The sequence below is a fragment of the Triturus cristatus genome, chromosome 3_2 (assembly GCF_964204655.1).
Source record: "Triturus cristatus chromosome 3_2, aTriCri1.1, whole genome shotgun sequence".
Classification (NCBI taxonomy): domain Eukaryota; kingdom Metazoa; phylum Chordata; class Amphibia; order Caudata; family Salamandridae; genus Triturus; species Triturus cristatus.
The window spans coordinates 405906724-406195081 of record NC_140584.1 but is presented as its reverse complement, the minus strand read 5'-3'; the positions used below and the strand labels follow the sequence as shown (position 1 = coordinate 406195081).

Below are 288358 nucleotides of genomic sequence, written 5' to 3'. Positions count from 1 at the left end.
AGGAGCAGAGGGCTATTTGGTGGAAGCAACAAGACAACTTTAGACTGTGGGAACTTTTAAGGTATCTCCAGTTCTGAATATGTATGTACGTATATTCTGGGCCAGCGCTAGGCATGGGCAGTATGGGCAGCTGTCAAGGGCCTCGCACTCAGCCCACCAGCATTGGGCCCGCACCAGTGCAACAGACCACCAAACCTCTTCTGCCCCTGCCGATCCCATTGAAGAAAGGTGTCAGTTTACAATTGGGCTTACAGGAGGAGGCCTCTCAGGGATGGTGTGGGGAGGCCTAGGGGAGGGGGGACACTTCATCTTGTGCCAGTTGCAAAGACACGCATTTTTTCCTGCATTTAGGCTTCCTGCCTGGCTGCCCATTGAGAGACAGTGCGGGAAGCCCTTTGTCAGCACTTTACCAACTACACAGTTTTAGCTCTCAGCCCCCAAGTTATTCTCACTCCTTCAGCCCCATATGATCTGCAAAAGAGGTGCTTGTAGGTGGCAGAGAGGGGAGCTGCGGCCCAGGAGAAGTCTGAACAAAGCAGCTTCCGGAGCCATGAAGGTGCAACTTATGTAAATTAGAGGGGCCTCGCACATTCCCCTTAGCCCGGGGCCCCAAAAACCCTAGAACCGGCCCTGCATTTGAGTTGGATGGTCTTAAAGGATATCGGGCCGCAACCAGGTCGCGGATGCATGCAGTGCCCGCTGCAGACCATGTGCTCCAAAAGAACGGTGACCCGCTACCCAACCTAACTTTGGTATTCCTCCACAGGGGAGCCGTCATCATGCAAATATGGAAAGTCGCAATAATTAGTTTTGAGTCTCAATTTTGAATCAACATTAGATTGGATGAAATATATCACCTCGATGCAATGTTAATTTCGTTTTTACCTGTAGATGGCAGTGGTGTGCCACCTCTAAGTATTGTTCCTTCAATCTACGTATATATTATGTGTTTTATGGGGGGTGGCAATGATTAATTTCCAAAAGAATAATTGCCAGGACCAAAGTTTTGTTCAGGAGCTCGCGACCGGCGCTATGGAAGGTTGGGGCATTGACTGCCTCCTTAATCCAACACCAAGAACTTCATCCCTGCTTTCTCCCACCTTTGTTGCTGTTTTTCCACCGTTGTTTTTCTCCTTCTTTTGCCAGTTTGTATTTTTCTCAACCTTAATCAAAGTCTACAGAGGAAAAAAAAAGTGCAGGTCCCAAAAAATGAGTGCCAGTGGACGCCACCTGCTCAATTAAGCAATCACAGGGAGACACCCGTAAATGGAACTTGTTTTATTTTTTGTATTTTACTGAGGGGACATCCCAGGCGACCCTCCCTTAACTTCTTTTAAATAAGCGTATTATTTATTTCCCCTCCCTTTTGTATTGACCCCTGCTATTTCGATTTAATCACTTCAAGATGTTTGTGTCCCAAGATAATTAACACATCACCATGGTGCTAAAGCAAGGTGTTTTCTTTCCCTGGCCAAGCAGGGACATGGACCTCGGGTTGGAACACCTTAGCAGACGACTCAAGTCCATGAGCCACGTAGTAAGTGTACATGTGTGGCAGGGGGCGACTGATCTATATGGCAAACAGGCAGTGCCAGAAGGGCTAGCTTACAGGTCTGTATGTTGGTTGCATTTGGCTATTTGAGGGCCTGTTTTATGGTCTCGTGGGGCACATTCATTACCCCCCAGGTCCCTCCTGTCCTCGTCCCCTTCATTTTAACAAGTGAGATAATCCTATGTCACCGACAGAAAAAAGAACGAAGGAATGCTGGCCCTACCCCTCCCCCTGGGAGTACATAAACGTACCAATCCCAGCATTTCCCCTGTTCTTTTTTCTGTCTACCGACAGTTTCGGACGTGGCAGGACTCTGGTAGGCTCCTGCATTCCTACCGTTTCTGCTGCTGGGTGGCGAGAGGGTAGCTGACTTCTTGACTTCCTCCCTGCCGGGCTTGGGGGGAGTCATGCTGGTTCCTCGTGGCTGGGGTCATCGTCTTCGGGCACAGTTACCGGTTGTGGGGTATGCGTCACGCCTCCTGGGTTGCCGGGCATGTCGGGGGCGTGGCAGTTTAAATTTCCATGTTTCGTGCCCTGATGGCCCTCTGTTGGTGGTGCGCTTCCGGGGCGGTGTTGCCTGACTTCCGCGGGATGTGACAGGAAGTCAGGCATATTGATGTCGGTCGGCTGAGCAGCAGGGAGCGGTTGCTGCTTGAGGCTTGAAATACCGACCCAATACGTGAGTACCACATAGCGGTGTTGTTCTTTCTCAGCTCAGCCTCGTGTATATATCGGGCTGTTTTCTGTGTTGCTTGGGCTCAATGTGCGGCCTGTTTGGATGCTGGTTGCGGCACCCTACTGTTGCTGATTTCGGCCATAATACTTCTTGGAGGGAGTGTACTGGTTCCCTGCTGTAGGGCAGTGGCGTCACTAGGGTTGGTGTCACCCGGTGCGGGTAACTCATGGTGTCACCCCCTCATGACTTACTGCATGGACCTCCTCCACTCCGAGTCCGGCTTCCCCCTCATTTCAGGGCGTGCCTGGCGGTTAAACCAGATTTAACAGGTGGATGCGTTTTCTGCCAGGCAGCTGTCTACCATGGTGGAGTCGTGTGACAATGACACCGTAGTTGAGCCTCCCACCCAGGCATGGACATCGGGGGGGAGGTGCTCCTACAAGCTATTCCAAATAAAGGTCTCAGTTCAATAGCACATAAATTTCCAATAAAGGGCAGCCAAATATAGCCCCCGCCCCCCTTCCTGTACTCTTATGGGAGTGACAGAAGTAAATGGTCGGTCTGAAAAATGATAGCGCCACAGATTCACCCCTTGTGTCGTCTTCACATTTCAAATTACAGATGGCTGCCAGGACACCAGGTCACATGATAGTGAATTTTACAGCACATTTTTCATTACATATTCAAATTGTGTCAACTTTCAAAGCACAGTAAATAGTAGATGATGACCTTATAGAACATCAGGTTACCCACCCAGTCATATGTACCCATAGACATTCTTTCAGAGAGCACCAAAAATAGACACAAGTAGTGAATCAGAGGGAACAAAGTAAAAGTGAGACCAGCCCCCACATGGTGTGTAGCGAGCAAGCGCAGTGAGCAACCACTACCAGGGGGAGTTTGGGGGGTTGGACTTCTCCACCCCAAGAAAATTCGAGAGACAGAAAGGGCAAAACAATACATTTTTCAACACATTGATCATTACATATTAGATTGTATTAACTTTTAAAGCATAGTAAATGATTACCTTATAGAGCACCAGGATATCCAGTCATAAATCACAGACATTCCTACAGAGAACACTAAAAAATGAAATGTCGAGCATGAAACATGAATTTAAATATAACCACTTTATTCTTCTACCACCCAAATCTGTGTAGACAGTGAGCGCCCAGCCGTGCCTCAGCAGACAGAGACCCCTATGCCTGTTAACAACAGTGTGATAATGACTCATTAATCAGGTTGTACAGTGGGCTACCTGTTAATCAACAGTTTATTGGAATTTATCATATCATAGGTATGGTACTTTATACTGGTGTGGTGTTCCGGCAACATGATATATCAGTGGTCGAAGTGGGGGGAAAAAAGTAGGGGAACTGTGGGTGGAGAATCAGAGGGCGGGAATAACCCAAGGATTGGATCAGTGGGCGGAGCCAGAGGTGTGGCCAGAATGCGCAAACCTCCCTATTTTGTGTATTTGGTTTGACTGCCCAGTTTAATCAACCAATGGATACACATGATTATTTAAGGTTCTAATGAGTTATTGACAGTAAAATGTATTCACAAAGTGGGATATACTTCTAATCACAGAATGTCCCCAAATACAATAAAAAGCACAAGCCATTTGTCTCCGAGCCATGGAGTTTCTGTCATCAGCACTTCTCCCTTTTCCACAACAGCAGTTCAAACATGAATGGCTAAAAATCCTAGTTTGCAAATGTTTTCTAAATAATAATGGCTCTGCCATATTTGCCTCATAATGCAAGATCTGCAGCATGATCTGACCATTTAAACGAATACATTGTTTGTAGCTCAAACGTATCAAAAGTTAATAAAAAATGTGACTTGTGTTGCTGCAGAGTAGATGACAGTTAATAGCTCACTGTTCTATGTTAGGATTTTAACTTATAAACTGCAAGTAACAAAAGGATCTCTCTGACAAAAGCAGTAGCCCACTGGCCTATTTACATTATGTGCACCTTGTGATCTGCATGGTACATGTTCTTTGCAGCAGATACATTAACCCTCTGAGCTACCTTTCCATGAGTCAAATTTTCCATTAGACAAAATTCCGATCTCTCTCTACGTAGAACATTAATCACCAGAGTCATCATGACATTTTTATTGTTACCGAAAATTACTGGAGGCCAGGAAGGAGGCAGCAAGCACTTTTAAAACCATAATATACTTGCAAAAATGATGCCTCCACCTAAAGTCAGCACCTGCTGCGGTCACAGTGGTTGCGCCACCCTAGAGCTGGCCCTTATCAAGGGTCCTGTGATCTCAGTGACAGGGTCACTATTGTTCTAGGGTGTGCTGCTTCATAGGCCTGCCCTCAAGACTGGAGGTGAACTTCAGTATGAATAGTGGTGGACAAGCCTTGAAAGTTAACCTACACTTGTCATGCTACGGTCTCCCTGCTGGTGCTACGACACCGGAGCTTCTAATATAAGGTCTAGCATGAGATAGTGCTCTCTCAGTAGAGTGGTCTGATGGACTGGTCATGAAGGCTGAACCTGGTTCCCCAGTTCCAAATTCAGCAGCTCTGGCCATAGTTCCACATCCTCTTCCCCACACTGAACATCATTCTGCCCCACTGAGAAAAACTCACACTGCCTTCAACTGCAACCCAATTGTTGCCAGCTATAAACACCTGGATGCGGCTCAATTGAAATTACACACTGGGCAAGAGCAATATGTGGCCTACATTTACAACAAAAAAAGTGACAGCATCCTGGAAAAAGCAAACAATCATAGGGGATGCAAAATTTCACAAACCATGTGAAATGTAAGCAGGAACAACATGGTTACCTTAACGCTTTTACACTCACTGTTCAGAAATCAGTGAGTGCTTTTGTCTGAAAAGTTAAGGACATGACTACAGGGCCCTGAATGGACCTATTTCAATGGCCATTGCTTATATCGTTACAAAACGTAAGCAGTATGGTAAAAAAAGACAACATCCCTAGATGCAGAGCAGCAGTACAAATTTTGTTTTTCAATCCTCACATTGCATGTACCTCCAGGATTGGTGCACTAGTTCTAAGCCCAGGGAAAACAAAGCCAAGACAACAAAAATAGCGCTTCACTGGCAAACTCTGTAAAAGTGGCACTAATGTGTTTGGGTGTGAATACAATAAATCTGGCCAGTTTGCTACCACTCTGTCTTACATTATTTAGTTATTCATTTTTCATATTTTTAAACTTTTATTCACGATGCTGCCCTTTGGAATTAAATGTCAGAAAAATACGACATTGATTTCCATTCCAGCAAAAGTGATTTTCTTTTTTGGAACCATTTCACAGGGAAGCAAATAAAAGAAAGGAGAGGAAAGAGAGTGAGTGAGAACCCCGTCTTGCAGGCAGCCACTATTTTCAGTAAGAGTCAGACTAGAGAAGAACTGCCGCGCTAGCAGGCGTGACTGAGGCCTGAAGTTATTTACAAGAAGAGATACACACAGTATAACACCCTTCGAGGTACAGACACGAGCGGAGATCCGCATAACCGCGGCTTGACCACCATGATCTGCCAGCTGGCCCGGGGGATGGGGTCAGGAAGCAGTTTAGGGGTCAGTCACTATTTCTGCAATCAAGCCAAGTGGGTGCGCACAGATCGGGAAATTACTTGTGGAAATCTCAAAGGTCTATCCAATTCCAACCCGGAAATGTCATCAATATTTCCCTCTTGTGTCTTCAGAGCTCAAAATCCGCCCACTCCCACTCGTGTTTATCTTAGTTTAAGAAGATATGAGGCATGTGTACCTCGCATCATGCGCACCCTGCCAGCAACAGCACAAATATTCCTATAGTGGAGCATTAAAGCCATCACAACAGCATGCAGAAGGATATACACCCTACACCACACCGGTTATCTTGTTAATGGCATTGTGGACTCAAATAAGACCTCATACTCTCAGTTACCCCATGTACATACTCTGAGAGGGGTAATGCACATGCCAGCATTCCCAAACGCCAAATACCTGAAATGCAAAGACCTCACATAACACCAAACATAAACACAACAGCCATATGTTAAGCGCATTCACACTGGTAATGTTTCAGGTCAACCAACCAGAAATCAGATACAAGTCCTCGACAGGGTCCGCCAAACCAGGCTGTAATGTACAGGTACGCTAATGTCTCAGTGGAGCCAGACTTCTGGCAAAAAAGGCTCTACAAGTATCTGGGACATAACATGCAATTGTCCAATAGCAACTTAATTTACCATGCTGACGATGCCCTCAGCGGCTCCATGTGGGGAGGGGGGGGGAACTACGACGGTCGGTGGCAAACCTGCTGAGACCTCCTCCTCGACCCTCGTGATGCCGAGTCGCGTCCGCTTAGGGCCCAATGCGCATGCGGGATTCCCGGCCCGGGCCGGATTCAAATTTAGGATCACTGCACCCCTCTAGTGACGATGCCGAGGCGCGCAGACGCGGTGGAGGAGGAGACAGTGCGCACTGTGACTGGGCACAGGCACCTCCTCCTACTGAAAGCAAGTTAGGTTGCGTTGCGCGCGGGTTGCGTTCCTCTGCACACACACCGGCCCTTTGGTGTCACCCCATGTGAGGGTGTTACCCGGTGCGGTCTGCACCCCCCGCACCCCCCTAGTGACGCCACTGCTGTAGGTTGCTCCTGGCACGGATTTCCTGGTTGGGCCCCAGTGACTCTGTGCCTTGATCTACTTCTGGGATCTTTCCGGAAAGGGCGGGGACGCCTGGTCTTCCGGTTGCTCTCTGGTCTTGGAGCTCCTGGATTCTTCAATGTTGTGACTTCCTGGGTCTGTGGACATGGGTAAACATTCCAGGAAGAGTAGGCATGTGAAGCACTCCTCCTCTTCTGAGCCTTCTTCCTCGCCCTGACTGCCGCGCTCCAAATGGCACAGGAAGGCGGATGATGCCAGGATTAAGCGTTTGATCAAGGAAACCTTGCAGGAAATGGGGGGTGGTGCCAATTCCAAAAGCTCTGTGCTCGCTCTGCTTTTTCATTCTTCTGACTCTGAGGAGGATTGGATGAGGGGGAGCATAAGGGCAAGTACATTGACAAAGAAATGTTGCCGGACTTGCTGAAGCATGTAAAGTCCAACATGGGGTTTCCTTGTGATGATGACCCCAGTACTTCTGGGGGTTCCTTACTGCGTCAGTTTCAGAGTTCCGGTCCATCCCTGCATCCATGAGGTTCTTAAGAGGGAGAGGAAGGACCCTGATTGAATCATGCTTCCCAGGTTCATGGCAAAACTATACCCTCTTCAGGATATGTCTAAAGTATTGCCAGACTCTATTCCTATTGATTCTTTTGTGGCAAGTCTGGTGGGTCGTACTTCTTTGGCTGAGGATGCGGTGGTCAAGGATCCCGTGGACAAGAAGGTGAATGCTTCTCTTCGGAAAGTTTATTCTGGTTCCCATCTGGCTCGGAGGGCGGGCATCTATGGGACTTATGTCGCTCAGTCACTTATTTCCAATATCAAGGCTCTCTATAGGTCAATGGATGATATTTCGGACTGTTCGGGGCTTCTGGAACATATTGAGATGCAGGTAGAGTTCCTCTCTGATGTTTCCTTCGACGTGGTGGGGGTGACAGCCCTTTCTGGGGGGGGCTTGTGTGGCGGCCCGCCACAATTTGGTTCTGAAGGACTGGAAGACGGATTCTGCCCAGAAGTCTTCGGCCCTTCGCTTGCCCTTTCAGGGTACCATGATGTTTGTTGAGGAGTTGGAGGCAAGCTGCAAAGGCTTTTTAAGGAAAAGAATCATTCATCCTCCTTTAAGCATTCCTCCACTGCTGCCGTTTCTTCTAAGCCTAAGTCCTTTTTCCATCCACCCTCTAGAAGGCAGTTTTCTCGTGGTCATGGGAGGTTTTCTTCTGATAGGGGTCGGGACAAAAAAGCTAAGTCCCCTCCTGTGAAGCCTTGTTACTGACTATCTGGTAGCCGATCCCAGATTCTTGGTCGGAGGTTGGCTTCAGTACTTTCTCCCGGCTTGGGTGCAATCCTGTTCAGATGCGTGGGTGCTGGATATTGTGAGACTAGGTTATTTCATAGAATTTTCCGGAGCCTCCTCCAGACTCAGGGGTCCGTCCAACTCCTTAGCCATCTTGCCTGACCAAGAGGTCCAAGCTGTCTCGAGGGATCCAGGTTCTGTTGGAGAAGGGGGCTGTTCAGGTGGTTCCTCCTCTGGAGATGGTGAAGGGGTTTTACTCCCTGATTTACCTGGTGCCAGGGTGACAGGGTGGTTCCATCTTGTCCTGGATTTGAAGGCTCTGAACAAGTTTGTGTTACATCTGCCTTTCAAAATGGAAACTCTCCAACGGGTGATTCCCCTGGTTCTCCCGGGTCATTTCATGTGCACCCTGGATCTACAGGACGCCTACTATCATGTCCCTGTTCACCCCAGTTCTTACAGGTTCCTGAGGTTTTGCCTTCGGGGCTGGCATGATCAATTTCAGGTTCTGTCTTTCGGCCTGAGGTTTGCCCTCGAGTATTCACCAAGGTTGTGGCGCGGTTGGTGGCTTCTTTCCATCTTCGAGGTGTCCTGATCTACCCATATTTGGATGATTGGCTGATCCATGCTCCTTCTCGGGATCAGTTGTTGGGGGATCAGGAGTTTGTGTGTTCAGCGTTGAGGGATCATGGGTTTCTGCTGAACCTCTCCAAGTGTCAGCTGGAGCCCTCACAGGACTTGAAGTTCATAGGGGCTCGCTTATGCACCGATCTGAATTGGGTGTTCCTACATGTCTCTCGGTCGGTGAACCTGGGTTCCCTTGCTCGTCGTTTTCTGGAGGGGTGTTCCTTCCCGGTCCGTCTTCAGTTGCAGCTTCTAGACCTTGTGGCAGCGGCGGTGTTCATGTTGTCTTGGGCACGGTTTCATCTGCGACCTCTTTGGTTACATCTGTTTGCCTGTTGGGATCCCTTGTGTCGCAATATGGCCCTATTGGTTCCGGGGTCTCTGTCTGTCCTCCCTGTCCTGCGTTGGTGGATGGTGTCAGACAATCTCGCCAACGGTCTGCCTCTGCAGCCCTCTCCTCCAGTTGTCCTGACGACAAATGCCAGTGCTTTGGGGTGGGGGCAACATTGGCGTCGGCTTCCCTTCAGGGCCCTTGGTCCCTTCTGGAGACGGGGACATCTTCGAATTGGCGCAAGTTGACAGCTGTGTTCCGGGCTATCATTGTGTTCTGCCATTGGTTGTTGAATCACACTGTGGTGGTTCATTCAGACAACATGGTGACGGTGGCTTACCTGAATCCAGGGTGGCATACGGTCCAAGTCCCTAAATGCAGTGGTGTTCCCGTTGTTTTGTTTGGCAGACGGGCACCTGTTATCTCTATCGGCTGTTCATATCCTGGGGGTGGACAATGGGGTGGCGGATGCCCTCAGTCGTTATTTCTCCGCCTCCCAGGAGTTGTCTCTGACTCCGGTGGCCTTCCATCTGGTGTGCGAGAGGTTTGGTCTTCCCTTTCTTGACCTCTTTGCTTCCCGGCACAATGCTCAGCTTCCTCGCTTCTGCTCCCGGGTCCATCGGGGAGGGCCTGGGGGATAGATGCCCTGACCATCCCTTGGCCATCTCGCCTGTTGTATGCCTTCCCGCCCCTTGCTCTGATCCCCTGGTTTCTGTCTGACTCTTAGGTTGTTGGCGGTTCAGGGTTCTTGGTGGTTCTTTCCGTCTCCCCTGCGGTCCTCCCTGATGTTGTCCCTCCATCGGCTTCAGCTGTCAGTCTGGAGGTTGAGAGGCAGGGGTGGAGGTGTCAGGGTCTCCCAAGCATTTAGCTTTGGCTATTCAGCAGTCCAGGAATCCTTCTACTCTCTGGTCCTATGGTCGGCATTGGGGTAATTTCCAGTGTTGGTATCAGACTCTGGCGTTGTCCCCTCTGGTTTGCCGCCTGCTTGATGTCCTTCAAATTCTCTGGGGTTGTCTGTCTCCACTTTGCGTGCTCAGTGGGCAGCTGTCAGGGCTTTTTATTCCCCTTGGGGAAATTTGTCTGATGTGGACAACTTGGTTTAATGTTTTCTGCAGAGTTTTTCCTTGTCACATCCAGCGGTGAGGCCTTCTTTTCCTCTTTGGGACCTCCCTTTGGTTTTGCAGGCTTTGGTAGCCTATCCTTTTGAGCCTTTGTCGGAGGTTGATATGAAATTTGTTACTTTGAAAGTGGTCTTTTTGGTGGCCATTACTTCAGCCAGGTGCCTTGGTGAACTGGGTGCCTTGATGGCTTGTGAGCCTTTTTTGTCTTTTTCTGCCCATGGGGTGGTCCTTCGGTTGGATTCTTCCTTTGTTCCCAAAGTTCTGACTCTGTTCAATTGCTGCCAGGAGTTGGTGCTGCCTGCTTTGTGTTCCAAGCAGGTGGCAGGTGATGATCTTCCCTGTGCTTTGCTGGATGTTTGCCGGGCCTTGCGGATCTATTTGGATCGCACCCATCCTTTTCAGAAGTCTGACTCCCAGTTTGTGTCTTTCGGAGTTTCCTCTTGTCGGGGGCGGGCTTCTTCTTCTATTGGTCATTGGCTGAAGCACGTCATCATGTTGGCCTGCAGTCTTTCTGGTTCCCCTCCTTTGGCTGGTGTGCAGGAGCATTCTACTCATGGGATGGTGGCCTCCTGGGCTGAGGTTCATGGGATGTCCCTGGCTGAGATTTGTAGGGCGGCCACCTGGGCATCTTCTAATACCTTTGTGTGGCATTATCGCATTCAGAATGTTCTGGGGGATGATGCTAATTTTGGTTTGGGGGTTATTCAGACTGTGTGTTCCTGATTTGCCTTCTTCTGTTTCAATGAATCTCTGGGTTTGCTGTTTGCTCTGTGTCCTGGTGGTTTGTTTCTGGATGATGGTCAGTTGCTGCTTGGATATTCTCACTTGTTAGAATGAAGGCAACATGGACAGGAGGGGTCTGGGGGTAATGTCCTATTACTTACCGGTAATCTTCATTACTCCTGCTCTCCTTGTCCCCGTCCCCTTCATTGCATCCCTCCCTCCCGGGCCTGCCGGCTTTCATCTGGGGCTTGGTACTTCAGGAGGAATTCTGGGATTGGTATGTTTATGTACTCCCAGGGGGAGGGGGTGGAGTAGGACCAGCATTCCCTCGTTCTTTTTTCTGTTGGTGAGATTGGATTATCTCACTTGTTAGAATGAACGGGACAGGACAACGGGACCAGAAGTAATGACTGGTAAGTAATAGGACATTCCCCCCAGAGCAATACACCCAAAAGATGACCATTGTTGGATGTCACCCTCCGTAGGAGGAGGACTGATGAGACTTCCCATGTATTGAGAATCTCCAGGACCATCAAATGGATATTCCCCCATCGAGTACCTCTCCGTATATATGATGAGTGGACAAGCAAAGTGATATATCGTTGATGTAGAAAAACAGCTTCTGGACAGTGATTGCCATGCCCTCTCAATCTTTTACATAACCACAGCCATTGGCTCCAATGTCAAAAAAAGTAGCGATAGGGATAGAACACCCCTGTCTAGTGCCCTGTTTAATACAAAACTCGTTCATCAAAAACCCTCTATAATTAGTCATGGCTATTCGGTTCCCGTACAACCACCCGCTCGCATAAACAACATGCTTATTCCTGCCAGAGCCAATGTTCTAATCCATCAGTTCTTAACCCTTTGACTTCTGCAGACCCCCAGTGAATCAATACTGGAATTCAAGGACCCCTATTGAGCATTTATGGGAAACCAGTGACTCCTGGCCTAAGCAATTTCTTTGATTTGAACCTTGAACCTCAAAACAGTACAAAAACAAGTGCATAACAAATACATGTTCAAATGTTAAAATATTTTGAGTAAAAATCAAATATAGACAAAGTTCTCAAATTTGCTTCTTCATTTAGACATAATTTAATAATTTTAATTTTATAAAATTTTGTAAAACTATTGTGGACCCCTTGAGTAGGTTTTGTTCTAAACAATTTCCCCCAGAGGACGCAGTCAAATGCCTTTTCTGTGGCTAATGAGAAAGCAGTGTTGGGACGCTCCTCATTCTGGACTTGCCTCTAAATGAGGGAAAGGGTCCCCAGATTGTCACTCGAGGAGCATCTTTGAGCAAAGCCTGTGAGGAGTGTGTAAGATGTGGGATAATTCTTTTCAGATTATTAGACAGTCCCATATTGAGGACTTTAGCACCTGTGTTCAACAGGGAGATTGGACGATAGCTTGAGCAGTAGACCGGGACCTTCCCGGGTTTAGGAAGCAGTGCGATGACTGCCCTATTACATTCGAGGTGCAGGGAACATATAGTGCTGTGTCTTTAACCAGTGCAAGAAATACCACTTACATACGGATCCTATTGATTTTTATGAAAGTCTACATGAAAAATGTTTTCCCCTCCTATTCCCCATTGGCGAGGCCCATAATGGCCTACTGGTTTTTCTCCAGTGTCCAAATCCACCCATATGTCATTACGCAGCTTGGGTAACCTAACATTAGCAAGGAAATGGCTCTCTTGTACCCACGTATCAATATGTTGTTATGCATATGAGGTCTTAAAGTTTGAGAAAAAATCCTCAAAAATGTCAGAGGGGCATGTGATATGGGTACCATCGCCTTTCCTGAGGGCAAGAATGTCTGACAAGGGCTCTCTTTGTTGGAGCTGGATTGGCTGTAGATGACTGGCCTTTTTGTCGTGCTCATAGTCCCTCCGCCATATGTGTGACAGCGCATTTTCGTCCTGAATCATGAAGAATGCTCTAAGGTGGGATTTGCCCATTAAATGTTCTCTCACCAAAGGCAAGGTTGGTGCAGTTATACCTCGGTGCAAGGGATTTCATCCTGATCTCCCCCAGTGTTTGCTTTTACAGACCCTGGTTTCGATATTGTATTGCTGACTTACACATACGGTCCCTGCTTGCAAGGGGTCTGTATTACTTGTATTACTTGTGTAAATCACTTTTCTCACCTAATTCCTTCTCAGCACATCAGATTTGGATGAATTTCCAGTATGAGGACTACATATGGGTTCGTTGAAGACCTTCAATGACAGTGCCTTTTTTGAGTTTGATGTAACGAGTGGGCATGTTCACATTAAAGGGAGGACCACCAGATCTCTTGTAGGCTGCTTGATTCTATCCGAACCGCTGACGTAACAAGACACCCCAAACGTGGGGGATCACTCTATTGTGTATCTATTACGTGGGCTAAATCACACAATGGAATGGGAGGTACCAGGACATGATTGGCATGAAATCCACAAGACTAATAAATAACACCTTCCTAAAGGGGGAAAATTGAAGTCAAGCAAGAACATCCTCTCCACTCCCAAACACCTTTTTCCAACAACACAATAAACAGGGAAGCTATAGCCTCAACTCCATACCCCCGCCAAATGGACACCAGCAGTCCTCAAAATCATGGGCTTGGGAGGCGCATACAAACCAGACATTTAAAATGTTAAATATATCTTATAACATGTTAAATCAAACTGTCAAAATAAGTCTTTCTTGGAAAAAACACAAAGTTATCTTAAGGCACTGCTGGATACTGACCATCTCAGCATGGGCAAAATTACTCATATTAGCAAAACTAGGGGGCACACACAGCTCCCCTTGCACTGACCTCGTGCAGCTGAGTGAGCAGGCATGCCTCTGCTGGATCGGAGGCCCCAGGAGCCTGATGGTGCACGCACTCGTTCACTGTGGACGCCGCAGATCCCATCGCTGGTCTGTCCTGCCAGGCCGTCTCCATGGAAGGGAGGAACGGCAAGGTGCAGCTGGGAAAGGTGACGTTGATTGCTCGACGAGGCTCTCTCAAGACGCTGGGGCGACCACACGTGCGGAGGAAGCCCTCCAGGACTGCCGGGCTGGTCTGCCTGCTGGTGAAGCATGAGGTGCGGGTAGGCACCATCTCATTGCCAATGTGGTGTGTGGGGTGCAGGGGGAGCCTGCGGCCCTTGACCCAAATCCCCATAATAAAGCTTGTCTGCACACAGAGTTCAGGTATGGGCCAAGACCTCGAGTGGTCATGCTCACCTTTATTTATTCCCTTCATGCGAGCCAGGTCTCCGGGGTGTTACAGGATGCAACTTTGTATAGTGTGGACCAGGTGGCTCCCACACTACACAGACCTTGATTTCTGCTGTCCATTTTGTCTAAAGCCCTAGCAAGAAAGCAGGTAGATCAAGCCCCTTGCATCACTTTTGCGCCACCGTTGCTTCACTTTTTAATGACGTAGCGGTGGCGTAAAAAATGCGATCCATCTACAACATGATGCAACTAGCGAGATGCGTTACGTTGTAAAGCCCTGTGTCACATTATACCTGCATCAGGTATAATGTATGCAGGGTGGGCGTTCCCACGCTAAAGAGCCTCCTAGAAGTGAGGCAGTGAACTCTACAAAATTTCACTGTGCCACTTCTATGTCGCCACTGCGTCAAAACCTTACGCCTGCTTGGAGCATGCGTAACTAGTGACGCAGCACACTGAGCATAGGCCTCCCCATGCATTGCTGGAGTTGCGTCATGCTTGCGACACGACTCTAGCAATGCATGACTTTTGCGCCAACAGATGTGTCAGAATTTCTGATGCATCTGTCAATCTTTGCGCCATGGTGCGCCGTATTGTAAATACAGCGCATCCATGGTGGCACAAGGGTTTTTCAGGGTGGCGCAGGGAAAGTGACTCATCTCTTCAGATGCGTCACTTTCTTGTAAATCTGCCCCTAGAGGTCTTAGGGGATCAATATAAGTGAAGTACCGACCTCTGTTGCAGACAAACTTTCAAGCAGGGCTGAGGTTCTTTGCATTTTTTACTATCTTCTCGGATGGGGCTGAGGCAGCAGTTCAAACGGTTTACTGTAAAGACCCTGCAGAGTGCTGTGAAAGAGCTCAGAGAGGAACTGTTTGAAAAATCATGAGCATAACTTCCCTCTCTGAGCACTTCCACAGAACTTCCACAGATGTTCACTACCAGTTCAACCCCAGGCGCACTGCTGCGCAGAACCCCTGCTGCAGACAGTTCTTAATTTGAGCCAGTGATTTCCAGTACTTAATTGTCAGCACCGGCTCTAGTGACAGCCCACCACATGGTGGCGCTGTCTGTCTAATTCTCAGATGCACAAAACAGCAGTGTTTAATAATTCAAAATACGTTAAAAAATTTATAATACCTGACGCTCACGATATTGTTATAGCTTTGGGTGGCCTCCTAGAAAAGTCTGAATTGTCACACTTGTAAGAGTACCGTGGTTAGTAGTTGTGTTGGTACCGTCATTGGCAGCACTGGCAGGGGCAATGGGTGGTGCAGGCTACAGTGGCCTACTGAGAAGGGCTCTGGCACTTTGGGACAAACTAAGCACTGCAGGAGGGGAGGGGAGGTGAAGCTTGAAGCATGTGGACAAAGCTTGAACAGCAGGCAGAACCCACATGAAGGCTCGATGGTCCAAGATAACCTCCAGCTGAGCCAGAGCCAGGCATCTGGCTCGAGCCTTCAGCGGCTTGCCTACCCTTACGTGCACTGGGGTGTAATGTGTGGGTGCTGTGTGAGGTGTTAAAAGCAGCCTTTGTGGGGGTGGTTCACCCCTCATGAAAAAGTACGGAAGGAACTTGCAGTGTTTATTCCCATATCTGGAAATAAACATGTTCAAGCTGCATCACTGCCTTTAAATCCAATGGATGCGGCCCCCTTCCTCCTTTCACCCGCCTATCGAGGAATGAGATTTCCGGGCACCCACCTTCGGATGTAACACGTGCTGATGCTGAGGGTCAGTGGGACAGGACTGCATGTGTGTGTTTACCACTTGTCTGGAGCACACCTGGGCGCAAACAGGGACTCTAATCAATTCTGAGAGGTTTCAGTCTGGGAGCGTGCGAGGATGAAAGTCCATCTGGGTGAGTCGGACGGGTGACAGGTCAGGTGAGTGTCTGCCTCGATCTGTCTGTACTCAGGTGGGCAGCCCAGATCCAGGGCCTTAGCCACGAGTGGGGTTTGGGGAGGTGCCCATAATAATCTTTGTCTCCCAAACAAACGACCAAGGCAATTGGCACACTATAGGGGTTTAGGGGCATTTGAGCCCATAGTAATCTTTTGCCCTCCCCAAAAGACCAAGGCAGCTGGCAGACTATAGAAGAGTTTGGGACATTTGAGGGCAGGGGCAGCCCATAATAATCTTTGGCCCCCAGCCCCCAAACGACCTAGGCAGCTGGCACACTATAGAGGGCAGGAGTTCCGAAGGTGAATGAGCAATTAAAATCCCTTTTATGTTGTATTTATCTTGTTGCATTTGCTGACTGTTATTAGACATTTTAAATGTCAGCCTATGCCCCTTGACAAACTGCTTCTTATTCTTTTAACATGAAAATGTTAATTACTTTTCTTCCTTTGTAAAGTGAGAGGATTTTGTAAAGTGAACTATGTGACAATCTCTATGTGGTACAGACAGGACCTACGGAATTAGGCAGCAGCGGAGGCCTAAATTATGTGGCAGTGTTGAATAATTTATGTGACAAAAAAACACACACAATTATGCGCCTTATTGTGCCACATTTTTTAATAGTATCACTTCATTATATTGTCATTTTTACTTGTTAGCTCTGTCTGGGCAAAGGTTTCACTTCATTAGTACCAGTTCTATATCCAAATACAGCTATAAGTAACTGAAAGGTGGCTATTCAACCTTTGCGAAGGGCCTTCCACTGCAAGGCAGCATGTGTTGCACCATTTTTAGTAAACAAAATTAGTTTTTTGTTAAAATCTGCAGAATATGCAGCAGATGGTGGAATATGTGGCAAATGTGAAACACAGATAATTATGCTGAAAACGCATCAGCAGCAGAATTGCATAGTTCCCTGACCTTGTGTACAGGGAGTCTGAAATAAAATGCTGTAGGGTTCAATTTGTTTCTAATTCACAAAACAATTAAATACCTGTAAATGAACTGTACACATATTTCAACATACACCAGCAGTCATGAAAGCACCAATGAAGTACATTTTGTTTTATAATTCTGAAGTGTGATGGAAACAAAGAGTTTAGTAGGATTAAAACAAATCTTGGTGATGCAAGCTATAAATATTGTATTGTATTACCCATTTCTATAGTGCTTACTACCCCTTTTTGTGGCACTGAAGCGCTTACCTACATGGGCAGCAAGCTACACCATATAGGCTGGTGTGTGATTAGGAGGGTGTTGTCTTTGTTTTGTGAACCAAAGTGTGAAGTATTTCCATGTCGTGCGTGATGGCCAGCGATGTGCGGATATCGTGTTATGGGACGCAGTGTGTAGCAGTGTGGTGGAAGATGATGTGTTAGAGACACAGAAACACAGTTTATGGTTTTTCAGTACGCTGGTAGCTTTGAACAGCTCCGCATGTCCCATTATGATATTTCTTATGATTATAGTCTGTTTAGCAGGTTACTGCACTGGGTTATCAAATCAGAATTTTGGGGCAGATTGACTTACATTTCAAGCAACTCAGCAAGCTAACTTTCTGCACTGCATTGCATGAAAGGCAGAGAGCAGAAATGTGCCATATTAACAAAGATATGGCACATTTCTACTCTCTCCTAGTGCTTGTGCACTGTGTGCTGCCTAGCGCCAATGCAGTCACCCTTGCACCATGATGCAAAAGTGCCTGTGTTACAGTCTGAATTGTTTATGTGCAAGAAGAGACAACTTCGTGCACAATCCTTAGAGGCATATTTCTCTTTTTATGTGTGCTGCTGAACGCATCACACATAGAATGGGGGAAGTAACAAGAAGAAATAAAGATATTTCTCCTCATTCTGTCTCACTGCGATAGCATAGCATTTTTGCGTATTCCCAGGTTTACTAGCTTTAGTAAATCTGAGAGTGCACCAAAATCCCCTGGCGAAGCATAGGTCAACTCTCCTTAACTTACCTTTTTATCGAAAGTACTTTGCTGGTTGGGTTGTTTCCAATCTTTGGAATGTAAGCTAAAGACTGAGTTTGAGGGTGCAACTGTCTTTCCAGGTTCTGTTGTCAGGATGTGTGGTGGTGTAGTTGTTTTGGAAATAGCAATGTTTTTAACTGTCTTCTGAATTGAATTGAAATTAAATTTATAAAGCGCAGCATATACCCGAAGGCGTCTTGGCGCTATACATGAAATTTGAGAACATGCAGAACATAAGGAAGGCCGCGCTCAGATTTAAAAGTTTTAGGCGATTTGTGTAAATAGCCATGTTTTCAGGTCTTTCCTGAAATGGATTAAGGAGGGAGCTGATTTTAAGGTGATGGTTAACATATTCCACAACCTAGCTGCTGATCTAAAAATGCTCTTTCCTCCCCAGGTAGCCTTTTTAAAAGGGGTGATTATCACGTTCCTAGCTGTTCCGGACCGCAGGGTTCTGTTAGGAACATACCACTTCAGTTTAATTCTAAACTGTGTAGGTCCAAAACCGTGCAGTGATTTAAAAACCAGGCATAAGACTTTAAACTGACATCTCTGTCTGACTGGGAGCCAATGTAATTTTCTTTGGCAGAGACATTCTTTGGAATGTTCAAGATGAGGCGTGCTGCCGCATTCTGTACAATCTGAAGCCTGTTAAGCAGGCCTAAGTTGGTGGTAAGGTAGAGGCCATTGCAATAGTCCAGACGGGAAAGGACCAGGGCCAGGGTTACAGTTTTTAAGAGATCCTGTGGTATAAACTGCTTTATTTTGTTGATTAGTCTAATGGCCCGAAAGAAATGGCTGTGATTTTGTTAATTTGGGCCTTGAATTTAAGTTCTTTGTCTATGATAATACCCAGGTCTTTAGTTTTAGCTACGGGTGCAGGAAGCACTCCGAGTAATGGTGGCCACCAATTGGGTGTCCAGAGAGAGGGTTTATTACCAAAGATGATGACCTCTGTCTTAGTTGCATTCAATTTTAGACAGTTGACATCCATCCAATCGCTCACATTCTTCATGCAGTTCTTAAAGGCTTCACCCTGGTGTTTTTCTTCATTTGTTAAAGACACCACAATCTGTGTATCGTCAGCATAGGAAGCTAAGACAAAACCAGCTTCTTTTATTATTGAGGCAAATTACGCAACATATACATTAAAAAGTGTGGGGCTCCGGGCAGAGCCCTGTGGAACTCCACAAGGTAAAGAGAATTGTTTAGAGGTTGCTGATCCCATTGCTACGTTAAGTTGCCGATTGGTTAAAAAGGATTTTAGGAGTTCTAGTGCCATGCCTTTTATTCCTGCTTCTTGCATACGGGCATCCAAGATCTCATGGCTGACCGTGTCGAAGGCCGCCGAGAGGTCAAGCAACACCAAGGCGGCCGTGCCTCCTTCGTCTAGAACTGACTGAATATCCTCAGTAGCGGTGATTAAGGCTGATTCGGTGCTGTGAAATTTCCTGAAACCATGTTGTGTTTCATCCAGTAAGCCAGAGAAATCAATGCATTGAGTAATTTGTTTATTCATTAACTTCTCAATACATTTGGCAGCGAAGGGTAATCTTGCGATAGGGCGATAGTTACCGACTTCTGAACTATCAAGATCAACTTTCTTCAAGAGAATGAGAATTGAGGTCCATTTCCATTCAGTGGGAAAAATCACACTGGTGAATACTGTGTTAATGATAGAGCCCAGATACACTGTCATTTGTGTAGGGATCAAATGCATTATACTGGGTGGGCAAGGATCATATGGAGAGCCTGATTTAATTGATAGAATAATGTCTGCTATTTGTTCAACTGAGGGCATTATAAAGTCGGATAAGTCAGTTAGGTCATTCTTGGGGTGTATAAGCTAATGGATGCTTCAAATGTTGGCTGGTATTGTGTACCAGAGCTTGGGGCCATATGTATGAAAGCAAAAATTATTCGCAAACGCTGCGAATCGCAAAAAGCAGCGTTTGCGACTGATTTTTCGCTAAACCACATGTATGACACACATTTTAAGAGAAAATTAAGAAATCGCTAAATTAGCGATTTCTTAGTCTGCGAAACAAGAAATCTGCGATTATCCTTGCGATTACTTAAATTGCGATATCCTAATATTGCGAAATTCGCAAGAAGGATATCGCAAAATAAGAAATCGCTGACACATGTAAGAAAAATCGCAAATTACGAATTCACGAAATTCGCAAATTAAGAAATCGCTATTAACACCAATTGCATGCAGGTGGTAAACTGGTGCAAGGTACTTAAACCACCCCACAATGCAACAGACCGACCCACCCACAATGGCAGGAATGTTCGTGATAGCCAGGAGCCTGCGTATTCGGGCTCTTGCACAAAGGAGAAGGAGACAGGAGCGTATATTCAGGCTGCGCATCACTCTGTTCCAGCACACTGAAGAGGACATCTATGACAAGTACAGACTGCACCCACATACCATAATGGACCTGATTGAGGAGCTGAAACCGTACTTGGAACACCCTACACGCAGGACACAAACAATTCCCACACATGTGCAGGTCCTGTGCTCCCTGCACCTCCTTGCGTCAGGGAGTTTTCAACGGGTAATAGCGGAGGTTGGTGGGGTGTCACAGAGTGCACTTTCGTGCTTCTTCCATGCCTTCCTAGATGCAATGCTACAGAGGCTCTCACATCACATTTAATTCCCCACCACCCAACAGGCATTACAGCAAACAAAACTGGACTTCTACCACATTGCACGTTTCCCCCACGTCATTGGCTGCATCGATGGGACCCATATGGCCATCACACCCCCATCAGCAACTGAATAGGTCTACAGAAATCGGAAATGCTACCATTCCCTCAACATACAGTTTGTGTGCAACGCAAAATATATCATCACTGACATCGTACCCAAATACCCCGGCAGTACACATGACTCCTTCATCTTTAGACACAGCGGAATACACAGACGTCTGAGTGCTGGAGAGTTTGGGGAGGGGTACCTGCTAGGTAAATACATGGCACACATCAATACATGCACTACATCACTTGAGGGGGGGGACATTGACTTACCTATTGTGTTTGTCCATGCAGGTGACAGTGCCTATGCAGTGCGCAACTTCATCCTGACCCCATATCTGGATCCTGCAAATGCAAGTGAGAGGAGCTACAACAGGGCACACAGATCTACATGCTGCGTCATTGAGCGTACCTTTGGAATCCTGAAGAGCCGCTTCAGGTGCCTGCATAAAAGCGGAGACGCACTGCAATACTGCCCTGAGACCTGCTGTAAAATCGTGGCAAGCTGTGCAATGCTACATAACATGGCAATGAGGAAAGGCACCACAATTGATGTGACCGATACAGACACATCGGATGACGAGCGCCCTGCTTCCCCTGCCAGACCTGCAGCAGGAGTTAGGGCAGCTGCTGGACGCCAGAGACGGACTGAGATCACACAAAACTACTTCTAGGTGAGTAATGATGAAAAGAGACCAAAAAGCTTGATAATGTGTTAAGTGTTTATTCACACTTCACATTGAAGAAATTCTAGCTGTCCCCAGCACATGTTGTGCACACAGTGCAGGTAAGGCACAAGTAATTGTGCAAACAGCATTTTCGGGTTCATGCACCCATGTTGCAGTGAGTGTCCCCGCACATGTTCACCTCCTTCGGTGACGTCCAGGCTGAGTGCCCCCCATGGTGTTCCCTTGGCTTGCACCCTGTCTGGCACTGCGGCGTCTTTCTCCTGGCAAGGTTGGAGTGAGGCTGCTCCGACTTGAGGTGTCCTCACTCTCGGCAGAGGCCATGAGTGCGCTGCCACCAGCATTGGCTGTCTGCAGCTGCTCCACAGCAGTGGTCACCTGCGCAAGTCCTCGGGCAATATCCTGGCAGCGGTGTGCCATCTCGACCTGCATTGTTACGCCTCTGCGTGTGAGGGTGCTGGTGGTGGTGCAGAGGCGGTTCACGACCTTTGTGTAATTGTGTAGGCGTGCATTGGCACGTCGGCCAGCCCTGTCATTGGCGGATTGGGTGTGCCTCAAAGTGTCACAGAGCTCATGGATCGCCCCTGCCATGGCCACGAAGCCCTCCCCCATGTTCTTCTGGTCCTTGTGTATGCGGCATAGCTGCCGATTAATTGACCGCAGTGCTTTGCTTTGCAGGCGCTGTTCCTGCAGCATGCTCTGTTCCAGGCCTGAGAACAAGGACCCTTCTGCTTCAGTCGCAGTGCTGTTCCTGGGCCTTGATCTGCATGTGTCCTGTGGTCTTCTCCTTGGCGTTTGTGTGTCATGAATGGGCATGTGTGACACACCCTGACTCCCCTCTCTCCTGTCGGTGTCATCCCCTGTGGCAGGTAACTCGTCCTCAAATGGAGGCAGTGGGGGCACATGTGCGCGCTTCCTGCGCTGGATTGGCTGCTGCTCAGTGTCATCGCTGGAGTCCGCAGGGTGTGCAAGCTCCTCTCCCTCTGCGCTGTCTTCTTGTGCCATGCCATGTGCTGTGGATGTAAAGGGGACTACATGAGTTTGTGTTATTGTCTGCATGTGGCAATCAATAAAGTTCCTACAGTTTTTTTTGGCTAACCTCTGACACTGTATCATTCACTTATCCCCAACCCACATGTTGCATTTAATTTCCTTAGTCTCATGGACACACAGTCAGACACAGTACTACGAGTCCCATGATGCATTGCTGGGTGTGCTGTAAGACCTGGCCTGGATTGACATTTTGGGAGATTACTATGCGCATTTGGGGAAGTGTGCATGGGATGGGGAGGAGTGCAGATTGATTTTGCATGCATCTTACCTTGACTGCTGGATGCAGGGTCGGAGCTGTCTGTCAGCCACACCACCAACGCTTTCAGGCAGGAGAGTAGACTCCACGAGCTCCTCATGGGGGGTTGGCTGCTCTGCAGTGGATGGTCCTCCTCCAGTCTGATTTGCGTCCTTCAGTCTGGCTGCCACCCTCTCCTTGGACCTCTGGCGCATGTTGTTCCACCGCTTGCGCAGCTCTTCGATGGTACGTGTGGTGACTCCCACTGAATTCACCTTATTCTGTATTTCCAGCCAGATTTTCCTCTTCCTCGCCTCTGGGACACGCAGTGCCTTCTTGCCGAAGAGGAGCTCATGGCTGCAGACAATCTCCTCAATGAGGACCTCCTGCTCCTTTTCAGAGAACTTATGTTTTCTCTTCCTTTTCTCTGCATCCTTGCCCTGCTGTTGTTTGGTGGAATCCATTGCTGGTTGCACTCTCCTGGGATGCCTCCTCACACTCCCCAAGCAGCCTCTGGGTGTGGTTCAGGTGGGCAGGTGCAGGAAATCACTCCAGTTTCCTGTTTGTGATGTCATCAGGCTGCACCTGGATAGCAGATTCCCGTTTTTCGCGATTTCTTAATTAGCGAATTTCGCTATTAAGAAATCACAAAATGGGTGTCTGAGAATTATTTGCGATTTTTAAGAAATCTCAATCGATTTGCGATTAATTTTTTACATCCAGTTTAGCGAATCTCAATTTGCGAATCGCAAGATATCGCAAATTAGGATTCACTAAACGGGAGTTTGATACATATGCCCCTTGGTGACTTGTACTGAGAAAGCAGGGCCTCCATGGCTTTCTGAAGGTAAGGTGGTATAAGTAGTGCAAGCCTGGAGCACAGTGTCCTGATTTGTTTGTATTGCTTGAATTCAGCTTATAGTTATAGTACCCTTTGTGATTTGAACATTGTCCTTTTTGCTAAAGGGATTTAGTGAAATGATTGCCGGACAGGAGCCATGCTTCTGTGTTCTCTAGGGTGAAGGTAGAGAAGAAATCTTGCAGCAACATTTTGGATGAGTTGTGTTTTGCATTTTATGAATGAGGGTGTGCCAAGGCACAGGCTGTTGTCATAATCAAGCTTGGAGATTACAAGTGAGACAATGGCGTGCAGTTGGTATCCAAGGTATGAGAGGAAGCAATATAGTGTGTTCGTTGTGTAGAAGGCCCTCTGTTTTACGTTGTTAACGTGGTATCAAATATAGGTCTGAATCGATGGTTACTCCTAGGTTTCTGATTTCTCTTGCTATTGGTGGAGGGGCTTCATGCTCTTTAGGCCATATGGCAGTAGGCTGGTATTTTGTCATTTGCTGCAGGTCATAAGCTCTGTCTTATCGATATTTAGCTTTAGATGGCTATTCATCATCCATGTGTTTATGGCCCGAAGTCAGTCATCAAGTTTTAAATTGTAGAGGTCGTCCAGACCATCCATTAAAAAAATTATTTGGGTGTCATCTACATAGTTGTAACAGGTGAGCTTGAATGATTAAATCAGGTTTGTTAAGGAAGTTAGGTAGATGTTGAACAGTAGAGGGGATATGATGGACCCCTGTGGGACGCCACAGTATTGTGCTGATATGAAAGGTGGTATCAACACTAGTCTGCTGTCACAGCTGAGAGGCCAAGAATTTGATGGGCATGAGCTGAACTCCCTTTTCACCTTTCACATATGGTATGTCAAACAAGAATGTGCTGTGTGAAGGGATTACACAACTGTACAGGACATTGAGCCATGTTGTTCTTGAGCCAGTAACTTTCATGACATTAGCTTTTCCTGATACATAAGTGGTTGCTTCTGAATGGCTGTTTAGGTAGTGCCAATCGTCAATCAGGAAACTCCAGATTCCAATATGGGAAGATGATTTGATTAGCCTGTTGTGCTGGGGCAGAGTTATCACAAGTCAAGTACGATTTATATTTCACTGACATTGCTCCAGCCTATTGTGAAGTATGACCTGGTGAGATAATGTATCTGCTCTACAGACTGGTATTTTGTTTGTAGGAGTCAGATTTTTATGTTAATGTGGCTGCTACAGAGGGGTGCAAATACCGTAACTAGCAGTATTGTAAAGCTGAAATGACCCTATATAGCCTGGCATGTCACAAAGGGTTTCTATAACAGACATCTTCCAAAAATGGTTTGATATCTAGATTACTCTGCAAGGGTCAACACACTGCGGATTCATCTCCTTGAACCAAATGTTGTGGAAACCGTAATCGGGGTACCTGAAGCAGAAAGCGCTTATATTATAATTAGGGCTCCCTGTTTTCCGTCATTACTGATTTTTACAGATAAATACAGACAGAAAACATTCTGTTTACTGTCTGTATTTATTTTTAAAAGTGGAAAAATACATATAATTTGGCTTTTTTTGAGTGCCTCTCCATGCTGAGATTAATGATTTCCGTCAAATAGCTGTACATATTGGCAGCATGGGAGTTACAAAGCTCGATGACATTTGCTTAAAATACTGCATATCTCAATATGTATTGGTGATGTATGCACATTTTATAATGTGGGTTTATTCTTTTATTATTTTTGGCTGTGTAAGGTGCTAAAACCCGACAGGCATCAATATGAGTGCACTTTTATCTGCTAAATAAATGTGGAAATATATGAGTTATCACATCATCTGCTCACAAAACATAAAATAAATATGGATTAATACCAATAAGATGGCCCAAAAATAAATATGGATAAATACAGACGAAAATGTTCAAAAAATAAATACCATAAAACTGGGAGCCCTAATTATAATTGACCAGAGCCAGGGCTATACATTTCCTTCATAAGGCAGTGGTGGTGAATGTACTTTGTGAAAAATACATGCACACTGCTAGGCAGGTGTACTTTCCCCATATTGTCTGTGCTGCTCTCACTCTCAACCATTCATTAATGCATGCACTCCTGGATGGTACACTGGTGCCTGGATTTCAAGCGTTCCTTTAAAATAAAAAAAATCAGACAGGCTTTCCAAGAGCCGTCTTTATTTCTGCAGTTAACACTCATTCCCCCTCCCTCAGAGCAAGTTCGAGAGCCTCTTGAAGGAATAAGGATCAGAAGAGGCTGGAATCTTCATGTCCGTTACCTGTCATGAGGCCTTCAGCAGCTCCCTATTGGCTACTGAAGGGGCGGGTGTTTGTGTTCCATTTGTATGTCATCAAAAGCAGACCAATGAAATTTTTACACATTTATACAAATGACACGTGCTGCACATCTACAGCCTCCTGAACGTGCCAGTTTTAAATGGAAACCAGATTAACAGCGAGTCGGCATTGAAACAATGCATGCATCTACAGGTAAGTACTGTTGGGGCTACTGTGGGAGGCAAACCTATATTACTTAAGGGTTGTCACCAAAGCGGGGCAACTGGGTTTAAATGCTTGGGCCGTGCAATAGGCAAAGAGCATGAAAAATTAAAAACACTCATTAATAAAAAGGGAGCCTTCTGAGGAGTCCAAATAAGCCTGGCGTCCCCAGGTAGATTAGTCAGTCGTCACGTGGCTTGTGAATTTGCACGAATATTGTGGCACGGTGTGCTTGGACCTGTAGAATCAAAGGCGAGGAGAATTCTTTCAGCATTCTCCAGATTTTCAGCACACCACAACGTGCAAGGGCCAGATATTTTGCTCAACACTGGAAGGGCATCCTGACGTGATTTCTTTATTGCACGTGCACCACAACTGAATATTCCACAGTTTGCCTGCACAGTGTCTGTGGAACAACATTGTGTATGCTGCTGGACTGATACGTTACCTTTCAGTCCTACCCAAGCGCATTTCAAAAGACCCTGCAAGCAGAGTAATCATTTGTGTTTGCTTATTATGCAGCTATGTGAGCACGGTAAAGCTTTCATCTTCCAGCTGCGCAGATTCGCCACAGCAACATGGGGAAAAGGCTTACATGCTTTTTTGCAAACCGAGAATTACTGAACATATGAGTCTGAAGCACTTTGCTGCTGTTTTTTTTTTACCTATGGGCTGATAGCAGGAGCTTGAGGGATGGTGGGCCATATTATCAAGAACAACGTTAAAATTATCACCGCGTTAGCGGCAGGAAAGCGGCGATAATGGGCTTGATAATATGCCCTTGTGAATTCTGATAGAAGCCCATGTTCTGGTGTAAACCTGGGCTTCCATGGGAATTCACAAGGGCATATTATCAAGCCCATTATCGTCGCTTTAGCGGCAGTTTCCTGCCGCTAAAGCGGCGATCATTTTAACGTCGTTCTTGATAATATGGCCCAAAGTATTTTATACTGCAGGTGGACAGCAAGATAGTCCTGTTCAAAAGCCTTGGTGTTGTTAAGGTCCCTGTTTTGTGTGACGAGAGAAGCTTTCATTGTCACTGCCGTCGCTATGCTCTGCTTGGGACTCTGAAAGGTGTAAAATGATACGGCCTATTTTGTTACTAATGTGTGCCTGAGGGACTCCTCCGATTGTATTTGGGCTTAGGCATGTGGCCGGCATTTGTAGCTGTTACAGGGCTCAGCATGACTGCCACGTGGTTGGTTGCCCTTGGATCTGTGACTGACGCACTACTGACATTTCATGGCAGCAACCTACTTAGTACATGCTTGGTGATTGAAATAAGCATAATTAGTTTAGCAATTTGTTTTCTTATGCTAATCACATTAAACTTATTGTTTAAGTTTGCACTTATTTTAGTTTTTGTATTTTCTTCAGTGGTGATGCTTTCTGGATGTCATCAGAGTAAAAGAATATATGACATAAATTCATGTAATGCATCGGGCTTTATGTTTTGTAATGCAATCTCTTGTAATATCATTGTGGGTGGGTCAAAGGGCACGTGATGTCACTTCCGCTATCCCCTAATATTTTGGGAAATTGATGTCCATGTATTATAGACGCTCAATCAGAAACATATGCGTTAGGGTTGTTATTCTGAGCTCTGCAGGGCTGAGGCCTACAACATAACTCGGCATTGTGTAAAAACGCCAGAAAAGTCAGCGTGGCTGTACAAGGTCTGTACCTTAATTCACCGTCTCCAAATGCCTGCAGTGCTCACTCTGTTCCTAACCCTGCACCCTACCTCTTTCCAGACTTCAGCAACAGGACTTTAAGTTCCTAAATCCTCCTGCAGCTGCTCGAGCTTCCAATAGATGCCTGCAGAGCTCCTCCCTCTCTCTAGGTTCCTGTGTAAGATGACCAGGTTCCATGTTACCGGGACACCACTTTTCCATTCATACACTTTGCTTTTTATGTCATTGTTATCAGATGTGTGTGTCCAATTGGCTCAATTAACATCAACAAAGACTACGAATCCCAGAATGCACTGATACATGAAAGCAAAGCCCATGACTGGAAAAGTAGCCTGCCGGTGACAAGAAGCCATCAGGTCACTCTAATTCTTTTAGTACGCCAGTCTACAGGCACCTGTAGCACTACACGTTCTTTTATTAAGTAAAATCACTTCCATCCCATCTGAGACATAGAGAGCTCACTAATCAACTCTTCTGTTGCAAGCACATTCACATCTCTCATTGTTATTTTACTTCAATACAGGGAACTTACTTCAGCAATGTCTCTCTCTCTCTTCGAATTCCTGCACCACTCTTTTGGCGGCTTGCAGCACTCTCTCCTTTCAGATTCCTGTGTGATCCCTCCCTCTGCACATGCAGCAGCATTCACTTCTACCATGTTCCTCCTGTAATCTCTCCACCATTTCACTCTCTTGTAACACATTCTCTCTTCTTTCAGGTCCTTGAAATACTGTGCCCATTTCTGTGGAACCCTGTAGCTCCCTCCTTACTAGCTTGTGCAGTTCTCCGCTGCATCTATGGTTCCTGCAGAATACACTTCCTTCTGTCTTCTGATGCATTCCTTACCTCAGTTCAATGTAAGAGTTATCTTACTAGCATGATGTTATAAAGGTGGCTTTCAGCCAGTAATAATTTATCACTGATCTCTAATTGTACTGTGTCTTGTAGGCCCATAAGCAAAAAGGCAAACGTGGCCCTACAATTCCCAGGATGCTTTGTCCTGGCAGATAAAAATGAGACATGCTTAGTTACCCTAATAGTATACGGATAGTGCACAGCTGTGCTTGTGTTCCGTCCTCCATTCTTTCTCCTTTCTATTTATTAGAAATCTGCATCTCCTCCCTTCAAGACATGGTACACTACAGATTAGTAACTGTCTGGGCTGCAACAGCAACCATAATGGAATCTGGGGTGGTCTGCTCGTGTAACTTCGGCGGACTTCACTTAAAAGAGTGGAACAAGTGGATGAAATTTGCTTCACTGAGGCAACTGAGCATGATAGAATAAACTAGGATTAAGGCTCCCTGTTTTCCGTTTTTCTGATTTTTACAGACAAATACAGACAGAAAACAATGTGTTTTCTGTCTGCATTTCTTTTTAAAAGTGGATAAATAAAAAAATTGTGCTTCTTTTAAGTGACTCTCCGTGCTGTCTTTCATGAATTATAGGCCAGCAGCTGAGCAGCTGGACAGCATGAGAAATTAAAAAACAGGAATACATTTCTTTAAATAAAGGCATATGTCAGCATGCATTTATGGTATGATTCTAGTATTTACCAGTGGTTGTATTGTTATGTAATATCTGGCAGCTTAAATAGCTAAAACACGACAGACATCAAAGTATGAGCGCGTCTATCAGTTACATAGATATGGAAATGTACAGTTTTACAACTTCGTTCATATGCAAAACACAAAATAAATATGGGTAAATACAGATAAAATGGCCAAAAATTAAATATGGATAAATATGTATGGAAATAGCCAAAATATAAATACCATAAAACCAGGAGTCCTAATTATAATTTATCTTTATCTTATTTATGATCATAGCAAATACATTGCTGTTATGAGGTCCTATGTAATTAATGTACTAAATACATATTATTTGTTGAACATTTGGGGTAGTGGTTTTATCGGGAGAAGTGTGACAACACTGGATGGTAGGAATTGTATGGATCCTCACAGATTCCAGAATGTTTCTTTGCAGAAATATGAGGATAATCTGCAATTTCGGCAAAGTTTGATGTTGAAGGGCATTCTGGTTAAGAGAAAAATTATTGCGATCAATGCAAACTAAACCACCGCAGACTTCACTACATACCTTGTTTTCAGATGTTTCTGGGCTTGGCAGTTCGGGCTGGACTGTTCCCATGAGGCACAGGGTCAGACTGATTTGCATATGGCCATGTCTGAACTGGGGTGGCAGAGTGGGCTAAAGAACGGTGATGGATTAAACCCAGATCAGTTGACTGGGGGTGAGTGCTTGCAATGTTCAGCACTCCGTCCATCATTTCCTTTGGTTTTTGCTTTGTTCGCCATAAGTTGGCAGGTTATGCTCAGACGCGAGTCCCTTGCTCACTTTGCCACTGGATTCAAGCAAGCCTGGCTGAAGATGGCTGAAATGCCAGAAACCAGTCCTAGGAAGCTTGTTTCCGGTCCAGGGAAGACATGGCTTGGCAGTTCGGTCTGGACTGTTCCCATGAGGCACAGGGTCAGACTGATTTGCACATGGCCAGGTCTGAACTGGGGTGGCAGAGTGGGCTAAAGAACGGTGATGGATCAAACCCAGATCAGTTGACTGGGGGTGAGTGCTTGCAATGTTCAGCACTACGTCCATCATTTCCTTTAGTTTTTGCTTTGTTCGCCATAAGTTGGCAGGGTATGATCAGACGTGAGTCCCTTGCTCACTTTGCCACTGGATTCAAGCAAGCCTGGCTGAAGATGGCTGAAATGCCAGAAACCAGTCCTAGGAAGCTTGTTTCCGGTCCAGGGAAGACATGGCTTGGCAGTTCGGGCTGGACTGTTCCCATGAGGCACAGGGTCAGACTGATTTGCATATGGCCATGTCTGAACTGGGGTGGCAGAGTGGGCTAAAGAACGGTGATGGATTATCCATCATTTCCTTTGGTTTTTGCCAGGTTTCCCTCGGTGCCAACGGAGCCCTGGCCTAAATACCACAGCTACCCACATTGCCAGAATTGGTCAATTTGCAAGGCAAAATCTTGATATTTCCTTCGTCTTAGGGAGCTTTTCCTTTCATGGGAAATAGGTCAGTCACATAAGCGATGTACTACTGTTGTTGGGAGAAGTGTAGGAATGCTGTGTGGTAAGACATTTGTAGATCCCCACCAAATTCATTAGCATGATCTGCTGTCACATTTGTTTCGCTGAGTAATGTCAGTTGGCACAGCATACTGCACAATACAGCAAAATAAACAAGCATTGGCATAGCCAATAGGTCTTGCCTTTGGGACCTTATAAGTGTTTAGCTATGCAACAGTTGCATAACTAAATACTTATAAGGTCCCAAAAGCGAGACCTATTGGCTATACAAAGCGGCCATGCGGCCGCAAAAGTGATCGCGATCACGATCACACATCAAAGCGGCCGTGTGGCCGCTAAAGTGAAAGTAATCTCGGTAAAAGTGGCGCGCGCGCCCGCGCACATGCACTGTAGCTCTAGGCTGGCCTGGTAGCACTTTTTGGAGCCCTCTCAATAAGTCTCGCCAGACCAGCGCATGCGCTGGGTCAGGCGAGACCTGAAAATCTGACTTGGGACTCCTCGGAAGCATTTACCTTGAAAGCCGACTTTGATTTTGAAAAAGAAAACGTTTCTTGTGTTGTCACCAGAAACATTTTCTTTTCCAGTACTGTGGATGACCCATTGACGTTCACCACACTGTGAAAGTAGTGTGGTGGATGTCAACAGGTTGAAAATCCATGCAGCCTAATGTCTTGTCCAACAAGAATTGACAACAAGCTGCAGGGATATGAAGGCCACATTGCACTAACTTCTTTGTTCTATGATCGTAAAGGACTTCTCCAGTTCCAGGAGAACCCCAGGATCATAGGCTTCAGGGACTGGGACACAGCAAAAAGCATTGTGGTCAAAGAACTGTGGCAGGTGCTGCTAATGGCCATGCACAGCCAAGAGAAAGTTTCAGTTGTCATACGTGGTCTTTGTAGAAAACTGCTAGAAAGAGAATAAAACATATTGAGAAGTACAAAGAAGATAGAGAGAAGAGGTTCTAGAAAAGGAGAGAAGATTGAGAGAAAGGAGAGTAAATAGAGAAAATAGGAGAGAGCAAGAGAGACAGGAATGGGAAGATAGATTCAGCAACAAACAGAAATGAATAGTGGGGAAAGGGTTGAGAGAGGAAGCGGGGGCAAAGATTGGGAGTGAATAGAGAAAGTAAGAGAGAGCCTAAAGGAGCAAAAATAGAGCTAGGTACATGCAGAGTAATGGTGAGTGGAGATTTTAAGCAGAATTTATAGCTTATTTTGGGCAATATCATTGGCCTAATGTAATTTGAAAGCACCATTTTGTACTTTATTTTCTAAAAGAGATCTTAGGGTAAGACCCAAAAATTACCTTTCATAGTGGTCTTTAAAATCCTAATAAGGTCTAACCACTGTTACTTGAGCCACGTTGCTTTTTGCGAATTGCTTAACAATAGATCCCCCTTGTTATTTGTTACTATATGCTCTTGGAGAGAAGTGCTGACGCTTTCTCTTTTAATACATATTAGCCATTTGTACATTTGCTGCCATAGTCGCTGGAAAGTACAACCTACTTGCTGAGAAGGTAACGTTCTATTAAGGAAGTGATTTGAGTTTCTAATGTACATTTAAATATGGCAGTCTCTTAACTGCTTCATAGCTTGACGGGTCCGCATATCACAAGTGTATCATGTGCAAAAGGCACGAGACAAGAATGCCCCCTCTCACCCATGTTATTAGCAATCGAGCCCCCTCGCACATCATCTGCAAGCCGACCCAATAGATTGGGGGCATCCCTATTAACCACACGATTCATGCATCATCATTATATGCAGATGACAAGTTAATCTATTCGAAAGGCTTACGGGAGAACTTGCACGCAGTAGCTTGCACATTTGCTCAGTTTGGATCATTCACAGGACAGGCCATTAAATTTGGGAAACATTTATTCCCCTTTAGGAGCGATCTCCATATGCAAACCATCCCCCAGGAAGAACATGAGATAACTGTTGCCCCTTTCTACTTTCTGATACCTAGGGAAACAAATTTACAGAAACCCACGCAACCTACTCGAAGGGGATATACAGAAGGCAATAAGCTCACTGCATGCTCAAGTCACCTTCTGGACATCCCTTCCCCTTTCGTTTGCGGGCTGCCTGGCCATCTCTAAAATGGTGATGCTCATGCAAATCCTTTACTTTTTCACAAACCTGCCAGTGGTGATTCCTAGATCAATCTTTGGGGCATTAAACACACTTCTAGTTGATTTAATATGAGGCACAGGCTGTTAACGCATCAGTTTAGCAAAATTACAACTTCCATCGGATGCCGGAGGGATGGGGGCACCTGACTTTCGTGCATACTGCCTGGCAGGGCAATACAATGGCTCTCATACTGGGCGGCGGGCCAAAACCTGCACGAAATAGCTTACATGCCCCGGATGCTCGACCAGGGTACACTACAAAAATTATTATGTGTGGGTGTCACAATCACACCATCAACCCCAATGTTGCTCAAAACTGCACTCACTTACTGGAAACAGGCAATAAAATACACCACACACACTTCTGAGTATGCTCCCAATATACCAGTTCTTGGCCTTCCCACCCCCACGGGCACACTAACAGGATGTGGGCTCACTCCATGGACACAGGCTGGAGTGTTGGAAGTAGGAGCGCTGTTCAGGGATGGAATGTTACTTTCACATGCAGACAAGCAGGGAATCACGGGGGCGCTTTTCATAGTACATGCCAGCCTGGTGCAATATATTAAACTACATTGGGCACCAAGCAGGACTGAACCTGACACAAATGAACTAATACACTTACTATATTTAATGGGGACGGGCAGACATCTGATTCGCTGGTTTTACTGAGGCATCCGTGCTCACCAACCCTCACCCCTATTGCTGGTGCGTCACAATTGGGAAAAGATTTCAACAGAACGCTCTCAGACAAAGAGTGGATGACTGTATTGGAATACCCTAAGCGGGAATCCCACAAAACACAATTTAAATTTATACAATAAATGATAACACATCATGCTTACCTAACTCCACACAAGGTACACTCCATATTCCCCAGTACTGCAGCAGCAAGTCCCAGATATCCTGAGCAAGATGCAGATTTAATTCACATGATCCAGACCTGCACTGGCTTACACAAATGTTGGGACCAAGTCACAACAACTCTTAGGGATGTGGTGGGAGGCACTGGTTGGCAATCAGCAGAAACTTGCATATTGGGCCTCCACCCACGAAGAAGGAGTCAGGAAGTTCAGGCTAAATCTGTGGATTTGGCTCGAATTGTAGCTAAGCGTAGCATCATTAGAAGATGGAAATCTGCTGCCCCTCCCAGGATATTGACATGGAAAGAGCAGATCGAACACTGGGGACTAGCTGAAGGTGGTGCTCTTCACAGGGAAGAACACAGGGGCCTCCTGTAGATGCCTATAGCAATCAGTTGGGACCTGCTACTGGAATCTTTCAAAGCTTCAGACACATTTAAGATCTAAAGATAGACCGATTCGGTACCTTCACAGCCCTACCCACAATAAACATGCCCTCTCCACTTTTGCTGTCCTGGGCATCTAGCCCCTTTCACCCTCTTGACAGACAGTTATGAAAGCACACACGAGTAGGGTTCATACCACACTCTCCTGAGGCCCAACACCCCATGAACTCAATCACATGGGATCCCATGCCATCACACATTAGTGGAAACACTTCGCTCGAACAGGTCTTTCCTTGAATGTATGTTTATCTTTGCACCCATCAGCAGGGGGAGAGGGCACTTATACAATAAATCTTCTAGTTAATGTTTTTTCCATTTAAAATAGATTTACAGTAGTGGCCATCGCTAATGAATAAACATGATACCTGCCAATGTACTCTGAATGATACACTGGACACTAATTTTACAAACTGTGCAACTTATTGTTAAAAAATGGCTGTTGATGCTCAAAACCACTGTGCACATATGTATCAATTTGGAATGCTGTAATTTGAACTAGCCAATAAAACATGTTAAAAAAAATAATAATAACCTGATACTTGACTTTTATCTACACCTGTAGTACTGCTGATCAATCCCTCTGCAAGAAAATATTTTCCATTTCTAGTACACATGACATCTCTACATTTACCACTCAGAAATGCCCATGCTCATCCAAGCAAAGTCAGCCACATAGAGGGCGCAATCTTGAGGATTCTGTATAATAAGTCTACTGCACTTGAAAGAGTGGAAATGTCCATAATTCCGGAAGTGAGCGATACCATGCAAGCAGCATCAAACAGAGATATTATCCGCTACTAGTGTCCTTAGTCAGGCCACAGACTTCAGATGGATCCATCCCAGGCTCACACAATCATCTAAACTTTACCAAGCCTACCTGTCTTGCTGGTCAATTACTAACAAAGGTCTCCTTTTGTACAACACTTTTCGCACAACCTGCCTGTAACTATGAGGGGTGTATACCAATGTCGGAGCCTGCTTCAGGTCAATGTCGTTTTGATTGGTGCTTTTGATGAAATGTAATTGAACTAGCCATCTTTTGTATCAACCTAACAGAGAAATTCATTGTGGAACCTTCCAAACTTCCACTGGAAAATGACATTTAAATTCCATTTATATTTCACCTTTGTCGCATACCTAAAATGATTCAAACACACTATTCACCACTAATTTCTCCGCTCTCTGTAAGGTTATTTTAAATTAGTGGCGAGTCAAACTAAAACTTCACTTATAAAGTTGTTCGAAATTAGGCCACTCCACACTTTGTAAAGCAGATGAAGTTTCTTAAATTTATGTGAGGAAAGGTTCATCTTTTGGGCCTTCCAGGTGTGATGATTTCCTGATGCAGGTAGGACATGCTGCGAGAGTTTAAAAGAACAAGGGTACCCCTTATGCGAACCTGGGGTGATACAATGTGGAAGAGAACAATGGTTCGGGATGGCCTGAGAAGGTCCAGTGAAATGAAAAGCCCTAAGGAGGGCGAGATGATTTAGTATAGGTTCAAGAACTCATATTGGAGAGTGATACTTAATATAGAGAAACAAGGGACAGGGGAGGTCAATGTATGACAATTATTTATTGAACAAAGATTGAATTCAAGTGCTCACATATTTAGTGACAAGAAAGCGTGACATGCAGGTGAGGGTGGAGTCTTTAAAAGAGAACATCGCATTGGCAACAATAGAGAACCATTTTTAAATAAAATTAGTACAGAATAGGTTCGAGTTGCATAGGGTCGACGGCGTTTCGAACTCAGTTATTTGAGTTCATCATCAGGACAAAATGTGAGCATATGAACTTGAGCATATGAGCGGTAGAGTGACGGGGTAGTCGTCAGTAAAACCGTGTTCGTCGCGGTAGTGAACGTCTTGGTTTGAATCAAGAGCTGAACTAATAAGCTGGGTCCGGACTTCTCATTAATTTGAAGCGCGGTGTCTGTGCCGAAATTTATTCCAAGCAGGTATCAGGAGGAAATTGCTTAAGGTAGGAGTGTAATCATGCCTGCTCAGCGAGTAGAGGCGCGTTTTCGGTGCCGAGGAACTCAACTTAATCCATGCGGCACTCGGTGCATTCAATGGGGGTCATGGGGTGGAGCGAATCCTGTGTGCGTGTAGTTACGCGCGCGTAACTACACGCACACAGGATTCGCTCCACCCCGTGACCCCCATTGAATGCACCGAGTGCCGCATGGATTAAGTTGAGTTCCTCGGCACCGAAAACGCGCCTCTACTCGCTGAGCAGGCATGATTACACTCCTACCTTAAGCAATTTCCTCCTGATACCTGCTTGGAATAAATTTCGGCACAGACACCGCGCTTCAAATTAATGAGAAGTCCGGACCCAGCTTATTAGTTCAGCTCTTGATTCAAACCAAGACGTTCACTACCGCGACGAACACGGTTTTACTGACGACTACCCCGTCACTCTACCGCTCATATGCTCAAGTTCATATGCTCACATTTTGTCCTGATGATGAACTCAAATAACTGAGTTCGAAACGCCGTCGACCCTATGCAACTCGAACCTATTCTGTACTAATTTTATTTAAAAATGGTTCTCTATTGTTGCCAATGCGATGTTCTCTTTTAAAGACTCCACCCTCACCTGCATGTCACGCTTTCTTGTCACTAAATATGTGAGCACTTGAATTCAATCTTTGTTCAATAAATAATTGTCATACATTGACCTCCCCTGTCCCTTGTTTCTCTATATTAAGTATCACTCTCCAATATGAGTTCTTGAACCTATACTAAATCATCTCGCCCTCCTTAGGGCTTTTCATTTCACTGGACCTTCTCAGGCCATCCCGAACCATTGTTCTCTTCCACATGGTAGGACATGCTGCAGCAAAATAATTTTGAGTGTGGAGGCTGAACGTTCACCACCTGAGGTAAGAGGTGTGGGAAGGAGGGTTCTGAACTGAGGCCAGATCATTTCTGTAAAACAAAAGAACAAAAAAAGACCTTGACAAGCTTTGTATTGCACAAAGCTTGCACAGTTTAGAAAATCCACAGAGTTGTGAGTCAGCCTACTTTACATTATTCTACTTTAAATCTCATCAAATTGATAAGATTTTAATTTGAATTGTGAAAAGTTCATTGATTGCGATTTAATATGTATCTTAGAAAGATCATATATTCCTTCACATCGAACCACACGGTGTGCACCTTAACCTCTTGCGTGCCCCGCCCTTTCCCCGCCCTGTGCCGGGCTTTCTATTAGCGGGCGGGGTTCATGACGAGATGGTCTCGTCAGGGGCACAGCGCAACCGCGGCCCATGACGAGACCATCTCGTCATGGGCACTGAAGGGGTTAATATTGAATCCAGAATATTGATGCCACCGATTATTGAATCCAAAACATTGACAGGTAAGGAAGTATAGCATTTCTATACCTCAATCCATACATATGTACCTACGTAATATATATATCTTTACGGTATGAAGATGTATTGTAATTGTATTGTATTGTAATTGTGGAATTAGGAATAGTAAATCTATACTTCCCTATAGGCACTTACCTTTAAATATTCTGTCCTCGATGTTCTGGTATCCTGAAATTCTGGGGGTTGGTATTTAGTAGTGCAACCCGTATTTGGGAAATTAATGCACCTAATGAGAACAGCTTTAATGTCGGTCGTAGCTGGGGGCCATGCTCCCCTAAAAATATACTTCTGGCTGCGGGCCTACCCAGATCCCGAGTAGGTTCTGTGTTTGCCATCCAACCTCTTCCAGTGCAGCCGCATCGTTGCATCATCAGCGTGTGCAGTGTGGCAGCATCGTCTAGACATGGGCGACCCACTGAAGGCTCAAACCAGATGCCTGGCTCTGGCTCGGCTCACGATCCTTTTGGATTCTCGAGCTGAGAAAAAGCCAAGCCTTAGCATAACTTCTGCCCAGCACTTTTATCTGAAAGGAGGGGGAGGAGGGTTTAGACAGACTGATTGTATAGAGTGCTGTGAACGTGCTCAGAAAGGGATATTATGCAACTGATTTTTCAAACAGCATCATGTTCACAGCACTCAATAGCGTCTTCATAATCAAACCCTCTATACTGAAACGACTACCCCTCGCCACCAAGCTCTCACTCCTCCCTACCCTAACCGAAAAAAGAACAAGCATTGGCATAGCCAATAGGTCTAACCATTGGGACCTTATAAGTGTTTGGTTATCCAGCACAATATCCTTGGTGCAACAACATCAACTGTTGCATGGCTGAACACTTATAAGGTCCCAAAGGCGAGACCTATTGGCTATGCCAATGCTTGCTGTGCTCTTGCAAGAGGACCCTTCAGGGGCGAGCTGCCTTTAAGGAGCCGTAGCCAAAAAAGGGACTGTTTAGGAGTGTCCTTACAGACCAGAGTCAAGAATACTTGGCCCCTAGCTCCTTGATGGCCCCAGCACCTTTTCACCTAAACTCAAATAAATAAATTTAAAGAATCATAAAATAAAATTCAATTGCGCTGGTTAGTGGCATCATGCACATGGTAGTGATAGACTTCAAATTAACAGGACATGTATAGCTAATCTGTAGATGCCTCACACAGTGTTGTGTTTCAGCCATTAACATTTGATCAGGCAGAAGTGATAAGTGAGCCTCTGCTGGGATAAATTGACCTCTTCTTCATAGCTCAATAAAAAATTTTTTTTGTTCTAGCCACCAGATGGCACTGCTGATAAAACAATAAGAATAGCAAGGAGACGAGTGGCTTTTAGTGGAACGTTCACAAGGACGCGTGTCTTTCACACGAGGAAAACACATTTCAAATCCAATGGTTTACTTTAAACATGTAATTCCGATGAACTTGTATTGCCACAAATCAGGCTTTCACCCAAGGACGTCATGTATTTCTGATTAAAAAAACTTAAGTATCATGTAACACTTCAGCTCGAGTAAATTCAAACAACTATCAACCACGATGTTAACTATAAGAGGAGATAGTAGTTCTACTGTCTTATCATTAATGATCCCGAATTGGCAAATACAAAGAAACAAAACCATAACAATGTTTTGGGAATTTTGTGGTAAAATTAAACCTGTTTATGTAGGGTAGTGACTCCTTTTAGTTATACAGATGATGATAAGAAAGAAGTGCATTAATAAATCACCCATGTCAGGACAGCATACTGCACACAATCACAGGGCCACTAGTATTATGCGATTCTGTGGCAGCTACTTTTTGCGCATAATTAAGGATTTGTCACATCTTTCAGTTGCTTATGTATTTGGCTGTTAAACGGGTACTAATTAGGTAAAATCTTTGCCCAGGCAGTATTACTATGTGTAACAAGCATTGGTCGCGGGGAATGCAAAGATGGGGGCTGCAGCAGGAGAGAGAGGCGGAGGGAGTTGTGCGCACGCGCCCCAGCAAACACGCGAGTGGTGCGCGCGCAGCAGCGCCCAAAGTGAAAGTAATCAGAAAGCTGGCAGCTGTGCACGTTCACGCTCGCGTGAACGCAAGCATTAGGCCAGCGAAAGCCAGTGGGAAGCACTTTTAAAACCCCACTTACAAAAAGTCGAGCAACAGCGCATGCGCTGCTGTAGGCTCGACCTAAACAAATCAAAGTGTGCTCTCTTTCTTGAATTTTGACTACTTCACTTTTACCTCAGTGAAGACTTCTACATAAATATATCTCAGGCGCCATTGTTTTTCTCATTCGTGTAATAATTAGTTTCGATCCTCCCTGAAAGTAGAATCTTTGTTAAGTTCCAGGAGGGGCAGGTATTGGGGGAGCCCGGGTGTCAGCACAAAAATAAAGGGCCCTGCCTTCCTTTCCCTCTGTACTTTTATCTAGAGAGACTTCTAGTGTCAGCTTGATTTGAGGTGCAAAAAGTGCACTGCGAGAGGACATTTTCATCCAGTGGCTGAATTGCACACAGTCAATCCCAGCTTCCGGGTTGACCGAATCGTGTGACCTTAGACAATTAATTCTTCTTCACTCTTCCTCCTTTTCCCTTGCAATTGAGGAAAACTCCTCCAAAGAATTCAGTTAAAAATGCACAATGTACACAATATTTTCTGCATATATTTTAACATACTGTAACGTTGATACATCTGTAAAAACAATATAGGCTATATCTCGAGAGCACATGACAGTTGAGCAACTGACCTGTCTCTTGGTTCACTCACAGCATCTTTGTTAGTGTCCATATTTAGAAACGATCACTTCCAATCAAGGGCACTCAAAGCAATGATGTAAACTAAAGTTGAACTTTACCACGTGCTAAACGAATTCGCTTTTTTGTATTTTGAGGGGTATTTGTCTCATTTTTACAGGGGATTTATAGCAGATTTACACGGCAAATTTCTTGATGGCTCGGGTCATGCTCGGGTCCTTAGAGCCCAACCTACCCCCATCTCAGTTCTCCCTGTTATTGTGCTGACTTGCCCTCCTCTAGTGCTGTCAACCTGAACTGATGCAGCAGTCAACATTGACACACAAAAGAAGGACATTCAGAACTTCCATCAGAATAAACAATGAGCCCTCCTACCCTATTTTAGGTTGTAAAATACCGCCACTGTTGGGATGCAGAATGCCCATCAGATCCCTGGGCCTCGGTGGCACTGCACCGGCTGCACCATCAATAGCTGCGCCACTGAAGTGCAGAAAGTCCAGATGATTGAGGAGCTGAGAGCAAAACTTGGCGCAAATTTGTGCTCCACTGGCCTCCAATGAACCCTAAAAAAGAAAGTCCTATGCGACATTTGCTAAAAACATTCAGCACAGACTGCGTGGGTGATACAGCAGCAGATTAAAAGCACCACCCGCTGGAGGCACCAGGTATGCCTAGCAGTAGGATCAGCCTCATTTAGTGAGTGTCACTTTCCTTGGATTCATCTTCACCCTCCAGACAAGCAGAATGTGCCCCTCAGACTTCAGTCAGATCAACTGGCTGGAAAACTCCCTCACCCCAAAAATGTGTCATCTCCATTGATTTCAATTGATTCATCCTCCTCAGCTGTTCAATCTCACCATGCCTGTAGAGTCAATAATGTGTGTGGTATAAACAACAGCAAAATGTTTGAAAGATTGCTGTATTCCTCTGAGGAATGTTCGAGAGACAAAAAAAAGCATTTAGCCGGAAGAGCTGAAAATCCTTGCACCAATCCTGGGCCTCATAGACATAGGTCTAGTACATCCAGGCTGATACCTACAGCCAAGTGCTAGCCCAACCAGCAAATCCAGAGTTAGTAAGAAGCAACATGGAGGAGAATCCATCAGAGTGCAGGTTACCCCAACCTGGAAACCCAGCGCCTCATTTATGAAAAGTGACGCATCACTGGGCAAAAAACTGCGATGCAGCACTTTTCATAGGGCCATCATTACTACACCATGGTTGTGCCATATTTACAATACAGCGCTCCATGGCGCAAGGATTTACAGATGCACCAGAATACTGACGTATCTGGTGGTGCAAAAATGACGCATTGCTGGAGTGTGTCACAAGACTAAAGCAACTCCAGAAATGTGTCAAAACCTATGAGTAAGGAGGCGTGGCTTGGCAGTCCAACATGGCGGATGCGCCTTAGCGAGGCTCCCGTAGCCTGAAATTAATCCTTCATTATTCCTGTATCCTTCATATCCTTTTCCTCATCCTGAGACTTGGTGGTGCCCAGGGGTACGCTTCTCTTGCTACCGGCAAGATCCGGTGGCTGTATAACCAGTATTTGGCAGCAGTGGCCCAGCTGTGTGGCGGGCGGCCTTCGACTGGATGTGCTGCTGGCCTTCCCGGGCGCCTGCCCGTCAGCGAGCTGCAGGAGTGGCTGTGCTCCGTTAGGTGAGGCCTTCGGGGGCAGCAACTGAAGGTGTGTGGCCGGGGGCATTAGACCTGTGCTGTCGGAACTTCGGTGGCCTCGGTGTAGGGGCCGGCATACACCGTACAGAGTTCTGGGCCTAGACACGCGGGCTCGGTTCCCATAGTGCGAATGGGTGGTGGCAGACCTCGGCTGTGGGTGTGAGGCCAGAGCGTTCACATTGACGCTGCTGGAGCTTCAGCAGTCAGACCGGGCTGTGGTGCAGAAGCTGGCATGGGTGCCATAGATTCCTGGGCCTGGCCATGCCAGATCTGCTCCCCTGAGACTCCCATGGATCAGATCGGCAGATTGTGGAGGTGGGAGCTGCCGCGGTGGCAGAGCCAGGGCCGCTGCATTGTGTTGCGCCCGATGGGGCAAAGTGGCTATTGTGGTGTGGGGACGCAGATGTGAGGGGCCTGCATTGAGCCCTGCATACGTTTTTCGGCGGTCAAGTCGGGCCGAGACGGCAATGAAGTTGTGCCGGTTTGGGGCCTAGAGTGGGGAACGTGTAATACGGGACCCGCCCCCTGCTGCCATGCAGGGATAAAATTACTGGACAAATCTGTGACTCTATAATATAAAGCCCCTTGAGACCTCGGCGGTCAGATCGGCCCACGGCGCGGCGTAGCTCGGATGTGTCCCCTTCCCTCTGGTCCTAGATGTGTGGCAAAGTGAGAGACTAGATGGGCCTAAAGCAAAGTGCCTGATATCGGCTAATAGTGGTCCCCGCGCTGGGGCTCACTCCGGACAGCCTGCCCAGTGGATACACCCGGGCCTGAGGATGTCGATTGGCGCCCGCTAGGGGAGAAGGGGATGCCCAGCTCATGGAAGCGGTCAAACGAGGTTTGACGCGGCTTGTGAGTGCAGTGCCACCCTGGCTACGCCCCCCATTGGAGCTCATTGCAGAAAGTAACCAGAGATAGCGACTTACCTCAGCGTGAAATAACAGGATATTTGCGGCTCCACATCCAGACCGCCCCCTACCCCACCACGATCTACAATGGCAAAAGATAAGCTGCCTGGCACATCATCCAAGCAAAGCAGGATGGACAAGTACGCTGGAGCGGCAGCCCCGGCACCCACGCGGGGCACCCAGGAGGCAGCTATGCTGGACTATGCGGTGTTGTTGGCGGTGATTACGCAGTCCAGGGAAATGCTGGAAGCCAAGATCAGCTCTGTTGCCTCCGATGTAATGTTGCTCCGACAAGATCTCAAGAACGCAGTGCAACGCATTACGGAAACAGAATCCCGGATCTCGACAGTGGAAGACATGGTGGGTATGCTCCAGAAAAAAGTAACTACCCTAGAGACACTCAGGAGGGGCCTGACAGCATGGGTAGAGGATGCAGAAGGGCGTGCCAGCAGAAATCTCTGCTTCGTTGGCTTTCCTGAGGGTTGCGAAAGAGGCAGTGTGGAGGACTTTCTCGTCAGGTGGCTCACGGAATGGCTCCCACCAGGTGTGATCTCTCCGTGCTTCATAATCCAGCCCGCACATCGGACGCTCGTCTTCGACCAATAATGGAGCAGCCACTGGCGTAGCTAGGGGGGGGCGGTCCGCCCCAGGCGGCACTATTTTGGGGGCGGCGGCCTTTATAATTTATTTGGGGACACTCACAGTAGTGTCAGTGTCCCCAAATAAATTATAAAGGTCGCCGCCACTGGGGCCCTCGCGCGGAAGAGCAAGCACACCTGATTGTAAATTGTGCTGCCTGCAGTGCAGCATGCGTGCGTGACATACCTTGTATGTGGTGGGTCCCATCCCAGGGCCGTCAATCTTGTAGCGCGCGAAAGCGCTACCAATGACGGCCCTGGGCATAATGTTTAGTCAACCCTTGCGTTGCGTTAAAAAAAAGTAGCGCGGCAGTGACGTCACACGCTCCACCACCACGCGCTCGCCTCTTTTCCGGCACAGGCAGCACAGGGATATTGGTGCAGCCATCAGGATGATTTTTGATTCAGAATACTTCAGGTGAGTCGTGACTCTACCGGAAGCTGAAATGTGCCTGTTGTGGTAGACAATGAAACAGTGTGCCATTGAAAAGGAATTAGTTTCGGGTGATTAAAAAAAAAAAAATTCTTTATTTAGTTGAATAATTGTTATTGGTTTTCCAATGAATACACGTTTGTCACTTAAGCATAGTCATTACAAGATGTAGTACCCATTAATTGGTGCAACGAGGGGTACTTCCGGAAAGAGAAGTGTCATAGGTGGCCTTTTCGCTACCAATCTGTATTTTTAGTAAATCAAACGTAGTTTCTGTTTTGTATTGCCCTACAAACATTTCCAGTCAGCGTGTGCTATGTTATATGAAGAATCAGGTGCTTGCGTGTGTCCGACTATATTAATTCTTTGAGATTCTCTGTATGTTTAAATATGACTATTGTATGTGGACCTAGAGCAGGTGGGGTCTGAAAAAGAGGGCTCTGACATCCCTCAATGTATCACAGACCGCAGCTAATCGCGGACAGCGTTTTTGGTGGGCGTTTTCACACTAAGCTGGCATGGAACTTTCCATTCCCAGACAAAGCATAATGAGAAATAGCTCATAACACTATCTACTATTGATTCCTCTAGAACTTTCTAACTTGCGAGTGGAATGTTTATTTGAAAAAAAAAAACAGGTTCTCTCTATCCCTGGTGCTTGAATATATAGTTCATTTTACACATCATGCCCGTTGCTGAGGCAGTGCAGTACCCTTCACATATTGAAGGATATAAAAATCGAAATATTGAATATAATAAACCGTCAGAGGGTGGGGGGAGAGGAAAGAGGGCACAGAGATGCTTTTTTTGGCAAGATTCTTAGTGATTCAGCACCTTAGAGCAGGGAATGCAAGCACATTTCAGGGGATAGTTTTAGGAAGGGTATGTAGGTACTGTATTGTACTGCATTGATGAATGAATATAGCGCTTTATATCGCCGATGAGGCTGTGAAGATCTTTAGTTCACATCGACTTCCTGGGGCCCTTTCAGACAGCATGGTTGAAGGGTGTAGGTTGCCGTTCGGCCTCCATGGGAGATGTTGGGTATATTGTCAGTGGTGTAGCTAGGGGGGGGGGGGGCGGTCCGCCCCAGGCGGCACTATTTTGGGGGCAGACGCGCGGCATAGGTGGCCTGTTGCGGCAGCCTTTATAATTTATTTGGGGACACTCACTGACACTACTATCAGTCATTGTAGCGTCAGTGTCCCCAAATAAATTTTAAAGGCAGCCGCAACGGACCACCAGTGCCGCGCGCACGGCCCAGGCAGTTAAAGTTTGAAAGTGCAAGCAGCGCGCACCTGTCCTGACCTGCTTGCTTTTGTTGTAACTGCTGCGCCAGTCAGTCAGTGCGCCTGCAGTGTTGCCAAAATTGCCGCCGCGACGTCCCGCGTTGTTTGTGCGAAAACTTGCTTGACTGTTGGTCCGTCCCAGGGCCGTCATTGGTAGCGCGCGAGCGCTACCAATGAGGGCCCTGGGCTACATTTTGGCCAGCCCTTGCGATGAGAATGTAGCAGTGACACGTCACACGCTTTACCACTACGCGCTCTCGTGAGGAGTCAATTATGGCCATAGTGTGAGACCCTGAAGTGAGTGAGGTAAGAAAGAGGAGAGCAGCAGGAGCTAGCTGAACGTTTTCAGAGGGGTGGAATCATCACCTAGGCTCCGCCACAAATCCACTTTCATAGATATTACGATGAAAACAGTTGCTCATATTAAGCACTGCATTAACTTACCACCGGGCACACGAATAATGCCAGATAATAATGTTTACTGATCCAGCCCTAGAGCTCCCTTCAAGTGACGAGGCCCCAGGGGTTGCATCACAGAACATTTTTGACTGGCTGTATGTCCTTGGGGGAACTTAAAGCAATTCTTGATGCAAAGACGTTTTCCACTGTATCACGAAAGCATGATTCTGGAGGTGTTAATGTGTGGCAAGAATATTTCTGTGCATGTTTGTTGTGTGACATTTTGCTTCGGTGCTGATGTCTACTGTCGTTCTGGATGGTGTAGCATTGTGCTGTCTCCTCCCTTCAAATGATTGCAGCAGGAAACACGAAATCATCATTCTAAGATGTCTTACTCATGTATAACATTAGTTCAGTGCAATGTTATTAGAAACCCTGCACAATAGGGCTACTAACCTCGGTGTGTGTTTGTGTGTATGTTTGTGTGTATGTGTGTCTGTTTTGTGCGTGTCTGTGTGTGGTGTGTGTCTATGTGTGTGTGTCTGTGTGTGTGTGCTGTCTGTGTGGTGTGTGTGTGTCTCTGTGTGTATGTGTGGTGTGCGTGTGTGTATATGTGTGTTTTTTTCCAGAGCCCAAGGACAGCGCATCCATGTTATCCAGTCATATCTATGAACAGTTCAAGTGACTAGTAATAGTTTATTAGTTAATTAAAAGCATAAACATGTAAAAAGCGCGCATCTAACATATTTACAAAATTTAAAAAGCTGTGCAAGAAGGACATTGCATTTCAGGCTAAAAAAGTATCCCAGTTAGAAAAGCCAATGGCGTATTTCAAGATTAAAAAAAGTTACAAATCCCAGCCAGAGAACTTGCCCATGCAGTTGTATTCCGTTTGAAGAGAGCTTGGGTGGGGGGGGGGGGGGGGGGGGGGGGGGTTCACAATCACATCATGAATTCGCAATGATCTTAATTAAGTCTGTGGGAAGTGGTGCAGTGGAGCAGAAACAGTGCTTCCGTCTCGGGATCTTTTTATGTGATCAGGTGCCTGCTATCAGTGGAAGAATCTGTAAGATGGCACCCTATCTTGCTAATCCTATGAAAGTAGTAAGCGTGTTAACCGCCCATTGTCATAAGTGACACCTTCATCCATTCTTGGCTTTTTAGCCAAGACCATTTTGCTTCTGTGGATCCTAGAACAGCAGAAAGCAAAGTTCTGTTTGTCACAAAAGCAGGACTTGATGAAGGTGTCACTGATGTCAAAGGGTCACTTGAAGATGTGAAGTACTGCGTCCCTCCTTCCCCATAATGCTTTGTTGCTCTTAAACTGTACCACTAGTAAGTAGTATGATCCATCACCGGTTTTGAAGCCTGCATCTCTGCAGTGATTTCAAGAACAATTCAAGGAAAAAAAGGTTTAGCCTAGGTCTGGGCATAGGGGCATTGGTCTCTACTCAGTTTTAACCGAATTGGGCCCCCACCCAGTCTTACTGAGAAGCCCAACCCCCACGAGAAGCCAAAACTCTACTCCTGCCATGGCTTCTTACCTTAGTCTAGCCCGCCTCAGCCTGAGATACGTCACACTACAACACAGAAGGACATTGCCAACTTGGCACTGGGGAGCTCTGTGAGGTCCATATTGTTCTGTGAATAATAATGGGGTTTAAGTCATTTTCCCGTGTGTTTCTAACTGCTTCCCATGCACACATGAGGATTTTTGCTTTTATTTGCTAGTATCCTTTCAATTTTTTCGGGCTCCTCCTGTGAACCCCTTGGCTTCTGTTTTCTTGCATAATCAGCATTTGCTCTCTGTGGTTTGGAACAAAGCTGCAACATATCTAAGAGGAGGCCGAGGTGCTGCACCTCATATATCTAACAACTTTAACCTAAAGTCTAGCTTAACCCAGAATTTGGGCCAGATGTGGTTGATTTCATGTAGCTTCAATATTGCCTTTGACACACTGATATGGACCAACGTTCTTTGTGGAGGTCGGGAGTTTGGAAGAATGGGTTTAAATTTGGTTGCATAGTTTCCCTTTGCCTGGTTGCTTGAGGGTGTTGATGGCACTTTTGCAATTATTTTTTGTATTGTATTGTAATTGCATTTATATAGCACTCACTACCCATAAGGAGGCATCGAAGCGCTTTTTCAGCGAGTGGCACGCTACTCTGGAACCCATAAATGATTAGTGGTGAATTAGTATAGTGAAAAATTTAAAGTAATTTGAGTGGTGGATATGTTAGTCAGATTATGTGGATTGTGAAGGATAGTGGAGATATGGAGAAGGGAAAAAAGGTTTGGATTTATCTAGAACTTGCTACCTCTGATGGGGGGGTTGAAGCATTTTTCGGCGAGTAGCACACTACTCTGGAACCCGTACAGTGTTAGTGGTGAAGTAGTATAGTGAAATATGCACGTAATTTTTAATAATTTGAGTGGTAGGTATGTTAGTCAATTATTTGGATTAAGAAGGATACCGAAGGGGTAGAAGAGGTAAAAAGGTTTGCATTTATATAGCGCTTGCTACCCCTGTTGAGGTGTTAATGTGCTTTTTCGGCGAGTAGCACGCTACTCCGAAACCCATAAAGGATTAGTGGCGAATTAGTATAGTGAAATAGGACATTTATTTGAGTAGTGGACATGTTAGTCTGTTATTTGGATTGAAAAAGTGTAGTGGAGGGATAGAAGGGAAGGATTTTGAATTTTTTGTTGTTTTGTTGTTGCTATACCCTTCATTACGAGTGGTTATTCCCCCAGTAATAAGGACTAACATTCAGATCTTGCTGCTTACTGCACCTAAATGCCATCTTCTGCTTTTCCCCTGATAGATATCAGTAGATTTGGCCTGAAAGCATTTATCAAGGGAACATGATTCTCATTCCAAAACTCATAAGTCCAATAAGTGCGGTTCCAGGAGTTACCGCACATAGCAGAATTTAATGAAAACTCGTAAGGAAGATAAAGACAAACTTACCTTGGAAAATTTTTCAGACAGCATAAAATTGAAATTTCTCAAAACTTTAGCAGCATAAAACAGGATTTCAAAAATTCTAACTTCATGTAGAGGTGATATGGGGTATGCAGTCCTTTCGTGTTGTAATTGTTCACGCAGCTCTCTGATGGATGTCGCATGTAGTTTTTCTGAGTCCCCAGATAAATCAAGCAGTGTGTGTGTTCTCCTTTGTACTGCCGGTCACTGGTGTATTCAACTGTGTAGCTTTGGACCGTGTCATGTATGTGCATGTAACTTGCATGATCGAGGTAACTATTAGCAGCGATTACTACGCGTCTCTCGGACCTCTTTCAAGTGCTTGCCGTCCTTTTTCCCCAGCACCCCTCCCCCCAGGGGCGGCAATCTGAGTGATAGCCCCGGGCGTCACAAGCTCTTGCTACGCCTCTGGGAGCAGCTTCTCAATTACAAGGATAGAGATGTTATCTTGCAGCAAGCCAGAGTGAAAGCTACCCTTATATACGACTCCCAGCGCATCATGATTTTTCCGGACTATTCTAGACTGGTACAACAGCGCCGACAGTCATTTGTTGAGGCTAAGGCTCATCTTCGTGGTCTTAAGCTCCAATACTCCTTGCTGTTTCTGGCCTGCCTAAGGGTAGCCTACCAGTCATGCACACATTTCTTCGAGACCCCTGAGGAGGTATTTCGCTGGATGGATGAAACTGTGAAGATCAAACCTCATACTCCACCCAGACTTGACTCTGACTCCTCATCCGGGGGACCTAAATGTGGATTGCCTGAAGCAGATGGTAAGCAGCATCGCCGATCACACTTCAAAAAGCAATCTAAAACTCGTAGCAAATCCCGTAGGTGGGTGTCAGACGACCAGCTGGAACCTGCGGCCTCCTAACTCATGCACCACCGAGATCTACAACTACATTACTCCCGTACATTTTGGATAACATGTTCAATCAGGCTATAACTATTCAAAGGTTCTCCGGTCATTAGCCCATACTATATGCAGGGGACTCAAATTGGGGATCCATTGCCTGCATGTTGTCTCTGCCCCCCGTTGGGGTCACATCATGCCGCGATAGATACTTCGGTGTTTATGAGGTATTGGGGTGGGAGGGTTGGTTGGGGTGTTTTTGAGAAATGTTTGTGTTTTATTAGTGCTACAGTCCGTTTCTGCACACACAATCTCCGGGTTGTTTTAGCCATTCAGGTATCTACTTTGTCCCTATGTCTCAATGCCAGCCTTGACGCCGGGCTAGAGGTCGGGAACTTCGGATCCTTAGTTGGAACACCTGTGGCCTCATAGACCAGATTAAGCGGGTAGCCGTACTACGACAGGCCAACCAGTATAAAGCTGAAATCCTACTTCTCCAAGAGACCCACTCAATGGGCACCAAGACACCTTGCTTGACAAGATTTGGATATGCACAAACTTTTCATGCTGGGTTCACTAGAGGATCCTGCGGTGTAGGAATCCTCATACACCGCGGCGCCCCATTAGTTTACTGTAAGACATGGTCAGATCCCCAGGGTGGATTCATTGTGGTTTATAGAACATTATATGGGGAACCCCTCGTGCTGGGAAGTATTTATGCTCCCCCCTTGCGTGGAACCTAGTAGAGTGCTTGACAATGCTCTGGACTGAGATGCCATCTGGCCTGACAATAGTGGGGGGGGGGACTGGAACAATGTACTATGCCCAGCAATGGACAGATGGCGTGGCACAGAGTGGGGGACAGTTTTCCAAGACTCTGGACTGTTGCCCTTGGTTCAGGGGATGGGGTGGGTTGATCCCGGAGTGCACTACACCCCAAGGACCATGAATACACATATTTCTCAGGGGTTCATGAGTCCTTCTCTCGCATTGATGACATATTTATCTCCTCAGTCCATGCCCACAGGTAAACGTCTGAGGAGATCCTGCCCTGGGGCTTGTCAGACCATTTGCCGGTATCCTTGCAATTGTCCTTAGACCCTAGACGCTCCCAGTTCCATGGTGACTTTCGCCATGGCTGCTGCAGGACGAGCATTATAGGTCGCACAGTCATACGTTCCTGACGGATTATTTTTCACATAACACAGGCATGGTAGACTCCCCTATAACCTTATGGGAAGCAATGAAGCCCACACTTAGGTTCCCATGCAAAAACGTCCGCTAACCCCACTTCGCGATATTTACAAGGGAATTCTTGAAGATAGGAGGACCAAAAAAACTGCCTCTAACTGCAGTTAGAGGCAGTTTTTTCAGACCAGAAAATAGCTGGTCTTAAAAATTGAGTTAACACTTGGGGCTTCATTTCAGCAGATTTTGGTGCTGGTCAGCGCTGCAAGCAAAGTTGCTGCGTTGCCCTGCCACAAAACTACAGGGCAGGAATGTGCACCATCCTTAAGATAGTGCGCATTCCTGGGCCTCAGTCATGAAAAGTGTTGCAGCGCTGCGACAAGACAGCGTTGCAACACTTTTCACTGCGCCCTTCTTGCGACACCATGGATGCGCTGTATTCCCCTGATCTGGGGTAGCGGAGTGAGCTAAAGAATGATGATGGATTAAACCCAGATCAGTTGACTGGGGGTGAGTGCTTGCCATGTTCAATACTCCGTCCATCATCCCCTTTGGTCTTGCTTTGTTTGCTCTAAGTTGGCAAGGTATGCCCAGACGTGGGTCCCTTGCTCACTTTGCCACTGGATTCAAGTTAGCCTAGCTGATGACGACTGATTAGCTAGAGACCGGTCCCAGGATGCTTGTTTCTGGTCCAGGGAAGACATGGCTTGGCAGTTCGGGCTGGACTGTTCCCATGAGGCACAGGGTCAGACTGATTTGCAAATGGCCATGTTTGAACTGGGGTGGCGGAGTGAGCTAAAGAATGATGGTGGATTAAACCCAGATCAGTTGACTGGGGGTGAGTGCTTGCAATGTTCAACACACTGTCCATCATCCCCTTTGGTTTTGCTGTATTCACTGGACAGTGCTCCATGACGCAAGTAATGACAGATATGTCTGGAATCCTGACGTGTCTGTCTGCGCTAAAGTCACGCATTGTTGCAGTTGTGTCACAAGCATGACTCAACTCCAGCAATGCATGGCGCCAACCTATCCACGTGGCACTGCGTCACCTTTACGCCTGCCATCAGGCAGGCAGAAGGTAATGACGCAGTGCCGTCCTACAAATGTTGCAGTGAAATCTGATGGATTTCACTGTGCCACTCCTATGAGGCCTTGTCGCGTGGGAACGCACACCCTGCATACATCATACCTGATGCAGGTATGATGTGGCACGGGGCTTCACAAGGTCACGCATATGCCTACATGCGTCACTTTGCAAATACGGCGGAATATGCTGCTAGATTTTGCCTGGTCTTTTCTTGAGGGGTGCCAGGGTGTTAGCGGAGTTGGAGATCCATCGGTGGCGGTTGCACACTGATATTATCGCCTGTAAGTGTTGGCGGAATGGTGATGCTGAGGGACTTGAGAAGAAGTTCTTCGGTGGCCTTGATACAGCTGCAAGGGGGGTCGATGATGACGGTGGTGTACAGTGGGCATGGTGAAGATGCGATGTATACAATGATGGTCGGTCCAGGAGAGTCCAGTGGTGTGGCTGTAGTTGAAGTTACCGCTGGCTGAGGAGACGTGCTCGACCTTGTGTCCTGCTATGTGGCTTGCTGCGGTGACTAGCTGCTTGAGTTTGATGTTGGGAACTTCCCCAGGAAGGGGTAGTGTTCTGGTCACTGGGGTTGTCCAGGTAGAAGTAGAGTTCACCGATTAGGATGTCGTCCGTGGATGGGAGAGCTTGGGGTGCAATAAGATCTACAATGGTATCGGAGAATGGGGGTCCATGGCCCGGGGGGCCTGCAGATGAGGGTGCCACAGAGGATGGGGTAGGGGTTGGTCCGGATCTGGAAGTTGAGGTGTTCCATGGTCACCCGTGGGTCATTAGAGTGCATGGTCAGTCGTAGTGTGCTTCTGTAGGTGATGGCAATGCTACTCCAGCGTGGAGTACAAAATCCCTCCCTCCGTCACAGACCAAAGATCTCACAAACATACGCTATCCATACATTCGCTGGTGGGGCCCATAACACCAACATTCACTCACCATCAATCTGTGTTTCTTGGGAGGCGATTATCTTCCAAACGCTGACATGAAAGGAATTACCTTTTTACCCTAATGAGCAACAAATCTACGCAACCTTCTGATACTCATTAGGCCCTGAACTTCACCTTTAGTATTCCTCTCATCAATCGGGATGGATCAGTTAGTTGCAGGTTTAGGTTGATTTCCAATTCTCTAATTTACCTTTTCATTAATACATTTTCAATGAATAAACAATCCAACTCATTCTGTAGTTATTCAATTCAATCTTTATCTAAATAATGCAAATTAAATCATTCATTTAATCAAGTCGCCAATCATATTTTACCTATTCTGGCTAATCGTCGTCCTCTATGTCAAATCTGGTAGTCTCGCAAATCTATGCCCATCAAATTAATTTCAGTTCATCAGGAGTTTGGGCATTAATTCAGTCCATCAAAGATTCAGGGAAACAGCTGTCCTGCAGCGTCACCGTCCTCTCCGTCAGCATAACGTCAGGAAATCGAGAAAACCCAAAAACGAACCCGCACCAACCTCTCTATTCTACCATAATTTATAGTGTGTTTATTAGACAGGACAACTGTACTTTCCTGATAACTTGCATTGGTTTAAAATGCATTTGGGAAAAAAAGAAACTATTAACACGTCTAACTAATAAAAAATCAGGCATCTTCTGCTTTCTTTGGGAGTGTTGGAATTTGGGGATCCAGTAAAATATGGAGGTCATCTCACTATACATGCCATCAATTAAGCTTTGTTTACAACTAAGGGGCCCATTAGGATGGCAGGCGGAAGTCACCGCTGGCCCGGCGGGGGCGATCTTCCCGCCATCCACACCTCAAAGACCCCCCGCCATATTAGGATGGCTGGGGGGTCCGCAGCGGACGGAAAGCCCGTCCGCCGCTTTTACGCCGGTCGACTCGTCGACCGGACGGAAAACATGGTTAATATGGTGGCGGTGTCTGCAAGACACCGCCATCCATATTATGATTACGGCGGAGATCAACCTGGACAGGCATACAGTGTTTGCCTGTAGCGGGTTGGGGTGTGGGGGATGCACATGGGGGGTACCTATGGTACCCCCCTGCAGTGGCATGGACAAGGTGGCAGGCACCGCGCGGTGCCTGTCACCTTGTGCATGCCAATGCACAACATGCATTCCGGGCATTGTGGCGGGCGGAGCTGTGAGCACCGCCCGCCATAATGCTGGGAATAGGGGATGCCACCGCCACAGTGGCATCCTAATTGCAGGTGCGGGACTGCCGCACACCTGGCGGGCGGTCCCGCATTCCGTTACGGTTGTCCGCCCGCCATTGTAATAGACCCCTAAATTTACAGCTTTAGGCATGTCACTTACAAATCATCAACATCATGCTTTTAAGTCTAATTAGTTTAGCTGAAGCCAACAGACCCTTCAACATTAAATGCATTAAGTGCTTGGTGCGCGGCTCCCCTGGCTAGGTTTGACGGCTCCCCAGGGAGCCACGGCGCACAGTTTGGGAACCACTGCCATAGGTGTATGTATTTATCTAGCAATAAGCAACACTCAAGCGTTTATACTCCCAAAATAAAGCACAAATCACGAATACATCACAAAAGCAACATATGTCATGCAATATTCTAATTGTCTATCATTAGTATGCGTACATAATTTAGTTTACCATTTAATAAAATCATGCAAAGCAATCCCACGTGTATTTCTGTCATTAATAAGGTTGATTAGTAACTTCCACTTCAATCCATTAGTTCGATTATAATGAATTAATTAATCTAATTAGTATAAACATGCAAAATGGGGAGGGTATATAAAATTTTTGCATTACCCGCTCCAGCACTGCCTCCTCCTGGAAGGTCGGGATGGACCTTGCAGGTGATTTAGTATCCGTCAGTGATGGCGATGGAGATGTCCGGTCCGGAGCAGAGGTTGGTCCTGGCAGGCGATATGGAGTCCAGGGTTGCCTATGGCTTGCCTTTGGCACAGGATACGTCCATTACAACACAGGCATTACATCGTAATGCCTTTACAACGCAACTCCAATCACGCAGGTGCCTTTACATCGCATTCCATTCCAATGCATTGTGAGGTTAGCAATGGTGGTATTTAAGTTTTAGGGTGGGTGTGGGTTTCGGGGGTCAGAGATGAAATTTGTGGTGTATTATGGGGTAATATATGAAATTTGGGGGTGTTTTGGGATCAAATATGAATTTTAGGGTGTGTTTTGGGGTCAAATATAAATATTAGGGTGTGTTTTTGGGGGTCAAAGATGAATTTTAGGGTCCAGGGTGTGTTTTGGGGGTCAAATAAGAATGTTAGGGTTCAGGGTGTATTTTGGGGGGTCAAATAAGAATGTAAGGGTTCAGGGTGTGTTTTGGGGTGCAGGGGTTAGTTTTAGGGTTGCCCTCACTGAAGTGGGAATAGTAATGTTTTCATCTCCGCTATCCACCCTTTCCCAACTGTTGCAATATGTGTAGTGTTAGAATGCATTGTAATGGAATGCGATGTAATGGTATGCATTGTAACGTCATATATACCTTTGGCACACCAGTGGTACACCCGCTGCGCATGGGCGCACAGCACCCACCATAGAGAAGGTGGGAAACGCCGGAAAGGACACGGGATGGGGTGGGGACTTAGGGGTGTTTATGTGAGCGGGTGTTGTAAATATTTAAAGGAAAGACATCTTACCTCGAGGCCGGGTAACGTGTCTTCGTTGCTCCTGCTCTCCTGAGTCTGCTAAAAAGCAGTGGGGTGATGCTCCTCCATCATTGCGGATGAGTCTCCACTGGGGGTGCGTCACATGAGAGGCTGGGTCTGGGCGACTCGACCCCCGGTACTCCTCTGCTACGCGTCCCACCTTCTCCCTACCTGGACATTGACACTGTGGTGCAATCAGCTGCACTCCCTCCAAATCGGTGACTCAGCCAGCAGGAGCCTCAGCAAGGTGGTATTTCACAAGCCTGAGTACAGCAGTCGCCGCCAAGTCCGCTGGGGAACCTCCTAATGCATGTGATGCAGCAAGGCCCCCTTAGGCGTGAAGTTGCAGCGCTCCCGCCACACAATTTCGGCACAGCTCATGGGCCTCTCCCTATACAGCGTCCGGCCAGCGCAAAGTCATCCGGCATGTGATGCAGAGAGGTGCCACCGAACGTTGCTAATCCACTCCGTGCACCCCGGTGTGGTGGTGGATCAAAGTATGCCATGCAGACCTCCCTATGTTGGTGCGCAGGAGCGCCTCTACCATTCACAGCTCCAAGGGGCTCAAAGCAGTCTTCTCACACCGGTCAGCAACGTGTCTCTAAGCCTCTGCCAGACTTCACCACCGGGTAAGGGCGATCGCCACGCCTCAATGTCTACCGCCACAGTTTATTGACTCCACAGCACCTCTGCATCCCACTCCAGTCTCCAGTCTCCAGACACAGGACCAGCGAGGCATCCAGGCATCCAGGCTCCAGACGCAGGACCAGCGAGGCATCCAGGCTCCAGACACAGGAACAGCGAGACATCCAGGCTCCAGATGCAGGACCAGCGAGGCATCCAGGCTCCAGACGCAGGACCAGAGAGGCATCCAGTCTCCAGAAGCAGGACCAGTGAGGCATCCAGGCTCCAGAAGCAGGACCAGCGAGGCCTCCGGGTGCCATGGTGTTGCGAAGAGTGCGCAATGAGAAGTGATGCATCACTGGAGTTGCACCGCAATGCGCCTCTTTTCATGGATGTAGCCCTGCATTTTCTCTCCCCTAGGACTCTGGCTGGTCATCCTGGATGTTGGGGGGCTTGAGGGGGTTGTTGATCTGTGCTGCACTTGGCCCTGGCTGCTCCATTCTGCATTCCATTGTTTTTTTTACTATTTTTCATTGGAGGTCGAATGATAGGCTATTTTTGGCTATAGAGGCAAAAAATCTCATGTTGGGCTGAATAACGGGCCTTTTGTTTGTTTTCGCCCACTAACACTGGAATTCCTATCGCCATCATGCTAATGTTAACGGCAGTTTTCACTGTTGATCCCTGAAGCTTTCGCCATGTAGCGACGTATTGTAAATAAGTCGCTAACAAGGCGATACTTTTCAGCGGTAGATGGCAGTAAGAAAACTGCCGCTAACTCGCTTTAGCAGTAGTTATCACCAGTCCTTGTACATATCCCCCTCAGTGCTTAATTTGAGCCGGTGGTTTCCGGTGCTCACCACCGTCATTCAATTATCAACACCCCCGGTTTTCAAGAGCACCAGTTACGGGCACATTCATTTACAGCAGCCATTTTGGCTTTACCTGTTCTGACACGGCAGACAGACATGTCTAATCGGTAAACAAAAAAACAAGCATTGGCAAAGCTTATAGGTCTAACTTTGTTATGGTGCATGCAACCTCAGCAAAATAAATACAGCAATCCACAAGCAAATGTGTTGAAACTATGTGCTGATGTGAACCCCTTTACCCACTCCTCTACTTGAAAGCCCAGCCTTGTCCAGTGAACATGGAGTGTCCAATATGGCGTTGATCTGAGCAGCACTTGCTAATAGTGCTCACTGGATTGATGGGCACCGCTGCATCTGCATGCTTAAGTGTGGTTGTGTCTCTACTTGTTTGCTATGCATATCAATGCGTGTACGCTTGAGTGTACTTTTAAATTTATTTCTCAATGTGTGTTTGCTTTTAAATCTAGGTGTGTGCATGTCATTATAGGACTGTGCTCGCACCAGCGGTGCTGCTTGGCTGTCTCAGCATCCACCAGCTCCAATGGACCTTCACAGACCAACTTAAGGCCTCCATGAATGCAATGCGCTGCATTTTGCTGGTAGTGAAACAGTATACAGTAACTGTAGTCAGGGCTGGGCTGGCCGTAGCGGGCACCAGGTTTCCCCCCGGTGGGCTGCTAGGGAGGGGGGCGGTTTTGGACCCAATGGGAGGCTGTTATTGATACGGGGGTGGTTTTGCAGCATAGCTGCAATATCGGCCCACTGTAACAAAAGCTACTGAAATGAGACGGAAGGGGTGCTTCCAACGAGCACCCTCCAGACACCCCCCCTCCCTGCCACAGGGACCGGCTTCGGTTCCCAGTCCGGCCGTGACTGTAGTGAAAGATCCTGTACTATATATCAGACATTTTGACTCCAACAAAATTATCCAACTTTTTTTTTGTAGTGTTACTAAACAGCATATCTGCAGAATCCAGTGCGGTGCATGAAAATAAAATTTATTTCTCAGTGTGCTGTTTTAAAATGCTTTTAGTACAAGCATCTGGGATCGTATCCATAAGTAGCTAAATCAAACTCCCTGATGGTATTAAGATTGTAATGCGCGCTGCTTACATAATGGCTAGTTTTTATTTATTAATGCTATGTTACTCAAGCAGCAAAACATAACATGATTGATGGTTTGTTTGGTTATTGTTGTTAAGGTCTCCAAATACCCTTCTACAGAAAGTGTGTGCTTGTGGACTTGTTGTTGCGCATATGATGAATGCCTGTGTATAAGTGTAGTGAAGGGAAATGTATGAACATGGACTGACCCTCAACCCCTAAACTTGTCTATGGTAACTGAACTCTTCTATGCACATTCGTGTAGCGGGATTCATTAATGGGCACATACCATCTGATTATGCCTGGCTGTATTAATACCGTGCTAGTTTTCATTCAATACATTCTATGTTCAATACTAATCCTTGCCTATATCCTGTCTTCTGACCACATCCATGACACGGATCTACCGGCCGAGTGCCATTTAAACCCCAACCCTGCAGAGGAAGTCCTTTCTGTGTACCTGAGGGTATATCTGCGCCTGGTACGGGACGACCAAGACGACGAGTCCCGGCTGCCAAGATGGCCGCCCGATCCCGATAGCGGGGAACAACATCATCGAGGGCGTAGAGACACAACAGCTGCCGTTCATCCCGTGTGGAATCAATCGGGGGACGAGTGAAGGTACAGGGAGGATGCGCCGACCCCATTTAGCCCGAGCGACCGCCCCTACCTGCCTGAGACAACATCCAGGTATCGGTAGCGGATTGAGGCTCCCTTTCTCTCTCTCCGTCGCTCTGCTGCGGGGAGAGGGCCTGTTTTGAAATCCTGTGAGGGAGGGTGGCCCATGGAGGCCAGTGGAGCTCTGGAGACCAACCCCTGCGGTGCAGAGAGGGAGCGAGATCGCCCCTGCGGGTCTTTGTGGGAGCGGATCCTGCGCTGCCGCCCCTTCAGCGCCAGGCCGGTTGCGGTCGCAGAGGGCTGAGCACAGGGAGAAAGCCCATGTCTTGGCATGCACTGCTGCCTGAAACGCGTAATTTGGAGAGAGAGAGGTGGGCGGAATCTGCACAGACGCCTGGCGGGACTGCCAGGAGAGATCGCGCTGCAGCAGCTGAAGCCCGGGACATGGGGCAAGACCCGGCGGACCACAGGAGCCACACAGAACCTGCTAGAGGGCCCCATACATGGACACCACCATTAAATGCATTGCTGGTGGGACCGGAGCGGGGGGTGGTAGCCTCTGGAGATGTGATCAATCCTAGAGTGAGGCACTTATTGACCCCAGGATCAGTGGCAGTCCCGCTTAGCCTTCCAGAGACCTGCTGGGCTAGCCCCATTGGTTTACCTACCTTGGTCAAGTGGGACAGAGCCAGACGTAGCCACACCTGCTAAGACTGCTGTAGGGCCCCACCGTGCGCCGTGGCCATGACGGCAGGCACATAGTTGACCCCCGGAGGATGTGGGGCCTTCAGCACTAATCGGTCTGACACAGTAATGCAGAATCGGGACACCGGTAGGGGGCTATGGGAAGAGCTCTGTGGCCGCCATACTGCAGATTAAGACATTGACGTGCATGTCATTGACGCAAAAGTGAGTGCGGTCTATGGGGCAGCAGACACATAGCATTTAGCGAGTACTAGGAAGTCCCCCCTGAATGTACTAGCCCGCTGGAGAGACCCTACCATAGCGTGATCCGGGGAGAGGACGCCGGCCAGGGGACCTTGCCTATATTGCTAACATGTCGCTCACTGCCTCCACGACATGAGCTGGAGACCTCTCCCCCTCATACCCTGGCTGCATAGTCGGCAGAGGCAACACCTCCCAATCTGGATGATGGCTAAAGACAAGAAACCCAAGACGCACTGACAAGGGAAGATGGATAAGTAATTTAGGGTGCTTCCTGCACCCACAGATCCTGAAGGGACAATGCGAGTGTGCCGGATAATGCAGCCATCCTTCAGGTGATCCATGCCTCGAAGGAAGCCATCGAAGGCAAAATGGCGGAGATCAGGACAGAAGTGTCCCTTCTTCGACAGGATGTCCGAAGCATTGCAGATCGCCTCACTCAAGCGGAGGCCCGCATATCCGAGGTGGAAGATGTGACGCATACCTCCAAAGGTGACATCAAGGACCTCCAGGCTACCATAAGAGAGCTCACATGCAGGGTGGATGATGCAGAGAACAGGGCTCGAAGAAACAACCTCCGCTTCATCGGGATTCCTGAAGGACAGGATAACGCTGATCCTGTTGCATTTCTGGCGAAGTGGCTGAGGAAAGTCCTTCCGGGAGCTACCTTTTCCACTTGCTTCCTTATTGAACGAGCGCACAGGATGCTGGCTGTGAGACCCCCACCCGGAGAACCACCACGTCCCCTGATCGCCCAGTTCCTAAATTATCAAGATCAAGAGGTAATCCTGAGGGAAGCGCAGAAACTGGGGGAACTCAAATTGGCCAATACCAGAGTCATGATCTTCCCGACTACTCTAGGGAGGTACAGAAGATGCGGAAATCCTTTGACTCCGTGAAAGTCAAACTCTGGGCTCTCCACATCCAATACATGCTTCTCTTCCCAGCCAAGCTTAAGGTGATCTTTCAGGATTCGACTCAGTTCTTTCAAACACCTGAAGACGCCTGGGCCTGGATTGGGGAACGCCCGAGACTTAGACCAGAGACTAGTAACACCACATCACAACCAGGAGCTCTACAACCAAGAAGGGAGCCTAGACCACAGAGACTGAAACCTAGCTGATGCCTCACTGCAAGGAACCCGAAGCGCCCAGGGACAATGCAGCCTGGGACCCCTTATAGACAGAGAGGGGGACCACCAGAGGAAGAACCAGGGGGGGCCCAGGCCGAAACTGGAAACTCGACTCATGGGGACAGTACTCATGCTGATCAATCCGACCAGGACTCCCTTGAAGAGATTGATGGAGACCACCCTCTGCTTCGGGCTATTCACAATGCAGAGGGATCTGGGACGACAGGCCCTGAAGTGACGGCAGATCGCCAACGACAACAAAACAAAAGTGGCAAAGAAATGTGAATCACAGGCATAACGGAAGAATCCACCAGTGGCACAGCAACGGTGAGGAGGCCACACCTCCTAGACTTATTTGTATCAAGGAAGAATCTGGGAGAACTCTCTTCCTGAATTAGAGACATATCCTTTGTAATTTTGGTTGTTGTGGGGGGGGGGTAAGGGGGAAAGGGTGGGTACGACAGACACCTCAGTGGACACCTATGCTTGTTGGTTTGTTGACAGTTGAAGGGTCGAGCGTAGGGCTCGTGAGGATGTGGGGTGGGGGGCACAGGGTGGGGAAGGGAAGGGAGTTTGGGGGTTCTCAAATTCAGGTTTTTTCGTTTCCATTAGTAACAGCAGGCTGTCTTACACCACAGAGCCGGAAGTTATTAGGCAGGGGCTGGCAAGCGAGGGGCCATTTCCTATACCACCCACATGAGCCACAAACGTAATGCATGACCCACCGTTCACTGTGTTGATGTTTAACGTTAACAATTTGGGCAGTAAGATTAAGAGGGGCTTGGTGAAGAGGTTTATCAAATGGATTAAGCCGGATATAGTACTCCTACAAGAAACCCACCTCCGAGGTACCCGATGTGCAATTATAGGGAGAGGGGCATACACCACACTGGTACACGCCGGGTTTTCCCCTGGAGCCCGAGGAGTGGCTGTTCTTATTAAGAAAACCCAACCCTTCCAAGAAGCCCAGACCTGGGTAGACCCAGGGGGCACCTATGCAGCGGTCAGGGGGTTATGGGGCCGGAGAGAGCGTACCCTGGCGAGCGTGTATGCCGCGCTGTGACTGCAATCCCCGACACTACAGGCAGTGGCTAAGATACTCCTAGATTCAAACTCCTCAATTCACATAGTACGGGGTGACTTTAGCGATGTGATGGACCCACATTTAGATAGATCTTGCACTGCCGCTAGCACTCAGACACCTACCCTACTCTCAGACTTCGCACAGTCCCTAGGGCTGACCGATCTTTGGTGCCGACACCACCCACTCGACTGTAGCTACTCCTACTTCTCAGGGGCCCAGAAGAGCTTCTCCCGGATTTACTATCTCTTCGTCCCGGCAGGAGAGATTCCTGTCATTGAGGACACGGACTATATGGCAAGGCGTATCTCAGATCACTCACCTCTACAGTTAAAGGTAGGGGGGAGCACAGACCCAAGTCAGACTGAAGACTGAACCCCTGGGAACTGCGTGACAAAACGGTAACTGACACTGTTGACATTGAGGCAAAATTATTTTTCCGAGAAAACAAAGGCTCCGTGTCATCGGAGGCCACCCTTTGGGAGGCATACAAAACAGTCCTTAGGGGGAGGCTGTAGGACATAATCTCTCAAAAGCATAGGGAGGAAGCGTTGCATATCCGGGATCTTGAAGGTAAACTGCTAGAACTGGAACAGAATATATCCCCGGACAATGAAGCTAGGACGCTTCGGCAGTTAGAAATTACGCAGAGATCTCCATGCTTTAGTAGAGGGGGAGGCTCGGGCCCAAATCTAACCACTCACCATAGACTATACGAGACAGGAGACAGGAGACAGGGCGGGGAAGCTGCTAGCCTGGCTGAGCCACAAAGAAAGAGAAGCAAATTGGGTAAACCAGATAGAAGAGGTGGGGACATGGCATAGAATGGCACCCACAATTGCGGCAGCATTTACTAGCTACTATACTGCTTTATACGCAGCCGTCCGGCGATACCAGAAGATGGCATAGATGACTATCTTGCAGCCATAGATATGCCCGTCTTACACATTGATGACACGGCGGCCTTGGACAAGGAGATTACTCTAGAAGAAGTGCAGGATGCAATTGCCAAACAGAAGGCGGGAAAAACCCCGGGGCCGAATGGACTTCCCAGGGAGTTCTATAAACAAAACACTACTGCCCTAGCCCCACGCTTATTAAATTTGTTCTTGGCGGCAAGAGATGAGGGAACGCTTCCCCCGGATCTCCGTCAGGCCACATTGTGGTCATTCCAAAGCCGGACAAACCCCCAGAAAAGTGCGGCTCATATTGCCCTATATCGCTCCTTAATGTGGATACTAAGATATTGGCCTCTATATTGGCCACACGGCTATTGAAGGTCATTACGTCACTAGTACATAAAGACCAGTCGGGCTTCATGCCTAAGCGTGCCACACGCCTCAATCTCCGTAGGCTAGCAAACTGGCTGGACACGCTTAAAGGGAGGGAGGCTCCACATATGCTTCTATCGCTTGATGCCGAAAAGGAATTTGACATCGTACACTGGCCTTTCCTGAAGCGGGTCCTGGTAAAATTGGGTTTTGGGCATAATTTCTGAACATGGATCAATCTTCTATACACAAATCCTAGAGCACGAGAGTGAGTTAATGGAGTCAAATTAGCTGAGTTCCCTATTCAGCGGGGTACTAGACAAGGTTGCCCGCTATCCCCCTTACTCTTCGCACTTGTCATGGAAACATTGGTGTGCCTGGTTAGAGCCCACCCAGATCTGACAGGGATCCAGGACATCGAGTATCGGTTGTTGGATGAGCGGATCTCGCTTTATGCGGACAATATCCTTTTATACATTACCGATTACACTCCCTACTGTTTTTCGCATAGTTGAAGACTACGGAGCACAGGCTGGATATAAAATGAACTGGGGGAAGTCGACCATATACCCATTTGGGGCCCGCCTGGACATGCAGTCCGTCCCGATGTATCTCCCCATTGCCAAAGAAGGTTTTAAATATCTCTGACTCTACATTTCAGGCAATGTGGCAACCTGTCTGACCCGCAACATCCAGCGCGTCCTTGCGGACTTCCAGGAAGATGTGATCAGATAAAGGCATCTTCCCCTGACATTATTAGGGAAGGCGGCTATGTTTAAAATGATAACAATACCTAAGCTACTATACATTTTTCAAAATACATACTTTAAAATACCGGAGGTTATCTTCAGGGCGAAAAACGCTGAACTGCAAACTTTGTTATGGGGCGGAGGCCACCTTAGAGTGGCGTTACAAATGCTGCAACAAAGCCACTATAATGGGGGAATCTCGCTGCCAGATGTCAAAGCGCATTATAGAGCAGCACACCTTGTGGTCATCAACGAATGGGGACATGCCCCACAGGACCACCCCACATACACCCTAGAGAGACTCCAATTTATCCCACGCTAGAACCTTCACTACATATACGGGGGCCACGGAATGAGAAGCGTGTTGACAGCGACTCCAAGGGCAATTGAGGCTTGGAGAGAAGCTGAAAAGGTAATGAAATGGGAACAAAGACTAACCAAGGCCACACCCCTATGGGAAGGATACCTGAATTTGCAAAGCTAAAAGGTTTCAAGGGTTGGGATACAATTGGGATCACTACTTTAGGTAACATAACGAGACAGGGCGCCCTGATGACCTTCGCAGATTTACAAAGGGACTATCACATGATGGACGCGCAGCATTATAAATACCTCCAACTCCGACATGCCTGGCAGGCCCACAGATACGACTTCACTACCCGCCCGGAAAATGCCCCGCTGGAGGGGCGGCTGCTCCAGGAAGAGATACTAGAGAAAGCTGTTTCCTGGACGTATAAACCCTGATAAACAATGAACCCGATAATCTACTAACACTTCGGGGTAAATGGGAGGACCTTGTCGGCACATCGGAGGACATTGATTGGGAGACGGCCCTAATGTACCCTAGGGAGGGGGCGATCAAGCTTAGACTACGACTGGTCCGGTTCAAAATTCTTCATAGACTATACTATGATAGGGCAAAATTACATGCGATGGGCAGGGCGGAGACGCCAGAGTGTCTGCGCTGCAGAACAGAGAGTGGCTCCTTCATACACACGCTGTGGGAATGCCTGCCAATCCGTGGCTATTGGGGACGGATCATACAAGAACAAAATAATGTACTTCATGTGTATACTCCGATAGACCCCAAGTTCGTCCTGCTAGGCATCCGTACAGAGGTTGATATTACAAGGCATGAACTCCTGCTTTGCAACTTAGGCCTCATTGTAGCTAAACGCGGCATAGCGAGATATTGGGGGAGACCTGATCATTACTACAGGGGGTGGATGACACTCAGATGGGTCAGGAGAATGAACATACCACTCTCTGCTTTGTACCATTGCTTCTTGTAACTTTTGTTGGCCATAATCGATGGACTCGGACTGAAATGCACCTGCTGTGTTGTTTGTTGTTTTGTTAAAAAAATAATAAAAATAATACAAAAAATAAAAAAATAGAAAAAACAAAAGGCCACACTATTTAATGTATATTATATGTATTCAACAGTCAATAAATAATAAAGTGCAGGCGCGGCAGTGCTCAATTTGAAGTGACTCACAATTGATGGACGTCACGCATGTGTCACCCCGAGTGGGATGGGTATGCCAGACGTGGGTCCCGTGCTCTCCATGCCACTGGAATCAAGCTATCCTGTCTAAGAGGGGTGAGACCCCGAAACCGGTCCTAGGATGCTTGTTTCCAGTCCAGGGAGAAACTGGCTTGGCAGTTTGGGCTGGACTGTTCCCATGAGGCACAGGGTCAAGACTGATTTGCATATGGCTGGGTTCAAACTGGAATGGCATGGTGAGCAAAAAAACGATGGATTTAGGCCCAGATCTCTGTACCGGTGTGAATGTATGACATTGTTCTGTATTCTGTCCATCAACTGTTGTTTTTGCAATTTGAAGTGACTAGCACTACATTTGCCATAAAAACACATAAGACTCATCTAGGGGCCGATTCTGATCCTGTAAAACTGCTGTACGAATAGTCGTACGGAGCGTAATCTCCGTACGACTCGTACCAGGTAAACTCATCTCACAACCTAGGAAGTACGATTCGTACAGAAAGCATACCACACGTACCCCAACGGCACCATGCCAACTCAGGTACGGACCGTACCCACGCATGAATGCGTGGGTATGGTGCGTACCACACGTACCCCTACGGCACCATTACAACAGTGGTACGGACCGTACCCACGCATGAATGCGTGGGTACGGTGCGTACCACACATACCCCTACGGCACCATGACAACTCAGGTACGGACCGTACCATTGGTATGGTGCATACCACACGTACCCCAACGGCACCATGCCAACTCAGGTACGGACCGTACCCACGCATGAATGCGTGGATACGGTGCGTACCACACGTACCCCTACGGCACCATCACTACAGTGGTACGGACCGTACCCGCGCATGAATATATGGGTACGGTGCGTACCACACGTACCCCAACGGCACCATGCCAACTCAGGTACGGACCATACCCACGCATGAATGCGTGGGTACGGTGTGTACCACACGTACCCCTACGGCACCATTACAACAGTGGTACAGTGCATACCACACGTACCCCTACGGCACCATTACAACTCAGGTACGGACCGTACCCACGCATGAATGCGTGGGTACGGTGTGTACCACACGTAACCCTACGGCACCATTACAACAGTGGTACGGACCGTACCCACGCATGAATGCGTGGGTAGGGTGCGTACCACACGTACTCCTGCGGCACCATTACAACAGTGGTACGGACCGTACCCACTCATGAATGCGTGGGTACGGTGCATACCACATGTACCCCTACGGCACCATTACAACAGTGGTACGGACCATACCCACGCATTAATGCGTGGGTACGGTGCGTACCACACGTACCCCGTTACGGCAGCAGTAAATTTGGGATACGATGCGTACACACGCCAGGAATGTGGGCCTAGAGGACTGGCCCAGCATGTTACCTTCATATTGGTGTGTTGTAATACTCGGTTCTTCTGACAAGTTCATGTGAAGGAAGAGTATGAAAGAGGTGTGGAGAGATAGTAGAAGAAGGCAAAGAGGAAGAAGGGGAGGTATTTCTTGGCTGCAACACATAAATTATCCAACCAATAATCGCCAAAGCAATACATAATGATATAAAAACACATAAAGTTATACTAAAACGACTGTACATTATTTTACAGGGTGCTTTCTTCACTCCATCTCTTCTTTCTTTATTATTTAGTGTAGTTTCCATCTTACTAGTGGATGCTCACGGCAATCTTCCTCAATCACTGAAGTCACGATGCTCTACCGTCCTATGACACTGAAGATCCTGCAGACCTATTGTCACTACTCAGGTCGTGACCTAGACTCCTACCGTGACCCTGCAACCGAAACAGAACACTACACAAGGGAGAAGAAAGTCTCAAATGTTCTTTTGTCTGGGCCTGAGATTATAGTGTTCCTTCCCTGGAACACTCTGATTTTGAAACAATGTTCTTGGTTCAGTCGTATCCAAGCGGCAATGCGATGGAATTGCTTCCTGTAAAATGTCGTCGTCCTCTTTCTCAGACAGTGTCCCATTCAGGTGTGCATCGCTAAAGGGTACAAATCGTGGAACTGTTTCGCCTTCACAGTCACCAACCCCTCTACGAACCCACTGATCAAAAGGCAAAGGCCAAGGTACTTTCTTGCAATGCACACTGTGAATCCAATTTTTCTTTCCTTCAACTTTGACTGCTGTTCTTGTGGTTAACAACACCACTCGAGGCTCCCGCCACCTGGGCTGCAGATTATTAGACTTTTGAAAATTCTTCACACAGACCCAGTCACCTGGTCGGATGGAATGACCTGGGTCTGTGGAGGCCTCCGGGAGGGCACTCTGAACCTGTTGATGAAGAACACGCAATTTAGTTGTAAGGTCATGCAGATAGTCAATCAACATTGGATAGGGCAAGTCTGAGAATTTCTTAGGGCGAGGTATTCCCCATACGTTGGCCGGCCGGCCAAATACCACTTCGTAAGGGCTAAGTCCCAAACGAGAGTGTACTGCAGTTCTGGTGGATAGCAGAGCTAACGGTAAAGCATCAGGCCAATTAAGTCCCGTACTTGCTTGAACCTTTGCTAATTTCAACTTCAAAGTTCCATTGTAACATTCTACTAAACCCGCTGATTGTGGATGATTTGCCGCGTGGAACTTTTGCTTGATTCCAAGACCTGCACAAACTTTCTGCATGAGTTGGCCAACAAATTCGCTCCCATTGTCACTCCAGACAATGCGCGGCAAACCAAACCTGGGGAAGAACTCTTTTAGTAGGATTTTAGCTGTAGATAAAGCTGTATTATCTTTCAAAGGGTATGCTTCTATCCACCTCGAAAAGGCACATATTACCACCAGAACGTATTTGAGGTGGTTGCATCGATCCATGTGAATGTAATCGATTTGCAACACTTCAAATGGGTATGTCGGAGGAGCAAAGTGACCTGCTGGAGTTGGGGTTCCCTTTCCTGGATTGTACATTAGACAAACAATACAATGCTTTACTACATTGTCTGCACATTTTGGGATATTTTCATTTTGCCACACTGGAGCCAAAAGTTTACAAATGCCTTTTGCACTTTGGTGAGCTGGACCATGAGCCATAGTAACCACTGGGAGTACATAAGCATCTGGTAATAACCAACGTTGATGTTCGGATAATTCTACCCAACAACCCATCTCATCTAACATTCCCGTACTTTCTTTCCACTTGCTCAACTCCCTTTCTGAAGCCTCTTTCTGAATCGCTTTCACGCTTTCTACTGTATTTTCACACATTCCTCTCTCTCTGACCCAATTCGCAGGACCTGCCACATACATTCGACTCGTTGAATCTCTCGCTGTTTTCTTTGCTATTTCATCAGCAAATGCATTTCCTCGTCCAACATCATCCGTAATCTTCTTGTGTGCACTACACTTCACTATTGCTATTTGGATGGGTAAAGCAAGTGACTCAAGGAGAACAGTCACTAACTGACCATGCTGTATTTTGGTGCCATGTGAAGTTAGGAATCCCCTTTCCTTCCAGAGACGCCCAAAACTGAACGCTACACCAAAAGCATATTGGCTGTCAGTGTACACGTTCACTCTTTTCCCTTTCGATAATACACAAGCTCTCGTCAGTGATATCAACTCTGCTGCTTGCGCTGAATTGTGTCTAATGCGTGCAGTTTCCACAATCGTATGTAAGGTAGTTACAGCATAGGCTGAAACCGTATCTCCATTAGGCATTTTGAAACAAGAACCATCTACCCATAGAATCCCATCCGGATTCTCTAGTGGTGTGTCTCTCAGGTCAATTCTTCCTTTTGTCTCTTCCTCAGTACGGAAGAAACAATCATGGTGATCCTCAACACTCTCCTCATTTAGAAGGTGCAACAAAGTAGCTGGATTACATCGTTTGATGTGTACGTGACTAGCCAAAAGCGTCAGCTCGTAACCAGTTAAACGTGCACTCGTAAGATGCTGTGTTTTTGTTCTGTTTAGCAAAGTATCCACTGCATGTGGCACCATGACAATGAGAGTGTTATCCAACACCATTCCAGCAGACTGTCGGATAGAAATTGCTGCTGCTGCTGTTGCTTTGAGACAACTGGGCAATGCTTTAGCTACGGGATCTAATGTAGCTGAAAAATAGGCACATGGCCGCTGTCTGTCTCCAAATTACTGTGTCAAGACTGACAATGCACAACCTTCTCTCTCGTGAACATACAGCGTAAAAGGCTTAGTGTAATCTGGGGCGCCTAGTACAGGAGCAGAACAGAGAGCAGTGCGTAAATCAGTGAAACTCTTTTGGCACTCATCAGTCCAAGGAAGGGGCTGAGGCGTATCTTTTAAAGTGAGTGCCAACATAGGTTTGGCGATCAAAGAGAAGTTAGGGATCCACTGTCTACAATAAGAAGTAATACCCAGAAAGGCACGTACTCCCCTTTGTGTGGATGGTACAGCCATTCGTGCAATTGCCTGAATTCGTTCTGGTGTCAACCGTCGTCCCTCCTTTGATAGGAGATGACCCAAGTAGGTAACCTCTTGACAAACATATTGTAGTTTGGAAGGTGAAACCTTGTGCTTCAGTCTAAACAAGTGGCGTAACAGTGCAGCAGTGACATCTTTGCAGATATCTTTTGTATCGGCGGCGACTAACAAGTCGTCCATGTATTGAATAAGAGCAGCACCAATCGGCAAGTAAAAAGTATCAAGATGACATTTTAAAGCTTGGCTATAAATGGAGGGACTTTCACAATAGCCTTGGGGTGCGCGCTTAAATCGGAAGCTTCGGCCTCCAAGAGAGAAACCAAAAATGTCCCTACTCTCTTCTGCAATAGGAATACTGAAGAAGGCATTCTTTAGATCGATAACAGAAAACCAAGTCGCTGTGGAAGGTATCATTGTCAACAAAGCAGTGATATCTGAAACAACAGGAAATTGTGGAATCACAATTTTGTTTACTTCTCGCAGATCAATTACAAACGGGTACACAGGAGGCTGAGAAGGATCAGTACGTTTAAGAACAGGAAGAATAGGACTATTGCATGTGTTACCTCTTGTTTCTTCAACCACATCCTTCCGAATTAAGTCATGAATGATTTCCAAAAGCGCTTTTTCACCTTCAGCAGAAATTCTATATTGTGGGATACGTGGTAATTCAACATTGGGCTTGAGGGTAACAACATAAGGCGGAATCTCAAGACAACCCACATCGTTCGGACCCGTGGCCCAAAGTGCTGTTGGAAGAGAAAGCAACTCAGGAGGAAACTGATCTTTGGACAAATACATTGGGGAGATCAACTTCTGACCTAGAGTGAGATGTACGCCAGAAGGAGAACAGTATATTGTAGCATGCATTCTTTTCAATAGGTCTAGACCCAACAGATTCTCACCGCAACCATTCATCAACAGAAGTGGAGCTTCCAAATCATAAGGACCAACTGAAATAGGCAAAGGGCAAGAAACCGGATTGCGAACAGGGGCGCCAGAGAATCCTACAGAAGCATTCGTTAAGCCAGACAAAGGTGCCCCAGGGAGTTTAGAATGAATGATAGAACTTCTCATTGCTACAGTATCTAGAAGAAATGGCTCTGATACACCCATTGTAGTGACGTTAACATAAGGACAATTTTGATCTACTGGGATTGGCACAACTCCCCTACTTTGTCCATGGCTGTCCTAGTTGGCATGAAGACCCTCATTCTCGCCTTCAACATAATGGTCTTCATTGTAATATTGTGTAGATCTCACAGTTTGCTGATCAAAGTAGTTCATGGAATTGGGAGAAGGAAGGGCACGTTGTTCTTGAGTTAACACGCCTCGACCTCTACCTTTGTTTGCTAACTGGAGGCCAGCACGTCCTCGTGGAGCAGATAACGCTCCATTGCGCTGCAATAAAACCGGACAACTACTCTTAAAATGACCTTCCTCTTTACAATAGGCACATTGATTAGGACCTAACAAAGGTCGCGGAATGTATGGCTCAGGTTTTTGATACAACCTCTGAAACTGCGGTGGCTGCTGAGTCTGAGGCTGAACATAACGTGGCGGATAAGCTTGCTGCAAGAGAACCTTCGTTTTTAAATCTTTTGTCTTTTTCTCTTGCTTTCCTTTTTCTTCTTTATCCCTATTCTCATAATATTGTGCAGTAGCCAATATCTGAGCAGAAGAAGAAACAGCCCAAGAACTTTCTGAATCTTTTAATTTGTGTGACAGCTCGGGAAGCAAATTGAATACAAATTTATCCACGAATAATCGCTGTCCACCCTCGGTAGCCATGTCCTGACCACTGTGGTCGATAAATGTCTCCTCAAAACGAGTAAAGAAGTCAGAGACACTTTCATATTTCTTTTGTTTGCATGCTGCTAGCTTATCCCAATTAACTCTCAGTGCAGGCATCATAGTTTTCATTAACGTGATGATTCTACCAGGAAGTTCCGAGATCAAAGCCTCAGGCTTTGCGCCACCCACTTGGTCTCTATCTGTATTAGCTATAACACTCCAGGTAGCACCTAGTGCTTGTGCGTGGTCCTCTCTACGAATCTTAGCCCATATTGTCTGTGGGACTACATTACCCATCAGCATATCAATATCTGCCAGATTCATAATACAAGCATCGATTGTCTGCGATAATTCTTTGTAATAACCTGCAGGGTTCTTACGAGGATCTGGTAGAGTCTGTTTAAGAGCCAAAACTTCAGACCTCTTCCAAGGGACATCTACCCATATACGTTGACAATGAGCAGGAATAGCTGCATTAGCGCCTACAGCCGCAACTGCCTCCTTCCAAACTGGAGGAACCTCCCTCATAGGGTACATTTTCGATGTCAGTTTAACCGACGGATCGGAATCAAGAAAAATCTGAGAAAACAATAAGGATCTATAAGAGATAAGTGTCCTTACAGCTTCCTCAACTTTGGATCCTACAATAAGTCCTTTTTCAAAATCAGTTTGAACATCTAACAGATCTTGTGAGATCGGACTCGAACTCACATCTTCCCATTCTTTAATGAGAATGTCGCACATTACATTAAAAACATATCTCTGTGTAGGTGCATTCCATTGCAAAAAGGTAGGCATAATATCAAGCACACTATATTGTGGACCCTTCTTGATCCATCTTCGTGCAAGAGAGTCTAGCTTCTCTCGTTCCTCAAAATCTGGGAACTGACTACGAGATTGTCTTCGAGCAAAAGCCGGAGACACATTAAAAGCTCCAAAGAAAGGAGATAGAATACTAGTGACAGAATCTGTGAGACGCTTACGCACAGACGGTGAATTAGACATTAGGACTGGAGACAGAGTATTAGGAGAACTGACAGGAGAAGAACTGGAAATTGCAGGAGGAGCAGAAGGCAAAGGAGAGCTAAGATCAGGAGATGAAGGCAAAGAAGTTGAGACTAATGGTAAAACCGGCAAGGGCGGTAATACTGGAGGAGGCAAATGCTGAAGAGCCGGAACCGGCGGAGGTACCACTAGCAGCTGAGCAGGCTGTAACGGCTGAGGGACATTGGCATTTTGCGCATAGGGTGGAGGCAACCTTAATAAATGAGACATTAGGGGATCCTCTTCTATATCTTTCTTATTATCAGAAGGAGAAACAGGCAACACCGGATAGCATTTATCTATCGCCATACGATGTTGTCTTTCTGAAATTTCAGTCGCATTGTCAATTTCATCATTTTTGAACTGTTGGGCAGCCTGTATAATTGTCATACCCTGTGCTTTCCTATCTCGTTTTGCTTGTTTAATTTCTTTCTGTTTGGCTTCCTTACGCCAAAGGCGGAAAGAGTCAAACATTGCCGGCCGGGCTTTTCTTTTGAACAAAACTGCTTCCAAATTGTCTAGCACATCAGGGTCAAAACTACAGTTTTCTGGCCATTTGAGAACACCATCTTTCTTTGTGTATCGGGTCCATGTCTCGTTAAAGGCAATGGGGCTGATACCATGTTTCGAATAGAGCTCATATGTGGGAGTTCCAACCGAAGGAATCGGACAAGAGTCCTCAAGTCGGGAGTCCCTATTACAACCAAGACAACAAATTCTTCAAAACTTAGTCAGACCAGGCATCTCAAGATGTCTACGGACTGTTCACAAACTTCAAGGGAGTAAAACTCAGTTTACGCAGCACAAATGCACTTACCCTTGGCTTTAGCCTTTGCAAACGCTAAATCTAAGAAACCTAAGGAAATCAAACAAAGAACCAAATTGTGGGCGCAACCCACGAAAATACTTAACTAAAGACGTCTTCTTCCACCAACAGAGGCCCGTCTATCGTCTCGCCTTACCATACATCATCAAAGGAATGGGCCAAAGCAGGGCGGCAGTCAGGGCAGCGGTCATCAGTAGCCGTCAGGAAGGAGTAACCGTGCTGCAAAAGACCTTCGGACCACTTTCGACATACAGGGGTCGCTTAGTGTGGCTCGCGAACCCTCCGGAATTTTCTTGCGGGGTTCATCACGACCTTCAAGCAGAACCGGTACCACTGAAGCCGCCCAACGTTGGGCGCCAATTGAAGAACCAGAACCTTTTGGACCTGGCGGCGCAGGGTACGCCCTCTGTCTCCGGAGTTCACCTGCTTCGCTACACAGAGACACGGGACACTCTGCGGCGTTAGAAGATTGGATTTATTTAGCTGCAGCTAGTACAGTTATCCTAGAAGTACACAAAGTAGGTTCTCAGGAGACTGCCACTTCACTCTGTGGTGCATCAGATTAAATACTATACAATACATAATTATTAACGAGATACACTCCCAAAGCATATAAGGAAAGAGCCAATAGGGAAGGTTGGAAAACAAAGCGGAACCAATAAGAAAGGTTAGAAAACAGAAATATCAGATGACTCGAAGAGACCTCTCCTCCAACTGTGTTTGTCACCCCACCCTCGAACTAATTCATTAACAGATTATAACTAACTTGCAGGTGGTGAGATACGTTTGTGTGTATTGGAGGACAGTCATGACACGAGAGAATGCTAGCAGGAGACAGTGAAGGCCAGTCGATAAGATATGATCAGGAAAGAATAGTGTGAGCCAACAGATAGTTGAAACAGGGATTAGGAAAGCCAGACAGGGATTAGTGCACTCGGCTAGTTCTAACACCAGCTTCGCAAATAAAGGCCGAGGACGTATTTTGACACCGGGCTACAGAAAAAGCAGAATAGACTTCGTTCGCCGTGCTGCCTGAGTGATGGCAACACAAAATGGCGGCGGGTCACAAAATGGCGGGTCGATTCGATCGTGATCAAAAATCGAAGTTCCTCACCAGCAGCGTCCAGACATATGAGGGGTGGGTGCAGAGGACTCCCAGCAGTGGACAGACATCTGAGGGGTGGGTGCAGAGGACTCCCAGCAGCGTCCAGACATATGAGGGGTGGGTGCATATCACTACCAGCAGTGTCCAGACATATGAGGGGTGGGTGCATATCACTACCAGCAGCGTCCAGACATATGAGGGGTGGGTGCAGAGGACTCCCAGCAGTGGACAGACATATGAGGGGTGGGTGCAGAGGACTCCCAGCAGTGGACAGACATCTGAGGGGTGGGTGCATATCACTACCAGCAGTGGACAGACATCTGAGGGGTGGGTGCATATCACTACCAGCAGCGTCCAGACATATGAGGGGTGGGTGCAGAGGACTCCCACCAGCGTCCAGACATATGAGGGGTGGGTGCATATCACTACCAGCAGTGTCCAGACATATGAGGGGTGGGTGCAGAGGACTCCCAGCAGTGGACAGACATCTGAGGGGTGGGTGCAGAGGACTCCCAGCAGCGTCCAGACATATGAGGGGTGGGTGCATATCACTACCAGCAGTGTCCAGACATATGAGGGGTGGGTGCATATCACTACCAGCAGCGTCCAGACATATGAGGGGTGGGTGCAGAGGACTCCCAGCAGTGGACATACATATGAGGGGTGGGTGCAGAGGACTCCCAGCAGTGGACAGACATCTGAGGGGGTGGGTGCAGAGGACTCCCAGCAGCATCCAGACATATGAGGGGTGGGTGCATATCACTACCAGCAGTGGACAGACATATGAGGGGTGGGTGCAGAGGACTCTCAGCAGTGGACAGACATATGAGGGATGGGTGCATATCACTACCAGCAGTGGACAGACATATGAGGGGTGGGTGCATATCACTACCAGCAGCGTCCAGACATATGAGGGGTGGGTGCAGAGGACTCCCAGCAGTGGACAGACATATGAGGGGTGGGTGCAGAGGACTCCCAGCAGTGGACAGACATCTGAGGGGTGGGTGCATATCACTACCAGCAGTGGACAGACATCTGAGGGGTGGGTGCATATCACTACCAGCAGCGTCCAGACATATGAGGGGTGGGTGCAGAGGACTCCCACCAGCGTCCAGACATATGAGGGGTGGGTGCATATCACTACCAGCAGTGTCCAGACATATGAGGGGTGGGTGCAGAGGACTCCCAGCAGTGGACAGACATATGAGGGGTGGGTGCATATCACTACCAGCAGCGTCCAGACATATGAGGGGTGGGTGCAGAGGACTCCCAGCAGTGGACAGACATATGAGGGGTGGGTGCAGAGGACTCCCAGCAGTGGACAGACATCTGAGGGGTGGGTGCATGTCACTTCCAGCAGTGGACAGACATCTGAGGGGTGGGTGCATATCACTACTAGCAGCGTCCAGACATATGAGGGGTGGGTGCAGAGGACTCCCACCAGCGTCCAGACATATGAGGGGTGGGTGCATATCACTACCAGCAGTGTCCAGACATATGAGGGGTGGGTGCAGAGGACTCCCAGCAGTGGACAGACATATGGGGGTGGGTGCAGAGGACTCCCAGCAGTGGACAGACATCTGAGGGGTGGGTGCAGAGGACTCCCAGCAGCATCCAGACATATGAGGGGTGGGTGCATATCACTACCAGCAGTGGACAGACATCTGAGGGGTGGGTGCAGAGGACTCCCAGCAGCGTCCAGACATATGAGGGGTGGGTGCATATCACTACCAGCAGCGTCCAGACATATGAGGGGTGGGTGCATATCACTACCAGCAGCGTCCAGACATATGAGGGGTGGGTGCAGAGGACTCCCAGCAGTGGACAGACATCTGAGGGGTGGGTGCATATCACTACCAGCAGTGTCCAGACATATGAGGGGTGGGTGCATATCACTACCAGCAGCGTCCAGACATATGAGGGGTGGGTGCAGAGGATGCCCAGCAGTGGACAGACATATGAGGGGTGGGTGCAGAGGACTCCCAGCAGTGGACAGACATCTGAGGGGTGGGTGCAGAGGACTCCCACCAGCGTCCAGACATATGAGGGGTGGGTGCATATCACTACCAGCAGTGGACAGACATATGAGGGGTGGGTGCAGAGGACTCCCAGCAGTGGACAGACATATGAGGGGTGGGTGCATAACACTACCAGCAGTGGACAGACATATGAGGGGTGGGTGTATATCACTACCAGCAGCGTCCAGACATATGAGGGGTGGGTGCAGAGGACTCCCAGCAGTGGACAGACATATGAGGGGTGGGTGCAGAGGACTCCCAGCAGTGGACAGACATCTGAGGGGTGGGTGCATATCACTACCAGCAGTGGACAGACATCTGAGGGGTGGGTGCATATCACTACCAGCAGCGTCCAGACATATGAGGAGTGGGTGCAGAGGACTCCCACCAGCGTCCAGACATATGAGGGGTGGGTGCATATCACTACCAGCAGTGTCCAGACATATGAGGGGTGGGTGCAGAGGACTCCCAGCAGTGGACAGACATATGGGGGGGTGGGTGCAGAGGACTCCCAGCAGTGGACAGACATCTGAGGGGTGGGTGCAGAGGACTCCCAGCAGCGTCCAGACATATGAGGGGTGGGTGCATATCACTACCAGCAGTGGACAGACATCTGAGGGGTGGGTGCAGAGGACTCCCAGCAGCGTCCAGACATATGAGGGGTGGGTGCATATCACTACCAGCAGCGTCCAGACATATGAGGGGTGGGTGCAGAGGACTCCCAGCAGTGGACAGACATCTGAGGGGTGGGTGCAGAGGACTCCCAGCAGTGGACAGACATCTGAGGGGTGGGTGCAGAGGACTCCCAGCAGCGTACAGACATATGAGGGGTGGGTGCATATCACTACCAGCAGCGTCCAGACATCTGAGGGGTGGGCGCAGAGGACTCCCAGCAGCATCCAGACATATGAGGGGTGGGTGCATATCACTACCAGCAGCGTCCAGACATATTAGGGGTGGGTGCAGAGAACTCCCAGCAGTGTCCCAATCCCAGGAGGATGGATGTCTTTCACACACTGCATGACACACCACATGTGGGTGTGAGGAAATATAACACATGCATACCCACCCATGGCGGATGCAGCACAATACACACCCTGATTTCATGCCAACAGACTGTATAGTCATGTAACTGCATACAAAACTAAGATAGCCAAAGGGAACACACACTGTCACGCACATCCCAGGACTGATAGGAATGTCCAGGTGCTGGTCCAGCCACCCAGATGTTGTCTCTCATGGAAGGAATAGGGTTCAATGGCAATAGATACAATGCCCACAATTGTGAGTCAGGTGCCCAAATACCCTGCATGACACATACCATTTGTGTGGTAGGTCGTGATTACACACATGCATAGTGCTGAAAAGGGGCAATTGGTCCCTGATGCCATTCCTACATACCCAAAACTCAAGTACAGTGACTGGCAAGGATGGCACAGACGATTCAGCAGGAGACATCGGTGAGCAGGCATGGCCATTGTTGAAGGGATCTGTCACCAACAAACTAAATGTTGACACAGGTCAGCACAACAATTGTGCAACTGTTTGCAGGGAACATGTCAGGTGCCACAGAGGAAGGAACACTCCTTGGGACAATGTCTCCCACCAAAATGAACACACACTACCAATGATTCTTTGCACAGACATTGTGATGGCACACAGATACCATGGTCCACCTCATGACCATCATACCAAATCATTTCTCAGAACCCTAACACATTACCAGAACACCAACTCCAGGAGCATCATCACCAACATCAAGTACCTGAAATGCAATAGTGTTGAAAGTAAAAGAAAAGGCTTTATTCAGCATAAAAAATAATAAATTAAGAAGACACTATGTACAAAGGCCAATGGCCAGTCCATTTTTATAGTCCAAGGGTGGACGTAAGGGCCCGTGTCCACCCCTACCTTGCCTGCACAAAGTAACCTCAAGGTTTGTCGACCGGGGGGGTTCATCATCTGTGGCAGGACCAGGCACCGCAGGGACAGGAGGGGGTTGGGTAGGTGTGGTGGGTGCAGGGCTGGACGTCTCCACCACAGGGGGTGGGGCAGCGCCAAAGGTGGAGGTGAGCTCGGCGCTGCACACTGCTGCCAGGGCGTCCAGAGTAACCCCTGCACCTGAAGATACCCCAGGGCCAACGGAGGGGGGGGTGGCCGAGGGATGGGGTGCAGCGCTCTTGGTGGAGGGGGTGGACATGGGGGTGGACTCAACGCCCCTCCCCGGGGACTTCCTCGCCCACTTGCGGGGTGGTGTCACAGTAGGGGTGAGGGCAAGCTCACCCATGTAGAGCTCCTTGGGTGACAGTTTGGCTGGGGCGCTAAGGGGAATGGTTTTGGAGGAACTGGGTTGTGAGGACTGCGGACACTGACTGTGGCTGCGTGTCTGTCGTTTGCCCCCAGACCCTGTGGGTGTGCCTACATGCCCATGAGTGTGCGTGCCAGGAGGTGTGCGCTGTGCCTTACTTGGGGGTGTGCTGGATGTGTCTGTTGGGGTGCGTGCCCGTGACTGTCTGTGTGTGCGTTGGGCAGGCTTGGGAGAGGGCAGTGTGGATGGGTCCGGGGTAGGGGGGGAACAGAGCGCTGCAGGAGAGAAACTGTTTCCAACAGTGAAGAGTCCATGGACCGCAGAATCCTGCGTTGCTCAGACATCATTGATGACATGCCCTCCACGAACGACACCAACTGTGTGAGCAGTTTAGAGTGTCCATGGAGGACATGCAGCACTGATGCCTGACCAACCTGCAACTGCCTCAGTGTGTCCACAGACTCTTCACTGAGGGCAGCCGGGGTGACAGGGGCAGGGGGTGCGGTGCCTGGTCTGAAGGAGACACGGTGGGACCCTGCACGGACAGAAGGGACGGGAGCAACTGGGAGGGCGGAGATGTCAATGGAGGAAGCGGGTACAGATGGTGGGATGCTGCCAGTTGTTGTTGCAGCCTCCGCCTCCTCAAGGAGGTCAGCCTCGGACCTGTCGGCGTCGTAGATGCTCTCGCCTCCAGACAGGTCCTCCGACTGACTCTCCTCGCCCTCCGTGCCTCTGGCTCCTTCTGCCTCCACAGCACTGGTGGCACTGTCGCTGGGTCCCTCCTCAAGGTCCATGCAGGTGTCTCCCTCGCTTGCGGATGATGATGCTGTGGGCAAGGAGAAGAAACCAAAATGCATTAGTCACCTGTATACATCTCACACATGAGCACAAGAACAATTGGTCACAGTGCATATCAGGCAATGCATCATGAGTAACAGCTAGATTACTCCGCACATATGTAAGCCCTGTACTGCCTAGTTGGTAGACCCACCATGCCACTGACACCAGGAAAAAAAATACACAAAAGGCCACAACTTGAATGAGAAATACACTGAGAAGCTAGTGTCTGTGAACCGGTGAGCACAGCAATACAATGAAGTCATGACACCTCTTGTTTAGCCTGAAAGACACAGTAGTGATGCACTCAAGGTAAACTAACACACCTCAATACTCAAGGTGTCACCACACTCAGAGACCTGTAAGTCCTTTGGAACACAAAACGAACAAATGTTGGTACCTTGGGACTCACAATACTTTACCCAATCTACATGTTTTGAATGTGCCAATTGGCCATTTCGTGAAAAGAACACTCATGTGCCTGCATGCAATATGTCGCACAAGGCAGTGCACACAAAAGTACATGTACACCTGTAAGCTGGCACTTTTTCTGAGAAGCCACTGTTAGAAATAAATGGTGTTCCAGAAAGTACATATACATGGGCCCACGGAGGTCTTGATGTCTTGAGACTCGTTAGTTTGTATCACCAACAACAAAGGAGTCTCACAAAATCAAGACCACTGTGGTAACATGTATATGGAGAATCTGCAACACCATTTAATTAGAACAGTGGCTTCTTTGAAAAGGTGCCAGTGTGTTCCATGAAAGTTGAAATGTCGTTTGGTGTGCGCTTCCTTGGTAGACTTTTTTCATGCAGGCACATCAGTGTTCTTAACACAAATCATCAAATTTCCACATTTAAAACATGAACTACTGTTGACAAGTGCTGTGAGTGCCAAGGTACAATTTGTTAAGAGTAACAACTTTAATTATGTCAGTTGTCACCAGGCCATCTGTCACCTGATTACACAGTTGGCTACACATATGACCTACTGCCTGTCATCTGGAGTGGCACACATGTCCACACCCAGGACAATGCATAAGCTAATGGGCCTGCAATTGGGTGGTAAAAAAGCCCAGCTGTACTGTGGGGACACCCTCATGGCAAGCCAGAATGTACACACAGATGTCAGCACACAAAGTCCAAACTGGTGCAAAAAATGTATGAGCAGGATTCATGTTGGTAAAAAAATGACACAGGCTGCAAAGCACGAACATTAAGCACTGGCCAGCATCACAGGGGCACTGCACAGTGTATTTTTGTACAGGCAATTCTCACACACAAGTCAGACCTGGCAAAGAAAAATCAGGGTTGCACATGTATGCCTCTCCCGCACCCCCCCCCCCCCCCCCCCCAATACCTGAGTCAATGTGATTGATACAGATCAAGAACTGACACCTCTTATTCTGGGTTACAACAACTGTGCTTGAAAACTTGCTTCATTTACACAACATCACCTCGTGGGGCTACAAACACATATTTGTGACAAACAACCATCAACAGATTGTTGTGAATAGCCACACAGGCACTGCCCAGTGTGAGTATGCACAAGCAAAATGGTGTATCCCTGTCCAGTGGACACAGGTAGCACACATTAGCAAAATACAAACTATGCCAGGGAACAATGCCACAGAGGCAGACCTATGTAGAACACACAAAGAGTGTGCACAGTGTTGGATGACACACATGATTAGGAGGCCAGGGTGTCTCAAGGGACTGTAGTGGGCACACTGCTCCGTGATCCTGGAATGAGCTGACTGTACCATGTTCAACCGTCATGGCACTATGCATATCTCCCACTCATGCACATCATGTCTGAGGCCACAACATTGGTCATGCATGCTGCAAGGGTGTCCAGTTGAAAGCTCACACTCCTATGTGGAGAATCAGCATCAGTGACAACAACTATGGACCCCCAACATAGTGGACAGGTCAAGTCACAGGCAAGGTACCAACACAAGTCACAGACCACCCTCCCACATGATGCAGAAAGCAATGTGCACTTAGATTTACTGGCACCCTAGATGGCGTGGGCAAATGTGATTACACACAGACCAGGGGACACATGTCAAGGAGGGGAAGGGATGAAAAAGAGCAACAGGTGACATTGGGGAACAGAAAATGCACTGCACTTATCAACTCTGGGAGTGTATCCAGGCTACAGAGCACTTACAAAAGCTTGCGACACATAACATGACAAACAGCCATGTACCTACCCCCTCCTTGCTGCAGTCTCTCCTGTAACTGCCTATCGAGGTCTGGGAAGACCACCGCCAGGACACGTTTCATTTGGGGGGTCAGCCGTCGGCGTCCGCCGTTGGGGCGAGGACTGTCGAGCCTCAGCTGGACCCGGGCGATCCGCCGGGTCCAGCACCGGATGTCCGGCCACCTCTTGCGGACCTGTGGCAGCTGGCGACTACGCTCCCCCTCAGATCTCACGGCCCTGACGATGTGGTTCCAGATCACCCCCTTCTTGTAGGCAGTTACCTGTCTGGATGACAAAGTAATACAACATCAATACACCTGCTCCATGTCCCCGAGACACACATTTGAACCTCTTAGGAATGTTGAACAGGGCATAGGATGCAGAAAGGAATTACATCATACACAATAAGAAATTGGCCTGTGTGCATGCCCCAATGCACTACATGGCATTGAAAGTCAACCGGTTGGCATGAGGGTTGCGACACACTCACTGATCATGCCACACACTGTGCAGCACATGCAACAGCAGGCTGATGGCCAGCACGTGCCAAGCAGTCACATGTCACACTCCACTGACGCACCCTCAGCATACTAGACAGACACACCCAAGCACAGATCACTCGCCTGTCATTGACAACAGCAGATACAACCCTCACTCTGCACATGTGCCACTTGCCAGTGGGGTGTCACAGGTGTCATGCTAGCTATGCAAGTCAGACACACAGCATGGCTTAATTGTCACATCAGATGGGTAGATATGTTGCCACCTCCATGCAGGTGTGGCGCAACACTTCACATAGACACTCACCCACATGTAAAGGAATATTCACACACATCAATGTCCATGAGGTCGTACACATCATTTGGACACTCTCACCACAGGTCCACTCAACTCATACACATATGTGGGTACAGTCACCTGTCACACCGGGGGGACCACTGAATCACCTCAGGACAATAGGAAAAAAAGCCACCAAGGATTTCACAGGCTTAATGTGTCATGCATTATGCAGTGAAAGTCACAGTAAGCACAATGCAAGTGAGGAGTGCACACAGGAACTACATCAGGCTCTGCATGACAGACATCAGCATGCCCCCCCCCCGGGACCCACTCTAAACAACATAGCATGTCTGTCCCACCTGGACACAATATTGACAGTCACACAACAGGTGCATAGGCAAAGCTAGTGGACTCAGCAATCACCTGCTCCCCTGGTCTCCCATACAGGCTGGGGTACTGTGGGAGAAGGGCGTCCAGCAAGGCCTGATTCTCCTCATGTGTGAATGGCTGGGCCCTCTCCACAGTCCGTGACATGGTCCAGAGGAAGCAGAGACAGCAGCAATGTTGTCGATTGGAAAGTTGTGCAGGCAAGTGCCCTCTCATGGGTTCTGGCTGCCTTATAGCTGTCTTGCTGAGGGGCATTCATTTAGAGGAGCACATAGTGATTGGTCAGACTCATTAGCATCTTACGTTTACTCCAATCCCTTTAAACATACACCAATGACACCATTCGCATCGTTCAAATTTTGAGCATCATGTCAAGTCAACAACCACTTTGCAACATTGTATTTTGTGGCCAACTGACTGTTCCAGGACACCTGATCGACACTTTTCAACTGAAAACTCTGTCTCCATGACAACCAGCATGCATTTAGGGCCTAATACTTGTCCCTTATGTGTCCCCTATGTAATTTTTAAATCCACACACAGGTACGGTGCGTTTCACACGTACCCCTACGGCACCAGTACAATGGTGAAACGAAGCGTACACACACAATGATTGCGGGTGTACGGTGTGTTTCACACGTACCCCTACGGCACCAGTTCTACAGTGCGTTTGACAGGTACGTGTACTACTAGTGCATACCCGTATGTGTACTACCTTAGTACACGTACGGGTACGCACTAGTAGTACACGTACTGTGCATGCACTAGTAGTACAGTGCATACCCGTACATGTACTAACTTAGTACACGTACAGGTACGTGTACTACTAGTGCGTACCCGTACGTGTACTACCTTAGTACACGTAGGGGTACGTGTACTACTAGTGCGTACCCGTACGTGTACTAAGGTAGTACACTTACGTGTACGCACTGTGCTACTAGTCCATGCACAGTACGTGTACTACTAGTGCGTACCCGTACGTGTACTACCTTAGTACACGTACAGGTACGCACTAGTAGTACACGTACTGTGCATGCACTAGTAGTACAGTGCGTACACGTACGTGTACTACCTTAGTACACGTACGTGCACAGTGCGTACCCGTACGTGTACTACCCTAGTACACGTACGGGTATGCACTAGTAGTACACGTACGGGTACGTTTACTACTAGTGCGTACACGTACGTGTACTAAGGTAGTACACGTACGGGTACGCACTAATTCTACACGTACAGTGCATGCACTAGTAGTACAGTGCGTACACATATGTGTACTAATTTCACACGCTTACAATGGTAATACAGGCGTACACATGACAGGAATGGAGGGCTACGAGTCGCACATGGATGTCCATCAAGTACTTGTCATTGCATACATTCATGTGCAGGCCCTAGGTGTGTTAGCCAGTGATATTGCACAGGTCATCTCATCTAGTTGCACAATTGATGTGTGATGACCTGTGGACACATGTCACGTGTGATGGGGCACTATGTGGCACACATCACCTTGCCACTTGCCACATGTGTGTCTGTAGTCCAACTGTGTCATGCACAGCAGCAGTGGGATGGCACCGTCAACAACACCCGCACCTGTCTCCTGATGCCAGGGACAGGGACACTCTATCAACTGACAGGTCTCAATCACCGTGCCCCTTTGGGACTATGTCAGGTGTGTGTCATGTGTTCCCATGAGCTTGATGTCAGTGTCCCGTCAACTGCATCTGCTGTTGTTGCATCCAACAGGGGTCTGTGTGGAGATGGGCATGGAACACATCTACGCACACCATGCCATATGTGGATTCCCACGGCTGCAGGGTCTGTGTGCATCGTGCATCATATTTTCCCAGTCATACATGTGTGCGTTGTCTCAATGGCTGTGTTTTTTTGTTGTCACGTGTACCCCTTCATCGCAATGTGTTTGATATGTACATTTGACATTCCATGTGACCTGTGCGTGTGCCTTGCAGTCAGCTGTCTGGATGAGATGACATCCTTCCAATGCAGCTATGTGGATGTGTGTAACTCCGGTGATATCTCTGGCTGTTCACTCAGACTGGCCTCCAGCTCATTTCAGGGCATGTCATGTAGACTTGACAATCAACAGGTGTATCTGGCTCTTTGTAGGAGTGCCAGCAAGCTGGCATATGTGTCCTGTAGGTATTGCACACACCCGACTTCATAGTTAACTGATGTGTATTAGCAGTGTAGCATGTGCTATGTTCATTGACATTGATGTTGGCCGACTCTCAATCTTCATTCATCCAAACAATGTCTTGCAGGGCACCACCTGTCCCAAGACTAATGCCAGACTTGGGTGCCATGAGGGAACGTGCCTGCATCCGACGTTACAGATTCACTCAACAGTTGATTGAGGACTTGACCGACAGGCTGGCACGACAACTCCAACCGCGACACAGGTATCCTACTGCACTGACCCCAAAGATGAAGGTGATGGCAGCCCTACATTTTTTTGCCACAGGTACGTTTCAATTCACCATAGCTGATGTTGGTGGCATGTCACAGACAATGTTCAGCCGTGCCCTGCGTGATGTTTTAGCAGCCACGTTGGAGCCCCTTGATGAATTCATCACATTTCCTACTCCTGAGGAGTTGACAGATGTCAAGGGTGATTTCTATGCCCTGGGAGGGATGCCCCATGTAATTTGGTCCATAGATGGTACACATGTGGCTTTGGTAACACCACAGGCACAGGAACAAGCCTATCACAATAGAAAACATTACCACTCGACAAATGCCCCTGTGGTGTGTCTTGCTAACATGCTGAATTCCCATGTCTGTGCAAGTTTTCCAGGATCAGCACACGATGCCTACATCATGAGGCGTAGCAGGGTGCCACAAATGATGCTGCGGCTGCACAACGAACGAGCATGTCTTGTTGGTGGGTATACTCTGTTTGTCCTGTGTGTTGCGGTATCTTTGGCTCTTACGGCATCTCCTGACCCACTTTTTTACATGATGTTTCCATGTAGGGGACTCTGGATATCCCAACATGCCATGGCTAATGACACCTCTCCGCAACCCAAGAACAGCTGCAGATCACAGGTACAACGATGCACACGGGCAGACCAGGCGAGTGATTGAGAGGACGTTTGGCCTCCTGAAGAGCCGATTCCGGTGCCTGGACAAGACAGGCGGGTCCCTCCCTTATGCCCCGGAGAAGGTCTGCCGAATCTTCCTCGTGTGCTGCATGCTGCACAACATGGCCGTTGAGAAGGCAGTGCCACTCATCCTGGATCCGGATGAGCAGGAACATCCACCCGTGGAGGATCAAGGGCTTGCTCACGAGGCTAGTGAGGAGGAGGAGGAGGAGGATGATATCTGGAGTCAGCTCATAAGCAACTTCTTCTCATAATGGCGGATCACTGGGTATGAGTGTGCAAGCTTGTAGCATTGAGTGGCATGTGTTGCAATGTGTGTGTCCAGCTGACTGAATGCAAAGTGACTTTGATGTGTGTTCTGATGTGTCACTAGAGTGATGATCGTTACAACAAACAAATGATGGACGGAATGCTGACAATGCAGACATTCTCCCCCAGTCAAGAGATCTGGGTTAAATCCATCGTTCTTTTGCCCACTACGCCACCCCAGTTTAGACATGGCCATATGCAAATCAGTCTTGACCCTGTGCCTCATGGGAACAGTCCAGCCCAAACTGCCAAGCCATGTCTTCCCTGGACCGGAATCAAGCATCCTAGGACCGGTTTCTGGCTATCAGCCGTCATCAGCCAGGATAGCTTGACTCCAGTGGTGTAGTGAGCACGGGTCCCACGTCTGGGAATACCCATCCCACTTAGGGCGAAAAGCGTTACAACAAACAAATGATGGACGGAATGCTGACAATGCAGACATTCTCCCCCAGTCAAGAGATCTGGGTTAAATCCATCGTTCTTTTGCCTACTACGCCACCCCAGTTTAGACATGGCCATATGCAAATCAGTCTTCACCCTGTGCCTCATGGGAACAGTCCAGCCCGAACTGCCAAGCCATGTCTTCCCTGGACCGGAATCAAGCATCCTAGGACCGGTTTCTGGCTATCAGCCGTCATCAGCCAGGATAGCTTGACTCCAGTGGTGTAGTGAGCACGGGTCCCACGTCTGGGAATACCCATCCCACTTAGGGCGAAAAGCGTTACAACAAACAAATGATGGACGGAATGCTGACAATGCAGACATTCTCCCCCAGTCAAGAGATCTGGGTTAAATCCATCGTTCTTTTGCCTACTACGCCACCCCAGTTTAGACATGGCCATATGCAAATCAGTCTTCACCCTGTGCCTCATGGGAACAGTCCAGCCCGAACTGCCAAGCCATGTCTTCCCTGGACCGGAATCAAGCATCCTAGGACCGGTTTCTGGCTATCAGCCGTCATCAGCCAGGATAGCTTGACTCCAGTGGCGTAGTGAGCACGGGTCCCACGTCTGGGAATACCCATCCCACTTAGGGCGAAAAGCGTTACAACAAACAAATGATGGACGGAATGCTGACAATGCAGACATTCTCCCCCAGTCAAGAGATCTGGGTTAAATCCATCGTTCTTTTGCCCACTACGCCACCCCAGTTTAGACATGGCCATATGCAAATCAGTCTGACCCTGTGCCTCATGGGAACAGTCCAGCCCGAACTGCCAAGCCATGTCTTCCCTGGACAGGAAACAAGCTTCCTAGGACCGGTTTCTGGCATTTCAGCCGTCTTCAGCCAGGCTTGCTTGAATCCAGTGGCAAGGTGAGCAAGGGACTCACGTCTGAGCATACCCTGCCAACTTACGGCGAACAAAGCAAAAACCAAAGGAAATGATGGACGGAGTGTTGAACATTGCAAGCACTCACCCCCAGTCACTAGAGTGATGATGTCATGCCACACAGTTTTGCGGAGAGACTTTCATTGCAATTTACATGTGTCAAACATTGTTCTTGGTTGGTAAATGTCCATGTGTGCGGTGAGAATTCTTTTAGGTGGCTTCTTGTGTGTCTGTCATTCCCAGGTATTTAGCGCCTGTTGTCTGCTCGTGTCATCGTTGTCCTCCTGCTATTCCTCATGAGGATTGCAACGTGTGCTGAATCAGCTTTCCATGCACAGACATGTGGAAAGGTCAGTCTTGGTAAGGTTTGCAGCAAGGATTTTTTGTGGTGGTACGGGTTTGGAGTGTGTGGGGACTGCTTCTGTGCATGTTGTGGTACCATGCATACGTCTTCTCACCATGGAGCATATAACATGTAGCATCACTCCCATGACATGATAGTCACCCTTCTTGACAGTCATCTGTAGTGGAGTGTGGCGTCTGATGAAGGCATCAATGTGTGTAAACCTTGCCTCTGAAACATTGCAGATGCTACGGGTGGACATAGTCGGGGACATCACTTCAACAGGCTTCATGGGGAATTGCAGCCTCTCCCTGTGCAGCAGGATATGTTTGGCTCATCCCCTTAACTTGTGTGCCAGTTCATTGGGATTTACATCATCCGTGTTGTGAAGGGGGTGTCCAGCGTATGTCCCACATGTTCTGTCAACTGACCTGTGAGTCTGTTAATATGGATGCATATCCCTTTGTGTGTGTATGTGGAATAAAGGTCTTCAGCACAATCCAAAGTGCCTCATCTCTGTCACTGCAGCTCTCTTGACAGTTTGCATGCGTCATCTATGGCATAATTGTCAAAGATTGAGCATCTGTGTGTATGTGTACTTTGGCAACATGCATGCAGTGCTTTATGGCTAATGATCTCTATTGTGCATGAAGTACCTTGTTGGGTATGTATTTGTGCAGCTTGCTCCCACCAACAGGACGTGAACGCCTGCTGATGGTGTGTCTCCTTTGCGCATCTCCGCATTTTGTTGCCTGATCCAGTGGCTGTAATTTATGGTGATTGTTCATACATTTTCTCGTAGTGACCCATGAGTAACCTGACACTCCTTCCTTTACATACACCTGTTGCACTGTGCCTTTGTCTTTGTGTGCTACTTTTTGCCTAATTTCTAACCCCTTCCGCCTGCTGCTGCCTCACCTGCGGCTCCGCCCCACCGAGTGACCTGATTCTGCAACCCCCATGCCTCCAAAATGCTCTGCCCTTCCCCCTCCACCCATTCGAAATGCAGGCAGCAGCTTTTCTGTGCCACTGTAGCCCCAGCGCCGTGCCAAAGGCAGGTACGTCTGCGCCTGCAACATGCACAGTGCACGACCCTCTAGTCTTTGCATGACCCACGTCACACAACAGGCTCATGCTGCAGCCACTCTCCAAGCAATGTCATCGTGACAATCATCCTCCTGCGATCAGGCAATCCCTAAGCACACACACGACACCTTTGCATGCTGAGTGTGCTACTCCAAGTGCCTACACAGCGCTGCCCAGCCTACAAGACCCTCTCAGAACAACCAGGTAATGTGCCTCCTACTCCACACTCGCTCCGTCCACCAGCACGCCATTGGACTCTGTTACCTCCTCAACACAACAGCCCCACACATCACCTTCATGACAGTAACCTGGACAAAAGCATCCTCAGGACATGACGTCTTCATTGCCATCTCAGACGGATACAAGACCACCCGCAGGGACGGCAACACCAATCCCGGGGAATGAATTGCTATTTATTCACAAGTACACCCTCAGAGTCACAAATCCGGGTTTGCAGCAACTCCATGGCAACCCTCAGTGTAACACTCCTCTACAGATCTGCAGACCTACATCCACTATTCCGCTAAGCCATCAACACGTACATCTGCACGCATGCCCTCACCTCCACGGGCTACATGTGGCTGTGTGCCAGTAACTTCTTGCTGGAGGGGAACAACACCACCATCTATCATTGGTCCATCAACATTTGACTCCACGTCTCCGACAAGCAACACACTGCCTCACACCCCGCTACCGATCCCCCAAAGATGCTTGATGTAAGCCACCACAGACAAGCTGTGTGGGACACTCAAAACAACACCCCGCCACACCCTGCAACCTCACGCACTGAATCAGCAACTGATCCAACAATCTTGCCACATTGACGGGCTTTCCTGTGAAGCACAACAACAGTTAAGGCACCTGGGACAAGGCAGACCTACTGGACTCCTACAGACTTAGCTGGACTCTTGTGCAAACCTTGCAACACAAAGAGCCATCATTTGCCTTACAGCCCTGGAAAACACCACACACAGCCATCACCATATCATCAGCAAAGACAAGTGGAGATCCTTCAGATAGTGCCGAGACACCCAAACACACGACATCAAGGAGCTCATCAGCATTGTGAGTGAACTGACAGCAGATCTCCATCCAAGACACCCCACCCTTGCAAGGCAGATCACATCCCTTGCAACTTTGGACCACTGCAAGCTCATGGGCATACACGACAGCCTTGACACACAGACGCAGACAGCACTATTATCCGCAGGACAAATCCCCATCAGGTTATGGACTCCCATCAGCAGCAAGGACACAACCTGGCTCATTGCAACATTCACTCTGGCTCTCCATCAGGCCCCTTCCCACACAACATCTAAACCACATCATTCCACATCCTTGAAGCCCACGTCCAGCGCGTCCTGAATGTCTCCTTTGAGTTTGCCACATTCCATGGGTGTAGGAGGCAGGCAGAGACTCAGGCCCTTCTTAAACAACGGACGGCAGTACCGCAGGATCTCCTGGTACATCACCCTGCTTCCCTACCCAGCAAATGTCATCAGGAAGACACTCAACAAGCAAATGACAATTTTCCGCCATGCAACCTTCTCCAGGCAACCGGCACCAGACCATCTTTCACAGTAATCACACCACTGCAACCATCAGCATTGCCACCACCAACGACAACTTTGCCATGCTCAACAATGGTGAGGCCACCACCCTTGACCTCTCAATGGCATTCAACACCATGTGCTACCACACTGTCAGCTCACACATCTCCAACACTGGTATCCAGAGGAGGGCCCAGGGTTAAATCAGGAAGTCGCTCACCAGCAAGGCCCAGGGAGTCTGCCTCACCCCCTGCAACATGTAGTACACTGGGGTAATCTGGCCCATGCCACAGGGCTCTTTTCTCAGTGTGACGATCTTCAATGTCTCCATGACCCCACTCTCCACCATCACATGCGCACACGACCTCATCATCATCTCGTATGCCATTGACACCCAGATGCTTCTCAAACTCACCAAAGACCCAGCCATTGCCAGATCAAAACTTCAAGAAGGCATGAGATCCGTTGAGGAATGGCTGAACATCAGCCACCTGAGGCTGGACTTGGACAGGACAGAGGTCATCATCTGAGGATTGTCCCCTTACAGCTGGCTCAACTCCTTGTGTCCCACTGGTCTGTGCACCGCACCAGCACCCAGTGGCCACGCACGCAAGCTGGTGTTCATCATGGACCCATCGCTGACAATTACCATGCAACTGACCACCATCTGTACCTCATGCTGCAACACCCTCCACATGCTGCAAATGACCCACAGATGGATCCACTCCAAGGCAAGACAGACCATCCCCCTGGTCCACGACACCAGCCGGCTCAACTACAGCACCGGCCTCTACGGAGAACAACAGCAAAACTGCAGTAGAAGTTGTCCACATCCTGGGTGCATCCGCACACCTCATCTGCAACATCCCCCTGCCCTTGCCACATCACCGTCCACCTGAGATAGGTACAATGGCTCACTGTGTGCTGCAGGATCACCTTCAGACTCCTCAACCACACTCAGGAGGCAGTCCACAACCCCAGACCCAACACCGACCTTGGATGTCTGTCATCCAACACCCCGTTAGCCCAACTCCATGCAGTCCACCTTGCCCTGGCCACCATTCATCACATCCACATAAAAACTGCATGCAGGAGATGGTTCTCCCACCTCGCCAAACAGACCTGGGACTCCCTCCCCGGGCACATCAACATGACCCATGACCTCTACACCTTCATGATACTCTTCCAAATTGGTCTGTCTGAGCAGTATTGCAAGCACCCCCTCAGCAGCTTGAGGCCATCACGTGTGAGTATTGGGCTCCATGTCTGTATTTTGTGATACATTGTGACCTATGTGTGTCCTCGACCGGACTCAGATCCAAGTGTATGGATGGCTGGAGTTTGTTCCACACTCCGGCATACTTCGACATATCCCCACACGTATGTTGTGGACTCATGCTAAATGACTGCAACATAAAATTTCATGTATTGATTTTTTATTTATGGCTCTGGGGCGTGATTTGTGCACAGAAAAAGGTGCTATGCAGGGACCATAGAATCCAAAGTTCACAGGGGGAGATGGGATCCTTGGCATTTGAAGTCATCAGAGTCCAGACCACAGTGTTTGGCATCATTGGTCAGACTGTGACCAGCAAGTCCATGTGGCAGATGAGATCAGTCAATGAGGTGATGCTGTCACACTTGAAGGCCAGGTGCCAGGCCAGGTGACCTGGGAGATGTGGATGGGCCGCTGACTCTCATGGTCTTTTCCGTGGACGACCCACCTTCCTCGCGGGACCCTCAGATGCAGGCCTTGACGTTGCTTGGGACGCTCCGTCGGACGAATTCTCCTCCTCCTCCCTCCCTGTGGCTGGTGGTGGTCTTCGCCTGGTGGCACAGGGAGGGTTGCCGATGTTGTCGGCGATCCGACGGAGTGAATGGCTCATGTCCCTTTGCACCGCCAGGAGCTCAGCCAGTCTTGCCTCCATCCGTCCTTGGTGTTCTTGTTGACTGGCGTGTTGCTCGGCCTGCTGGTTCTTGATCTCTGTGAGGGTCACCACTACCTGGCTGAACTCCCTGGTGTCACGACGGTATGCCTCCATGATGTTTTGGATGTGTGACATACCGGTCCCTTCAGCTGGATGGTCAGGTTCTCGCCTCTGCCGTCCTCCACTCCCACCACCCCTGCCCACACGAGCCTGGCCTGCCGTTGTGGGCACATCGGGTCTATGGGACCCCTGAGGGATGGCAGTGGCGGTGTTGTCTGCCTCCTCCTGGGTGCCCGCCGCACCTTGTCCCTCCTGGTCAGACTGGCTCAGTTGTTCACTGTGGGCAGGGCTCCTTGGTGTCTCCTGGGATGTGGCAGGAATGGGGGTGGTGGTTGGCACAGATGTTCCTGAACCAGGTTCTGCAGGGGCTTGGATACCAGAGGGTCCAGGTCGGTCGGGGTCATCCGCGGAGTGTTGAGAGGCGTCGCTGCCGGTGGGATCAGGTTCCTCCCGAGCCTGTGACTGTGATTCTTCCCCCCCATTGTTGGGGGATATTCATCACGTTGCCCTGTGTGTGAGAGACAGACAATGTTAATGCTGTTTCATGCAACATGCATGTTTCATACACATTCAAGTTGGCATTGTTCCTCCAGGTAGTTCAGGTAGTTCTATGTGCCTAGCATTCTCCTCAATGTTCACTTGTGGATGGATATGTTGTGGGGGACAGATTGATATGTTCTCCTGAGTCTTTGACATGTCGATCTGTGGCTTGGATGCTTCTTCGGCTATGTATTGGTCTTGTTGTATTGCATGTCCATTGTGACAGTGGGTAAATCCATTGCCTGTACTGGTGGTGTCTGCTTGTGTAAGGGGTGTGTGTGACAGGGCCTGCTGGTGGGTGTAGTGTGATTTGTCCCTGTGTCTCCCAGGTGATGTAGCTGTTCCCCATGGAGCATGCTGCCATGACAGTGAGTGTGAGTTCCTGTCCTAGATATCTGACCTTGTTGTCTTGGTGTTTGTGTTTGCACTGGTCACAGGAGGGCCTTGTGCTGCCTACACCAGGGCCAAGTGTGAGCTATCTTGTCAGTACTTTCCCAATCCCTGTGCATTGCGCATGGTGCATGGGTATGTAGCTGGGCCATATGGGATGAGGGCAATTGTGTCTGATTTATGATTCAAACATGCGTTTTGTGCCACCCACCCTCCCAGCATACCGGACATCCATTCTTGGGTTGGTGCTTCATGTAGCATGAGACGTAGCATGGCCTTGCTTTCTCAATGGGGCATACACATGTTATTGGCATTAGCGTAGTTTTTGACTGTGGTTCTGGCCGGTGATGGCTTGGGGGTAGTTGCGTGCATTTGGTGTAGTTGGGGTGTGGATGCCATTACCCCCATGTTACGTACGTTGTTTGTGTACTCACCAGGCTCTGCAACTCCTTGGAGTCCATGTACTCCCACCGGCGGAAGAATGGCCATCACCTTCTCCTCCCAGGGATGGTAATGTACGGGTCTGCGGGGCGCACCACCTCCAGTGACGTTGCTCTGGGCGTAGTCCTCATTTATTTTGTGCTTGACCGCCCTCCGCAGATCGTACCACCTGGCTTGGCATTCATTCCTGGTCCTTCTGATGGGTGCAACAACATTCACCCTATCGACAAATCCTCTGCCACAGGCGTGATTTTTCAGCTATGCTGGTCTGTCTGACCAATGTTCCAAACAGCTGTGGCTCGACTCTGATGACTTCATTGACAAGGATGTCCAGCTCCTCCCTTGTGAACTTTGGATTCTTGTCTGTGGGCAAGGTGTAGGGTGAGGGCGTGGATGGTTGTGGGTGTGTGGGTCTGAATGTGATGGTGTGGGTGTGAATGTGTAGAGGGGGTATGTGTGAAGGAGGTTGTGTGAAGGTGTATATGGTAAGGTGGATGGGTGCAGTTGTTGGTGTGTGCTCTGTAGCTGCAGTGAGTCTGTTGCAAAGGCTCATGGTTTGTATGTGTGGGCCCTTTTTATTGGTCTATTTGTGGGTGTGGCTCAGTTAGAATTTTTGGTGGGTGTGTCATAAGGGGTGGTTGTGAGTTTGCCCCTCTGTTTGCCTGTTTGGATGTGTCCAGGTCAGTCCTTTCCATTTTTTGTGCAGTGTTGAGGTGTTTTGTGGTGTTGTGCGAGTCGAATAGACCCTCGTTGTGCTATTTTCCAGTGTCCGTGGTTCAGTACGGTACAGGGGTACGAGTCGTACAGACACACAGCCCCATGCGTTGTGTATGTACGGTGCGTACACCGCCATTGCTATGTACACTCCGTACACCGCCATCGCTTATGTACGGTGCGTACACCGCCATTGCTATGTACGGTGCGTACATCGCCATCGCTATGTACGGTGCGTACACCCTCATCGCTATGTACGGTGCATACACCCCCATCGCTATGTATGGTGCGTACACCGCCATCGCTTATGTACGGTGCGAACACCCCCATCGCTATGTACGGTGCGTACACCCCCCATTGCTATGTACGGTGCGTACACCGCCATCGCTTAGGTACGGTGCGTACAACCCCATCGCTATGTACGGTTTGTACACCGCCATCGCTTATGTACGGTGCGTACACCGCCATTGCTATGTACGGTGCGTACACCGCCATCGCTTAGGTATGGTGCGTACACCGATATTGCTACTGTACGGTGCGTACACAGACATTGCATTTGTACAAGTCATTCCCCGTGTACGGGACGGACGTTTTCCGTACAAATCGTAAATCGGTAAGCCGGTCCGGATCGTACTAGTATGCTCGGACTGCATTTTTACGATGCGTACGGAAAAGTGTCCGGGTACATCTCGTACAACTTTTCCCGATCTGATTCGTACGGATAGGGCTGATCCGTATGTACTTTTTCCCATACGAATCGTACTTCACGGGTCGGATGTGACTTGTACGATTCGTACGGAAAAAAATACGGATACGAGTCGTATGGGAAAAAAAAATACAGGATCGGAATCGGCCCCCTAATGTATTATCAATCAGGATGTGAGACCACTGTATTTTATTTATAGCGATCCGAATCTAGGTTTAATTGTGTTAGAAAAAGGATATGTGTTGACATTTTGACCCAAAGTTTGCTAAATGTGTGTGATCAGAAGAAAGCCATCTGACTCATGTATTCAGTAATACAAGAATATATGAGGGAATCTACTTTGTGGGAAACTACTTGATAAACCAATCAACCATATCGACTATGAGGGGGCGGAGCTAGTGCGCGACCAAGATGGCCGCCTGAACTGAGCACTCCGTTAGCCCGCCACATTATCCGCCTAATATCCTGCAGCTGTGTTCCACCTGCACCAGGAAACGGTGACCTAGGGTCTCCTGGGGTGTCGCGGTGCCGGTGGCGGGAAGAGCGACTCGCCTACCTGCCTCCTGAGCGACGATTCAGCGCTCTGCTGATACCGGGCTGACTGGGCCCTGGCCGCTCGCGCTGTCCGGAGGCTAACGTGCGGAGCTCTTCCTTCCCCTCCACGACCAGGGAGGTGACGTGCAGGCCTCGCTGAGGTCCCGCTGCGGAGGCCCTGCGGCGGTGAGACCAGCCTGGTGTCTCCGAAGACCCTGTTTCCCGTGTCTGCGTTCGCCGGTCTGCTGCGTCCCTGCCGGCCGAGGGGGGCGGGGCCGGCCGCCTAGAGGGATCGGCGAGGCGGCCCGACATCTACCTGAGAACCGGTGCTTTGTGGGGAGCTGAGGCCGCGCTGCCTTCCGGACACCTGATACGATGCCGGTGAGTGCCCCCTGCTGACGGCGAGGCCTGCTGGGGAGCCCTGCTGCTTTCCTATGCAGCGAATCGACTCACGAGGCGCCCCCCCTCCCCTGAATGGCTGGCTACTTTGGTCTACCTGCCGCGAACTGTTGCCTGAGCTGGATTCCTCACCCTCCTAGCGCCTCCGTGACCTGCTTGGCGCGTACCAGTAGGAGGGGGGGGGGTACGGCCATGCATTGACCTGTTGGCCCACACTGACGCTGCGGCTGCCTTCCGGACACCTTATACGCTGCCGGTGAGTGCCCCCTGCTGACGGCGAGGCCTGCTGGGGAGCCCTGCTGCTTTCCTACGCAGCGAATCGACTCACGAGGCGCACCCCCTCCCCTGCATTGCTGGCTACTTTGGACCCCCTGTCGCGAACTGCTGCCTGAGCTGGATCCCTCGCCCTCCTGGCACCTCCATGACCTGCTTGGCGCGTGCCGGTATGAGGGGGAGGGGTGGTTAGGCCATGCATTGATCTGTTGGCCCACACTGATACCGGGGGCCCGCAACGAATGGCCCACACGGGGACTGGCTAATTCCGCCATAGATTACGTCTGCATTACTGTCTGGTGGGGGAGCGATAGACACACTGCGGCCCCTCAGACACTCTCCATAACAACGAAGGCAGGACAGGGGGTGCTAACCACTATTTGCGGCCCTGGACCACCCACCGGCCAGCTACTACTAGCGGATTGCTTTGGGGCGACCCCCCCATACGGATAGGAGGGGGGTGGAATCCTTTTGGAGGAGGTCGAGGCGCTCCTTAGGGCGCCGGGCCTTACACGACGATACGATGGGACGCACGGATAAGTCACAACCCAAATTGTTGTTTGACCCCAAGCGACCCAAGCCTGGCGGAGCCGCAACAGAGAGAGATGTCGTGGACCAAGACTTGAACCCGGACGAACAACGCCAGGATATCCGCGGCCTCTTGCTCTCCATGGAAAAAACCCTCCAGGGTGGGATAACCTCTTTGGGGGCCAAAATGGACGCGCTGACCTACAGAATGGACTGCATGGCGGACAGATTGGACAAACATGCAGAGCGACTGGACAGCTCTGAGCGCAGGCTGACGGAGACGGAGGAGGCGCAGACCGCTCTGGATGCGGAACACAAACAGCTGGGCAGGGTGGTGCAGCTCCTCCAGGACAGGACGGAAGACTTGGAGGCCCGCTCTCGGCGCTGTAATCTCCGCATCATGGGCCTGCCGGAGACGGCACACACAGGGAGCATGGAACTCTTCATAGAAAAGCTTTTGAAAACACTGTTGGGTGACTCCTCCTTTTCAAATATGTTTGTGGTTGAGAGGGTGCACCGCTCTCTTGGCCCCAGGCCGGCGCCGGGCGCCTCTCCCAGGCCAGTCATAGCTAAACTCCTGAACTATAGGGACCGCAATTCGCTCTTAGACTTGCCCGCGAAAAACAACCGCTTCGATCCGAGGGGTCGACAATTTCACTCTTTCCAGACTTCACTGCTAGAGTTCAGGAGGCGAGGCGCTTGTTCGAACCCATGAAGAGACAGCTTCGGGAGATGGGTGCGGATTATGCCATGCTCTATCCAGCTAAGTTAAGAGTGAATCGGCAGGGCCGCTCACATATATTTACTGATCCAAAGATCCTGCAAAAAGCTTTGAAGGATTGGGCAAGGGAGGGGCGGCCACTGCCGGATCGCCGGCTCTCGGACGAAACGACCGGGGGTCCCTTGGATGAGCAGGGCTGACCGGCTTTGGAAGACAGGAACTGTTGTCATTTATTGTTGAGTGTTTTTCATCCACTAATGTGTTTCAGAACGCCGAAGTTTTCTTATTGGGGGTCATGACTGTTCTCCTTCATATTTGTTGCTCTGTGCTCACTGCTTGACTTGTATTAGATATGCGATTTGCTTATTTCGCCCTCCCTATAGCCCCGGGGGACATACGCTTGGCTGCATCTATTCACAGCTGCACGTTTGCATTAAGGCAGGGTGCGGAGCAGTGATCTAATTGATCACACTTTCTTTTCTTTTTCTGTTGAGCGGGCTACATCCCCCCCGCGTGTAGTACACCTGGGATGTTTCTGGCTGTCTTGATATGGGTGGGGTTTTTTCTTCTTGGGGGGGTGGGTTGGTTCCGCAGCCTAGTTGGGGTTGGGCAGGCGTGGGAGGGGGGGCGGTAAGGGTCTGACTCTTGCTTTGTTGTGTGGCTTGTTATTGTGGGATGTTGACATGGGTTTTTCTGGCCCTGGCAGGCTGATGCCCACTTCTGGATGCTGTCTGTGTGATTGGGCACGATTGGGGGGGCAGGTTTGTGCTGGGAAGGATAATGGTTTTATTTTCGTTGCATTTTCCTTTGGTTTGCTGTTAAGGAACGACACGGTCTGGATTGCACTCTCCTCGTCCTTTTATTATCATCTTACCGCATATGAGTGACACGCCCTAGCTTCATTGCGATAGCGCCCTAGACTCGCTGGTTTTGCTGACCTGGAACGTCCGCGGCCTTAATGATTTCCGTAAGGTTCGCAAGATATTGAGCTACTTGAATAGGCACAATGTGGATGTGGCACTCCTGCAAGAGACCCACCTTAACCCGGATAGCCCCATATTGCGTACCAAAGGGTTGATGGGTAATATACATACTGCGGGTTTCACATCACACGCCAGGGGGTCATGACGTGTGTGAATCCGAGGGCTGCGCTCTCATTGTCGCCCCTGGATACGGACAGGGAGGGTGGATTTGTTTTGTCTAAGTGCTGTGGTAGGGGGCTCGAGCTTTTCATTTTCAATGTTTATGGCCCTAACTATGACCACCCTGACTTTTACGCTAACTTGGTGGCGATGTCCCATCCTTACGCTTTGGACAATATTCTGTGGGGCGGGGATTTTAATTTTGTCATACACCCTGCTCTGGATAGGTCCGATGGCCCGGATAGACGCCCGACGGCCTCTGCTAGACTGGTTGAGTCGTCCCTGGAGAAGTTGGACATGCATGACGTATGGCGCCGCAGACACACTCAGCAGGGTGGATACACGCACTATTCTGCCCCTCACAACATACATCCGAGAATTGACTACTGGTTTGCTTCACAACAATTGACTCACCAGATCCGGGCATGCACGATTCTCCCTCGCACCTTTTCTGATCATTCTCCATTGCTTCTTACGCTGACCTCCCCAAAGAAACGCATCCCTCCATTTGCATGGCGCTTTCCCCCATTCTCCCTTCTTGAGTCTGTTTTCAAGGAAGACATTGCAACGTCCATTGAGGCCTTTTTCGAGACGAACATAGGTTCAGTTGACTCCTTTCTGACAGTTTGGGAAGCCTCTAAGGCGTATATCAGGGGGGTGACCATATCCAAACATGCGGCGGTGCTAAAGTCGATACGCGCCAGACTGACTGCTTTAGAACGGAAACTGAAGGACCTAGAATCCACTCGTAGACAGGTACACAGTGAGGAACTTGACCGGGACCTGGCGCAAACCCTGCGAGACTACCATACGGAAGCTGATGCAGAGATAAAACACCTCGGGAAATATGCCACTGCCCGTAGCTATGGTGAAGGGGAAAGGCCTGGTAGGGTTCTGGCACAGATTCTGCAGCAGTGGAGGGCCAAAACCACGATTCCAGATATTAGACTACAGCAAGGTGACCCCCGCTTACGGAGGATCAGGTAGCCGAGCAATTTCGGAAATGCTATGCTGATCTCTACGCTTCCCGAGGTCACTGCTCTGATGAGTTTATGGAGGATTACCTGTCGCATATTAAACTTCCTTGGTTGTCTGACTGGTACCGCGAGTTCCGGATGAGGCCAATCGAACGTGAGGAGGTGCTGCTTGCCCTCTCGGAGATGAGGGCCGGTAGTGCTCCGGGAAGCGACGGTCTCACAGTGGCCTTTTATAAGGCATTCCAGGATCTCCTACTCCCCCACTTGCTCACACTGTTTGGGGATATATGTTCCTCAGGCAGTATGCCTCCAACCATGCGGGAAGCGATACTGCTGGCCATACTCAAACCTGGGAAACGGCCAGAGGAGTGTGCCTCGTACCGTCCGTTGTCCCTCATGAACGTGGACGGGAAGATTTTTGCGAAAATACTGGCTAATCGCCTTAGCCCACTGGTCACCACCCTGGTGGCGCACCAGCAGGCTGGCTTTGTTCCCAGCCGTAACTTAACCTATAACCTGCGAACTGTCTTTGCAGCTTTACAACATACCCGCTCGGAGGTCCCGGCGGTTGCGGTATTCTTAGATATGGAGAAGGCCTTCGACTCTGTTGAGTGGCCTTTCATGCAACACGTCCTGAGCCGTATGGGAGTGGGGCCGGTTTTCCTGCAATTACTTGCGACACTCTACTCCTTCCCCACGGCGCGCATTTGTATTGGGTCCTTAGTCACTGATCCCATATCTATTTTTAGAGGCATGAGGCAAGGATGCCCTCTTTCCCCAATATTGTATGCCCTGACGGCGGAACCCCTGGCTTGTGCACTCCGTGAGTATCACAGCTATAGGGGCATTCGATTCCCAAACTATCGCCTAATCATATCAACGTATGCGGATGATACGCTAATCTATGTTAGGGAGCCCGAGACCCATTTGTCCCCAGTATTGAGGGAGGTGGTCCTCTTCGGTTCTCTTTCGGGTACAGGGGTCAATTGGAATAAGTCCATCATGTTTCCGCTTACTCCAGCCACGGCTCGCTTTGAGCCGGAATACCCCCTTGTATGGTCCACTGAGGCGGTACGATACCTGGGTATCCGCCTACATACTGACTCGGAGGTTGTTCTGCGAGAAAATGATGGTGTTGCCATCTCCAAACTGGAGGACGATGTGGATAGATGGATTGCTCTTCCGCTCTCTCTGATGGGCAGAGTGGCCCTCATGAAAATGATAGTCCTACCCCGGTTTCTCTTTCTATTTATGAACATACCCATGGTTCTGTCCAGGGCATTCTTCAGTCGCCTTCACTCTCTATTGGTGCGCCTGGCATGGAGGGGCAAGCAGCCTCGCGTTGCCTGGAGGATATTGACACTACCATATGAGATGGGGGGCCTTGGTGCCCCTGACTTGGAGTTGTACTATCGAGCTGCCCAATCCTCACACGCACATTATTGGATACATGGACCCTTGGATATACCCCACTTTTTGATTGAGACTATCGTCGCCGATCCCAGGCCTTTGCCCGCCTTGTTGTTTTCGCCTTGTGACAGGCGTACGGGCATAATGGACTCTCTTAATTCGGTCGTACATGCTTGGCACTATATACTGGCTGCTCACGCTGGTAATCTCCTGTATGCCCCTTTAGCCCGTTTGGACTGGTGCAGCTGGCTGGCGCCATGTAGGGACAGAGGTGTTATCCAGGCACTGCAGTCACTCAATTTACATACCATGGGGGACTTTTTTGAGGGCGGTACCGCCCGTTCCCTGAGGGACGTCACTGAGGGGGATGCCGTCTGTACTCCACTTGCACTGTTTCAATTTCATAGGGTTAGACACGCCCTTAAGGAAATATTGGGGGAGGACATGGCGGAACCTCCAGAGATCCCGATATTGACCGCCATTATTAAAGCTCAGTTATCGGCTAAGTTGGTCTCTAGAATCTACCACTCCACGTTAACTGCTAGAGACAGTGCATACGCGAAGCCACGGCTAGCATGGCAACGAGATCTGCAGATAGATTTGACCGATGACAATTGGCGATACTGTTGCCTTAGCACCAAACGAATCTCACTTAATGGGTGCCATAGATTGGTCCACTTTAAATTTCTCAACCGGGTTTATCATACCCCAGAGCGATTACACCACTTTGGTCTACGTGACAGCCCCCAGTGTGATCGATGCATAGAGCCTTCAGCTGACTTCCTGCATGTGGCCTGGACCTGCCCAGGGATTGCCCACTTCTGGGGTGATATATTCTTAGAAATTAATCGCGTTACGGACATGTCGCTGTCCCCTGATTTATTCCTTGCTCTACTAGGCTACTCACAGCCACTCCCCAAGAACCACAGACGCCTGGTTGATATGGCGCTGCTACTCGCGAAGAGATGCATGGCTGTCTGTTGGCTTCGCGGTCCAACGCCGACTCTGACTCAGTGGACTAGAGATATGCTTTACTGTTGTACACAAACTGAAAATTACAGTGAATTATTGCCACCCCGTAACAGACCTAAAAACTTTTGGGCCCTGTATTTGGACCGGAGACCGTCTCCAGCTGCTGCTGAGCAGGGAGAGGCTACATCCCGCCGGGGGCTACTTCCACTTCTTAGGGTTCGATGGGACTGTACAACCTATGATATGAACTGCTCGCCCTTGCCCCCCCTCTCTCTTTCCCCCCTTCACAGTGATGCACAGGATAGGGCGCTACGGCTTGTTTAGATGGTGGGACCACTCTTTTGTTTCCATTTTAAATCCTCTTTATCTATTATTGCTTGATTCAATCAATGACATATGATTTGTATGTATGTATAGGACATGCTACAGGAGGCTGTTTATGTTTGGACTGTGTCTATCCTTTGTTATTACTGTTTGTAATGTTTGCATTGCTCCTCTTTTTATTTTTAAATTTTTTATTTGACCTTTTCAATCAAAAAGCTCAATAAAAATATTAACAAACAAAAAAAAAAACATATTGACTATGTGCGTAACTCTATATTTGCAATAAGTCTCCCTCTCTCGAGGAGAGGACAAGCTGCCAATCAAGACACATGAAGAAAACAGCACTAGGTGACATAGTGCATGTATGATGACTTGTTGAATGCCTAAACTCATCAATCACACAAAAGGGATTCAGATGAATAACCCAGACCTACGGGCATTGCCAATCCTTGTATTTTTCCCCCAGGCAGAGCAAAATGGGTCATTTGAAGGTTTACATGTGAATACTTCACACGCCATTTCTGAAATATATCGTTCCATTTACGTTTCGCTTGTAAACGCAGGCAAACCCCGGTGCCTTCTTGCTTATGCTACCTACGTGATGATTGTCTTTATTCGATTCAAATGATCTGAACCATAAAAGACAGTTAAAAATATATACAAATTGTTAAAAATGCAAAATACTTACTTTAAAATTTCTAAATAAACGAGTTGAATTACAGTTCGACCTATGCATAAATCAAGTACAAGCACCATAAACAGGCTACCTGGTTTTAGGTTTACACCTATAATAACTGATAAAACCCCACCAAAAGGAAAATAGCCATCACCAGTGTAAACATATAAACACTGAAAAAACACCTTTGCAACCACAAACTAAGTGCCATTCAAAGAAAGGAAAAGACGAGTGAGTCATTTGTATTTCTTCCTGAAGGGGCCAATACAATGTAACTTTGTTATACAAGGTAACATCAAGAAAGACTGGGCTAACATTATTTTGCTTGCGTTCTGTTGTTTAGAAATGTCACTAAAACATTTTCTCTTCTTCCTTCTGCTTTTTTCAGTTTTGTGGACTTTGGTCCAAAGATCCAGTGTTTAGATGCATGATTTAGGTTTTATTTAGTTATTTTATAAACTGTAGAGAATCAGGAAATATCAAAATCATATTTGATATTTTGGCTATATTTGATTTCATTGATAGGTAAAATGGCTGGTTTCATAAGAATCTTTCCTAATATGTACAATCACATTTACCCACAGACAGAGAATGGATAAAATCTTTTGCTACATCAGTCCCCTTTTCTAGCGAGTCAGTATTGATTGCAAGTGAATTGCCAAACACCCTAGGCTTTAAACATTCATTGCAGGATGTAGTAACAGGTATATGTGAAAACAATGTTGTCACCGAGCATCTGAGATAGTGGTGAAAACATGACACCAGACGTTTGGTAAACATGGAACGCACTATAACTTGGAATGCTGCTGAAAAAAGTTTCTACCAAGTTCAATAAAGTTTGGAGTGATATTGTTTGTATTTGCAGTAATTCAGCTATGCATATGAAAAAGTTGTATGCTGGCCTGTCAAAATCAATACCTGAACTGAAGTGCTTCCCTTAAAGAGATCCGTGTCACTTGCTAGATGGTATGCTGGAAGCATCCTTACATTCTTCAGAGATAATGAAGAATGCTATTGGCTTTGTAGTCAATTCTGGTGCAGTAAAAATGCATTTGGACCTCATATACCCTGTGCACATGCTATCTATACAGAAGCACTATCAGTGCAGAATGCAAGCAATAATTAAAATTAAATTAAAATTCCATAAACACCGGAAAAACACTGTTTCTGTTGTTTTTAATGGCGTGAAAATGTGTAACCACTAATAACCACTGTTTTTAAGGTATTGAAAAAACTGAAAAACCCCACCAAAATTTACCAAAAATAGAAAATGAGAACAGGAAAGCCTAACCATAAAGTTTGGGGTAAGGAGGATCTTCTCAGTGCTGTGACCTATTTGTGTACATCAGAAAAGCACGGATCCCTCCCGACACAGCTTTGGGCTAGATTTCCACACTTCTAAATGTCTGTTCATTTGTATGATGCAGCATCAAAAGTGCATAAACAGCAAATTTCACAATTAATAAAACTGGTGGTAGACAAGGGTAAGGCATCGCTAGCAAAGGCAGCCACTATCGCAGTCGATGCAGGCTGCATAATGCCTTACACACAGCTAGCAAGCTATGTAGAAAGCCTCCGTAGGAGTGATAGTAAACTCTTGAGAGATCTCAAATAAGTCATCATGAAGGTAGTGGAATAAGAAGACATACACACAGGGATTAAAGTGATTTTTCACATCTCTTTTAAAAAATAAATTTAAAACAAGAGCATATCTTAACCCCGTCCCCCTCCCGTTCATTCCCAGATCCTGAGGGGTTAAACATGGCTGCACAGTGCTCAGCACAAGAGCGTGCTTCGGTCAGCTCCTCTTCTGCTCTGGCTACTCACGTTCCGGAAACATATGGGCTCGTGGGGATGGCAGATGACCTTCCCTAGAAGCACGTACCATTACTTGTGCCATTCGCACCCCTCCTGCAGGAGATGGCAGTGGATAGCACAGTGCAGGTTAAAGTTTCCCTTAAGTCTCTTACACATTTTGGGGCAGATTTACAAGCCCCTTGCGCCACTTTTGCGTCACTTTTCCCATGTTAAAAATGACGCAAAAGTGGAGAAAGGGGCTTGTAAATCTGCCCATTTGTATCCAGAGAGAGAAAATGAAGCACAAAGGCAGTTTCTAATGATTCTGCCAATCTTTCAGATGGAGGAGTGTTTGTCACGGTGATGATGGAAATGGCTATTAGAAGAAGGAGTTTGAACATAATATTTTATCACATCGGTATCATTGGAAACATGAAGGATACATCAAATTGAATTGTTTTTTCAAATTCACACAAACATGACATCTGGTAAGGTATGTGCAGTATATATCACCTACAGCGGTCGAAGTGAATATAAAGGAGAAGCACAATATATTTTTAGGCTGAAAAACATCAAACCGCTCTGACTCTGTGAACAGAGACTCAAAACAGATCCCGGGGGCCGACCAGTTGGAAACACTAATGACAACAAATCACAGAACATCAAAGGGCAATGCAGGTTTAAAGCAGTGACGGGGGAGGTAGTGATTTTTGGGCGAAGTGATGGAGCAGGGTTTTCGCGAAATCAAACCTGCTTGAATTGAACCCTCAGTAACAATTATTAACCGTGTGCTATGAAACATTTATGCGGAAAGGGGCCTAACATGAGGGAAAATACTACTGCGCAAGCACGAACTAAAAAGCACTGGAGTAGGCCACAAATGCTATTGACTAATGTAAAATTAAAGGACTATTGCTGCTTTAATGCATTTATTAATGTTTGCTATGAAAATAATATTAACTCGGGTTGCGCATGGGTAGATACAACACAGGGTGGGTGTGTTATGGTATGGCATTATAAGTGTTTAATAATGCCTGTGTTTGTTTTCCATAGAAGTATGGTTTTCTGCTCTGCAGAAAAGGCCTGCAATGTTAGAAATAAAGTGCGGTTTAATTCCGAGTGAGAAGGGGAAGGTGGAAGACAATTGTCCTTCATGAGTTCTATGTGCCTGCCAAAGTTTGCATGGAAAAACAAGATAATCTTCGGAAGAACACTTCCTTAGAGAAGCGGCACAAATGAATATCGAGGCACGAAAGCTGTTACATGAAAGGGATGGAGGAAATTTGTACTATGACAGCGGCTCAAATTTGAATTTCTTGGGCTGAAAGTTGATAAGATGAATAAACGAACAACGAGGTCCCGGAACAAAATGACATGGCGAGAGTGGTGTGACAGTGCACCCCCTTCCTTAACCAATCGAATGAGAAGAAAGTGTCTGTTCTGACACAATTGTGGGTTGGTCTTTAGGGTTTTAGAGTATAATTGAGGCTCCCGTTGGGAGGGTTTAGGAAGAGTTGCGTGTTTCCTACCTGCGTGAGAAGAGGCCCATGCTGCTGTCTCCTATTCTTGAAGTGGCTGTTCCTAAGGGGAAACATGCTGCCATTCAAATGACACAAAAGCACGAGTAACAAAAAAAGAAAAACTAATCTTGCATAAACACGAGCAGGAAAGTAAGAAAAAGGTTGTGCCCGAAAACGAACAGATAAGTACCGAAGTGGAAAGATACCAGTAGTTAGGCACTGCTCCATGGGAGAAAACAAATGACGACAAGGAGGGGCACAGAGTAAAGATTAACCATCAGCAAGCAAGCCTTTAAAGGACAATTGAAATAACTAATAAAAAGGGTATGGGCAGGCTGTAAGCCCACAGAGTGTGTACAACATGTCTCAAGGAGACAGCATAAGCGCTGCCTAGGTTCGACCTAAAGAGGAGAGTCTAGCTGTACTGCGGGTTTGCGAACATCATAACATGTTCCTGTACAGAAAACTGTTCAACATTGTGATATATCATCAGGCACTCTTGACAATCTATGAAAATCCAAGAGTCAGCAGGATCCTGCTGAGAAGAGAAAAGCAGGGAGTATGTTTTCAAAATATTTCACCAGCAAGCAAAGGACTATAATCCTGCACACTTCAGGATATTCCATCCTTGTCGCAAGTTGTGGGGTCTTTATTCCTAGGATTATGGACCACGCAAAGCCAGTGGGGATTCTGGCAAGTATTTATTGCTTTATTCCTGACTAGTAAACTGAGTGGCTACTTATGGGTGAGCTAGTTTCTACATTTGCGCTTCCCTCATTGTTTCTTATCTGTGTGTTTTCTTATCCTCCTCCCGTCCCATTAAGTCCTATCCTGTCCAGTGTCCAGTAGAAGTGACCTGAGGAAGCATGCCTACAAGTTCCTAGCACCCTGCTGACAACACAACACTGCTCAGTACACTAATCAAAAAGGCAGACAGTGAATCACATCACTGTTTTTTTAAATACATGTTTCCTGTTCATGACATGGTTACTTAGAGCATGTCAGCAATTCCCAAAAGGCTGCCAATTGGAAGTCTCAGGGTACAAATGATGAAACCTTATGTGTTTCTTTAGCGATCCTGCCAACCTCTTGGGCCACTGCCACCTCCAGTATGACCTCCATGCTCCTCTACAACTCACAGAACTTCAACCACTTAATTGTTCCTATGTTTTAATTCAACCATTTGCATTACCGTAGGTATCTGCCCTGCCCTTAACTGCTTCAGCATCAACCATATATACAAATTCACACCCACACAATTTGTACACACACTCCGAGTCCTGCCTGCCTCCCATTTCAGCAACAAAACGAATGTCCATGCTATACCAAAGCTGTATAACAAAGGCTGGTGGCTAGGAATACATAGCCCCTGAAAGAAAGTGGCGCACACGCCTTTTATCTCATTGGGCATCGGGCATGTACTTAAGCTTTGAGGACATAAAAACGAATAATTTTATAATATTTCTGCAATTGCATATATTTATTTCCTAGGATAGTGTTGTGTACCATTTTGCTATTTACAAAGAATACATTAAGGATATGAAAGTGAATCCATACTTTACAAATGTGATGGGTTCCCAATTAGCTCTGGGTAAGAGCAGCTCTGTGCTGCTAAGTCACGACTCAGAGGAACCTGTTCTTAGACACACCTGTGCTGCCACGGATTATCAGACATGGCAGAGACGTCAAAACCACTCTTCGGTGTATATCAGAATATGAGGACTTAAATCTGTCTAATCTGAAGGACAGGACACAAGGACAGATGGAATGTGTTAAGTTACACTCTATGGGGATACCAAGCACATTGTGGAGCCAGGGCCTACAAATAACGTACACCACACAGTGTCATACTCGGTGTGAGCCGGAAGCCTCGAGCGACCTCCCACTCCTTTATTTATGCTCTCTGGCCACGCCTGGCCAGAGAGTGCTACATTGTGTGGGGTCTCTTCCGGTCTCGCTAACCACTAGACCGCTACAGAATGGACGTGTTAATCCCTAGGAGTATAAATGCAGCCGAGGAAGCGGGCATTTTTCTGCGGAGACAAGCTTCCACAGAAAGGGTACATAATATTTATCGTGGAGGCTCCGGAGTATAATAAGGAAGTTCTCAGTCACAAGTTTGTACGAGCAAGCAACTTGTTTACAACAATGGTAGTGGTGGTAAAATCAGGTACTGATTTAAAAAAGGCCTGAAAACAGACATTATTTGTTGTCAAGGATGAGACATTTTTAAATTCCTTATGTGGGGGGCATGGAGCAGACTTGAGTCCTCTGAGCTCTGCTTCATGTCCATCAGTACCCTGTGCCTGCCGAGATGGCACTGAAAGGTGTCTGAACATCTACTAATACCCCACACTCTTCCCATGGGACAGAGGAGTGTCTTCTTGGAGTTGGCCTCCTCTCATGGTACACACAGATTTAGTGGCAGTGGAGACAGCCCTGAGGGACAGAGGTGGTAGTGAGAGAGCGAGGCCAGCACTTTGGATATAGTAGTAACGTGGACAATATTTCATTTATTTTTGCATTTAACAGAGTGCCCCGTACTTCAGGGACCTGTCGTTTCAAATTGGAGCCAGTCTTTCTATATATTTTTAAAACGGTGATCGGATTTAATAGCATTTTAGGATATTGACACATCGTAGAAATTGGATACTACGCAGTACTTACTGGTAAGACTTATTATTGGTAGTGCGCTATTGTAGGTTTTGTAAATGCAATGGAATGGTTACAAGAAGATTTTGTGTTCCTTTACAGAGTCGCGTTTTGATTTATTTTCTAAGAGGACCAATACATGAAATCACAAGTCTCAAAATAAAGGGAACTTTATTTCGGAATAATTGTTGAATAGTGAGGTAAGCTTTGCCTTATCCTGAAGTATTGCAGCTTGTGATTCTAGAAAAACGTAATGAATAACCAGTGCTTCATGTCTCTTGCGCCCATATTTGATAAAGGTTTCATGTTTATCTAATCTTTACAGAAATGGATCAAAATTAATTCATCAAGGTACTACATGCTCCCAAGGTATCAGTGTCGTAGGGGAGCGTGGAACTCACAAGGGTTCAATAATATAAACTTCACATGGGTTGTTTTTATTGAATGTGCAGACTCACATTCACAAAGGTGATAGCTGATAGATGTTTGTGTAGATACTGAATTTAAGTTTTAATTTTGATATTCAACAATCAATGTTGAATGAAATTTATATATACGTCTTGTATACTTTTGTTATAGCATAATTAGTGTCTCACAAGGATCATGAGCACAATTGTTTGTTTTGATTAGTCCCTTGATGCACAGAGGTTGTGTTTTGGGCTTACACTATGTAAAGCAAATGTTTGTTTAATTGACCGTATATTACAGCTTCAATATTTGTATTACTTCCAGCCCTGAGGAAGTCGTATGGTTTATACCCATAGACGACGAAACGCGTTGGCATAAGGGAGTGGAAGACCGTGTTAAATAAAAAAACGGACAAAGCCCAACATACTACTTTCTTGTTCCTTTACAATTTTGTATTTACCTGATGTTATAATCAACCCCGGAGGTGTCTGAATGAAATTCTTCAATATCAGTCCATGACTGAAGTCTTTAACATGACAGCCAACAGGAGCAAAAGAGAACAATTCATCAAGGACATTCTGTCTTCAGCCTGAGACGAAACTGGAACAATCAATCATCAGGCTCAGTTTGGTCCTTGCCCAAGAAGCCATCAGAGGCAGTTCCCACAAGATTGCAGGATTATTACTTGAAACTTTTCCTACCAGAGATTAAAGAGGAAGTGGTCACCATTAGACTTATAATCCTGTCTTTGCAAATTTCAGAAGGGCATTGGGGAGATAGGTTCCCGAGTTCTTGACCTGGAAAACTGTCGACGAGTGCTCTGAAAAGTAACATCAGATAGGAAACTAATTTTTGAGATTGGGGGAACAATACAATGGAATGATAGGGCATGAAGGTCTGTAGAAAGGTCCTGATGTAGTAAAATCAGGATCCAGGCTCTGACAGGAACACAGAAGGACAAGATAAACCGGACACAGAGAGTAGGACCACCTTGTGAAGAGGAATAACACGGAATACCCTGACACGTCCAATTCTATTAAGAAAAAGAGGATTCCATGGCACTGGTGCACTCCAGGAGAGACTGTCACCTTCTAAAACCATACTCTGCAACTGTTTCATGATGTGTTCATGGCAGGATACATAGTTTACAACGCACATGTTACAACGCGTGTCATTACAAAGAATGTTTTCAATGCAAAATCCATTACAACGCATGTCATTACATCACTTAATTCATTACAACACATTCCCAAAAGTAACGCCCCGGCTGAGTTAGAATAGTAATTGCATTGTAATGGATTATGCATTGTAACAACATGTGTTGTAACGACATGCATTGTAATGGATTTTGCGATGTAAAACATTTGTTGTAATGACACGCGTTGTAACACGTGCGCTGAAAAGTGTCATATTCGGTGGTGGCCAGTCTGAAAAGTGCCTGAAACTGGGCAACTACTGTGAAATGGATTCAACAGGCAGTTGATTTGATGTTTGCCACTAACATTCCATGGGATCCTGTTGTGGTGTTATTGGGTCTCCCTATCCTTACAATGATAGCAGCCATCTTACACTTGTGGAGATACGCATTGGCACCTTCTCTGAGGAGGTCTGGCTGCATCAGATTTGGAAATTGAGAAATAAACCATGCCCCTTGATCAAGGCAAGAAGTCGCTTGATGCAGACTGTTCTCCCTTCCTCATGTAGTTATTGAGGCAGTTCAGGAAACTGTCGCAACCTCAAACTCGTACACCGAATCCCTGTAGAGATGATGCAACTCTATCGCGATGGTCAGCCTTCGGAGATGGCTCCTGCCACTGCCGTAGTGAGCTAGCTGCAAAGATGAAGGCACAAAGAATTTCAAAAGCAACATGGATGTCACCATGACTCACCTGGATGGGGAGGGAGTAGAGAAACTGGCTTCTGAGGCTGTTGATTGCACTTCGCCGACCTCGTGGTTGTAAGGGACAGTATGTGTACATTTTGACAAAGAAAAAAAAAACAGTTCATCTTAAAATCCTTTACACCTCACTCTGATATAGAAGCTACATTTGCTGCCTGCACCCCCTTCTGATGGCACCAGAGGTAGCAACCTAGCCGTGATCTAGAACACAAGCAATAAGCATGAGGGCGAATACAGCACTGAAGGGTCCTGAGAGTGCACAGTGTAAGTTATCCCCGGTAGTGAAAAAGACAAAGAAAATACATACCTGATTATAGAATGCCACACATATAACCCGCTACAATCCGCTATGTATTTATTTTCTGACATAGGTTAGTGCCAAGTGTTTCGAAATAGAAACCAATCGAAATACTCTTTCCAACCACTAGTGTAGACTAGGTATCCTACTTTCTGGTCCTGAAGAATGGCCACGAGGACCCAAGTGGCTAACATAGGCAAGAAACATGTCGACCCACTAACTGCCTGAGGACTATTTACGCCTCCCAGGGCAGAGTATACATTACTTTAATAAAGGCTGAGAGACTCACAGAATAAAATACTCCAGAGGACTTTCAGACCTATTTTTATTTCACTACATCACTTATTACACATGCACTGTCATTTCACACCAGTCTACAACTTATGAACCCCACACCCAAGCTTCATACTTTTAACTTTACGACATACCGAGAAGATATCTGGTAAAGAGCTCCCTTGAGGGTGCCCGTCGGGCATCGCAGCGCTGGCCCGACGAGGAGCAGCTCAATGATGAAGCATGACACCCAGCCGGGTGTGTGAGGGCACACTTCTAAAGAGCCATGCTCCCCATGACCCTTTGGGAAGTGATCTATCTGTAATCATCTAACATTCATATAACTTACGAACTGCATACATCATTTTAAGTCTAAGTATCCAGTCACACAGTACCTAACCTCCATTAATGTCTGTACAGTGTCTGCCCTAACCTCCATTCATGCCTCAGTATCCCGTCTCAAGTGGAGGCGAGAGCAGCTCTTGTGGAAGCTTCAGCTGGGGCCAGTGTAGGATTTAATCGCCAGATAATGCGGGGTGTGACTGACAGCACAATTGATCTACTGGACTGATTGATTGTCCAGTCGCGGGCGGGTGTGTGCAAACAGACAGTAATGCATTCGCTCACAGTGCCTTCTGAGCTCCCCGGGCCTCGGATAATTAAAGGCTTAAAGCACTGTCCTCGGAAACTGACATTCTCCCGCAGCACGTTTCATGTTGATGTTCTTTATTGGAATGCTGGGCTTCTGAATGCTGATAAGCAATCCCATTATTGGCATAGAGACTGACATTTGTCCAAGATCACACAAGCAAAAGTAGAGAAGTCAGTATTAGAAACAGCGTATTCTGAGCACCCATCCAGAAATCCAGACCCTGGTTTCTAGATGGCGGATGCCCTCCTGAAGGAGAGTCCTTCCGTGGCAAAGGTCATCCGACCTTCAAGGAAGCATCCATGACTCAGGAGTATTAGGGGAGGGCCAGAAGGGCACTGTAGGCTCTACTGCCTTCCAGCAGGGCATTTCCTTGCATTATGAAGAGGCAGATGTTACCTGTATAGGGCCTTTTTCTAAGGGTCGAAGGGTGTGCTCCAGCAGCTGTGGCCGCGTAGGCCTCTACTGTAATTAGCCTTAGCACGCAATGAATACATCTCTACAGCTCACAATACACAAATAATTATCTCCGAGCAACAATCACAATTATTAACTATACCAGTCGAATGCTCTACATGTTTTGTCGACATCTGATAAGACCATGGGGGGTTCGAACCTGCAAACTTAAGATTACACACAGATTTTGGCAGGAGCTGCAATAACCTGCTGAGAATCTTGTGAGCTGGTGTCTTCACCCTATGTTACTCATGACAAGGGCAAACGGCCAAACAACTTGATTCCCACATGATACGTGAACTTTGTAATCCTGTTTGTCTTACACAGGGAGTGTAAAATGAATGAAGGGAAATTGTGTCATATGATCCTATATTGCCTTTAAGGGGATCTGGTGACATAATAAACTATATAACTGAAGGCTGTGTGGTTTGTAAATGCCACCTGAGCCCCGGGCAGACAGCATAGGATGGTATTGACCAAGTTTCCAGTTAAATGTTTAGAAATTGAACATTTATCGTTGGGCAATTAGCTTCAAAGTTTTTTTCTATTAAAATAGAGAAATGTATATTAAAATAGTAAGTGAAACACTGGCTGATACTATTTGGCTTCCTGTAGAATGAAGATGTGTAACTGAATGATGTAGTTAAGAATGTAGAATTTTAGTAAACACATTGTCCGCTCTGTTAACAAGCATTTGCAATGCAATAGATCTCACATTTGTGAGAGTTTAAGCTATTGGCATTGTAAACAACAATGCCTTTTATTTATCTATTTTGATAATCAACACATAAATAAAAGGTATTGTCATTTACAGTGCCGATAGCTCAAACTCTTGTAAATGCAAGACCTATTTCACTTCAAAGAAGCGGCCGCCATTGTCCCAGGCTGCTTGGAAAGTGAAAGCGTGCATGGCGCGCTGAATGTTACTGGAAAGCATGTCGTGTCTGCAGTAGGAGAAACTCATTAAAGAACACAGTGCTAACAGACTAAATAAGACGTACCGTGCAAAAACAGAAGTAAAAGGGCCAGTCCTCATGGGATGTTACAAATGAAGACAAAGTGGTACTAAGGAGGGACTAATAAGCTTATTAACGAATCAGAAGCCAGCATTTACAAAGGACAATGAGACAAGGCAATGAAAAATATGGGGAGAGAGTAGGTGGAGCTTCAAGTCCATACTTCTATAAAGCATGCCTCCCAGAGCAGCGCATGCGCTGCCCAGGCTCGACCCAAACAGGAGCATTAGAATGCCATATAATTCCGCGCAAACACATGCAATTTATTTATGGGTACTCATTATGGCTACTCATATAGAGCACCGCCTGCAATTGTCATGGTCTGATTGTGCTGGCTGGGGTTCCTTTCCACACTATCAAGGTTTCCCTCTTGGATAGGAGCCTGCCTCGGACTCCGATGCTATGTTTGTGTACTGTATTCAGACTGCTCTCTAGAACTCGTGACACTGTTTTAGTCACTGAACTGTGAGGGTATGGATTGGTGTCAGGGAGTTTTATGAATTTCTTGTCCATCACCTATGATAGAAACATGTAGTTTTAGGAGGTATAGATCAAGTGTGGTTGTGAATATGACATGACTGGGCTGTTTTTTGTGATCCGTGTTTAATTTTCGTCTACTCTAATATTTGAATTTACGACCGAGAGGTCTCCCTGATGATGTGGGTAGTTGGGGTGTCGGAGCTGTGTACGGAATGATGTGTGTATTTACAGGTAGGGAGGGATAGTGGTGGTGTGAGTGTGTTGAGGTGGGGGAGATGAAAGTGCAGGAGAGAGAGAGAACACCAATAAAGCCAGATGACGTGAGATATGATGTAAAGGGGAGAGCAGGAGTGACTGAGGCACACAGAAAGACACCTCCCCCACATAAGTTTTCAGAATCTCACAATAGTAATGGCTCTGTCAATAGATTAGGGAACAGCCTTGATTGCATAGGCCATGCCTCATGTAAAGGATCCCTAGTAACGCTTCTTTGGTCATGTCCCTTTTAGAGAGCCCCCCCATCTTTTTCATCCTATTTATGGCACTGGTTATGCAACCACCTCCTTCGTACCTTCATTTACATAAGTATAAATGGAGAAAAGCAATGGTAGAATCAATAAAGGTTACTTGATAGACTCTGTATCACGCTTATGCAGGCACTGCAAAACTGTATTCAAAATGATCAGTATGCATTGGAATTGCATTTTTCAGCATTTCATAGCACTGAAGAGGGGACAAGGTACTCTGGTGGAGAGGTAGCACATTACGCTGTGGGGGAGCTGGTTGCAAGTGTGGGGCGTTTCTTCATAGTTTCATGTGCAATAAGTCAATAAAATAGTGCTGGCTCATGACTACAACCAATGAAAAATGAGTGGTTGAGCTCAATGTACAATGATTGATGAATTAATCACTTAGGAATCACTGTATTCAGTGAGGACAATGGTGTGGTTCCAACACACAACAACTGTCTCCTGCTACAGCACCTGGCATTTCCCTTCAATCCCACTCTCAATGTAGGCACCCCTACCTATCTCTTCCCCTTCCTTTCCCCAGACAAAAACTTCACAATCATTTATGGCCACTCCAGAAACACTACTTGAGCTCTTTGCTACCACCGCCTGTCAAGCAGATGCCACCCGTCCCTCCGCAAGAGGTAAAACTTGGTCTCTGTTGCAAAACACACACCATACACAGGGTATCTAGGCTCCTGTGTCACGTCTTCTTTTCTATCCACACCCTGGAAATACTTGCATTTCTAAACGACAAGCAGGTGCAAGAAGAAGTCGAGTGAATGGAAGAGAGGGATAGAGGGAGAGAGGAAATCAGAAAAAGAGAGCCCTAAGGGAGAGCGATTAGCGCAGAAGCAGTTATTGCATTTTTCATCAGCTAGTGACATTTTATAAGTTGCTCTTGACTGAGAATATGACAAAAAAGTAGTGCTTTGAATTCATGCAGGACCTGTTTTTGCATTCATTTCTCAGATAGTAACAACTTCTTAAAGCTGGAATTAACTGAAGAAACATGCAATATGCATCTGCATGAATCACAGTAGAGGGCGGTAGCATGTTCCCCAACTGATGTGTGTACAAATCAAAGAAATGTGTCAGTTTGTGAAAAATGGTTGTGTGCAAAACAATTTTTTTACAAGGTCACAGTATATGATACGTCCCAGGTGTATACACACACACTGCAGACAATACACATACTAATACCAATACTCCATGCAACACAAGTGCATCAACCACCTCTCACAACCTCATGGTGCTTCATTCGTACAGCATGCAACAAGACACCATTCACTGAGTTCAGACACACACAGCCATGCACAATCCTGGCAGTCCACAGCATCAAGTGGCCATACGAACAGCGAAGCTGAACTATACAATTACCAACCACATAAGAGAACGCACATTAACACATCACGGCATATCACATTCTAGAGCACAAAATGCACATCATACCAAAAAGTGTGAATGGGAAACTAGTGTGAGAGAGAATGCGACCTGACCTGAAAAGCACATGCTATATGGAAACTGACTTTCAGAATCATGTGCTGCAAATTACAATGAACTGTGCATGCATGCCCACACACACAGTCACACACACACACACTGATCTCTTTACCTCCCTTGCTTATCTTCACCTCCACTGCACAAGACGTATCAATACAATTATGCCTTAAGTGAAATCACACGAGAGTGCAGTAGTTTAGGAAGTAACAAGTTTTCCAGATGTTCAATGTAGCGGTGGAATTCTTTTTAAATAATCCTCAAATGGTCGGCTGTGCCATCCTTCATTTATGAATAAAATCAGCATGGTGCAAGACAAACAGGCCATGATTAGAAAGAGAGGGGTTACCTGTATGTTTGGATTTTGGCCATTAATATCCGCCTTTGAGAGATCGGGAAAGTTTGGGAGATCCAAGAGGAAGGATCCCGGGCCATCTCTCTGCAAGGGAGAGCGGCCATTCTGCTGCCTGTGTTGCTGCTTTGGTAATCGTCTGTGTGCTGATTGCTGGTCGTTTCATCCTCTGGGTCCAACGCAAACCTCGTCTCAGAAGCCGACAGGGGGAGGGAGGGAAGGAGGGAAAGTGAAAGCGCGCCATGCGCGCGCTGTGTTAAAACGCCAGCCCTATGCAGGGACAGGAGATGTGCACGTGTACGGAGTGCACATCTCCTGTCCGTACGCGTGCACATGTCCTGTCCCCCTTCGCCAAAGAAACTGACGACAATAGATCTCACCAAGGCGAGCAGTGCATGCGCTGCGTCGCTAGGCGAGACCTAAAAAACCACACGCTGTCTGTAGAAGGGTGAGAGTGCTGAAGCAGTTCTCTGCAAGATGTAGCTAACAATGGCCACTAATTGGAATTTTAATGATCAGGGTATGTTTACCTGTTGTAAAACACAGTGTTGAGTAAACAATGGTAAAGCTGGAAAGAATGGTATGGAGCTGTGACTATGATTTTGAAATCTAAACTTCATAGGGGCCTGTGAAATATTTTCCATATGAGATGTGGGCTTTGAAAGGACTGCCTGTTGTGCAATGAAAGCACCTATACAAGTGATATATATGGTGTTGTGGTTATGCTGTTATGTAAGCTTGTTATATTCTTGCCAGAGGGTAATCAAAAGCAAACAGGGTGTAGAGGACACAAGTGAACAAGCACTGTCAGCTTAAAGGGTCTTTTTTAAACATTTTTAAAAGTCAACAAAACTGGTTGTGTGCTAAAGGAAATGAATTCCAGAGCCTTGTGCAAAACAAAAACCCCCAATACTCTCCCTTTGCTGCAACAGTGGAGTATCTGAGGCAAGGGAGAAGTTGGGGACTGGTCACTTCCTTGTTTGCTTTTTGTTGGCTGAGTGATTATTAAATAGATATTTGATATAGAAGAGGCCCAGAGCCAAGGATATGTGAAATGCTTTACAAATAATATTTTTATAACAAGAATAATTCCTAAAACATGAAGTGTCATTCGTGGAACAGTACAGAAATTAGCATGTGACAGGAAGATACATTGAGGTGGCAACATATGACTGGAATGTACTTCCTAAGTTACTGTACTTTGAATTTGAGATGTTTACCTTACCTAGATTTACAGCTCACTGCTCACTGTGCAGGCAGGTACATCAATCAATCAATCAATCAATCAATCAATCAATCAATCAGTATTTGTTAAGCATGCCTAATCACCCACTAGGGACTCAAGGCACTGCGGTAACGTGATTGTGATTTGCCTAGTATGTGCCTTGATCAAAATGCTGAAACTAACTAAAGTCTTCCAGGTTCTGAAGTCAGCAACTTAGGCTGCAAGATGGACATTGCAAGTGCTCTAGACATCTCAGGCCTCATCTGCAAGAAAATGACGCAGCACGGCACCACAAGCCATTTTGCTGTGCCGATGTACGTTATTTTAAAGGCACAGGTATGCGTCGTATTGACTACAATATGATACATCCCCATGCTTTCCCCTGTGCTGGCGCACAATTGGCTGCCATGCGCCAGTGCAGTCACCTTTGCGTCAATTTGCAAGGGTGCTTGTATTACGGGAATTATTGTTTTTGTGTAGAAAGGGACACCTCTCTGCACAAAAACAATCATTAATGCCATTTTCCTCTTTCTAGAAAGAGGAAAAAACAAGGAGAAATAAAAGTATTTCTCCTCGTGTAACCATTCCTACGCCTCTCCTGGGGAGGCGTAGGATTCTGACATATTTTCAGTTTTACAAAATGTTGTAAATCTGGGAATGCGTCAAATTTCATGGATGTTGCGAGGGAACACTCACAGCAACACGCAGGGAATGCCCCTTTCACACAGAGTAATGCATGAAGGGGCCCACATTTACAAGCTATGAAAAGTCATGCAGGCTGACCTTACGTGGCCTTGGAAATATGGGCAGGCACATTGTGCCATCGGTGTGTCAAAAAAAGTGACGCACTGGCTACGCAATGGGCTTGTAAATAAGCCCCTTCGAGTTTACATGTTTGCATTGACTGACGCCTGCTAATGGAGCCCAGTCTCACAGCCCCTTTTTAAAGGATAGCTTTTTTATTTCCAAATTGCCATAAGTGTCAGATGTGGGGCGAAGGAGTGTAGATATACATTTCTTTGACCTGCTTCCACAACACAACATAACATAACATAAAATGATTTTACACTGCATGCTTTCCTTGCTGCTTCTGCTACAGTACTTATCTCCTGTTACTTAAAATGTAGTATGGCTCTTCGTTTTATCATTTCATTGGTAAGTGCTATTATAAACACATTTGTAGGTAAACTCACATTGTAAGGACCGGTGATGATCATAAATTGAAATTAAAAAATACCCTTACTGCCGTTTTGAAATATTCAATATATTTTGATTGAGCTCAGCTGAAGGAATTTCCTATAGCATATCTATTTTTATCTGGGATTGCACTCAATTCACACCGTTCGTGATCGTGCTCAATCGATGCCCTTCCACACTTCAAGTTAGGGGCACTACAAATCCAGGCTGAGCTAATAACCGCCTCATGCAATTAAACATTCACACTCTAATCCCTTCAGGCAGTACCATTTTTGGGGAGTCATTTTAATCACCAACTCTTAACTCTCCAAACTTGTCAAAACAATCTTATTTACCAAAAAAGATGAAAACAATATATACTATCACTGTACACTTCAATTTAATTGATTTTCACAGAAGCTACAATAAGAATTATCCTTATAATCAGCTAAAAACTGACCTTGGCGTAGCGTAGACCGCTGACACTTGTTACGCGGGGCGGCGCCTTCAGGGCTGTTTAACGACAGCACAAGACAAATATCCATTCGACAGTCAGAAAGGGTATATGCAAAGTTTACATATTACGGAGTAACTCATCATCAACAACAAAGACATTTAATGTAACAAGATTTTAACCCTACAAAAATGTATTCATGTTCATTCATTCATAACCATAAAGAATTGACATTTCTGCCTTGTGCCTCATATATTTTGTTCATGTTGAATCAAAAACTATGATAATTTCATGGTTGGAGAAAAAACAATTCACAAATAACATACATTTGATACAATCACATTGCATTACAAACACAAGAATATAATTAAAGTACCATCAATAGAAGTACAACTAGAAATCTCAGAAAAAATTCAACACATAGTACAATGCAATATATTCAGATTAGTCACAGTATGTTGTCAATTCAATGTAAAACACAATGCCATATTAGCAGCATTCTGTGATGTGATTGTTTCGGGCTTCTCTAATGTCAATGTAATGTATGTTTGTCTTTTGATTTTGTTTTACAGCCCTAAAGAAGGGGTGAACGAAACATCGCAAAACACATCGGATGCCTGGGCTACTCCAAGATCAGTTTTTGACTCGTCTACTCTGAAAGGAATATAGGGATAACTTGTGTTGTAGCTTCTGTAAAAATCAATTATATTGGACTGTATAATGATATATGACTGCTTTTTGCATCCAGAAAGATGAAAAGTTACAAGAAGACTTACAAGAATGGCATGAAATGACTGACTGACTCTTGGAGGGTGAGGTGTGTCTTCTCTTGTCACCAGCATCTCATGCTTCATATACTTAGGGGTAGATTTATCATAGTGAGTGTATCAAATGTTACTCATTTGATATAATTTGATAGGCATTCTCATGGTGGCCATTACTAAAACCTGTGCAACTCTATGGTATTTTCAAAAATTCTAAAGGTGACCTGTGATTGGACTAAAGATCAGTGCTATAGAGGACTTTCAAGGGCTGTACTAAGCCAGAGATGTAAAGAGCAAGGCTCAAATTCCCTGCCAGGTAACCGGGGTATATGAAGATCGAAGTTGACAATTGTCTTCCAGTGTTGCTAAACCCTATTTCCAACTATTTTAGACATTAGGAATTGCTAATTTATTAACTTTTTTTTAAAAGCTAATTTTACTCTATAATACAGTGCTAAAGTTGTTCATTATTTTTAAATTGTGCTTTATTGTTTCTTTAGGGAAATTAGAAATATACTTCCAAAACATGCATGTGGACAGTGAATATATGTACCTGACCAGCTAGCTGGACCACATCCACTTGAAAACGATAGTCTGAACTATTAGTGGGCTTACTCCAAGGCCCGGTCAAGAATGTCTGGTAAAGAAAGTGTAGAAAGTAAAGAAAGGATTGGATATCAGGTTCAGAATGAGTCAAATCGTTCTTATTCCTCAAAAACCGTACTCTTGGCCAGTGGCGGCTGGCATCTAAGGGGTGTGGGGAGATTCAGGCGCCTGGGGGGGCGGGAGCAGGCAAATAAAATTTAAAAAATAAACACTTACCTTACACATCCTACACGCAAGACCTCTTCGTTCTCGAGTGTGGGGCTGCGGGCACAAGCAAACTTCCTTGCCCAATCCTGGTGCTGCTTTCATGCAACATGTGAGCAGCGCCCTCATTAGAAGGAGTGGCCTCGCTCGGCGCTCCACAGCACACTAGAGGCCTGCACTTACTTGAGAGGTTTAAATTGCGCATGTCTAGGTGGCCGGCAAAAGAGACATGCACACTATAAACAGTGCAAAGGCAGCCCTCTGCCCACCACTCCTCCCTGCTGTGACTCAGCAGCCCAGCCCCGTCCTGACGCTCAGTTCAGGACAGTACGATGAAAAATAAAATAGTAATAAATTAGCATTTTATTTTTCATCTTGGGGTGCTTTGGGTGGCATTTAAGTGGAACGACACTCCTCCGCTCCATCAGGAGAGCATCCCCTGATCTTGGCAAATGTACATATCATTACCATGAAATTACTTCGGTCTTCAAGAAGGTAATATTGAACATTTCTCACATTGAATTTTTTGCAAGACTTGTGAGATTCCACTAAGTATATTTTACTTGTTCTATACAACATGTATAACGCCTATAACTCTGCAATAGATAAGCACCCATTGAAATGCATTGGGAAATTAATGAAAGGAGGTAAAAACATAATTATAGAGAAAAGGAAGAAGAAAAGGGATAAGTAATCAAATATTACTAGTCTATTGTCAGCCTGAAATATATCTGATGCAATGTTTGCAGTAAAGAAAATAAGAGACTATTTTAACCACTTTCACTCTCAGAATTTTAAAGGCACGAACACCAGCTAATTTTAACCTATTCACTGCAATGTTATTCAAGGCACCATAATGCCAGATGCCTTTCCAAATGTTTGCAATGACATTGTGCAAGCATGTCTTGGACACAAACCATATTTCCCCAATCAATGGTTGGCACGTGCAATTATGTCTCACTTTGCTTCGATCCATTCCATGCATAGTAAGAGCAGCTACACTATCGCATCAACACCCAGTGGCGGCTCCTCCACTAAGGCGGAGGAGCGTCGCCTCACTGCTTTTCAGCAGCGTGCGGAAGACCCCTCCATCTGGCAACAGAAGTTGACACAAATAAATGAGTGCATTTTTGGACACACATATCAGAATTCACATAAAGGACATCTTCTTCACTGGAAGCCAAGCCGGTCCGTGATCAGGGACATAAAGTTAAAGAAAATATAAACTGCAGATCAACACCTTGTTCCAGCATATTTATAACTCAGTATACTTTTAGCTTTGACTATCAGTCAAGAAGTGCCTTACAGCCATCAACATCGCAAAGGATCGCTGAAATCGCCAAATAAATAGTTATAAGAAACCAATCTTGATCTACTGCAGCCCATTTTCCTGACGAAGGCACAGCTCAGTGCCAAAACGCCTGTCGAACGCAAGAGATTATTACTTGTGTGCCACACTGCCTTTTCGTCACAAACATTGAAATTGTTATCATTGCATTTATCTGAAATGTAGAAAAGTTGCAATTTTTTATGTACACTAGTTTCTTTGAAGTATAAATGAAGATGAATGATTGAGTTTGTATGGGACCTTGTCTTTTTTAATGAAATTAATTTTCTTATATTATCAGCAATAAAAATTATGTCTATTTTGTAAAATATATCCAGATACAGTTGGTTCTCCTTTCATCCATGTTGGTTTTAAATTAACTGTTGAAATCATAGTCATGTTTATAAATGTGTTGCCTTAAGTCTGCACACTAGGTAAATATCTCTTTTACACACATTTTATTGTATTTCAGACACAAAGAAAAGACATCAAAGCACAAATAAGAGATTCTTCAATCATCGCGTTCTCAAAGCCGCTGTACATTACTCATACAAGTGTGTACAGTGTTACAATCTGCAGGGAGTCGACACATTCTAGTCACTTATTTGCCACACCTGTTTCACACACCCGGAACTCCTATTCATGGCGTCCACTTCCTTCCTATATTCACTTCTGCTCGCGATGTTGTAACCAGATCCCTCTTTCGGTGACGTGATACCAATATCTTCCAGGTTCCTGGTGCACTATCAACACTCCTATGGCCAGCCAGACGCGTCAATTGAATATTGTGGCACCTCTTGCCTTAGGTCTAGACCAGCTAGCAATCCTTCATATAGACATGGACGTCATTTAGGGGTTGCCAGGGGCACAGCAGCGGCACCTGGCTTGCCCCTTGCGATCCCTGGCACTGTCTTTGCGACCCCTAGCCCCAGAGGTGGCAAAATCGGTGCCAAGAAATCCTGCATTCTTTATTTTCTGTACACTTTTAATTATTCTAATAGTGAATAATCTTATGTTATTCACTATTAGTGTGATAAAAAATGGAGCACACCTGGGACCTTTTGGGGCAGCGCTGGCAATTAAAAATGGTTTTAAATATATGTTGTGTACGTGCTTGTGAGTGAGAGTATGTTAAGTGAGAGAGCATGCGTATGTGTGAGTGAGTGCATCTTTAGTGAGAGTCAGTGACATGTAGTGCAGTGAGATTGTGAGAGACTGTGTGAAATGGAGGCCCACATTTGTTTTTCTTTGACGAAAGGCAACTCTGCACCAAAGTTGCTGTGCTGCCTTGCATCAAAGGAAGAGGGGAAAAAGTGTGACATATCTATCAAAATATGGCACATTTGTTGTCTCCCCAAACGCTGGTGCACTTTTGGCAGCCATGCTCCAAAGTACACACCCTTGTGCCATAGTGCTAGTGTGAGTGTGTTCTCTGAAACATTCCTGTACAAAAACTATGCTTTAAGGCTTTTCCCACTTTGTATGTATGCTGTACAATGCATCACACATGCAAACTTGGAAAAACTAAGTAAAATAAAAAACATTTCTCCTCATTACGCCTGCCTCAAGGAGGCGTAAGATTTTTGTGCAAATTTCTACCAATGTTTGTACATAGAGATTTGTGTCAAAACCCCTGGAACACCCCCGCAAAATATAGCAAAGCAGTGCACATCATGACATTGTATTACTTTGGGATATTACCCAACCTAAATCTTGATTTGTGTTGGATAGAAATCCCTTCCCTGACACTTTGTGCTATGTTTGCATCACAAAAGTGATGCAATCCTGGTGCAAAACTTTAGTAATTCTGGCCCTGAGTCTCAGTAAGTATGAATGAGTGAGAACGTGTGAGTTTACGAGTGACTGCAAGTGAGTGAGAATGCATAAGAATGAGTGTAAGTGGATGTAAGTGTGAGAATGAATGAGTGTGAGTGAGCGAGTTAGTGAAACAATGAGAGTGTGAGTGAATGCGAGTGAGAGCGCAAATGTGATGTGATGTTTGCAAGTTAGGTGTTGACCCTGGCATACTAAAGGTAATTATTGTCTTATAGAGACACCCTGGGCAAAATACAGATCCTGGCATATTTGGCATATTTGCAACACTTCTTACCATGGCAGACACCTGTGACAAAATACAACCACTTGCACACTCTGGGTAATTCTTGCCATAAGGGGGATGAGTGGTAAAGTACTAGTACTGAGATACTAGAGTTAATTCATGGCATATTGAAAAATAGTGTCATACTTGAGGAAATTCTTGGCATTGGGACACCAGTGGCAGAATGCTGGTATTTGTACAACAGAGGCAATTCTTGATATAAAGGTGGACAACCTGGCTTATGGGAGTGTGGCAACCATGACAAAATTCTGGCCCAGACAAACGGAGGAAATTTTCAACATAAGGTTCGTCTATGGTATATGGATGGCATTAATTGCAAAATTCTGACATTAGCATGTTTTGTAATTTTTCATAACATAATTCTGGTCCAGGTACAATGAAGGTCATTTTTGAGATATGGGGGAACCCATACCACATTTTGAAAACAATTGGGTTAGCTCCTGGGAAACATCAGGCTTCATTGGCTTTGCACACTATGAAAGGATTTGAATATTTAATGAGGGACCTTCTAGCACCGATGGCAATTTTAACAAATTTATGTGAAAATTGTGCTTTAAAAAGAATGATTTTGCCTATTCTTATCAAATTTTTCTCAGGTGTGGAACCTCCGAGAAAAGGTCTGGATTACTCGCTTTGCTTGCTCACTATAATTTAGGGCAAGTATTATTGTAATTGTATTTTGCCCCAAAACTTTCAAAGGTCAAGTCAGCACCATAAGATAGGTGGTATCCAAAATGGATATTTGTCTATGTTATTCTCTCATACTAATCATGCAGTTATTACGGTACTTCAGCGAAATCATGTGTTGTGATGTTAGAATCATGTAACATGCCTTCCTGGAACAAATCAGGGTCAAGAGTCATATGATATCACTTCCTGTGATGTCATTAAGACCAAAGGGTATGTGATGTCACTTCTGCTACCCCTGGCCTTTTGGTGAATAGACGCCCATGCATATAGGGCTATCATCTGCAGAGTTGGACTAGGTAAAAAAATTGGCCTGGGCACCAAAATAAAAGTGGCCTCCATTATTGAACCAGACAGCTATAAGTGTGTCCCACATGTGCAAATCAGTCCATGTTTGAACTTGGTAAGACAGGCTGTATGGTTTTTTTCAAGGTATGGCAGACTGCATGCATTTGTGCTTGTTGAAGGCAATGGTTGTGGTAATGTAAGGGAAATCAACAATAAAAACCGGCCACCTGGCCACAAAACAGGCCCATAAACTGCTAAAAAAGTCCACACACTGATCTTTCAGGCCAGCCCATTGGGTACTGTGTGATTGCCCTATAGGCTAGTCTGACACTGATCACCTATGCGTCTATTGAGTTTAATCACTATAGCTCACTACTTTAGTTCAGTGTCACTGCTCTCCATTTGGAGTACCCCGCACCCATTTGGAGGCCAACAGCTTTCAAATCTGTATCCTCTTCCTCGATAACTCATTTCCAATCCACCACCATGGACTACCACTTGGGAGCAGGCTCAGACTTCCAGGCCATGGCAATCCTGTGTGTTATTTTCACTGCGAAAACAATGTCCACAAATCTACACCCCTATTGTAGCCACTTGGAGCATTCAGAAAGGCCAAATCAGCATGCCTCAGTTGAAGTTAAAGTGTCCTGCCCAAAAGAGAAGAAACTTCTTCTGCCCCAAGAAGGGTTGGATCGTAGGGCCCCCACACATAGGGCCATATTATCAAGAACGGCGATAACATTATCGCTGGTTTAGCGGCAGGAAACTGCCACTAAAGCGGCGATAAGAGGCTTGATAATACGCCCTGAAGAATTCTAATAGAAGCCAAGGTTCTGGTGTCAGGGACCTCAAAACTGGGCTTCTATTGGAATTCACAAGGGCATATTATCAAGCACCTTATCGCCGCTTTAGCGGCAGTTTCCTGCCGCTAAACCGGCGATAATGTTATCACCGTTTTTGATAATATGGCTCCATATGTGAAACATTTGCGCCCTCAGATCTACATGTAAAATAACATCCTGAACGGGACGTATGAATTCTGTGAGTCAATGGGAGGGACATGCAATGGATCCGGTGAATCTACCGGGGTTTAAAGCTGGTATTGCAAGACATCACTGCAGAATTGTGCACCATTTTGCCCCACTCTTCATCTGACAGCTGCAGACACGCTTCCCAAACTCTACTTGGTGGAACCTTATGCACCCCTGGCATTTCCCTATACGGTAATGTGACTGCTTCCTACCATTATGCAAAGTCACTAAGGTCTGCAATACTTGACAGTATCCACCATTCCACAGTCCTTCTACCCTTGTCAGGAGCCCATAAATCCTAGAAATTGTCTGGTAGGGACATCTTGCAATAATCTAAAGCCATCAAACCTGTGCATGGTACCTTAGATACATAGGTCCCCATCAGAGGAGATCCGAGCATGGGACATACTGACTTGTTGATGTTCAAAGCTACCTCTACAAATAAAGAGAGCAAGTAAATCGGAGAATATGTAGGAAGCATTTCTTTCCTCTTCCGACTCTGCGTCCCACGGTGGTGCACCACTATAGCAGTATGGAAAATTTTAGGACTAGACAGGACCTTCCAAACAGGTTTTCCATTGGGGACATTGGTAATAGATCCTGCTCCAGTAATCCTGTCTCATAAGTGTTCTTATCTGCCAGCCATCTCACCACGGGGCATATTAACAAGCGGCAGCGATAAATTATCGCTGGCCGCGCCTAGCGCAAGTTTACCTCTCGCCGGCTATCGCTGGAATTCATCGCCAAGCTAGCGCTGTATTTAAAATGCTTAGCGCATTGGCGATGAAAATTCCAGCGATAGCAGGGAAATGTCCCAACATCGCTGGAAAACCAGCGATGTTCCCTGCTAAACAGCGATGACCTTGCTGATACGACCCTGTGGTCGTAACCCCACATTCCACCTCCCATGCAAAGTATGCGTAACACTGGATTTTAGCAGACATTAAAATGCAGCGTTAATGGCCGGTTAGCGCAATTTTGTTTATTGCTACGCCGGCCGGGGCATTGTTGTAAATATCGCGAAGCTGCCTTCGTGATATTTCCCCATGTAGTCTTTTGAGGCACGCCTACTTTGCATCTCATTAACGATGCGATGCAAAGCAGGTGCTAAATCACAGAAATACGCGCTAGCGTGTCCTTGTTAATATTGCGATAAAATTATCGCCGCTTTTTGACTGAAAACGGACGCTAAAGCGGCGATAATTTTATTGTGGCCCCTTGATAATATGCCCCCACATATTTAGGTGCACAACTAAGTTATATATCAAAAAGTCAGGCACCGAGCCCTCCCTCAGGCACTGGGAGTCGGAGCTTATCCAGTGTGACTCCGTTTGTACTGTCCTTGAAGCTCAAGACTAGATCACAAAAAATGTGTGGGTAAGAACCACAAGATCCTTAAAAAAAACATTATGCCTCAGGTGCTATAGAATCAGCATTTTGGTCCAGGACACCACAGAGAATGGAATTCCTGCCCTAAGGCGACTGCCGTATTCCGGGGAGCTACTCATCCTTAGTATGTTCCCAGCTATTATTCCCTCATTTTTCTGACACACCCAAACTCTTAGAAATATAAACGCAGCTGAGGCTACTACAGAAGGTCAGGAAATATCCCATCAGCATGGGAAGCCAATATTGCACTCACTGGGAGCAAACATGACTTACTCGAATTAACTTGAAGGGCAAAGAGGAGGTCAAAAGGACCCTCCCTCTTCATGTCTAGGGAGATGAATATTGCTATGTTATTATTATGAATCAGCATGTCATCCACAGATAGCAGGATGCATGCTGTACTTCCACGCGATTCAACCCTCTGCTGAACCCCATGGTATGGAAATAATAGACCATGAGCCTCATGGCCAAATAAACAGCAAGTGCGTGCCACAGGGAGCATGCTCAACCTGCCGTTAGGATGATATCACCCACCCCTTGAGGACATTTGTGACTGGGTCCCCGCGCGTAACAACTATCCAGCTCCACATCTCTAGCCCAAATTCATAGTGCTGAAAACCAGCCCTGGGTATCTCCATCCAAGCATGTCAATGGCATTCTCAATATTTAGGGATGCTATGAAAGGGAAAAGCCTATGTGATGGAATGCTCATTATAAAGTGGAACAAAAGTGTCTAAGGTTTGGGGAGATACCATGATCCAGGAAAAACCTGTTGTGGTCCAGGTGTACTAGTGCCACAAGAATTGGGATCATCCTGCTGGCCAAATGTTTGCAGAGAGGTTTATTGTCTATATGCAGCATGGGTACGAGGTCCTTCTCATGATGTCCTTGTCAAGTTTAGGGGCTATCACTACTATCATCTCACACACTGTGGGAAGATTCACCCCTAGCGATTGCTGAATTATACAGCTCAAGAAGTTGTGGCATAAGCTGTTACATACACACAACCATATACCTCTGCCGTAGGCCTGCATGAACCAGGAGTCTTCTAATCTCCTTCTGCTCAGGAGGCAATTCTGAAAGGTGCGCATCCATCAAAAAATCAATCTGTTGGTCTGCGTATGGAATTGGTGGTTTCCACAGAGGAAGACAATAGTACTAAACAAAGATTAGGGTAAGCTCGGCCTGATTACAGATCAGGGTCCTTTCCTTCCCTATTAAAGCAGTCAACTCTAGCCTGGCTGAGTCTGCTCATTAATGCCATGCCAGCATTTTCCCACCCCTACATCCTGCAACATGCTACCTGGCCAGATGGAGGATAAGTCAAGGCACCTCAATCTTTCCATAAGCAGTTCATGTTTGGCCCTGGTCTACACCAGGTCAGAGTCTCCTGACATGGCATGTATGTTACTGATGAGTACTGTCAGGTATATCAATAGTACCCCTTTCTTACATGTTACCTCACTCATACATGCTCCTCTAATTGCTGCCTAATTCCTCTCGCTGCACACCCATATCATCAGTTCAGCCTTCATTGTGCTCAACATAATCTTTGATAGTGTTCCTGGTCGTTAACCCGGAAGGCCAGATCATGCAACACAGACACCTGTAAGCTCAAATAAAGAATACACATGGCAGTTTGCCTCACTGCATGGATAGCAATAGAGGGGTATATATGGTCAGAAAGTGTCATCCCTCAAAAAATCAGTATTTATGACCAGGCTAACCATTCTTGATTTAATCAAAAACATGCCCAGTCTTGCGTAGACTTTGTGGACTGGTGAGTAGACTAAGTCTTCATGGTCAAGGGGGTGAGTCTCACACCTCACATCACAGAGCCCCTAGTGTGTTTTCCAGTCTTTCAGTTCTGACTTTCACCAACCGCTGAAGTCAGAGGTACAAATAACTACGAAGCGAAAAATGTGCAACACAGTCAAAGTCGTTGCCCCACGGTGTGGTTGGATCAGAGTCTCTCACTAGTCACCCGCATGTCCTATGTAGGACGTCCACTCCATCGGACATATACTATCATGATGTACCATCAAAGCGTTCATCCACCACTCCATACTCCTTATGAGCTTAAATGTTTTTTAATGGTACTTCTGGTTTTAGAACAACAGAGAGACAGAAGTCAATCAAGAAAAAAATATGAAAACCTGTGTAATACAAAAATCACTATCTGGACAAGAAAGTCCTCATAAAGAGGACATAATCCCATCACCCACCGTGGTGGCATGCTTCATCATATGGGATCTTCTCTTAACCACACCTGGTGTGATTAAGGAGCTACTACTCCCAGCGTATGTCAAAGGGAGGAGCTTGCGGATCTTTTAAACTATACAGGAAGAACTAGATCTCCTAAAGATCAATGAAGCCAGCCTAGGTAAGGTGAAAAAATGGAGTGCAGTGTATGAAAAAAGTGATATAATTGACTACAGGGAGACAAATGATTTAATAAGGATCTCCCGGTGCCAACAGTAAAAGAACAGTAGTGGCGCGGTCTAAACGATATTGCGAGCGCGCATAAAATAAACCAAACAAAGGTCTACATGTTTTAGCCAATACAGATCAAAGGTACACAGTTGGTTGTATCGTTCTGGTTTAATATACTTTTTTGACAACTACACGTGTCAGTGATTTAGGCACTAAGATTTAACTGCAGTAGTTTATGTATGGTCCTGAAGAAAGCCATGATCATAATCCTTTGATCTGTATTGGCTGAAACATGTAGACCTTTGTTTGGTTTCTTGTATGCGCGCTCGCAATTTCGTTTAGACCGCGCCACTACTGTTCTTTTACTGTTGGCACCGGGAGATCCTTATTAAATCATTTTTCTCCCTGTAGTCAATTTTATATAACTTTTTTCTTACACTGCACTCCATTTTTTCAACTTACCTAGGCTAGCTTCATTGATCTTTAGGAGATCTAGTTCTTCCTGTATAGTTTAAAACATCCGTGAGCTCCTCCCTTAGACATACGCTGGGAGTAGTAGCTCCTTAATCACACCAGGTGTGGTTAAGAGGAGATCCCATATGATGAAGCATGCCACCACGGTGGGTGATGGGATTATGTCCTCTTTATGAGGACTTTCTTGTCCAGATAGTGATTTTTGTATTACACAGGTTTTCATATTTTTTTCTTGATTGACTTCTGTCTCTCTGTTTTTCTGACCCCTGGACCTCTTTGTTTATACATAATTAGTGGGGGACTTGTCTAGGTTGGTCGGGTGTTTCCCTCGGACCCTATTTCTCACCTGTTACATATAACTTCTGGTTTTACCCATATCAGCAGTCCTTGGGCATAAGAGGAACAGAGAAAGCTACCGTCGCCAAAAAACTCACTAATATTTCATTTATTTTTTGGGAGTTTTATATAGCGTGAACTAGACCCGAAGGTATCAAAAGTGTTTTACATGAGCACCAGTTGTATTACAGACAGACACAATATGACCCCGTGACGCAATCCGGGGTCCTTTCTGTTAAAAGATATAGTGAGTTCCCCTGTGCTCGTAATGCTAGCACTCTATTCCTTTTTGGCAGTTATGCCATGCCCCAGACATTCCTTTTAAGGAAATTAGATTCTTCAACCTGCCCCTTTTTGCAATTTATACATTTACACCATGGGGGTTACAGAACCCAATATCCTACATCTCCACACCAACCCCTTCATTTCCTGTACGGTAATCATGACATTGTTGAAAGATCAGAGCTCCAGCATGATCAGAGCACAATTCAGGTTTCAATCTGGGAGGAACTTCACCGATCACTATCAGAGGACCTATTACCCTAGCGGTTCCAGGTCATAGCTGGCACTCACATCGGGGTGGGAACATCTTCACGAGAGGGTAGGGAGGAGTGTCAGAGGCTAGACATCAGAATATAATCCACAACCAGAGCAACAATCCCTCCACTCAACCAACCCATCCATGAACAAACCAAAACATAAAGTAACTGTGAAGTAGTGAGAACCAAGGAGGTTGAGCTCCAAGGGCTTCCAAATTCTCCTTACGTGCAAGTCACCATATTCACATGATAGCCACTGACGGGCGCTATCTTCTGTGGGTGCCTTAGGAAGAGTCACTCTTCAATATGAAATGGTTATGAAAGGCGAAAGCAGTGAAACCAGCTCAAAACAAGCATTGGCATAGCCAATAGGTCTCGCTTTAGGCGCCTTATAAGTATTTAGTTATGCAGTACAATATCCTTGGTGCAACAACATCAACTGTTGAATGGCTAAAAACGTATAAGGTCCCAAAGGCGAGACCTATTGGCTATGCCAATGCGTGTTGGAATTGCTGCTGCTTTTACCCTTAACAAGGGGGTTTCCCGCACCTTACTTGGCAAATTATTAACATTCCACAGCTCCAGGGCTTTCCAATCATACTGAATGTAAACGCAGAACTGCCACATATGGAATTACTTGCAACACAGGTCAGAGCCACCAAACAGCACCTTTAGTCTGGATGGAGTAAAACACCATCTAGTAATAATCTGTCAGTGTTTTCTTAATGTTGGGTACTTATAGACACCTCAGCAGCTATAGACCATATGTTGGACCACATTTGAACAGACATAGGCTTCAATGTTGACAGTAGGTATTGTCCTAAGGTTCATGGGTGTGAATGAGTTAAGTGTGGCCCTTTACAATTTTGCAAGCGTGGGGGGTAAAGCATCCATTTTTAAGGTGTGAGAAAGGGTTGACATGCTGTGAAGGGGAAATCCACCCCCAAAAACCTCTGAACCCCACTTCGACTTCTGAGCGGGAATGCAATATGCAGGTAATCGGACTTTAAGCACAGTTCTCAACAAGAGAGCAATTTGTTTAATGGGCCAGTGACAGCATTTCTCAGCAGAGTGGGAAAACATACAGCAATGGTATATCTCTGTAAAACAGCAATACATTTCGTAGGGCAGCCCCATACTTTCCCACGAGACTCCAACATTTTAAATGGGGCCGTGGACAGGAAGAAATTACAAAGGAAAAGAAGTATCTAGTCTGAATCCGTGTTTTCACATTTCAAAGCCACAATATTCATGATGCTAGTTAATGACTTATTACAACGTTAAACTCAATGATGGGGACAACTGCTGAATGACATCCTCAATGATGAATGGATTGCATACGTAGGTGGTTATATTTGTGATTTGTCAAAATAAAAATTGGAATCCAGTTTTCGCCTATCTTAAAGCATGGCCCTCACACTGTCACATGTTTGCACAAATAAATGAATGAGAGAAAACACCATTAAAAACGCTGTAAGCTCTTTAGAACATGCTTAAAATATCTGGAAACATTAGGGAAAATAACTGCTGGGCCAAAGTGAAAGTGATTGCGGGGGAAAAATGCTACCGCCGGCCACAGCTTGCAGTGCATGTGCGTGAGTGGTGCGCACGCAGCAGTAATCACGCCATATGGCGCCTCTGCTCAAGCGCGCGCCCGCGCACATGCACTGCAAGCTGTGGCCGGCGGTAGCATTTTTTGAAGCCCTTACTTAAAGTCTTGCCAGACCTGCGCAAGCGCTGGGTCAGGCGAGACTTAAAAAGGGGAATAGATCAAAAGGAAGAAAAGAGGGCAGGGTCACTAAACCATCATCGCACTTTTGGTCCTCTCCAAGTCTCCGTGGAGCACCTCCAGGTTATTGCGACACTCTTGCACACCTGCAAGCTAATGCTCGGTATCCGTATGACTCAAGCTGTAATTTACTGATGAGACGTAAGTAACCTTAATAATGTCTGTGCTTGCTTTTACTGCTGTATGGCGCGGCCCGGCTGCCCTGGCCTGGCATTTCAGACTGGACTTTTACTAAAGGGACAAGACTGGTCCGAATATTGGTAGCAGAAACATTTTAAGGCATGGGCAGGGGGGACGTGGCTTGAGCGCCGACCAAGATGGCCGCACACTAGCTGAGCTCCATGCTTTGGTCATACAAAAGCCCCATGTATCCGTTTATTAATCAGTTCCTACTGGCGATATAACCTACTGGCGGTGTTGGGAGGACGGCTACATGTGAGAGCGGCGACTGGATTACCCTTAATTGCTGGTCGAGAGGCCGATCATATCTATGGAGCCAGGTTGTGTGGCCAGACTATGGGCCATAACATCCGTGATGGACTCCAGTGAAGCCGTGCACACCTGAGGACAGTGCAGCTGAGACCAGAGGGGAAGGTGAGCCTTCTCCTCCCCCCACAGACACATCGGAGGAGTGGTACTGCTGGGATCGGGCTCCACGATTGGACCAGAAGAATTGAGGCCTCGAGTGCAGTCGGAGTGGCTGACGGAGGGTCCGCGATCCTGGGTTCGCAACCCAGTACGAGGAGGCCTGGGTGCAAGCTTTGTGTGGCGATGGAGCCCGGTGGAATATTCAGGCTGGTGAGCTGCACTGAGAGCCTTGAGTGGAGGATGGCCTGCCGGGTGCCTGAAGACAGAGGAGTCCTGAGAGGGCCCAGGTGGCACAGTGAGTGGGAACCATGGGAAAGGGGCCGAGGGGAAGTGAGGCTCTGACAGTAGTGGGGAGGGAGTGAGGGGTTCTCACCGGTCAGTGCTTCCACCTTCACTGACCTTGAACAGACTGGAGGCAAGATGCGAGGAGGCTGGCCCCTCCCTCACCCCTATGGGAAATTAGTATGCAGGGACACAATTAGCACGCTGCAGCAGGAGCCGCTGGTAAATGGAGATCACGGAAGCCTTGGGGGGCGATCGGGACCCCATATCTGAGCAGCCACTGGCCACCTGAAAGAACAACGGACACCTCCGTCTGAGACACCCACTTAGAGGGTGTACTGGGCCCCTCTCTATAAGTAGCACAGGTAGAGGCTTTGGATGGCACCGACTGAATCCATACACTATGCCTAGGGAGGACTGGGAGAGTTACCCTGACGGCAAGGGAGTGGGACGAGTCTGTGTGTGAGTCAAGGTCTGGCTGTCCGTCCCATTCAACCATATCCTGGAGTATGCGATGAAGCCCAAGGGATTGGCGACTGCTCAAACTAATAAAATGGACAGGTAAGCGGTGCCGAGGATGGGGCCGGGGGCCCCAGACAGCGACTGAACGACGCTAAGTGTTCATAATGGCAGCCATTAATTACCTGAAAGGGACAATTGAACCCAGATTCGATGCTGTAATGACGGATGTGAATCTCTTCAGAGCTGGCCGTCATAAAATTTCAGAAAAGGTCTCCATGGCTGAAACTAACATCAATCAGCTGCAAACCTCATCGAAGAGGCTAGAAGAGCAGGTACAACTCCTCAAGAAGCAACAGGCAGACATGGCAGCTCAAATGGAGGACCAGGAGGGCTGGGCACGGAGGAATAACATCAGTGGTGGGGGTCGGAGTGTGAACCTCTTCCTAGGGGATTTAGGGGCATATCAGCAACAACCGGCGATAATTATCGCTAAGCGCACTTACCGCTAGAATAATTCTTGCCAGCTATCGCCGAATTATATCGCTGAGATAGTGTGCTATTAGCAACACTTATCTCAAAAGCGATAAAATTCCAGGCGCAGGCTGCCAAATGTGCGATTATCACTGTAAATCCAGCGATAATCGCACAATGTTTGACTATAGCTTGCTGATAGGGCAGGGCAGACTCAGCCATGATATCCACCTTCCATTGGATATCATGGCTAAGTCAAACTAAAAAGCAGGCGTAAGGAAAGTAGCGATAACCAAGGTTAGTGCTACTTTTCTTATCGCTATGCTTGTTAGCGTGCCCATTGATAATTGGAGAAATGTCGGTTAGCAACATTTCTCCAGTTATTTTGGGATGGAATGCCCACTTTGCATCTCATTAGAGATGCAAAGGTGGGCGTTATGGGAAAGGGTGCTAAAGCAAGGATTCCCGCGATAGCGTGACCTTGCTGATAAAGCGATAAAATTATCGCCGCTTTTCGGCCGAAAACGGACGCAAAAGCGGCGATAATTTTATAGCGCCGCCTTGCTGATATGCCCCTTAATACTTAATCACCTCTGACCAAAGCGCCTCTCAAATGCATTCACAATTGAATGCGCACATAGGGCCCCGATCCCCAAGCCAGGGGACCTGCCCAGGATGATCTTAGCCAGGATTTTGAACTATCGTGATAGAGACACAATCCTTCAGCCAGCGCGCTCACACGGGGATCTCTTCCACGAAAAGGTAGTGATACGTTTCTTTCCAGATTTTATGCTACAGGTACAACGACAACGTCGGAGCTTCGAGGCGGTGAAGCGGGAGCTTTGAAGCAAGAAGTTAAGTCCATGATGTTATACCTCACGAGGCTCCATGTGGTGTCGTATGGGAAATCCTGTACCTTCAATACTCCAGAGGAGGCATGGGAGTGGCTCGAAGGCTTGCGCACAGTGGGCCAGACGTCTCCTCAAGACAGGCGACAAGGACGTCTGAGAGGTCGGTAAGAAGAGATTACGAGAGGAACTGCTGATTCACAGGACGGAGAAGGCACTGCCGGGGAGACTAAATAGTGCTACAGCACACCCACCCAACTGTGATACTAGCAGACAGTCCTCAGTGATTTCTCAAGTGCAACTGGGGTGTCTGGAACTTGACTGTATCCTTTATGATCTGATCTTCATGCTGTGCAGGAGTTACGGGGTGGGGGAACAGGTGTGGGGGATGGGATTGGATTTACTGGAACACTAGCAGGAGATGAAGGTCAGCCGATATAATGGGGTGAGAAGGGGCAAGTTATGATGGCTTGACATTCTAGATGGCACTGGATCACCCTATTGATGTTATTGTTATTTCAGGGACGACAGGAGCTCTGCAGGTTGGGGTGGTGGGTGGTTCAAAACCCACTGAGCAGGGTAGCTGGGTGGAGGGGGTATATAGTTTCTGCAATAGGGTCCAACCCTGTTGGATACTTTTTTGTTGCGTTTTACTTGGCTCAGTTGCAGTGAGCATTAAAGAAACAAATCCTGGTGCTGGGGGAAAAGAGGGAGGAGGTTCCTCTTACGACCATTGTACAGGACAGCACCACTCCGGGCCTGATGTAACTAGGCTGTTATGGCCTGACCACTTGTCATGGGAGACACATACGGGCCAAACCTCATAGGGTCCCAGCGGGGCTCTTTGCTTAAAGTCATGTCCTGGAACGTAAACGGGTTGGGCAACCGGATAAAGTGAACAGTGGTCTTGCAATACCTTCGCAGGCATGCCCCAGACATAGTATTGCTGCAAGAGATGCACCTGAAAGGCAATAAGTATAAAGCCTTGGATAGATATGGGTATAATCTCCTCGCACATGCAGGATTCACCGCGGGCTCAAGAGGGGTGGGAATACTGGTTAAAACTTCCCTCCCTTTGGTCACAGGTAGGGTCTGGCATGATATGTAGCCCTATCCGGCATGTGGGAAGGCCAGATCCTCAATATGTGTTCGGTTTACATACCGCCAAAACTACAGGCAGAGACTCTGCCAGCACGAAGTACCCTACTACTGGAGCTGCCCCTGGGCATAGTGCTGATGGGAGGGAATCTGAAAGCTGCCATGGATCCGGAGAAAGACAGGGTAGCGAGATCGGATTGGGGAACGAAACCGGAGAACCTGTGGGCATTTGTGGATGCCAAGGGTCTGATAGACCTGTGGCAGGAGCACTATCTTGTGGCAAGACAGTTTATATTTTACTTGGCAGTACATGGCAGCTATTCCTGGATAGATCATATTCTGACACATATTACGAGTGCAAGGTTGTTTTGTAAGGTGGCCCACAGGGCGCGGGGCATATCTGACCACTCCCCGGTAGGTGTATTGTTGCAGGGTCCAATGAAGGACAACACTCTACCACCTAGAACAGATCCTTGTTTTTTTAGGGACAAACAATTCACTAGCAAGATTAGATAAAGGATGGATCAATATTTTCAGGATAATGTAGGGCAGTAGACTCGGCCTATGACCTGTGGGAGGCATACAAAACTGTCTTTAGGGGACACGGTCAGGCCCTGATTGGGGGAGGAGGGAGGAGCAATGGCTGAAATACGAGGCCCTTGAGGAGGATGTTACCCAGCTGGAGGCAGAGGCACTGGGAGGTGAGGGTCTCACCCTAGTGTGAGTCATCGGGACCATCTCAAGCAGCAGGCGATGAGGGACCTGGCGGACAACACTGCCAGTGCACAGGCACGGGCATCACATAGACGACTTTATGATGTGGGAGATAAGGCCAACAAAATGATAGCCTGGTTGGAGAATAGGGCAAGGGAACGAAATTGGGCGTTGGAAATCCATGTATCAGAGCTGTGCATACATAAAACTGGGGTCAAAATTGCGGCAGCATTTTCCTGATTATTACAAAACACTCTATGCGTCTAACCCACTAGGACAAGGGAGGACTGTGATGACCTCTTTAAGGATGTCCAGCTTCCCACTCTATTGAACAATGATAAAAATGAATTAGAACAAAACTTAACAGTTGAGAAGATAGAAGGAGCCAAACGAGAATTGCAAACCAACAAGGATACGTGCCTCAACAGCCTACGGGCCGAATTATACAAGGGCATGGCAGCGGTGGTAGCGCAGCCTATGCTTAACATGTTTCTGGAAGCAAAAGCGGTGGGCTGCCTTCCTGGGGACCAATGACTCACCACGATAATGGTTATTCCTAAAGCAGGTAAATCCCCCGAAGACTGCAGCTCTTATTGTCCAAATTTCCCTGCTAAATATAGATGCCAAAGTTCTGGCAAAAGCCCTTGCGACAAGACTCTGTGGGGTTATAACATCTATAGTACACCCTGATCATGCTGTAATGACGGATGTGAATCTCTTCAGAGCTGGCCGTCATAAAATTTCAGAAAAGGTCTCCATGGCTGAAACTAACATCAATCAGCTGCAAACCTCATCGAAGAGGCTAGAAGAGCAGGTACAACTCCTCAAGAAGCAACAGGCAGACATGGCAGCTCAAATGGAGGACCAGGAGGGCTGGGCACGGAGGAATAACATCAGTGGTGGGGGTCGGAGTGTGAACCTCTTCCTAGGGGATTTAGGGGCATATCAGCAACAACCGGCGATAATTATCGCTAAGCGCACTTACCGCTAGAATAATTCTTGCCAGCTATCGCCGAATTATATCGCTGAGATAGTGTGCTATTAGCAACACTTATCTCAAAAGCGATAAAATTCCAGGCGCAGGCTGCCAAATGTGCGATTATCACTGTAAATCCAGCGATAATCGCACAATGTTTGACTATAGCTTGCTGATAGGGCAGGGCAGACTCAGCCATGATATCCACCTTCCATTGGATATCATGGCTAAGTCAAACTAAAAAGCAGGCGTAAGGAAAGTAGCGATAACCAAGGTTAGTGCTACTTTTCTTATCGCTATGCTTGTTAGCGTGCCCATTGATAATTGGAGAAATGTCGGTTAGCAACATTTCTCCAGTTATTTTGGGATGGAATGCCCACTTTGCATCTCATTAGAGATGCAAAGGTGGGCGTTATGGGAAAGGGTGCTAAAGCAAGGATTCCCGCGATAGCGTGACCTTGCTGATAAAGCGATAAAATTATCGCCGCTTTTCGGCCGAAAACGGACGCAAAAGCGGCGATAATTTTATAGCGCCGCCTTGCTGATATGCCCCTTAATACTTAATCACCTCTGACCAAAGCGCCTCTCAAATGCATTCACAATTGAATGCGCACATAGGGCCCCGATCCCCAAGCCAGGGGACCTGCCCAGGATGATCTTAGCCAGGATTTTGAACTATCGTGATAGAGACACAATCCTTCAGCCAGCGCGCTCACACGGGGATCTCTTCCACGAAAAGGTAGTGATACGTTTCTTTCCAGATTTTATGCTACAGGTACAACGACAACGTCGGAGCTTCGAGGCGGTGATGCGGGAGCTTTGAAGCAAGAAGTTAAGTACATGATGTTATACCTGGCGAGGCTCCATGTGGTGTCGTATGGGAAATCCTGTACCTTCAATACTCCAGAGGAGGCATGGGAGTGGCTCGAAGGCTTGCGCGCAGTGGGCCAGACATCTCCTCAAGACAGGCGACAAGGACGTCTGAGAGGTCGGTAAGAAGAGATTATGAGAGGAACTGCTGATTCACAGGACGGAGAAGGCACTGCCGGGGAGACTAAGTAGTGCTACAGCACACACACCCAACTGTGATACTAGCAGACAGTCCTCAGTGATTTCTCAAGTGCAACTGGAGTGTCTGGAACTTGACTGTATCCTTTATGATCTGATCTTCATGCTGTGCGGGAGTTACGGGGTGGGGGAACAGGTGTGGGTGATGGGATTGGATTTACCGGAACGCTAGCAGGAGATGAAGGTCAGCCTATATAATGGGGTGAGAAGGGGCAAGTTATGATGGCTTGACATTCTAGATGGCACTGGATCACCCTATTGATGTTATGGTTGTTTCAGGGACGACAGGAGCTCTGCAGGTTGGGGTGGTGGGTGGTTCAAAACCCACTGAGCAGGGTAGCTGGGGGTGGGGGTATATAGTTTCTGCAATAGGGTCCAACCCTGTTGGATACTTTTTTGTTGTGTTTTACTTGGCTCAGTTGCAGTGAGCATTAAAGAAACAAATCCTGGTGCTGGGGGAAAAGAGGGAGGAGGTTCCTCTTACGACCATTGTACAGGACAGCACCACTCCGGGCCTGATGTAACTAGGCTGTTATGGCCTGACCACTTGTCATGGGGGACACATACGGACCAAACCTCATAGGGTCCCAGCGGGGCTCTTTGCTTAAAGTCATGTCCTGGAACGTAAACGGGTTGGGCAACCGGATAAAGTGAACAGTGGTCTTGCAATACCTTTGCAGGCATGCCCCAGACATAGTATTGCTGCAAGAGATGCACCTGACATAGTATTGCTGCAAGAGATGCACCTGAAAGGCAATAAGTATAAAGCCTTGGATAGATATGGGTATAATCTCCTCGCACATGCAGGATTCACCGCGGGCTCAAGAGGGGTGGGAATACTGGTTAAAACTTCCCTCCCTTTGGTCACAGGTAGGGTCTGGCATGATATGTAGCCCTATCCGGCATGTGGGAAGGCCAGATCCTCAATATGTGTTCGGTTTGCATACCGCCAACACTACAGGCAGAAACTCTGCCAGCACGAAGTACCTTACTACTGGAGCTGCCCCTGGGCATAGTGCTGATGGGAGGGGATCTGAAAGCTGCCATGGATCCGGAGAAAGACAGGGTAGAGAGATCGGATTGGGGAACGAAACCGAAGAACCTGTGGGCATTTGTGGATGCCAAGGGTCTGATGGACCGGTGGCAGGAGCACTATCCTGTGGCAGGACAGTTTATATTTTACTTGGCAGTACATGGCAGCTATTCCTGGATAGATCATATTCTGACACATATTACGAGTGCAAGGTTGTTTTGTAAGGTGGCCCACGGGGCGCGGGCATATCTGACCATTCCCCAGTAGGTGTATTGTTGCAGGGTCCGATGAAGGACAACACTCTACCACCCAGAACAGATCCTTGGTTTTTTAGGGACAAACAATTCACTAGCACGATTAGAGAAAGGATGGATCAATATCTTTTGGGATAATGTAGGGCAGTAGACTCGGCCTATGACCTGTGGGAGGCATAAAAAACTGTCTTTAGGGGACACATTCAGGCCCTGATTGGGGAGGAGGACGGAGCAATGGCTGAAATACGAGGCCCTTGAGGAGGAGGTTACCCAGCTGGAGGCAGAGGCACTGGGAGGTGAGGGTCTCACCCTATTGTGAGTCATCTGGACCATCTCAAGCAGCAGGAGATGAGGGACCTGGCGGACAACACTGCCAGGGCACAGGCACGGGCATCACATAGACGACTTTATGATGTGGGAGATAAGGCCAACAAAATGATAGCCTGGTTGGAGAATAGGGATAGGGAACGAAATTGGGTGTTGGAAATCCATGTATCAGAGCTGTGCATACATAAAACTGGGGTCAAAATTGCGGCAGCGTTTTCCTGATTATTACAAAGCACTCTATGCGTCTAACCCACTAGGACAAGGGAGGACTGTGATGACCTCTTTAAGGATGTCCAGCTTCCCACTCTATTGAACAATGATAAAAATGAGTTAGAACAAGACTTAACAGTTAAGAAGATAGAAGGAACCATACGAGAATTGCAAATCAACAAGGCTACGTGCCCAAACAGCCTACGGGCCGAATTATACAAGGGCATGGCAGCGGTGGTAGCGCAGCCTATGCTTAACATGTTTCAGGAAGCAAAAGCGGTGGGCTGCCTTCCTGGGGACCAATGACTCACCATGATAATGGTTATTCCTAAAGCAGGTAAATCCCCCGAAGACTGCAGCTCTTATCGTCCAAATTTCCCTGCTAAATATAGATGCCACGGTCCTGGCAAAAGCCCTTGCGACAAGACACTGAGGGGTTATAACATCTATAGTACACCCTGATCAGTCTGGGTTCATGCCTCATAGAAGCACTATGCTGAACTTGAGACACTTCTATGGCGTGCTGCACTTGACCAGGAAGAAGGAAGAGGCAACGTTGCTATCGCTAGATGCCCAAATGGCATTCGATAGCACCGAATGGCACTACTTATTTGCTGTACTGAAGAGGTTTGGTTTTGGTCCACGATTCTGCGCTTGGTTAAAGCTTCTATAGACAAATCCCATGGCAAGGGTATGAGTGAATGGCACAATCTCTGGCCCATTCGCCCTTTATAAATGTACGAGGCAGGGGTGCCCACTATCCCCTATGCTTTTTGCACTTGATCTTGAACCCTTAGCTGCATGGATTAGGCGGGACCAGTTAGTGTCAGGCATTGAGGGGGATGGTAGCTGGAAGGAGCGCATTTCTCTGTATGCCGACGACATTTTGCCCTACACCACACAACCACGTTTTACCATCAACAGGCTGCTCAACATAGTCCAGCTCTTCTGCAGCTATTCGAAGTACCACATTAATTGGGGTAAATCACTCATGTTTAAACTTACGGACAGGGTCCTGTCACTGCCAGCAAGCGGAGTATCGCTACAAATGAAAGACAAATTTAAATACCTGGGTATGTATATCTCGAGGAATGAGAAAGACTTACTGGTGGATAACCTTCTACCACAGCTGGATAGGCTGAGAAGAGAGGTGGCGCACTGGAGGAGACTGCCGATTTCCTTAATGGGGAGGGCTGTCTTCTTTAAAATGATGACACTGCCACGTATGTTATATGCCCTACAAAATACCCCCTATAAGATACCAATCGACTTTCTCTACAAAGTAGAAAGTGAACTTCGAAAGCTCTTGTGGGACGGGGTAGATTCAGGATAGCATTATGCAAACTCCAGCGGAGTGTCTATGGGGGGCCTGACAATCCCTAACATCCGGAAGTACTATTGGGCCGCCCAGATGGTTGCAATCAACGATTGGGTGCTCGCAGACAGGGGAGAACCAGTCTATAGAGTAGATCAATCCATGATGGGGCGGTGTGGATATCCTGCGGCACTATATGGGAAGAGTGTGGAGCCATGATTACCCTCACATACACAAAGTTATTTGCGCATGCCGAGAGGCCACTAAATTCCTTGGATGGGTGGATACGCTGATGGGGAGGACCCTGCTGTGGACTAGAGACCTATTAAAAGAAGTGAGGAACCTGCAGGGATTTAAAACATGGGGGATTCTGGGCATAGACCACCTCAGGATGATAGGAGGGGACAGGCTATAATCTCTTTTAGTGACCTGCTGGTTTAATTCCAGATGTCCGGTTCAGAAAATTTCCGATATTTGCAGCTAGGATAAGCGCTATTCACCCATATCCTGGAAGGGGAACAGCTGTCGAAATACGCTCTCCTGAAGGATAGGCTCTTGCTGGAACCAATCGTAGACAAGGCCACATCCCTCATATATTGGAAACTCATGGCTAATGCACCAGACTCCAGTTAGAGGACGATGACTGGGAAGAAGCAATACAAAGTACCAGGGAGGTAGAAATCCAGGCATGTTTTCGACTGATACATCTCCGTACCCTCCACAGATCCTACTCCTCCAGAGCACTCATGCACTGGTTGGAACATTGTAACTCGGATCTTTGTGCCATGGACTGTCAGCAAACGGGCTCCTTCTTTCACATCTTATAGGCCTGTCCAAAAATCCAACAATACTGGAGGGGGTAACACAGATGTCTGAGGTGATGGGCCATACTATATCAATGGAGGCCAGATGGCATGTGCTGTGTGTGATGGGGAGGAGACCTGGCCGAAGTACCAGAGAACATGGGTGATGGTTGCGGCAATGGTGGTATTAAGGAATATTGCAAGGACATGGGGAGCTAGCCTCTCTCCGAGGGTGGTAGACAGGGATTCCGATCTAGATTAGTGCTGTGCAGCTGAAAAAGTAGTCTACGAGAGTCGGGGAAGCCCATGGAAGTGGGAAACGGTCTTGGGATGGTGGGTGGAGTATAGGGGTTTTTAAGGTTCTGTGGGAGCGGGATTGGAAGGGAGGGTTGTGGGATTACCCCATAGAGTTCTCATTGTTCTGTAAGGAGATTCATGTCTGCATGTGGGGTATAGCCTATTTCCCTGTACTAGGCGTACCGGATGAAAGTGAAGTATTGCAGTACACTGTACTCTCAGGAGCTCAAATTGTCACATCACTGCTTTTTGTAACTGAGAAAAAAAATTATAAAAAGAATTATAAAAATAAAAAGGCATGGGCCCCTGAGAGGTTGAGCTCTTCTTTATTTGACCTCTGTCTATTTGATTTTTTGGCTAACCATCTCTTCCTATCTTTACCTCTGAGTCTGTACCTCTTCACAGTGTCATTTTAAGGATTTTAGGTCTACCGGCCAACACATAGTTAAACTGCTTTCACGTGATCACAAATCTGACAGGTGAACAAATAGTTTGATTGTGTTTGGCGGAAGGCTTAAATTAGCAGGAAACGAGTAGTAAAATGTAAAGTTATTGTGTAGAGTGGGTCCTTAAATTGTGTCTTGACAAGAGACCCCCCAAAATTCCTTAAAATGACATGTAAAGGTGGTCTCTAAATTAAGAGCAAAACGGTGAGCGAAAAACGATTCCATGAAATAGGGCCAATTGCCACGAAATCACCAGTGGCTGAGCTTAATTGCATTATATCCTCCGCTCTGTTGTTTGTGGCAGTCGACACCGCTGCAAGCGAGGCCGCCGAGCGCTTCCATCACAGGGCACCGCCCTGCACGGGGTCCGAGGCCGCAGCAACACTGCCAAACGGAAACAGGCTCGGACGGTGGCAGCGGCAGCGGCGCAGAGAGCAATCCGCGCAGCGCCATCTGCTGGCCACACTTCACAGGGCACCGCCCTGCACGGAGTCCGAGGCCGCAGCGGCAGCAACACTGCCGAACGGAAACAGGCCCCGACCGTGGCAGAGGCGCAAAGAGCAATCCGCGCAGCGCCATCTGCTGGCCACACTCCAATGAAAAGAATAAAGTCCACAAGATAAGCCACGTTACTTGAAGCTGGCTAGCCTTGCTCATCCTGTGTGTCGTTATTATACAAAGTCACAAATGTCGGAAGAGACGAAGTATACATGTAGTGTGTGATGTAACAAGGTTTTGGAATCAATTTCGTTTGGAAGTTGCTAGTGGAAACTGAATCTTATGGCAAAATCATGCGAAGATTCAACATGTTTACTCTTTTACTGGCAAAGCTGGAAATGGAGACACAATTATGAATTGTGGGAGCCGGCAGTGGGAGGTGAAGATCCATAGGGGTGGGCGTACCTCGCGTAATTCAGTGTAGCGTAATCATGCAGAAATGCCCGAGAATTCTGCAAGATTACGCTTAATTACACAAGAAGACTAATTCTGCGTTTAGCTATATGCTGTAGCACAAAAATGCCTCCTTGCATCCGAAATTGGCACAAGAATACATGTAGTGCTAAAGATCAGCACTAAATGAAAGAAATAGTGGGTGCTCTTGGGGTTTTATTTTCCCTCAACTTACTCCCCACATTTAGCTCTATTTGCTTGGAGCAAAATGCACCCACGAGTTGAAAATGAGCGTATGGATGCATTTTGCACTAAAAAATAGCACCAAATGCAGTAGAAAGCGAATAGTGAGCATGAACGGCTGCTCGCACTCACTAAATGTGCTTTCGCTGTAGGATTTTCCCCCTCTAAATTACTCATAATTATGCAAGCAGGAGTAATTGTGAAATTATCGGTAATTCTACATCAAAGAGTAACGCAGAATTACCAAAATTACTCTGATTACTCTGGCATAATTGAAATTACGCCCGGGCCTAGCCATGAGGTGCAGATGTATGTGGAGAATCAATTTGAGGAGTGGAGTCACTGACTGTCTATAGCACGGGTACTCATAGTACGGCCCGAGGGCCACCAGCGGCCCGGCAAGCCTTCCTTGGCGGCCCGCGGACCTTGCAGGCAACATACCTCTGTTTTTTTATATCGCCGGTTGCAGCAGCGTGGAGCTATGGGGGCCGGGCAATTCTTTTAAAACCCATTCACTTGTTAATAAGGCTTTGTTGTATTTTACCTCTTCTTAGCGCCCCTGCATCTCCACTCTGTTGAGTGGAGATGCAGGGGCGCTTTTGAGTGGAGATGCAGGGGCGCTAAGAAGAGGTGAAATTCAACAAAGCCTCATTAACAAGTGAATGGTCTTTAAAAGACCTGTGAAGTACTTGGGTGCGGCGGCTGTGTGTGTTCCAGGGAAGCTGTCTCAGCGCGGGGTGAGGTGACAGGGACAGCAGGGTGAGGTGAGGGGGGGCAGCAGGTGAGGGGGGGCAGCAGCTAGTGAGAGCAGCGGGTGAGTTTACAGCGGAAGGAAGACAGTGCGACAGAGGGAGGGAGAGAGAGAGGGAGAGGGGGAAGACAGAGAGCTTGAGACAGAGAGGGAGAGACGGAGAGAGAGACAGAGGGAGAGGGTGGGAGACAGAGGGAGAGGGAGGGAGACAGAGGGGGAACAGAGGGAGAGGGAGGGAGGGAGACACAGAGTGAGTGAGACAGAGGGAGAAAGTGGGAGGGAGACGGGGAGAGGGAGGGAGACAGAGAGAGGGAGGGAGACAGAGAGAGGGAGAGAGAGAGAGAGGGAGACGGAGAGGGGGAGGGAGACAGAGGGAGGGAGACAAACACTGAGTGAGACAGAGGAAGAGGGAGAGATAGAGGGAGGGAGAGGGTGGGAGACAGGGAGAGAGGGAGGGAGAGGGAGGGAGACAGAGAGAGAGGGAGGGAGACAAGAGGGAGGGAGACGGAGGGAGGGAGACGGAGGGAGGGAGAGGGAGGGAGGGAGACAGAGAGAGAGGGAGACAAACAGAGTGAGTGAGACAGAGGGAGGGAGGGAGACAGAGAGAAAGGGAGAGAGAGAGAGAGGGAGACAGGGAGAGGGAAGGAGGGAGAGGGAGAGGTAGGGAGACAGAGAGAGGGAGGGAGACAGAGAGAGGGAGGGAGACAGAGAGAGAGGGAGACAAACAGAGTGAGTGAGACAGAGGGAGACAGAGGGAGGGAGGGAGACAAGAGGGAGGGAGACAATAAGGAGGGAGACATACAGAGGGAGGGACTGAGACAGAGAGAGGGAAGGACACAGAGAGAGGGAGGGAGACAGAGAGAGGGAGGGCAACACAGAGTGAGGGAGACAGAGGGAGGGAGACAGGGAGGGAGACAGATAGAGAGAGGGAGGGAGGGAGAGAGAAAGGGAGACAGAGTGAGGGAGACAGAGGGAGAGACAGAGGGAGAGAGAGAGAGATAGCTAGATAGATAGAGAGAGAGGGAGACAGAGAGAGGGAGAGTGATAGAGAGAGAGAGTGATAGAGGGAGGGAGGGAGACAGAGCGATAGATAGATAGATAGATAGATAGATAGATAGATAGATAGATAGATAGATAGATAGATAGATAGATAGATAGATAGATAGATAGATAGATAGATAGATAGATAGATAGATAGATAGATAGATAGATAGATAGATAGATAGATAGATAGATAGAGATGTGTGAATGCCGGGTCTGGTGGCTCAGTGGACGAAGGCGTCCGCTACAGGGGCCTGTGTTCAACCTCATGGTCACAGTTTTTTTTTGCTCTAGCCCCGCCCCCTCCCCCACTGCCCCCGCCCCCACCGGTGCGGCCCTCAGCCACAAACCACACTGTAAATTTGGCCCCCAAGAGAACGTTTGTGAGTACCCATGGTCTATAGGCTATGTTTTACAAAAGAAAATGACAATCGTGAAATGTAATGGAAACGTTGTTCTCAGTTACTTATAGTACGGAGCTATGCAGATATTGCAGGTTTCTGGGTATAAATAGTGGTTTGACAACTGGATGTTAATGTATTTGCTAGGGTGATCTCTCTGCATTCTCCGGTCACAGGTTTGAACGATCATAAAATAGCTCAGAGGGTTAATGGTCCTGCTGCAGTGCATAGTGTGTAAGAGTGGGTCATTTATTTGTGTTTTACCAAAAAACTCATGAATTCATGCTTTTATTGCAGAGATTCTTATATTATCTGCAGGTCGCAAACTACAGTGTGGTAAAATAGTATTGTGATGCTCCCGTTTCAAACCGCTCCTAGTTGTAACCTGCATGGCATAAGATTGAAACTTTGCAGGTTTTAATTCAATCTATGGTTATGCTAAGATTGATACAATTGCTCCATTGCATAGTAATCTATGCATATTAATTAGTGCCAAAAATTCTGTTTAGATTCTGTGATATAGAAATGATTATCAATGGGGTAAATACGTATTTCTACAGAACATGCATATATTTACATATGTTGCATAGGCCCATAGTCTGTGAAAGTCAAACTCTGCATTAATCTCTTAGCAACTTGTGAAATTACACTGCAGAGTATATCTTACATTTGTCGTCAGGATCTGCTGATTTGGTGGGCCCGCTGTTCTCTGTTTTACTCCCCATCAGTTCCCAGCTAGGACACCACTTGGACAAAAGGAATTAGCCTGCCTGTGATGTTCATTGAGTGCTTCAAATGAGCCCTCTACTGCTCCTCACGCTGAAGAGTGCAGGATGTGCACGCGCCAATGCAAGTGTCCCGGTGGCGGCACGCTACATTAGGTCACAAGTGCAAGGTTTCAAGGGGCTCACCTGGGACCTGGTTTCAGTCCAATATTATCTACCAGAACCCTGCTGGTTCCCCTTCTATTCCTGCACTGCTTACTAGTGAATGATAAAAAAAAAAAATGTGTCCATCATTAAAGGTTTATTTAAACCAGGTGTCTCCAACCAGTCGATCACGAGGTACCAGTAGCTCCCAGACACCTAAAAAGTAGCTCACAGCCTTGCGTTCATTTTTAAATAAGCACAGGGTCACATGTTTCTTTTCACATTGAGGGAAGGCTGTGTTTACGTCCCATTATCATCAGGATACAGAAGGCAGAGCCTGATAGTGAGCAGCGCTCAGTCAGATTTACGGCCCAGACTGGGTCACAGAGGTGAAGAACTGAGGTATTTAACTCTTTAAAAAAAAGTCCTTGTCTACTCAATATTGGAGAATTAGAACAAAATGATGTTTCTGAATGCTTCTAATTGGGAGAATATTAAAATGAAAAGTTACCTTAATGATTACCTCTTTATTTCAATTTCCTCCCATTTCAAGGAGTCGCATTTGCAAGCATCAGGCCTCTTGCTCCCGGTGACCAGTAGACACTGTGCCATATTTATGACTAAAAAACTGTAATTTCTTTCACATTGGAGACATTTGAAGTGAAGAATACTGTTTATATGAAACATCAAGTGTTAATGTCTTTCTCCACTTCCAATTAAGCCAAATACCTCTTAAAGTTTTCTGAAATATGTTTATTCACTTAAAATGTCTCCCATTTAAACAAATGTATTTTTATGTTATAAATATGGCACAATGTCTACAGGCCACTGGGAGCAAGATGCTTTGTGTTTGTAAATGTGACACTTGGAAATGGGAAATGGGAGAACATCATATGGCACAATGTCTACAGGCCACTGGGAGCAAGATGCTTTGTGTTTGTAAATGTGACACTTGGACATGGGAGAACATTTAAATGATGATTTTTATGGAAATCAAAAAAACAAAGTTAGCTCTTCAATTTCATTTTCTCAATACAGTGACATCGTGATAAGTGAAAAATACAGCCATTATTTTAAGTTGGAGAAATTTAAAGTGCAGAAAAATGTTCCTTACACTGTATATTTTTGCAGAACATTATTCTGCAGTTTAAATTTCTCCCAATTGTGTTATACATTTAACGGTGCCACATATGCCAAAAGGTATGCCTGTGCCACAAGAACATACGACACAGTCTCTCAGTCACCCATACGTTACCTCCCAAGTTAAAGCCAAGTCCCATATGTCCTGTATACTGATAAATGCCAGACTATTGATAAAACACAATGTTAAATTTAACTTAGGTCTTGCTAGCCACCTTCCTTCCCTGGTTTTTATCACAGAGACGTGGGTTGATCTGTCCTCAGGTCCGGCTTGTTTATCAGCTATCAATGAGGGATACGTTTTCTTCAGACATGACCGTGTGGGTAAGCGAGGAGGCGGTATTGCGCTCATATGTAGATCTCACTTGAAGGTCCGTCGCGAGCCTCTCTCATCCTCCTTCTGTGAAGCAGTTTCTTTCTACATGGAAATGTCTAATAATCAGTCCATTAATGGGACATTAGTCGACCATCCACATGGACCACGATCTAGCTTTGCACATGACTTTAGCAGCCTCTTGGAGGCTAATATTCTTCTTAGTGACTTTACTGTCCTAGGTGACTTTAATTTTTATCTGAATGTCCTTTCTGATAAGGACACAGCTGCCTTGCTTCAAACATGGATGCTTTCAGCCTCTCTCAACAGGTTGTAGGTCCCATGCATCAGGTGGGCCACACCCTTGATGGCATTTTCACTAATAATCCTTGATTGGGGAATATGACCACATTGCCTTTACTGTGGTCAGACCACATGACAATATTCTTTGATATTAACTACTGTCAAGTTGGCCATGTATTGGCAGCCCATCCTTCTTGCACTTCTTCTCGTGCTTGGCACAACATTCAAGCAAGTGAGCTGGCCCAATTGCTACAGAATTCTCTTCCTAAACAATCAGATGATGTTGAACTACCGGTTGCACAGTACGCGCACTGGCTGGCCACTACTGCCCACGCTTTAGCACCAGTGAAAAGGACCAAAATAAAGAGACATAAGTTATGTGCTCCCTGGTTCTCTGACAAATTGAGAGCATTGAAGCAGTGCTGTCGCAGACAGGAGAAAAGATGGAGAGACGATTACTCAGAGGCAGAGAAAACTAAGTATTTAAAAAGTCTAGCTGATTATAAAAACTTGATCACTCAAGAAAAGTCTGCTTAGAAAGATTGAAAGATCGACTTACTCCTCAAAAGAGCTTTTTTCTATAGTTAGCAAACTGACCACGGATACTGCTAACATCTGTACCGACTTTAGCCAATCCCTCTGTGAGATGGTGGCTGATGCTTTCAGTAATAAAGTTGTGAATGTTTATAATAATTTCTCCACCTTAGTGCCGGTCCCTCTTTCAGACACCTATGCCCCTCCAAGCTTGGCTGTAAATAGCACCCTCAGCCAATTCACTCCCCCTTCCATAGAGGAGGTCATTAAACTGCTTACATCAATGAAATCGGGTTTTCCTTGTGACCCTTGTCCACCAGAGATCGCTACCTTAGTTGCAGAGACCATTGGTTTTAAAGTAACTGACATTTCTCTTCTTATATGCCGCTCTGGCTCGTTTCCTTCAGTCTGGAAGAAGGCGTCAGTCCTGCCTTTCATTAAAAAACCTTCTTTGGACCCATTGGACCCAAATTTTTACCGACCAATCTCTTGTCTACCTCTGCCAGCAAAGCTGATTGAAACTATCATGAATAATCAATTGGTTAGTCATGGTTGGGCTAACGATCTCCTGGATGCCACTCAATTCGGCTTTCGTGCTTGACGCAGCACTGAGACTGCTCTTATTAAAGTCACAGAGGGGATTAGGTTATCTCTGGATAGAGGCGATAGGGCTGCTCTCATCCTGCTCGATCTATCAGCAGCCTTTGAAATGGTAAATCATTGGCTGCTGGTTGAGGGGCTAGGCAGGATTGGAGTGACAGGCACTGCGTGGAAGTTGTTTAGCTCCTTCCTCAGTGGCCATGAACAATCTGTCCGTTTGGGCGAGTTCGTTTCTCGCAAGTCCTCCTTGCCTTGTGAGGTCCTCCATCGATCTTTAATCAGTCCTACACTTTTTTTTATATTTATGTTACTCCACTGGCGGAGCTGATAAGATCTTTTGGCTTCACACTTACATCTTATGCCGACAACACATGGGTAGTCGTTGCTTTAGATAGTGATGCTACTATGGTGGGGGCAAGGTTCGATGAGTGTATGCAGGGAGTTAGCTCATGGATGGTCATGGACTGTCTGAAATTAAATTCAGGACAAACTGAGGTTCTTATCTTTGGCTCCCAGCCATCTTTCTGGTCCCCTGCCTAGTGGCCCTCTGACTTAGGCCCACTTCCCACACTTGTGAGTAAAACGAAAAACCTAGGAGTTCTTATTAATTTCACATTGTTCTACCATGACCAGGTGAATGCAGTCACCTCTTTTGCTTATTATACACTTAGACTAATCAAGAAGATGCTTCCGTTCATTCCAGCTAATTTGCAGAAAACAGTAGCCCCTGCATTGGCGCTGTCTAAGATTGATTATGCTAAAGGGCTCCACCTGAATGACCATCAGGATGTTCTCAATAAATGACAAACTTTACAAAATGTGGCAGCGTGTGTGCTCTTGAAAATCCACAAATACAAAGCCATCTTCAAACCCATTGGAAAGCTATTTTAAGGTGTTTTGCATTGTACACAAATTACTGCATAGCCACAAACCGGATTGTCTTAAGAAACTTTTTTCCTGATATGTTCCAGCAAGATCCTTGCGTTCTGCCTCTGCTAAACTGGTGTCAGTGCCCATGTTTTTTAAGCAATCAACTTGGGGCGGTAGAGGCTTTGTGCTGGGAGCTGCTAAAGCCTGGAACAATCTTCCCCTATATATCAAAACTATGCCAAATCTTTTGGCTTCCAGTAAATCTTTGAAAACATGGTTATTTTCTGCTAACTAGTCGTTTTTAGGGCCTCCAAGACGCGTGAGGGCATTTGAGCGCTCAATAAGATAATATAACATAACATGTACACGCATCCCCAAAGACCACGCTCTCTCTGACACACATGGCAGTCCTGTCATAGTGCCCCATGGCAAAGTATTTTGTTCAAACCATAGCATCTAGCTGTATGGACATTACGCTTAAAGCCAAGCAATCTGGACGTGGGGGAATCTGGTAACAAGGCGCGAGTTGCTTAGCCTTCAGTAACTCATGATGATTTTGACTGATCAGAAGTAGCTCTTGCTACAGAAAAGGTTGGAGACCCCTGTTTTAAACCATTGTGTAATATACTTTCATGGATTGCTGTATGGGTGGAAGCATGCACAGGGTTGGTATCAGTGCATTGAATCCCTTTTAGTTAAAAACTCCACCACCTATGATGATGGGTCCCAATGCTGGGGAGAGCTTGGAGACCCCAATTCCAGGTACCAGGAGGCTTACCACACTCAGCACAGCTGGCCCAGACTGGGTACCAAAAGCAGCCCTGGCAAAAATGTTCAAACTGGCCCCCTCCCTTGTCTCCTCGCGCAAGCTCTCTCTCGCTCCATCCATTCTCACCCTCCTTCTCTACTTTCTCTCTTCTCCCTCTCTCTCTCTTTTTCTCACCCTCCTTCTCTACTCTATCTCTCTCTCGTCTCCCTCTCTGCTCGCTTTCACTCTCCTGAAACCTTCCTGTGCTTGCTGGGGAAAGTGACAGGCACAAGGAGGCTGTGCAGTGTATGCTCTGTTCCCCAGCAAGTGCACACATTGTGCTTGCAGAAAAAAGTTGTTTACTATGTGTCTTACTGTCTTTATTTGTTTTAATGCAATGTCATATGTCGTTTTGTTACATGATGACATTTGCATTAGCTCAGAGCCCGGGCCTCCCACTGGAATGTGGTCCTGGCACAGGAAAGGGGCGGGGCCTCTCTTTCCCTTCAGCCGGCCCTGGTCATGCACACATGGATGGGTAGTTATATTGATGCTTGGATGTGTGCACACACATATAATGGAGGTGACTAATCCTTTTGGGGCCTGTGCTTTCAGAGCCTCGGGGCCACATCAGTGGCATGAAGGCTCTAGATAAATAATGCAATAAAGTGTATGTTCAAAGGGTTCGCATTAAATAAATAAATAGGTTAGTGCGGAATTTTTGCAGAAGAACTCATGGGAGTGCAGCAACTGCTATCACGCAAGGAACCCAAAGTGCAGCCACGGGAAGTGCGTCACAACCAGGAGCCTCGCTCCGCCGCCCCTGGAGTTCCGTGTCCGTGCTCAATGGTTGCCCAGTAAATGCAGCAGAGGAGAGAGGCGCGCGCGTGTTTGTGCGTGAGAGCGCGCGCGTAGAGAGAGAAGGCTGTAAAGTTCTGAGGACAACCTTCAGATGTAGCCATAGAGCCGCACTGCCTGCCCGCTGCAGGCGGCAGACAGGGACGTGACAGCAGAGCGTGGCCCGCTGCCAGTGCTTGCATAATTCACGAGTGAGAGGCCTGGTGCTGTGAAGCGTGTGATAGAGAATCAGACAGGCTGTGCCAAGCACAGAAGCCTGCAGGCTCTCCCAGGGGCGGCAACAGGGATGGAGGAGAAGAGGCCCAGGCCCTGCTAGCGTGTCCCTCTCCCTTGCCAGGGTAACACAGTAAGTGGACCCTGCATTGAACGCATTATTGTGGGAAATGTGCTTAGAACCAGTTACAACAGGGCTATGAGTAGGATGAAAAAAGTGGTGGGTCTTTAATGGGGCGTGGCCTATGTGTTATGTAATGAAGGGCGTGGCTTAAGCGCTAAACTCAGAGACATATTTATGACCCGGTTTGTGCCGTGTTTCACCATGCAGTGATGCAAACCTCAAGTGAGATTTATGAAGCCACGCAAGGCCACTTTGTGTAGCCCAGAGGGGCTCCAAAAATCTGGAGTAAAGCAACGCAGCGCAAATCGCTGCGTTTACCTTAATCTGCCCTGGGGGGGCGTTCCATGGGCATTGCGTGAATGTCCCCAGGCAACTCCCATGGGTTTTGATGCATTCCCAGATTTACCATAATTAGTAAACCTGGAAATGCTCCAAAAAGATATGCCTTCCCAGGGCAGGCATAATGAGGAGAAATATCTTTATTTCTCCTCATTACTTCCTCTTGCTATGCATGCTGCATTCTGCAGCACACCTAAAAAGAGGAATATGCCTCAAGGGATTGTTTTTGTACAGGAAGGTGCCCCTTCCTGCACAAAAGCGTCCCTGCATGCAACGTAGGCACCCCTGCACCATGGTGCAAGGCTGCTGCGTTGACGCTAGGCTGCCACAAGGGCACCAGCGTAGGAGAAAAGGCAGGAATAATCCATATTGACTTAAATACAGTGCATTTTCCGCCCTTTCCCTGTCATGCAGTGCAGAGCAGCAAGGTTACTTGCTGCACTGTGTGACAATTTCATTAATATGCTCTTTAATGTTTGTGATTACCATAGTGTTTCATCCAACCGGTATTTTTGTTCCTCAGTGAACTTTCTGTTTTTTTGCAAAAATAAGAAGATGCTTGTGTCCGGTCCAGGGAGGACATGGCCTGGCAGTTTGAGCTGGACTGTTCCCTTGAGGAGCAGGGTCAAGAATGATTTGCATATGGCTGGGTCTAAGCTTGGGTGGCATGGTGAGCAAAAGAACAATGGAATAAACCCAGATCTCTTGACTGGGGAGGAGTGGTTGGAAAGTTTCACCACCCCTTCCATCATCTTGTTGTGTTTGCTATGTTCGCCCTTAGTGAACAAGTGTATGCCCAGATGGGGGTCCCTTGCTCTAGACTGGCTGATGAGAGCTGATGCCCCGAAACCTGTCACAGGATGCTTGTTTCTGGTCCAGGGAGGACCTGACCTGGCAGTTTGGGCTGGACTGCTCCCATGGGGAGCAGGGTCAAGATTGATTTGTATATGGCTGGGTTCAAACTGTGGTGGCATGGAGGGCCAAAGAACGATAGATTAAACCCAGATCTCTTGACTGGGGCTGAGTGGTTGAACATTTCCTCACCCCGTCCATCATCTTGTGTTTACTATGTTTACCCTAAGTGGCCAAGGATGTGGCCAGATGTGGGTCCCTTGCTCGCTGTGCCACTGGATTCATGCTAGCCTGGCTGATATGGGGTGATGCCCCAAAACCGGTCCCAGGATGCTTGTTTCCGTCCCAGGGAGGACCTGGCCTTGTAGTTTGGGCTGGACTGTTCCCATGAGGAGCAGGATCAAGACTGATTTGCATATGGCTGGGTCCAAACTAAGGTGGCATAGTGAGCAAAACAACACTGGATTAAACCCAAATCTCTTGACTGGGGATGAGTGGTGGAAAAGTTTCATCACTCCGTCCATCATCTTGTGTGAGCTTTCTGTTATGGCATCCAGATGTATAACACAACAACTCACACATACCTAAAATCAGCCAGGACTATTCGCTTTGTCAATGGTTGTTAGCTGTTTAATATCAATGAGTACCAAAATTGATTTTGTTGTAAATAATATTGAAAATGTTTTAATTGTGAGAGTGAATGAAACATTACTGAGGCCTGTGGAATGGGCCAAGTGGTCTTCAGTGTCTCATGTTCACTGTATATTCGATATGTATGCCCTTTTACTCTCCACATCTTGTCTATCTGCATTTCTTACACCTCCTCTATTTCCTCCTCAGTACCCTCTTTTCACTCTCTCCTGAATGCACTTCTTCTACTCTCTTTCACCCCAAACAATGCACCCACTCACTTGCAAGTACTGCATTTTTATTTTAAGCTTGTCAGTATTTTGACAACTCTGTACTTCCTTCACACATATTGGCACACAATTACAATTGGAACTGGAATACATGACCATTGCTTTGTGTACTATGCAATGGGGAAAGAATTGGATGACTATGTGTTCTGAACACCTTTTTGACCCACTGACATGCACAGTGAGAAACTCGCACCGCCTTCAGCCTCGGCTCCAGAGCTCTCAATCATGGCCCGTTACAAACCCCTTGAGGCAACTCAGTTCAAACTACGCACTATACAAGAGTAATATGCTGCACGAAATGAAAACATACAGAAACACAACATTCTGGAACTAGCTAACACTTTTAGAGAATGCATGATTAAGTGAAACAAGGAATATAAACAGGAACTAAATTGGTAACATGGATTACCTTAACTTTTGTATGTTTAAGTTAAGGACATCAATATAGAGCCCTATAGGAACCCGCTTCAATGTCTGTTTCTAATTACAAGCAGGTCTAAGACCCGGAGGAACACAGTCCTCTTAGAGCCTTGAGTTACAATCCTGGAAAGCGTTGCTTCTAGAACTGGACAATGTCCTCACAATTTGGCCTGTGGAACGGTCACAATACTGTGTGAAATGTCACCTCCAAATCCAGCCATCAGACTCCCAATGTGACCCAACCCCCTTCTCCCCAGAACCACACATTACTACAGTGATGTTGTTTCTCAAACTGACCCACACAGTATTCAAGATGTAAACTCCAGAACAAAGCTTCAGATGAGGTCATCAGAAACTGGGCACCGTGTTCTAAGCGCGACCTCAAAAACTTAGTACAATGTAAGCCAGTAATCCCTTGAGAGCTTGGGTAAATATACATCAAATAACAAAAGGCTGATGAGGGGATCATTCAAATCCAAAATCACGAAATATAAAGAGATCTGATCAACAATATATACATAGAGATATCTCTTAGTGCCTAGCATCAAAGTGATGAAGAAAATAATACAATACTCGAGCACATATAAGAAAAAAAAAATTGTACTTAAAAGGTTAAACAAAAGACACAAACAAAATGAGGAGTTACAAAAATTCCAGCAACCAACAGACTAATGACCTGAATTTGTCCCATCGAGTCCTTAGATATGGTCTAAAGTACTGCTGGTCCACTCTTAAAAGGAGATAGTTTGACAGGAGCCGAATCCGTGAATAGCAAAATTATTTGTGTGTTGACAAAAGCCAAACTGGTTTCAAAGAAGCAAGTAGTGGACTGAAGTTGATGTTTTGGTCTCTCGTATAATTAATATGCAAGACCATCCTCAGGGCAATGCTTAGAAACAAAGGGGCATATCTACAAGGAAGAGGTGCAGCACAGCGCTGCTGCAAATTTTTCGGCGTCGCACTGAGTTATTTTAAAAACACAGGGATGCCACCTATTTACAACAGTAGGATCACCCTTGTGTTTTCCCTTGTGCTGGTGCTAAAAATAGCTGTCTAGCGCCAACACAGACACCCTTGCGCAAGGTGTTTTGCTCTTGCAATGTGCGCTGCAGAATGTAGCACACATGGAAAAATCAAAAATCAAAAACAAGGAGAAATACAAGCATTTCTGCTCGTTCACCAATCTAACACCTGCTTTTACATGGCGTTAGTTTTTGGCAGTGCCTCAGAGTTACAGATCCTTGTAAATCTGGGGCAGCATCAAAAAGCAATAGGTGTTGTTGTGGAACGCCCACAGCATCACCCATTGCAGGCCCCTTTCACGCAGATACCTGCGTGTAAGGGTACCATATTTATGAAGCGGCATAAAGCCAGGCAAAGTGGCTTAACGCCACTTTGTAAATATGGTGCAGGGCATTGTGCCACGGGAACGTCGGAACAAGTGACATTCCGGTGATGCAATCCTCTTGTAAATATGCCCCAAAATAACCAGTAGATTTCACAATTTTGTATCACGTGTCACTTATTCGTGCAGAGAAATGCACATAGTAATTACAATTGGATTAATTTTGAATTCAAGCTCACTCCATCCTTGGAATTACACCTTGAAAAGTTACTTTAATAGTTTGAGAGAGAGCAACAGTTAGTAGAAATGTTAACAAGTAGCAAACAACTTAAGGGCCAAGAAGGCAGCACCAAACTGCTTACGGAATTACCTTTGAAGAGGGTTCTGATCAACGACAGAGATGTTATGTTATGTTAAATGACTTATATAGCGCGTGAATCACCCCCAGGGGTGTCTCTCGGCGCTTGTGGAGCTGCGAAAGGGGCACGGTAAGTGTTATTCCAAAAAGAGAGTAGTTTTCAATATCTTTCTGAATTTAAGGTAATCCGGGCATTGTCTTAAGGGTAGGGGAAGTTGGTTCCATATTAAGGGCGCCTGATAGGAGAAGGCTTTACCTCCTGTCCGTGTTCTTTTTATCCTAGGGATTAAAAGCAGGGATTTAGAACGAGATCTCAGGTCTCTTCTGGGGATATATTGATGGAGCCTCTGATGCAGATTGGGGTGTACTTCCACGGATAGAGTAATTTCACAGTTACACGCACATTCACTCACCATACACTAGGGCCCATTTCACTAACATATACTCAAATACTCTATTAGCATCGAACCTGTGGAAAGAACACTCCTAAACTCCTAAACCCCCACACCTACACCGAGGTCGATAAGACCTAGCTATTGCAATTGTCATAATCTAAACAATCTATACATCAATAATCAAATAGAGTACTCAATAATTGACAAGAAATAATCACCAACACCGTATTAAAGTTATGATTTTTATCTAAAGTTTAGTCAAAAGAAATTAATCAGAATAAATCATTTTCTCATAATTACCTATTCTAGCTAAATGTCAGAATGGGTCATCAGGACAAGTCTCTCGGTAGAAATCTCCCAAGTCACCGTCCTTACAGCATCGATCCTCACCAACGCAGGTTTGGGAAGAAAGTAAAACCGCAATGGAATGGAACCCTCTCTGGTCTAATATATTTATAATAATTCAAACAAAGGAAAGAAACATTTAATTTTCTCTTCATCCGCCAAACCGCTGAGCAGAGCGAGAAGGAAAGGATGTAGCATCGCTACATTTTGAAAAATCTCCGCTCAGAAAAAGTCACAAAAATAAAAAGACAGAACAGGAACTAAATCTTAAAATGTTTCTTCTCAACTTCCACATATTTCCTCTGGTGAGCTCACAGCTTAGAGTCTTTCTTTAAAGCTCCTTTGTTTTCCAAGGCTGCCAAGGCTGCTGTCCCAATACATCTGGAAACATGCCCAGATCTGCTGCTGTCCTCACGGAAAGTTTTAACCAGGCAAGGACTGTGGACAGATGACTCGCGTCCATATTCAGCAAGGCCTTTTCCATCACAAATTCTCACTCGAAACCAGGCTTCAAAAGTCAGCCATCTTTTAGTAGGCCACAATAGGCCACAATAGACCATCTTAATTAAAAGAGACAAAACAACGTTACCACAGCATAATGATTAAACAGTGTTAACCCCACTAATACCCTTATGTGTATGCAATTATCTAGCTTTAGCAACACAGAAAAGCATTAATTCAAAAGCGTTTCGTGCTTAAAAATAAACAGCACTCAGCAACGTTTATTTAATAAAACATGCACATTGTCAATAGCAACATATAAGCGTTTCCCTCGTGTCAGTTTTTCTCTTGTTAATACATACATGTTGATTAATAAAAAAAACATTTACACAAAACAAATAATTAATAATTAAAATTAGTACTTTTATTTTTACCACGTTTAGACAACTGAAGCTTCAAAACCCGATGAATTTTCAACAGAAAACTCTGCTCCAGCAATCCCCCCTTTGGTGATTTTTATCACCAAATAATCCACAAAAAAAAATTTAGTGAAATTTAGTCCCATTTTAGGAGAAATTTGAAATGTCTTTTTCCTCCTTACACAACACTACACACCAGACACTCTTTCATCATCCCTCTTTGTTTCTAAGTAGACACTCTCCCTTAATTCTTCTAATTCAATTTCTTGTGGTTCTCTTTTCAACTTTTTATTTCTCTTTTCATTGTTTCTTTTGATTAACTTCTTTCTCCCTCCCCTGTTTTTATAACACACACACACCAATCTCAATATCAGTAAAGCAACAATTATACAAGTTAAAGGAAACAATATCTTACCTATAATAGTACTACCTATTTTTGCAATAAAACTCTTAACAGCTATCACCTTATTAGCTATTTTAGTCCAGATACTTTCAGCTTCAAGTGGTACTAATTCTTCATGCAAATCAGTAATATTTGTGATATAGACCTTCAGGTCTTTGCTTTCGTCTGGAATGTAAGTGCAACAATGTTGAACTTTCAGCATTCCACAAACTCCACCCTCCTTAGCCAATAATATATCAAGAGCAAGTCTATTTTGCATAGACATAGCACGTACGGCAATTAGTTCCGTATTCACCAAAAGAAACCCTCCAGCGGTATTTGTCGATAAGCGATCCACCACTGTTGACAGTTTCCGAATCCCATTAGCATTTAAAGAAATTCCCACTACTGGAATTAAAGCTCCAAAAATGTCACCCACAATTTCAGACCAAGTTTCCCTCTTGAAGCGCATTAGTAAATTAATATGTTCTACATCTTCTATTCTATCTATATGAAAAATCTTTGGAAAAACCAGGCCCACATAACACGTGCCATACCAATGGTCAGGCAACTTGTAATAAGCCTTGTTCCCACAAACATAATACACTCCTGGAAAAATTGTATCTTCTCCACCTCTGAAACCCCATCCTGTTGCAATGAAGTATGTATCATGACATTCACTAGTCCCAACAAAATATGTATCATATTGGGATTTCCCTCTTGTAATGCACAGCTTACCCTTCTGTGGTGCATCTAAAGCTAAAGTTGGACTAGCTCCATTTCTCAACTCTTTTCCCATCTCAATGTCCCAAATTGTCTCACTCACTTTATATTTCCCTGCCTTTTCATGCATATTCAATCTCCTCTCCTCCACCATGTTCAGGAAAGCTTTCTCCTCTTCTTCCAAACTACAAGTTAAATTATTCTTAAAAATGTAATCTAATGTTAATTCTTCTTTTTCAATAAAAATCTCACCAAAAATGTTAGCTTCTTTAGCTGGATTCAGCTCTTTGTTCATTGGCAAGTGCCCAAAAATACTATCTTTGTTAGACATCTTATAATCTATTTTCCCTAACAAATAAAAAACACTACTTAATACACTACAAGAAATTCCATACGTAGCTGGTAAATGGTGATAAGTAACACCCTCTGAAACGGATGCAGGTAATTGCATACAAACGTAGCAATCCCTTACTTCCATTGTTTTCACATATTCGTATAACAACTTTGAAAAAACATTACTAGAAAAATCATTAATTGACCTATCTTTATGCATGTAAGTATTACTAATTCTAGTTGGAACTACTTTTTGCGAATTCTTTTCTACATTTGTCTCATTCTCAGTATGTATTTCAAATGTACCTATTGAAACTCTAAATGTAACTAATAAAGCTAAAATACCCCATAGTAGCATTAATAATCCAGTACAGCAGCAGCACATTCTACACCATCTTTTTAAGAAGGCACATCTACTTTGTTTAGTCTCTATGTTAGCCATTTTACTACTTTGACCTTGTTTTGTTTTTTTTACTTAGCCTCTACTACTCCACTACTGTATTTCTTCAAACTTTGGATTACTTCAGACAGCTGAATTTCAGACTTTTCTCCTTTTCACTTTCTCCAAGTGATTTCTTCAGTTCACTCAATTTGGATATTCATCACTTTTCACTCCTTCTTCTTCAGCAACATCAAATTGTATCAGATCATCAACAACATCCTGTGCATCTGACTCTTCTCCAATGTCAGTCAGGATAACTTTTAAGATTCCAACAGATTCTTCCTTTTCCTCAACCACTTTTCTCAAGATCCCCTCCGGATTATCTCGAGTCACTGTTTCTTCTTCTCCTTCTTCAGACAGTGCCACATAAGACCATTCCGGTGATCTGTACTTTTGGTTGGGTCTTCTAATTCTCTTTATTTCCTCAGGTTCTCTTGACTCCTTTTGCTCCTTCCTTTTTACTTCGTTTTGACTCGATACTTCATTCACTTGTTCAGCTTTCGTTCGATGTATTTCCTCTTATCAGTCTGTATCTCAGCCTCTTTACTCTGTTGTTAGGCCAAAAATCTCCTCTTATGACCTTTTTCGGTCTTATCTCCGTATTATTTCTTTCTCCAATCCAAGTTCTCTTTCTCAGAACTCGACCCTTTGATTTTTCACTTTCACTTTCATCCGATTCTGTTTCAAATGCCTCTTGTTCTTCAGCAGTTTTCTTTTGCTTTTGTTCTTCAGCAGTTTTCTTTCGCTCCACAGTCTTTTTCACCACTCTTTGAGACTTCCCTACTTCTTTCCCTCCTCGGGTCTCCGACACGCAATCTTCTTGCTGTCTACTTGTCCCTTCACCTAACTCATTAGAAGAGTTCCCTACACCTCCTCGGGGTTCTTCCGCAATCTGTCCCTCTCTATCTTCTTCTGACCCTACTTCTTCAGAAATAATCTCAAGTGGTTCTTCAATCTCCTCCTCTTCTGATTCAGGAGTAATTTCTGTGGAACTGCTCTTTTCTTTTCTTTTTCCTCCACTGCTTTTTGGAACTTCAGGCTCTCTCTCAGAATCAGATCTTCTTTCTGAGATTCTCAATGGTTCTCTTGAACTTGTAGGAAAGACTTCTTTCCCTGAACCTTGATCCTTTCTCACTGGTTCTGGGTCTTCATCATCACTGGAATCTGACTCTTCAAAATACTCTCTACCAGTCCCATCCTTTGGGTTTGGAACTCTCAGAGTATGACTCGCATGCACCCAGTTTTTCACACCAGCACACTTCACTGCAGTCGTCGTAGTTAGAATGACTTGTCTTGGTCTTCCCCACCTTGGAACCAAGCAATTTCTTCTTCTGTGCACCTTAATCCTCACCCAGTCCCCTGGACTCAGATCATGAGCTTGCTTCTTCTCAAGTGTAGTAGCTTCTTCTCCAATCTGGTGAAACACAGAATGAACTGCGTCAGCCAGGCCTTTACAGTAATCCAAAATCATGTCATCAGTTATTGTCATCAACTTATTGACAGGTACATATGCATGTCGCATTGCACGTCCCATGATTATCTCGTGCGGACTTAAACCAGTAGTTCTATCTGGAGTAGATCTAATAGTCATTAGCACTAGAGGCAAAACATCAGGCCATTTCATGCCAGTGGCTAAGCACATCTTACCAATCCTGTTCTTGATTGTGCCGTTTATCTGCTCAACAACACCAGAAGCCTCTGGTCTGTATGCACAATGTAGCTTCTGCTGTATGCTTAATGCTTCACAAATCAAACTCATGAGTTCATTATAGAAGTGTCCACCTCTATCAGACTCAATCGTTACTGGAAATCCGTACCTAGGAATCAACTCTCTTAACAGTAACTTTGCCACTGTTACTCCATCATTTCTCCTAGTCGGATAGGCCTCAACCCATCTTGAAAACAAACAGACTACTACTAGTACATATCTCAGTCTGTTCACTTGGGGCATTTCAATGAAATCAATCTGCATTCTTGTAAAAGGACCTCCTTCTCTGCCTATTGTTCCCAGACTCACCACTGTCTTCTTTCCAGTGTTAAATTGCTGGCAAATCAAACATCTTTGACAGATACTCTCTGCAATTGTCCTGAACTTTGCATTGTACCAGGTTTGTTTGAAGGACCTAATCATCGCATCCCTCCCCAAATGTCCCTGGCCATGATACATCCTTGCCATTGCTGACAGCATGGAGTTCGGCATTACTGGTCTGCCATCTTTATAGACCCAAACATGGTCTGTCTCTCTCGGGGCACAACCTGCCTTAATCCAATCTTTCTTTTCTTCTTCCTCTGCCTCATCCTGCAACTGTTTCACTTCATCCCATGTCTCTAAGACATTAGTAAACATCACAGAACAAAAAGACATTTCACCTTCTCGTTCCCGATTAATAGATTGATTATTTCTTGCACAGTATTGTGCAATGTCGTTCGCGTATCTGTTTCCAACTGTCACAAAATCGTCTCCTACTCCATGGGCAGCACATTTCACAACTGCTAATTCTTTAGGCAGCTGTATCGCCTCAATCAACTTCCCAATCACTTCAGCATTCTTTATTGGAGTCCCACTCGACGTCAAGAAACCTCTTTGTAGCCAAAGTTGGCCAAAGTCATGCACAACTCCAAATCCATACTGACTATCAGTCATCACAGTCGTTCTCAAATCTTTCCCAATTTCACAAGCTTTTGTCAATGCAATTATTTCAGCAACTTGCGCAGATTTCACTCCTTTCAATGATGATGCTTCCATTACTTCTGAAACCTTACACACTGCATATGCTGCACATAGCACACCCTCATCATTCCTCAGGCATGATCCATCCACAAACAACACATGATCACTCTCATGCAAGGGAAGATCCCTTATGTCTGGTCTCGGTTTTGTACAGTAATCAAGCACATCCAAACAATTGTGATCATCTTCTGTTTTCACACCCACATTTTCAATATCCGGCAACAATGTCGCTGGATTCACATTCACACATCTCTCAAGAGTCACATTTGATGCTCCCAAAATGACTTTTTCATATTTAGTCAACCGACTATGTGACATGTACTGAGTTCTGCTTCTTGTCAAAAGAATTGCCACATTATGAGGTACAAATACCCTTACAGGATATCCCATTATGATTCCCTCACTCTGTTCTAGGCTTCTGCATGTTGCAGCCACAGATTTCAGACAACCTGGTAAACCCACAGCTACAGGGTCCAGTGTCTATGAGAAGTACGCAATAGGCCTTCTCAGTAATCCATGCTTCTGAATTAACACTGAAAGTGCACATCCATTTCTCTCACTGCAGTACAATTCAAACTCCTTTTCATAATCAGGCATACCCAAAGCAGGGGCTTCACACATTCTGTTTTTCAGCTCTTCGAATGCTGCCATTTGTTCTCCATCTAGTTCCAATGGGTCTGTCATCTCACTTTTAGTCAGCTTAATCAGTGGCTTTGCTATCAGCGAAAAATTGATTATCCACTGACGACAATAACCCACCATTCCCAGGAACATTCTCACTTCCCTCTGGGTCTTTGGGGCTTTCATTTCCCTGATAATTTTAATCCTGTCATCAGTCACTTTTCTCAGACCTTTCTCAATATTGTGTCCAAGATAATGCACCTCTTTCTTGCAGAACTGCAATTTAGCTGGAGATACTTTTAACCCTCCATCTGCCAGATGATTCAGTAAAGCTATAGTATCTACTTCACAAGCTTCACGTATCTTTGATGCCACAAGTAGGTCATCAATATACTGCACTAATACTGAGTTTTCAGGCATGATCAAACTCTCCAATGACTTTTTCAATAACTGATTGAATATTGAAGGACTCTCTGTATACCCCTGTGGGATACGACACCATGCTAAGATACGCTGGCCAAATCTAAATGCAAAAATCGGCTGGCTGTCATGATGCAATGGAATTGAAAAGAAAGCATGACACAAATCAATCACTGTATACCACTCAGCATCATGTGGAATCTGATACAAAATCACTGATGGATTTGGCACAATAGGACAACATGCCACCACAATTTGATTAACTTTTCTCAAATCCTGTACGATCCTGAATTTCCCATTAGGCTTCTTTAGCCCCATTATCGGTGAATTACACGGACTACTCAGTAGTTCTCTCAGAACTCCCTGCTGAATCATTTTCTCAATTATAGGAGTTATTCCCTCAATTATTTCTGGTGTCATTTTGTACTGAGGAATGTTAGGATAAGTAATTCCCTCTTTCACTGACATTTTCACAGGATCTACATTATTCATCAATCCCACATCCTCTCCAGTAAAATCCCAAACTGTCCTTTTCACTGTGTCTCTCAGCTCTTGAGGCAAATCCTCTGGATCAAACACAGCATATGCACCAATTAACTCACTTTCTCTATTTTCTAGAGTCAGTCGGTACAAAACATCCTCATCTGGTGTTTCAAAAGCTATTCCATCTGGTGTACAAAAAATTGTACAGTTCATCTTACACAGTAAATCCCTACCTAACAGGTTCACTGGACTTGTGTCACAGACGATAAATCTTTGCATGTCTGAAAATTTCCCTATTTGTACTCTTACTGGTTCAGTAAGACGTGTTCTGATTTGTGTATTGGCTACACCAACTACTTGGATTGCTTCATCCGAGAGAGGAAGATTTCTAATATCTGTTGACCTGACAGTTGATCTTGTCACACCTGTGTCTACTAAAAAAGTAACACCTTCTTCATTTATTTTTCCATCCACAAATGGTCCTGTCTGGTCTATTTCTAGAGTTGCACCAAGTATGCACTCTTCCTCCTCTCTTCGGCACCGTCAATAATCACCCTCAGACTCACTCCCTTCATTCTTTAACAAGTACTGTTGTACCTGGTTAGAACGTCTTGGTTTGTTTACCTGCTCATCATTGTAGAATCCCGAATCCGGATTATACTTTTGTGCTCCTCTATTCTGCGGCAAGGGCGGTTTTGGCTCTTGACTCTGCTGTCTCACAACTTTCTGCTGTTGCTGCTGTTGATTTTTCCCCTCGTTCTGCACCTGTTGATTCAAGGAGTTTCCCTCATTATTCACTAATGGTGGATTGGTACACTCAGATCTCCAATGTCCCAGTTGGCCACAGTTGTGACATGGGAACTTCTTTTTTGCTTCCTCAAGATTCCCCTTTCCTTTCCCTGCATACCTAGGTCTATTCCCTGCATTATTTCCTGGATTATTCGCTTGTTCCACCAACTGTGCTTCCTGTCTTTCCGCAACTTTCACCTGTGCCCACATTGCTTTCTCTTTCAGCTTTCTTTGTTTTGCTTCAATCTCATCACTGAAGTATTTTGCATGTCTCAGAATCTCATCTATTTTCTTACTCTGCCAATCCACAGTATGCTCACGAATTCTTTCACTAATCTCAGGTCTCAGGCCATATACAAATCTGTATACAAAATGACTCAAATCCTTGTCACCCAGGTGTTCATCTCCACTGAATTGTTTAAATGCCAGTATCAGCCTCTCGTATTATTATTATTATTATTATTATTTATTTTTATAAAGCGCATAGTCACCCGGAGGTATCCCAGCGCTAACAACCCTGATTCAACAAGTCTGAGGCCCGGGAGCTGAGAGCAAAAGAGAGGAAGGGCGAGAAATCAAAGCAGGGAGGGGGCATGGAAGCTAGGGAAAGAGATGAGTTTTTAGCAGCTTCCTGAAGCGCAGATATTGTGGTTCAAGACGTAAGTCATGGGGGAGTGAGTTCCAAAGACGGGCAGCTTGTACCGAGAAGCGTCTTCCTCCTGATCGGGCTTTCCTGAATCTCGGGGTATTGATGAGGTTTTCTGCGTTAGAACGGAGGGATCTAGTGGTAGTGTAAGGGGTGACAAAATTGGTGAGGATTGGGGGACCTTGGTTATGCAATGTTTTGTGTACCAGGCACAGGGCCTTGAATTTGACTCTCTCCCTTATGGGGAGCCAATGAAGAAGTTTGAGAGCGGGTTTAGCAGATGATCTGGCCGGGGTGTTTGTGACGATCCGGGCAGCAGTGTTCTGAACTCTCTGCAATTTATTAAGGGTCGCTTCGGGAGCGCCCAGATAAATCACGTTACTGTAATCTAGTCTCGATATTATGAGACCTTGGATTAACAGTTGTTGGGGTTTAGGGGGAAGAAGGGGCAGGACTTTCCTCAGAGATTTTAGAAGACCGAAGCAGGTCCCTGCTACCTTCTTTGCTTGCGGAGTAAATGAGAGATCGGAGTCGATCCATACTCCCAAGCTTTTCACCTCTATTTTTGGGTCAGGGAGGGGACCTAGAAAGGCTGGCCAACTATCCAGGGGGAGTGAGGTTCCTTTTGGGCCAAGTATAAGGACCTCCGTTTTTGTCCCGTTTAGTTTTAGGGCTGATCTATTCATCCAACGGTGAACCTGCGTAAGACAGTTGAAGAGATCAGCTTTCTGTTGTTTGGGATGGGACAAAGACACCACTAGTTGTGTGTCGTCAGCATAGCTGACGACGCTCACTCCGAATGGGGTGATAACCTCCTCCAATGTGGACATATAGATATTAAATAATGTGGGGCTCAGGGAAGAGCCCTGAGGCACCCCACATTGGAGGGGCATTTCGGAGGAGCGGGCGTTCTTCTCCCAAATCTGATAGGACCGTTGGGCCAGGAAAGATGACAGCCAGGATAGGGCTGTACCTTCTACTCCAACCCTTGCCAGTCTTTCGATAAGGAGTTGATGGTCGACGGTATCGAACGCCGCGCTAAGGTCGAGGAGGATCACTGCCACTGATCCTCCCCCATCCAATAGCGCTCTGGCCTCCTCTACCGCTGCCAGGAGGGCGATGTCCGTGCCTTGCCCTGGTCGGAAGCCCGTCTGGGAACTTTTTAGTTTGTTATTGGCCTCTAGAAACTGCGAGAGTTTCCTGTTGACTAATTTTTCCGCGATCTTGCTGACTCCTGGGAGTAGGGAAATGGGCCTGTAGTTCGCCAGATTCTCAGGATCGAGAGAAGGTTTCTTCAGTAGGGCTTTCACCACAGCTTTCTTCCAGCTCGAGGGTACGACTCCTTGTTGGAGTGAGGTATTAATCAAATGAGTAAAGGAGGGGATGATAGTGGGGGCTACCTCCTTAAGGATCCGAAGAGGAGCAGGGTCCCTAGGGGAGCCGCTCTTCATGGAGTTGAGCGTATTTCTCACCTCGTCTATTGTGACCTGGCCCCATGTGGACAGACAAGTGGACGATGTAGTGTATTGGGAGACAGTTTCGTCCCCTGGGCTCGAGGAAGGAATTGAGTCCAGAATAAGTCGAATTTTGTCATGGAAGAAGTTAGCCAATTTTTGGCATTTCTCCTGGTCTGCTTTAGGATCGGAAGGAGGTCCCAGTCCTTGTTCTGGGGGTTTTGAGAGCTCTTTAAGGATGGCGTATGCTTCCTTACTGGAGCATCACGCTTTTTCTAATCTCTTCTGATAAAACGCGCTTTTGGTTTTGCGAATGGCGATTTTGTAGTTTAGAAGAGAAGTAGAGTAGGTGTTTTTATTGGTTCCTGATTTTTCACGTCTCCAAGCGCGTTCGGTTTTTTTACACTCTTGGCGCAGAGCTTTAAGCTCTGGAGTATACCATAAAGCGGGGGAAATTCTCTTGGGCTGTTTAAGGGTCGTGGTTTTCGGAAGCATCGTATCAAGGGACGAGGTGATCCAATCACAAAATTGTTTGTCAGCCGTGTTGGGGTCAAAGGAGAGCTCGGGAATGGAGTCTGCAAGAGAAGCAGCCCAATTCTCCAGAGACAATTTGCGCCATTGTCGGTCGGTAACCTGGGTTTTAGGGGTTAGGAGAGTAGGTTTGGGGATTTCCCAGGAAAAAGGGACCAGAAAATGGTCCGTCCATGGTAAAGTCACAGGTAGGTTGGTGGTCACCGCTGCTATATTGGTGAGAATAGGGTCCAGTAACTGGCCCTTCTCATGGGTAGGCTCGTTGTTCACTAGATGTATCTTTAAAGATGTTAAGTCGTGTCTGATATCCGAGGCTACTCGATCCGTGGGGTCTAGGAAGTGGAAATTCAGGTCACCTAGTATAAGGAAGTTGGAGGTGGAGGACGCTAATTGTGATACAGATTCGAATATGGAATTGATAAAATTGCCTGGGGCTCCTGGGGGGCGATAGATCAATAGCCCGTAAAAAGCATGTACTGATTCTTTTGCTTCCTGATGTGTTCGATCTATTTTAACCCAGTCTGTTTCTTTTGGAGGTACTTTATTTTTCAGGTATACAATCACCTGCTCATACTTTCTCATTACTTCTGGATCTGGTGCTCCTGTTCTCTGATCTCTTGGATATTCCTCAGTAGGCCAACTCACAACTATTTTACACTCAGCCCACAAGTCTGCTGGAACAATTATATCAAACAGACTATTCAGGTCAATCCACAGCACTTTTGACAATTTCACAAACCTGTCTACCTGCCTGTACCACTCGACGGGCTTTTCTCTCAATCGAGGGAAATCATTCGTAAATGACAAAATATCCTGTCTGGTCCATGGAACATGTACATATCCTCCTCCAGGTATTTCTCTCATAGGATAAGTATCCACTGGTTTTTCCTTTTCTCTCACAGGAAATGCTGAATAAGTCCTATCCCCTGATTCTTCTCTCTTTTTATACCATCTATCCTTCCACTTTTAAACATCACCCCATTTTCGCAATAAAGCGATCATCTCTTTAATCTGTCCTGTTCTACCAGTACCATTTAAATTTTCTATATCCTTGTCTGTGAAATCCATCCTGTAAGACTTCTGCAAAACTTTCACTTTATCAATGTCAACTCCATAGTCATTTGCTATTGCTCTTAATCTGTCATGTGTATTTTTTGCTCTCCAGGTAATATTCTTACACATGAATAATAATTCACCATCATGATGATTTTTTAGAATTTCTGTTGGAACTGTCCCTGCAACAAGCTCTTCTAATTCTACACGTAACCTAGCAACATCAATTGCTTGTGAATCTTTATCCCTCTTTTGAAGAACTTTCATCCATTCATTCAAATCCTCAGCTGTTATTTCAGTAGATTTTCTCACTGGAACCACTTTCTTCTGCGGTTCTAAAATCGGCATCCCTGAACAACTAGCTTCACCAGCATCCAGTCCTGAATTAGACTCCTCTAATTCTTCATTACAGGTGTTATGTCTGAATTTTCCTGCCCTTTTCCCTGAATCTCCTGAAGGACCAGCCAAATTTGTCAATCTATTCCCAACATATGGAATGACCAAACCATTCTCACCCTTCCTCTGCTTATCAAAAACAGGCATAACCGGACCTATGGTTACGGGTACCGTAACAGCATCTAGATTTTTTGTCAGTTCCTTGATTTTTCAGTCAACTCCGATGTAGTTCTGGCTAATTCTCTCGTATTTTCGCCACTGCTTCTATTTTCTCTCTCCCTGAAAGGATTACCACTTCTTAATTCAGGTGTCACATTTTCTGTCTCAATGATACGATGCGTATCTCTTATCGGAGAAACAATTGGTGTACTCTCTTCTGGTTCCGGTCTATATGGAGGTGGTCTTTTGTAAATCATGTCATTTAAAACCTCATCCTCATATTCATTAACTCCATATCTTCTCACTTCTGCCTCAGGAACCCTTTCTGCTCCCTCTTCAACTGTTCTCACAGGATATAATCCTTCTGACATACTAGCATCTCGCCATCTGGTCATTCGATCATGATGAGTTTCACGACCATGTCTCCTCCCAAACATATACCTATAGTTGCCTCCAGACCTCTGTTTCTCTCGCTCATGTACTTCCTCTTCCCATTCCACTAAAGCCTCGAATTGCGTCGGTCTTGGTCTTGGGTCAAGACATAACATCTTTTCCCGTAAATTTTTCAACACGGCCAGATTAAATGAACCATGTTCTGGAAATGCCAAAACTCCATCTTCTTTGGTATACCTAACCCAATTCTCCAACCATATACGGGTATGATACCCATATCTCGCAGCCATGAAGGATGCAGGCGTTTTCGATGGAGGTAACAATTCACCCTCTCTCGTTTTAACATCTTTATCCTTGTCAAACCAATTTTTAATCTTTCTGAACAAAGATTTTTTCTTTTTCTCCTCTTGGTAATACATTTTAACGCTTACCAAAACTTTCTAATCCCTTCCGTAATACAACTACACAATATGATTTTTCAACCAATAACAGCGCGACTCACACTAACGCACCAATCCTGGAACGTTACGTCACTAAATAGCTCCACCAATCCTTGCGCGGCTCACACCAACGCACCAATCTCAGCGCGAGCACTATTCTGATCCAATATCCAATGAGAGCGCGGTCTGTTTGACGTCAGCAGTCGCTGCAGTTTCTCGCTCCTGTCTCCAGTCAGTCGTCTACCCCTCCTTTACAAAATTTCTCAGTAGACTTTGTGTCGAATTTCTACAAAATCTATTAGTTACAACATATAAACATCTCCATTGTCTGCTTCGCTAACCAAAGAATAATAAAGAAAATCTATTTCACAAGAAACCTCTCGTTGACACAGTAGCACATCCCCCTACTCTGCCCCTCTAACATACATTCATTAACTGTTTCCTCTAGGACTTGTCCAAAGAGTCTTACAATCAATTAAATGCATAAACATTCACGCACATTCATACAAGAAAATATAGTACATACATACAGAATCCTGCTTTTCCCGAGAACAGCGAACAATCTGCTCCACTACAGAATTATAACACACACCAAAGTTTCTCAAACAAGCTCAGAGAATACCTATTACTTCTCCCGCGATAAGCTTTAACGGCGAACCTTACGGATCCCTGGGACTTAAAACCAGAGTTTCATAGATAACCTTCACTACCATACGCACTCCTTATATACCAGAAATATCTCTAATAGTAACATATAACAATGTCACTGATTCCGAACCCAGACAATGTGAATTTTCCTGCATACGTACAGGACCAACAATCCCGTCTTTCCCGAGAGCAGCATATACTTCCCTCTGCCCTACTACGGAACTGCTACTAGCTCCCAAATTCCAGAAGCACTACATATAACTCAACATGACGACTCCAACATATAGTATTAGTACATATACCAACATCAATCAATAATCAATAATCAATAAGCTAATGTACAAGCAATCTAATCAGATCAAGACAATCATCAATAACCATCATCACTCTGCTACCAGGAACTTGATGCAGATTGGGGTGTACAAAATCTCCCTACTTCCACGGATAGAGTAATTTCACAGTTACACGCACATTCACTCACCATACACTAGGGCCCATTTCACTAACATATACTCAAATACTCTATTAGCATCGAACCTGTGGAAAGAACACTCCTAAACTCCTAAACCCCCACACCTACACCGAGGTCGATAAGACCTAGCTATTGCAATTGTCATAATCTAAACAATCTATACATCAATAATCAAATAGAGTACTCAATAATTGACAAGAAATAATCACCAACACCGTATTAAAGTTATGATTTTTATCTAAAGTTTAGTCAAAAGAAATTAATCAGAATAAATCATTTTCTCATAATTACCTATTCTAGCTAAATGTCAGAATGGGTCATCAGGACAAGTCTCTCGGTAGAAATCTCCCAAGTCACCGTCCTTACAGCATCGATCCTCACCAACGCAGGTTTGGGAAGAAAGTAAAACCGCAATGGAATGGAACCCTCTCTGGTCTAATATATTTATAATAATTCAAACAAAGGAAAGAAACATTTAATTTTCTCTTCATCCGCCAAACCGCTGAGCAGAGCGAGAAGGAAAGGATGTAGCATCGCTACATTTTGAAAAATCTCCGCTCAGAAAAAGTCACAAAAATAAAAAGACAGAACAGGAACTAAATCTTAAAATGTTTCTTCTCAACTTCCACATATTTCCTCTGGTGAGCTCACAGCTTAGAGTCTTTCTTTAAAGCTCCTTTGTTTTCCAAGGCTGCCAAGGCTGCTGTCCCAATACATCTGGAAACATGCCCAGATCTGCTGCTGTCCTCACGGAAAGTTTTAACCAGGCAAGGACTGTGGACAGATGACTCGCGTCCATATTCAGCAAGGCCTTTTCCATCACAAATTCTCACTCGAAACCAGGCTTCAAAAGTCAGCCATCTTTTAGTAGGCCACAATAGGCCACAATAGACCATCTTAATTAAAAGAGACAAAACAACGTTACCACAGCATAATGATTAAACAGTGTTAACCCCACTAATACCCTTATGTGTATGCAATTATCTAGCTTTAGCAACACAGAAAAGCATTAATTCAAAAGCGTTTCGTGCTTAAAAATAAACAGCACTCAGCAACGTTTATTTAATAAAACATGCACATTGTCAATAGCAACATATAAGCGTTTCCCTCGTGTCAGTTTTTCTCTTGTTAATACATACATGTTGATTAATAAAAAAAACATTTACACAAAACAAATAATTAATTATTAAAATTAGTACTTTTATTTTTACCACGTTTAGACAACTGAAGCTTGAAAACCCGATGAATTTTCAACAGAAAACTCTGCTCCAGCACCTCTCCGCCAGGTAAGGAGGACCGGGGCCCCACAGTGCCTTGTGTGTCAGGCAGCAAAGCTTGAACTTCACTCGTTTCCGCACAGGTAGCCAGTGGAGTTGTTGAAGCAATGGGAGTGAGGCTGACCTGTAGGGTGCGTTGGCAACTGAGCTGGCTGCGGTGTTTTGTACCACTTGCAAACGGTTAAGGGCGGTCTCATTGGCAGCGACCAGAAGGGCGTTACAATAGTCCAATTTGCTCAATACCAGGGCCTGTACAAGAGTCTTACGAAAGGAGTCCGGAAGGTAGGGGAGGGCTCTTCTCTGAAGGCCCAGCGCCTGAAAACATGCGCTGACTGTGTGGGAGACGTGATCTTTCATTGTCAGGGCCTGGTCGAGATGCAATCCTACGTTTTTTGATGTGGTTTTAGGGGCGGGGGCAGTGCCCAATTCATTGGGCCACCAGGTAGGCGACCACAGAAGGGGAGCTTCTCCGAATAGAATAATTTCCGTTTTGCTGACATTCAGCTGTAAAGAGTTGCTGCGCATCCACTGAGAGATGGCCAGCATGCCAGAGGAGAAGGATGCTTGGCCTGTCTGAGATGATTTGTCAAAGGGAAAAATGAGTTGGGTATGATCTGCGTAAGATAAAGGGATGAACCCATGTTTTCTCAGTAGTGTGGCCAAGGGGGCCACGTAGATATTGAACAGAGTAGGGCTCAAACAAGAGCCCTGTGGCACGCCCTTGGTCAATTTTTCAGTGGTGGACCGAAACGGACCCAGATTGAGAGTTTGAGTGCGGTTAGATAAGAAGCTGGTTACCCATTTCAACGCCGTTCCCCCCAATCCGGCCTCCCTCATTCTCCTGAGCAAGGTCTGATGGTCGACCGTATCGAATGCGGCAGAGAGATCTAAAAGCACCAGGAGGGTGGGTTGGCCTTGATCTAACGCGAGCCTGATGTAGTCAGTGACGGCCACCGAAGCGGTTTCCGTACTATAATGGGCGCGGAAGCCGGATTGAGACGAGTCCAGGTAGCTGGTCAATTCGATATGTTCAGAGAGATGTTTATTCACATGTTTTTCAAGGACCTTGCTCAGGTAGGGGAGGAGGGAAATAGGGCGTAGGTTGGAAAGGTCTTCCATGGGGGCTTTGTTGTTTTTCCGCAGCGGAATGACCTGGGCCGCTTTACAGGTAGGAGGTACAAGGCCTTCTTTCAAGGATGAGTTTAATAGGAAGCTGACAGAGTCGGAAAGCAGGGTGGCAAGGGAGGCCGAGATTTTTGCAAGCATGACATCTAGGGGTGAGCCGGATTTAACCTTGCGCAAAAGTGCTATAGTCTCCTCTCGAGAAAGAGGGGGAAAGGCCAGCAGAGTTACATGACCAATATTGGGGGTTTCAGGGGTAACATCTGACGTCAATGTGCGGCAGGTCTTGGGGAATTTATCGTAGATGGCATCGATTTTTTTGTATAAAAAATGTACTGATTTTATTACAAAGGGTCTGGGAGAAGTTTTCTACTAGTTCACATGCTTTGGGGCAGGTGAAGTTTTTCAGAATTTGATAAAGGATTTTAGGAGTATTGTCTGCCTGACTTAGCTGCTGAGCTATATGGGTTCTACGGTCCTGTTTGATGTTTTTATGATATAGGGTAAGAGCAGCTCTATAGTTCTCTTTGTCTGCTTTGAGGTGAGTGCGTCACCACCTTCTTTCCAGGTTTTTACAGTGGCTTTTAGTCTTACGTAGTTCAGGAGTGAACCATATGGCCTGGGATTGTCTAGGAGCTTTCGTGCAGGTTTTTAAGGGGGCAATCGCGTTGATGGCCGCTAGGGCCGTTGTATTGAAGAGGGTACGATTTTCTTCGAGGTTATTAACTGGGGGGGTACCTGGGGGGTGTGAAGGCTAATGGGAAAGACTCGGGCTGATTTTGTGCCACTGTCTGAATGAGAATTGGGTGCGGGTGGCCGATATAGGGGGTACGTGGAGTCCCTGCACTTGAAAGTTAATAAGTGCATGGTCCGACCAGCACACAGGGCGTGGGGCTTCACAAGTGAGCCGGGGTGAGTTAGTGAAAACAATATCAATAGTATGGCCTGCTGAATGGGTGGGGCCGTCGTTCATTTTGGTAAGGTTCAGTGTGGATAGATCGGCAAGAAAGGATGATATTTCTGGAAAGTCAGGGCTTTCACTATGTATGTTGAAGTCTCCTAACAGTAGAAAATTACTGGCGGAGATCACATGGGGAGCTATCATTTCCATAAGCTGCGTAGAGAAGTCTGCAATGGGGCCCGGAGGCCGGTATACCAGTGCCCCTCTCCATGAGTCATAGGGGGTCATTTCCATCCTAAAGATCATAATTTCGATCTGCGCATTGGTGCGTTGTTCTAAATTAGCGATTTTTACTCGCTCATTGTGGATAATAGCGACCCCTCCCCCAGTTTTTGCCTGCCTGTCGAGTCTCTGAATCCTATAACCTTCTGGAATGGCGACAGTAATTGCGGGGCCACTAGAAGGTTTCAGCCATTCGGTCAGGAAACCCACATCGGGTGATTCGGTATTTAATATGTCCCAGATCTCTATGGCATGTTTGGGGAGAGACCTCACGTTACCCAGAAAACCTTTCCAGGTGTGTCTGTGGGGGGGAGGAGCAACCTTAGGGATCGGGGAATGACCGGTAGTATTAGGTGCCAGGGGTAGCGATGTATTACAGAAGGGGCCACACAAGCATATGCGCCCCCTTTTGTAATCCCTGTATGGCCCCTTCTGTAATACCAACATGGGCCATGGGTGCACAAAACGAGTGTAAAATGCTGTTACGCCCCCGGGGTACTTCAGTAATACAGACCCTGGTGAGTTACACATGTTCAAATGCACCCCCAACCAGGGCACAAGTCCTATAAAAAGAAGTGGGGGGACTGATAATATGCAAATGACCTCATGGCGTCACGTGCTGAACGTGTCCCGGTGTCTGAAAATTACACCGGGGCGCGTTCAGCATATTTCTGTGGGGCCCAGCTTCTTGGCATGGGGGGCGGCGTCCACCCTGTGAAAAGAGTGGGGGGACGCCGTGTACCTGCGTGTACCCCTGACTCGAGCCCTGCCCTCAACCGTCACCTGGCTCTTGTTGCTGCCTTGTTGTTCCATTGTTTGGCATTAATAAGTCCTGTGCATTACACATCAGTTGGCAACTAGCAGTGCCTGCACAGGGGCACTGGATCACAGTGGCGGCCAGCACAGGTAAGCGTGGTGAGTGGGGCGGGGGAGGGGAAGCCGACAGATGTGAGAATAGGTTCTATTTATTTATTCAATTATACCTATTCTGTCGTCTGTCGACTTCCCCCCTTCCCTTCCCACCCCGCTCCGACACACCTCACTATGTTTACCTAAGCCGGCCGCCACTGCTGGACCATCAGAAAACCCAGAGGATCTCCCACCAGGGCACTGACTCCTCAAGGCACGTGGCGCTGGAGCAGGGCCTGTCACATTCTGACAGGCACACCTTCAAAAGGTCTGTGAAGCTGGGAAGAAGTCAGTGACATCAGGCAGGGTCAGGCATGCCATACGACTGACGCTTCCCCAGCAAAGTATTACTGCACCTGCAGGCGAACTGCCAACTGGCAGATGGACAAACCTCCTGATATCTCTGTTGGTCAGTGTGTCTATGGCAGGTACACTCAACTGCAAAGGCCTTCTTTTATAATTTATATTTCTTTGCAGCATTGTCTGTAGCGCCGGCATGTTGACTTCCTTTTAGATCCGCGATATACACAATGTGAGCTGACAAAAGCAATTAATTCTATATTCTGCTGTAAATCTGTAAAAACAGCCAATTCTGCTGTTCGATGAGCTCTGACCTCCTTTGCAAATGTCTAAATAAAATGATTAAGTAAAGTTAAGAAAGCATTCCTCTGTCAGACATTCCCCCTTCTTTTTGAATGAATATATCAACCATCGAACATTTATACATAACACCTTACCACGTAAAATGAAATGCATATACATATTACATTAATTGGTGTGCGTATTATTACTATTGCAATGGCTTTGGAGGTATGCGGCGACAAAAGGCCGAGTCGGACCTACCTGTGAGGATTTAATCTTCCAGACTAATCCCAGATCTGTGCAGTAGCCGCTCAACCTCCTAGGCTGTCTTTCCAGCGCTGCTCCTCCGAAGACCATTGAAGCCGCCAGCTGCAGGAGGGCCCCGGTGAAGCTTTTAGTCAGCCTGCTTCCATTTCCACGGGGAATGGAGGGCATACTCCAGGAATGGGGCGAGTGGAAGGGATGTGCGGGCCTTTTAGGGCTCAGCGGGAGAACTGACCGACTCAATGGGACGAGCCCGCCTGGCATCTGGCAGCTCCAAAGCGTCAAGCTGATCTATAGATATGCGCCCTGGGGGCACTTTGTCGGGCCCCACCGCGGGCAGCTATGTCAGTGCCAGCGGGACTAAGGCCCCATTCATGGGGAAAGGCGAAAAGGGGTGATGCAAGAGGTTTGGTGCATGCTCAAGCCTCTGGACCTTAAATCGTGTTTGCAATCAAATAGACCTGAAAAGACGCGGCTCCATCTGACCTTCTTGGGATCCTGTAGGCAAGTCAAAAGGGTCCTGATTTAATGGCCAATCAACAGCACTCGCCTTGTTCTAGATGAAGAGAAAGCGCTTGCCAAGATCCCGCCATGAATCACCAACATTTCTGGCTGCTTTTCTGTAATGTGCCATTTACTGTTCCATTCACTTATTTATTTCATTTTTAGGTCTCGCATCCAAGCCTATTGTCTTTTGGACAACAGCAATACTTACGGTGAGCTTTGGGACAGCCCGCTGCTTACCCCTAGGTGGCTTTCTTGTTAATCTCATTGCTTGCTTCTTACTAGATGTCTTTCCTTCCTCACCTGGAGCATAGCTTCTTTCCCATCTTTATGACTGCATGACCAGTATCCAATGACTGCTCATACTCAGGGAACTAAGGGGCAGATTTACAAGCCCCTTGCGCCACTTTTGCGTCACTTTTCCCATGTTAAAAGTGACGCAAAAGTGGCGCAAGGGGCTTGTAAATCTGCCCCCAAGTATAGGTCGCAGCAAACCAGACAGTGCGGCTCTCTGGTTTGCTAAAGACATCTTGGGGACATTCAGAAAGTTGGCCTAGGAATGCATTCCGCTTGTTGCTTACCATTGGCTTTGTGGTTTATTACTCACATTCAGTAGCGGCTGCTACTGGACCCGGGTTGGGGGGCAAGGGGGGAGGGAGGGTTGGGGGCAGGGGGACAATGAAAAAAGTAAAAAAAACTTACCTGTGACGGCCGGCTGACACCTCTCCTTCGTCCTCTTCTTCCTATCTCTGGCCCCACAGCAGGACGCAGGAAGCACCCAGGCTTCCCTGAGCTAATCACAACGCTGCAAGGCTGCGTTGTGATTGGTCTGAGCGCCGTGGTTCCGCACTCAGCCAGGGAATGGGGGCCTGGGCATGTTCTCCACGCAGCCTGCACGGAGAAAATGCAAAGTGTGCATGAATGTTTTGGCCGACCCGAGAGGGCCGGACAAACAGTCATGTGCACTTAGGAGTGGGCAAACCACTCCTCCCCTGCCTCCCCTGCTCTTCTGTCATCGGAGCAGCCGCGCCCCAAATGCAGCGCTGCAGCAGAAGTAACATAAAATGATAATAACGCAAGTTATTATCATTTTATGTTTCCTTTACTTCACTGCTGCGAAGCAGTGGGGCGATGCTCCTCCGCCTTAGCGGAGGAGCCATCACTGCTCACATTTTCTGGCTTTAGTTGATTTAGGCTGTCCAACTCAAGTTCGTTCCTCCCGTTGCCCAAACTTCGTTTATTGTATTCTTCCACAAACTAGCTTTCTGTAAACCGGCAATTAAAATATTGTTCTTATATTGTCACATTTGCTCTGCTTTAAAAGACAGAGGTCAAACACGAGGCTCTGTCTTCCAGGGGGCTTGATGTTTATACTTCTTTCTCTGACTTCAAAGTGAGAGGATTTATGTGACAATCATGTTGGCTACTGGGGGCTGCTTGAGGATGGCTGTACAGACGTTATTTTTTTTCTAGCCCACAACAAAATTTAAATGTCTATAAATGAACTGAGCTAACAATCAAATCAATACATTAGCTGATGACATTTCCACGCGTTATCGTTTGTGCGCTGTATGCTTTTATCAGTAAAATTGTATGTGAGTGCAAATGTAATGGCCATTTCAATTTAAGATGTGTTCTCTGTAATGGCAGTACTATACCATGCATACTCCACGTTACCCCACTCCACTGTACTCTGTACCACTCCATGCCACTGCACTGCACTCTACTCTGCACCACTCCACACTATGCTACTCCACTCCACACTGCCACTATACTCTTCTCACCACTCAATTATATGCCTCTCTACACCACTCCACTCTGCTCTATGCCAATGCACTCTACTCTACACTATTCTACCGTGCACCACTACACTCTTCTCCACTGCACTCTACACCACTCCCCACCACTCCACTCTATGCCACCCTACTCTGCAACAATGAACTCTGTGCAAATGCACTCTACTCTGTACCACTCCACTGTACACTAGTGCACTCTATGCCAAACCCCTCTAAGCCGCTGTAATCTACTCTGCTCCACTTCACTCTACTCTGAAGCAATGTACTCTACGTCACTGCACTTGTGCAACTGCACTCAGCGCCTCTGCACTCTACTCTGCACCATTCTACGCTACTGCACTATATGCCAATGCACTTCACTCAAAAACAATGCACTCTACGCCAATCTACTCTGCACCACTGCACTCTGCGCCACTATGCTTCATGCAACTGCACTTTTTATGCCATAGTACTCTGTCACTGCACTCTATGCCACTCTATTCTGCTCTGTGTCACTGACCTCTATGCCACTCTATTATACTCTGCACCACTATAGTTCATGCAACTGCTATCTATGCCGCTCTACTATGTGCCACTGTACTCTACGCCACTTTACTCTGTGCCACTTCACTCTGCACCACTATACTCTGGGCCACTGCACTCTACGTCAATGCACTCCATACCACTCTACTATACACAACTTCACTCTATGACAGTATGCTCTGCAACACTGCACCCTCTGCCACTCCACTTTATACCACTCTACGCCACTGAACTCTAAACCACTGAACTCTTCATCACTCCACTGTATGTCATTGCACTCTACGTAATCCACTCAAGTCTACTCTGCATCACTGCACTCTACGGCACTCTACTTCATACCACTGCACTCTATGCCACTTCACTCTACTCGGAAACAATCTAAGCACACTACGCCACTTCACTCTACTTTGAAACAATCTACTCTATGCCACTACAGTCTACACCACTCTATACCAATCTGCACCACTCCGCTCTACACCGCTCCACACCACGCCACTCCACTCCACTCTTTGCCACTGCACTCTATGCCACTGCACTCTACACCACTGCACTGTACGCCACTGCACTCTACGCCAATCTACTCTGCACCACTGCACTCTACGCCACTATACACCACTGCACTCTATGCCACTCTTCTCCACACTATTGCACTCTACTTCACTTTACTCTGCACTAATCTACACCACTGCGTTCTACAACACTCTACTCTGCAGCACTGCACTCTCTGCCACTGAACTCTATACTGCTCTACTCAATGCCACTCTAGTCTGTGCCACTCTACTCTATGCCACTATACTCTACTCTACACCACTCTATGCCACTCTACTGCACTCTATGCCAATGCACTCTATCCCACTCTAATCTACTGTGCACCACTGCACTCTGACACTGCATTCTATGCAACTTCACTCTACAACTTTCTACTCTAGTCTGCACCACTCTACTCTATGTCAGTGCACTCTACCCCACTGTACGATGCACCACTGCACACTTCGCCACTGCACTAACTCCAGTCTAGGCCACTGTACTCTGCACCACTTCACTCTATGCCACTCCACTCTGCAACATTGCACTCTACGCCAGTCCACTCTATCCAGCATGACTCCACTCTATGCCACTTCATTCTACTCTGAAACAATCTATTCTACACCTCTGCGCTCTAATCTACTGCACTTTACACCATTGTACTCCACTCTGTATCACTCCACTCTACACCTCTGCAGTCAACGCTGCATCACTCTACTCTATGCCACACTACTCTATGCCACCGTGCTCTACGCCACTACTCTATGCCATTACACTCTACCCTGCACTACTCCACTCTACCCTGAAACAATCTATTCTATGCCCCTCTACTCCCTTCTGCGCCACTCCACTCTACGCCACTGCAGTCTACACTGTGCCACTCTACACCACCAGTGTATTCTATGCCAATTCACTCTATACCACTTTACTCAAAACCAATACCACCTACGCTACTGTACCTACACCCACCACTTTGGACCACTGCACTTTACGCCACTTTACTCTAAAACATTCTACTCTATGCCACTGCAATCTACGCCACTGCACCCATCACTCTATATCATTGCGCTCTATGTCACTGCACTCAATGCCACTCTGTTCTACTCTGCACCACTGTACTCTACGTCACAGCCCTCTGCATCACTCTACTCTGCACCACTCTACACCACTGCACTGCACTCTATGCCACTGCACTCTACGCCACTCTACTGCACTCTACACCACTGCACTCTGACAGTCTACTTCAGTGGCAGCTGGCGACTTTCCAAAGTGGTAGTGCTACCGAATTACGGTATCCTTAAGTTTCTTTTGCAGAGGTGATCGGGGCACGTTCTATTTAAAGGCATATTCTATTCAATCATCTCTGCAATAAAAATGTAATTTTTCACACTGCTGTAAAGTAAATAAACATATTCCTACCTTCAGTAAACGTGATCCTCTCACCTTGCACATCCTCAAAAAGATATGCATGCTGGGAAATGGCAACCCAGCCAATTCAAGCACTGCTGTCATGCGGCTTTTAATATCAAACAGCATAAAAGCAGTGCCAGGATTGACTGGGTAAGGGAGGCACAACACTCCATTGGAGACCGATGGGACTGTGTCTCTGCTGTTCAGGCGTCCAGAAGCGTTCATTAGGGATGCTTGAACTGTGCATGTGAAATTGGTCATATGAAAAACGCCGGCCAATCTCACATGCGCAGTTAACTTAACACAGCCTCTCATTCAATCATTACCAGGAGAGAGAGAGCTCCTCAGCCTCACTTCCACACTAAAGAAATGAACAAATGGGTGTACAGAGTCTGTCTAGGGTGTAGTAGCTCGCAGCAGGGGGTCAACACCCCACACTCTAATGGATGAGCCTACCCTGCTCTACTCTGCATGACTGCATTCTACGCCACAGCACTCCATGCCTCTGACTCTATGCCACTCTACTGCACTCTATGTCACTATACTGCACTCTACGCTGTAGCACTATAACGCCGCTCTATTGCACAGTATGCCATTGTACTCTAAGCAACTGAACTCTATGCCACTGCACCACTCCACTCTATAACACTGCTCTCTACCCTGCACCACTCCACTTGACTCTGCACCACTCCACTCCATGCCATTTCACTCTACATCACTCTACTCTGCAACACTTCACCCCCTACCACTGAACTCTGTGCCACTCTACTCTGCATTGCTTGACTCTACGCCACTGTACTCTACACCAATCCATTCTAATCTACTCTGCACCACTGCACTCTACGACACTCTACTTTATACCACTGCACTCTATGCCACTTCAGTCTACTCTGAAACAATCTACCCAATGCCGCCGCACTCTACACCACTCTATTACACTCTGTACCACTCCATACCATGCCACTCTATTCTACACTGTTGCACTCTATGTCACTTCACTCTACACCAATGCACTATACACCACTTTACCCAAAACCAATACACTCTAGGGGGCGTGGCTTGGCGGAAAAGTAATATGGCCGCTTGCTAGGGTCTCTCCGGAGCCCTCCTCCCCTATCACACATATCCGCCACACATATCCGACCGACCGGTGTAGGTACAAGGACCGGAGAGGAAGCGGAACCTGTTGCAGCGACTCCGATCACGAGCGGCCGTCGGGAGCCGAAGATACACGGGAGCTGGGCCCTGCAGAGTGAGAGGCGCCGGTGTCTTGTGTGGCAGTGCTGGCCGCTGTGGATGTCGGGGGTGCCGGCGCGGCCCCCTGCTTCATCCCCGAGGCAGCGGACTGTGCGCGTGAGGCTTGCTGACACCTTGCAGCGATCCGGTGGGGTGACGCTGCGGCCCCGCATTCTGCCGGCGGTACTGTGAGCCGGACCTGACGTTAAGGCAAGGCATCCTGGTGCTGCACCCGGGAGCCTCGTGAGGCTGCCGGCAGGGATGGAGCCCTGAAAATAGACTCCGTGGCTGACTTTTTTCAACATGTATTGAAGAACATTAAAATCATCAAATATACCCAGAATTTTGTTGGATCATCATTTCATCATCCTTGAACTTTTCAAGTTGCACAAGAACTTTGGATTTAATAGCTATCATACTGCTACTGGTCTGTGTAATATATGCAGTGTGCATGACCCAGCTTTTTATATATGGGAGTGCTGTCCAGGCCAATTTTCCTAGAGAATTTTCCGGCATTTTGTGATCTCACTTTGCTTACGGCACTTCAAGGTAGTAAGTGCCTTTGGCTAATTGAGCACCCCTTGATACCTAGAGTTATGTTTTACAATATATGCCTTTACTTGAATGTTGTGACAATTGTTTGATGTGCGGTCCATTCCCAGCTTGGGAACACTACTACCTTTCTGTTCAATTTGTCCGTGGCTGACTTGCATGGACTGCGGTGGGGGCCACCTTGCTGACGCTACAGGCACCTAGTGAGGCAGTGCAGGTGGGGCACAAGGAATAAAGCATACTGTCTGCCCTTATAAAAGTGGATTACACTTGTGTTTGCGGACCGGGCACCCATCATCCCACATCATTGGACGGTGTCGACCGAGGGGGACTCCTGTGCCGGCCCCCCCCCCCTCTTTTTTTCTCTCTTACCTCATTTCGGCTCCAAGTGCTACAGTGGGCACTCGCCAGGAGAATTAATATCGGCTGCCGGACCCCTGGGTGCTGGTGTGCATTCAGCTGGTCCTTACTGCGGCGGGACGGCTGGAGAGAGACGGGGGGGCTCCACACAACCCGCTGGGGGTGCGTGGGCTGTTGCGGGACCCCGTCGCGTGGCGACTCATTTGCGTGCTACGCACTGGGCGACCTGCCTCAAGAGACTCTTTCTATAATCACCCTGCTCTGGTGCTTTGTGGCGGAGGGGCTGACTCGGTGTCTTCATTGGCCGGGCCCAAGGCCTCACCATGTCCAATGCAAAGGGCGCGAAAACGTCCCAACAGAGCAGGCTGGACCGCTACACCTGTTCGAAGGCGGACCTACCCGAGCGGAAGGGAGTAGGCGACAAGCAACAAAGTGGTGCGGAACATGACCCTTCAGAACCCACCATGAAAGACTTAATGGCGGCAATTACAGGGGTACGCACGTCCATTGATGCCCTGTCCTCTGAAGTGACGCTAATCAGAGTGGACCTCACCAAATATAGGGAAAAGGTAAAGCACCTCGAGACCACCACTGCAAGTCTAGTAGAAGATACCTCGCAAGTACAAACTGATGTTAAAGCACTACAAGCGTTCCGCAAATTCACGGAGGATAAGCTTGATGATTATGAGGGGCGATTAAGGCGCAACAATATACGCGTGCTGGGGGTACCAGAGAAATTGGAGGGCCCCGCCGTAGACCTGTTCATTGAAGACCTGACCGTAACGAAACTACAACCAAAGGGTCTCTCCAAGTTGTTTGTGGTCGAAAGGGCACACAGAGTACCTGGGGGACACCCGAGGTCGGGAGCTCTGCTCCGCCCGATACTGGCCCGGCTGTTGAACTACCGAGATAGAGACACGATTCTCCAAGCCGTCAGAGTCGCCCCTCCACTCCATCTGGATAATTCGGATGTCACTTTCTTTCCTGACTTTACTCGCGCAGTACAGATGCGTCGACGTTCATTTCTGGATGTCAAGCGAAGGCTACGGGATAGAGGCCTGAAATACGCCGTGCTCTTCCCCGCGCGTCTGCGCGTTGAGGCAGATGGGAAAACCTACTTCTTCGACCTTCCAGAGGCCGCATCTGACTGGTTGGACAGCCGGAGAGACCCGACGGAACGAGGCCCCAACGAAAATTGAAATGAACAGTGTGCCTGCACCGGGTGTCCGCGAAAGAGTTCGAGGCCACCTTCTCCCATCGTGGGCTGGGACCTGAGCATGGCTTCTTGACACTCACAGGTTCCGAACTGTACACTTTAATATGGTATAAAATAATGTTCTTTATTTTGGCTTTCCTCATACAATGCACCGATAATTTGACACGGTAGGGAGGAGAGCCGGCGGGGCACTAAAGCCTCCCTCCACGTTCTTCTTTTAGCCTTTTTGTTGGGCGACAGGCACTCTGCATTTTTAAGATGGGCAGTTTTGAGCCCAGAGTGCAGGGAAGCAGGGCGGGGGGTTGTTGGGAGGGATTGTTTTTTCTTGTTTCTTATTTTTTGCATTTACTCGACGGTATAGTCCCTATCTGTGAAACACAGTGTCACACCTTACTTACATGCCAGTGGGTACGCAGCGGAACAAAGAAGTTAAAATCTTAAGTTGGAATGTTAATGGGTTAGGAGACAAAATTAAGAGAAGTGTGGTGTTGCAATATATTAAAAGACTGTCACCGGACATTGTCCTGCTTCAGGAAATGCACCTAATCGAGAATAAGTGCAAAGCGATGTACAGGTGGGGATACTCCATGGTGGCACACGCAGGCTTTACATCTAACTCAAGAGGGGTGGGCATTATGCAAAAAAAATCATTCCCTTTATCTGTTTCGTCCACACACGTTGATGACCGTGGGAGATATGTCGGGGTTACGGGCACGTGGGAGGGCCGAAGCATAACTTTCCTGTCTGTGTATGCGCCCCCTGGACTACAACCTGTCACCTTCACTGACCTTAGTGCTCTGCTGCTAACGTTGCCTGATGAGCACCTCGTAATTGGCAGCGACTTCAACTCTGTCTTATCGGGCGCGCTAGACAGGCACCCCACTCGTGCACTACCCCCAGCTGCACACTCTTTTCCTAGTTTTCTGGAGGCAATGGGCTTAGTGGACGGATGGAGAACCTATAACCCGGATAAAATCCAACACACCTTTCACTCTGGTGCACATAACAGTCTCTCCCGCCTGGACTTCATAATTGTCCCCGCTTCCCAGGTCGCAGACATCCATGAGATCCGGCATCTTGCCAGAGCCATATCTGATCACTCTCCCCTATGGGTCCACATAGTACTAGATCACGCACAAATAGGACGCATTGCCCCTATAAATCCCTGGCATCTCAAAAACCCCAAAATACGTAAAGAATTGATCAAGTCCATTGACGACTATTTTATGGAAAATTAACATACCGTTGAATCCCCGCAAACGGTTTGGGAAGCCTTTAAAATGGTGATCCGAGTTCAGGCCTTGCCCCTCATATCGGGAGCAAAAAAGGAAAGGTTGAAGGACATCTCGGATGTTGAACAGGAGATCTATCGACTTGAGTAAGACGCTAACTCTGATGCCACGCCTGAAACGCTCCATGCACTCCGGCTGCGCCAAGACGAATATAGGGCTCTGGTCACTGACCGTGCCAAACTAATGGGGCAAGAAAGGCTGGGCCGGATCTACGACTGGGGAGACAAAGCAGGGAAACTGATTGCCTGGCTTGATAAAAAGGAGCACGCTAGCAGGCTTGTCCCAGAGCTTAGAGGAACTGACGGTAACCCCATAATAGATCCCCAGGATATAGCTAACCAATTTGCAGCCCATTTTCACACAGTATACAGCTCGGTGGCCCCATAGACAAATGCAGACTCCTTAGATCTTCTAAAAGATATCTCTCTCCCTACTCTCCCAGATGCTGACCGACTGTTTCTGGATAGTGCCCTCTCCACTGAAGAAATTGCATTAGCTATACAAGTGCTACACCCGGGTAAGGCCCTCGGCCCAAACGGTATTCCAATTGAGCTGTGCAAGCTTCCCCCTGACAAATTAAGCCTTTATCTGAAATCCATGTATAACAACAGTTCTGAGAAGGGACTACTGCCCCTAGACCAAAGAATCGCGACCATTGTCACTATATATAAAGACGGAAAACCCAAAACGGACTGTGCCTCCCACCGGCCCATTTCATTGCTGAACGCCGAACCTAAAATTCTAGCCAAACTACTCGCCAACAGATTAGTTAAGGTGATAGGAGAATTGGTGCATCCTGACCAATCAGGATTCATGCCACGGAGGAACACTGCTTTAAACCTGCGCAGAGTGCACGGGGTGCTGGGTAGGGCACCGACCATTCGTGAAGATGCAGTCACAGTGTCCCTGGATGCTACTATGGCATTCGAAACCCTGGAATGGCCGTATATCTCCGCAGTACTTATAAAATTGGGATTTGGCCCGATATTCATCAGATGGGTGAAATTACTCTACAGCGCACCTATGGCGCAAGTGGTTGTGAATAACAAAAAATCCGAAACCTTCACACTTAGTCGTGGTACCCGACAGGGCTGTCTCCTCTCTCCCTTACTGTTTGCTCTGGCCCTCGAGCCTCTCGCAGCATGGATCCGCAAAGATGCAGTAGTCCGAGGGATGCGATGGTCGGTAGACTGGGAAGACCGTATTTCCCTGTATGCGGATGACATCCTCCTTTATCTCACCTCCCCCAAGAGATACTTGATTGCGGTATTCGACATCCTAGACGTTTTCGGCAGGTATTCCGGATTTCGAGTTAATTGGCAAAAATCGCTAATATATGTTCTCTGTGGAAACTCTCCCCAACTGCCCCGAGACTGCCCCCATACCAATAGTTACAGAAGGCTTTAAATATCTAGGCATATTTATCTCTCTTGACCCAGCGATCAGATATGCCCGCAACCTGGTCCCACCCCTGCAAAGGCTTAAAAGTGACATCATAAATTGGAAATCACTCCCAATCTCTCTATTAGGTAAGGCATCCCTATTTAAAATGATGTCCCTGCCCCGTTTCCTATATGCCTTACAAAATTCGGCTGACCCTGTCCCAAACTCCTACTTCAAGGAAATCGAAGGACTCCAGAGGGACCTTCTTTGAAGTGGGAGACCGCGCATTGCTCTACCAAAACTAACGCTCAGTTGGTATGACGGTGGAATCGGACTACCAGACGTTAGAAAATACTACTGGGCTGCACACCCCACAGCAATAAACCACGGCACCTACGGTCGCCCTGGCGCTCCAGGGTTCCATATGGACCGCTGGATCCTTCCCAACGGGGCTTACACCTGGGCACTATATTCCAAACCTGACAGATACCCACTTACTGGACCTACCAAACACACAGTTAAGATCTGGCACGCGGCAACCCAATCGTTGCGCTGGAACAATAGATTAACTCTTGCCACGCCATTGTGGGATTCACAAAAACTAGGGGACTTGGGCAACTCCAAAGGCTTTGACAAATGGGACCTGATTGGTATCTCCCATATCAGGGACCTATGGGGCACAGGGGGCGTAAAGCCTTTTAGCGCCCTCCAAAGTCAACACTCGCTGGCAGACTCGGAGTTTTTCAGATACCTTCAGGTCCGTCACGCTCCCCATTAGAGGACAGACTGCTAGACGGGCATCTGCCCGAAAGGGCTATATCCTTAACCTACCGAAAACTTATCAACAACATGGGCGATCCCCTAACCTCACTGCGGGAGAAATGGACTGGAGACGGCATCGAACTAGATGACGAAGGTTGGCAGACGGCGATCTCCTCCCCTAAAACGGTTGCAATATCAGCACGGCTCCGGCTTGTGCAGCTGAAAATCCTGCATAGAATCTACGTAACAGGTCCCCAACTGGTACATATGGGAGGTCAGACGGATGGGTCTTGTAGACGGGGTTGCTCTGAACCGGACACTTTCATGCATATTCTATGGCACTGCAGACCAATCCGGGAATTCTGGCGTAAGATACATGTAGTCATGAGCGAAACATTGGAGGTCGAGATCCAGCCAGAAGCGCCCAGATGCCTCCTTAATATCTGGGAACCGACCGACCTCACCACTCATACCACACACTGGGTCACACTCGGCTGTATGATAGCCAAAAGGAACATTGCTCAGCTCTGGGGGGGCCACACATGCACCCACAATTGCGGATTGGAAAAAATACCTCGATTGGTGTATGCTAAGAGAGAAGTTTGTGTATACGGCCCGGGGCTGTCCCCGTAAGTGGTCCAAGGTATGGGCCCCTTGGAATTTATACCGTGGAAACATTTGTACCCCCCCTCGCTTCCAGGACAATGATGTCTCCCCCTCCCCGTGATTTCCACTACATAATTTTACTGTACTAGTATGTATATTTGTTTTTGCGGTACCCTCCATATCGACCTTTTGTGATACTATGCCTTGTTGTCGAGTCTGTTTAATAAAAAGATTTATAAAAAAAACAATACACTCTACGCCACTGCATTCTTTGCCAATCTACTCTGCACCACTGCACTGTATGCCACTATAGTCTACTCTTCGCCACTGTACTCTCCGCCACTCAATACCATTGCACTCTGTCACTTTACTCTGCACTACTCTACGCCACTGCACTCTACACCAATGCACTCTGCGCCACTCTATATATACCACTGCACCCTACAACTCTCTAATCTGCAACACTGCACTCTCTGCCACTGAACTCTGTGCCACTCTACTCTATGCCACTCTACTCTGTGCCACTTTACACTATGCCACTGCACTCTACTCTGCACCACTCTACTGCACTCTACTACGCCAATGCATTGTACACCACTCTAATCTACTGTACACCATTGTACTCTATGACACTGCACTCTACACCACATCACTCTAGGCTTCTCTACTGTACTCTGCACCACTCTACTCCATGCCTGTCCACTCTACCCCATGCTTCTATGAACCACTGCACTCTTCACCACTCCAGTCTACGCCACTTCACACCACTCCACTCTACGCCACTCCACTCTGCAACACTACACTCTATGCCAATGCACTCTACGCCACTACTCTATACCACTTCACTCTACCCTGCAACACTTCACTCTGACTTGCACCACTCCACTCTACACTGAAACAATCTTCTCTTTTGCACTGCACTCTATGCCACTCTACTCCACTCTGCACCACTCCACTCTACGGCACTGCAACAACGCTGAACCACTCTATGCCACTGCGCTCTACCCTGCACCACTATATTCTACCCTGCACCACTCCACCCTACTCTGTGAAACAATCTACTCTACGCCACTGCACTGTATGTCACTGCACTCTATGCCATGACACTCTATACTGCGCCACTCTACAGTCCATGCAATGCCACTGTACTCTAAAGCATCGCCATTCACTCTACACCCCTTTACGCAAAACCAATGCAACCTATTCCACTGCACCTACGCCAACTACTTTGCATCACTGCATTTTACACCACTATACTCCACAACATTCTACTCTATGCAACAGCACGCTACGTCACTCTACACCATTGTGCTCTACATCACTACACTCTATGCCACTCTGTTCTACTCTGCACTCCTGTACTCTACGTCACTGCCCTCTGCACCACTCTACTGTGCACCACTCCACTCTTCACCACTCTACGACCATGCACTCTGACACACTACTCTGCATGACTGCACTCTATGCCACTGCATTCTACTCTGCACCACTCAACTCTACACCACTCTACTGCACTTTACACCACTGCATTCTACACCACTACACTCTTTACCACTGCACTCCATGCCACTCTACTATACACCTCTGCACTCTACCCTGCACTACTACACTCCACTCTGCACCTCTACCCTACTCCACTCTTTTCCATTTCACTCTATGCCACTCTACTCCACTCTGTGCTACTCCACTCTACGCCATTGCCCCCTCCCCCACTGCAATCTACTCTGCACCGCTCTTCTCTATGTCACTGCACTCTACACAAACATACGTCACTGCACTCTATGCCAATGCACTCTACACCACTTTAATCAGAACCAATACACTCTACGCAACTGCACTCTGCGCCAATCTACTCTGCATCCCTGTACTTTATGCCACTTCACTCCAGGCCACTCTCCTCAACTCTACTCCACTCCACTCCATGATACTCCACTCCACGATGCTCAACTCTATGATGCTCAACTCCATTACACTCTGCTTTACTGACAATTTATTCCACTTTATGCCACTCCACTCTACAGCACTCTATTCCACTCTATGCCATTCTACATAACTACTCCACTCTACCACACTCCACGCAACTCCCTCTATGCCACTCCATGCCACTTCCCCTAATTCTATGACAAATAACTCCACTCTACTCCACTCTACTCCACTCCACGCCACTCCACGCCACTCCACTCTGGCAGTACAAACTAGTTACAAGAACAACAGCAAACTGTTGTGAATGAATGCAGTACAGTGAGCTAGCAGGAAGTCCTTGAACATTAAACATTACTATAATTGTGTTGGAAAGTTTTCTTCGAGAACAGCAAGACCAACATCAATGGAAATAAAAAGCTAAGACTCTGCTTGACAGCTTCCTGCAGAAATAATCAACAGTGAACAAGCAGGAGGAGCCATCAATTTTGAACAAGATGGTGCTGAAGTCTAATTGAGGGCTAGTTAATGCAAGCCAGAAAAGCGCACTTTAACAAGACATAGTGCATTAGTTTCAAATGCAATAGCACAATGACGGTGTGTACATGTATATTTGAAAGTAAATTCCACCTTCTAACTGTTTTTAGCAATGCACAAAATTATAAAATACACCAAAACTCTAATAGAACCATGAGGTCAAACAAAGATGCCTGCAGTGAATGCATTGGACCACTGAGCCACCACACCCCCCTAATATTTAACAGCACAAAATATGTCAATGAAAAAATACATGCAATGTGATTTTTTAAATGGTGATATCAAAGCTCTTGTTTAACAATCGATAATTACATGGGGGCAACATAAAATGTATAAACGTACAATTGTAATACTCTACAGCATTTCCTGTCACTAGTATGTGTGGAAGGCTGAGCGGGCTTTTTTGGAGTTCCATCCACAACTTACACTCACATCTCAGCGGCAGCTACTCAACCCTCGGTGCTATCTTCCATGACACCTGATGCGTATGCGCGACCATCACTTGCCTTGGTGGCAATATAGCTCAGTGTGTCAGTACCTTTTGCTGAGATTACCTCACCAGAGGCCCTCTTGTTACAGCAAATCAGCATGTATATCATAAAATACGGTCTAGTGAAAGGGCACATATGCTGGTCAATGAGGCTTCAAATAATGTTTTTGTTTTGGGAAAGTTGGCATTACTTCCCTACAATTTTGACGTTACTTCCCTACAATTTTGTGCCCGAAGTTACTGATACCACCAGGATCGGTAATTTAAAAAAGCAAAATAACTGCAGTATTACAATTTTTGTACCCTGGGGTGGGGAATTACTGGTGAAATTTGTGTTGCCAGATAGACTCCTGCAAAAATTTCCAGAAACGCGGGCTGTTGTTCAGGGACGTGTCTGCTAGGTTTGACCTGAAGAAACCCCTGCCCTGAAACCCACATGCAGTAATAATACCAAATGCAAAACTGTATCATTTCTTGTAATATTGAGTTCCCAATCGGTATTTCAACGACGCCTAGAATGAGTGCACACTGCTTGCTTTGCTGAAGAAAATTCAGCTTCCTCTTTGCTCTCTTTTTTATTTTCTTAGATTTGTATTTACATTTTTTCCAAGAACGCATAAATACCAGAAATAGATCACAAGTGAGTTGTGTTGGTGACTGTCATGGATTCCAGCCACAGCGTCTGTAGGACATGTGTCCTGTACAAGGTGATCTGGAGCACTGCCAAGAGTGCAGTGAGCCAGGGAACGCATCATTATTGGTTCTAAAGAATCGAAGGCCCTCAGCAGGGACGGCTCCTCTGCTATGGCGGAGGAGCGTCGCCCCACTGCTGAAATGCAGCAGTCAGAAGAAAAATAAAAGGACAATAAAACTAAAACTAAAACCCGAGTTGAGGGCGGGGCCAGGCCACAGCGTCACACAGCAGGGGAAGGAGAAGTGGTAGGCACTAAAAGTGCGCATATCGGTTTGGTTGGCCTTCCACGGCCGGCCAAACCGACATGCGCACTTGGGTATCTCCAGGGTGTTCCTTGGAGATATCGTACTGCTCAGGGGCACAGGCTCCCAGGCCCTGCTGGAGCGCAAAACCGGGTCACTCCACCCAATCCCAGTGCTTTTCTCTTGCTGGGAGAAGCGCTGATATTGGGTGGGTTCTGGGAGCCTGTTTCCATGGGAATTGCAGTGCCGGGACGGTAGCAGAGGAGCCGCGTGGCGTGGGAGCAGAAGATCGCGGCAGCCGGCAAGAAAAGTACGTTTATATATATCATATATTTTTTCACACCCCAACCCCTCGGATTGGCAGAAGACGTCCCTGAGGGCCTGTGCAGTGCATCTTAATGCCATAATAAAGCAGGAAGAACGCTACATACGTTAACATGGTAACCTCTGAACTATTGGCTTGTTTTAGAGAAGAATAGAGAAAGCCAGAAGGAGACGGAAAGGAATGTTGGTTTTAAAGCAGTTCCGCCTACAATTCAATGCAAGCTCTGGAGTGAAGGTGGAAGGATACATCCAAACAGCCAATAGTGTTAGGCGAGAAAGGGATACTCTACTGGGTTGAGCCCAAGCGTGATTGACAAAAGCTCAAGCCAATGGCTGAACGAGGCTGGTTAAAGAAAGTCAATTGTTGAAAGGTTGATCCCATGTACTTTGTTAGCAATAGGGCTTTATAAAAGATAAGCTTGTCTCTTTAGTCAATCTTACATCATCAACAATCACCAACAATAAGGGTTATGAAATATCTATTGGTTTGATGATGTCTTGTTAGATTTGAAATCAAAGTACCCAGTGATCTCGAGTTCCTGTCCGGTTAAATCTGTGGTATTGTGCACTGTCCTGGAGGTCGTATCTGGAGTAGTGTGTCTAGTTCCTAATGCCAAATGTCGACTACAGCATCAAGCTCTGAATACCTCATGTCATATTGAATCCCGCTCTAGACGATACATCTGGAGTATTATGTTTGGATCTGGTGGCCACACGTGCTGTATTGTCTCGTGTCATGGAGGCCATACCAGAAGTTCTGTGTTGACTCAAGAGACCAGACCTGGTACATTACGACCAGTTCTAAAGGCCACACGTGAAATACTGAGCACAGACCCGAATGTATATTCTAATGCCTGGTGCCCAGTCCTGGAGGCCACACCTGGAGTATTCCGTCTAGTTCTGGAGGGGATGTTGCCCAATTGTGGTGGGTGTAACTTGAGTAATGTGTACAGATGCCACACTAGGAGTATGGTATCTAGTTATATAGGCCAAATGTAAATTATCGTGCTCAGGCCCGGATGCCTAAATCTAAAGCATATTTTCCAGTTCTGGAGGCCAGAAGCGGAGCCCTGGGTACTAGCCTGAAGGCCTCATCTGGAGCCCTGTGTCCATGGAGGCCCCATCAGAGCCACCGTGCACAGATGCCAAGCCTTGGCCTGTGCGCCCTGCTCTGGACTCTGCATCTGGAGAGCTGTGATCGGCTTTGAATGATCATCGCCAGACACAGCCCAGAGGCTGGCTACCAAACCGTAAACTGAGGCTGGAGAGTCATTCAGAGCCACAAAGCCATGTCTCTGTCAGAGGTGAGCTATATAAGCACATGCGGGTTGGTTGCAAGTTAGGCGCAACGTGAAAAATCAAGCGCCGAAGGTTTTTACGCCAGGTTACCACTCCGCCTATTAGGACTTGTTAGAAGCTGCACGTGGAAACTGTGTGGCAGGGACAAGACTGAGTCAAAAATCGGGCGCACAATCCATTTTGGTATGAGAGCAAGAGTTATCACGTGTAAAAACAGTCTCGATGCTGTGCGCAAAAACCGTTTGTGCTGCTGAGTTTTTACGCATATGTTTGCCACCTAACCTGCCTCACTGACATAATGTATCATTCAAATGCGTAAAGAAGTAAACTTAGCACAGTAAGCTGCATGGCACACTGCTAGGACTAGGCTGCGTGATGGTAGTGTGGGGAGGGGCGGGAGGCGAGGCTCGGGAGTAAGATGGCGCAGGGAGGTTTCACGGGACGGGCCGGGAGTGCAGGGAACACTCACCACAGACGTGACCAGACAGAAGCAGTAAATGGCAGACGGGCAGCTTACCTTCGCTAATTGCCACAGAGAGGGATTGTCTTGCTGAGTTGGGTGAACTGTAGCCTACATTTAAGAGCCAGCACAACACACGGCATCACGAGGCTGGTTATCAGTGCGGCGCGCAGCGGGTTCTTTTTATTACCCAAGTGGATCCTAAAAAAGAACATTCTGCAACTAAACAACCTGTAAACCTGGCCTGCAGGAGCCGGTGCCTCTGAAAGGTGGTTTTGTGAATAGAACTATGGGGCATATTATCAAGGAACGGCGATAACATTATTACCGATTTAGCGGTAGGAAACTGCCACTAAAGCAGGCGATAATGGGCTTAATAATATGCCCTTGAGAATTCCCATAGCAGCCTAGGTTCTGGTGTCAACATGGGCTTCTGTGGGAATTCACAAGGGCATATTATCAAGCCCATTATCGCCGCTTTAGAGGCAGATTCCCGCCACTAAAGGGCCAATAATGTTATCGCCCTTCCTTGATAATATGGCCCCAGATGTTTTACGCTATACAGGCGAAAAAGAAGAGAAAGCCACCAGAAGCGATCGCTGCCTTGTGTGTCAATCAATGTATTACTAGCCATAACGTCCATCTTCTCAAAAAAATTGCCACCGTTGGGATTCCGGGTTGCAGTGGCGTTTCAAGGCCAGAGGGCGGCGCTATAGGTCGCACAGTGCATGGCGTTTCTACCCACTGATGTATTTCAGGTACATGTTCCCCTTTCCTTCTCAGCTCTGTAGCTGCGGCCTATACTCCTGGTGGAAATTCTTGAAAAGGCAGGCCACATTCAGAGATGTTTTAAGCATGGGCAAAGTGGGTCTCTGCCCAGGGCCCCCACTTTCTAAAGGACCCTCTCCCCCACCCCCTTTCAGATAAAGTGATCTTTTTCCTACCGTTTGACAACTTTGTTGATTTCTTCAAAAGAGCCTCTCTCTGCCTATCTCTACGTCCGGCTTTCTCTTCTCACTGGCATATTTATGAATATGTGGGTGAAAGGCATTACTTTCAGCTGTTTTGTGTAAAAGTTAAAGTATAATTTAATATTCTTTGCCATCATGTAGGCTTGAATTAGCAGAACATTGGTAGGAAAATTCAAATTTGTTCTGAACAGGGGCCCCCAAAATACTTCTTGCAACGGGCCCCAAAAATCCTTAAAATGACACTGGCCACAGTCTCTGCTACTGTGCCACACTGTGCTGGCCCAAGGCAGATTTGCACGGTTGGCTTCTTCAGGGCTGCATACATCTAAACAGGAGCGGTATCTCGAATTACTTTGACATACATTAAAAACAAAAATCATGCATAGGTTTGAAAAGAGTATCAGACACACCACAACCTGATTACCTTTAAAGTACCACCTGGACACTTTTTTTAAGGACCTCTGTTCGGTTGTAGTGACCCCTGCTCATTTTAAAGACAACCCCCCCCACATACTTTATAATAATGCTATCCGCTTTCTTTTTAAGCAATGTGTCCACCTTTAAAGAAGCAAAAGACACACAATTGATGGACGGAATGCAGAACAAATCAAAACATTCACCCCCAGTCAACAGATCTGGGTTAAATCCATCATTCTTTTGCTCAACATGCCATCCCAGTTTAGGCCTGGCCATATGCAAATCAGTCTTGACCCTGTGCCTCATGGGAACAGTCCAGCCCGAACTGCCAAGCCAGGTCCTCCCTGGACCGGAAACAAGCATCCTAGGACTGGTTTCGGGGTTTCACCCCTCTTCAACCAGGATAGCTTGATTCAAGTGGCACAGTGAGCCCAGGACCCACATCTGGGCATACCTGGCGCACTTAGGGCGAGAAAGCAAAAGACACACAATTGATGGACGGAATGCAGAACAAATCAAAACATTCACCCCGAGTCAACAGGTCTGGGTTAAATCCAGCATTCTTTTGCTCACCATGCCACCCCAGTTTAGACCTGGCCATATGCAAATCAGTCTTGACCCTGATGTTTCCGGTCCAGGGAGGTCCTGGCTTGGCAGTTCGGGCTGGACTGTTGCCATGAGGCACAGGGTCAAGACTGATTTGCATATGGCTGGGTTCAAACTGGAACGGCATGGTGACCAAAAAAACGATGGATTTAGGCCCAGGTCTCTGTACTGGGGTGAATGTATGACATTGTTCTACATTCTGTCCATCAACTGTTGTTTTTGCACCTTTAAAGGAGCGACACACTGTTTAGAAATACTCATGCGCACGTGAACACCACATTTACCAAGCTCTTGGGCCCTAATCAAAATCCGACTGCACACTTTTAAGGCCCTTGCACAGTTTTAAAATATGCTTGCATACTTTCAAAAAAGGACTACTATTTTTTAACGACTCCTTTATCGTTTTCAAAGCTTCTTTCACAGTTAAAAATCCTCCCACACTTTCTAAAAGACCCCACACATTTTTACGACACCCATGCACACTTTCTGATAGATCCCTGCGCACTTTTAAAATACTTCGACACCACTTTTTAAAGACTCCTGCGCAGTTAAAAACAATGATGCTCCACGCACTTAAAATAATTCCTCCAACTTTGAAAGACTCCAGTGCACTTTCTGAAACAATCCCCTGACAGCATTGTGAGGAAGGAGAAAGGAGGCTAATTTGTAGCTCTGGCCCTCCCCCTCTCCCTGTCCCCCTGAATCTTGCCCGGCCTGAGGGGATACAGCCCAAGGCGCGCGCTGAAAGGATTCCGGCTACTTCAGACAAATCCTCTCGCAGGGAAAAGCTTGGATTATTTTTCTACTCTTTTATTTTAGAAAAGTAGCCCCGAAGTTAATCTGTTAACCATGTTTTAATGAGGATTTCTGTAACGGAATTTCACACCACGCTCGGAGTCTCGTTTCAATGCAGAATTAATCAGCCCTGACTAATAGGACGGAGATGAGTCGGCCCACCCCTGGGTGCAAGCGCTCGAGATGGGGAAGGCGCTCTGATAAACCAGCCCAGAACATGCTACCACTAAATGCATGCTCAGATAAAGACAACGTCATACACTGGCCGCCTACATTTCATGCACGCAAACCGAATTGTTCTCTTAAAGGCTGTATATTGCTCTCCAGCATCTGTATCGACCTCTGAAGGAGGACTGAGTCTAGCAGCCCTGCCACGATTCAAGCCTGTAACCTATAATTCTAATAGCAATCTCCGTGGCAGGCGCTCAACGCACTCAGCTATCCCGCCAAATCCAAGCAATACAAGTATAAGTACTGATTAGGTGTGGCGTTTACCAAGGCCTTTTGAGTTTACACATAGTAGACATGTGATATGCTTACTTAGGGGGGTTGCTTTCAGCCAGCTCTCTTTATTCATTGGGCTTCAGTGTTGTTATTTACATGTTGCTTCTGCCCGTCACAACCTACTGCTGGGGGCAGTGGGCCAGCCCCCTTTAGCTATTGGTTCCTTTTTTGGAAGAGTGGCGACATTCTGCAAATGCATAGTGCTGTCACCCACTCTTCCAGGGACTGCCGAGCCAATGTGGTTTGAAAAAAAATATGTTATCGCCTTTGTTTTTTCATATTTTTACAATAAAGGTTTCAAAACATTGGCTTTTCCAATGCTTCTTCTTAATATATCCCCGGTCTGTGCACTGACGCATCACTAGTGGGCCTAGTTCACAATTCAGGATCACCCCTTGCCCCGCACTTCAATGGAGGTCATTCCTTCCTCTCCGCTCAAGTCCCTGGGCATCTGACTAGCACAAAGGAGTGCCTGTTGTAAAGGCCAGGCGTGCTGCAGGGGTCTCTTGGCGCAATGCTTATTGTTACCATCCTCAAAGGCACCTATTTAAATGCCCTCAGTTGCATGCAATGGTGAAGGGTCTTTCCAGGACTGAAAGATGCCATCACGGAGTCAGACACAGATCTTGCAGCGAGTGCATTGATCCACTGAGCCACCAGCCAGGGAATGTGTGAGGTTCAGGAGAGTCTCCCACATTCCCACCCGCACTGCCACCCAGTGATGTCATTTAAATTCATGCATTTCCCCTGCACCAGCCATCAACTTTCCCAATCAAGGCTCATTCTTCCCTGCCATGCTGCTCCTCATACAGGTCACTGAAGACTCCTATATTCCTGGCTGCACTCCCATCCATCCCATTCAGTGAACAATCACTCAGTGCCATCTCGGCCCATGCAGTGAGGCAGAACCTCCCCTATGTGCTTCTGCACTGACAATGCCCTTCAATGGAGTCTCTCCCGTAAAGCACAAACTTTAAATGAATGGATATTTGTAGAGCGCAGTTGCTGCTTCAAAAGAAGCGTCCTGGCACTAGCAAAGACAGATAGGAATGTTAAATCTGGTTCGCCGGCAGACCCTATGCGCCCGGCCCAATTTTTAGAGTCACTTAACTTTTTTCTACCTTCACTTACCTCTATTCTGAACCTCTCCTTCACATCAGCAAGTGTACCACCTGCCTGGAAGCAAGCGTGGGTTTCACCCATTATCAAGAAATCCACCTTAGATTAATCTAAACCGGAGAATTTCCGACCAATCTCCCTGCTCCCATGGCTGTCCAAACTTGCTGAAGCACAAGTGAACAGTGCTCTATCCCAGCACATGGTCCAAAACATCATCCTGGACCCATCTCAAAATGGGTTCAGACCAGGCCATAGTACTGAGTCTGCTCTCCTGGCCACCACAGAGCACCTCCGAATGATTTTAGATGCCGGTCAAAGTGCTGCGCTGATTCTTCTTGACCTCAGCGCGGCCTTTGATACGGTATCCCATGATATCCTTCTAAATCGTCTGGAGATATTTGGAGTATCTGGCCACGCATTGGAGTGGTCCCGATCTTTTCTCAAAGACAGATCCTTTCGGGTCTCAGCACCCCCCTTTCTATCTAAACCTCACCCCATTGCACAGGGAGTTCCGCAGGGCTCTGCGTTGAGCCCATCCCTTTTTAATCTTTACGTGCAACCTCTAGCAGCAGTGGCCAAAGAATGGGGACTGACTTTGGTGTCGTACGCCGACGACACACAACTGGCCATCGCTCTTACAGAAGGCCCTTCCATCGCCTCCTCCAGTTTTAAAAACGGTCTCTCCGCAGTAGCCCAATGGATGACAGATAACTGTTTACAGCTCAATGCTGGTAAAACAGAAGTGCTACTCTTTGGCAAAAACACCAGCCTCTGGAATGAGCACTGGTGGCCGTCCTTCCTAGGCACCATCCCACCTCCCAAATCCCTAGTTAAAAACCTAGGAGTTTGGATGGATTCCTCACTCAACTTTCAGGCCCACACCAAAAAAGTTGCTGGCACCTGTATTGGCCTGCTGAGGAGTCTCAGCCACATACTAGGCTTCTTTAACGGCAAGACTCGCCAACTTATTATTCAGGCTACCATCCTTTCGCGTCTTGACTACGCCAATGTACTCCTCCTTGGCGCCAACAAAGGAGAGATATCACGACTCCAACGCGTGCAAAACTCTGCGGCTAGAATGCTAGTCGGCCTCCCCCGCAGATGTTCAGCCAGAGCGACCATCCAAAAACTACACTGGCTACCTGTGGACTCCAGAATTAAATTCAAGACCCTCATTATTACCTTTAAAATCATTAAACTGGATACCCCTCCACTGCTTCGACCACTCCTTACCCCCTAAGTCCCGACACGTAACCTGCGTTCCTCCAACCAAAACCTCCTGTGCGTTCCGCGCATAAAACTCTGCCGCATGGGCGGCCACTCCTTTAGGGTCCTTGGAGCCAAACTATGGAACAGTCTGCCGCAATACATCCGCTCCATAGAAAGTCTTTCGGCGTTCCGGAAAGCAATTAAGACGCATCTATTCCCTCTTTCCTAATTCCCTTCATCTTATTTCGCTCAGGCCTGGGTTTTTGCGGTTTCTCTAGCGCCGGGACGCCTCATTGCTGGGGCAGCTGTTTGCGCTCTACCAAAACAATACAATACAATACAATTACAGCTCACCAAACAGCACTGTTGTCAGCTGAGCTTCGAACAGGCTTGCACTTGAAATAGATCGCAGGGAAGGTGGAAGGATGTTCCAGAAACTGGGAGCCACAGTGGAAAAAAGTATGCCCCCGAATATGGCTTTGAGATGTTTCGGGAAACATAGGAGGTTAAGATTAGAGAATTGGGGAGCCCTTACAGGAGAACAGGGTTTGAGATTGTTTTGCATGTAGCTGGGGCCCTTCAGATGGAGTGCTCTCTGAGTGGTCATGAGTGTTTTAAATTTGATCCTAGATTTAACCAGAAGCCAGTGGAGCTCTCTTACCATAGTTTGATCGATTGGTGTTTAGGACTGTTCAAGATAATCCTGGCTACGGCATTTGGAACACGCTGAAGTCGAGAAAGCAGATTTTGGGGGGCACCAAGATAAAGTTCATTGGCGTAATCCAGCCTGGAGGTGACGAGCGCATGAAATGTCCCCTTAAGGGTTACTAAGGGAAGATATTTTAGAACCTTCATTAGGGGTTTTAGCAAACCAAAGCAAGGGGCAGCAGTAGTCCCAACGTGTGGTTTGAAGGAAAGGGCCATGCCCATAAAAACTCCCAGATTCCTGACCACTGTAGATAGAGTAGGAGCAGGACCTAAATCAGCAGGCCAAAGTTGCATCGCATCAAGTGGGAGGAAGACGCAAACATAAAAATCTCATTTTTATCGAAATTGAGCTGAAGGCAGCTGCTATGCATCCATTGAGCAATGGACGTAAGACAGCTCTGAATGTCCCCAATAACAGAACAATTGAGCTGGTGAAAGGCCAGCATGAGATGAGTATTGTCAGAATATGAGACGATGCCCATACCCCAGCTCTGTGAAATCAAAGCAAATAGATCCATTTAAATATTAAAGATGGTTGGGCTTAGTGATGATTTTTGCGGACCACCACAGCTAATGGCTCTTGACTGAAATGTGAAGGGAAGGAGGAATATCACTTGTTGTCTATCACCTAGATAGGAGCAGAGCCATTTCAGAAAGTGGTCCATGATTCCCGTCTGCTCCAGCCTTTGTAGAAGATTCTTGTGCGACACGGTGTCGAAAGCGGCAGAAAGAGCAAATAAGATGACAGCTGCTTTCTGTCCTGGGTCAATATTGCCTTTAATCAATTCTGTGATTCCTAGCAGGACTAACTCGGTACTGAAGCCAGCTCGAAAGCCCAACAGGGTGGGATGCAGAATCTTGTTCTGATCCACATACCTGGCGATCTGATGGTTCGCCAGGGATTCTAACATCTTACCATGGTGTGGGAGGTGAGATTTGGACTTATAGTTGCTCAGGGTGCGTGGGTCGGCGTTGGCCTTTTTTAAGAGAGGGATTACCGTGCCTTTTTCCAATAGAGAGGCACAGTGCCACAATCTAAAGATTAGTTAAAAAGGGCATTGATTTTAGGACTGATGACCGAGGCCACATTGGCAAGCAAGGGGAGCGGGTGAGAGGCAGGGGTCTTATGGTGAGCCGGATTTGATTTTATGGATTATGCACTCCGAGTCAGTTTACAAAATGATAAAGCACAGATTGCTACATAGAAGGCATGTTTATAAGAAAACATCAAACAACCATCACCAATGATAATTCCACTTCAAAGGAGAGTCACACATCGCCAACAATGTTGTAGAACCCCATGCATTTCCATTTCCACAGGCCACCATGTTGTTCTGTTGCATCTCACACATTTCCTTCAGTAAAAACGCCATGCAGTTCAACGGAGAATCATATTTTGCTAACAGAACAACACTCACTCCCTTTCCGCTTGACTCTCTCCCCGACCGCAACACTCTACCCATGCAGTTCAATGGTATTGATCCACAAGCTCGTTCATCAAGTCTCATGGAAGGGTGACCACCTCACTCCAGGTCATTGCGGACACTGTTTACAGCCCTGGACCTTTGTATGATAGCCTTCTGGGTGTTACACTTTTGTTTATCTTCCATTGAAATAATTAGACATAATTAGACCTGAAATCAATGATTGATAGGTGAAAGGTTCATGACTGGATAGTGTCCATAATGAACTGTAATGGTGTGGTCAAACTTGTCTCCCTCCACATAAAATCTAGGGTAAACAGAGGGGAATCATGTTTTATATCACATTTTTATTGGCTAAAATCTCTAACTGTACAGGTACAACGTCATTCTGGCGAACTGTGGGTTGATAACCTATAAGAAAGCCCCATCAACCTGTTTATATACTTTGTATACACACCCTCTTTCTCTCACTGCATAGAGCTTGTAACACCAAATTGATTTATCGCATGATGACATTTCTCAGTGCTGAATGTGTTAAATAAATTAATATGTGGATTGACTCAGGTTTTCTCAGCATCCCGTTGCTGGATGCTATGGTTACCAAATGCCAAGGCTACCTAGTCTTGATTCCTTCTCATGCCTCTTTCTTCCCCCATCTTATGCTTCCTGACTCTTCATCCCAATCTTGCAGGTTTTTGCCCCCGCCTCCGCCCGTTTCTGTTTTCCTAACTTTTCCTCCTTTCAGCCTTACTCTCTTGCTTTGGCTTAAAGTCTGAGGTTGTAAAATATGTCTCAGTCTCCGGACATAAGTGGCGGTGCCCACTACTGACAATCACCAGCACAAATTAAGTGCTGGATCTTGTCAAGCATGCATACATTGATATTGCTGCCTTGTTCTTCCTCCCCCTCATGCTTTTTCTAGGCCATTGGAGCCGAGCCTGCTAGGCCATGGTGCTGCTGGAAGAGGGCAGGGCTTATTTGCTAATATCCGAAGGCCCCTGGAGGACAAACGGGGAAGGGGACTTTGCTCTGTGACATAACTTTTGCCAGCACTGTGCATGTTGTCATCGTCTAAACCACATGGCGTGGTTGAGGAACCTGTGCCCAGTCTGAGACGGCCTCCCAATCACGGGACATGCCCCTCTATTCTCTTGTATTACATCAAATTCAGTCAGTGGCTTCAAAGCATTGTTTTATATTATAATATATGAGACCCTTGCATAAAAGCCTGTCTTTGATTGCCTAATTATAGTCAAGTTGTGAGGTCCCTAGTCACATGTAATGAGCAAATGAAGTAGCTGTTCAACTAGAATAAGTTATTACAGTTGAGTTGTGTTGTCATAATGCCTGCTGCCAGAGCCAGCAGCCAAACTGAAAGTCAGGTCACAGTGCAAATTCACAGCTGCACTTTAAACAACAAAAAGTTTAACTAGCTTTTCATTCTTCCGATCTGTTTTTTCTAAAATGAACAGTGATCAGGAGAAAGATAATTACAACAACATGTTTAATTCCTGCAATGTATAGGAAAGATAATTTCACTTTATGTTTCTGCACATTTTGAGCTACATCATTGGTTTAATCTGATTTATATCAAACTGATTCAAATATCTGTTTGCAAAAAAACTACTATTTGCTTTTTGGTGTTCAATTTCATACTAGAGATTTTAAACCTCATGTCTGCAATTATACTATCTCTTTGATAAGAAAAAGAATGACACCGAGAACTAAGAGGGTGATGGTATCACTATGTATTTATTATAAATAATAAAATACCATTTGCTCTATGTTAAAATGATCTTGCAAGTCACCTCAGAGCAGTGACTACTTCTAATGTGGCTGTGTAGTGGGGCAGGTACACACATGCACACTCACCTCCACCCAACCACTCACAAGCACACACACATATACTCACGCCCATCTGTCCATATGCAAACTAATTCACACCCATCCATTCACAAGTGTGCACACATACACCCACAAGCACATACACATGCATACACCCACTTGTAGCACGCACAAATACACATACATTCATACATATACACTTGCACCAAACATTGCATCAGCATTTACCAAACCACAGGGCTGAAAGTGGGTGCTGAAAAGGTGAAGCACAAAGGCCTCAGAAGTTGCTGAAGGCTTTGGGGGAGGTAAGGGGCTCACAGAAGATGCCCCCAGCTCCTGTCATTGGCTGGCCTTGTCATGGGTCAGTCAATGAAAGGAGGACCTTCCCATACTCGTTATAGAGTGGGGTGGGGTCTGTGAGACTTGCTGACTCCACACACCTGTATGACGAGGCGTCATTGATAGACAGTCACCACTGGGCCCTTCAGGGCTTATACCCGAAGCTCCCAGGGCTGACTCTGTTGGTGACCCTCTCCCTTGTCATGAGGGGGAGGACCTCGCACAGCTTTGCTCTGCTAATGAGCTCATGGCCCTCAGGGCTGTAAAATCTTCAGTCCGGCAAAGCTTGGCTCAGTCTGCAGGCACCAGCGCATTAGAGTATGTCAGCCGCGGCCCGTGGAGGGAGTTCCGTGGGGCGGAAAGGCGGGGCGGGGGGTACTAAACAACAGAATATGGATAATTGCAGATAAGTAAACAATTAAATAAATAAAACGAATTTCGTAGTGCGCCCTGCATCGCAAAATGCGAAGCAGCGCGTGCTACGAAATTCGTTTTATTTATTTAATTGTTAACTTACCTGCAATTATCCATATTCCGGTGTTTAGTACCCCTCCCCCGCCCCGCCTTTCCGCCCCACGGAACTCCCTCCACGAGCCGCGGCTGGAGTATGTAATGAACCCGGCTGCCTGACCCTGACTTGCTGAGTGTCTGTCAGGCTGACCTTTGTTCAGCCAGACAGACACTCACCATGCTTTAGTAAAATGAAGGGGATTGGAGCCCAGGTGCCTGTAATGATGGGCGGCCTCTGCTACAGAGAAGGTGACCTATAAAAGGAACTTAGTCTTCAGCCTCATTAATCTATTGTTATACTCTATATGGTCACTGCACTCTTTAGTGACTTGGTCCTAGTGTCCTCAGAGACTTCTAAACAGAATTCCATCCAGGAAGAGGCACAGAATATGCCCTCCTTGACTTGTAGAACACAACTGACCGGAACAGGGTTGCTACACTACTTCTCTTGGACTTCTCAGCTGCCTTTGACACAATTGACCATAACCAATCCAAATAACAGACTAACATGTCCACCGCTCAAATTAATTTCATATTTCTCTATACTAATTCTCCACTAATCCTTTTTGGGTACCGGAATAGTGTGGTAATTGCTGAAAAGTGCTTTAACACCTCATCAGCGGTCACAAGCGCTATATAAATGCAAACCCTTCTCTCTTCTGTCCCTCCACTATCCCTTTCAATCCGTATAACAGACTAACATGCCCACCACTCAAATTAATTTCATATTTCCCTATACTAATTCGCCGCTAATCCTTTTCGGATTCCGGAGTAGCTTGCTACTCTCCCCCGAAGCGCTGCGACGCCTCCTCAGGAGTAGTAAGCATTATATAAATGCAATTACAATTACAATAATGTATGGCAGGGGGTACTTTATTTTATATCATGAACAATCGCCTCTTTAAGATTGGTGTTTGTACAGTAGGCCCTATGTTCATCTGGCAATAGCCTGACACATTCCTTCCGGAGAAAATGAAACTTGCAAAAGAGATAGCTTGCTGACAGATATCTGATGTGCGTCTGGCGGGCCTCTGTAAATGGTGCACTATTTGTAATCCATAATGCCATGCACTGGTCATCTCAGGGAGGCACTCCCCTGTAGTTACATGTGCATTAATAGGATGTTCCTGATCCACACCTACAATTACCAGCAGACAGGGTAATTGGCAGACAGGGTAATCATAGGTGCAGATGCTGGCACATATTCTTGAAAAATGTGTGACTACATGGGAGTGCCTCTCTGATCTGACCAGTGTGACTCTGAACCTACCAAGTTTGGGTGCCTGGCTAAAGAGAAGAAGGTACGAGAGCATAAGGCCTCATGATTGGTGCATGGCACAAGTGCATAGATAGGTAGTAAATATAAGAGTCATGACTAGGACTGGAGACCCATATGGGCTTTTAAAATGGATGAGTCATGTTGTCGTAAGTTATCGGGTAGATGAGCCATTGAACCTCATCCAATATCTGATATACACTGTTTTTAATCAAATCTGAGGTAGCCATTATTAAAGGATATCACCTCCAGATATTTTTAATATTTATCTGGATAACTGCAGCTATCGAGCTTGCGCTTATATAAGAACGCCCAGTATTGGTTGCATCCACCGAGGTGGTATTTACCAATCAAGGTGTGAGGAACTGCCACTGATGAAGCATGCCACAATAAGCTATGGATGAGGCATTTTCATCAAAATGTTAAAGATTCCTGTAGGTTCTTGGAAACCGTTTTTTAAACAAAACCTTGGCATCTTTTGTGTGCTCATCTTCACTTTTGCTGTCCTTCATACCGAATGTTCAGAGTTCATTTACAGGTATTTACATTTTGTTATTTGTAGGACATGGTCTCCTTAGGGGAAATTACCCCAAAACTTTTCACTTTTTCCTCCTAGTCTTTGCCGACTCTCTCTCATAATCTTAGGAGACTGTGCACCTTCCACCTGTATGGCAGAGGGAAGCTGTGCGCGCCCGCCTCGCCCGCATTGGACTGGGGTTTTTGGTGCGGTACCTATGTGTGCACTGTAAAAAGGAACACCACATACCCAGGGTAGGTACAGCACTGGCTAGTAGTGGGACATAGCACTGAGTGTGCCACCCAATGGATAGCCATCAACTCTATATCAGGTCTGTCATGGCAGGCAAGCGGGGCGCCTTCGCACCCCTGCCTAAGTTGGTATCATCTACGCCTCGGCCAACCCTGAGAGAGTCATCCCAGATAGTGAGGGCATGCCCCCACCCTCGCGAAAGCCATGATGGGTACAGGGGGGGTAGGTTGATGGCCAGGAGGCCACATATGGATTTTCCTTGCCAGGGTTGTGAGGAACCTCGCCAATGGGGCTTACCCTGCCTTAGAGTTAAGCTCTCCCCATGGATACTCCTGAGGAGTTTCTGAATCTCTGGAGTGGCCTCAGGGCCCTCTGCACATCCTCACTGTCAAAGCTGTGTGGAAGTGCGTGTGCCTTCCTGCACACATTAGGCAGAGCCGCTGATGTACCGTTCCGGAACATGGGCTTGTCTGCCAATGCAGAAAAGGGAGTGCGCACCAGCCCTGATTCTGTTTCGGACACGTGTTCCGTCTACCATGGCAGGCTACAGGGCGCGCCCCAGCACCCATGGCATTTTGGATAGGTGCCCGGGCTGATGAGCATATACCTGCATCCCAGTGTTCTAACCTCCGGGTCAGGCCTGCTGATGCAGGCCTGTGTCTGCGTGATTGCCTCCATGGTGGCAGCAGCGAGGTGTCTGGTCCACCGTCATTGGCCGGGAGTGCACAATCGTAGCCATGAGGGGGTCCATCCATGCCTGACTGGGCCGAACAGGGTGGTGTGTGCGCACTGGCACCATAGGTGCTAGGGACTGGGTCGCCATGTGCCCGGCCTGTCCTTTGCATGTGAAAGTGTGTGCGCCCTTCCTATCCGTGTTGAGAAGTGGCGCTGATTAACTATTCTGAAACAAGGGCCAATCAGTCACAACATACTGTTGGGTGTGCACTGTCATAGATCAAGAGTAAACTCATGAACAGCATGCCATTGTAGGGCGCTGTGAGTGCGCACCCGCACCTATGGTGCCAATGATTGCCTGTGCCACCCTCCAACACAAGTTAATGCGCGCGCACAGGCACACGTATTGGTTAAATCTGTGTCCAGTCTGCTGTGCAGACTTGGGCAGAGGCACTGGCACTGGCACCACTGGTGCTGGGAACAAAGTGTCCCTCCTGCCATCGCAAGATGGCGTGTGCAATAGCCACATGCGCCCTGGCAGTGAGGAATACCTATGTGTGTTTTCACTACCTATGAGGCTTGCTCTGCCCAAAAGTTAATATGGGGAAGTGACCCATGAGGAGTTATCAGTGTACATGACAGTTTGACCGGCTGTTTCAGGCCAGCAAACTGTCATGCACACATTACATTACAGTCTGGGTGGAGAACATACCGAGGCTCCCAGTCCCTGGCTGAGGGCCAAACCACGGCTTCAGACCAATCATATCCCTGCACTGCAGTGCTGTGATTGGCTCAGGGGAGGCTGGGTGCTTCCGGCTGGAGCAGAGCGATGATGAGGAGGGACGACGAGAAGAGACGCGACAGCGAAGGCAAGGTGGTACGTTTAATTTTTTTTACTACCCCCTTGACCCCTACACCCAGCCCGATCCGTGCCAGCCGCCACTGCGTGCGACACGCCAACTGCATGCCCATTGCGTGTGGTGTCCGATTCACAGTGGACGACCCTGTCCCTGCTCCCTCCTTCTTGTCCAGCCTCTGGGTTTGTTAAAAATGGCGTCGTCCAGTGTCTCTGGCCACATGGCCTCTGAAACCCAACTCCTTCCCTCCTTGGTGCAGCCTGGTGCCTGGCACCTAGTGATGGATGAGTCTGTAGCCCCACCCATCATCTCTTCATGGAGAGGAGGCACTCGCTTGTGGAAGATAGGTTATCAACTCATCCAGCTGAGGTCAGCCCTCAGCCTGGGTCTGGTCATAGCTGGCTCAGAGAAATATGACAGTTCTGGATGACCCAAAAGCAGTACAAATATGACTTTGGACTCTGCAGAATACTTATTTTTACATTCGCTACATTGGACTTGAGTGTCTGGAATCTGTAGGCCTAACGAAAGATTTTCTAGCCATGGGCCCCACATCCCCATAGGGGAATAATGAAGTGAAAACACAGTAAAACACACTGACTTTCCCTGGCATGTTTCTTTTTCTGTGTATAAAGCCTATTCCATGTCACCACCCAATACTGCATAAGTCCTGCCACACCATTCACTTTGTAGCTGCTCCTGGACTGCGCACACAAGGAATCTCCCCTGCGCAGCTCGTACACGTTTGCACACGCATGTACACATGTGTCTGCATGTAACCAGCCCGGTGTCCCTTACTCCAGCTGCTGCGCAGTGGCCTGGTCAAGCCAGGGGAACACCAGTAAAATCCCCATGCAGTCTCTTACATCCTGAGTTCACTGTGGGTGAGTCCCAACTTATCAGGCTCCAACACAGTAAAAGCTCAACAATTAGGTGCTCAAAAAGCGAAAAATCCGGGCGGCCCATAGTGTCAGAACCACCTTCTAACACACGCCGCGCCCAGCTGATTCCTACAGGGAAGAAGTAGCCACTCTACATGGGTACACTTCCCGTAGTCAGCGATAACTAGTTATAAGGGGTTCTGACCAGACCCCCCTTACTGACCAGTTATCCGCTTAGACCACCTACACCTCCCATCCATGAAATCTCCACCCATGACAGGGATCCCAGACTACCCTAAGAACCCTCCGGGCTCTAGGTTAGATACCTCTAGGTCACTCATGGTCTACATGGACTCAGCCTAACTAGGCTCACCTTTGCCCTTGGGCATGCAACACTATGCCTACCACTTCTCCGGACAAGGGTCCAGTGCCTCAGCACCGATGCGGTCTTCTGGGATAGGTCTAAATCCCATCCGCTGGGTCACTAGCTGGTCTCCCTTCCAGAGTTTGTTCCAACCAGTACTCTCTCACTGTTTGGTCCTTGCACCCCAAAGATGCAATCTCTCTGGACCCTCACCCTCAGTCTGCCGCTGAGGTCATTCTACTGCCACCACCCTTTCAGGATCACTGGCTTCCCTAAAGAAAGCACAGCCACTTGTGCTTCCCCACACAGAAAAGCACCCTTTGGCCACTGGCCTGGCTCCCTGATAGGACCTCATACCGGCCTCACCACCACACTGGCAGTGCTAGGAAGGAACACTGAGTGTGCCCCATCAGACATCCTACAGCTCATTCCCCCCGTCAGTAGCTCCACACAGAAACTAGCCCGGGAACCTAGACCCCTTCATTGTTCTCCGCTGCGAGAACAGGGCCTATGTACCCTTCCCTCCGAGAGGCGCGCTCTCCTCCCGGAGTACCATTAGAGAGCCTGTGGGCCCCAAGTTAGCTAGACCGAGACCCACCTCTCATGGCTCTCCCTGGTCTCCCGGCACTGCCTTGGGAGACCGCCCAGGGACCTACATGGTCCCTGGATGGCCTGCACCACCCCTTATGAAGAGCAGGGTCCCTTCACTTAATATAGGCCCCACCTGCCTTCAGGGTGGTACTAACACTCTCAGCCAGGGACCCTAAGGATCCCGGCTAGGCCTGCACCGCCCCTTCACGAAACACAGGGTCCCTTCACTTAAGATAGGCCCCACCTGTGTTCAGGGTGGTACTACCGGGCAGAAGTCCACCTCCTGCCTTGAGCTAGAGAACCACCACCATGCGCCTGGTCCTTGGGTCCAAGTCCCACAGGACCTACCTGACTGGTTACCAGCTAGGCATCGACCCGGCCACCACTTTAGGTTCCCTCCACCAGCTCCTAGTCCTGGGGTTCAAGTCCCACCGGACCTACCGGACTGGTCACCAGCCACCCGACCCGGACACCTCAGGGTCCACCACTAACCCTTCCCCTGGAAACTAGGGAGCACATCGCCCCCACTCAGATCTCCACTGGGTCAGTTACCTAGCCCACCTATGGTACCTAGGGACTACCACTACACACCATCACTCAAGAACTACCCTCCTTGGGGGCCACCCACTACCAGGGGCCACCCCTGGGTTGCTCACCTCCCCACTAGTTAACCTGGGGGACCTGCCGGACACTCAACTCTACCACACCCTCCTCCCACCGTGGGAAAAGTTTCATGGGGTCCCCCACCATGGGAACCCCTGGGGCGCTACTACCTGGGGTAAAGAAACCTCCTGCCCCACCCTTCCAGTGGTTTTTGCCTGCGCCTTTAGCAAGAAACTTCCAGTGGGGGAAGGATATCTGAGGCCCCTCCTGTGGAAACCCTCCCTGCCCTTAAAAAGCGTGGGAACCTCCCAGGACCCCTACTTCTCCTGTCCCCCTTGAAGGTCAATCCACCCCTACACCCCCACCAGTGATGTAGGTATCAGTTGCTGTCCCTATCTCTTGAGGAGACACCCTCCTCATGCAGTTGTAGTGTATGTAGTGTTAGGGTTCAAAGGTGTACAATATGGCTTAGAACATTTGTATGCAATAATTTCCTGGAAAGTAGCATCCCGCTAGCACATTGTAATCAACATAGCGCGGTCATATCAATACAGCTTATTTTTAAACCATAATAACTTCTCATGACACATATGGGCGCGGGGCTTTCCTTTCCCATACCTTTAGTTCACATAACCAAAACTTTGAACCCTTCTCAGAGCCTTGCACTCTTCAATTTGCTCATTGCTGCATAGGTAATGTGTGGCAAAACTGGACTTATCAAATGCTATAAATGCACACCAGAATGGGATGCTATGTTTCCCGCCGCTAGACACCAATGTTGGAAAACGAGGCAGCATCTGTGAGGCCTGCACAAATAACATGACTACATTTGTCCTTCACTGGGAACCAAACACCCAATTGTAGCGCCTGACTCTCAGAGGGTAGCGTTGCAGAGCAGTCTGAGGCTTACTCAAGGGAGGTGGTGTGGGATAGTAATCGCCAGTTGCAGGTGCACAAAAATAACACTCAATAATTGATTGTCCAGTCTGTACTTTGCTTTATAAAAGTAAGAGTACATTTATTAAACACACACACTACTCAATACTATGCACCAATTTACAAATATACATAAGCTGTTGGAATTACTTTGTGACATTGCATAACATCTCTACCCCTCCCGCAAAGGGGGGTGGGGTCTAGTACCACCACTCCCATGTATGCACATCAACTTGCTCCCAATGCAGGTAGTTGAACATAACCTGGAGCGAGGGCCCTGCGCACTGGCACCATCCCATTACCTCAACAAGCATTAAAAAGGGGTAAACCTGCCTTGGTGACACATGACCCTGACTGAGCATCTCCTACTGACCATAAAGTATGCACCTCTATATCTTAAGGGCTAGCAGTCTGGGGACTTCACCTAAGCGCATCAGCAAGAATCCATGTTTACGCACACTTTAGAATAACAGTACTCATCACCTTGGTTGATCATTTGAATGCATTGCAATTACAGCCCCCAAAGGCATCAAAGATGAAATCACAGGAATGCGCATATACAGCCAGACACCCTAGCAGGACTGTCTGGCAACATAGTCCCGCTTGGCTTATGACATCTCCTTACACATGTGACTTACAGTCCCTTCAAAAGAAGTACTCCTGGCAACTACACTTCTCCTGCAGTGCGCCTCTTAACTTTAAAAGGAATCATAGGTAAAAGCATGGGATTACGTAAATACAGCCAGACCCCCTAGCAGGAAGGTCCAGCAACATAACTCCAGTTAGCTTAACATCACCTTACACAGGTACTTCACTTTACACATGTGACTTTCAGTCGACCTAAAAAGAAATATCAATAGTAAATGCATTTCGGTGCAATTACACCACTTCACCTCCAGGGGACGCCATTCTCCAGAGATCCCCAACTCAGCCCTTCACTCCATGATGCACTTCATAGTACACCCTCAGCTGTAGAACATAAGTTCCAGCCTAGAAGGTGTTACAGGCTGGCTGAGCCCTTGAGGGGTTACTCTTTCAGATGCCCCGTGAAACTTATGGGTGGACTGTTCTTCTTAATGCTGGGGGAGGCTGCGGTGCTCCTGCAGCCCCCCTGCACCCCTTTTCACACATGAGGGTGACCCCCTCCTCTGGGGGCCACCAGGCACCAAAACTGCAAATTTCTTCGTGCTAGGGGGGGGAAGCCTGCGCTTCTCCAGCAGCTCCCCCAGCACCTTTTCACAAGTGAGGGTGACCCCTCTCCTCTGGGGGCCACAAAGCAGCAAAACGGAAGATTTCCAAATGCCTGGCGAGGCATTATGGGGCGCTTCATGCTCCTCTTTACCAGCCCCAGCCACTGGGAACCCCCTCCAGTCTTCACTGGCTCCCTGCGCCAGCCTTTCGCCTGGCTCTCCTCCGTGGCCTCTCTTCTCCCTGCGCAGAGGCGACTGCTCCTGCGCACCGGTCCTGGGCTCTTCTTCTGGTGCTGTTAGGGTCCTGGGAGCAGTCAGGGGGTCTCTCCTTCCAACTGCCCATTGCGCCAGGCTCCAGCACCTTCAACCTCAGCAGACCACACCCCAGAGAGAGCTTCTCTTCCTGTGCAAGCACTTTTTAAAAATTGAGTAGGGGGCTGGCAGGAAGTCTCTGTTGGTCCTATCAAACAGCGACACATCACGTCCCTGCCCCTGCTCCCTCCTTCTTGTCCAGCCTCTGGGTTTGCTAAAAATGGCGTCGTCCAGTGTCTCTGGCCACATGGCCTCTGAAACCCAACTCCTTCCCTCCTTGGTGCTGCCTGGTGCCTGGCACCTAGTGATAGATGAGTCTGTAGCCCCACCCATCATCTCTTCATGGAGAGGAGGCCCTCGCTTGTGGAAGAAAGGTTATCAATCCATCCAGCTGAGGTCAGCCTGGGTCTGGTCATGGCTGGCTCAGAGAAATATGACAGTTCTGGATGACCCAAAAGCAGTACAAATATGACATTGGACTCTGCAGAATACTTATTTTCACATTCGCTACATTGGACTTAAGTGTGAGTCTGGAATCTGTAGGCCCAATGGAAGTTAATCTAGCCCCCCCCGCAAGTCAGAGCACCTTCTCAGCACTTGAATTCTGCAAGGAACTAACTCTTCACCTAACCCCGGCCCTGGTTTGGCCGATACAACTCCTGCTTCAGCGCCAGGATACCCGAGCCATGCGCTATACAAATAAACATAACATACCATTATGACACATATAGCAGGTTTTACGGTTTGTCTTGTATCTTGGCGCTATTTGCATGTGTTAATTACATTTGAGTGTGAAAGCATATTTAGGTGGCTTTTAACATGCACGATCAGTTGAACAACTGATTGCATTAGAGATCGGCTCTTACGAGACAGCCTACTTGTCTGTGGGTTCTAATATTCACTACACATGCACTACAGCTGTCAGTCATGACCCACCCTTACATTTGAGACTGACAGCCCGCATATCTGTGGATTGTCACATGCACTTTTCTTTCACAACTGTGATCCGCTTGTACATGTCACACTGACAGACCTCATGCGTGTGCTTGTATGTTTTTTATTATATTCACTATTCTTGCGCCACAGCATATTGTCATGATCCGCCCTTACATGTCAGCCTGCATGTATGTGTTTTGAAATATGAAGCGTGCAGGCATAGCAGCTCACAGTGGTGACCTGGGTGCATCTCTAGGGCTCAGAGTGCCTGTCTCCAGTGTCTTGTATGCACTGCCCATGCGCTTGCACAACTTCCCACACTTGTGATCCATCTTAACAGGCTGGCGGCCTGGATGTCGGTGGTTTATAATTAAGGCTCCCTGTTTTCAGTTTTTTACTGATTTTTACAGATAAATACAGACAGAAAACATTTATTTTCTTGTCTGTGTTTATTTTTAAATGTAGATAAAAACGGAAATTGGGTTGCTCTTTGATTAATTCTAAATACTGTCTGCTATGACTGACAGACCGATAGATTTGTGGATTGGTAGGTAATGGGGCTAAAAAAATGACTTTTAGTAAGAGGCTTTAACAGCAGTAGATATGAACACGGTAGATACTGAAATTTGCATATTTTCCTATAAGTACATTGATTTATTTTCTGCGGGTGTTCACAGCATTGAAACCTACTAGGCATTCAAGCATGAGTGCAGATTTACTGGTTAAATAAATGTGGAAATATACTTATTTCCGCTTCATTTTTCCACAAAACCCAAAATAAATATGGCTAAATACAGATAAAATTAGCCAAAAATATATATGCGTAAATACAGACGGTAATATCAACAACAACAAAAATACCATATAACCGGGAGCCCTATTTATAATATTCATTATACTTGTGCAACAGCTCACAGTTGTGATCAGGCCGTCCTCCTGCAGACTGCCTGTCTCCAGTGTCCAGTATGCACCGCCCATTCGTTGCACACCTTCCCACACTTGTGATCCGTCTTAACAGGCTGGCGGCCTGGATGTCGGTGGTTTATAATATGCATTATGCTTGCACAACAACTGACAGATGTGATTCACTCTTCCATCTCACAGGGACAGCCTACAGGTATGTGTTGGTGGCTGTTTTGTAATATGCATTACACTTGTGCAACAGCTCACACGTGTGATCAGCCCGTCCTCATGCAGACTGCACGTCTGCTGTTTCTAGTACACCCTGTACTTACAGCTGACATCTGTGATCCACCCTGACATCTAAGGCAGCCCGCCAGCATGTCAGAGTTTTCTGCCCGACACTAGCACAACTATCCACCCGCCCTCACATCTCAGACCAATGGCCTGCAGGTACACGCATTTGCTCACAGCTGACAGGGACGATTGGCCCATTCATCTGATGCTGACAGCATGCATGTCTGTGGTCTGTCGTAACAGCTGACAGCCATGACGAGTGAGGCTCTGCATGTTTGTGGTTTGGGCTCGGGTGAACCCCGCAGTGGCCGCGGCATTTGCTGCAGCCGAGATCCTGTCTGGAAATAGACAGCGAGTCATGAGCTCTATAAATATATGCATAAGAGGAGGCAGGGCAGCCTCTGTGAACTGCGCATGCGCAGTGCCCGTGCTCATTCATTATTGATTATGCGGTTTTGTTTTTGTTTTGCCAACTGTGTGAAGGCAGTGTGTCTGTACCAAGGATGGCCACCTGATCGGTATTTTATGGACCTGCGCTGTATGTTTTTTTAACCCATGCCAGTAAAGAAATTGGGTAAAGCAGTGAAATCTGATATCATATTGTACTAACACAATAAACACACGAAGAAATCACTTAAAATTGTCTGAGAGCTGTCTAAATTATTTATAAGGCTTAAGCAAACAAAGGGATGATTACTATGTTACAAAAGAATACTGAGAATTGCACTAATTTTTTTCTTCGCCAGCTCTTGAGGCCAGATGTACGACCATTCCATTTTGCAGGGGCCGAATTGAGATTTTTTGTTACTTGCAATTTGCGACTCGCAAAGCGGAATGTACTAATGTGCCTCAGACACATTTAGCAATTCCCAACGGGGTTGCAAATGACTTGCCTCGACAATATTCATGAGGCACGTCGCAATTTGCGACCCATTGGGAATGGGCTACAACCACAGGGATGATGGCCTGCTGGAGGCCGCCATATCTGTGTTTGCTTTTTTAAATAAAGCAAAAAAAAAATCAAATGTAGCCTGTTTTCCTTAAAGGGGGAAAAGAAAAAAATGAAAACTTTTCTTTTCATTTTTTAAGGGCATGCAGTGGTCCAGCCTGCTCTTGAAAAAATATTTTTGCTGCCAATCATAAAGGAGAAGGGGTCCCCTGGGGACACCTTCCCATTTGCGACTGGCTAATCACTAATTTGAAATTGGTGGTAACTGCGATTGTTTTGCACCCACATTTGCGATCGCAAAACAATCGTACATCCCCTGCGACTCGCTATTAAGAAGGGACGCCCTTGGCATGCCTCTTCCTACTAGTGACTCGCAAACCCTATTTTGCGAGTCAGTAATTGGTTACTGGCCCACAAAATAGGGTTTATACATGCTTCAACCTTTTTTAGCGGTCTCAAACAGCTCGATTTTCCGTTTGCAACCGCTAAAAACGGTTGTACATCTGACCATTAGTCCTTTCAAACAGAAACAGAAAAGTAAGCAGATGGCAAGTATATTTTTTTGAGAAAGGTTGAAACCCAGTAGAGAGAGAGAAGTGATGGTAGTTGGTCCTTTCTTGACTTTCACCTTCACCTAGCCGGTCTTTGCTGAATGGATTTTGAGTAGGGGTGTGTGAAATGTGTCTATTTTTCTTTCACATAATTACGCAAATTTGTGTCAAAATGTGTGCAAAATTGCACGTAATTACACGAAATACAAATTTGGCAGTTTGTGCTACATTTTAGCATGAAATGAGTCCTCATGTCAACTTTCGTCATTAGGATGCATTTAAATAAGAGCACCCTGAATAACAGCCACTCTCATTCTGGTGTTCCTGAGCAGTTGCAGTCAATTTTTACAGTGAATGGCGCATATTTACACAAAGTGGCAACTTCTGAGACCACCGAATGCCATACAGATAAACAACCCTCATAAGCCAGAAACAAGCACTACATACAGGTACGGAGCTCTCCATAATGATCCCCAGATGATAAGCAAACTATCAAGAAGTTTCGCACACTGGCTGAAATGTTAAAAGAGGGGCGGAGAAGCGAATCAGATACCCAGGAGCAGACTGGAAACCAGGATAAGCCCTGGCAAAAGTTTTCAACCAGCCTCACAGTGCAGAAGGCTGCGACTAAGGGGCCAGTGTCATGTGGGCATGGCTAGAGCATGGCAGCCCATCTAGCCCCCTATTCTGCAGCCCACTTGGAAAACGACAGAGTAGCAGAATCGCCCGTCTTGCCCTTAAGATGCTCATATGTTGTAATCTATGACTTTTATCAGATGCGCGGGAGACGAGAGCGGGTGACAGCGCTGTCACATTCACAGCGATGCCCACCATGGAGCAGTCAATAATGTCTGCCATGGTTGTTTTCACCTTCTCTATGAGCAGGTCGTCATGTCGCTTGGAGTGCACTTGCCATGAGTTCGGCGTGATGGTTGGAATTACTTCAACAGAGGTCATTTTGGGCCTTGGAGTACTGTAGGGCATCGTCTCTCTGTCGTGTACTGGGGCATTCCTGCACATTCTCTGAGCAGCGGCTCTCAGCCCAACACCCTTTGGGTTGTGTGTGTCCCATAAGTCTGGGGATGGCAGCACACAATAAGCAGTGTTACTGACTGGCTCCCTTCTCAGTACTTGAGTCCATATAAAGTATTATTGGCCCTTGCTGCAGTGGTCACAGAAGACAGCTTGCTTTGTACAGGGATAGGAAAAGGGTGGCGGCAGAGCTGGTACGTTCATGTGTATATAACATTACTGATATATGGATATAACATTGCTGACTGTGGAGTCAGTCATTAACCCCTTCAGTGCCCGCCCCTTTCCCCGCCCAGTGCCGGCCGTTGCATTAGCGGGCGGGGTCTATGACGAGCTGGACTCGTCATGGGCACAGCGCCACCGCGGCCCATGACGAGTCCAGCTCGTCATGGGCACTGAAGGGGTTAAAGGAACTTGCTGTTCCTTACCCTTCTGAGGAGGTCCCAACTTTGGCCGGTAAGGAGGGTGAGGAACAACGCCTGGTGTCATTGACTTCGCCTTGCTCTGCAATCAGTACAGTCCTGAGGGGTTCAGGGAGGTGATCTGTAGAGCCTTCCGCAGAGAGCTCCAACATCAATATCAAAGGTAGCGCCATGAAACACCCCTTGGTGGTTAGGGGAGGAGGAACTCACTCCATCACTACCCTCTTCCTGCAGCACAGCTGGGAGAGTGGTCTCTGGAAGCCGCTCTTTCGTCTCTGTCAGCGACATCCCCTTGTTCACCCAAATCGTGCATCCCCCTCGCAGCCGGCACCCGAACACTTGGCAGGGACAGCCTCGTTGGGCTTCCGAGACGGCGTGGGACTGAGGGCTGTGTGGGCGATGGTGAGACAGCACGTGCCGCTGGGCCGGCTTCGGTGGTATTTTGCTGAGTTCTGAGGTTCAGGGCACTGGGCTGATATAGTTCGAGGAGTGGGCACCTAACAGCAGTAGGCGGGTTCTTCCGAGACAGCCGGGCAAAGGTCCCGCCCCATAGGTATATTGACAAGTAGTGTGACCAGGTATCGGGACAGTCTCGGCTTTTCATCATCTGTCGCGGCTGATAACACTAACTTCAGCATATGTCGCGGTTTTTAAAGAAGCTCGACTGAACTCCAGAGGAAGGAACGCTTTTATGTGTGTTCCAGTGCAAAATCAGAAATCAGTTTAATTAACACTGATGATACTCTATGTAAAAACTGGATTTGACATATTCCACGTAGTGTCTTGTTCTCTGTGCTTCCTCTGCTGATGCACGCTGTCTCTTGATCCCTTCTGCTCTGCTGTGAAATTGCAGTCCTGCTTCTAAGTTTGAGAAATGTCCCAGTTTTTGGTTTTCAAAATCTGGTCATCCTTTACACAAAGTTAAAATTAAAAACATTGAAAAAGTCCCAGCTCAGGAAGATTGAAGCCAGTCATCCTTTACACAAAGTTAAAATTAAAAACATTGAAAAAGTCTCAGCTCAGGAAGATTGAAGCCAGAGCCTACGTGTGAGCAATGTGCGCCAGGAGGCCTCCCAGATCCTCGTGCTCTGAGAATATGTATTTATAGAACTCATGACTCGCTGTCTATTTCCAAACAGGATCTTGGCTGCAGCAAACGCTGGGGCCTAAACTCTGCGCCGACATCACAGACATGCAGGCAGGCTCAGCTGTAAGGGTGGAGCACCACGGTCAGCTGTTGTGCAAGTGTAGATTGAACCAGGAACCACAGATATGAAGGCAGAAAGGCTCAGTTGTAAGGGTGGATCACCATGGTCAGCTGCTGTGCAGGTTTAGTTTATACCACAAACCACAGACATGCAGGCAGGCAGGCTCAGCTGTAATGGTGGATAACCATGGTCTGCTGTTGTGCAAGTGTAGATTATACCAGGAACCACAGACATGTAGGCAGAAAGGCTCAGTTGTAAGGGTGGATCACCATGGTCAGCTGTTGTGCACCTGTAGTTTATAGCAGGAACCACAGACATGCAGGCAGCCAGTTTCTGATGTAAGGTGGATCACCACGGTCAGCTGTTGTGCAGGGGTATTTTATACCAGGCACCACAGACAGGCAGGCGCGTTCAGCTGTAAGGGTGGATCACCATGGTCCACTGTTGTGCAGGTGTAGTTTATACCAGGAACCACAGACACGTAGTTAGCAAGCTCAGCTGTAAGGGTCGATCTCCACAGGCAACTGTTTGTGCATTTGTAGTTTATACCAGGAACCCCAGGCAGGCAAGATCAGCTGTAAGGGTGGATCACCAAGGTCAACTGCTGCACAGGTGTATTTTATACCAGGAATCACAGACATGCAGGCACGCAGGCAGGCTCAGCTCTAAGGGTGGATTACCACGGTCAGCTGTTGTGCAAGTTTAGATTATACCAGGAACTACAGACATGCAGGCAGGCTCAGCTGTAAGAGTGGATCACCACAGTCTGCTGTTGTGCAGATGTAGTTTATACCATCTATCTGACCGGGCGGGGCCTCGCCCAGCGATCATCCCAACTGGGGTCCTGAATGGCAAAACCCATGGTCTGAAGAGTCGGCAGTGGAGAGCACATTCGTTTGGCCTGTGTGCACCGGGTAAGTTTGCTTTCGTTCTTTGTGGCTATGGTACCATTTTGCTTTGACGTGGGTATGGTCTGAGGACCGATTTTGAAATGTCTTTGGTACGGTCTGAGGACCGCTTTGGATACATAGTGTTTCTGAACACTTCACTAGGCAACATAATTAATTCGGCTTACTTTTGAAAATGCCTTGTTTTAGTTGTTTCTTAGTTTCTTGTTGTCGTTGTTGTTCTGCTGATGCTCAACTTGAAGAAAGTCAGCCAGTGCCTCCTGAAGGCACTCCGAATTTTGATATGCATGTAAAACATGGACTTGGCCCTATTATGTTTAGTAGGTTATGGCACAAATATATGAGGGACAATGCTGAGTTACAGTGGCCTTTGACGGGCACCTTTGATGGAAAAGTTGTTTGTAAGAAGAAGTAGGCAGTCTATGTTTGATTCCCTCAGAACATGGCAAAAAGAGGCTAAACAGAGGCGAATGAAAGCAGAGAAAGAGGCCCGGAAGGGTAGAATGCAGACATTGACTCAGAAAGCTGTAGCGCATGATAGAGAGAAGCAGAAGATAGGAATTGAGCGTGAGGATAGGAGATTTCAATTGAATATTGATAAATCTTATATAGCCTGAGAGGAAAATGATGCTTTTGTCAAAGAATTGCTAGATGTTTGACCCCCACCTCCATATGCCCCACAGAGGGTATATCCCGTTCTTCCCCCACAGGACCAGCTGCCCAGTTCTTCTGCCCCTGCTGTTTCTGCTCCTGCTACTGTTGCTCAGTCTGCCTTGACCACGGCACCTCCTGTCCTTTTTTGTCTTAGCCATTTGTGGCAACTACGACTGTCAGCATTCCTGCAACACCTATTGCTTCAACATCCCTTTTGCCAGCTCTTACACCCACGACCCAGCCAGCAGCGGCTTTAATGCCCACTACCTCTGTAATCAGTCCCACTGTTTTCCTCCATTCTCTGACATTGCAGAGTATTGGGACACCAGTAGGCGGCCCTGAAGATAGACAGTGGACGAAATTCAAGGAACGATTAGGGCGAACGTTGATACGATCTGACGTGGGGGAGGCAGAAAAACAGGTAGTAGCTAATCAGGCTGGGCAGTGGGTCCGGAATCCCATTTATAGTGTGGCGGATGTGTGGAATGTGCTGAAAAATGATGAGCCTTTAGTGCAGCAGCATGCCCTTAAACACATGTCGGCTATTTGAGTGTGCTTTGGTAGCAGTGTTTCAATGATGCAGCACCACAGATTATCTATGATATTAAGGATCATGTCTACGTTGCTGATATGGCGCCTGGTCAAGTTTTTGGTAATGTTGCGACATTGGTTACTTATCAGCGTAAGCTGCTTGAGAAGAGCCCGAAGACAGTATCTCAATTTCCGATGAGGGAGGTAAACCCCATATATCACCCTGAAATACCAGAGCTGCGGGATCAGCATGATGTTGTTACTAGACCAGGGGTAGCGGCCCGTTTCCAAGAACAGTGGGTTTATACTCCATGGAAAAGGAGTGAGGTTTTGTCCCTTAAGACTCAGTTACCGGACCCTAGAAAAAATCCCACTGCATATTATAAAGAATTGACTAAGGCAGCATCTTCGACGGTGATGACACTTGCAGATATTGAAATGTTCTTTGGTTTGTTGGTTCTGGTTGATATTTGGAGACAGGTACACGCACAGGATCACGTTGCAGAATTGAGTGGAACCTTGGATCAAATTAAAGTATGGGACCAGCAGAGGAAGCCTGGTGAGACGCCTAAGGCAGAGATATTTTCTTTGCCTGGCCGAATTATGACGTATATGCATTCTCTTATTCTACCCCGAAAGATTGATTGGGACAAGCTATCAGCTTGCCGCTAGAAGAAAGATGAGAGTGTGTTTGATTTTTTTCACCTGGTTTGAAAGTGTGTTTCTGGATTATAGTGGACAGGACTTGTCGATTGAAGGTGGTGTGCTTTTGTTTGTTAGTAGATTTGTTTCAAAATTGCTCCTCGAAATTGCCATACGATTACAGGCTTCTGGGAGTACCTGGTCTACATTTTCTCCTTCTGTTATCTTGAACATGGCATAGTATTATGAGCACAGGGAAAATGAGGAGAAGGTTGAGAAAAAGCATAAATATTTGAAGACAAAGGTGTTGTTGCAACAGGCTTCTCAAAGGAATGTAGAGGACGTGGTGGTATGGCCCGACAGCTTCCCCGTACTAGCTGGAATGCTACGCCTGTAGGATCGAATCAGTGTGTGTACTACAAGGAGGAGGGGAACTGGTGCAGCTAGTGCCCTGTGCTTTTGTAGAAGGTGGCGGTCCCAAGAGGGCGAGGGCCTCGTGTACGGGTCAGGGAGACGGTGGCCAGGATTCAGCTCAGACACCTGGTACATCGGAGGGCTGAACTGATCAAATTACTTTGACGACCCTCGGGGCAAACAGTATTATCATGATGACTATGATATGGATGAGGTGACAGGGATGTCTTACAGCTAGGGCAGCCAGGGACAGAGTAAGGGACCAGTTCCGATACTTGTAGATCAACGTGATCCGTACGTTAGTGCGGATATGCATGGTTCCATTAAGGAGTTTTTGGTGGATACAGGTGCAACAAACAGCTCTATTTCTCGTTCCTTGGTCCCTGGGGCGGCTCTGTCTGGCCATAATAATGTTTTGGTAGGTTTTTCTGGTGTACCGGTTGTGAGTCCCATTTCAAAACCCCTTGCGTTGACTATTGGTCCTTTCACTGTGGATTCGCCGCTCTTATTGACGTCTATTCGTGGAGAACATTTTATGGGTCTGGATCCATTGAAGAAATTGCATGCCACAATTTATTGTTCCCCAGAGGGTGTCTACATGACAATGTGTCCGAATGTTGTGTGCGCTATGCAGAGTCTGTCTAAAGATGCACCTCTCCCTGCTGAATTTAAAGATGTGCCACCCGCAACAGGCAACACAGATGTGGGTTTGTTGCAGATATCGCCTGTTTCAATTTGTGTCAAGGAAGGTGCTATTTTACCCCATATTCCGCAGTATAAGATACCACAGGCAGGTGAGCGAGCTTTGATTCAAATTGTGCAAGACTTGATTGAGAAAGGAGTGGTTGAAGAGACAACTGCTAATGTTTGTATTAGCCCTGTGCTTCCGACCCTGAAACGGACGCCTTCGGGTCCCCCAGAGTATCACCAATATGTTTACCGTTTTGTGATTGATTTGCGTGAAGTTAACAAACTAGTGATTCCTCATTTTCCGGTGGTCCCTGACATTACGACTCTCTTGACAATGATTCCTTCTTCTGCCAATTTTTTTTCTGTCATTGACTTGAAAAATGCATTCTTCAGTATTCCCATTCATCCTAATAGCAGATACCTGTTCGGGTTCACCCTCGCTGGTAGAAGTTTTAGGTTCTGTCGCGCTCCTCAAGGCTATAAAGAGACTCCGAGTATCTATAGTCAGGCATTGAACGGTCAGTTGGATTTCTTGTCGCTCCCCACGGGTAATGTATTACTTCAATATGTTGACGACCTGCTCATCGCCTCAGACACAGAACAAGGTTGCAGAGATAGTACGGTTAAACGGTTGATTCATCTAGCTGACCATGGTCATAAAGTATCCTTTTCCAAATTTCAGTATTGTCGACAGGAGGTCACCTACTCAGGTCACCTACTGTCGAAGGAGGGTATGAGACAGACCCCTGAGCGCATCAGTACCATTGTTAAAATGTCTGACCCGCAAACTCAGAAAGATGTGCGTGCTTTCATAGGTAGCACTTCCTTTTGCAGGCAGTGGATACCTGGCTATTCACTGCTTATTAAGCCCCTGCTTGCGCTAACACTAAAAGATGTGCATGAGCCCCTGCCTTGGACGCCCAAGTGTCAGCAGTCTTTTAAGCAATTAAAAACTGCGCTTTGCTCGACTCCAGTCTTTGGTACCACTAATTATGCAAAGTGCTTCGTATTGTACATCCATGAGCTGGGTGGTTGTGCGCTTTCTGTTTTAACACAAAACTTCGAGGATAAGGAACCACCGTGTGCTTATTTCTCTGCTGTACTTGACCCTGTCGCCCAAACCCTCCCGAGCTGTCTAAGAGTGGTTGCGGCTGTGGCCATCTCAATAAGACAATCGGCGGGACTCGTACTTGATACTGACCTCACAGTTATAGTACCCCATGCTGTGGATACACTTTTTAATAAGACAAGGACACAGCACCTCACCAGTGCGCGTCTGACCGGTTATGAGCTAACGCTCTTTCAAAAGCACATTACGATTAAACGCTGTGCCACTCTGAATCCAGCCACGTTACTACCCTCCCTTCTGAGAATGAGGAGATTGACATACATGATTGTATCTTCTGGACAGAAGAACAGAGGAAGGGACGGGTAGACCAGACTGATGTTCCCTTATCTGACCCCCCCCAAGGGGAACTATATGTCGATCGCTCTTGCTTTAAGTTACCAGATGGCACTACAACTGCTGCATATGCAATTACAATACTGCGCACAGTAGTTGAGACATCACAAGTTCCATATCAGTCGACCCAAGCTGCAGAGCTAGTCACCCTTAATCGAGCCTGTGAGTTGAGCGAGTAACTGGTTGTTAATATTTATACTGACAGCCAGTATGCCTTCGGGGTCGCCCATAATTTTGAGCGGGTCTGGGCAGAGAGAGGGTTCCTTACTTCCCATGGGGCACACATTCAGCATGGTCCTCTTATACATAGGCTTCTGTCTGCTTTGATACTCCCTAAGAAAGTGGCAATAGTGAAGTGCAGCGCCCATAACAAAATTACTGACGATGTGGGTAAGGGGAATGCTTTTGCGGATCAGACAGCAAATAAAACAGCCCGAACAAAGATGAAAAGAATGTTTGTGGCAGGTGCCGCCAGGTGGGTCCCAAGTTCTCCATGTTTGAGGATACACTAGAAAATGTGAAGGAGATCCAGAGTAAGGCCACAGTGGAGGAATTGGCGGTGTGGCCAGAAAGTACAGCAAATTTGATTGATGAAGGATGTTGGATTGACAAGTCAGGGAAGCAGAGATGGATGTTGCCAGATGCATATGTTCTTCCTGTAGTGACAATGACACATGGCCCAGCCCATATCAGTGCTAAGGGTATTTGCAAGTTGTTAGACCCCGTATGGCAAAATGACAACATCCCCAAGACAGCTACACACTTAGTAAAATACTGCATGATGTGCATGATGCGCAATCCTGGCAAGGGTACCCCTACACCACCCGGAAATTTTGCAACTCCCACTTTCCCTTTTGAGGTCCTTCAAATGGACTTTAATGAAATGGATAGGGTCAATAATTTGAAGTATGTGTTGGTGGTTGTTTGGACGTTCAGTAAATGGGTTGGGGCTTACCCCACTAAAGAGAATACAGCCATTGCGACTGCAAAGATACTCTTGAAGGAGTTCTTTCCTGGCTTCGGCTTGCCGCGTTTGATCTGGAGTGATAACAGAAGTAATTTCAATGCCAAGGTTATTCAGCTAGTTTGCAAAGGACTACACATCAGACAGAAGTTTCATGCTGCAAATCACCCCCAGTCCACCGGTTTGGTTGAGAAGTACAATGGTACTCTCAAACTCAAATTGGCAAAGATTCAGGAGACCACCGGGTTGCAGTGACCAAATGCTTTACCATTAGCCCTTTTGTCCACAAGACCAACAGCGCATTCTAGGACAGGATTGTCACCTTACGAGGTCGTGTTCGTACGCCCGCGTAGGTTTTCAGAAATTGAGTATCCTTTGCTGACAGATTACCTGTGTGAGTTAACTAAAAGTCTGCGTTCTATTCACCAACAGATACACGAGTCCTTACCACCTGTAACCGAGGGGCCTGGACAGGATATTCATCCCGGCAACTTTGTCCTGGTGAAGAACTTCCAGCAGAAAAAGAGTTTGGAGCCCCGCTGGAAAGGACCTGTGCAGGTCCTCCTTGCTACCTGCACAGCCGTAAAAGTTGCCGGCTGAAAGAAATGGAGTTATTCAAATCACTGCTGCAGAGTACCTCTGCCCTTGCCCTATGATCAGTGGGTTAGGGAGGGCATTGGGGATTCGGAACATGAGAAGGTACCCTAGTTCATCCCATTCAGAGATTCTAACGTGGACCCAAACGGATGCCGAAAATAATGAAGTGCTAAATGCAGCAGTGCCCCCGGAGATGAGGGCCATTCAGGAGCCCCTTTTCACTGACCCCTCTGTGCCTGAGCCCCTTTTCATGGACCCCTCTGTGCCTGGAGTCACCAGGTACAATTTGCGTCCTCGGGTGAAGGACAGTGCACCAAAGGAGAAGTCAGATTAGTTATGGATGGACTGTGCAAGTCAGGGCGTACTTTGTAAATAGTACCAACAGTGTTAGTTTAGGTTGGGGCGAGATTGGTGCATTGTTCGGACATTGGAAGGATAGAACGAACATTCTCCCTTGATGGGGGTTACGTTATCCTGGACGATGTGGGATTCATCAAGAGCTAGGACTGAGCAGCTCCACCACCGGGTCTCAAGAGCGCCAACGTTGATGAACAATAGGAGTCTACCAGTGAGGCTCTGACGAACATTGGGAACACTTGCACCTGCATCAGTTTTATTGCATTCCTTTTTCCTTGTTTCATAATGTATCCATTTGGTCAGCCCATTGAGGAGGAGGATCAGCCATTTGCATCACCGCGACTAGCGCAACAGAGCTGGTCCAAAAAGAGTAAAATAGTTTTTGCATCAATGGTTGCAATTGCACTAATAATTGTATTGGGGATATCCTGGTTCATGGAGAAGTATCCTGTACATTTCTTGATTGGTACAACACCCATTCCCCCTAAACACATTTTTTTCACTTTGGCCCCTCACAAAGGAGAGCACCGAAAGTCTTATAAGGATAATGTATTTATACAAATGTTGCATCAGGCTCATGAGGTGTTGAATACAACTAATTGTTGGGTTTGTGGATTACTTCCTCAAGTGACTTATACAAGTGATAACATGTTGTCCATGCCACTGTCATACATCAGTAGTTGCGAGGGTTGGTAAGCATTGCTCAGTATTATGCGCCCCCATCCCCAATTCGATACTCTGGATAGGACACCTGTTGATTCTCGCACTGTGGTACAGAATGTACATTTCCATCAAAGGGCTCCCCCGACGGTCCAACAGGGCAAGAGGTGTTTGTTAAATTGTTTTTAAGGTCCTATATAAACGCATACAAAAGTGTAAAGAACAGGACATGGTCTTGAATGGAGATAGCTGATTTCCAAGGGTTTAACACATCAGAGTATTTCCAGTCTTTCCAGGTTCGGAATGTTACTGAGGACCAGCCAATACCAGTGTCAGTGGTCAACACAAGAGCTACCTTTTGTGTCCAGGGGACCGGAAGTATAAAAGTGGGGGAGAGCAGATGCAATTCCGCATACAGATTGAGAATGACCGATAGTCTGCCCTTAATCCCACCCCCAAATGTCTATTTTGTCTGTGGATACCAAGCTTATGTCTGGCTCCAGAGGGGATGATCGGGCAGGTGTTATCTCTCTTTTCTTCTCCCCCCTGTGTATATAGCTCCATTCAATTACCACAAAGACCATCAGCTGCAGCGTAGGAGTGTATACTTGCCATGTGTGAGAAGGGTCATTGACACAAAGGATATAGACCAAACAGATACTATCTTATTATTATTATTATTAGCTTTTATATAGCACGTAGCTACCTGAAGGTGTCCCAGCGCTTGCGTCTAGACAGGGGTTTACAGCGGACTATGCACCAGGTTGCTGGAAGAGCCAGGTCTTAAGAAGCTTTCGGAAGGGAAGAAGATGGGATTCAGCTCGAAGGGAGGGGGGCATAGTATTCCACAGTCTGGCCACGTTGTAGACAAATTACCTACCTCCACTTCTTGCCCTATTTATTTTCGGGTTCACTGCTAGGTGGAGATGGGTAGAGCGGAGGCATTTTTGAGGGAGATAAGGGGTGATCAGAGTTCTATTATTAGCTGGGCCACTACTCCAAAATGTCCTGTGGGCTATGCACAAGGACTTAAATGTGACTCTATTGGAAACAGGTAGCCAGTGTAGCTTTCTCAGGGCTGGTGTGGCTGATTTATTTTTCAGTACCCCCAGCAATAATCTGGCCGCACAGTACTGGGCCACTTGGAGTTTCCTTAGCGTTGCGATGGAATCTCCAAGGTATAAGGAGTTTCCAAAGTCCAGGCGTGAAAGGACCAGGGCCTGAATCAGGGAATTTAAGGGAGCTGTCCAGCCAGACACCAAGGCTTTTTATCTTGGATTTTGGGGTGGGGGCTGGTCCCAGGCAATTTGGCCAGATCTGTTTAAGGTCCAGGCCGGAGGTGTTGCCCAGCAGCATTAGTTCGGTCCTTCCCCCATTTAGCTTAAGGCAGGAGTGTTCCATTCATGAAGCCACTTCTTCCAGACAGGTTTCCAAGTCAAAGGAGTGGTTGTGTAGGCCATGAAGGGAGATTACCAGTTGGGTATCATCTGCGTAGGTGACGATTTTTATCCCGTAAGGCAATATGATATCCACCAGTGGCTGCATATACACATTGAATAATGTGGGGCTCAGGGAGGATCCCTGGGGGACTCCACAGCTGAGTCCCAAAGCTTTATAAGTAGCTTCCCCTGAAAAAACCTGGAAGGTCCTATTCTCAAGGTATGAATGAATCCACTTGAGAGCCTCCCCCTGAGATGCCTCTCCTCCTGAGTCTCTCCCCTAGTATGTCAAGGTTCACAGTATCAAACGCTGAACTTAAGTCTAGGAGGGTGATGGCCACTGCACCCCCTTGACCGCGGATACGTTTGGATTCCTCCACCACCACAGCCAGCAGTGCAGTTTCAGTGCCGTGTAGCGGCCAGAAGCCTGTTGGTGTGGCGTGCAGGAGACCATTAGTTTGCAGAAATTCAGAGATGATTAAATTAACATGCTTTTCTAAAGCTTTAATGATGGCTGGAAGCAGAGATATTGGGTGGTAGTTCCCCAAATGATCTGTTCCAAGTTTTTTTTTTAATAGAGCCTTCACCACGGCATGCTTCCAAGGTGCCGGAACAAATCCACTAACCAAGGATTGATTCATTATTTCGAGCATGTGGGGAAGAATCACTTTTCCAGCTTTGAAACCTTTCAACAGTTTGAGGATGCCATGAAGGGTATCATACCTTTTTGGGGCCCCATGTCCAATAGCCTTAACATTTGTTGGCTCACAAGAGTTGTGGAAGGGGTTACCACAGCAGGGATACTAACCAATATTACTGCCGAGCTCCAGGCTACAAGGCTCGTCACCTTACAAAACCGGTTGGTATTAGACGTTATCCTTGCTGATCGGGGAGGGGACTGTCACGTAATTGGCAGCAGCTACTGTGTGTACATACTTGACCACGCCCCCAATGTGTATGCTGCCAAACAGAAATTCCATAAACTTTCATCTGATATACATCAAGAAAATGGTATTGGACTCCTTCTGGGTGGTTCTGGGGTACGTTCACGTCCTGGGGTTGGAAGATCCTTAACTTTTTAGCTGTGATTGCTGGTATTTTCTTCACATGTTGTCTTTGAATACATTGTGTCCTGACCTGCTGCACTTACTGCATAAGCGTTCTCATTCCTAAACCAAAAAAGACAGCTCCTGACACTAGTACTGCCATCATATTGCAAAAGGATATTGCCGACATGATGCAGATTGACGAGGGCATTTTTGGTTTTACATCATTCCTTGCAATTCAAATTCTGATACTGAATATATGAATAATTCTAAGTGTTGATGTCTTTTGTTTCTCCGCATATTACATCCATTTCGTTCCCAATCCTGCAATGGTTTAGCAAATGCTAAAAGGAGGGTCTGTTGGAATAAAAATGTTTTAGCTGTACTGTTCATGCATTGCATGTGTTAAGTTAGTGTTTGCGGCACCATTTTAGGTTCAGCCACAATTTTGAATCATGCCGTTAGCTATGTATCCCCTGACTCGAGAGGCAGGCTGTGGAACTTTTCTTTTCTCCGAAGATAGGCCATGCTCTGCTAACGAATACACTGTTCCTACTAATGCATTCCTATCCCGTAGATAGAGACTTTCTCGCATTAGCCTAGCTGTACCCCTGAACAGAATAACCTTGGTATGAAGATAACGTGTGCCCAGTCCCAGAGTTGAAACTCATCTTACTGTACTCCTTTGTTTTAGCTGCACTTGCTAGTAGATGTCAATTTGGGGCAGGACATTCTTGGTTCAGAAAGCGAACATATTGTATCTCTCTGTTTGCTGATGTAAGTCCCTCTGCTGCAATCCAAGGAGGCTGGTCAGACCGGACACCGCTCGAGTGTACCTGAATAAAATATACTTGGTTTGAATTCTCTACAGTCTGACCGAATCTTCATTTGAATGGAAGTTTGAGAGGTGGTCGTGAGTGACCCGGGTGACCCTAATCGGGTCACTTCCTTCAGTCTCCATGATCAGCTGTTTTGCAGATGTAGTTTATACCAGGAACCACAGGCAGGCAGGCTCTGGCAGGCAGGCTCTGCTATAATGGTGGATCACCATGGCCAGCTGTTTTGCAGCTGTAGTATATAGCAGGAACCACAGACATGTAGGTGGCCAGATTCAGATGTAAGGTGGATCACCACAGTCAGCTGTTGTGCAGGTGTAGTTTATACCAGGAACCACAGACACGCAGGCAGGCTCAGCTGTGAGGGTGGATCACCATGGGCAACTGTTGTGTCAGGTTCAGTTGTAAGGGTGGATCACCACGGTCAGCTGCTGTGCATGGGTAGTTTATAAAAGAAACCACAGATATGCAGGCAGGCAGGCTCAGCTGTAAGTGTGGATCACCACGGTCAGCTGCTATGCAGGGGTAGTTTATACCAGGAACACAGACATGCAGGCAGGCAGGTTCAGGTGCAAGGGTAGATCACCATGGTCAGCTGCTGTGCAGGGGTTGTTTATAAAAGGAACCACAGACATGCAGGCAGGCAGGCTCAGCTGTAAGGGAGGGTCACCACCGTCAGCTGCTGTGCAGGTGTAGTCTATACCAAGAACCACAGACAGACAGGCAGGCAGGCCGAGCTGTAATGTTGGATTACCACGGTCTGCTGTTGTGCAAGTGTAGGAAAGACGCCGTAGAAGCACTTCCGCGTTGATGCCGTGAAATCGAGTGAATCACGCTTTAACCAAGGGGGTCGTATTAACATAACCATAAGATTGAACGGACATACTGAAATTTTGAATACTGTCCAAATCGTAAGCATTAAGGAGATTTGAGACGACCTTAATAAAAACTGAGCGAGGTTGGGATAGTAGATATCAAGGATTAAACGAAACGGACATTACAATTGAGAAAACGTCCATTATTTGTCTTGAGAAAGATGGTAATATAAAGAAAACCCATCGAAACGCGTCGACGCATTTGAGAGCACAATCAAAGGGACCGTCACAGATTTGGAGATAGAAGTGTGTTAGATATAACACAATCTGTGATTTCAGATGTAGGGTCTAATTTGATGTGTAACTTATGACAAAGTGTATTGTCTTTTATGTTGTTTTCTCTGTTATGCTGGCCATAACGGCGTGTTATTATTATTTGTGTAATAATTTATTTTTTCTGTGATTTTGTGGATTCATTTTTAAGAGCCCAATTGAGGGATTTCAATGTGATATGTTTTTAATGTAACATCATGTTTGCTTTTTAATTAATAAATGCAGAAAGATTGTAATGTGTAAACGAGTAATTAAATATTGTGGTATATGATCGTTTAAGTGTTGGTTCAGTCAAGGGACTGTTATTTTATACAAGTGTAGATTATACCAGGAACAACAGACATGCAGGCAGACAAGCTCAACTGTAAGGGTCAATCACCACAGTCAACTGTTGTGCAGGGGTAGTTTATAGTAGGAACCACAGGCAGGAAGGCAGGCAGGCTCAGCTGTAAGAGTGGATCACCACGGTCAGCTGCTGTGCAGGTTTAGTTTATACCACAAACCACAGACATGCAGGCAGGCAGGCTCAGCTGTAATGTTGGATAACCATGGTCTACAGTTGTGCAAGTGTAGATTATACCAGGACCCACAGACATCCAGGCAGGCTCAGCTGTAAGGGTGGATCACCACGGTCAGCTGGTGTGCAGCTGTAGTTTATACCAGGAACCACAGACATGCAAGCAGGCTCAGCTATACGGGTGGATCTCCACGGTCAGCTGTTGTGCAGGTGTAGTTTATACCAGGAACCACAGACATGGAGGTAGAAAGCCTAAGCTGTAAGGGTGGATCATCATGGTCAGCTGTTGTGCAGCTGTAGTTTATAGCAGGAACCACAGATAGGCAGGCAGGCTTAGATGTAAGAGTGGATCTCCACAGGCAACTGTTGTGCAGGTGTAGTTTATTCCAGGAACCACAGACATGGAGGCAGAAAGCCTAAGCTGTAAGGGTGGATCATCATGGTCAGCTGTTGTGCAGCTGTAGTTTATAGCAGGAACCACAGATAGGCAGGCAGGCTCAGATGTAAGGGTGGATCATCACGGTCAGCTGCTGTGCAGGGGTAGTTTATACCAAGAGCCAGAGACATGCAGGCAGGCAGGCTCAGCTGTAATGGTGGATCACCACTGTCTGCTGTTGTGCAAGTGTAGATTATACCAGGAACCACAGACATGCAGGAAGAAATGCTCAGCTGTAAGGGTGGATCACCATGGTCAGCTGTTGTGCAGCTGTAGTTTATAGCAGGAACCACAGACATACAGGTGGCCAGTTTCAGATGTAAGGTGGATCACCACGGTCAGCTGTTGTGCAGGGGTAGTTTATACCAGGAACCACAGACATGCAGGCAGGCTCAGCTGTAATGGTGTATCAGCACGGTCTGCTGTTGTACAAGTGTAGAATATACCAGGAACCACAGACATGCAGGCAGGCTCAGCTGTAGGGGTGGATTACCACGGTCAGCTGTTGTGCTGGTGTAGTCTATACCAGGAATCACAGACATGCAGGCAGACTCAGCTATAGGGGTGGATCACCAGGGTCAGCTGCTTTGCAGGTCTGGTTTATATCAGGAACCACAGACATGCAGGTGGACAGTTTCAAATGTAAGGTAGATCATGTATTTTAGCTGTTGTGCAAGGGTAGTGTAGAGTCGCCCACTGTTCGCTAACTGCACAAGTGGTACTTGAGTTGGTGCACATTTTTTAATCCGATACTAGCCCTCTGGCACTGGACTGACATCCACAGTCCATTTTGTACAGGGCTTCTGATAAAAGGCAGTAAAGATCCGTACCCCTTGCCCCCTGTGTTTTCGTGTTCCTAAGATGCTACTTACTCAAAGCTAGCTTGGAGTCGGTCTTTATGTCTGAGACTGTCTGTAGATACTTCCGTGCCCAGTAAGATCTGACTTGTGTACCTCGTGAGAGCCTTTTGGGGGTCCCCAAGCTCATATAAAACCTCCACCACACTGGGGCGAGGGGACCGGGTTTCGCTTTTGCTGGTTCTCTCTCCCACCCATTTCTGAAGCAGCACTTATCTGCAGTAACGAAGACAAGCATTGGCATAGCCAATAGGTCTCACCTTTTGGAGGTGTAAGTAGTTTTGCTGAATATATATATATACTCCATAAGTAATAAATTGCAAATTGTCCTGTAAATGAAAAATAAGTACCCACTTGTAGCAGTTTACTGTTTTAGTGTAGTGTAGTTAAAGGCCTATTAAAGGGAGTGATACACAGTTTCTGAAAATACAAACACAAACCACCATACATGCTGTTATCTTATTGTTTTATTCATTAAGCGTAACACAGACCACCGATTTGCTTGTCTCAGGCTGGTTTGTTTTTAAGTCATACTGGGTCTATAGGAGCGCCTTCAGGACACAAATAACTACATTTTTCACTGATGTGGCAAAGAGTGCAACCTATGTGCCCCGGAGACCTGGCCACGATAACGTTACTCGAAAGTCATGTGAGGAATAGCGCTATATTGATGCTATTGACGACATTCAATGCCCTTCCATTTCCAGGATAGCGTTGAAAGCCAAGCAAGTCTCGGCTTTTAGTCTCCTCGTGATAGGTAATATGTTGTTAAGCTGTTATCACACTACATGGCAGGGAGTGTAGGGGTAGGGGTATCACTTGCTACCTCGCATTATGTCGCATGATATCAGAGCGTGCCATGTTATTCTGCCTGGATTTCATTGGTTCATGACATGTGGCGCCATCAGTGAGAGCTCGAATGTGCTTCGTCCCTGTGACTCGCCAAGTGAAGCAGATCAAATCTAACTTGAAGTCCAGGATGTTCCACGTCAGAGTATAAAGGTGCCAAGATAGCCCCACATTTGTTTCTGGAACTGAAACACAGCGCGGTCGCGAAAGTGAAAGCGACCGTGCTGGGATAATTAGTAACCTGATCCAGGAATGCAGCTGGCACACTGCACGCTGTTGCTCGCTCCGCTCGTTCCTGAGACCCATAGGCCATGGGAGTGAACGTTTACAGAAAAGGCGGCACATACTCCCGCATTTGGCCATTTGCGTGCTTTCATTTTTGAAAGCCACATACAAAGGCCAATGGAATGTGTGGGAGGAGTCCGACCCACACGGAGAAGTCTCTTGGAAGTCTGGAGTGATTCCAAGAGGCCCTTTCCTAGAACAGCGCATGCGCGCTGCGCTAGGCTCGACCTAAAAAGTAATCCTCCCCCGAGGTGCATACAAACTGAGAGGTAATTCCCTATCTAACGAGAACCCTTCTTCCAAGAGCGTTGTTTGTGTGGTCCAAGCACCGACCAAACAGGCTGAGGCCTACACTACTGTGGTACCCTGGATTACTGTGGGCACGCACTCTCCTAATTCACCCATCATCGGTCCTATCTGCTGCCAGTCAGCAACAGGAAGCGCCTTGAAACAGTAGTGCCTATTGGAATCTAGGCAACCCACCAAAAAGCCTATGCTCTGGGGTGCCCCATACAACAGCATTGCCTGTGCACTGGCCAACGCCCAACAAAAAAGATGGAATTCAAGAAGTTACAACTGTGAACAAGACCCCTCCATTCATCTGGTGAGAAACTATCATTTTGGGGGCAGAAGACGTTCTTTTATAGCTCCATCTTATGGAACTAACTTGCTTTATCCATTTACATCAAAGAACATTCTCTAACATTTATGAAGACTTGGAGGACATCCCTACTCAGAGAGGCTTTTTTGCATTGTAACATGTGACGGTTTTGTCTCCAGTACCTAAAGACCATTCTTGCTATCCTCCTGTCTGCTGTTAGTCTTATTAGCCAGTTTCTCTGTTACATCCCTTTCATGGATTGGTGCTTTGAGGTGACCTTTGAAACAGGTACATTGGAATTATGCGGCAGAGGAGGGCCAACTTATGCGGCAGGGGTGACTAAATTATGCCGCGTAATCGGTCATATTTTGTGATTATATTACTTCATTATTTTGTCATTTTACACTATTTAACACTGTCTGGGTCCAGGTTTCATCTAATACGTTTTTTTTTTTTAACACAAAAACCGGCTCTATATTTTTGGGATAAAACATCATGAACATCCCCCACACCTCTTTTTGGTGAAAATACTTCAAGTACTAGCTGCACATTGCTGTACTGTCAGGGTGTTCCTATCCCTCTTAAACTCTTTATGTGTTTATTTCCTCCAGGAACTATACCGTGGGTGTTTCTCACTTCCCACAATTTCTCCCGTTCAACCACCAAAAAAGTGTGTGAAAAGTGAGGAGGCACCTCACGGAAACACCCTTCAGGGAGCTACTGATAGGTTCTCGTCAGTGTGCTCCACTTATCATCATCGGCAGCCTCCACACCATGGAAAATAAATGTGAAAAATTGTGCACAACTCAATTGAAGCAAAAAATTGTGAAAAAACCTGACCCCCTAGTATAAGAGCAATTGAAAAAAAATTCTCTAGCTCTTACACTCTAAAAACGAGCTAAACAATCACTAGCACTATTTCCATCTTTAATTACTGCTGTGTGTTTGCTCACATTAAAAACAAGACCTACTGTCGTGCTTCATCATTTTCATACAAGAAGCCAACGTGTTTCATTGCCTGTTAATACTTATCGGCAATTTCTTCAGGGCTAGGGGTCAGTCCTCGCTGCACTGTAAATCACAGTTAGATACCTGTGGAAAGTAGACACAAACAACACATAACAAAAACACTGAGTAACACACATCAAGCAGTGGCGTAACGAAACTTGAGGGGGCCCCCCTGCAAAGTACATGGAGGGGGCCCCCCATTCTCCTCGCCAGTCAAGAGCCCTCAGGCCAGCGACCCGCCATACTGCAGGGGCTCACCCCAGCCATAAAAAAAGGATTCTGGTTCCTCTATTGGTCACATCCGCCCTCTCATCGAGCGATTTACATACATCAGTAAATGCTGCTGCGCCCTCCAGCAAAGTTACATAACACTGCCTCCAGCCGGCCCACCAAACACATCCTCCAACTTGTTGACCCACCTTCAAGTGAAGACCGCTCAGTTAACCACCTCCAAACGCAGGTCACTTCCGTCGTGCCTGCTACTAACGCATCCATTACACTCTACCCTCACCCCTATGAAACCCGCAATTATGCTTTTCTGCCCGCTTTTAAACCCACCCCTCGGATGTCACTGCAAACCTGTTACCGCCGCCTACTGCTCCCCTGTCCATCACCCACAGAAAGACTGATGACCGGTCACCATCTAACCACTGCCTACCAGTAAAGACAGAGCCTTTCAGCTGCTGGCCTCCCCAATGCCACTATGGAAGTTTTAAAAATGTCGAACAATCTCTGCAACTGACCACCTCAAAACATTTCTTCCTTCTAGCCTATACGGCATCAAAGCCGTTCCTGCTACTTTTCATCCTTTGCATGATGCACACAATAATATCAAATGTACAAAGTGTCCGATTTTTGTTTCCTCACGCCAACATTAATTTACACTATGTACCCCACTAAACCATACCTGCTGTCAAAGGCAAACCAGATCCCATATTTAGCACCAGTCAACAAGTACCCCAAGGACAAACACCAGAGAGAATGAGCGATTCATGAATTAAACCTACAATGACAACGTAGCATTTCCCCACCAACTGTCAGCCCAGCGAAGTCTGCAACCGCACAGTAGCCATCAATACCAGCAACGTCTAAAGCGCATTTCCACTTCCTTTCTTTGGCAGCTCCTGATACATATACGTATGCCTTCTGGGCGCCATCTACCACAGACCACAGCATTCTTTGTCTCCCTAAGACTAACCGAATGCTGTCTGTGAACGCTTCTCTTCCCCCTTCCTTACTAATAACTAATGGAGGATAACGAAAAAAATATATAGTATTTTCTTATGCAAATAGCGTATCAAGCACTTGCTGCCCGCAGTCCTCGCCAGATCCACACAAATCAATATTCTGCTATCGCACCATCCTGTCACCCCTATTATTATCTGAAGATATTTTTTTATCCCTTCCTTGAACTGGGAAAAACAATACTTTGCACAAAAACAAGTCCCTTTAAAACCTTTGCTACTTACAGACTCGCAAAGCACTTCCTTGTTTTACTAACTGTTGTAAAGCAAACGGATAACTCATTCTAGGATTGGGATTGTTGTTTAGAGGTGTGGAAGTTAGTACTGAGACATAGGATGATTTTTTGCATACACTCGTTCTTCCCTGCATGCGCACACAAAGCAACATTACAATTTAGCTAAACAAATTGTTCAGAAATGTACCGCAAGGTAAAGAAACAGCCCAAATTATTTTTACAAAGAAAAATAGACAATCGTCAACTTTATACCCCATAAAAGCCTTAGCGTGCACAGCTTGCTCAAATCCATGCTACCTAATTCTACCAAACTCAGCACATTTGAACATCTCATAATTCCATGCCACACAATTTAACTATAAATAATTTAACCCTACATTCCATACCACATAATTACAATCCTAAAAATGAAAAAACATATATTTCTACTTCACTCCATACCACATAAGTCCACATCACATAATAACATTCCACACAACTTAATAGCACTCCAAACCACAAAATTACACTCCACACAACACAATTTAAGTATACATAATTCCACTTCAACCTATATAATTATACGTCACACAACATATTTACACTCAACTTTAAAACACAGAATTACCCTCCGCAAAATACAACTCTGCAACATGCTACATAATTCCACTCCGCACAATTATACACCACACCATGCCACATAATTCCACACGTCTCACAATTCCACAATTCATCCCCACACAATTCATCACACATAATTACTCCACATAATACCACTCAGCACCACATAATTACCCTCCACATAATTATGCTCTCATCCATATTGCATAAATACACTCCACATAAATCTAGTCTATGCCACGTAGCAACATTCCACATACACTCGTTCTTTCCTGCATACGCACAAAAAGAAACATTACAATTTAGCTTAACAAATTGTTCAGAAATGTACCGGAAGGTAAAGAAACAGCCCAAATTATTTTTACAAAGAAAAATAGACAATCGTCAACTTTATACCCCATGACATAAAAGCCTTAGTGTGCACAGCTTGCTCAAATCCACGCTACCTAATTCTACCAAACTCAGCACATTTGAACCTCTCATAATTCCATGCCACACTATTCAACTATAAATAATTTAACCCTACATTCCATACCACATAATTACAATCCTAAATATGAAAAAACATATATTTCTACTTCACTCCATACCTCATAATTCCACATCACATAATAACATTCCACACAACTAAATAGCACTCCAAACCACATAATTACACTCCACACTACACAATTCAAGTACACATAATTCCACTTCAACCTATATAATTATACGTCACACAACATATTTACACGCAACTCCAAAACACAGAATTACCCTCCACAAAATACAACTCTGCAAAATGCAACATAATTCCACTCCGCACAATTATACACCACACCATGCCACATAATTCCACACATCACAATTCCACAATTCATCCCCACGCAATTCATCACACATAATTACTCCACATAATACCACTCAGCACCACATAATTAACCTCCACATAATTATGCTCTCATCCATATTGCATAAATACACTCCACATAAATCCAGTCTGTCACGTAGCAATATTCCACATAACTACACTTCACACCATGCCTCATAATAGCACTCAACATAATTTTCACCCAGCAGCGAACACTTCCACGTCACACATTTCAACTTTACACATTTCCATTCCACACCACATAATTCAATAACAAACTACATAATTCAAACCAACAACAGAATTACATAACACACCACATACATCCAATCTACACCACAAAATTCCACATCATGCTATAATATTTAACATCACACCACATAAGTAAACTCCACTACATACCACTCCACAACGCAAAATACCATTCCAGATAATCTCACTCCAAGACACACAATCCCACTCCATGACACACAATCCCACTCCACATAATTCCAGTACACTCAATACCACACAATTACTATACACATAATTACATTATTTCGCTACACAGATCCAATCCACACAACACAATTCCACAACTAACAATTCCAATCCAAACCACATATGTCCACTTGACACCACACACATTCACTCCACTCCAAGCAGAAAACACATAGGTAAAATACACGGTCCTTTACAATGTCAATAGCTCTAACTCTCACAAATGCGAGACCAATTGCATTGCAAATGCTTGTTTACCTTCCAATGCGACCGAGCAGATCCTGTTCATTTTTTTAATTTTTATTTATTTTATGGAGTTTTATATAGCTCGAACTTGACCCGTATCGGGTATCATAGCGCTTTACATGAGCACCAGTTGCGTTACATGAGGACGCATTCATACTTGTTAGGCACAGGGAGATTAAGTGATTTGCCCAGAATCACAGGATGTTCAGCGTCATTGTTGAAACTCGAACCCAGTTCCCCAGATTCGAGGTCGACCGCCCTAGCCGTTAGGCTAACTCCTCTCCCAAGTATGAGTAAGAATAGGCATAAGAAGGGCTAAGCAGAAGAGCTGAAGTATTTAGATGTAAAAGTAGTGGAAGGTAGGTTCAAGTAGGAGTATGCAGGAGTAAGAGTGCAAGTAGGAGTAGGTAGGACTAAGTTAATGGTAATAAGGGCATTGGTAAATACGGTAGCAAAAGTAAGAATAGCAGTTAGAAGACGTAATAGGAGTAAGAGGAGAAATGAGTAAGAGCAGGAGGAAATAGGCGTAATAAATTGTAAGTGGAAGCAAGAGTATGTTGGAATAATAAAACGTAAGAGTGGGAACAAATATGAGGTGTAAGAGAAAGGTAAAATTAAGAGGTTACGTAGCACAGTAAGAGGAAGTATGCAACATAGGAGTAGAAACAAAAATCAGCAGTAGGCATAAGTAGGAAAAGTTAGTAAATTAAGTGCAAGATTAATGAAAGTAAGATTGAAAGAGACCAAGATGAGAAAAGAAAGACGAAGACAGCAAATCCTTCCATATTCTTCTACGACTCCAGTGCTAACAAAGCGTGACATGCTTTTTAATTTATGCACACATCAGATGAAGAGCAAGGACCTTCCATTAAGCGCTTTTGTAACACGCTTCAGTTGGTAACTTGCGTGCAGCTGAAATAGGTACAATTTATGTGTTTTATAGCGCTCACAAACAGCATAAGCGTGTTTCTTGGCACTATTTCAACAAAAGTTAACGCTATGCCACTGGCAGAGGTGCAATTTGTTTTATTAATGGGTTGCACACAGACCGGTCTCTGTGACGTGCTGTTCGACGAAAAAGTGCAAGAAAAGACTTCTTAATACCACGTGAGCAGCACTTCAGAACTGTTTGGATAAAGCTTAGCCGATGCCCGGGAGCCGAATAGTGATTTTTGTGTGTCTCTGGCGCCCAGTAGCAGTGCGTTTACCCCGAGGGCCACATTTGGCATGTTCTGATTTGAACTCACCATTATAGAGAGAATGTAATACTAGGTCATTTATTGTCACATGCAACAAGGGTAGTCAATCCCGGCCCCCTTTCTCTGTAGTCCCCGGCACCTGTTTAGAGGTGGACAGGAAGGAGCCCTCTCTCCTTCCAGCACAGTAAGCAATACCACAGAACAGCACCAAGACCAACACAAACGGCTCCCGGTAGCTCAGCTCATGTGCCCCGGTAGATGTGAGGCTGTGAGCTGATGAGTAAGAGGTTTAGGAGCAGGGTGAGGAGCTGGCAGCCTACACCAGGGTGGAGCAACAGCACCAAGGCGTCTACAGCAACAGGGGACGGGTCTCCTCAGCTACGAAGTGTGAGGCCAGCACGTGGGAGCCATGCAGCGGCAGCCAATGCTTGTGAAGCAAGTAATCAAGCATTGGCAAAGGTAAAATAAAACCAAGCTAGTGCCAACTAACACGAAGGGTGGGACGGGGAATGGTAAAATTGGGGGCAGGAGACAGGCCCGGCTCCGGGAATTTTTATTTGGGTGGGCCAAGGATACATTCGGGTGGGCCACTGCTGGCCCGATTTATCGCTTATATATCTAGCCAGGCCTGCTTCTGGTCCCTCCTTTATCTCTCCTTAGTCTTACAAGGTACAGTAAAACGCACTCTTTTCAAAGTCTCTTTCTAAATGTTATCACTCTCAAAAAGTGCTTTTCTTCCATGCAATGTCCCTTTGATGGGAAGAGGAAGTTTCTAAGGTGGGAGTATCAAGCAAGTGACACTACCCGGGCTTCCTCTGTGCAAGCCTTCAGGGAGAAACCCTCTTCATTACTACCTCCACCTGACCTCTGACTCTGCAGCGCACTCTCTTACAAGCTTGATTATCCACTTTTCTACCACCCTTCTCCATCACACCTTATCTCACACCTGACCTTGGGCCCTAGCCCCATATCAGCCACCATTCAGTTCCACTTTCACTATTCCCAGTAAAAAACAATAGTAAAATCACCTTCAAACTTGAAACATTGAATATAGCAGTAAAAATAATTAGCATGCATGATAAAGTATGCTCCACAGTTGTCCTAATCACCTGACTGTTAATTAAATAAATGAAAACAGAAAGGCCATGACAGGGCCGGCTTTATTGCTGGTGCAAACGTCTTTTTGACCTCTTTTTTGACCTCTTTCTCTGTAGCTAGCTTAACTACCACCCTCCAACAGTACCCTTCATCTCGCCATAGCCACTCCCCCTCATGGCCTCCTCCTTAGACTCCCTAACTACCACTCTCCACCAGTGTCCCCCATCTTTCTGTAGCTCCCCCACACCCCATGACCTCCTCCTCAGATTCCCTCACTGCCACCCTCCACCAGCGCCCCTCATAGCTTCGTATTTCCCCCCACTCCATGACCTCCTCCTCGGGTTCCCTGCCACCCTCCACCAGTGCCCCTCATCTCTCTGCAGTTCCCCCCCATGACCCCCTCATCAGATTCCTTCACTGCCACCCTCCACTAGTGCCCCTCATCTCTCTATAGTTCCCCCCACCCCATGACCTCCTCCTTGGCTTCCCTCACTGCCATCCTTCACTGGTGCCTCTCATTTCTCTGTAGCCCCCCCACCCCATGACCTCCTCCTCAGATTCCCTCACTGCTCCCTCAACCAGCGCCCCTCATCTCTCTGTAATTCCCCCCGAGCCCCATGACCTCCTCCTCGGATTACCTCACTGCCACCCTCCACCAGTGCCCCTCATCTCTCTGTAGTTCCCCCCCACCCCTGACCTCCTCCTCAGATTCCCTCACTGCCACCCTCCACCAGTGCCCCTCATTTCTCCATAATTCCCCCCACAACCTCCTCCTCAGATTCCTTCACTGCCACCCTCCACCAGCACCCCTCATCTCTCCGTAGATCCCCCCACCCATGACCTCTTTGGATTCCCTCACTGCCACCCCCCACTAGTGCCCCTCAGCTCTCTGTAGTTCCCCCACCTCATGACCTCTTCCTCCGCTTCCCTCACTGCCAACCTCCACTAGTGCCCCTCATTTCTATATAGCCCCCCACCCCATGACCACCTCCTCAGATTCCCTCACTGCTCCCTCCACCAGCGCCCCTCATCTCTCTGTAGTTCCCCCCCACCCCATGACCTCCTCCTCAGATTTCTTCACTGCCGCCCTCCACCAGTACCCCTCATCTCTCTGTAGTTCCCCTCCACCCTGTGACCTCCTCCTCGGATTCCCTCACTGCCACCCTCCACTAGTGCCCCTCATCGCTCTGCTGTTGCCCCCACCCGTGACCACCTCCTCTGACTCCCTCACTGCCACCCTCCACCAGTGCTCCTCATCTCACTGTAGCTCCCCACCCCATTACCTCTTCCTCGTTTTCCCTCAATGCCACCCTCCACTAGTGCCCCTCATCTTTCCGCAGCTCCACCCCCACTCCAGGACCTCCTCCTCGGCTTCCCTCACTGCCACTCTCCACTAGTGCCCCTCATCTCTCTGTAGTTCCACCCACCCCGTGACCTCCTCCTCTGACTCCCTCACTGCCACCCTCCACCAGCGCCCCTCATCTCTCCGTAGCTCTCCACCCCATGACCTCTTCCTCGGATTCCCTCACTGCCACCCTCCACTTGTGCCCCTCATCTCTCCATTGCCCCTCTCTCATATCCATTCCATTTGTTGTACAGCGCTACTCATATGAGTGTAGGGTGTCACAGTACTTTACATAACAGCACGCATTATACAGAGACAATAAATCAGTCTATGGGGAATGTCACATAAGCCAATGAGGATTACAAGGTGTAGAAATCACGTCATCCATACTGGTGGGCAATATATTTTACGGGGGTTTGGACTGGAGAAGCACAAACTCAGGATTTAAAGAGTACTCCAGTGGTTGGGGGTCAGCTTTACTGATAAAAATGTATAACTGCCCAAACAAACTCTTTTTGGCAACATTAGAATAATGAAGGAATGGAGAAGTTCTAACTATATCACAATACAAAAAAGCGAAGTTTGTATGCAGCTCTTTAAAGACAGTTCATAGGTCACTGTCCTATGTTAGGATAGTAACTTCTGAACTGCAAGTAACACAAGGATATCTGTGACAGAGGTAGTAACCCACTGAGCTATTCCCATAAAATTCAGTTTATCAGCACTTAAAAACTACCAACAGACAAATGGTTACTCTGCAGCAGGATCGTAAATCACCAGTTATCTGCACAGTTTTTATTGTAGTTGTACATCGGTGGCAGATTCACTGGGAGGGCCATGGCTCATGTTTGGGTGGGCCAGGCTCATGTTTGGGTGGGCCTGGCCCACCCGGCCCACCCCACCCTCTAGAACCGGGCCTGGCAGGAGGTAACATAGCCTGCACTTGTTAGTGGTGTGAGACAAAGAAAAGGGTCAGCGACAGGAGGATATTTACAGCTGGGACTAATTAAAGTCCCAGATAACCTATCTGTAGAAATGTAAATGCTGCATTTTAAAACATATCAGGCATTTGTTATCAACCCACAACATAGCATGTTTTTTGAAGGAGCTCACAATGAAAACTCACAATTAAAACTGCTAGACTTACCGACAACGCTGCAGAATGTGATCTGTCCTGCTCCTTACTTGTCTAACCCCTCTCCCCGAAAGCCCCGGTGTTTCTGAAGTGTGCAGGGCCCCATCCTTTTTCCGGCCGGGCTCTGACTGAAGAGAAACAATGTAACTTGTTACTTTGTTTCTCTTCAGTCCTGCCCTGGGTCAGCGCGAGGAGCTCTGAGCAGGCTGCAGACTGCACCTGCTTTCTAGAGCAAGCCTTTCACTCACAGCTCTTTACTGAAGAGCTGAGGGGGCCCCCTTCACCTAACCGAAGACTGGGGGCCCCCCCGCACCGCGGGGGCTGCGGGGGTGTTTGTTACGCCCCTGACATCAAGGTTGCTCTACACAAAGCGAGAAAATTCTTTGTGTTACTGCTCATTGAACCGAAATGACAAGAATATTTACCAGGTGGTTGCCCCCTTATGGCATACCTTCAGCCACCTTCTGAGGATATAGTGTACGCGTCCACACACCCCCAGTATCTTTATACCAGTCGCTCTTCGTCAACCTACAAATCAAATACATAAAATATGTGTGTACCCCTTTAAAACGGATCATTCCTCTCCAGCAATTTCAAATATGCAGAGTTTTAAAAAAAACAAATTAAATGTGCATACTTATTGCGTTCAATCAGGGCAGCGCGGCTTAACTCTTTCCAGCGCGGCCCCACAGTTCACCCGTTCTAATCCCCTCTGCTCACAAGGAAGTATTTAACAGGTCTCCCCCACGCGGTCCGTACCTGTCAAAGCCCCGGCTCATACAAAGGGTATTGGTAACTATTTGCAAACACTACCGGACGCTCAGGATCTCTCATGTAGCCACCATTTACTCTTTCAAACTCCCGCTTACCGGACAAAGTCAGCAGCGTTCGGTTCACTCGCTCCCCGCTCGTTCGCCTTGTATTTTCTAGCATATTTAAACGCCCAAACGCGGGCGTGTAAACACACAGGTCGATTGGAGTTTTATTGCGAATAAGTGTACCCGGGACTGGCTTATCCTCATTATTAATACAGCCAAACGGTTGAGTGAGGAACTCCTGAAGGAAATGCTAGAGTTAGAGGAGGCAATCAAGGGTGACACCACCATCGTGGATGCAAGGGAACAACTTGCCAGAATCCAAAGTGACCTAGGGGAGTATAAAACTTATATGGTGAATCAAAAAATGAAGGGGCTCAAACGTAATCTGGAGCGATACACACACGAGTGGGCTTTTCCGTACACAGAGGATAAATATTACCAGTCAAACTCTGAACAGCCATATCAGCCTGCGGGTCAGAGGGGTGGAAGACGACAGGGCAGAAGGACACCTCAGAACTGGACCTTCGATAATACGAGCAGCGAAGAAGACGAGAGTAGTGCTAAACCTTCCACCTCCAGGGCAGAGTGAGATTTAATCCTCAGGATAGATCAGAAGAGGATTTAGGTGCACTTTTTCGCTCTTTTTTAGGACAGCACCAGACAGGTCAAGGGAGAGGGGGGGGTGGTGTCCAGAGGGGGCAAGGCAGGGCCCGTCAGAATCGATGGGCCCTGGGGTACAGGTTTTTGAAGGGAAAGTACTGCGGACATTGACAACTTGGAGCAGGCTGAGAAAATACGTGGGTTTAGCAATATGAGCAAGGCTGAATGGGCAGCAGTTAAATCCTTACAGAACAATGGATCATTGACCATCAAACCAGCTGATAAAGGCGGGGCGATGGTCATGATGAAAACCAGTGACTATGAGGCAGAGGTGTTGCGGTTACTAGGGGCCCGTCAAAACTATAGGCCTCTGGTTCGTGATCCTACTGGAGACTTGCAAGAATTAATAATCAGACTTGTAACAGAGGCGAAGGAAAAGAAATGGGTCACGTCCAAAGAAGCGGATATTTTTAATCAATATGAAACCACGAGTACCGGTATTTTATATACTGCCAAAGATACACAAAGCGTAACAGCCTCGACCGGGCTGCCCGATTGTTTCGGGCATTCAGTCCGTGTTGGAGCCATTGTCGCAATTCTCAGATTTCTTTCTGAGGGAGTGTGTAGTTACCCAACCTTCTTATCTGCAGGATACAACGGGTGTATTGAACATCTTGGAATCCCTTGATTATGACCCTGAACATCAATTCCTGATTACATTTAACATTGAGTTGTTGTACACAAGCATACCCCAGGAGGCCACGCTGGTGGCACCAGTGCAGGCCCTGGAGGCATGTAAGTGGTTTTACGACACTCCCCAATCGTTTGTACTCCAGTGTGTCGAAATAGCTTTGACCAGAAACTTTTTCGAGTATAAAGAACAAATGTATCTCCAAGTATCTGGGACTTCAATGGGGGCAACTTTTGCCCCCAGTCTGGCCTGCATCTATGTAGGCCAGTTTGAAGCCAACTACATTAATCACTCATGTAATCCCTTCCAGAATAACATCTGTCTCTGGAAGAGATTTATAGATGATGTGTTGTGTATCTGGTCTGGCAAGGAGAAGAACATTCAGGAGTTTCTAATTTGGCTGAATGGACTTGATGAATGCCTGAAATTTACATGGAAGATCAGTAGGGGTACGGCCACCTATCTTGAGCTGGATATCTGTGCAATGGGTAATCGACTGTGTACTAATGTACATCAGAAACCAACAGATAAAAATGTTCTATTGTACTACAAATCGTTCCATCCCCGAGCTTTACGGGACAATTTACCGGTGGGGCAATTCTTGCGTTATCGGAGGAATTGCAGCTCCACGGAGAAGTTTGTCGAGCAGGCAGCAGAACTGGCAGACAAGCTTGAGAACCGGTCATACCCGAGGAAAATCGTGAATAAAGCTAGGAAAAGGGCATTTTATACACCCAGAACGGCCTTGCTGGAGAGAAATGTTAAGGAGAAAGGGGATTGCCTTCCGGTAGTCATAACATTTGACCCACTATCTACAAGGGTACGATTATCAGGAAACATTGGCCCTTGTTGAGCACAGAAGGTTTTGATATGCCACCCCCTAGGTTTGCTTTTAAAAGATCTAGAAACCTACGGAATTAATTGGTGCATACTCGCCCTAGGCAGGAGATTAAGACAACATGACTCCCCGCTGGCCACCATCCATGTGGTGGATGTTCTGTATGTGACCTTACAGGGACAGTGAATAGGGTACAATTGTTGAATGGGAGAATGTGGTATCTGAACAAATTCACCAATTGTAATACCACCAACATTATATATCGATTAACATGCCCGGGTGGATTGCACTATATTGGATTGACAACCCGTAAGATCAAGATCAGAATTCAGGAACACCTCAGTACCAATTAAAGCTGGTAAATTGACCACCCACTTGGTGGGCCATTTTCGTGAACAGAAACATCATTATAGAGACATCAAGTGGGTTGTGTTGGAAAAAGTGTGGGGTGACGCACTTAGCATTGAGAATAGACTGATTACAAAGGAAGCCCATTGGATTTATCAGGAACGGGCGGACCGACAGGGCCTGAGTGATGTCATCGAGTGGAATAAGGTTGAGGCACACACTTAGATACAGGAACTGAGTGCCAAGTAAGACTGTAAAAACTATTATAGACTACTACGATGGTGGAGTCAACCGTGTGACGTTAATTGTCATGTAAGGAGAAATTGTGAGTGTGGTAGTAACCATCATATTCATATAGCAGTCAGTCCTAAATGAGGTTCTATACATTTTGGCTACAGCCTTTTGAAAAGAAGGAAGAACATAGTAGAAAAAGCATCAAACATATGATAGAATATTAGATCCTGTTAATTTGCTTGATGGTGATCAAAATTCACAAACCACCAAATATGTGCTTTAAAATACTCGTTTTTCAAAATGATATTCTTTTGTCCCCGGGTTTCTGTCAAATCCTTTATGGTTTGAAAGTTTTTAAGTCCACAGTTTAAGTCTCTTTAATAATATCACTGTTGCTCTACAAGTATTTGAGTGAAAAGTAAGAGAGAACACCACTCCAAGATGGCGCTCAAGGTGAAGATCACGTGATCGGCTTTCACCGGAAGCGGAGGGGTGTGTTTACACGCCCGCGTTTGGGCGTTTAAATAGGCCAGAAAATACAAGGCGAACGAGTGGGGAGCGAGTGAACCGAACGCTGCTGACTTTGTCCGGTAAGCGGGAGTTTGAAAGAGTAAATGGTGGCAACACGAGAAATCCTGAGCGGCCGGTAGTGTTTGCAAATAGTTACCAATACCCTTTGTATGAGCCGGAGGTTTGACAGGTACAGACCGCGTGGGGGAGAACTGTTAAATACTTCCTTGTGAGCGGAGGGGATTAGAACGGGTGAACTGTTGGGCCGCGCTGGAAAGAGTTAAGCCGCGCTGCCCTGATTGAACGCAATAAGTATGCACATTTAATTTGTTTGTTTTTTAAACTCTGCATATTTGAAATGGCTGGAGAGGAATGATCCGTTTTAAAGGCGTACACACATATTTTATGTATATGATTTGTAGGTTGACGAAGAGCGACTGGTATAAACATACTGGCAGTATGTGGGCGCGTACACTATATCCTCAGAAGGTAGTTGTAGGTATGCCATAAGGGGGCAACCACCTGGTAAATATTCTTGTCATTTCGGTTCAATGAGCAGTAACAAAGAATTTTATCGCTTTGTGTAGAGCAACCTTGATGTGTGTTACTCAGTGTTTTTGTTATGTGTTGTTTGTGTCTACTTTCCACAGGTATCTAACTGTGATTTACAGTGCGGCGAGGACTGACCCCTAGCCCTGAAGAAATTGCCGATAAGTATTAACAGGCAATGAAACACGTTGGCTTCTTGTATGAAAATGATGAAGCACGACAGCAGGTTTTGTTTTTAATGTGAGCAAACACACAGCAGTAATTAAAGATGGAAATAGTGCTAGTGATTGTTTATCTCGTTTTTAGAGTGTAAGAGCTAGAGAAATAGTTTTCAATTGCTCTTATACTAGGGGGTCAGGTTTTTTCACAAATATGTGCTTCAATTGTGTTGTGCACAATTTTTCACATTTATTTTCCATGGTGTGGAGGCTGCCGATGATGATAAGTGGAGCACACTGACGAGAACCTATCAGTAGCTCCCTGAAGGGTGTTTCCGTGAGGTGCCTCCTCACTTTTCACACACTTTTTTGGTGGTTGGACGGGAGAAATTGTGGGAAGTGAGAAACACTCACAGTATAGTTCCTGGAGGAACTAGACACATAAAGATTTTAAGAGGGATAGGAACACCCTGACAGTACAGCAATGTGCAGCTAGTACTTGAAGTATTTTCACCAAAAGGAGGTGTGGGGGATGTTCATGATGTTTTATCCCAAGAATATAGAGCAGGTTTTTGTGATAAAAAAAAGTTGTGAGTGGAGGGCAACCTGCGTCATTTCCCTCTGTAGCTCCTTTTTGTGAAGTTCATCTAATAGGAGTCAGTTTATCATACAGCTAATCCAGTAAAAAGCACCAGAGTGATGACCAGTCAACCTTTGCGAAGGGTCATCCACTGCGTGGCAACATGTCTTGCTGTGTTTTAATAACTTTTGATCTGTTAGAGCTAGGGAAGCTTTTTTGGGTTAAAATCTACAGATTTTGCAGCAGATAATGGATAACGAGGCAAATGCAAAAAAATCCATAATTTTGCGGAAAAACGCAGCACCACATATATCCAGGCCTGCCTTGAGGGTTCACTAGGGCTATACAAAAACTAAAATAAAAATGGTGATTTTCAACCCTCATCCTGATTTCTCTGCCTCATTTGTTGCGGCCCTCCATTGCCATCAGTAGCGCCCAGGAGGGACTGGTACCCCTCCAGCGTCCCCGGCTGGACACCTCAATCCTCCATGGCAGGACGTGCTTTACACGTCGTCCTGCATACTGCACGGGTGAGCTGTGCAGAAGGGCCTGTGAACGGCCAGCATTTCTTCACATGGTAACTGGGGAGGAAGGAGGCCACGCAGGTGTCCTACATGATGCAGCTTTAGGGACAGGTCTATCTTTGGCGGTGCTAATAAGAAGGACTTTGTACAACTGCACTGAAAAGATCCTAAATCCGCAGCGGCCGGCTCTCAAGCCTTTAAGGCAGCAGGCCTAACCTGCCTTAGCTCTCTGGGGTCACTGGCCAGACTGCGCAGGCTCCCCCATCATCTTCATCACTCCCCTCCACACTCCATGGTCTGTTCTATCACTGTCGCCCATCTTCACTTTGCTTGCACCACTGTTGCGCTACCCGCGTCGACGTTGCCCCGCCCCCATTTAGTTGCTGTCATTCTGCCCCCTCGCGCGCCCCGTTATGCACAAGCAATTCTCATGGAAATAAAAGAGTTCCAGCTGCCAGAAGCCCGCCAGAGGCTGAGTGGCAGGACAATGAGTTGTTGCGCCAACTCCACTAAATCACGCGCCCCTATTATTATTGGTGCCAACGCTGGCGGATCTGCCTGCGAGAGAAGAATAGAGGCCGCCCCCTCCCCCAACTAGCAAACCCAGCCACTGGCATGCTGCACATTCCTTCCAAGGACCAGGCACGCTTTTAAAATAACTCCGCCAACTCTTTTTGTATGGGCATGTTATTTGTTAACGTAGAAGTGACAGTTTTAATATTTAATTTCACTTTGAGTGCACTACTATCATACAAAAAAGTGGAATCCTATACCTATTGTGCAAAGTGCTACCTACCACAATTAGCTGGCCACATAAGACAACATAAAAAAGTACAAAAAGGCAAAAAAGAGATCTTACCTCGTTCATATTCTAAAAGGCGTGGGGTGGGAGTAGGTTGATAACACAAGGTACTCTGCAACCCCTGTCCAAAAGCCTGTTTCTAATGTCCTCATTGCAGTCTAGTTGTGACCGCATTACTCAGAAAGGGCATGGCTACTCTATTGTAATAAGCTTATTACAGTTGAGTTGTTAAGTCACAACACATAGCAGACCAGCAGTGTGGTAAGCCTCCCAAAGCAGTACTCCAACAACCATTTAAATAAGGAAAGGGAAGAGTAGCTTTTCTTGTCCCTTGCTTCTAACCCTTCTGTCCTGTAAACCCACAGCATTAGCGGTTTCTGATAAAGTGTTTATTTGTTGCGCTACTAAGGGTCAGTGCAGAGGAGCAGAAACCTCTCTCTGTATTCCCACACGTTCAAAGAATAAAATTAGCTTTGATAGTGATTAATATTACACTAATTAAGAGCATGTGTTTGCAAAAAAATGCAATCTATTTGTGCATTTATTTTCGCAATACATATTCCATACATAATATACACTATCCCTAACCAGAATATCTAAATAATTAGAAAAAGCAAAGAATGAAGGACTAAGGGGGTGTTTCGAGAGGATGAAAGATGATGTGACTGTACTAAAAGCAATAAAATACTCTCTACCATGTGTTACAAGGACATTGCGAGTCACCTTGTAGTTTTATGACTTTATGAATGACCTCGACCGTCAGGACCAGTCCTCTATATTTGTATTTGTAGAGCGCTAGCGTACACACAAGACATCTTGGTGCTATGGAAGCAGACCACAGATGAATCCAGCAGAACTACTACAGACAAAACTAATGTGGCAATCACGCTGGAAAAATGATAGAGCTACTTTTTAAGGGGTCTCTTGTATTTTAGCAGGTTCAGTTCAAGGCAAAGTTTTAGCAGGAGACACTCCATTTGAATTGCTACTGGCGCTCTGCATTCGATTTCTACTTTCTTGGTTTTAGGTAAATACAGCAGAAACAGATCTTCTGACTTAAGTGAACGTAGAGGGCAATAGCATTTAAAGCGGGCTGACAGGTATACTTCTGTAGCGGTTGATGGATTTATGGATTAAACACAATCTGCTGTTGGCTAGGTAGCGAATGCTGGGACGTCAAAGGAGGAAAAATATGGCTGCATCTAGTCAACCCCTGTATCAGTCCGGCAATTTGTAACATGTACAGCCCTTGTAGGTAAACCTTAGGTATATCCAGGTAGACTGCATTGCAAGAGTCCAAGTGAGAAACAACAACAGTACTTATGATTAAAGTTTATGGGGAAAAGAAAAATAGAAATGTCCTAGTGTTCTCAGATGCCGGTGTTGGAAGAAACAAGAACTAGCAAGAGAGCTAATGTGTGGAGTCATAGTGAGCTTTGAGCCAGTCAGTCACATGACTTTATTCGGCCAAATGCGGCCATAAAAGTGCAAATAATAAAAACATTTCATGAAGAAATAGAGCAACATTACAAGATTCAGGGCACATCCAGGGATAAAACAAATATTTTCAAGAAAGATACTACATAGGGTACATACCAATGATAAGATACTAAAACATATATAAAAGGGCCAATGGGTCTCAGGCTAAAAACTAAAAAGTTTAAAAAATAGTTAAAATAAGTCAGTTCCTAACACACAAACATGATAAGGGTAGGGACGTTATGTTGAGCCATATTTGTTTCTAACCCCCAGTGAAAGGCGGACAAAATTACCCACTGTCATGCAAATGTTCTCATTCTCCGGCCTTTGCAATCGCTCAAAAGCCTCCTTGTGTACGCCTAGGGAGGCAATAGGCAGATTTCTCAAAGAATGTGACCAGATTGCACCAGCTAGTGTGGTTTGCTCTCTAAAGGATATAACATTGCTATGTTGTCACCAGTCATTTTTAACCGACCCACTGACAAGTAGTTGTGAAAGTTGATAGCACAAATGTCTACATCCTAGTTTTAATGCCATTGTTGTATCTTTGACATACATGAAAAACATATTGGATAAGATGTGGCAGAGGAGGAGACATATACGTTTAAAAGGAAGGTGACAGAATGGAGCCTGAGGAACTGTAGATAACCTACCGAAGCAGCAACGGAAGGTTGAGTCACTCATTGAGACCCGTAGGATTAAAAGCATTTTCAAATCAGAACAGTAAACTTTAGGCACAGATATCCCCAACTCTTGAGATTAAGATGTGGTTATCAAGGGTATCAAAGGCTGCTGAAAGATCTAACCGTGGAGGTGTTTTCAGCCATCCCTCTTCATCCACTGGTCTGTTGTTTGCATTTTTCTTCCACCCTCTACAACACTGATACTCATTGTATGGCCCAGACCACCAGGCCCTTTCTTGAGGCCCCTCCATGTGAGAATCCCATTGCTATTTGAAGCCTGACCCTGAGAAAGCAGCCACTTTCATGTCAGAGTGCTTCTCTGGTAAGTTTTATTATCGAAATGTAGACATACACTTCAATACACAAGAGGGCGGCGGCAGAGACGTACAGAAGAGCAAATGTACACATTTCTAAGGCACTTTAGCGTATCATATTAGCATTTTAAAACGTAAATCATGTACTTATTTCTGGATTGATTTTCTAAGTGAACTTTTCTCAACTTATTTTCTCTGGTTTGTAAAACACACAAAGAAGACGAGGAAATAACAAAATAAGCAGAAATGTATGCTTTAAGTAGATTTCAGAAGAAAGCGTACATTTGTTGGTTTCAATCTTACTTTGTATCTATGATCGCTCCACCTAACCCCTTACCCCACCAATGCAGCCCCTGGTAACATCCTAAACTTTACCCGTGGCCCCTAAGTAAATATTTGTGAGTACCCCAGCTCTGCAACATACGGCATGGGGAGGGGGTCGCCCATCTCAGGTCGGTGGTTAACTTCAGTGTGAGTGATAGCATTCTTCTTTTTCACAAGGAACACATCCACATACAAAGTAGTTCCGTTCAGTGTCAGGAACTACTATGAAAATCTGTCTTCTTACACTAAAAATATCTTTGCATAGAGATCATTTTTTATATGTATAAGTGAACGTTCGACAGCTTTCCTAACAATAAAGTTGCAAAAATGATAAAATAGAACAAGCATCGACTATGCACAAAGCTGGCAACCAATGCTAGACATATTGGCCTTCCCAAAGCTTGTTTATTGCAGCAAAAGCGAATATTTGCCACTTTTTTAGGTAGATCAGCATATATGCATAATTTTGTGTAATATCTCTGGGTTCTGTGTAAAAAACACAATCAGCATAAAATCGGTTCTGGGCAGATAGGTTCAGGTCTCCAAGAGGCCAATCTAATAAAACTGTTGGACCGATAAACAACATGTTTTTAAGGAATCTGAGGATGAACCTGCTGCAAAACATGATGACAAAGGATTTATTATTTTTAGCCATATCAGGAGTTGTAACCACTCTATTTAGAGGATACTCATTAAAATATGAAAATAACCAGCTCTAACATTGTTACCATAATAATTTCTGAAGCCTAAGCCAAGCAGCCTTTAGTTGACAAATATATTTTAATAATTACCAGGGCTGTGAGATGGAATTAACTTCATGCCTCACAGTAATTAAGTGCATAATTGCAAGAAAGTGGAAAAACATTTTGGTGTCCCAATTCGGAGATATTTTTAGGCCTCACCTAATATAGCACATGCTTGTCTGTTGCAAGACATGTTGTCACCTTAAAGTGGGCTTACAGCTCACCCATTGCTTACCATTGGTTCTCTCGGCACTCTGATTTGCTTGCTTCGTATTCATTACAATGCATACCATTGCAACGCATAATACTTTTAGGGCAACAGTAGTGTAAGTGTTGGATAGTGTAGGGGAAAAAATTACTATTCCCACTACAGTGAGTGCAACAGTAGGGAAAGTGCTGAATAGCGTAAGGTTAAAAATTACTATTTCCACTCCAGTGAGTGCAACAGTAGGGTAAGTGTTGGATAGTGTAGGGGTAAAAATTACTATTTCCCATTACTTACCTTATAATGAGTTGTAATGGCATGTGTTGTAGTGGCATGCGTTGTAATGGCATGCGTTGTAGTGACATGCGTTGTAATGGCTGCGTTGTAATGGCATGCGCTGTAAAGGATGTTGTGTTGTAATGACTGCGTTGTAAAGGCAGTGCGTTGTAATGACTGCGTTGTAATGGCTGTTTCCTATGATTTATAGATGTGTCCCATGCACTGCGTGCCCGAACTTCATATTTGTGATTCTGGTTATGTGATTGTTGATATCAGAAATGCAAATATACGTTTTTTCCTTGCTATTGTTATTATCATTTTATTTTTCCTATTGAAGTGAGTGGCTCTCACGGTAGGGCGGGGATGGCCAGTGCAGGAAGAGGAATGGTTTGCAGTCCTTACGTGTGCATGACTGCTTGGCCGGTCCTCTCGGGCCGGCCAAACAGTCCTGCGCACTTTGCATCTTCCCCACCAGGCTGCATTAGACAGCCTGGTGAGGAATATGCAAAGCCTCCCAGTCCCCGTCTGAGCGCCGCGGTTCGGCACTCAGACAAATCACAATGCTGCATTGCAGTGTTGTGATAGCTATGGAGAGCCTGGGAGCCCGGGTGCTTCCGGCTCCTTCCTGCAGAGACTGGAAGAAGAGTACGGAGAAGAGGCGGCAGGCGGCAACCCAGGCTAGTGTATTTTCTTTTTTATTTCATTCCGCCCCGCAACACCCCCACACTCCTTTCCAGTCCCACTCTACCACCTGCGATCGGTAGCAGCCGCTACTGGATAATCATGGAAAATCATGGAAAATGCATTGGAAATATGCTTGATGCCAACAAAGTTGAATACCGGCAAGTACCTGGTGAATGAATAGTCTTAATAGCTGATGGTGAGTGACTACCGACAAAAAACATGATTGGTATTAGAGAGTATATAATATTAACATAAAGATCATATATCCTTCAGTCTGGGAATGTCAGCATGAATTCATGGGCTGGTGTCAATGATCTAGGGCCATATGTAGGTGGGCTAATACCGGTCGGTAACGGCCGAAAATCGGTAAATTTCCCGTTACAAACCGGTATTTAGCCCTTTGAGATGTAGGAGGCTGGATTTAAGGATTCGGTAATTTACCGATTCGTTATTTTAAGGAATCGGTAAAATTACCGAATCCTTAAATCCTATGTAGGGAGCACTCAAGTGAGTGCATTTTTGGGTTAAGGATTCGTTATTTACCACCAACTACAGGTTACCTTTTAAAAAGCAATTTTGTGCTTTTTTAAAAGTGCCATGTGGCAGACATGTGCGCCACATGTGCACACATGCACGATTCAGGGGTGCAACAGGGTGTCAATGTGACACCCTGCCACCCTTGAATATGCTCCCCCTATTACCGAATCGGTATTTACCGAATCGGTAATACTGAATGGCTTCCCATTCATTCCTATGGGCCTCCAGGCCCATAGGAATGAATGGGAGGGTATTCCTTATTACCGATTCGGTAAATACCGAATTGGTAATAACGAATATTACTGAATCTGTAAAATGTACCGATTTTTTACCTACATTCTATTTACCGATTCTTAAATACCAAATCGGTAAAATTCGGTATTTAGGTATCGGTAAATAGAAATTACCTGCATATGGCCCCTAATTCTAGTATTAATCGATAAGAGGACATTCCCACGCAAGATAGAACTAACTGTTTTGGTATCTGTTCACATTTTATCACAGATGTGACACATTCTGAGAGATTCCACGCAAAAAGTTGGTGTTTTTCATATCCTTCATGAGATTTTGAATTGCCATGAGGTGTGCTTCAAGTAGGTGAAATCTGCGTGACTTTATAGAGTACTTACAGCCGCTGCGCGACGCAGATTGATACGCCTATGTCCCTCTTTTATTTAGACCTATCATCTAGCACTGGAAGCTCAAAATTTAAACCAGCAACGAAGGCGTATAACAGTGCGATTAATTATCACATCCACCAAAATACATATATTATACTTATCCTCTGTCAATCCGCTCCCACCCCAGGGATTCTTCAAAGTTAATGTCCCAGATCACTGTAACATTTGACGCCTAGATCAATTACAAAGTCACATTTCCACCTATAACTCAAATTTGGATCCACGATGCTATGCTAGCTTTGGTTGTTAATGGAAATATATAAGCTTACATCAATTTATAACCTGCTCAAATATTATAATATGATCTGTGCACAGAGGAATACAGGGGTCTTCACTACGTTTTGTAGTTTTCTTGTAAAAAGCAGGGTCATAACTAAGTTCCAGAGCTTTAAGCATCAGATGAAGGGGGTTCATCAGCCGAAAGGCAGATAGCTCAGTAGATGTATGGGCGGAAAGAAGAGGAGACAGGTTAGCTGAAAAGGATTTAATAATCTGGGGGCATATTTACAACGAGGCGATAAAAAATTATCGCCGCTTTAGCGGCCGTTTTCGGCCGAAAAGCAGCGATAATTTTATCGCTATATTAGCAAGGTCACGCTAACGCGTGAAACCTTGCTTTAGCGTGGGGATTTCTAACGCTCAGCTTTGCATCTCTAATGAGATGCAAAGTGGGCATTCCTGACCTGACATGATAGGAGAAATGTCGCTAAGCGACATTTCTCCTATCATCAAGCCCCACGCTATGAAGCATAGCGTCAGGAAAAGTAGCGATAACACCTGTTATCGCTACTTTCCTAACACCTCCTTCAGGACTGACTTAGCCATGATATCCTATGGAAGGTGGATATCATGGCTACGTTTGTGAGTCCCTATCAACAAACTAACTTGAGATTATCGCTGGGTTTCCAGCGATAATCTCACGTTAGCCAGTTAGCGCTAGGATTTTTATCGCTGATGGGATAAGCGTTGCTAATAGCACGCTATCTCAGCGATAAAAATCGGCGCTAGCCGGCGATAATTATCCGAGCGCTAAGTGCGCTCAGCGATAATTATAGCCGGTTGTTGTTGATATGCCCCCTGGTACGGTATCCCAGGGAGGACGTGTCTACAGCTTCAAGCACGAACCAGAGAGCTTTAAAGCTGGAGTGTTGTTTCATCAGGGTCCATGTGTGGCCTTCAGGGAAGCGGTGGGGTGATCGGAATATCTCGAACTGAGACAGCAATGAGACAAGGTGCAGAAATCTGAGCTCTCTTTAGTTCCAGGTGTGGCTTGAAAGGGACCACGTTTACGCCACTGGGCTAAGCATATGCACTTCTACCACCATGAGGTCCAGGGTTATTGGTTGGCCAAGAAAAAGTGGAGGGAGTATTCCGCTGATCAAAAGCCGGCGGTAGAAAGCATTCTGCAATAGGGCCACGGATTTCTATATTCTCATCCTGCTGTGTAGACGAGGGAGCCATCAGGAACTGCATGACTACTGGTCAATGTAGAGGTAGATCGGTGGCAACCACTAGACCCACATACTGAAGCCCAGCCTTAGTCACTAATTACGCACAGCTATTTGCCGCAAAATAAAACACGAGGAAATGGTTACTAGTTAGGTAAGTGATGTGTGCATGATAAATCACCCAAATAAATTATATAAAAAATGACAAAAAGAATAATTGGTGATGATTACTGGAAAAAAATATCTGCTGCAGCTATGATCACTTACGAAATAACCAATGGGACATGATTTTTCTCAAATAAAATGATTGGGACAAGATTACTCAACCAAACAAATTATGCAAAAGGTCACATTTGCAAAACAGTTGCCCCAGTTTGATGGTCCAGGTATATATATATTTTTTGTTATTAGGATCTTTTTTCGCCTACATTCTTTCAGTCTGAGTCTTAATACCACTTGTTAGACTATGCTAAATATTGGTATTGCTCCACACATTTCAGTGTTTGATTTTGAGTAACTAATCTTATTTTATTTCATATTATACTATGCGCAAATAATAATATCTCCAATTCCTTGCGAAACTTTGAATGTAAAACGTTTATATACTTCTGTACCACACACGGGGAAAATAGAAGCCATAGAATGGGCTGTGCCTGTGTTATTACACACCAACACAACAGCTAACACATTATCCATAAGAAACGTGTTATATTTTGTGTTACATCACAATTATCACTGTTTCCAACTAATTTTATTTAGAGTATTCAGGAACTGGCATTAACAAAAATATGCCCCCATCATAACCCAACACTTTTATGTTTTACTTTGAAGAACAGGATTTTATATATGTTTTTAAATGAGCAACTAACAGGAAAGCTATGGTAAAATATCTGACGGAGGCGTGATCACTAGCATAACCCATTAGGCCATAATTACTGGCAAAATACGAGATGAGAATAAGGCTACTTGAAAACAAATGATGCAGAAACACATCACTGGTGAAATAACACTAGGGGATTGACTTCTGCTGGCAAACTTACGGATAGAGGCAAAATCACTAGCAAATTGATGAAAGGAGACCGGAGATCATGATCAGGTGGTGAAAACTGCTGTTTACTACAGTGTTCACTTTTGGGGCAAACTCTGAGTCAGTCTGTACACCGTTTTGCCTTTGCTTATCATATGCAAATTGTCTTGTTCATTGAGAAGAACTGAAGCCAAATGAGACAACTTTTGAGACGCTGTGCTGGTGCTAGTGGCCAGAAGTCACCCATGGGAGGGCTGCGATCCCTGTCAGCGTTGCCTCGCAGGTCCTAATGAAGGTTTTAGAATACAGGTGGTCATCAAAGAACCTCTGGCCCAGTAATAGCATGTAGACTCCTATTCTGGCCTGATGCCTTAGAAGGCACCAGCGTCCTTTCACCCAGGTTCCAGAATCGTTCATGAGTGTCATGGTCGGCAGAGGGTAATAGCGGGACAAGCAGGGATAACCTATTCCAGAGATGCTTTGATGACTATGAGCCTGATTTAGAGTTCCGCTGATGGGTATCTATGCCAATTAATGGATTTGCTCCTTTTTTACCTTTTCTTTGGTGGCACAGTTCCCTTTATGCTCTACAATGTACTATATATAAGAACTATTCAGCGGCAGCATATGTGATAGATTATACGCTGTTCTTCCCTTACAGATAGAGATGATGGCACACCCTTCCTGGTGTAGTTGTTACAGGTACTAGTATTTCTAGGCCTCGGATAGAATCTATCAAGTGGTGACTCTTCTTAGATGTCTTGATGAAACTGTATTCATACAACAAAGAAACATGATGTCCTCTCTCTAAAATGGTTGAGTGGGTATGGGGACAAGATGGTGGTGAGCTGAGATGGACCCCTGCTTCCTCTGACAGACACAAAGTGTAATTTGCTGCAGTCCTGTAGTTTTTTTAGGCCTGGGCAGTGAACTCCGTTCCATTCGTGGAGTTTGCAGAGTTTTCCCCACTCCGCGCACTGCGGAGCACACAGAGTTCCTTGCTCACGCTTACCAATGTTAAGTTGATGAGCATGGAAAATCCAACGCCAGACCACCTCCCAGGGAGGTTTCTCAACACGGGCGGTTGCGGATGGTCGCGACTGCTCGTGTTGAGAAACCATCTGTTCACATTAAGAAAGCTGCTGCTTGAGTGGAAAGTCTAATTGAGTGGCAGAAAGAAGCTGCGTGCTCTTGCGCTACGTATGGTGCCATTCATGCAGAATTTCCAGTGTGTGGCGAAGACCCGGCCCTAAAAATTAGCACAAACAGCGTGACCTAACGCACTCTGCCGCTTGCTGAACTACAAGTATCGCGGTGGAGTTTTTTGGTCACTAACTCTGCAAACTCCGCCCTGCCCTAGTTTTATTGCCCTTTCAGTAAAGATTTCAGAAGGGTCCTCCACAGGGCATCGGCAGATTCCCTTAATGGACAATTTATCTGCCATGTGAAACAGAAAATGATTCTCTCTCTACAGCTGCGTGGCTGCTGGAGATGGGCAAAATAGCAGTCAGTGGTGCCATTGACAAAAATGGGCTCGTGGAATGATGAGACCCTCAGTAACCTATGTGGATAAGGAGGGCTACAGTGTGGTGACAGTGCAGATAAGGCCACTACCAATAACCTGGTAAGAGCTGCTTAACAATGTTCGCCTGGGGATGTGCTGAACACAAGTCTACTACGGCCCATGAGGTTCAAGAGAAGCGTGCCTCGACTGAAGAAGTGACCGTACCACTCCAGAGCTGGGTGTTGCCTGGAGGAGCAATCAGCTTCAGAGCATAGACCTCCACAGCACTCATGCGAAGCCCACAATGAACCAGCGACTCAGAATAGGAGCGCGCCTATCTACATGCTGGCTACCATGGGAGGTGCAACTGCTTTGGAGCACTTTAAGGCTGAGAGGATCAAATAAACACTGCACCTGCAACTATCTTTCCTTGCTGAGACTCTCTCCACAGAAGAGGTAAGGAGGGGACAGTGGGTCTCTCATTCCTACCTCTCCCAGCTTTAAGATATTGGACTTGCCAGAGGAGCAGAGCAATAACAATACCTGGAGGACTTTTCCCACTAAAATATTCCACTGCGAGGGTTTGTTGGTGGAGAGACTGTAAGTGGCCTCAGGACACCCAACCATTGCTGATACTGGGAATACAAGAGTTAATACTCTGTGTCCTCATTCAGCATTTGTCCTGGTAACAGGGCTTTGAAACATGAAAGGCCCTACGACAAATAGCCTCTTACACCAACCCCTCATAGGGACCCTTGACCCTGACTCGGGTAGGTAGCTCCCCCACGCCGCACAGCACCACCTGTGTGACCGTGTCGCCCTACAGTGCTCTGCTCGGCTTGGGCTCCTCAGCCTGAGTTGTGTGCCTCTGTTGTTCGCATTGCTGATTCTGTCGTTCTGTTTTTGTGCATTTTGTTTTCTTGATTCTGTCGTTCTGTTTTTGTGCATTTTGTTTTCTTGATTCTGTTATTCTGTTTTTGGGCCTTTTGTTTTCCTTCTCTCCTTGCCCCGTTTTCCTGCCGCTGCATCCCCTGTGGTCCCACCCCCCTGCCTGCCCACTCGTTGCCCCGCCCGTCTGCGCCCGTCCGCGCCTGGACCGCGCCCAGCGCCAGACCCCCTGGTCCCCGCGAATGCCACACCGACTGCCGCCACTACACCGCCAGCACCCTCAACGCACTCAACACCGGACGACCGCACACGTGCTTCCTGGCCGCCCCGAAGCACACCAAAGGACCCTTCTCCTGACGGAGATGCAGCTACACCAGCCTCCGAGCCACCAAACCGCTCACCGCGACAGAACGCAACCACCTCAGATGCATACTACTGAACACCCGCTCCGCACACAAACATGCCATCAAACTCTGGGACCTGCTCGACACATCCTCCCTGGACGTCGCCTTCCTGACAGAGACCTGGATGAACGTCTCCTCGGCACCCGACATCGCCATAGCCATCCCGGACGGCTACAAGATCACCCGCAGGGACCGCACCAACGGAATCGCCATCGTCCACAAGAACACCCTCAGAGTCTCAACCAGCACCGACGACACCCTCAACACCGCCGAACACCTGCACTTCCAGATCCACACCGACCCCAACACCACCCTCAGAGGAACTCTCGTCTACAGACCCCCTGGACCCTGGTCTCAGTTCAGCGACTTAATTGCCGACTTCGTCAGCACGCACGCCCTTGTCTCCACAGACTACATCCTCCTCGGAGACCTGAACTTCCACCTCGAGAACAGCAACGACACCAACTCCACCACCCTCATTGACAACCTTGCCAACATCGGACTCAGTCAGCTTGTCACAACGCCCACCCACTCCGCCGGCCACACGCTTGACCATATCTTCTCCACAAGCTCCCCGTCACTTTCGACCACACCACGGAACTCCACTGGACCGACCATCGCTGCATCCACTTCACCTTCCGCAAACCCACCACGCACCACCGCACTCAACAGATCCCCTGCCGCACCCTCGCCTGAAGCCCACCTGCCGACCTCACGACTCCGACACCGCCGCCCGCAACCTCAGGCGGTGGATTGACGACTGTGCCAACACTCTCACCCCGATCAAGAAACCCTCCTACAGATGCGCTAACAAGAAAGCCAGCTGGTTCACCGCGGAACTCCAGGCCTCCAAGCAAACCTGCCAAAAACTAGAGAAGAAATGGCACCGCGAACAGACACTGGACAACTACGCAGCCCACAAGAACGCCATTCGCAGACACCATCACCTCATCAGATCTACCAAAAGGGCCTCCTTCAAGGACCGCCTCAACAACAACGAGCACAACAGCAAAGAGCTCTTCAACATCATGAAGGAAGTCTCCAACCCCAGCTCCAACAATGACATCCTACCATTGCAAGACCTGTGCGACTCCCTTGCCACCTTCTTCCATCGCAAGATCGCAGACATCCACGACAGCTTCAACAACCGGGCCGCCCCAACAGCCACCGACACCTCAGACCCCACGGCCACCACCCGCATCAATCCCCTGCTCACCTGGACCAACAAAAAACGACGACGACACCATCAAAATCATGAACACCATCCACTCCGTCTCTCCGTCAGACCCATGCCCACACCACCTCTTCAATAAAGCTAGCGCCACCATCGCACCCCATCTCCGCAAGGCCATCAACATCTCCTTCAAGACCGCGACCTTCCCGGAGAGCTGGAAGCACGCCGAGATCAACGCCTTACTCAAGAAACCCAAGGCGGATCCGAAGGACCTCAAGAACTTCCGGCCCATATCCCTGATCCCGTTCCCGGCGAAGGTCATCGAGAAGACCGTCAACGGACAACTAACCCGCTATCTTGAGGAGAACAACATCCTGGACCCGACCCAGTCCAGGTTCCGCAGCAACCACAGTACCAAAACTGCCCTCATTGCCGCCACCGATGACATCAGGGCCCTGCTGGACAACGGCGAAACCGCGGCCCTCATCCTCCTGGACCTATCAGCCGCCTTCAACACTGTCTGTCGCCGCACCCTACGCACATGCCTCCACAACGCAGGGATCCCAGACAAGGCTCTGGAATGGACCACCTCCTTCCTCTCCAGCAGAACCCAGAGCGTCCGCCTCCCCCTTTTCGGTCCGTAGCCTCCGAGATCATCTGCGGCGTACCCCAAGGATCATCCCTCAGCCCGACATTGTTCAACGTCTACTTGTCACCGCTCGTCCACGTTGCCCGACTGCACGACCTCAACATCATCTCTTACGCCGACGACACCCAGCTGATCCTCTCCCTCACCAAGGACCCCCTCACCGCCAAAACCAACTTCCACGAAGGAATGAAGGCCGTCGCCGAGTGGATGAAGAACAGCCGTCTGAAGCTGAACTCGGACAAGACAGAGGTCCTCCTCCTCGGCTCCACCCCCTCAGCCTGGGACGACTCCTGGTGGCCGACCGCACTGGGAGCATCACCGACACCCACCAACCACGCACGCAACCTGGGGTTCATCTTCGACTCAACACTCTCCATGACCAAGCAAGTCAACGCTGTCTCATCCTCCTGCTTCAACACCCTCTGCATGCTCCGCAAGATCTACAGGTGGATTCCCACCGGAACAAGAAGAACAGTCAACCAGGCCCTCTTCAGCAGCAGGCTGGAATACGGAAACACCCTCTATGCACGAGCCTCGGCCAAACTCATGAAACTACTTCAACGCATAACTCTGCACGTCTGATCCTCGACATCCCTCACCACAGCCACATCACACCCCACCTGAGAAACCTGCACTGGCTTCCCGTCAACAAAAGAATCACCTTCAAGCTCTTCACCCAAGCTCACAAGGCACTCCACAACACCGGACCGGCATACCTCAACAGACGACTCACCTTCTACACCCCGAACCGCCAGCTCCGCTCTGCCAACCTCGCCCTCGCCACCGTCCCCCGCATCTGAAGAGCGACCACCGGCAGCAGATCGTTCTCCCACTTCACCGCCAAGATCTGGAACACCCTCCCCATCCTCCTACAGCAGACCCAGGACCTACTAACCTTCAGGAGGCTACTCAAGACCTGGCTATTCGAGCGGTAGCAGCACCCCCTGTCCCCCAGCGCCTTGAGACCCTCACGGGTGAGTAGTGCGCTTTACAAATGTTCTGATTGATTGATTGATTGATTGATTGATTGATAGGCTGACAAGGTAGCTTTGCAGTGATGAGCTAACATATGATACAGATTAGGAGTTCACCTCATAGGGAGACATAACACAACACAGCTTAAGGGCAGCATTAAAAATAATCTCTAGGAACAAAAGGGACTTAACAGTCAAAGATACACTGACCATAGGGAACACAACAAAAAACGACTCCCAAAGACACCACTAAACATGGAGAATCAGGGGGCGTGTCCAAGATGGGAGCAGAGTAGGAGCTCTGCTGCTCAGCTACGTAGCCTGGGCCGTCAGCAAGCAGTCCGGGTGCCATCTTAAGCCTGACATAAGATGTACCTACCAGCCTTCCCTTCCTGCCACCGCAGGGAACCACGTCAGACTTGGTGTGGCTCCTGCCTGTTACTGCTCTGCGTCCCGTAACTACTGCAGCCCACCTTCACAAAATGGTGGCCACGGTATAGAGAATCAGAGCTTAGCTTCAAAACGGACTCAAAGGCCCCTGAGAGAGGTGTGGCGAGGTGGTCTCTAAGCTGTGGGATTGCACCGGATGCCTGGGGGCGCGGACAGACAGCGGGCTTTACAATGCTACCATATTGCACGGCCGGGGTTGGCCTGCAGTGACTAATGCATGGGCAGCGGTGAGGATAGATCACCTAGCACCGACAGGAGGCCCCTGACACTGACTGGAAGGGGGAGAGGACGCTGTCAATTGTTCACCGGCGTTGGCCTTCTCTCGTTGACTCTCCTATCACTCTGCTGCATCGTCCAGGGTGTCCGCTCAGAGGGGCCACAACACAATAATTTTCAGCTCATGGTGGTGCATCAGAGGAAAAAGGACTCTGCACTGTGAGTTATACTCTCCACGTCTATGGCAAAATGGCAGACTTGCTCAAGGACGAGGCACACTCCGTCATCCTCAGCCACTCCACTCCTGGAAGACAGGAGCAACACTAAAAAAAGGAACTGGGCAATCACCGACAGCCCTCCTGGACCTCCAGGAACACAACTCTGACCTCCACACACAGCTGGAAGAGCAGGAGAATAGATTACGCAGAGCCAATATTCAGATCAAGAGCGTCCTTCTCAATGGTGACAATGGAGACTTGGAGGCATATGTTACCCACCTCTTTAGGAAGGTCCTCCCCAGCCTGGCAGACACCCCCATTATTCTGGGTCAAACACATGGAGCGGGCCGCCTGGCCAGCACCCTGGGAATGCCCCAAGATCTACTGGCCTCCCTTCATTAGTATGAACAGAAAAAGGCCTTTTTGGTGGCTGCACGAACCAAGATCCCATATTATTTATTCAAAAGGGTCAAAGTGGAGCTTTTTCAAGACCTTTCCTCCATCACACTTCAAAGACAATGCACCTTTCGAGATGTTACCACCTTCCTGCAAGAAAAAGGGGCCAAGTGTAGATGGGTGCCTCCCTTTCTGCCTTGTTTTCGTGTGGGGCAAAGAAACACACATTACCCGTATGGTGTAAGAAACCCATTCCATATTGAGACTGATCCCCCTGGTAACAAAGGGGGCCCACCTCCTGCTGCATCTTCCCAACACAGAAGTCCCAATTTGCATTCTCACAGAGGCACTAAGCCACAGACCCTGAGACCCTAAGCAGAGGAAAAGCCATAGAGAATGCACCAAACTACTGCAGCATATACAACAAGAGCGGCCTTGATATTTGGAACACTGAGCGGGTGGGCAGCCACCTAGATTCAACCAGCCCTCCCCTAGAGACTCTTCAGAAGAACAGTTGCCGAACCTGCCATGTTACACTATATATTTACCTCCTGGATCTTGTGGAGGGTCATTGTGAGAGACGGAATAGGCTACGACATACTGTCTGCCGACACAGACCCTACCGAGATGGATGCACTGACTCACAAATTGGGCATCTTCCAGTTCTTTGTTTCTATGGTTGTACTTTCTCCCTCTTCTCCTATGGACGTTTATGTATGTCCTTCGCACCACAGCTCACATGACTTCATCACAGCTAGTGTGCCTCATACTCCTTCGGCCAGCAGGGCATGCACATAAGAGATTTTACGGAGAGACTCCATGATAAAAGTAGTGAGCCTTAATGTTCATGGGATGAATGCACCAGAAAAACATCTAGCAGTGATATCCATGCTAAAAGACTAGGGCTGTGATCTAGCTCTCCTGCAGAAAACTCACCTTCTGAAGGACTGGGGGAGACTGCATACCAAATATTTTCCCTGCCAATATCTCTTCTCCGGCCCCCACAAGAAGGCAGGAGTTGCCATCTTTCTAGTCAACAAATTTAAGACCCTAGCAGAAATCCTGGGTTGCCTTCTTACCCTGCAGGTTGCTTTGGGCACCTCCACCTTCACACTGGCAGCCCTAAACCAGATACTAGCCTCCACTGACAAAGCCCTGCTTGTGGGAGGGGATTTCAATCTGGTGCAGAATCCGCAACTTGACGGGTCTCCTCAACGCACAGGGCAAGCAGGGGTCTTTTTACCCAAAGGAATCTAGTGGCTTCAAGATATGGGACTCTCCGACAAATGGCGTGCCCATCATCCCACGACTAGAACGTATACCTTCTTTTCAGCATCCCACCAGACTTACACCTGACTGGACTATTTTCTGGCTGCCTCGCAGATGCTGGCTGCAAATATGCTGGACTGTCAGACCACGCACTGATTGCAGTCTCCTTTAAAGTTCCTCACACCACTACACCTTTCCCAGCGTGGAGACAGAGCACCGCACTCCTTACCAATGACGCTGTCAAGAAGGAGATTAGCGATGCTATCCAGCAATATCTTCAAAATAAGGATACCCTAGAGGTGTCAACCACGTCACTCTAGAATGCCTTCAAGACTGTGATAGAGGTACTATTATAAACATCTCAGTAATATATAACAAAGACAAGGAAGGCAAAGCAGGTGGATCTTGAAGATCAAGTGGCAACACTTGAAAAGGAATAAAAGCACACATGGGCCCATAGGATTGGCAGGGAGCTGAACCAAGTCCGGAAACTCCTTAGGGTGTTGGATATGGATAGAGCTGTATTTGCAGTTCTCCGCACCAAGCGAAAGATCTATACCGGGGGTAATTGTGTAGGGTGACTCTTGGCAATTAAATTTAGACCTAAAGTCCAAGCCTTCAGGATGGCAGAGATATGGTTGAATGATGAACAACAAAGAATATTGGCAGCCTTTGAATGCTACTACGCTGCCCTTAATAAGGTGGAAGAGGCAGACCATCTACGGGCTACTGGCTACCTATCAGGAACTCACCTTACCACTCTACCAACCCCGGTAGTGGATATTCAGGAGTCCGACATAAAAGACAGTGAGATGCTGGCCGTTATTGTACGCCTTCTATCTGGCAAAGCCCCAGGCCTAGATGGGTTCTTCCCTCTATTTTATAAAACCTTCGGCAGCCAACTAGCCCCCATTTTCATCTTGTACAATTATATTAGGGACTCGGAAATCTGCCTACCATGATGCAGGAGGCTGTCATCACCATTACCCCTAAACCAGGGAAGGACCCGAGCCAGCACACTTCATACCACCCAGTCTCCCTCCTCAAAGTGGACACCAAGCTTTTTACTGGTTTCCTGGCTGCTCGGCTCTGCATCTACATACATTGCCTTATCAACCTGGATCTAAAAGGATTCATACATGAGCAGACCTGCAGCGATAACACGAACACCTTCTTCATCTTCGACAAATCCTCACGCATGGGGACTCATGCTATTCTGCTCTTGATAGATGCGGAGAAGGCCTTTGATTGGGTTCCACTGGCCTTTCCTGTTTTGAGTCCCCATTACAGGAAGAGGCTAGAAAGCAGCTTTTGCCGGCCAAATTCCCCCATCTGGGTCTACGGTACCACTTCTAGCCCATTTGGAATCCATAGGGGAACGAGATAGGGTTGTCTCCTGCCTCTGCTCCTTTTCACCCTCTGTATGGAACCTTTGGCAGAAAGGATTCAGGCGCACCAACATATCGCTGGCATCCAGATGGGTGGACAAGAACATAAGCTTTTTCTGTATGCAGATGATGACATGGCGACCCTTACGATGCCCCGAACATCAGTTCCTGCTCTCCTTGTCGAGCTGGACGCATTCGGATGGGTGTCGGGTTTCAAGGTCAACATCCAAAAGTCCCAGATCTTGAATCTTTCCACTCCAGCGGATGACAGGTAGTACCTAGAGCAATCTGTCCCCCTGCCCTGGGCTCAACACTGGGTGCCCTATCTCAGACTCAAGATGTGCACCGCCTTCAAAAGAACGGTTGAACGCAACTATACAGACCTCCTTGCCACAGCTCTGGCAGAATTACAATCCTGGTGGACCGGTGGCCTCTCCTGGCTGGTGAAAATAACGTCTGTCAAAATGACACTCCTCCTCAAAATGTATATCTAATGCAAGCATTGTCACTACAGTCACCCCCTAATGTCTTTGCCAAACTGCAACATCTGCTGGAGGGCTTCATCTGGGAGGGCAAGAGGCCACGGATGGCAAAGAATAGAGCCTACCTGTCCGTAGCAGAGGGCGGTCTGGGTATTCCATCTCTACAACTACTACATAGCGGCGCAGCTACCTTATATGGTGGAGTGGTTGAGAACCTTCTTGGAGAAGCATTGGTGCTTCATTGACCAAGCAGTAACAGGCAAACACATTTGGAAAATTCCATGGCTTGCTAAAAGACACTGACCACCGGGTGTGTACATATCCCTAGTGCTGAAAGTGACAATGGAGGCCTAGGACGCCGTCACTCAAAAAAACTCCTATCGTTGTAGCCATCTCCACCAATGCCAATCCTAGTCAACCTCACCTTCCTGCTAGCCTGCGTGGTCAGAGAATACTAGGCCTGGTAGGAGAAGAACTGCAAAAGGCTAGGTGTTCTGTTTGACCACAATGGCCTAAAGTCGCTTGCCCAACTGAAAACTTGTTATGGCCTTCCAGACCGTGAGGAGTGGTGTTACTCCACCATTGTGCACTGGGCTAGCAACCCTGGCATCCACCCCATGCCAGTGGAAAGCTGACACCCTTTAAGAAATGGATGATAACATGCTCGGACGATAAACGGCTCTTATGATTTCCTGAACTCGGTCATGTCCCCGACTAAGTCGATGGCACAGAACTGATGGCAATCAGAGATGGACCCCACTTTTACTTCCAAGGAGTTGCTGGGCATCCTCAAGAGGACCCGTACCTCCGCCCGTAGTGGAGCTGGCCAGGAGACCCTCCTTAAGATCACTCACTAGTGGTACTATGCCCCCACCAAGGTGGCGAAATGGAAGACTACCTCTTTAGATAAATGCTGGCGCAACTGTGGAGAGAGTGGAACAGTAACTCACCTCCTCTGGTGCTTCCCTGAATTGAAACCATCTTAGGAGGAGGGTCTCCGGCATATTGACAGTATTTTTGACACTGACCTTCCAAGTTTACCCAGCTAAATTCTGCTTGGCCTGACTAACACCTCTCAAGGAATCGCCATTACATTGGCCCTGTGTGCAGCCAAACAAGTCCTTCTATCTTGCCTGGGGCTCGGACAGAATATCCACCCACCTCGAGTGGCTCCATAAACTGTGGGATTTGGTGGCAATGGAGAAACTAACGACATCTCTCAAGAACAACTCCCAAAGTTCGATAAGACCTGGGAGCCTTGCAATCGCTTTCTGGCGCATGAATTCAGAAAACTCCCATGTCCTGTATATTTACAGATCCTGAGGCTTACGGCTTCCATGACTCCTACTACTGCACGTCGAGCTGAGCTGTCAATAGATACTATGACCTGAGACCAGAGGCACTGCCCATCTTCTTTGCTCCCAGGCGGTGAGACACTTATTGAGGCCCGCACATCATCCCCCCTGGCCAAGTTACACCCGTCCTTCACTACTGCCCTTCCCAATCATTCCCTGTCTCCCCCTCCCCTGCTCTCCTGCTCACCGGCCTCCAGTATGTAGGTGAACACCTTTGTTAAACGTTAAATTCCAATAAAAAGATTTGAACCATAAACATGGAGAATCTCCCTTGGAATACTCGCACAAAGGCATCAATACATATAAGGACCAGGTGAACACGAAAAGCTTCATGACAGTTCTGTTCCATACTCTACAGCAGAGGTCTTCAAACTTTTGGATGCCGAGACCCCCATGTCAACATTTTGAGGCGTAAGGACCCCCTCCTGACAAAAATGTCTAAACCTGTTGACTAAATTGCGTGGGATGAAAATGTAAATGAGGTTATGTGATGCAGCGTATTTTGGGATAGCATTGCTTCATTATTTTGACATTTGTTACACACAGTAACACTGAGGAAAGATTTCACCCAATCAGTACCCATTTATAACCAAAATACAGCAATTATCATCAGAAAGATTTCAAGTCAACCTTTGTTAACGGCCTTCCACTCTGCAGCAATACGTGCTGCCACATTAGATGCTCACCTGGCCCTGACCGGGAGAAGCAGGGGTCCCTTAAAAACCTGGCGGTTTTGTGCAGAATTAAGCAGTTTACCCATGCAGCATTCCTCTCACCCCCTCCCTTCCATCCCTCTCTCCTCTCCTAACCCCGGATCCCTCTCTCACTTTGCAGGTCATTTTCTTTCACCCCCTTTTTACAACTTCTGAATTCTCCCCATTCAACCTCTCACTTCACCTTTAATCACCTCTTGCCATTCTGTCGTTTCACTGCCCTCATCTGTAACAGTCTCTCACATTTATCTCATGGCCTCTCTGGCCCTGTCACCTCCCGTGCCCCTCAGCACTTCTCATTCACCTCGTCTCTCCATTCAAATTTGTGTCTATTTGTATCTTACACTTCTCCAGTCCCCCCATTCCTCTTTCACATCTCCCCTTTGTTCTAACAGAAGCCCTCACCTTTGGCTCACACTCACTTCTTGTGTGTCCACACTTCTCTTCGGCAATTCACATTTCTCCTCATCCCTGACCTCTTCAATCAAATTCTCTCACTCCCTTGCTGTCCTCTCTCATCCTCTCATCACCAAGCATACGGGTCAGACCCGTATGCTCCTCTCAGCAGGTGCCACTCTGCTTATTGTTCCCTAATTCAAGAAGGCATGAATTGTCTGTCTCGCTGTTTTGGTGCAGGCCGCGCAGTTATGGAACGTGCACCCTCCTTTACTTCGCTCCACCAAGAATCTATTATCCTTTAGGAAGATATAAAAACCTTTCTCTATGCTCTGTAGGTTACCCCATTTGGCTGGTTCTCCTTCTCCTTCTGTGTGTTTCTCATTTGCCTTCAGGCAGTAGATGGTTATTAGCCCCAGGACATCTTCTTGTAACAGTAGTGCACTACAAATGTAAATAATAATAGGTAGAAGCAGAAGAGCCACTAGACCAGAACTTCAGAGGGGGGTGGGGGGCTAACACTCCCAGTCAGGGCTGGTCCTAACGCTGGTCGCACCCGGTGCATCAGTCTTTTTTGATACCCCACCCCCGTTTCCTCCTTCTCCATGAATTCCTTCACTGCCACTCACCAACAATGCACCACATCTCTCTATAGCACCTTTCTGACAAACATTTCATTTTTTATAGCACTACTCATAGTTTACTCACACTCATTTCTGGGATCTGCATGGTACATATTCTTTGTAGCAGGCACATTAACCCTCTGCACTGTGTGGGTGACAAGAGTGCCCATGTGAGTGCACGGTGAGTGATGCAACAGTGTGAGAGTAGGGCAAGAGGAGTGACTGCAGGGTGAGTGAGGTGGCGTATGAATTTGGGTGCGGATGCAAGTTCAGAATGGGATGAATGAATGTATGATTACTGATGGGCTTGTTTGAGTGAGTTGCATATTGAGTAGTGAGGGGGACAGGTGAGTGAAGTGTCACATGAGTGCAGGATGAGTAGTGTACTCATGTGACTGCAGGTTGAGGTATAGGGTGAGCAGCACAAGTGCATTGTGAGTGCAGAGTGATCACTGTGAGTGCAAGGTGAGCGGGTGAATGGTGCGAGTGCATGGTGATCAGTGTGAGTGCATTGTGATCGCTGTGAGTGGAGGGTGAGCGTGTAAATGAAGGGCAAGAATGAGGAATGAGTTGTCTGAATGCAGGGTGCATTCCCAGACCCATGAAGTAACTCAGCATGTTATTGACGGCGGCGTAGAGTTTAAGATCTAAGTTAAACTATTGCGGCATTAATCAGGGATCGAGGGTGAAGGAAATAAATAATGTGCTGATCCTGCAACACACTTCCAGTCCTATGGTTAGGGTTGCCAGCAGATTACTTTGATGGCCCAGTCGGTACAAAAAAAAGCAGTCACCTAAAGCGGTATTTTCAGCACTTATCTGTGCATACTTCCAACAGCAAATATAAATAGAAAGCACTTTTAATTGTTTTCTAAGGCTGCCTCAATGATCCATGACTGATAATAAAAGAGAACAAAGACAGAAAAGTCACATAACAAATGCATACATACATTTTTATTTCTAAGTCTATTTAGTACCAAGAGGAGATCTTTGCAGGCTCTTTAAACAAAACACGGCAGGCATTTTTCTTTTGGCAAGCCTACTTTGTATTCCTTTTCATGAAATGCATTTTCACACTACAGCAGTAAATGCAAAATACAAATGTAAGGAATAGGCTGAGTTAGGACCCAGGGGGTACTGGAACCAGGAAAAAAACCTAAGCCTCTGTAACCAGTTTGCAAAGGCATGTACAAATGCAAATGGTCTTTAAAGACCTGTGAAAAACACAGGGGTGCCGGAGATAAGACTCCAGACACTGCCCAGCTGAGCCCCCAGCAGCTCGAGTTTCACTGCAGCAGCCCGGGCTGAGACACAGGACGGGGGAAGACGGAGGGGGGGGCTGAAGTCCTTGGGCCTGGGCAGAAGTGTGACTGGGAAGGCGCGACCCCCTTTTCATCACTCCACGGCCCCCCTGGGGGTCGCGCCCCACAGTTTGAAGACCCCTGCTCTACAGTATGATTTTTCCACGTTTCAAGAAGAATTGTGTCAAGACATTCAAGAGGTGAAGAAAAATGTGAGCAATCTGGGGAAACTGATCTTTCCTTTAGGAGAATCCAATGATGGGAAAGTAGAGGAAATCAAGGTTTTGAGACAAGCAGTGATGGGGGCTTCAGGACCAAATCATAACACTGCAAGAGAAGTTAAAAGACCCTGAAAACACAACAAGAACAAATAACATCAGAATCATGGAGCTACCACTGTTAGAGGAAGGTGAGGACATTGAAGACTAAATCCAGAGACTATTTTGGTACAGCTCAGAAAACCTTGACTCCAAGGCAATTAAGCTCAACCAGTCATATAGAACAGCTGTGGCATCAAAGCAACGTTGGTTTCCCTAGACATCCTAACAAGGGTGCACCATTTCCACAAGATAGATAAAGACCATGGAAGCAGCAAAGAAAAGAGACAGCTTTGATGGACACCAGGTGCTGCTCTTTCAAGATTTTTCAATGGTCAGTCACCTGAAACATAAAGGTTCCAGCCCATCACAGATTTTTTGAAGTAACAACAAATTCCGCCCTGATGGAGGGGTCATTCCTTCAGAACTATCTTCAAGTGGCAAGTTACTAGATTAAGTCTCTCTATAAAAGAGAAAGAGGTTCCAAGGTTGCCCAGGAATGCCTCCCACATTGAATAACATGATGAAAGACCAAAGAAGATGCCATCTCACCAACAACAGCAACATTATAAGAGGGCCGGAAAGCCACAAAATAGAAAAACATCTTTAAAGGCCATTAGAGTCAGGAAGTTCTTGACTAGCTACACAAAACTGAATCCCATAGGAAAATGGAAGTCTCCAGCAGAAGCAACAATTCTGCCAAGTAATCCTCAGATAATGGACATTAACTTTAATTAACACAGCACTGCTGGATGTAGAATTGAGATAACGGAGGGCCTGGATTGGGGAAAGACGGAGGCAGGGGATGCTGAGTACTCTTGTTGACCCCAAGAAAGTTATTAGCGTTGCTGACAGTCTTCCCAGAAACGAAAGGGGGTTACAAGGAACGATGATTTTATTCTGCAAGTTTAGGTTTTTTAAGAGTTACATTGTGGTATCTCAGGGCAGGGGTTAAAGGGAAGAGCACATGAGTGTTAGCTATACACACACAGAGCCAACTAGATATATTATACCTACTCGCTCATTTAATCCTTACAAAAGGAACACTGATTAAACCAAGCCACATCCAGAGTGGGAATCACCCTCATGTCAACCTCTTATAATGGGGAAATAGCTGGCTTTCATGTCTTTTAATGTGAAAGGCTTAAACACTCCCTCTAGAATTAGAGTTTTGAAGCACTCAAAACTTTAAGAGGAGACATGACTTTTTAGCAGAAAACGCACCTTTTAGACTAAGACACGTGGTGCATGAGGTCTCAGACCTCCACGCGTTAGTCATTCTCGTCGGCATTGACTTAAATGAGAGGGGTGGGGATCTACATAGGGCAACATTTGCGCTTCACATTAAGCACATTTCCTGAAGATAAATAAGGTCGATGGCTCCTCCTGAATGGGCAGTTGAGAAGAAGGGGGGTTTCTCTGGGTACATTGGTTGCTGAAAATCAGTGACAAAAAGCCTTCTTCGGCCATAATATACAAAAATTGATGTTAATAGTGCAGGGACCATTCGTTTTCAATGGAAACTGGACCGAAGTTTGGAGTGATTCATACAGAAAGAGGGGGGAACAACCATTTTATCAATGGGGAAATGATTGGCTAAAAGAAGTGGGGATGGCAGACATTTGGCGTAGTACACACTCATGTGAGACTAACAACTCACACAACACAGCCCCCTACAAAACGTACGGTAGGTTAGATATGCTAAATGCGGGGCAAGAAGCCATTATCAAACCCTGCCTCAGTAATAGGTGCTGTCGTATGGAGTAAGCCAGAAGTCCCCCCTCACTGGCGGCTCAATGACCACCTACTACAAGATCCGATAGCCAGAGAAGTGATACAATCGCAAATTAAAGACTATCTTCTGCACAATGGTATAGGGGGACAGTCGCCTTTTTGAGGTACAGGATACCTGGATTCGGGGGCCAGGGTAGCTGAGGGAGCGAGAATACACAAAATCTGAAATTAAGCTAAGGAAACCATTAGAAAAATATCTTGAGAAGTTAGAAGAGTCACTTAAAAAACACTCACCCAAAACATTTGGAGATTAATTTTTTGTGTAAAGGGACAACTGAGGCTGCTCAAGTTGAATAAGGTAGAATACTCCCTAGCAAAGATCCAACAGAAATACTGTGCAGAGAGTAACAAAGCATGAAGAATGCTTGTCTCCTGTCTCCGCAGGTAACAATCCCGATACTAAATGCTAGGTATTAAACAACGAAATAAGGTCAGGGCTGATCACGATATTGGTGCAGCCTTCCAATGACACTTTCACAACATACATTAACAATAATAACTTAAAGAAGTACATTTTAGAGAAATGGCTATATTAGGCAACTAAGGCCAAACTGATGACTTAGAAGCTCCTATATAAAACTATTAAATTATTAAAGCAATCAAGAATTTACGTGAGTCTGGTATTCCAGGCCCTGAGACTTCTACTTATTGTTCTACAAAATCTGTAGGGTGGAACTATAGGTATTCTGTCCGAGACTTATGTGGAGGTGGCATAGTAAACAAGCATTGGCATAGCCAATAGGTCTCGCCTTTGGGACCTTATAAGTGTTTAGCCATGGACCAGTTGCATAACTAAACACTTATAAGGTCCAAAAAAGCAAGACCTATTGGCTATGCCAATGCTGGTTTTAACTGCTGCAATCTATTGAAGCCTCACGGAGAACATCAAAGCGGCCGTGAAAGTGAAAGTAATCGCGGTAAAGCGCGGTAAAGCGCGGTAAAGCGCGGCGCGCGCGCCCGCACACCTGCACTGTAGCTCTAGGCTGGCCTGGTAGCACTTTTTGGAGCCCTCACAAAATGTCTCGCCAGACCAGCGCATGCGCTGGGTCAGGCGAGACCTAAAAAAATGGCCCAAACAATGAAAGAGGTTAGCTTCTCAATCCTATTAAAAAGATCCTGAAAAATGTGGCCTCTAGTGGCCCATTTGACTGCTAAGAGTAAACGCAAAAATGTATACAAAGATAATTGCTAAGTGGCACCAGCAGCTTATGCCTGATATTGTTCATCCAGATTGTGAGAAAGTACCGCTTTTTGTAGACCCAAAATATGGGTCACCCCCATTATTTGTGAACTGATGTTTCTGGTTTGTGATCTCTGAACTACGGGACACTGATGTCCAGACTCCAGTGCCTGTGCTTTGACCTCTAAAGACATGACAGAATTGGTTAACTCCAAATTGGCATAATTACCTTCCCAGCACAGCCATAGTATGTGTTGCAGGACAATACACCAATGGAATGGAAAGTTAAATGTCATCTGCAGCACATATTGTGCCATACACTAGGCTGACAAAGAAAACATGGATTCATACATGTGTAGTCTGACAGCTGGAGCTTTTAAACGTGCTGCAAACCTGTCTAAATAACCCTTTTTGCACAAGATAGAACCCTAGTTTTACATATTAAGTATATCATCCCTAAGTAGGCCTTCTAGCCCCCAGGGCAGGGTATCTAGTATTTAAAGGTGGTGCATGGAATAATTTAATGCTGGCATTTTCCTATAGTGACTAGCACTGAAAAACGTTTTTCCCTTTACAGGGCTGTAACTGATCCTTTGAGGGAAAAGAGTGCAAGTAAAATACTATTTTTGCTAACTCTGGTTTGGGATAAGATACAGAAAGTATTCAGCCATTGTTTTCAGTATTTATTAAACATCCAATTCAAGAGTGAAGTTGGATTTTTGATAACTTTACAAGAAAAGTACTTTTTAAAAAGTCAGACTTTGCCTACCTGAAGCTACAATGGGCTAATTGGCTTTAAACTGCCAGCAGCTGCCCCTTCAGTGCTTTTCCTTTAACGAAGTGTTAAACCTGCACTCAGAGCAGAAACAATGGCATAGGCCAAATCTGCTAAAACAAAACTTATTAATCAAGAGACAGGCGTGGTACGGATCAAAAGAGGCACAAGGGAGGGTCGTCTCCTATTTCCCTTGCTCTTTACGATCTCCCTCGAAACATTAGCACACAGGATATGCAATGAGTCCAACATCAAAGAGATAAGACTAGGTAGAAATTAGATGATCACTTTTGCAGATAATGTTTTGGTGACATTGTCCGATCCAACCCAGCCCTTAAGGCAGAGCTGAACGCTTTCTGTTCCACATCCGCTTCCAAATTCAACGTGGCCAAGTCCAAGGATTGTAGACTAAACTTATCCTAAGATTAAGATGATTCTCGGCTTAGAGGTAACTCTCATCCAACTGGAGACTATGATGAAATACTTGGGGAGTCAACTAGGAGACACTGTTAATAGATACATGATGCTAATTTACCTTCTCAATTAAAAGAGATAGAAACAGAACTACTACCTTGGCCCAGCCAATCCTTGTTCTGGCATGAGCAATCGACTTAGTTAAAACAAAGATCATGCTGAAGGTACTTGTGGTGAATTGAAAGTCCATGGGCCAGGTATATAAAACAGGTTGGATTTATTGAAGCTTAGTTACAAGGTAAGTTCATTAGAAGAAGACAGGTAGATGGAAATGTAACGCCACCAGGAGCAGCCTCCCTGCCACTCAGCCTGCAACCATCAACTGACACTCCACACACAAGCCAGGCACTCAAGTATTACGTGAGGTCATCAGGCATTCTAACACTCATACTAGCTGAGCAGCAGGGAAGACACATCAAGATAAATGAAAGACACAAGTAATTTATAACAGTACTCTTCTTTTCTCAGACCATGCTGATTCAGGTTGACCCATGATTAATCTTACAAATGAACAAAGCGTTTTTAAATTTCATTATGTGAGGCAGAAAACGCATGAACAGTTTCTATAATAGGACTGGATATTTCATACTATTAAGCTTCACATTTGAATGTTCCAACGCTGAATCAGGACCGCAAGAGGTGCTTTATTAATCATATATTAGCATGCAATTTCTTGCAGTTTATTGGTTTAAACCTAAGAACCTCATGCATTCTTCAGTAAACAATGCCACATTAAAAGTTTGGGACTCCATAGGTGAAGCAAAGGGGCTAATTTGCTTCCCCTCACCCTTAACACCCTTATGGGAACACCAATTTCAACTGGGGCACTGAAAGAGAACTATTCAGAAACTGTCAATTAGCCAGATGCTTAAAGATAGGGGATTTATTCCAAACGGGCCAGGTAAAACTAGTGAAGACAGACCAGTCTGGGAGAATCTGAAGAAAATAAATGAACCCAGATCTGCCAATGGGTCATGCACAAGGAATTATGAGAGGCTGCAACTGGCCAGCTAAGAGATTTTGAAAAGCTACTTAGGAAAATTCTAGATGATTACCATTTAGTCTCCAGACACCAGGATTTAATAAGCAAAGGTGACTTGACACCTGACTCTACAACCTAGCTGAGTTGGGAGAAGGAGTTGGGATTAGAATTAACCCAAGAACAATAGAACATTATTTAGTCACTGCCCATATACAAGGTAGAGAACTAGTTAGCAAAATTCTAAATAGGTGGAACGTAATCCCACAACGTTTGCATTGTACAGACACCTCTAACCAGAGTCTTGCTGGAGAGACCATCTAGCACATGGATCAAAAATGCCATTTGCGATTCCTTATTAGCAAAAAATAAGGATTCGCTAATAAGGAATCGCAAAAGCCTATGCATGTAGAAATCGCTTACAAAATAGCGATTTCTAAATATTTCTTAATTGCGAGTCGCAAATTGCGAGTCGCAATTAAAGAATACCTCCCCATTCATTCCTATGGGCCTAGAGGCCCATAGGAATGAACGGGAGGAATTTCTCAATTTGCGATTCTCAATTAGAGAATCGCAAACTGAGAATGCAATTTCAAGGGTGCAAGGGTGTCAAAACGACACCCTGTTGCACCCCTGAAATCAATCTGTGTACAAAGTTTGCGCACCCACATGTCCAAAGGACATGTGTGTGTGTAACCTACCACTTTGAAAAATGCACTTTCGTGCATTTTTCAAAGTTTTTGCAAATTACCATGAAGATCAACTTCATGGTAATTTGCGCCCCCTATCAGCGAAATCGCTAATTATTTTACTTTAATGCATTGCATTTAAGGAATCTCAATTTGCGATTCCTTAAATGCAATCGCAATTTGAGAACTCGCAATTAATTGCGAATTCTCAAATTGCGAGTGCCTTGACCCTTCATGCATCGGAAATGCTCTTTTTGCGGACGCAAACGGACGATTTTTGCGAATCGCACCGTTTGCGCTTGCAAAAATGGTTGATGCATGTGCCCCTATGTCCAGATGGGGTTCATAACACATAGTCTGTATCTAAACCCAAAGGGACAGTCTTACTGGAAAGAGGTGCTTCACTATGTAGAATAGATTACAGATGCAAAACTACATCATACTGCAGCTAATTTGAAATTGGGGTGGACCTTTGCGAACGCGAGGGAAGATTGGAAGGGACAGATGTCTTTAATAAATGTGTTCTTGTTAATACCTAAACAAGCAATCTTATCCCACTGGTTCAAAGTGGTACTGGCGAGGGGGGAGCACGCGGCACGGCGATTCAAGATGGCCCCCTGGTGAAGAGCTCCGACAGAACGAGCCGATTCGAGCGTGAAGGAAGCTCGTTATCGCGACGGAGCTTCGTTTCCAGGATGGATTCAGATGTGGGAGATAGCAGAGACTCACTTGACAAGTTTTTAGACCGAAATGGGGTCTTATTTGCTCATTTCTGCTCCCCTCAGACGGTGGCCGCCATTTTGTTTTTTACGCAGCGTTTTTTTTTCTTTTTTTTGCTGCAACTGAATCCTTTAGCCAGCTCCTTGATGTATTTCAATGGCACTTCAGTAGAGGCTGCGTTTGTTCTCACTATGCCATCTTTTTACACTGGTTTTTGTTTGCGGTTGGACTCCTTTAATGCCTTTATTGTTTCCTAAGACCGAATCTTCCAGCAACTATTGAAAGGGGATTTTGGTGTGCATCCCTCAAGTGACGTCCCCAGTTTACTTTAACATTACGACCAACTCCCCTATTATAGGGTCAATCTGGGGCTGCTGGTGTTGCTGGTTCCTTTTTTTTCGCCACTCTCCTTGACAACTCGCTCTTCTCTTCAGTTGTGTTTCCAGCACCCCAGTTTTCGCCGCTATCCATCGCTGTGCTGTACCTTGGAACTGTCATCTTCTGTTCCTCTTTTTGTGCTACACTTCCTCTTACTACTGCTTCATCAACATTACTGCTGTCCTGCCTGCACTCCTCCATTTGTTATTATCTGTCATTACTAGCTGTGACACCATCAATATGGATGTCGCACATTCAAATAAATCTCATGGAGGTTCCTCTGGGGGAAGGAAGGACACAAATAGTTCTTCTGTCAAGCATACCAAAAAAGACCCGCCTTCCCCAACTAAGTCTCCGCTGCCTCTTACTCTTGAGGACATCATGGAAGAGTTGCGCCTTATCCGTCCTTTTATGACAGACACTGTTGCCACACTTCAGAGGTTAGATGACAAGTGGTCTAGTTTGGATACGAGACTTTCTGATGTGGAGCAGAAGATCAGTGATGCACAAGATGTTGTTGCTAAAGTTGACACTCTCACCAAAGAGGTTGGCCAGCTCAAGAGGGTCGCGGAAGATTTGGAAAATCGTAATAGGCGCAACAACCTGCGCATTTATGGTATTCCGGAAGGTTCGGATATGATCCAATTCTTGAAATCTCAAGTTCTTCAAATTGTTGGCCTCCCAAAATCTTCAGACTTTAACATACAACGTGCTCATTGTTTGGGGCCTAGGAATACATCTTCTGCGTCTAAACCTCGAGGAATCATCGCATATTTCTTCCTATACTCGGATCTTATGTCGATTCTCCAGGCTGCTAAGCAACATGAGCAAATGATTTGGTCTGGGCACAAGGTCTTTTTTACTCAAGATGTCTCCAAACCTACTGCTTCTCGTCGAAAGGAATTTTTGGATCTTAGACCTGCATTGAGATCCATGAATGCACGCTACGGTCTAATTCACCCTTGTTTTTTCAAAGTGACCTATAAGGACATAACTTTTAGTTTTGAAGATCCTGCTGATCTGCGGAAGTTCATTCATACTCACAAGGGAGAACTCATGGAATTGAGCAAACCCTAGTTGTGTTTTTTTTTTAGTGTCTGACTATTGAGTCTTGTTCTAAATTTATTCTAGTATATGTTGTATAGTTCTTGTGCTTCTTTTGCTCACTCCTTGTTTTTCCTTTTGTTTTGCAGGATTTCCCCATGTGGTGTTATTGTCAAGGTGACCCTTTGTTCCATCCTGCTGTATACAGTGTTTATCCCTTTCCGTCGCTGTCTCTTTCCCTAGATGTTTGGTAAGTTCCTTCATTTGTTCTATTTGATTGCCATAAGTTCTAGTCTTGTAATTTATGGTTTTTCGTTTTTTATTTTTCTCCCTTTTGTGGCAGTCTGTTCTCTTAGGTGTCTCTTCTTAGTGCAGCTGTCTTGTTCTTCGTCGCCCCCCTCTCACATTAATGTTTTTTGTTCAATTGTTCCTTGTGGCTAAAGTTTATTGGCTTTTTGCCATCCTCCTCTGGAGGCCTTCTGGGGGTCTCTGTGCCCCCTTATCCTCCTCTTTATTCTTCCCTTTTTCCTCTTCCTTTCTTCCCCCTTTCGCTGCCTTTTGCTCCTTTCCTCACTCCTTTTTATCCCTATCATCTCTATTTTTTTGGCAACATTTTCACTATCTGACCTACTCCACATTTTATTCTTTTCTATTTCTGCTTATGGTACTTCATTGTTTTCTTTTTATATCTCTGTCACCTTATCCGTGGCGGTCACCTGCTTCAATTTTCTGTTTCTGGCTATCCCTTCAGTGTCACATTCATTCAACTTCTATTTTCAGTTTGCTTCTCACTCTCCACTCTGTTTTAAATTCCATACCTCTTTCTGCTTATCCTTACTTTACCTCCAGAAATGAACGGTCTTCGTGTTATTTCCTGGAATGTTAAAGGTATTCGAAACCCTGTTAAAAAACAACGTGTCTTATCTCAATTAGCAAGGTTGAAATGTCATGTTGCACTGTTACAAGAAACTCACCTTAACTCTCAAGATTTGTCTTCACTGCGTAGACAATGGGTTGGGGAGGCGTTCTGTTCTCCGGCAGTAAACAGTAAAAACGGTGTTCTTATTTTGTTTCATAAGTCATTGTCTGTTCAGTTGCATAATGAGCTCCATGACGCTTGTGGCAGGTGGTTATTTTTAGATGTTACTGTTAATAATACACAATTTTCCTTCTGCAATGCTTATGGTCCTAACGGTGTAGATTTATCCTTCTGGAAGGACTTTTCTACGCTTCTTTCCTCTCATGCAAGTGATAATTTGATTGTGGGTGGTGACTGTAACCAACTCATGGACCCCTTTTTAGATCGTAAATCACTTACCAGATATGTCCCTAATAAGATGCAAAAGTCCTTTTTTAAGGCCATCTCTTCTAGAGGTCTTATAGACTCATGGAGACTTTCTCATCCTGACACCTTAGAATTTTCTTTTTTTTCTCCAGTGCATTCATTACATTCCCGTATAGATTATATTTTTCTCACACAGCATGTCCTTCAATTTATGACTAACTCAGAAATAGGCTCTATTCTTATATCCGACCACGCTCCTGTTATTATTGACATGGACTTTCCCTCACCTACTCCCATCTCTAGGCGCTGGCGCTTCAATAATTCGCTCCTCCTAGATCCACAGTTTACTGAGCAATTTACATTCTTTGCAGAGGATTTCTTTATAAACAATCTCCATTCTACTTCTCATTTTCATTTTATTTGGGATGCCTTCAAGGCTGCTGCTAGAGGTTTTATTATTGATTTTGTTTCCCGGAAAAAGAAAACAGCCTTCTCAAAGTCGACCCAAATTCTTAAGCAAATCAAAGACCTAGAGCATCTTTACTTTACCAAAAATTCCTCAGAATCACTCTCTTCTCTCATCAAAGCACAAATGCAATACAACAAACACTCCTGGGACCCTGCGTGTAATAATCTTCTCAATTTTCATGCCAAAATGTACGGGGGACGCAATAAGGCTGGCAAGTCTCTCGCTACTTACCTTAAAATTAAAAAACAAAAATCTAAAATAATAACCATTATTGATTCACATGGGAATCCTCAGTTCACTGACGATAATATTCTCGATTGTTTTGTTCAATATTATTCTTCACTTTATACTCCCGAATCCGTTCCCTCTCCCACTCAAATTGACTCCTTCTTTCAGTCTATTCCCAGGTCCTCGGATAGTTTTA

At 46.6% G+C, this 288358-nt stretch overlaps 1 long non-coding RNA gene across 1 annotated transcript; it reads left to right on the top strand.

The window, feature by feature from the left end:
* Positions 1-155313: 155313 nt before the first annotated feature.
* Positions 155314-286430, top strand: LOC146857439 (uncharacterized). Its single transcript, XR_014979907.1, has 3 exons — positions 155314-155437; positions 175599-175664; positions 286330-286430. It is a non-coding gene; the product is annotated as an uncharacterized LOC146857439 (long non-coding RNA).
* Positions 286431-288358: the final 1928 nt, after the last annotated feature.